Source organism: Melanotaenia boesemani, chromosome 10 (assembly GCF_017639745.1).
Source record: "Melanotaenia boesemani isolate fMelBoe1 chromosome 10, fMelBoe1.pri, whole genome shotgun sequence".
Classification (NCBI taxonomy): domain Eukaryota; kingdom Metazoa; phylum Chordata; class Actinopteri; order Atheriniformes; family Melanotaeniidae; genus Melanotaenia; species Melanotaenia boesemani.
The window spans coordinates 13,047,078-13,320,157 of record NC_055691.1 but is presented as its reverse complement, the minus strand read 5'-3'; the positions used below and the strand labels follow the sequence as shown (position 1 = coordinate 13,320,157).

The 273,080-nt window shown below is 42.3% G+C and overlaps 6 protein-coding genes across 11 annotated transcripts; 3 read left to right on the top strand and 3 right to left on the bottom strand.

Moving 5' to 3' along the window:
• Nucleotides 1-2,941: 2,941 nt before the first annotated feature.
• On the top strand, nt 2,942-36,078 carry has3 (hyaluronan synthase 3). The gene is made up of 5 exons (XM_041996079.1): nt 2,942-3,002; nt 19,279-19,372; nt 19,451-20,001; nt 33,830-33,931; nt 34,587-36,078. The coding sequence occupies exons 2-5, from the start codon at nt 19,279-19,281 to the stop codon at nt 35,514-35,516; spliced, it is 1,677 nt and encodes a 558-aa protein (XP_041852013.1). The 5' UTR covers nt 2,942-3,002; the 3' UTR covers nt 35,517-36,078.
• Nucleotides 36,079-56,917: 20,839 nt separating this feature from the next.
• Nucleotides 56,918-59,104, bottom strand: chtf8 (CTF8, chromosome transmission fidelity factor 8 homolog (S. cerevisiae)). Of its 2 annotated transcripts, none has more exons than XM_041996154.1 (3): nt 58,956-59,104; nt 58,108-58,231; nt 56,918-57,320 (listed from the first exon to the last, which is right to left on the bottom strand). In XM_041996154.1, the coding sequence occupies exons 1-3, from the start codon at nt 58,973-58,975 to the stop codon at nt 57,066-57,068; spliced, it is 399 nt and encodes a 132-aa protein (XP_041852088.1). In that variant the 5' UTR covers nt 58,976-59,104; the 3' UTR covers nt 56,918-57,065. The 2 variants fall into 2 exon arrangements, with proteins under 2 accessions (XP_041852088.1, XP_041852087.1); XM_041996153.1 differs by having other exon boundaries at nt 58,108-58,302; nt 58,956-59,034.
• A 29-nt stretch (nt 59,105-59,133) lies between these two features.
• Nucleotides 59,134-69,629, top strand: utp4 (UTP4 small subunit processome component). Its single transcript, XM_041996067.1, has 17 exons — nt 59,134-59,230; nt 60,483-60,647; nt 60,738-60,926; nt 61,031-61,115; nt 61,194-61,283; nt 61,372-61,583; nt 61,661-61,832; nt 63,091-63,182; nt 63,298-63,394; nt 63,961-64,025; nt 64,189-64,311; nt 64,404-64,566; nt 68,448-68,554; nt 68,623-68,718; nt 68,798-68,983; nt 69,063-69,173; nt 69,439-69,629. The coding sequence occupies exons 2-17, from the start codon at nt 60,489-60,491 to the stop codon at nt 69,553-69,555; spliced, it is 2,064 nt and encodes a 687-aa protein (XP_041852001.1). The 5' UTR covers nt 59,134-59,230; nt 60,483-60,488; the 3' UTR covers nt 69,556-69,629.
• Nucleotides 69,630-77,607: 7,978 nt separating this feature from the next.
• il17c (interleukin 17c) lies at nt 77,608-80,064 on the bottom strand. The gene is made up of 3 exons (XM_041996144.1): nt 79,950-80,064; nt 79,629-79,873; nt 77,608-78,482 (listed from the first exon to the last, which is right to left on the bottom strand). The coding sequence occupies exons 1-3, from the start codon at nt 79,962-79,964 to the stop codon at nt 78,242-78,244; spliced, it is 501 nt and encodes a 166-aa protein (XP_041852078.1). The 5' UTR covers nt 79,965-80,064; the 3' UTR covers nt 77,608-78,241.
• Nucleotides 80,065-88,807: 8,743 nt separating this feature from the next.
• On the bottom strand, nt 88,808-131,466 carry zc3h18 (zinc finger CCCH-type containing 18). Of its 5 annotated transcripts, none has more exons than XM_041996026.1 (20): nt 130,998-131,466; nt 129,709-130,601; nt 124,827-124,911; nt 118,939-119,087; nt 118,383-118,478; nt 118,170-118,312; nt 112,616-112,645; nt 112,046-112,160; nt 105,754-106,019; nt 102,109-102,303; nt 101,232-101,351; nt 101,049-101,141; nt 100,428-100,706; nt 97,370-97,480; nt 94,467-94,475; nt 94,180-94,385; nt 93,336-93,550; nt 93,160-93,253; nt 91,285-91,381; nt 88,808-89,704 (listed from the first exon to the last, which is right to left on the bottom strand). In XM_041996026.1, exons 2-20 carry the CDS (start codon nt 130,588-130,590, stop codon nt 89,500-89,502), a joined length of 3,390 nt encoding a protein of 1,129 aa, XP_041851960.1. In that variant the 5' UTR covers nt 130,591-130,601; nt 130,998-131,466; the 3' UTR covers nt 88,808-89,499. The 5 variants fall into 5 exon arrangements, with proteins under 5 accessions (XP_041851960.1, XP_041851958.1, XP_041851961.1 ...); XM_041996024.1 differs by having other exon boundaries at nt 93,160-93,256; nt 130,998-131,465; XM_041996027.1 differs by having other exon boundaries at nt 93,160-93,256; nt 102,109-102,291; nt 130,998-131,465.
• A 12,330-nt stretch (nt 131,467-143,796) lies between these two features.
• Nucleotides 143,797-217,129, top strand: trhr2 (thyrotropin releasing hormone receptor 2). The gene is made up of 6 exons (XM_041996106.1): nt 143,797-143,878; nt 160,452-161,120; nt 174,421-174,553; nt 186,564-186,715; nt 189,370-189,493; nt 216,547-217,129. Exons 2-6 carry the CDS (start codon nt 160,738-160,740, stop codon nt 217,078-217,080), a joined length of 1,326 nt encoding a protein of 441 aa, XP_041852040.1. The 5' UTR covers nt 143,797-143,878; nt 160,452-160,737; the 3' UTR covers nt 217,081-217,129.
• Nucleotides 217,130-273,080: the final 55,951 nt, after the last annotated feature.

The following is a 273,080-nucleotide window of genomic DNA, read 5'->3' as shown; positions in this document are numbered from 1 at the left end:
AGATGATGATCTTAGAAAGGATGTCCAGGGACCAGCTGAAGCTAGAAATGCTAAACAATAGCTGGCGGCTTTGTGTAAACACGGCCATACGTGGTTCAGACTCGAGGCCGATGGAGACAAATGAGACATTCTTTCTTTTGTGGAATCTTTTTAGTTAAAGGTTATGATGACTGACCTCCTCGTCTCCCTCTGTCAACATTCAGCAAACACCACGACAGCAACATTGTTAGCAGTCCAGTTCCCTCTTACTCTCCATGCTCCGCCCCCATACCATCACAGAACCCTGATCCACCCTCATACCATCACAGAACTCTGATCCACCCTCATACCATCACAGAACCCTGATCCACCCTCATACCATCACAGAACCCTGATCCAGCCCGATACCATCACAGAACCCTGATCCACCCTCATACCATCACAGAACCCTGATCCAGCCCCGTACCATCACAGAACCCATAAAATCAGCAGAAGTTGTTTGAGGAATTAATGTGAAGTTATCTACTGAATAAAGAGCTAAACATCAACATTATCAGGTTGGAACACTTGCTCAGTTTCTTTGAGTGTTTGTTCCACCAAAGGAGTGGGTGGTCCGGTTTAAGTGAAGGAAAACTCTTTGATTAAAGAGGCGGAGCCAAGTAGCTTGTACCTGGTCACAACACCAGCCCCGTACCATCACAGAACCCTGATCCACCCTCATACCATCACAGAACCCTGATCCACCCACATACCATCAGAATCCTGATCCAGCCCGATACCATCACAGTACCTGGTGAAGATGAAGGGGAATATTTGATAATCACCAGAAAATATGAAAATGGAGGTTATGTTTATTTGCACATTTGTAACTGATCAACTTAAAACTAACCAAGTGTGACCTATTTTAGGTGCTGTGGGCACAAACTTGTCCAAAGTTTTCAGATGTTTCCAGAATGAGGCAGCTTGTGGTTATCAGTCGTTTCTATAAAAGGAAGTAAATCATCATTTTTTCGCAGTCTGGCCATGCAGCTGTAATTCTGTGTAGGGTAAAAAAAAGAAAGCTTAAAACATCTTTTTCCCATTCAGATTTTTTCTTCAGGTCAACACTATGCAAAGCAAATTTATTTGTATAGCACATTTCATGTACAAGACCATTCAAAGTGCTTTACATAAAACATTTCAGCAGGGTGCAGATTAAAAAAATTAAAAAGAACGAAAACAAAGAAAAGGCTAAAATAAAATAGATAAAATGAAGATAAAATAAAGATAAAACACATGTTATCTGATTTCTTCTTTGAAACAAACTTTCTTCACTGGCTTCTTCTCCTGTAGAGACAAAAGAAAACCATGAAAAGCCCCACAAAGATGACTGAATTTTCTTTCAGTCGTCTCAAGAGAACTGAAAAGGTTTATTATTGTCTGGTTCTGGGACTCCTGCTGCCAAAAAGCAAGCTGTTGCTGTCCAACATCATCTCCAGGAATGTACTTAATGATTGTCAAGTGGCACCAAAACAAGTCAGAAACTGAGTTTTTAAGGCGGCAAACTTACCTAATGCAGTTTTAATAAGAAGAAATTAAGAGTGTTATAAGGGAAGGGAAGGAAAACTCTTTGATTAAAGAGGCGGAGCCATGTAGCTTGTACCTGTTCACAACACAACTCTTCTACTCAAACACTGAGCATATTCTCCAGTTTCAGTTGTATCAAATCTTACAGTAACGCTGTGAGTAACGTTTGATCCTCGGTAACGGCATTGTAACCATGGAAAGAGTAGTTAGATTACTTGTTACTGAAAAAGGAAAAATGTAATGTCCTTTATTTTAAAGCTGTTACTCCCATCACTGATCAACAACATGCAAGTTAATTTAGTTAGTTATTACTTAGTAATTGGTGAAAAAGAAATGTTGGATTGCTTATCTGAAAATATGCAAATTCAATCCAAACAGAAAGACTGGAGGCAGAGTACAGACCCCTGTGGTGGTCCGATCGTGGCCCAACTGTTTTCTCTGCATCACCAGCTAAAATAAAACTTAACTTACTGTTTTTGTTTTTTTGTGTTTTTTTTTTTTTTTTTCTTCTTCTTCTTTTTGGAGGGGGCTCATTACAGTAATTAGTATATGTGAGCCTGAGTCAGTGGCTTCCAAAGTCCTGCATTGATTCTCAGAGGCATGATGCAGTTCTTCCCTGCACAACCTGAAGGATGTCAGCAGCTCAGCCCCATAGAGAAGAGGAGGACGACAGGGTGGGGGTGGGGGTAAGCCCATAAAGGATGCTTTGAGTCAGGCAGAGAGGAGAGGGGGGTCCGGTCAAACAGTCCCCCAGCTTGTTGGAGGCTGCTGGCTGCATTGCAGAGAGATAGTGAGCAGGTTGGGGCAACTGAAGAAGGGAGGGGGGTAGAAGGAGCTGTGGAAGAGCCAGTGGAAGTCTGCAGTGTCGAGCTGCCGGCTGGTCGGACAGGACGAAGAGGACGATGAGGATTTAGGATCTGCTGCTGCACACAGGAGATGTACACATGAGCTGATTCTGGAGCAGAGCACCGACAGAGAAGTTGAGACAATTCAGGGGGGGCTGGAAATGAAATCACACCTGAGGGAGACCTCCAGCTTTACTTTGCCCCCCACCCTGTGCTCCAGGATGGAGAGCACCAAAGGCAGAAAGCAGAATAACTGCAGCTCACAACCTGCATCAGCTGCTGGCTGAGCTCCTCTGATCACATCCCAGCTGGGGGGCTTCATGCCCCGGGACGGTCCTGGGAGACCCAGGGAGGAGGAGGAGGAGGAGGAGGAGGAGGAGGAGGCTTACAGACGTGGAGGAGGGCGGTGGTTGAAACTGCCAGCTGTATTTTTGGATGTGGGATCTCCTGAATTAAGCGAGCAAGCTGGAATAAAGATGTAGTGTGAGCTGGAGGAGGGAAGGGGACAGAACAAGGAGAGCGCTGTGCTGAGGAGAGGAGAGGGCTGGACGTCCCGGCTCCACGAACGAGATCTGGGGGAGACGAAGACGGAGGGTCCTCTGGATCAGGAAGGTAAGTGGTTTGATTATACCACTGATACTAAAGGAGGAGAGACTCAGAGTTGACATTTGTCAGGCTGGTGGAAAATCTTGATGAATGAAAGCATTGAGTGATGGGAAGTTTGAGAAAAGCTGCCGAAAACTGAATTAAAGCTCAGACAGTGTTCAGGTCACAGTGTTTTTCTGTTCCTTCAGTAAGTTCTAACTGGACTGAAGACGGCTGAGTTCTGCTTTCCTCAGAAAGCTGCAGATTCAGTGACTTTCCTCTGTTTTCTGTTGCCTCTTGGCTGGCATGAACTACACTCGCTGCTTGTGTGGAGGCCACAGTTAAAGCGTCTGTTCCAAGTCTTCTGGTGTGTCCAAAGAAAACGTCGGCCTGTTTGACTTTCCATGGCATCACTAGTCAGCCTGGTGGCTTGTTTGCTTACAGCGAGACCTCAGGTGAATCACATTTGTTCCTTGAGATAAAAGCTAGACTGTAACTTTTCTGGTATTTATTTGACTTTATTCAGCTTCATTCGAATTGTCTGACAAACTTACTAAGAACCTGGTTAATTCATAGCTGTTTACTTGTTTTGTGCATTATCTTAACAATTTTCCTGGTTTTTGCTTTTTTTTAGCTGCAACTACTTGAAACTCAGCTAAGAAAAACAGATTTCAGAGCTCACTAGAAGCAACAAATTCAATTAGAAATTGACTGTTGTTTTGGCTTTAAAGGTCCAGGGTGTAAGAATTACCGCCATCTAGTAATAAAGAAGGGTATAGTATGGCTGTGAATGTACAGTGGCCATCAGAGGCCAAACTTCTTCCAGAAATGAAGCTCTTTTAATGTGTGAGTGGATCCAGGGGCCTCAGGTGCAGCGATGACTGCACTACAGGTAACTGCAGGTGGTTTGTCTTCTTCTATGGTGCTGTTACTGATCCCAAACAGAGCTCTAGCTCCTCCATTTTTAAAGCTTGTTTGTCCATTCAGAGACACCGTAGTAAAAATAGTGGCAGCTGCATGTATGTGGACCCACGGTGAGTAAGTGCTTCATTCTAAGAGAATTAAAACATTATGCATTTAGAAAAGTCATTACAGATTTAAGATCTTCTCTTAAAAAACAGTCCAAGGTCATTAACATTTGTTTTGTTACAGAATGCACCTTTAAGGTTGACTTATTTAGCTCCATAAACTTCTATCTGCTGGTTTCCAGTTTCTGGTTCAGAACTGGACACCAAGGTAAAGCTAAAGAGTTCATTCAGCCTGGACTCACATGAAAATGTGAATCATAAAAACTTCATCTGTGGATTCAAATCTGACATTATTTTTGCCTTTTCATGCTATGGGATTAAAAATCAGAGTTATCACCTGATGCATTAGGTGTGATCAGAGAAACACATCTGATGCATCAGTCCCACCTACAGACTGTTGCTTCACATTTATACGACACCCCCAGAACAGTCCAGTCCTGGGTCATTTCTAGAGCTTGCGTAGGAACAGAAATCGGCGTATACCAGTTCTAGTCAACTTCTGGGATTTCTGAATACCAATCCTGGCGGGAGAATGTCCCTACCTCCACGGCTGCCCTGATCCTGCCATAATCTGGATAAACGGCAATGCCAACGCTGCAGAATAAAACCAGAGATGACGTGAGACATTTGTTTATATATTACCTTTCACACCACGTGTTTGAAATTAAAGCTGTTTACTCCTGAGAGTGCACGCTCAGAAAAAGGCTGGATTTTAAAGAGAAAGGGAGATATTACTAATAAGAAGCTTGTGGAAATTGTAGAAAGAAAGCGGAGAGCCAATTTCTCACTTCAACTACACAACTCGTGTCGTTTTATTCAAAACAGAAGAATAGACTTTTTTTGGAAAACAATATGGAGGTGCCCTTGGAGAGAGAACACAGGAAACCCCAGATACTGTCTTGGGGTTACCGGGCAACAGTGAACAACCTGCTATAACGTGAAACACCAGTCTATATTATTGCACGGTGAATTATGTAATTAAGAGTCCACTACAAGCTCAACCAGTAAAACATGTTCTGTCATTGTGAAACAAAACTTCTATGTTATAAAATCCATCCAGGTTAAATATTCAGATTTATGAACGGAAACAGGCACGTGTGTTTTCCCTATGTAGCCACCTGCAGTCTGCTTTGCTATGGTCACGTTTAGAAACGTCCAGAACACCAAATTCACTTTGAAAAAAATCAACAAATATTTGATTGAATTCCAAAAATTCAGGCAGCTGGAGCCGATCCCAGCAATGAGCAGGCGAGAAACAGGCTCACCTGGACAGGTAACCAGTTCATCGCATGGCCATGGGACTCCTCACTCTCAGGGAGAATTTACAGACACCAGTTAAATTAAATGACTTTGGACAGTGAGCGGAAGCCGGAGAACCCAAGCATACACCGGGAGCCACAGTGCATGAGTGGCTATAAATATTATAACAAATAATAAGAAAAAATATATTCATTAATATTTATTAAATATACTTCAGCATGAAAATAATAAATTATAGAAAACATCAGATTATAGTTAAAAATGTGTGGTTGTAGTTTGCTTTTGGGCCAGATGCTTAGTCGGGTGGTTCGGGTTGAAAAGATATTTATTTCCAGCAGAATGCCGTCATTTTGTTCTTGTGGACTCAAGAACAAGCTAAAAGTTCTCGTGGAGGATGTTCAGCCTTCAGTGTGGTGGGGGAATCCTGGGACTTGATCCTCATTCTACTGTTTGGAGCCAGTCATCTCGACTACCATCACTTTGGTTCATTACGCAACCAGGCTCAACAAAGAGGAGTTTGCCGATATTTAACATTAACATATGAGGCAGAAATGCAGATATTTGCAGGAAAAAACTTCTACGTTTGCAGACCTGCTCTGGCTTTCACACAGGTGAAATAAATATACAACACCTGCATTTTCTTCCAAGACTGACCTTCATGGACAGAAAGTTAACTCTTCTAAGTGAAACCAGGTGCATGTGCAGACAGAATCTCCTGTTCGAGTGTACAAGGTTATTCTGGAGAGCTGCATCTAATTAGTCTGTTTTTACTCATCTTTCTTTAATACGAATTCATCCGCCTGTCAAGAACATTCATCACAAAGTCCTCAAACACCCAAAACCTTCAACCTTCAGTGTTCTGCCCATCTCACACAGGAAGCTCTTCTTTTTAAATAAATCAACATGTCATTCTTGAGGTTGATAACAGCCCAGTTCTCCACTTTCTTCCATCCCCCTTTTCCCAACCACCCCCTCGCTGTGTGAAAATCCCTAATCTGAGACTGGACCTATCATTCAAAAACACCTCCTCCACCTGAGCTCATCCTTACAGTTCTCAGGAGTCTCTTTTTCTCATCAAGTTGGCAGGATTTGGGGAAATTTTACCTGATCTGAATCCAGAATTTTTCTGACAAATGATGAGCTGGTGATGTTCTGAATGACCTGGACCTGGATGCAGACCCGGACCTCTTGGTGAATCCCTCTGGTCTTATGAATCCACAGCTCCAGGATCTGTGAAGATATTATTTTATTCCTCTTTTCTACCTGGAATCCGAGTCTTGCTGGAAATGGCTGGATTTTCCTTTCTGACCTCAAAGGTGACACGCTGCTTTCACTTGCTTTCATCTTTCACGTTTTTTAAAATAATCTGTTTTTCTGGTTAGATTTGAAGTGTCAGATAAAAACTCTTCATCAAAAGATAATTTAGCTGATACTTGCTGGCGAGTGAAGCTGGGCTGTGTACTCATGTCATGGCCAGCAGATGTACCTCAGGGATAATTGCACCTGCGGTTCCCTGCCGACAGCCCTCTAATCAAACCTTCCATGTTCTGTTTGCCTGTGATCAGTCCTGTGGCCCCGGGGCGTTCACACCACGCCACCCCGGCCTGGATCAGATCCTAAGTGGCAGACATGGGATTCAGACAGAAATCCCTGAAGGACATTAGTGATTTCCAAACAATGGAGGGTAACACTGGCGGTTTCCAAGGTGATGAATGTGGACAGACTTGTTTTAATCCTTTAATGTCTTGGTCTACCAAGAAATATATTTTTAAGACTGTATCTTAATAAAACTAGCAGGAGTAAATCAGCCTGACATTTAAAAGCCAAAACCCCACAATATTACAAAACAGGCAGATCTGATTTTAAAATAAATAAAAAATTTGCATTTGAAAAAAAAAAATCCAAAATAATAACTCATGAATATTAAATAGAGGAAGATCTAAATACTTCTGAAAAGTTGTGACCAAATTCTCATTTCCACAAAAAACGAGAAGTAGGTGTAAATATTTACTGAGAGATATATTTCATTTTACATTCGCAATATGAGGTAAAAACAGACGTTCCACTCCACTTAAGGAGCTCTCAAATGTAAGTCACTTTGGATAAATGCATCTGCTAAATGACTGTAGAATAGAATGGAATAGAATAGAATAGAATAGAATAGAATAGAATAGAATAGCTTGAAAGGAATATTTTTTATTGTTCATCCCAGTCTGAACCCGCTCAGAGAAACTTTCTGTCATTTCTTCAGGAATAGTTCTCCAGGATCCTTGAAGGACTTTCCAGGAAAAGTTCTCCAGGATCCTTGAAGGACTTCTCTTCTTTGGATGTTTCTGCCTTTTTTCTGTTCTTTTTCCAGATGATCCCATACTGCTTCAATTATGTTGAGGTCCAAGTTTGTGGGAGGATCCATATCTCCATCTGACCCATAGAGGTCCAGGTTCTTGGGAGTTTCCATTGAGGTCCAGGTTCTTGGAATGCTACATCCCTCCATCAGACCCATTGAGGTCCAGGTTCTTGGGAGGTTCCATTGAGGTCCAGGTTCTGGGAATGATCCATCCCTCAATCTGACCCATTGAGGTCCAGGTTCTTGAAAGGATCCATCCCTCCATCTGAGCCACTGAGTTCCAGGTTCTTGGAATGCTACATCCCTCCATCAGACCCATTGAGGTCCAGGTTCTTGGGAGGATCCATCCCTCCTTCTGACCCACTGAGTTCCAGGTTCTTGGAAGGCTTCATCCCTCCATCAGACCTATTGAGGTCCAGGTTCTGGGAAGGATCCATCCTTCCATCTGACCCAGTGAGGTCCAGGTTCTGGGAAGGATCCATCCCTCCATCAGACCCACTGAGGTCCAGGTTCTGGGATGGTGATGGCCCTTCTTTGGATGGTGTGGAATGGCACTCCACAGCGCTGTAGTTCATGGAAGTTTGGAAGATTTGCTTGAAAACCTCCCCCAGCTGCTCAACACAGAGTTTTAGATGTTATCAGGCCCAGCGGCAGTGCTGGACTTAGTCCTCCTGTGGGCTCTCACCTCCTCTTCCTTGCTACAGGTGATGGTTGAATCATCAGGGTGGAGTTTAGAAATGACTGTCTGAAGTTCTATATTATTATCCCTTTTGAATCTTGAGAAAAATGAGTTGAAGTCATTGGGTTGTGCTGATGTGCTGCATTCATCAACCTGAATGGGTTTATGACTGGATGTTGTACAGTTCACAGCCGCCATGTTTTTCAGGTCCTGCAAGGCAGAGTAGAGATTATCCTGGGTAAAGGAGGCCAAGTTGGCTTTTTAAATGGCTCACTTGACCTCTTGGTTTATCAGCTTCTTTTCCTCTTCTGAGACAGTGAAAAAAACTTTTCTTTTTTTTATTAAGTACTTTTTTGCTAGGGAATATTGTAATGGTATTAGTTGGAATCACACAAAAAGAGATGTATTTTTTCGCTGTATCTACCTGCTCATCAATGTTGCTAGACGACAGTAAACAATACCTCCAGTCTCAGAACAGCCCTGTAGTATGTCAGAACTGTCTGGAGTCCAGCATTTGATATTCTTAATATTTTTTTTTTCTGACCTCTGGACTAAGGCAGATAAGCTGGGGCAAGATAGTCAATGAAATCCAAAGGAGGAAGGGAGGACAGTTCTATATGCGTTTGGATAGAATCATTTGTCAAGTGTTCTTCCAGAGTGTGTGGTACTGTCAGTATACTATACTATATCACTATTATACATCAAACCCTTTGAGGGATTTGTCAAATGAACAGTAATTAAAATCACCCATAATGAATTTGAGAGCATCTGGAAAAACTTATTTCAGCCTGTTAAGAGAGTTTTTGACATGTTCAATGGCAGCAAAAGCTTTCGCTGTGGGGTGTGTAGACTAATCCAAGCAAATACCGGAAGTAGGTCGTCCACCACTTTTGTGGTGGGAGTTCTGTGCCTGTCAGAAGTAACTGTGAAGAGAATCGGATCGTTTCTTAATGCTGCTGCTTATTTCTTAACAATGTAAAGGAAATCTGGGAGAACTTGGCGGTTCTTGATTGTTTTAACAGCAATGGAAAATTTTTGTTATGGAAAAAAAAAACTAAATTCGAACAACACGGACCTTTGTTCAAGATAATTTCCCCTGTCTGAGACCTTTACATAGATTCAGTGCCGGTCTTTCCTACAGGCAACATAAGTGGTCGCCAAGGCGCCATGTACTGGGGGGGTACCGCAGTTACAAGCCAAATCTACCAGCGGTGTAAACACTTGGCTATCTTCACACTGAAGTTCATGCTTTACCCAATTGATGTAGTTAATAGGCGTCAAAATGAAGAGGCATAAACTGTGAATAGTTATATGTAGTAACCGTCTTAACAAAACAAGATATACTTTACTGTTATCGTGAGAGGCTCAGTTGCAATGTAACTTCCCATCACCTGGTGGCAGTAATGTATCAGCTAGTTGTTTAACAAACTCCAGTAAGCCTTGGATATAGCTTGATTTTAAATACTTATGAAGAAGCAGTTAAAACTAATATTACAAAGACAAAAATCGTGGTAAACATCTTTTTGATGATCTCATTGCATCATCATATTTTTTTATCTTGTGATATTTCACAAGGTTATAGCTGTTAAACTACAACTGGATTTGGTTTAGTCATTGAATACAAATTAAACCAAGTATGACATCAATTTAACTAAAACGGTGTTGATATGTGAATGGGCCCCAGACTAGTTTGTACTGGAAAAGTTGGGCCCCAGTGTAAAAAGGTTAATAACCACTGCAATAGACAAGGTGATTATTCCCATAAAGGGAACTGAATGTGGACCAAAAATAAATGAATCATAATGTAATATTTTTAACATGAAGATTTTAAGTGATTTCTTATGTTGTGTGCTGATGTTAATAGCATTAAAATCCAGTAAAATGTCATTATTGTGCTTTACTTAAAATAATTAGTAGTTCATATGATAAAATTGAACATTGGGAGCATTTAGAGACATTATGTTTAATATTTTAAATGCACTTTTAAAGTTTGTCAGTTCAATGTTAAAACCTGATGAAGGGCCAAAGACGACTCCTTAGTGTTGCTGCTGGAAATTCAGCCAAAAAATATGTGCATTTTTTACATATTTTGTTTTTGGGGGTGCCACAGTTAATGTTTGCCCAGGGCTCCACATTACCTTCGACCTGCACTGCATAGATTCCTTGGATGGGCAGAAGACAGGGACGCTGGACAGAAGTGGGTCAAAAATGTTAACAAAAAGGGTTCTGTTAACAACAACAGAAGGTTTGGGTGAAAAGTTGTCAATCCAACGCTAAATTCTGTCTTTTCATGTTGCTGTAAAGCTTTACATGACGCAACAACTCGTGTTTATTATGCCAGTTGTTGCTAATTAACTGAGAAACAAGTGGCTGCCCTGCTGCTGAGAACCTCATCCAGGGTCCTCTTGTCTAAACCTGAGCGTAGTAAAATAGACTACAGGCGTTGTATGCAGGGAAAACAGGAAATACAGCACACAAAAACTTCCAGATTTCTAAAAGCGTGCGCACACGTACCCCACGCCTGTTTCTGGGTGGGCTGGGCTGCAGCTGTGGATGGAGAGGGTGAGGCCAGAGACTCCAACCAGCACTGCAGCAGCCGTGTCTTCAGAGGAAGTCCTGTAGATGCAGAGGGACATCATCACCGCCATTAACCAGGTGGACAAGGAGCTGCAGGAGATAAAGGCAGTCTGGAGGGAAACTGGGACAACACTAAAAAAATGATTTGTGGAGAAACATAAACTCCTCCTCTACATGTTTTTTAAGCATTGCATTACTTCTAGACCTCCAGCCTCCAGTCTGGTCCCCACTCTGCTGGGTCTTAGAAAGAAGGACTGGAGCTACTTTCCACCTGTTCTTTTACTGATTGTTGCATGATGGGACGACTTGTTCAGAAAGACGTCTGGAGACACCAGAACGTAGAGTGGTTCTGGTACTTCCATTAGCCACCTGAAGCCTTGTTTCCAACAACGGAACGGAGCAGATCCTGCAGATGAGGCAGTCACCTCAGTTATTGTGGACCCAGGCCGATGAGCCACATGTTGGACCACACACGACGTGGACATTCAGAGAATGAAAATGCTTTGGTTAATGACAGCAGGTCATGATGATGTCGACTAACACGACTGGCACCACACTGCTGAAGGTTGGCTGTGGTGATCAGTTGAAAGCTCCGCCCCTCCTTCACCCTAGTGCCCAAAACATGTGGCCGATGATATGGCCACAAAGTCGATCGTCCAACTGCAGCCTAGAGTATCCTGGTGCCAAGTGCACATGTGGTACTGAATTATTGTTCAGTGCATAAGCACAAACAACAGTCAGGGTCCATCCCCCCACCTAAAGGCAGAGGGAGGCTACCCTCTTGTCCACCGGGTAAACTCCAGAATGGAAGAGGGTCCAGCCCTTCTTGAGGATAGTGGTTCCAGAGCCCAAGCCATGCATCGAGGTGAGTCCAACTATATCTAGCTGGAACCACCCCACCCGGTTCAACCTCACCCACCCACTCAGGCTCCTTCCCCACCATAGAGGTGACATTCCACGTCCCTAGAGCTAGCTTTTGCAGCCGAGGATCAGATCACCAGGGTCTCCTCAGCAGCTGCCCAGCTCACCCTGTACCCGACCCCTATGGCCCCTCCTGCAGGTGGTGAGCTCACAGGAGGTAGGGGCCTTGTCACCCTTTCGAGCTGAGCCCAACTGGGCCTCATGGGCAAAGGCCAGGCCACCAGGCGCTCGCCTCCGTGCCCCACCTCTAGGCCTGGCTCCAGAAGGGGGGCAACGTCTGGGCAAGGGAAACTTGGATCCATTGATTTGATTTATCATAGGGGTCTATTGAGCCATGCTTTGTCTGGTTCCTACCCTAGAGACCTGTTTGCCATGGGTGACCTTACCAGGGGCAAAAAGCCCCGGACAACATAGCTCCTAGGATCATCTGGACTCCTCCACCGCAGTAAGGTTGTGGTTTAGGGAGGAGTTGTTTGACAATGATAGAACATATTTTACAGGTTAATGTTCTTCTTAATAACATCTCCCTTTCTATTTAAAACCTGATTTATTTATTGTAAGTGTCCACTCCCAGGAGTATTAATATTGAATGTACCTTTTTAGTAAAGTTTGCAAATAGCTTTAATATTTAACATGTGGTGTGAAAGATAATATTTGATTTTGTACAAATGTCTCACACTTCACATCATCTCTGGTTTTATTCTGGACCGTTGGTGTCACAATTTCCCCTTTTCTCCAGGTTTTGTGCCTACAGCAGGGTCAAAGTAGCCGTGGAGGTAGGAACATTCTCCCACCAAGTCTGGTTTTTATAAATCCAAGAAGTTGACTAGAACTGGCGTACACCTATGCCAGCTTTAGAAATGAGGCCCTAGGTCTGGGTTCTGAGGAAGATCTGCCCCTCCATCGGACCCATTCAGGTCCTCGTTCTGAGGAGGATCTGCCCCTCCATATGACCTGTTCAGGTCTGGGTTCTGAGGATGATCCTTAAGACATAGTGTATATAGCTTGATTTTAATCTAGTTGTTAGTAATACTCGTAATAAATAAGTTATATGAACTTTGGGGGGAAAATGTTGAAACAATTAATGTAGTTACGTTGAATGAAGAATGGTGACAGTGGGGGAACAGGATTTCCCACAATTCTGTTCACCGCTATTAAAACTTATTACAGAAAATTCACATTATTATTGACTGATTTTAAAAAATATAGAAATAACATGTCCATTTTCCAATTATCCAAGATAAAAGTTTTAAAGTTTTCTCCTAATTAGTTTTCTTTTATCTACTTGTTTTGTATTCATTACGAAAAAAAAAAAAAAAACTTTCCATGTCTCCTTGATGATCTCCAGCTCCAGATGTCCTGCTGGGAGGAAACCAGTTCTCAGAAAAACATGTTCTTGGTCTATATTTACTTCATATCAGCAATAATCCACCTTCTAACGGAGTTTCAGTGTCTAGACAACGTGACATAACATACAGTTTACCTGTTAGAATGATGATTATGAAGGATTTATAATTAATGTTGGTAGTGTCATGTGACTGCTGTTCAGTTCCTGCTCATCCCTGTTTCAAACCAGTTATCTGGGCAGCTGCTGCAGCATCACAGAGGTCAGTGGTCTGACATTAGTTAAGCTAAAACCATGTCTGCACCTGCTTCCTGCTGTGTTCAGGGAAGGCAGCTCCTGCTGCAAGAACATTTTTGAGCCCATGAATTACTTTAAGTAAGATGAATTTGAAAAAATAAAACCAACATTTGGTGAAGCTTTGCTTCTAATTCATGTGAAATTATGTTTCTTCCACAACCTCAAGAACTTCCAGCAAAATCAAACTGATTACGTTTAGAGAATGGAACAGCCTTTCTGTTTGGAGTTTGCATGTTCTTCCCGTGTCTATGTGAATTCTCTCTGGCTTCCTCCCACTGTCCAAAGACATGACGTTAGGTTAACTGGTCTCTAAATTCTCTCTAAGGAGTGAGTGTGAGTGGTTGTTTGTCTCTGTGTTGGCCCTGTGATGGACTGGTGACCTGTCCAGGTGTACCTGTGCAAGTGTACCTGCCTCTTGCCTGTTATTTGCTGAAATAGGCTGGCTTCCCCATGACCTTGAACTGGACGAAGCAGTAAAGAAAATGAATAGAGCCTAAATGTGAGATTTTACAGTGCAGGCTGTATCAGTCATATGACCTCCATGTAAAAATTCAGACAGTAGAGTAGGTTCTGCGGGCTGAACATTTGGTAAATTCCTTTTTGTCTCCATTATCACATGGACCCATTTTCAGCCATCAGATCGCCGCCAACGTGGAAATCTGTTTGTCCTCTCAGGGAAGTCGATAAATCTGCCTGAATGTAATGAGAATGTCTCCATGGGACAGGCCTGCCCGGCCAGGTGGGAATTTTCTGAATGAAAGGGTAGAATTGTTCCTGTTCCTGCCAAGCCCCGCCCACTCTTTAATTATAGCCATTAACCCTGAGACAGAGCAAGAGGACTGCAGGAGTGGGGGCAGAGACCTGGTTCTGGTTTTCAGCTGAACCAGGTCTCTCTGGCCAACGCTATATAAGCCAACGCTTATATAGAGCTTCTCCAGTGACACTGACCACTCAAAGCACTTTAACACTGCATGTCACACTCACACAGCTCTTTTACTGTTATCTACTACGTGCTTTCTACTGTCACACACATTCATTCCCTGAAAGACACATCTGGAGGCAACAGGTTCAGTGTCTTGCCCAAGGGCACTTCAACATGGAGTCAGGGCAAGGCTGGAATCAATCCACCGACTTTCTTGTTGGCAGATGACTGCTCTTTCTCTTGAGCTAAGGTCTATAGGACGACATAAGACTGCCATAAATAAATAAACACAACCCAGATATGTATAATATGTTTATATAAATACATATAAACATATTTCATAAATTTAAATGTATTTAAATGTGCAAGTGGCAGTGGTTTGGATTACTCACCAATGTGGCTAATCCCATCTTCACCTGTGCATACAGGGGTTAAAGGTCTGAAAAGACCTTATTAAGCCCTCCTAACTTCTAGGAATTAAGTGCAGTGCAAAATATCTTGATGTTTGAAAAACTCATATTCTAAAACACTGTAATATTAATACCATATTTAAAAAAAAGAAGAGTTATTAAAAACTTAAATATTTTTAATACACAGAAAACAAATATTTACAAATAGAGCAGAAACAAAAAAAATAGAAATCACAATATTGGCAACCATAAATTCCCCAAAAATCAAGTATGAAATAGAATAAAATGTAATGTCTCATAATAGTGCTACCATGATAATAATCAACTCTGTTATTCTTAAAATCATTACCAGAGTTGACATTTTTCGCCATTTTGTTCCTTAACTCCATGTGTTAGCTTAAAACCAAATACTACATGACATGCATAAAAGCAGAATTTTATCAGTTTTCATCATATAATTGTTTTTTAAAAGATGAACAAGAGATTCACAAAAATATCATAACAGATTTGACACATAATTAATCTACTGTGGGTGTATTCCCCACATTTTGTACAAATTAATGAGTGAAGAAATAAAACATACCATTGTTGTCTCCAAAAGATCTCAGGACAGGACAGGACATGACATCACTGGGTGAAGATCACATGTTTTCATTTGAATGTTGTAGTTTTTTATGTGACTTTGTAACAGAGATAACAGAGTTGACCTGATCCCAAGGACGGATAGAAAATATATTTTCTTAATGTCATAATCTAATTAAATACAGAAAATAAGTACTCTGGGCAAATAATTTTATAGCTATTAAATGAATAAGCACAAAAACTATACATTATATGGAATTGTTTCATGTTAATTCAAGTTGAATATGCAACTCATGAACGGAAGACGGCAAATAACTGGTGGGTGCGAATATTGAAATCAATATTTTATATATAAATTGTGCCTTAAATACACACCAAGCATTATTATTGGTAAATATAAAACATAATTAATGATATTACTCAAAACCAACCCTAAAACATGATTTTTGGGGGGTGAATTAACTAAACACTTCTCTCAGAGAATGTACCCGTTATTCTGAAATGACCCAGGGGATGGCCTAAGTAGTCCTCAAGCTGAGGGACATTTTTGGCCTGCAATGGCTCACCAGGCCAAAAATCTGGATGCAGTGTTGGATTCAGACCTAAAAACCACTAACCAGGCCAGAAATCTGGGTGTAGTGATGGACTCAGACCTAAACTGGGAATTACAAAGTCAGCCTACTATCACCTTAAGAATATATCAAAGGTAAAAGATCTGATGTCTCAGCAGGACCTGGAATAACTAGTCCATGCTTTCATCTTTAGTCAGCTTGATTATTGTAACAGTGTTTTTACAGGTTCTGCCTAAAACATCAGTTAGACACCTGCAGCTTATTCAGAACTCTGCTACTCGAGTCCTCACTAAGACCAAGAAAGTGGACCACATCAGTCCAGCTCTGAGGTCTTTACACTGGCTGCCTGTTCATCAGAGGATAGACTTTAAAGTTCTGCTGCTGGTCTATAAAGCTCTGAATGGTTTAGGACCAAAATACATCAGAGATCTCTTGACCCAGTATGAACCTACCAGAACCCTCAGGTCATCTGGATCCAGTTTCTTATCAGTTCCCAGAGTCAGAACCAGACATGGAGAAGCTGCATTCAGTTTCTATGCTCCACATGTCTGGAACAAACTCCCAGAAAACCTCAGATCAGCTGAAACATTCGGTTGATTTAAATCCAGGTTAAAGACCCACCTGTTCTCTGCTGCATTTCACTAGTTTTTATTTAGAGTCCAGATCTGGATCTGGTTCTGTTAAGCTGGAATTTTAAACTTGTTCATGTTTTAATACTGTCTTTCCTCACACTGGAACTTTATATCTTGCATTTTATCTATTTTGTTTCAGCTTATTCTTTGTTTTTATTTAATTTCTTTTTTTTTAAAGTTTGTTTTTAATGCAGCTGTTATTGCTTCCTGCACCCCGCCATGATGCTTTTGTTTTATGTAAAGCACTTTGAATAGTCTTGTATATAATGTGCTATACTAATAAATTTGCCTGGCTTTGCCTTTACCTGTGGAGAATCCCACCAAACTCCTTCCACTCTGCTGACGTCCAATTCAGGATTTCCCTGAATTGGACAAAAACATCTGAAATAATATTTTATACATAAAGGTAAAAAGCAAGGACTGATATTATGTTAAAAATGCAGTTTTCATTTTGACTAACTTGTCATTTGGGCCTCTTCCAGCGAAGTGGTGTCATCAGGCTCAGGGTGGGCGGGGAGGGAGGGTCCTGGAGCTGAAGAGCTGATTTAGTGGGTCGACTGATGGCGGATAAGGGCTGTGTATGTGATTGCCTCAAAGCTACAAAAAAGAGAAAAAAAGAAAGAAAACATCACAGCTACTGAATGACTCTAGTAGTATATTATAATCCATGCAGTTACACGTTTCCTGACATGGTCTGACTTTATAGGGAGACACCAGCCTTTTTACCATCTTGGTCAGGGTTTGCTCGCTTGGCATTCTCTATGAGCAGAACTCTGAGAATGGCAGCTGTCTGCTGGGGCGCTTTGCCAGCATACTGCTCTTCCTTCACGGCAATGGCAATTCTGCCTGAAGGAAAGAGCTCCACATACTCCTTGAAACAGTGTTTATTGTGGACGAGTTCTCTTGAGCCTTTGCTGCCTCCTGCAGGATCCCTCTTCATCGAGACCACAAGGTAAGCAGCATACCCAAGAGCATTCTCCAGAACCCACTTAAAGTTTGAGTCGACCCCCTACTTTCTGCGTAACTCCACCCTCTGCCCAATTTGAAAAATGCCAGAAGCTGCAAGGGGTGGGGTGGGAGTTGTGGGGTGATCAGGGGGCGGAGAGTGGGCGAGTCAGGATGCACAAGCAGAAATGATTGACAGACAGCAGCTCAGCAGCTCCTAGATAGATAGAAAGCGAGATTCACAAAGCACTTACGCCACAGAGCGTCTTTGAGGTGGAAGACTTTCCCCTCCTGAATCTCCTCAGCTACACATGAACAAGGTGGTCCTGAAACGTATCAGTCTGAGCCGTTAGTGCTGTTACGCTGGCCTGTCAGCAGCTCTGGAAAGCTGTGGAGACTCACGGCAGGTTGTGGCAGCTGCAGGAAGTGCTGCTGTAAGTTGCTGTTGCTACAATTTGAGCTGCTGTCTGTCACCAGATGAGGATCAGCTGGTAAAGAATAAAGTCCGGTGTTACTTTAACACCCCTCAAAAGCACAAATCCGTCCCATTGCAGGAACATTTCATCAGTAACTCTGTGAAATAACAGAAGTCTGAAACTAGCAAATCTACACCAGATAAGTTATAAGTTCATATGCATTGGTGGGCGTTCATATGTGTTCATATGCTTTGGTGGGCGTGGTTTTCTTTGCCTGCAAGGCGAGGACCTGCCTACCTGCATCTCGATGGAGGGGCTGTGGTTTATAAAATTTTCTCGTGATGTAGATAAGTTAGTGCGAATGCCCTGAATTTAGCCACATCTCGCTGATTCTGGTTGTGTAAGTACTTTGTCACAGCTGTGAACCGAATCTACCAAAAACCATTTTATCCTGCTTATTTGTGAAGTTCCTGACAGTTTTCCAGACGTACATTTAGAGGATGACCCATTACTCATCTCAGTAGTTGGTATCGGTAAGTACTCTAATGTAAGTTCTTGTACTTGGCATTGTTGCATCAAAACCATAGACTGTATATAAAAGATGAACGGAGCCTCCGTGACATCACCTGTAAGTTTCTTTAGAGCTGATTTGAAGCTCATTGGGCAGTTCTCAATGTCGCCATCTTGGCAGCGTCACGCATGTTGTCATTCCCGGAAAATCCAAAAATGGGCAAAGAGAGCTGAGAGGGAGACTGTGAAGGTGAGGGTGGATGATTGACACCCATCAAACTCCAAGGTGCCTGAAGCTAAGACCTAACTGGGAGCTAACGGTACCTAACCAGCTAAAGGAGGTAAGTGGGCTAAAGCTAAGGTGCGCTGTTAGCCGGCGTTTGTGCTGCACTCTCCCATCTTGCTGCAGATATTGGATACCTGTCAATCAAAAGGACACGCCCCTAATAATGCCGAATTTCAGAGTTAGAAAAAAAATTCACCCCCCTCACAGTTGTCATGAAGGAAAACTTAAACCTATTAATCCTAAAATGGATTTTTGTACCAGGCTTTAAACAAGTTTATTTGTGCTGGGAAGTTGGTCTTTTTAACATGGGAGTCTGTGGGAATTGACTCTGTTTTGGAGCCAGCCCCTAGTGGATGAAGGGGGAACTGCAATTTTTGCACTTCTGCATAGGTTTCACATTTTACCCCCGGAGGCTGCTACTTGGTCAAAACCCAGATTTTAATAGATTAAATTTTCTGTTATTAATCTCTTATTTAGTTCCACGCTGCTCCTTTAATCTCATGGTAATTTCTTTCCCTGCCCCACTTTCCTACATGAACCTGCTCCCTCTCTCTGATGGGTTCCCTACCTCCAGATGTCCTCTCGCTGCAGGAATGCGCTGAACATCACGGTCACCACTCTTTTTGCTGCAGTGGTCCTCTTCACCATCCTGCTGGCCTACGTCACAGGTGAGCTTCTCACTCACAGCAAAGTGTTGAAGAGGATAAAAAATGAAACTCGTGTTTGGTTTCTGCTCTGATTCAAAGGTTACCAGTTCATCCACACTGAGCAGCACCACCTTTCCTTTGGCCTTTATGGTGCCTTCCTATCCCTTCACCTCTTCCTCCAGAGCCTCTTCGCCTTCCTGGAGCATCGGCGGATGAGGAGCCCCTCTCGGGCCCATCACCTCCGCCGCACCGTGGCCCTCTGCATTGCAGCATTCCAGGAGGACCCGGACTACCTGAGGAAGTGCCTGCGCAGCGTGCGCCGCATCTCCTTCCCAGGCCTTAAGGTGGTTCTGGTGGTGGACGGGAACAGGCCTGAGGACCGCTACATGATGGATATTTTCCAGGAAGTGATGGGTGGTGCCGATCATGCTGGCAGCATGGTCTGGAAGGGGAACTACCACAGTGATGGGAGTGGAGGAGGAGACGTCAGAGGTGGAGCCAGGAGCATGATCCACATGGAGGAGGTGTCTCGGGTGGCTCGGCTGGTCAGAGGCTGCCGCTACTCCTGCATCATGCAGGAGTGGGGAGGGAAAAGGGAAGTGATGTACACTGCCTTTAAAGCTCTGGGAGACAGCGTGGACTACGTACAGGTTCGTCTGCACACACATGCATGCGTTGATCTAATTACATCTGGATTTGTAGACATTTAAACACATTAGCTTGACTGAAACTGATGTTAAAGTCATGCAGACAGATCATCCTGTGTGTACATCTTCAATGGGACCCAAACTGTCCGATGAGCCCGGCATGTTCGGACTCAAAGTAACAGAAAAACCAGAAAGCATGAAAAATAAAGTGCACAGAGGGCATTAAACAGAATAATTAAAGGTGTTTAGGGGTGGGTTGTGGGACTGGGGAGGTGGTATATAGGAGGGCAGGGTGGGGGTGACTTGGAATGGGGTAGAAGGGCTGGGATGGAGGAAGATGGGGGGACTAGGTGTATTGGGGAACCTTGTGGTGCTAGGGTGTATCACATATGGTCTCTTGGTGTGTGGAGGAGATATTTGTATGTGTGTGATTGTTTATGTGTGCGGCGGGGGGGGGACACCTGTCCCCAGCTCGTCCTGCCCTGTGGGGAGTCCCAGGGAACAGGGGTGCCTATTGCCACCGGTTGGTTGGCTCGCTTGTGGGTTTCCTTTCCAAGCGATCAGCATGTTTATACCCCCACCCCCTACCCCCAACTCTTTCATTCACTCATACATGCAGGGTTTTGAGGAGCATCCATGTGTATGGGATGTTGCGGAAGAGGCCGTCTAACTGGCCATGTTCGCTGCTCGCTGTGCTCAGTTTTAGGTACGCTTAGTCACCGATACACAAACACTGACACCACACTAACATAACTCGTGGAGGTCATGCCACAAGGTATCTGGCAGGTGGGGCTGTTCAGGTAGGTGGGACTGCCGCGTGTGGCATCACACCCAGAGCTGAGAAAAATGTTAGAGGCTATAAAAAATCACTTCTAATTAAGGTCACGATGTTTGACAAAGCATAAAGAGGGAGGGGTTGAGGGGTTGTATTAGATATGATATGTTCAGACACAAGCTTTAACATGAGCTTTCACCTTAAGATGAGGGGTTTGTGGACCATATGCATCAAGCTATTATGGGGTGTGGACAAGTCATAACAAGTCAGGATAAGGAGTTGAGATGGTGATTTATCAAGATGTGTTAATGAGGGAAGTTTCTTATGCTGTGTTTACACCAGAAGACTTTTAAAAGATTTGCAAAAGACTCTGGAAAACTACCAGCTCACAACCGCCCACATCTAAAGACAAATGTTTAGAGTTTTAAGTCTCAGACTAGTCTGAAACTAAGATTTGACAAAGACTGTGAATCACTATGTACAAGACTACAACTAAATTCTTTTAGTAATTTTTGTGATATGTTGGACAGTTGATATTGAACAGGGCTGATCTGCCCACAGCAAAGCAAGCAAGGAGAGCGTTTCCCTCCGGGAGGGAATTACACATCATTATTAAGTGTGCCTTTGCATCACCACCAAGTGTTACACCAATCTGGAGGGATGAACGAGTTTTCTATTCTTCTCTCATTTGTTAGATCATGATACTGTAACACATAAATGATCCACAGCAGATGTTTACTTCTTAATAACGATCCGCTCCTCTTTCTGGACGGTCCACTGACAAAGTTTCATCATCGCTTCTTGTTTGTCTTTTTCTTTTTGTTCTTTCTTTTTTTCCATCCCTTTTTGCCGTTGCACTGACTGTTGGGATTCCTGTTTCTGCTTTTGTCAGAGCTCATCTATTGGCTGTTGATCGTGTCTCGTCACTGTGACTTGCGATAATATCAAACACATTTGATATTGTCACAGATCGAAGACTGGGGAAAGATTGACGTTAAACAATGCAGATTAACAGCTTAAACCTAACGATTGAAATGACAGGAACGCGCTGTGACTCCAGTAAAACTCCTAAGATTACCTAAAGATTTCCTAAAGTTTTTAGTCTGCGACCGTGAAAATTGTTTGTTGTGAGCCCAGCATTAGACTGTGAAAAAGATTACAGACTAAAGGTACAATGGTAAAAGATAGAGCGGTAATGAATGAAAAGAGGTTATTGTCCCATCCTGTTTTAAAAAATGATGCAATGTTCTTTAACTTTGTAAAATAATGAGCCAGTTGCCAGTCTGACAACTGCAAAAACAGAAAAAGAAGGAAAAGAAGTTTCGTTGGCGGCTGAACCAACAGGTCTGAACTTCAGCTGCATCTCATGTTGGCTTAAGACAAAAAGGATTTATCCGAACCAGTCAGTGGGGTGTGATGTAGAGGGGTCAAATGAAGATGGGGTGGCTGTAGCTCAAGAGGGAGAGGGTCAGAGGATCAATTCCAGCCTTTCTCTGACTACATGTTGAAGCATCCTTGGGCAAGACACTGAACCCACATTGCAACCCGATGTGCCAATCGGGACATGAGTGTGTGAAGGGGTGAAAGTGACAGATAGCGTGAAGAGCTTTGAGTGGTCAAGCTGACTGGAAAAGTGCTGTATAAGTACAGTCCAGTTACGTACACTTCTAGCCAATGGTATGAAACTCAATAAACCATTAAAGATGTTGAATAGATCTCATTCACTTTTTTTTGCTAATGCCTAACATTTTTGTATTCTAAGAGTTTTATTGTATTTAATTAAAAACAGGTACATAATGATAATAAACAGCAGCTTTTCATATATATACATGGTTGTCCAAATATTAAAATGTTAATTTAAAAATGAGGGTGGAAAAACTCCCAAAATAGAAAAAGAAAACACTTTTTTCAGGGTAAGTCTTTAAATAATTTTTAACACTCTCTGTGAGATTATTAGAGAGAAAGAACCCCAAAAATTAACACTACGTAAAAAACAATAGGTCAAAAGAAGTGTATAAAGAGCCTGCACCAACTTGGAAAAGATTTGCATCCAAAAACAAGTGTGTAGAGTTTTTAGTCACAGTGTAGTCTCACTGTTTACAAGACAGCATTTTTCCCACCATGCAAAATCAGGCCTTTAAATCACAGAGAAAATGTTCCAGACTCAAACGTATGGTGGGGCGTTGTCATTGCTGCGTGGAAAAGAAACGCAGTAAGAAAAAACAATGATAACACACATTTTCAGCCAAAAACCTGCAAACACGTGGCCATCTAGACCAGCGCAGAAAACCAGAAGCCACTGTCATATAGTGAGCAAAATTTATAATTAAAGATTCGCTGTTTTATAAAAAAAATAAAAGAATATAATGAATTTTTCTAAAAGTGAAGTGGGGTATATATTGTAGGAATTGTCATCAGAACTGAAATCAACACACCCTCTGACTATGACCCGTTATATACCCGTACATAAAGTGGATCATACTTATTTATTAGTTTATCTATAAAGCTGCTATTTTTGTTTTAGCTTATAAAAATTCTCCATCTTCCAGACCCTATCAATGATGAGATGAGGGAACTTGTTTTAAATCAAAGCATTTATTCGTCTATACTTTTTTCCTCGCTTTTTTACAAATTGTCATGGCCTGCTTTTAAATAAAGCAAAACATTTGAGTTGTGCTTCCATATCTGGTCAACAACGTGTTGTGTGGAAAAATCCAAACCCGGCTGAGGTCGTTTAATCATTGATGATCCGGAGGAAAACAGCCGCTCCAGTCTTTCTTCCCCCAAGACACTATTACCCAACCATGAACCAGGAGAAATCCCGATAGTTATTCCAGACAAAGCAGAGTCTGATGAAGAACTCTACAAACTGCCTTTTCAGAACCTTTCGCCAACCAGTCTGCAGAACTGTCCAATGATTGCCGTCGTATTCAACCCTCACCTCACCCGTCACAGAGCCAGACAAAAGCGATCAAAAAACTTTAAACAGGCAAAATCATGAAAGGCCTGTTGAGTCCAGAGGCTGCTATAGAACAGTGAAGCATCCACTGTGGTTGAACCAGTGCAGGAACATGAGTGTGTGTTTTCGTTTTTTATTTTATAAAAGTTCTAATCGAATTAAGAACAACTTCTAAAAATTTTCTCTTCTGCTAAAGCTAACAGATGGCAGGTCGGATATGACGTGTTTCCACCCTGACACAAATTATTATATATCTGAATAGTGCCCCCATTTTCTTAGGGATATGTAACCCTGATAAAATGCTCAGGCGCCATCATGAGGTCAGTTTCTGAAATATATATATATATCTAATATATTATCATGGTATAATATCATTTTAAGAAAAAAATAGGGGTGGGACTTTAACACATTAATTATGATTAATTCATTACAAAAGATTTATGTATTTAATTGCAGTTTGCATTCCAAACAATGCGGAACATTTGTCAGTGCTTGGTTTCCAGTACACAGATTAAACTGAGACACATGTCAGAGTTTAGCTAAATCAGTGATGCTAACTTAGCTACGTTAGCACTATATTTAGCAAGTTTTCAGACCCGTCTAGTGACTCTATTTCAAAGAAACAACTAGCGACACATCTACAAACTTTTTCTGGTGTTATTAGAGACTTGTGGAAACTGAGGTGAAAGCACATTTATGTTCTCAGTTAGTGTTTGAGACTTTTTTGAACCAAACTAACAAACACGTCCCCTTCTTGGTCTGCACAAAATCTCTGTTGGGGTTGGAATGGATGTCTTTTAGATTGGATTGCATTCAAGATTTCCTTTACCTTCACAGAAAAGCTTGGTTTAAAGGCTTCATTTTTATTGCCCACAATGCTCGGTCTTTTGACTCGGTCTTTCCTAGCCATGAAACTCTTAGGTATGGCCAAGGTTTTGCAGACCAATACAAGGTTTTGTCCTTCGTCTGTTTTCAGCAGAAAATAATCAGAATTAAATTTGTGAGTTTCCCTTACCCCCCATCTACTAGGGCTGGGCGAATCTATCCAAATGTCAATATTATTGATACCAAGACGAGTACCAGTATCAGTCAAGACCAGCAAGATGAGATCAATATTTACAGAGTGCTTTGGTGGCAAAAAACCAAAGAATGTGAATAAGAGCCAACAAATAGTAGTTTTTGCCTTTGTTAATTTGAGCTAATTTGTGCTCTGATACAAGGATCTCATGAGAGGGGATTGAAACGCCGCAAGAGAACATTAGAAGTGATAAGGAAGGCTTTATCTTGAAATATGAGGCGATCCTTAAAATATATAGGGTGGTGTATGACAAAAGATGCCTATTTTCAGACAGAAAAACTCTGCCTTTTGGTTACTGAATCATCTAGAAGATGCCTTTTTCTTGTATGGTTATTGGACTTGGCAGGTGTGGACACGTTTCTGTTTGTACAACTGACTTCAAAAAATGAAACATAAAGTTTGTCAAGGGTTTAAGAACTGTTTACCCTTGATCAGAACCATTTTCCATTTCTCTGACCATCCATTTCACTCAATACAGACACCACATACAAATGAGCATCATTATGCTGACGCATAATCAGTATAGTAGAACCATCAATTTAAAAGTAACTATCTGCTTTTCTTCACGACCACAGAGATAAATTGCAGATAACTATTCTGGGGACTGCAATGTTTCCCTCAAAAGAAAAAGTAATTTCCTGGACAGTTTTGAAGATACTACTGGAGAACCTCATGGGTATTTAATCCTGGATTTAACAGCAACCACTGGTGTAGTGGTCCCCTCCAGAAGCGGGTATGCTCAGCAACACAGAAAAACACCTTTTAAGAAAAAGTGACATGCTAGACTATTCTAATTACTCTTTACCCCAAAAGTATTTGCTTCTTGTCACATGACTTCTGTTGCTCAGAGAGGAGGGGTTATGAAATTGCAAAACCAATGCTGGCCCCGAGACTAGAGAGACAATAATGCATGCAGAGTAAACTATTCCTTATTTTCCATGGAATAATAAATTACTGGAATGACAACTATTCTCTCACCTGATCAGGAGCAGGTTGTACTACAGATATAACGACTGTATCCACAGCTGTGTGACCGTGGTCCATTTCTCCCACATACAGAACATCCACATGGACAAACCCACACAAACGTACAACATTTCTCCATGTCCACTGTTTCAGAAGTCACCCAAACCAGCAATCTATCTAAACTCTAAACCAGGTGTTCTTGGTTTTAAAATCTTTCTGTTAGACAGTCCACAGGTCTGGCCAACCAGTTGATGTCTACAGAAAAACAGCGTGGATGTCAGACAAATGCTTACATAGCTGTTGGCTAGCTCCACCAGTGTAGCATTGCTAACATTAGCTGAGCTGCTGGCTAGCTCCACCGGTGTAGCATCGCTAACATTAGCTAGCTAACATTAACCCTTGATAATGGATAAAGAGCATTTACTCTTAACAGAGTCGAAGCATGTCCTAAACGGCCTACCGCCGTTACAGAGAGGCCCGGCTCGCATGAGACAGAAAGCATCACTCACTCTTGTCAGCTTAATTCTAATATTTACAGAGTTTAACAGAAGTTTTTCAAATCAAATTTTATTTATAAAGTGCTTTTCATACCGTACGCAAAGTGCTTTACATGATAAAAAAGCAATTCATGCATATTTAAATAAAATAAGCCTTCACACAACAAAGTAGATAACATAGCAATTAAAAACAAAAACACTTATTATAGTCTGTTTTGCACATGCAGACATCTATATACAGACAAATAAAGCAGCTGGCCTCCTTCTGTCTCCAAACTGGATGTAGCTATAAAATTTTAAAAATAATTAACATCTGGCCTGATGCTGCTTTGAGGAAACAATATCATGGGGATCCATCCACACCAGAAGCCAGTTCACCCAAGTCCACAGAGGCTGCGGCAAAAGCAACCACCCCGATCAGGGCAGGCTGGGGTCTACACTACAGCCATAAGACTGCAGAGCAGGACTCCAGCCAGAAAGAAAGAAAGGTTTTATCCAAAAAACCAGAGAAGGCTTGAAATAGCTGCCTCTGTACTTTTGGAAGAAAGCCTGGAATTAACCAACACATCACCAACCTTACAGAAGACATCCAGAAGCTCTCCGAGGAACTGAGGTCCAAGAATGAGCAGTTGAATTCCCTGATGGATGTGACATACATAACATCACTGCAAGCGGCTCTCCAGGACATTGTGCCTTGAGATCCAGCTACCTTGCCCCGGCCTTCTTCCGGTTCCAAGGCCTAAACATCTGCCATCTTGGTCTGCCACCCCAGGAAAGCCTCCAGCAATAATGGCCAGGTTTTATCCAACCACTTCCAGCTGTTGCCTGAAGGGAGGATGCGCGCTCTGCTGCCCAACTGTGATTCTGTGGCTGCCTGGACTGCCATTGACCAGCACTTCACCAGTTTGGGCTAAGGCAATACCAGAGCTCCTCCTCAGTGAGCCATCAAATGCTCCTGAAAGCCCCGGTGAAAGGAAACGCCGAGACCTTTCATGGCCAGCCATGGCCAGTCATGGCCTCTGCTCGAGCTGGAGCCTCCCCCTCTCCTCCTGCATCCATTGCTGCAGGGGCCGACAGCTCTTCTCCCAACGCTGCTACCGTGGAGGCCGCCGCTATGCACTCTGGTGCTGCAGGCCCCTCTACCTGTAGACTCTCTGCGGCTGGAGCTGGCCCTCATGTGCTCATCGTGGGGGATTCCATTGTCCAACATGTCCATGTGAACAGGTGCCACACATCTTGCCACTCGGGTGCAGTAGTCACTGACATCAGCAACTCCTCCCACAAACTCTCTCATCAACACCCCTCTCTTTCCACTATTGTATTATATGCAGGCACAAAAGATCTTGAGTTACATCAGTCAGGGACACTAAAGATTTTATTAACCTCATCAACAACATCAAACAGTTAAATAAACACTGCAAAATTTTCCGGCCTAATTCCTTCACCCCGCTATGGAGACATCAAGTTCAGCCGCATCTGACAACTTCACATCTGGTTAAAGGGTTACTGTCACTTCATCAGTATTTCATCCATCCACAACTTCACCACTTTCTACAATAGACCACACTTTTTCAAACCAGACGGCTAACACCCAAATCACACAGGTTATCATCTCCGCGCCTTGAACTCACCCTCCAGTCCTGCAAAGCTCTCTCTGATTGATGGTCCGGCCAGAACACAGCTCCCCCAGTCGGACCCTCCCCTCTTACACATTATATACCAGTGCACATCACCAGCAGACATTATAACCATCCCTCTCCATATCAGTACATTTCTACTGTTAGATGTCTCCTTCCCATTCATACAACACCAGGTACAAAATCCACATCAACGATCTCACGACTGAACTTTCCTGCATCGTTCACCATGGCTCTTTTAAATTTCAGATCACTGTCAAGCGAATCTTTTATTATTAATGATTTTAGATAATAACACTGACTGTATATTTTTAATTGAAACTTGGCTCTGATGCAGCAGTTATTCTCGCCAAAGCTTCCCCACTAAGTTTTAATTTTTTACTTTTTAATCGGGAGGTAAAAAAGGCGGTGGAACAGCTTTAACTGCTCAGCAATCAATATCAGCACAAATAATCTCATTAACTAATAATTCAACACTTGAGCAGCATTTGTTTGTTTTTAACAACCCACCTGTTTTATGCATCACAATTTATAGACCACCACCCCTCCTTCCTGTTTTATTAAAGAGTTTTCAGACTTTGTTTCAGCCATACACATTAGATACAATAAGATTTTATTAACTAGTGATTTTAACCCTCACATCAATAACAGTAGTGATTCCTATGGCAGAGACTTCTTAAACCTTTTAGACAAAATGGATTTTAAACAGCATGCAACACAGCTGACTCACAACAGAGGACCCAACCTGGACCTGGTCCTAACCTATGGCCTGTCCACTGGTAAGAACTATGAGGAAACAGTATATTACTTCTAAAGTGGCTGCAGGTTTTACTGATATTTTAAACCAAACTCCTGCTCAGATTTTACCTGCATCATGTGGTTTTATTGTAGATACTTTTAATAATAGACTAAAGTCAGCTTTGACTCAGAAGCTCCACTTAAAACAAAAACTTAAAACAAAAATTAAAACAAAGAACATCCAGAACACCGTGGAGAAATGAGGAAATTAGAAAGCTGAAAAGAAGCTGCTGGAGAGCAGAGAGACAATGGAGAACATCTAAACTAACAATCCATTATGAATTTTTACATGAACAGCTCAAAATCTACAATAATATACTTAAACAGGCCAGAAACCTTCACTTCTCACACCTCATCACAGATAAAAAAAGCTACCCGAATTTTTTATAAATGCTGAGTTTAACAACTCCTCCATGACAGCATCAGATGCTGCATACGAAAACTTTGCAGACCACTTCAAAAATAAAATCAATGCTATCAGATCCAGTCTTTTATCCCAACATATTGTTGATTTTAACAGACCTGAACCTCTGCTTTTACCTGAGGAAACACTGGAGAGTTTGTCCTGGTTGATACAAAAATGCTGGCCAAGTTTTCTCCCAACTAAACCAACAACCTGCCTTTTAAACCCAATTTCCACATCAATTTTAAAACATTTTATGGTTTGAGTATGAACGTTTACATATTGTATATTACTCGCTTCAGATGGGCGTCTTCCCATCTGCCTGTGAAACAGCCGTGGTGAGGCCCATTCTGAAGATAAGTAATTTAGTTCCCACTGTTTTTAATAATTACTGACCTGTATCCAACCTACCATTTTTAAGTAAAATTATATAAAAAGTTGTTTTTATTCAGTTCAATGAGTTTTTGAAAAAAAAAAAAACAAACAAAAAAAAAAAAACAAAAAAAAAAATGATACAGTATATTAGGAAAATATCATTCTGGTTTTAGGACAAACTACACTACAGAGACAGCCCTTTTAAAGATTGTAAATGACCTCAGGTGTAACTTTGACGCACAGAAGCTTTCAGTTCTGTTTCTACAGGATCGACGCGCCAGCTTTAAAACAGTAGATCACCAGATTTTGGTACGCCTCCCAGGTACTGTTTTTAATTGGTTTCACTCCTATACAGATCAACAGTTTTATGTAAGTATGGATACATGCTTCTCAAAGACCCATAAAATCCAGTGTGGGTTTCCCAAGGTTCAGTTTTAGGCCCACTTCTTTTTAATCTGTACATGTTACCTCTTGGGGATGTCATCAGGAGACACAACATTAGTTTCCACAGCTATGCTGATGATACACAGCTTTACATCGCCGTGTCACCTGATGACCTCAAGACAGTTAACGTCCCTTAAAACTGGATTTTAGATATAAAGTCATGGATGGCCGAGAACTTGCTCAACCAGGACAAAACTGAAGTTTTAATTATCAGTCTTGAGGAAAAGAGAGAAATCATTTTATCAAAATAACAAAACTTTAAATATTCTCAGTGTGTGAGAAATCTGGGTGTTCTTTTCAACTCTGAGCTGGATTTTATTCCACACATCAGAAATGTCACAATAACAGGATTTTATCATCTTAAAAACATTACCAGAGTCCCTTTCTCTCTATTTTACATTCTACAGTCATTTAGCAGATGCTTTTCTCCAAAATGACTTACATCTGAGAGGAAGAACAACACCACCAGAAACCAGCCAGGAGGGGTATCGTCATTAAGTGGTAGTCAGACTGCTGGGATTCCAGGTGGATCCAGGTGCTTTCATGTAGGGCTAGAGGCAGGGGTTTTTATTTATTTATTTATTTGTCTGTACAATAGTCCTTTGCTTAATTACAATATCATGATTTCATCACACAACATCATCTTGGGCATAAGGGCACACAGCATATTCAGTGCTGAGTTGAGCCAAAGAGCTGGACAAATCTTTCTAACTCATTCCAATGAGTAGAAGAGTTAAGCTAAGTGTGGAAATGCTCCTTAAACAAGTGAGTCTTTGGCTTGCTCTTAAATAAGGACTCTGCGGATCATACAGAGGTTTGTAGATCGTTCCACCACCGGGAAACAACAGAGCTACTGATTTCTAGCTACTGATTTTGTGCCACCTTGTGGTGGAAGCATTAGGCATCTTTCACTGGTAGAGTGTAACTGTGGAGAGGCAGTGTAGCTCTGGATTAAGGAGTGAAGGTAGACAGAAGCTGTTTGAGTTATTGTTTTGTAAGCCAGAAGCAGAGCTTTGATGCACTGCAACTGGATATACTGATATTCGTGACTTACAGGACATTTATTGTCAATAAAATGCAGAAGCTACATGAAAGTGATCTGATTTCATCCAAGAGTGATACCGTACAGATTACTGGCCAACTAGTACCTTCCTAGTACCTCACTAGTACTGTCTAATCAGTTTCTGGCAGACCATCACTTTATGGCACAACACCGGCGCTCAGTGACCTAATCATTTTCCTGGTGTAGTTGTTGGCTAGCGGTGCCTCTGATTATTCGTTGTTTGGTGGTGTCTGACAGCCGCCACTCTGAGGGGATCTCTAACTCGCCAATCACCTGAAGACACAATGTGTTCACAGCTAGTGTCTGGAAGCGCCATCGCAGTGCAGGAATGGTTCTGCATGAAGGAAAAACAATAGTGATGGCTGTGGTGAGGTGCTCGGGGCGACCAATAGGGTGGCCAGGAATCAGCTGTGCATTGCCACGGCAAACCCCAGACACCCCGTCTCTCCGCCATTGGTCCAGATGAGCTGTGACGAGACCAGTGGGCGGAAACACAGTACACCAGTTTTAAAAAACGCTGTGTTTCAGGATCGATTCTAAGCTGTAGACATTCCCACCTGTGATAAGAACACTTTGGATCATGTGTACACAAGTATAAAGGGAGCATACAGGGCTGCACCCTGCCCCCACTTCGGACATTCGGACCACATCACTTTGTTCTAGTACCCGGCATACAGACAAAGACTCAAACAATCTTCACCAAACAGGTGAAGCTCTGGACACCTGAGACTGAGGGCACACTGCAGGACTGCTTTGCTACTTCAGAGTGGGAGGTCTTTAAAGCTGCAGCCACTCTGAAGGACTCCTCTGTCAGTGTACAGGACTATGCTGACTATGTGACTGGGTACATCAGCACTTGTGTGGATAACATCGCGTCCACCATATAAATCAGGAAGTTCCCCAACCAGAAGCCCTGGATAAACAGTCAGGCGCGTCATATGCTGCATGCTCGCTCCACTGTATTTACATCTGGCAACGAGACTGAGTACAAAGCTGCAAAGTACAGACTGAGAAATGCCATCAGAGCAGCCAAGAGGCAGGACAGAGAGAAGCTGGATGGCTTCTACTCCACTGCTGAGCCCAGGCGCATGTGGCAGGGTCTACAGCACATCGCAGACTACAGGAGCAGCTCCAGCACCATCAGCACCACAGACAGTCTGCCTGATGACCTCAACACGTTCTACACCCGCTTTGAGACCTCCACCCCCCACACAGAGAGGAGGCTCTCAGACAACTAGACATCAACACCCCATCATTATGAAGTGCTTTGAGAGAGTGGTGCTGTCCCACATTCAGAGCTGCCTACTAGACACAGTGGAACCCCTGCAGTATGCCTACCGGTCCAACAGGTCCATCTAAGACACTATTGCTGCAGCCATGCACATCCCCCTCTCTCACCTGGAGGATAAAGACTCCTACATCAGGATGCTTTTTATTGACTACAGCTCGGCATTCAGTATGGTCATCCCCCACAAGCTCACCCACAAACTTTTTTCCCTAGGACTACACCCCACCCTTCTGCATGTCACCAAAGATCCTCAGAAACTTCTACAGCTGGGTGGTTGAGTCCATCCTGACCAGCTGCATTACCGTGTGGTACGGCAGCTCTACTGTCACAGACCGCAAACGCCTGCAGAGATTGGTGAAGACTGTGTCCAAGATCACCAGGACTCCCCTGCCCTCTCTGCAGTCCATCATCAAAGACCCCACCCACCCCAGCATTGACTGTTCACTCTCCTCACCTCAGGCAGGAGATCCAGAAGTCCGAAATGCAGGACAACTAGACTCAGAAACTTTTTCTTTCCCTCTGCCATCAGACTCCTGAACAGCTGATAGGCGTCTGTAACAACGGCCTGTACCCTGCACGCTGACTTTAGATTGTCAACCACTGTAACTGCAATATTGTTTACTGTTAATGTGTCTTATTACTTATAATAGATGATGCACATGCATCTCACCATCTACCTCATGACAGTTTTTTACACAGCTAATCATTTATTGTTGAATGTGGCACAGCAGCTTATGTAGCACAATGCACATTTATGTACACAGATTATTTACTCAGTTTTTTTTTTATCTTTATCTTCTATTTAGTTTTTTAAGTTGTTTTTCTTCTATTTTATAATCTTTTATGGCATTCAGTGTGGATAGCAAGGTAGGAATTTCATTATTCAGGGAAACTTGTTTCCTTACTGGGAAAATGACAATAAACACTTTGAATGAATAGATTCACTAAAGACTTTCAGTTTTTAGTCTGCGTCTGTGAAAATCGTTATGTGTAAGCCCAGCATAAAAGAGACTGAAACTTTTAAGACCTTTCTTTTTTAGCATCATGGATGTTTACATAAATTGTAAATGTGCATTAAAAATTTCAGCACAACTTCATTTTGATTGTGACATTAAAAGTCCTAGAATATATCATCCCAGGCCTATTATGGACCATACAGCTTCTGGCACAAAAGACTGTGGCCAAAAGAGCAAAGAAAATAGGAGATAGTTTCCCTTTAGACCTCACTATATAAACACATAAAATGAACTTTGTGGCCAATGGAGAGACTCTGTGAGACAAAGATATGTTCATCCATAAATAACGTGCCACCCATATCAGGTGAAAATCTACATCAGTATCACAGTAAGGCCTGTGTTGGACAGCCAGCTGCCAGGTCTTGCTGGTGGTCAGAGGTCCCGACCACAGCTGACCTGAAGTCCCCAGCTGGGATCTCTGTCGGCAGCCTCTCATTTCTCTGCTTGATCTTAGCATTAACAGCATCCTGGAACACCTGTAGCCTTAACGAGAGCTCTGAATCCTGTGTGTGTGTGTGTGTTGTCGTTGCAGGTGTGTGACTCCGACACTGTTCTAGACCCAGCTTGTACCATTGAAATGCTGAAGATCCTTGAGGAGGATCCAATGGTGGGCGGAGTTGGTGGCGACGTGCAGGTAAAGTGAAAGGTCTAAAAGTCTCTTACAGTGTTTCTACAGAGAAACAGCTGAAACTCTGTGTTTTTACTCATTCTGAAACACACATTTTATCTATTTGTGTATTATTTGTACATGGACCACATCAGACCTGTAGTAGTTTATATGTGTGCTGTCTTTGTATTTAAAAGTGATGCAGCTGCTCCTGACCAGCTGTCATACATGACATGATGACCCTAACCTTAACAAACTAGCCTATGTATGTACATTTCTCAGTACCCACGACACCTAACCCTAACCATGGGAACAGGTTTCTTCATGGTTCTACATGTTTAGGCACCTTTAAACTTGACTATTCCGTGAAGTCTTTGGTGTGAATGACCCCCCCCCCCCAGGTCCCGCATATCTTGTCCACAACCCGCCCTGCTGCTATTAAATACACACTAACTATGCAGTTGAAGCCTGATTTTATTTGGCCTAAAAATGTGCTTGACAACAGAGTGAAACTGCAATTGGTAGCAACAAAACATTTGTTCACAGGTTGCACCGACATATTTCATGGGTCAGCCTACACATCACTATCAGTGATATATTCTATTTATTCTAAGAAAATCTAGTTTGTCACTACCAGGTTCTGTAAAATGTAAAAGTTCTTCTTCTTGTCTTGATCCTCCAGATCCTCAACAAGTACGACTCATGGATATCCTTCCTCAGCAGTGTGCGCTACTGGATGGCCTTCAACGTGGAGCGAGCCTGCCAGTCCTACTTCGGCTGCGTCCAGTGCATCAGCGGCCCGCTCGGCATGTACAGGAACTCCTTGCTGCAGCGCTTCTTGGAGCCCTGGTACCACCAGACCTTCCTCGGCTCAAAGTGCAGCTTTGGTGACGACCGCCACCTCACCAATCGGGTGCTCAGCTTCGGCTACAAGACAAAATTCACGGCGCGATCACAGTGTCAGACCGAGACTCCCACCCAGTATTTACGCTGGCTCAACCAGCAGACTCGGTGGAGCAAGTCTTACTTCCGTGAGTGGCTCTACAATGCCTTGTGGTTCCACAAGCACAGCCTCTGGATGACCTACGAATCTGTGGTCACCGGCTTCTTCCCTTTCTTTCTGGTTGCCACGGTGATCCACCTCTTCTATCGCGGGCGGTTGTGGAACATCCTGCTCTTCTTACTGACGGTCCAGCTGGTTGGCGTGGTGAAGGCCACCTACGCCTGCTTCCTGCGTGGTAGCCTGGTCATGGTCTTCATGTCGCTCTACTCTCTGCTTTACATGTCCAGCCTGCTTCCTGCCAAAATATTCGCCTTGCTGACCATCAACAAGGCCGGATGGGGCACTTCGGGCCGCAGGAAGATTGTGGTCAACCTCATCGGCGCTGTGCCGGTCACAGTGTGGGCCCTGGTGCTGCTTGGAGGCGTGGCATATACGGTCTACTGCGAAACCCAGGAGCCACTCAGTGAGACTGAAAAAGTCTTGTTGATTGCAGGGACGATACTTTACGCCTGCTACTGGCTCATTCTGCTGGTGCTTTACCTGGCCATCGTCGCCAAACGGTGTAACAAGAGGGAGGAGCAGTACCACCTGCCGTATGCCGAGGCATGAAACATTGAGGCTGCTGGGTGCCGAGTTTAGCTGCAGAAGGACTCTGATGAGGTCTCTATTGACCCACTAATGAGCTGGAGTATCTTCACCACTGGTGCTAAAAAAAAGTGTAAATCTGGATTCTGAGATGACTGGATCCATGCAGCTCTCCCATTTCTATCATCCTCACTGGTGCTTCACACTGGACCATGCAGAACACATCCAGGTTATCAGGCGTTGCACAGAAGAACATAAAGGTAGTCTCTGGCAGCGGGTTAGATGTACAACTTAGATTTTAATGAATACAAGGCAAAACAGGGAGAAGAGGGAGCGGGAGCTCATTTTAATGGTTGTGCAACTGAAGGTCTGAGTTTAGTTGTTGCCGCCAGTGTAAAAACATCTGACCTCAGGACTTCTAGAAAGTAAAGAGAAGAGAAAGAAGCAGTTAGAGAACAGAACTGAGGCCTTGGTGAGCGCGAAGTCTGAGCCAACAGCAGAGAAATGTTGGCCAGTTCCTGGTTGCTGAATTCATCTCTTCTCAGCATACCGAGCGTGGACCTGTGACAGAGAACCTGGGTGGGCGTTGATCGCTGGGGGCGGCCCCATTTATCAAATTAATTTAGACTTCATAAAAGGACAAATTTCAGTTTAATAATTCAATATTTGACCCACGTAAAAGCAGACTTAGTAGAGAATACAATAAAAAAAAAGGTTTTTCTTCTATAATTGGAAAAAAAAATTGTCGATACTAAAACGGGATCCAGCTGATATCAGATGTACCAGGACAGGTTTAACAGAAAATAGAACATTTAATTTATGAATAATAGGTTATTTCCACCAATAGCCAGACTTTAGAATGAAATGACAGACTGTCAGAGGTCCAGATCAGTTAAAATCCTAAACAGCAACATGAGAGATGTGCAGATCCACATGGATCAGATTTTACACGATAAACACTCAGATGTTTCAGGCTCAGGCTCAACAAGTTTCCACGTCCCAGCCAGAGGAACCGTGGAGGAACACTCAGTAAGCTGCTAACCTGCACTGGTTTACATCAGCTGGTCTCAGAGAAAGGCAGCTAGAGCTCAGCCAAACTGGTCCTGGTTCATTTAGAGCAGCTTCAACTCAGTAAAACATCAGGAAACTTCTGCAGCAGACAGAAACCGGACAGACTGAACATGGAACTGGGACTTACTACACTTAGTTTTTTTTTTTTTTTTTTTTTTTTAACCCTGTCCTGTCCAGCATCCTAACATACAGAACGGTGGTCTGTGTGCCATATTTTGCTTGACAGATTTGCTCTACCAAGGGAGACATGTTATATACATGGCTGCCCTTGATATTTTTATTATTTTTATTGTAATCTTATTTTCTTTAGTCTTATATGTCAGTGCCGAACCTGACAGGGAGATAGAGGAAGAGAGAGAGAAAAAAAAGGGAGAAAAGGACAGGATTAAAATGTGGAAATAACAGTTGTCTATGCTGCCCAGAACATATCACAAAAAAACAACAACATAAACTATCACAGTACTACATGATACCGAAAGAAAGATAGAATGATGATGATATAAAAAATTACAATAGTCATCAAACGTACCTGCAGATGAACGTACCAACACACAAACATCAGCTACATCTAGTGAGAAGCGGATGGAGAGACGAGCACGTTTGTGAGCATGCACGTGTTAACATGCATGTGTGGCCATGCAACAAGGAGGAAATGTGTACCCGCAAGGGGGCCGCGATCACGCCGCACCCCGAAGCATCAGCAGGGGACGGGGGGAGCCCGAGGCCCCAAAGGCCAAGCAGATCCACAGAGTACCAAGCCCGGGACAGCCAAAGCAGACAGAGCAGCGGCCCACCCGGACCAGAGCAGAGGGGCCCCCAGACCGGAATACCCGGCGCGACGGGGCAGGGGCAAAGGGCAGCCCAGGGTGATGGCGAGCAGGCCCAGCGGGCGCCGGGCGCTGCGGTGCGGGCCGTACGGAGGGCAGGCGCCCCACAGGCCCAAGGGCCACCCTGTTAATCTGTTCTGTTGCAGCAGGGAAACATGGAATACCTGCAGAGCAGCGGGCCTGGAGGACCGGAGTTGGGGATCCCTGCTGTAAATAACACACATACTGTATGTTACATCAATCAGCTCTGGGCTGTCCTGATTGGCCGACTCCACTGGCCTGAGAAGGCTCCACCATTCTGGATCAGCTCTACAGAATTTAGGAAAAAGAAGGCATCTTATTGGACACAGGATAAGCACACACCCCAGGTACAGGATGAGTCACTGTATTTCTGCAAACTGGACTTTAGAATGACTTTTTGTAGAGACAAAAAGTTGACATAAAAGTTCAGATCAATAACTGCCACATGTGGCATGTAGAGCAGGAAAGATTCAGCAACTTGGAACTCCTTCAGCCGACAGGCTGGTGTACCACAGCAGGACCCTACATATCCAGGCTCTCAGAGACTGGGACGCCTCCGGGTCAGCCATGAGCAGCACAATTGTCTGCTACCTGCAGACTACTCAACATTTATGTCTTTTTGGTGCTGTTGATCAGCTTCAGATATGTGACTTCCTCTGAGTCACCCGTGTGTTACAGCTTCACCAGGGTCCCAGCTTTGTTTTGTATATTTAATCAGGGTGGTGGTGTTTTCCTACTGAATACAGTTCCCCTAACTTTAAACATTTGTGTGTTTTTACATCAGAAGCTTTGTTCAGGCCGTCAGCGGTGTAAAGCCTGAGTACCAAAGAGGTCGAAGATTCCTGCTGCAGACATTTCCTCTTTAGAGCTGTGATCATTTTTTTAACTTTCAACTGGCTGTATATGTTTCAACTTGAACATTAAAAAGGATTCATGCATTAAAAGTAAAATGTGTTTCTGATGGTCAACTAGCTGTTCCAGATGCTCTTTTTTGTCTCCAGCTGGGAACATCGCAGGATGCCAGAACTTTCTGGAGACATTAGAAATGCTGTTTCACATACAATCCTCCCATTCATACCGAACAGAGTCTTCAGTGGCTGCATGAACATTCCCCTCCATGCAGCTGATTTCAATATTTTAATCCCATCCTCTGTTTGCTGTATTGTACGTTCAACCAAAGAGAGAGCAGCAGTGGTTGATGTACATCAAAGAAAAAAAAAAACACTGGAAACATCTTCTTGGTTAACAGAAAATCAGATGAGTGTTTGGTTTAATAAACATAATGGATTATCTATCCTAACTTCCTGACAGCAGCAGTGTGGACGTTATCACCTCCTGCAACATTTTCAGTGCTCCTGGAAGATCCTGAGCTACTCCAAGTCTAGATGATATTGTCTCTTCTGCATATTTGGTTGCCCATGTAGCACCTCTGTTTGGTGCATCTGCTCATAGGGTTATCAATCTCAGGTCAATCAGATCCAGAATTTATAGACCTCTTAATAAAATAACAGTGGTATCAGATCTGCACTCAGTATCAGCAGATACCCAAACCCTAGGTATCAGAATCGGTATCAGACAGAAAAAATGGCATCAAAACATTCCTAGTTGAAAACAACCCCCAAGTCATCCAAGTCTCAGAAAAGCCAAGTAAGCCAACAAATGAAAAACCCCTGTTTACAAAATTAGAGGAGATTAATACAGCAATAAGAGAGCTCACAGGCCAAGTAGCTTCACTGCTGCTAGGTGTCCATCAAAGAGATTTCTGGTTATAACTAAAGCACCTGCAGATGCCTTTCAGAGGCCAAAAAGATGCTGTGCAGCATGTTAGCAGGATAAAAGTGACTATCAGCATTGCTTCAAGTGCAGTAGTGACAACACACTGGCGGAGGCTGTGACTGAGAGATGCCCTAAACTTAACCGAACCCCTTAATTCAGACAAACTGAAGGAAATGCACAAGGGTTGCACATCTGACTGGTAAGAAATGTCTGGACAACTTTAGGACTCAAGCCCTGCGGGATACAGGATCACAAGTGACTATAATGAGTGAAGCGTGGATGTCTCAGAACTTACCTTCCCATCAGTGACCTGCTGAATGACCCCGAACTCCTGGACTTGAGAGCTGCTAATGGCTCAGAAACCCCTTTCCAGGGATGGGTTGAGATTAGTCTTAGTTTGTGTGGTCCAAAGACTAAATCTACAGGGTGAGTTGAGGTTTTAGTCCCAGTCTTAGTTAACAGGGACATTGTGCAGAGACCCATAAAAGGGTCTAATGCCATTGAAGAGATAATGAAAGAGAGAGAGGACCAGGCCCAGTCTAGTGATAGAATAGCTTTGCTTAAAAACTTTCAAAAACTAGGCACAAGAAAGGCAGAAATACTGTTCATCTTAATCCAGGAAGTTCCAGAAGAGAGTGTAACTTATCCAGTAAAGACGGGACGCACACCTGTTGCAGTTCCTGGAGGTCAAACACAGTGCATCAGCTGTCCTGTAAACACAGATCTTAAAGGGATTACTGAGATGTTGTCTTTGGATGAGGGGCTCAACTGACAGACATTTCACACTCTCATCGCAAAGTGAAAATCTATGTCAAGAATATTATTCAGCATGATGTAACTGTGCCTAGTAAGACTGTGACTGGGAGCATACAGAGAACAGAGAGAGGAGCAGCAAGTTAAGCCTCACCTGACTCCGCCTCTATAAAGTCCCAGATCCTCTAGACGAACTATGGGATCCAGCTGTTAAAGTCAACCACCTGAAAAGTCAACAAGTGCTGGTAAAAAAATGCTCAGAGAGGAATCAGATGTTGTTGCTAGACAGAAAGAGGAAGTAGGCCATATTAAAAACCTTGAAATGGACATTAAACTGATGACCTGCCAGTGGCCAAAACAAATAACACCATACCCTGGCCATTGTATGAGGAGGTAAAAACCCACATCCAGGACTTGTTGAACAGAGGCTTCATCTGCAAATCCATTTCATCACATGCATCTCCAGTAGTTTGTGAGAGGGAAAAAAATGGTAGTTTAAGACTGTGTATTGACTGCAGGGGGCTAAATAAAAAGACTATTCCAGATAGGTACCCCATACCACACAATCAGGAGATACTTGATGGGCTGGGTGAAAACACATGGTTCAGTGTGCTGGACCCAGGAAAGGCTTACCATCAAGGCAGCATGAGTGAGGATTCCAAGAAACACAGCCATGCTCCATGGGGACTGTATGAATGGAACAGAATTCCATTTGGCCTCACACATGCACCCTCAGTTTTTCAGCAAAGCATGGAGGGACCAAATATGCATCCCATATTGAGATGATGTTTTAGTCTATAGGAAAACATTCACACATGTTGAGGACGTGAGATCTGTCCTAAAACGTCAGAAAACCTGGGGTATTAAGCTGAGACCAGACAATTGCACTACGTAGGTAAAGTAATTCCAGCTGGAGCTACAAGATAGATGAAAAAGAAGTTATCAGCAGTAAAGGCGCTAAAACAAACCTGCTAATATGAAAGAGCTGCGTAAACTTCTGGGTTTTCTGGGGTACTATAGAAGTTATGTACAAGATTTCTCACAACATGCAAAATGTCTGTATGATCTGCTCAGGTGCGGGCCCAGATCCTGACTCAAAGCCCACTATAACATGGACTGAAACCCACCAGAAAGCCCTGAATCATCTAGTTGATGTTTTGACCAACCCACCAGTAATGGCTTATCCCAGATTTGAAGATCCATTTATTTTGCAGGTTGACGCTTCAGAGGGAGGACTCAGAGCAGTCATGTATCAGACAAGAGGGCAAACTCAGAGCCACTGGATATGAGTCATGGACACCAGCAGAAAGAAACTACAGACTGCATTCATAAAAGCTGGAGTTTTTAGCACTGAAGTGGGCTGTTCTGGAACGGTTTAGAGACTATTTGTTTTGTGCTCCCTCTGTAACAGTGTACGGTGGAAATAACCAACACTTATGTCCTGAGCACAGCTAAATTGAATGCAACTGGCCATCGCTGGGTGTCTGAGTTAGCTGATGTCAACATAATGCTGAAGTACCGTCCAGGAAAGAGCAACGCACCACACACCAGTGAGTATGAACCATTACATGAAGGAGTGCACTAAGCACTGCCATTGAAACACAAAGTCAGCATGATGTAGATCTCAGCTATTACCTGTAACCCACTTGTTCCAGAGATGACTGCAGATAGTCATCCAGACATTAAAGTTAGGCAGCAGGACTTACTGCAGGCCCCACCATATCTCATATTCTCCAACAGAAAAAGTCGGGAGGATTCACTTCCGGTTTGGCTAATGGTGGAGTAGGTAGCAGACTAGGAGAGCTCTGCCGAGATCCTTAAGACAATCTGTTAGAATTGTATCAACACACGGTGTAACCTTAGCCAGGACATTCATTAAGATGGGTAAGCCGACAAAGAAACCCAACCAGGTGCCGGAGGAGCCGGACGAAGAGAAAAACCCGCACGGATCCCACCTCAGCCAAAAGACGACAACCGTGAACCCCTGTTGACCCGGGCCGACATGGAGGCGATGCTTCTCAGCTTGGAAGAGTGAATTATCTCAAAGTTGTCGGTACAACTTTCAGTAGACCGAGCAGCAATTGATCGGCACGACCAAACCATTCAACAAATTGAAACTTCAATGAATGACATGCAAAGCAGATTAATGGAACTCGAGTCCACCTGTAGCAGGCTAGTGAAAGAAAACGAATTGTTGAAGCTCAAGACTGATGACCTCGAAAACCGGTCTCGGCGTAATAATATTCGCATAACTGGCTTACCGGAGAAGTGTGAAGGCCCACATCCGACGGCTTTTGTTTCGGTATGTCTGAAGGAGATCTTCGGAGCTGCAGCATTCTCCGCTCCGCTGGCGGTGGACAGGGCGCACCGTGTCAGTGTCCGCAGACAAAACCAGAACACTCCGCGCCCGTTCATTGCAAGGATTCATCACTATCAGAACAAAGAACTCATCCTGAAGCTCGCTCGGGAAACGGGCCGTCTCGTTTATCAGGGGGCAGAAATCCACATCCTCCCAGACTACAGCCCCGCGGTTTCCCAGAAGAGAGCCGCGTTCTTGGAGGTCAAGTCCCAACTCAGATCCGCAGGTTATCCATACAGGATGTTTTTCCCAGCCAAACTTCAGATTACGGACAAAAACGGACAAAAAATAACTTTCCTCACTCCAGGGGAGGTGCGGACCTTCCTAGTCGACGCGGGCAAGGGAAAATGAATCCCCAACGTTTTGCTGTCTTCACGGCTGCGGTTTGGTGAGTACGTAACGGCGCTCTGCGCTCTCGTCTCTGGCTCTATATGGGCTATTTGAACTCCACAGTTATTTCGAAGACCCCACAAAGTGCGTTGTACGGTACTAAGCACTAAAGACAATATAGACTTTTCCAACATATGTATATATGTGTATGTGGATCTGTGTATGTATGTATGTGTATGTATGTGTGTATATGTGTATATATGTATATGTGTGTGTATGTATGCATGTATGTGTGTATGTATGTATATATATATATATATATATATGTGTGTGTGCAGGTTTATGTGTATGTGGGCGTATGTATATGTATATATATATATATATATATATATATGTGTAGATTTATTTATTTTTTTTTTTTTTTTTTTAATTTGTGGACTGTGGGGTACTATTTTCTTTATCTTCGGATCGAATCGACTGCTGAAAAGTGGATTTTCTTTACCTGTGTTTCGGGCACCAGTATTTAAGCTGTTTTAGGCTAAGGCAAGCTGTGTTCCATCCTGTTAAGAAGTGTAAGTTGTCTTTTGTTTATTTACGTTCACAACAGAGCCTATAAAGAAGTTTAAAGCTTAACAGGGTTACTTAGGCATGGAAATGACTGAGTTCGCGGCATCATTTCCTCATGTTAATTTTGTTATGTCTTTTTTCGGTGTTACAAACATTTTCCTTTTTTGTTTATTTCTTTTTTTCTTTTTCCTTATTAGTTTTTATTTGCTGACAGTTGTCTGTCCCTTTTTTAGTCCTCCAAACTTTGCACCTCTGACTAACAATGCTATTGTTATTTACCCAGGTAACTTTAAAATAATAGTTACACTCCTTTTTTATGGCCGATATGGTATGGCAGAGTAAAAACCACAGCATTACCTTTGTCTCTTTGAATTTAAACGGTGTCAATAATTCAGTGAAAAGACAAAAAATTGATTGTTATCTTAGACAGTTAAAAGTGGATGTTGCTTTCCTCCAGGAAACCCACCTAAAACAGGGACAGCTTAGACTACTTAAAAGAAGCTGGGTTGGCCAAGTATTTCACTCTGAATTTAATGCCAGAGCTAGAGGTGCTGCAATTCTAGTGCATAAAGGTATTCCTTTTCAGTCAGAGGAGGTTATTTCCGACACGGCGGGGCGATATGTCATAGTCCGTGGTCACATTTTCCATACGCCGGTCATTATGCTATCAGTGTATGCCCCGAACTGGGATGATGGTGATTTCTTTACCACACTTTTTTCTGTCTTGCCCAGTCACAATAATTATAATATTATAATAGGGGGTGACTTCAACTGCGTCCTTAATCCTAGTTTGGATAGATCCTCCAATAAACCTCAGCCCCTCTTTAAGACTGCTAGGGTCGTAAATAATTTTATGAATGGATCTGGTCTATCGGATATTTGGAGATTTAAAAATCCTACAAAGAGAGTGTTTTCCTTTTTCTCCAATGTTCATCATACTTACTCTCGCATCGATTACTTTTTAATGGATAATAAACTACTGGAAAATGTCCACTCCTGTACTTACCATGGCATAACTGTATCAGACCATGCCGCTGTCTCTTTTGCTTTAGAGTTGCCGGATTGCCCTAGACCTAACCGCAATTGGAGGTTTAACACGCTCCTTTTATTTATTTATTTTTTTTTTTTTTAAACCTGTCTTGTCCAGCATCGTTGCAAACAGAATGATTGTCTGGCTGCCGTCTGGTGCTGGGCAATTTTACTCTATCAAGCAGGGATTTATACTACATGTATAAAGTCCCTCTTGATGACATGAAAAACTTTATTAAATCAGACTCTTAATGCTGGACTCGACCGGAGGGGACAGAGAGAGAGAGAGAGAAAAGAAAGTAGAGAGAAGAGGGAGGGGAGAGAGAGGGACAGAAAGGGTGTGGGGAGTGCGGGTGGGGACTTGAAACATCATACAGAAGACCATGTAATCCATACTACTTACAACATATATAGCTAAGATCATCCTAGCCAGTAGGTCATTACACAACTAGTTGATAATAGTAACAATAATAATAATAAGAGTAAGAGTAATAATAATAATAAGAACAGAAATAATAAAAAAAAGAAAAAAATATGATAATAGATATAAGTGAAACTGCTGTATTCAAGAACACGCGCAGAGAAACCTGTGTGGATGTGTTGGAGAACTCGGCCACACGGCGACGCAAAGACTGTGTGGAGACGTTCAGGAAGGAGTGACCATGCAGAGTGATCATGCAGATGCCACCTCACTTGAACAGAGGCCAGAGTCAGGCCAGCGGTCCCGAGACCCAGGCCACCAGCCCCCCCGCAGGCAACAGATCCCGACCGGTCCACAGAGACGACCACTCGCCCGCCCAGGAAGGCAGCAGCAGGAGACCCCAGCGGACGAGTACTTCACAAAATTTTTAGCTTCTGAAATAGATTTTTTTTTTAATACCAATAGATCCCCAGAAATCAGTAACCCGATTCTATGGGAAACCCTTAAAGTCTATATGCGGGGGCAGATAATCGCCCACTCCTCTCGCTCAAATAGAATCAGAAATTCTAAATTAACCGATTTGTCACGTTCGATTGCAGATGTGGATCAGCGATATTCTGCCTCCCCATCACCTTCTCTTTACAAAGAAAAACTGCAACTACAGACTGAATACGATCTGCTCTGCACGGACAGGGCCACACAGCTAATTCTGAAAGCTCGCTATAATATTTATGAACATAGAGATAAAGCTAGCAAACTGCTGGCTCATCAAATTAGACAGAACACAGCCTCTCGTCTCATTACTAAAATACAGGATTTTGCAGGCAATATAATTACAACGCATAAAGAAATTAATGACATCTTTAAACAGTTTTATGCAGAATTGTATGAATCTGAAGGACAATGCGCTCTATCCCAAATAAATGCCTTTCTTGATACACTAGTTTTTCCCACTGTCCCACTGGAAAGTCAACCTGCACTCGATGCTGGTATATCTTTATTCGAAATTAAAGAAGCTATTAAGTCACTGAGAACAAATAAATCACCTGGTCCTGACGGGTTTTGCGCTGAATTTTATAAAAAGTTTGAAGATAAACTCTCTCCCGTTTTACAAATGCTTTTTAACGAATCTCTGTCCTTAGGCATTCTCCCTTCAACACTACGTCAAGCTGCAATTACTGTTTTGCTGAAAAAAGACAAAGACCCACTCCAGTGCAGTTCATATCGTCCGATTTCATTACTCAATGTGGACTATAAAATTTTAGCGAAAATTTTGGCATCTAGACTGGAGAAAATTTTGCCGCAAATAATTTCTTTGGATCAGACCGGCTTCATTAAAGGGAGGAACTCCAGTTCAAATGTAAGACGATTGCTCAACATAGTACATACTCCTCAAAGTGATAGCACTGAAGTGGTGCTGTCTCTGGACGCAGAGAAAGCTTTCGACCGGGTGGAGTGGGGTTTCTTGTTTGCTACACTTAAGAAATTTGGCTTTGGAGATGGTTTCATCTCGTGGATAGGACTACTCTACTCTAGCCCGGTCGCATCAGTCATAACCAATGGACAGCAATCTCAATTTTTTTCTTTGGGCAGAGGGACCCGACAGGGCTGTCCCCTATCTCCGCTGCTTTTTGCTGTAGCCATAGAGCCCCTAGCTATTGCCTTGAGGCAGTCCAAAAGTTTTCATGGTATAGAAAGAGGAGGTTCGTATCATAAATTATCACTGTATGCTGACGACCTGCTACTTTACGTGTCTGATCCACAATCCTCCATTCCTCATATCATTGACCGCTTGGACCAGTTTGGGAGGCTCTCGGGATATAAAGTTAACATTAATAAAAGTTTGATGTTCCCTCTAAGACAAGATAACATTACACCATCTCTCTATTCGTTCCCATTTAAAATGGCCAAAACCACCTTCAAGTACCTCGGAGTGGAGGTTACACGTACTTTATCATCACTGTTTACTAAAAACTTTACTGTTTTACTGGAAAAATGCAAACAAGATTTGGACAGATGGAAAGATCTCCCTCTATCAGTTGCCGGTAGGGTCAATATAATTAAAATGGTTGTGCTGCCAAAATTTACGTATCTCTTTCAAAACATACCAATTTTTATAAGAAAATCTTTCTTTAAATCACTTGACATACTTCTAGCCACATTTATCTGGAGAGGTGGTTCACACAAGATTAAGAGGGCTGCTCTTCAGAGACGCAAAAAAAGAGCTGGGCTGGCACTTCCGAATTTCCTTTATTACTACTGGGCCTGCAATATACAACAAATCCTTCAGTGGGTTTATTTTGATACCACAAACCATCCCGAAGTTTGGGTGTCAGTTGAATACGCTACAAGCCGCTTACACCTTGGCTCATTGGTAAGTGCGGGTCCAGCTCTATTGACCACGCAGTCATTAAACCTAATTGTCTGTCAGATAATTAAAGTCTGGGCACAATTTAGGTCACACTTTAATTTGAGGACACCCTCCGTATATGCCCCTATCTGAAGAAATCATAACTTTCCTCCAGCCTCTCTGGATGCCACTTTTTTAATGTGGCACATGAAAGGTATTAAACTCATATATAATCTGTTTGCTGAAAGCCAATTTGTTTCATTTTCCAAACTGAGGGAAACTTTCGAATTACCAAATTCTGACTTTTTTAGATATCTACAAATCAAGAACTTTGTTCAGAAAAGTTTCCCCTCTTTTCCAAATTTGCCCAAGGATAATATACTGGACAACATTCTTTCACTGTCCCCTTCGAGCAAGAGACTAATCTCCACTCTGTACAATTTAATTAGTGACATCAGCCCCTCTTCACTTGCGGAAATTAAGATCCGATGGGAAACTGACTTAGGTCAGGCAATAACTGAGGAAAACTGGGAGGCTTCTCTTAGACGTATACATTCTTCCTCGATCTGTGCACGTCATGGTCTGATACAGCTGAAAGTAGTCTTAAGATCTCACCTTACCAATGCAAGACTAGCAAACATGTATCCTAACGTTGACCCCTCTTGCCCCCGCTGTACAGGCCAACCGGCAGACCATATGCACATGTTTTGGTCCTGTCCTGCGCTCTCCACTTTCTGGTCAGAAATCTTTAATGCATACACTGAGATATTTGGGAAAACAATTCGTCCTGATCCTTTGAGTGCTATATTTGGTATTACCCCATCCACCTGCCCCGTGACGAGCAAAGCTCGAGATGTTATTGCTTTTACGTCTCTTATTGCGAGGAGAGCTATTTTACTCAAATGGAAGCAACAATCTTCACCTAGCTTCACCAGATGGATAAGAGACATTATGTATTTTTTGAAATTGGAAAAAATAAGGTATTTTCTAAAAGGAACCACCCAACAGTTCTCAGAAACCTGGGGCCCCTTCCTGAACTATTTCGGGGGATTACGAACACCTCTTGATGAGAGGAACATCGAGGAGGATTAATTTTATTTATTTATTTATTTTATTTTTATTTTTTTTTTATTTTTTTTTTTTTTTTTTTTTTTTTTTTTTACTTTATTATTATTGTTATTATTCTTTCTCTCCTTTAAGTTTTACCTTGCTTGTTTCCTGTTTTTCTTTGGTACTATTGTTGATTTTATTTCATACTGTAAAGGATACCGACGTTATAAATGCATATACTTGGAAATGATGTGAGGGCGGGTGGGTTGGGGGGGGCTATATGTGACCTGCTTATATGTGGTTATGTTTGCTCTGATGGTTAAATGTGCATGTACATTTACATTGCTGTCATTTATAAAAGCAAACAAATAAAGGGGGAAAAAAACAAAAAAAAAAAAAAAGTCGGGAGGAAAACCAAACAGGAGAGACAGTAACTTGGAAACGGCAAAAGTTAAAAAACTGTTGCATGAATGGAAAAAAAAACTATATTTCTCAAGGGGTTTTCTTAAAGCGTAGAACAGCAACACTTTCTCAAATCGTTCCTCCAGAGCAGTACAAAGAACTGGTGTACAGGTACCTTCATTCTGACATGGCTCACCTGGGAATAGACAGGGGTTTTACACCTTGCTAGATATCGGTTTTATTGGCCTAGAATGCAAACAGACATGAGGCATTTGGACCGAGAAGTTCTAGGAACGCAGTTCTAAGAACTGTCTGCCTCGATTTTAGTTCTATGAAATGCCTTCTCCAGGGGAACAGTTTCATGTTGCATTCACATGAGCCAGGAACCGATGTGATGCAACCGTCTGCGACGGTGACGTATTACTTTAGCACCAAACAAAAGAAAACCTGTGAAAAATAAACAGTAATCGGTCACTGGAGGGTTGTTGGTGACTTATGGTTCAGAAGAATTATGTCACACAGAATTAGCATGTGAGGATTAAAATGTAGTGAGATGTTTACAGGTGTGTACTCCTGTGATGTGCTGCATTTTAAAAAAGCTGATTAATGTAATGCACACCCCAGGACAAAGACTTAAAATGTAGCGAGCAAAGATGGATTATTTAATATTTCATAGCCATTACTGGTTAACTTAATATTTTTATTAGCTAATATTTCATAGATGTGGCCAAACCACATCTAATGGACAGAAACCAAACTTTTCTGACTCTTTAGTCATTTATTTTTAGGGTGAATACAGCAAAAATAACTGTTTACATGTGCATATATGATTATGCATGTCACTTTGGCTTTTCCTGCCATCCTGTCCAGTACACCCAGAGACCCTCCATCACTGCTAGTTTCAGCTCTGCCCGTAGAGCTCTCGCTTTGTGCCTGTTGCTGACAGAACTGCAGCATGTTGAAGCTGCATCGCTTTGCCTCTGCTGGTCAGCATCTAACCGCTTGTCCTGCACAGTAGCCAGAAGTGTGTCAGTCCTTTTTCTCTGTCCTGGGGGAAAAAAAAAAAAAAAAAAAAAAAACAAACACAGGTCTAGGGTGGCAGAGGGTGCTGGCAGCTGGCTAGTGCTGGCTGATCGTGGTTGATGCTGGCTCTGGTAGTTGCTGAAGGGATAAACATTTTAGAATTAAAAAAAAAGAAGAAAAAAAAAAAAAAACACACAAAAACCACGCTATAAACATGATGGCTAATAAAGCTAACCTTTCATTATATTATAGTGTAAAATTCTCAATTATCCAGGAGTGGACAAGTTGTAATAGTCATTTCAACTGGAACATTTAAAAAAAAAAAAAAAAAAAAAAGTGTTTTAGCCCAGTTGACTGATCCTGCTATTACAAATCAGTTCGGTTAGTTACAATTTTGTTCTTGTGTTTCTTTCAGGTGCAACCTCTCCAAAGCCGAAGAGGTAGTGTGCCAGAAGAGGAGCAGACTGAAGCCTAACAGAAAATATGTTTTTAAATAAAAATCTATGACACATCACAAAGTTGCCAAAGTTTTTTTTCTCATAATACATTTCAAGATTCAAAGTGTCTTTGTCATTTGCACAGTACACAGAACAATGAAAATCTTACTTTGCCGTCCATAAATTATAAAATAAAAAATAAACAATAAAAAAAACTAGATAGAAGATTAGGATGACAAAAAAAAAACTGAGTAAATAATCTATGTACATAAATGTGCAGTGTGCTATAAACTGTTGTGCCACATTTAACAACGATCAGCTATGCAAAAGAAAACTCATGAGGTAGACGAAAACACGCATTTGCAATATCTATTATAAATAATAAGACACATAAAACAGTAAACAATTTTATTACAACTGTCTAAAATAACTAACACAGTCACTATACCCGTTTCACAAACACTCCTTCCCTCATGCCTTCCCACTGTGAGTAACTACTATCATTACAGATTGGTTTACTTAAGTTACACCACAATTCGGTTACCTAAACAAATGTTACCTAATACCCCTCCTTGTTATTTATATGAACGACAGAAAACGAATATTCACTCGGATGGTAGATTACGTATCATTTATTGAACACGTATTCAAAGTTGAGAAAGGGACGACAGATGTGAGGTGTCAACGCCGTCCTTCTGATACATCAGACTCCCACAGCCAGCAGATGGAGCTCTTTGGTTTGGTCAAATGATTCAGAACACTAAGCCATTTTCAAGCATTTGGGTCAAAGTTGGCTCGATGATTCATGAGGCCTCGGTTTCACCATCCCTAGTTGCAGGTGGCCTGGATATCTTTTGATGATTTGGGAGAGACCATGTGGCAGGAAGATTATAGAGTTTATTTGTATATTGGGGTTTTGGTTTAACTTTATGATGGCAATATTAGGTATATAGTGTGTAAATACTTTTAGCTTTTGTAGAAGTAATTTTAATAGAGAAATGTATGTTATAATTGAGGATGCACCTGCTGGGGGAATGGTACCGCCCAGTCAGCAGCAGAGAATAAATGAGGTTGCTCATTTGTGGGGTGAATGGGAGACAGAGAGAGTGCGCAACAGAAGAAATGAGTTTCTGTTTAATCCTGTGATTGATGAATAAAACCTTTTGGATTGGATTCTGCGGTCCTCTCCTCACTGTTTTCCAGCCGCTACTAGGCCAAGCTGCTCACAACAAGATCACAATTTCATCACACAACATCATCGTGGGCATAAGTGCACACAGCTTATTCAGTGCTAAGTTGATCCAAAGAGCTGGACAAATCTTTCTAACTCATTCTGAAGAGTTAGAAGAGTTAAGCTAAGTGTGGAAATGCTCCTCAAACAGGTGAGTCTTTAGCTTGCTCTTGGATAAGGACTCTGTAGATTGGACAGTTTGGTAGATCGTTCCACCACCGGGGAACAACAAAGGAAAAGAGTCTAGCTACTGATTTTGTGCCACGTTGTGGTGGGAGCACTAGCTGTTTTTCGCTGGGGAGAGTAATTGTCGAGAGGGAGTATAGCTCTGGATTAAGGAGTGAAGGTAGACAGGAGCCGTTTGGGTTATTGTTTTGTAAGCCAGAAACAGAGCTTTGAATCTGATGCGCGCTGCAACTGGAAGCCAGTGAAGAGCGATTAGTAGCGGAGTGACATGAGCTTTTTGGGGCTGGTTGAAAAACAGACGTGCTGCTACGTTCTGGATCATCTGCAGAGGTTTAACTGAGCATACAGACAGGCCAGCCAGTAAGGAGTTGCAGTAGTCAATGCGTGAAATGACCAGAGCCTGGACCAGGAGCTGTGCCGTGTGGTCAGTCAAGTAGGGTCTGATCCTCCTGATGTTATAGAGAGCAAATCGGCAAGATTACTCAACTGAGGCAACATGGTCCTTAAAGGTCAGCTGGTGTTCTTTGATGACATGATTCCTGGTAGAAGACGTAGGCACAAGCGTGATAGAGTCAAGCTGCACACTTATTTCTGGCAGTAAGGAAGGATTGGCTGGAAAAACAATAAGCTCAGTCTTCAACAGATTTAGCTGACGGTGGCGATCCTTCATCCATGCGGAGATATCAGCAAAGCATGCTGATATTCGCATTGATACGGTTGTGTTGTCAGGTGTGAAGGAAATGAATAGCTGTCCCTCAGTGGGGAAATTTTTTTGGTGCAAAAAAAGTTTGCAGTGCAGATTGTAGAGTCTGACAGCAGCAAGAAGAAGGACCTACGGTATCGCTCCTTCACACCCCGGGTGAAGCAGCTTGTCTCTGAAGAAGCTGCTCAGTGTTGTTAAAAAGTCCTGCATGGGGTGGGACAATTCCTCCATCAGAGACGAAAGCTTAGCCATCATTCGCCTCTCTGTCACCACCTCCCCTGGAAGGAGGGGGCATTCCAGGACAGAGCTGGCCTTCTTAAGCAGTTTGTTCAGTCTCTTCCTGTCAGCAGTTGAGATGCTGCTGCCCCAGAAGACCACACCATAATAGATGGCTGATCCCACCACAGAGTCAAGAGGATCTCAGCAGTGTTCCCTGCACTCCAAAACACCCGAGTCTCCTTAGCAGATACAGCCTACTCTGTCCTTTCTTGTACAGTTTATCTTACAGTATATTTAAGTCTGGAGAAGATACTGAGAACAGAAATGCTTTCTGTTGGCATCATTGTGCATTATTTGTTCTGTTATTAGAGCTAATCAAAGTAAAACTACACTGACGTTTTCAAGTAATACCGCCGGTCAAGGATAGTTTCTGATCAAGAAAGTGGATAGAGTGTAAGATTCTGTGAAGTTCTGAAAGCCATTTACTTAATTTTTAGGCCATTGCTGTTGAGTGGTAGCAGCTAGAGTAATGTCTGACAGAAGTGTTGATGGTGTTTAACTCTCCATAATGTGTTCTGTCAGTGCTAATGTTGAGGACATTTTATTAACAGGGGAGGAATGTAGCACCTATGAGGAAATGTTTCTGTTTAGTGCATCTGCTCATTAATCTATTTAGTTTACTATTCTGCAGGGGGTGTATTCTTCTGACAAAATTTGTGGTCAGTTTGTGAAAATAATGAATCACTGGAGATAATGAGGCAAATCATCCGGTTATGTTCTAGTACGACCGTCGCTGCATCCACATGTGAGAGCACAGATCATTTATACGTGAGGATATGATCATACGTGGACGTGTCTAATGTCTGTAGATTGTTTTCATTTCAAACTGTGCTCCTTAAACACCTGAATAAAGCATCTATGACTAATTATGACTCTGGGTTTAATCCCAGTAGCCCACTGGAATCCTCCGTAAGAGATCATAATGATCTGGGGTATGTCCCTCCAGGGCTACCGTAGAGTAGGTATCTCACCATTTTTGTGGGATTCTTGGAAACAATGAAGTATGTTGCTAAGAGACCATTAGTTTGTAGGAACTTTTTATTGGTATCCACATGATACATTTTGTCCTTTAAAGCAAATCGCACGCTGTCCAACGCAAATTGTCCAACACATGCTGTGCTGCCCAACGCACACTGTCCAACGAATGCTGTGCTGCCCAACGCACACTGTCCAACGAATGCTGTGCTGCCCAACGCACACTGTCCAACGAATGCTGTGCTGTCCAACGCACACTGTCCAACGAATGCTGTGCTGTCCAACGCACACTGTCCAACAAACGCTGGACTGTCCAACACACACTGTCCAACACACGCTGTACTGTCCAACGCACACTGTCCAACAAACGCCGTGCTGTCCAATGCACACTGTCCAATGAATGCCCTGCTGTCTAACGTCCACCTGTCTTTACCAGGGAAATTAGAGTGATTAATTATTGTGTGTTTGACTTTTCAAAGCAAAAAGGCATGTGCAGGGAATGCATTTTTACTGGTTCAGAAACACCAGTGAACAGCTTGGATTTGTGTGATTGGCCAGAACCAGCTATGTAGTGCTGTCTACTATGTATACTTGCATAGCATAGCGATGGACTCACGCTGCCTCCTACTCGGGCTGCTTTTTCTTGAGTTTTCCATCCATATATTTAGTGACATCACACAGACAAACGGAGACTAAGTCAGCACTGCAAAGACAATTTTGCGCGGCTGATCATGCAGACCAGAAGTTAAAAACTCAGTTGGGGCACAGAAGGACGCCTGGATGGACAGATGACTACTAAGAGTTGGATAACAGACTGGTCAAGTCAGGAGAGATGAAATGGGATTGGGCCTTACACATTTATACTAGTGAGGTCATGGTGGGAAATGTGGGGACTAATCTTAATCAGGACTGATTTAAATCATCAAACTGAATGATAGTTCATATATATTGATACATCCTAAATCACATTTTAGCTTTGGGGATGAAAAGTAATGTCCATTTTTATTTTACAGCAAAAGAAAAACAAAATTCTTGACCTTGATAGCTGATTTCTTCATGGACTGTTGCTCTGAAGCCCCTTTAACGCGAAACCTTCCACAGCTGAAGTCACTGGAGGAACCTGACTTTAGCTACTTGGCTTTAAAACAAGCTTCCAGCATGTCCCAGCATGTCGCAGCATGTGGGTGGGTGGGTGGGTGTTGCAGTACCTTGATGAATCGAGTCCATTCAGTCTGGGTGCTTTCACAGGATGGCTTTACACTGGTTGGGACACGCCTCGGTCAAACATGCACCTCCATGCTGTAAACATCCTGGCAACTTTAGGTTTTCACTACAAAACGCATTCAGACATCCTCAGTGATGTTTCAGCCTTCATCTTGTTTCCAACTGGATTCTCACTAAATCTGAAGGTGGCAGGTACTTGGAGTCCTCCTCTGTTTCTAGGACACAGAGGACCACCCTTCATCACTACTATCACAGCTAGAAGCACCAGTTTGAGCAGGACATTTCGAAGAAGACACAAACGCAGCAAATGAAAGACGCTTTATTGGAATTCAGCTGGATTAATATATAGAAATAGAAAAGTTTGGAACACATGCAGATCACCTAGGTCCATCAGCAGTCACATGCAGGACTGATTCCACCTCGAACCTCTTCCATTACATCGGATTTTAGTCAGAAGGATATGTTTACTGTCATTTTAATGAGCCTGGTAACAGATTTCCTGTTTTTATAACATACAAACATCTTGTAAAATTAAAGCTGCAAGGTGAGATGAAGGCCCTCGCACCCCTTGCACCGCTTCGGCCTATTTCACCGCCACATCAGCCAGCAACCACTCGCTCTCACCTGCAGCCGTGTGCGCCCTTTTTTGTACGTCCTGGCATGTTATTTCAATGTACCGAATTTCATCCATGTCGATCAATGTAGTGGGCAGGGCTGATCAATTAAATGATTGTAGGGGGCGTTATAGATCCATGTTGCAATTTTTCCAGCATATGTCAATTTGACTCAGTCCCAGGCCTGACAGCGCTCCTCCCTGCCGAGTTTGGTGGTGTCATGATCGTGGTCTATGTTTTTGGTTTTGTCATGTTCTGTAGCTTTCCCTCATGTGTTCTGTGTTGCTTCTGTTCGTGGCTCATTAGTTCACCTGGTTTGATTACCCATTCACTTCACCTGCTCCTGTTCACTCCCTCTGTGTATTAATACCCCTTGGTTTTCAATCTCTTTGTCAAATCCTTGTGGTTTAGTCCCTGCAGTGTGTTTTTTTCTGTTGTCCCAGAAGTCTGGAAATAAACCTTTTACCTGCCTGCATTTGGGTCCTCACCTCTGCTGCTCATGACAGGTGGAGATCAATGTTACAGTGGGTCAGTAACAAGGGCTTCCTGTTTCATGGCATCGGACCAATGTTGTGTGGCAAAAGAACTTGAATTTTTTACTGTGGTATCATGAAAGGGTTTGACCTGTTGTGAAGCACTTTCAAGTGTGTGGCGTTAATTCCTGAGGAGAAGGACCTCACATTGTGAAAAAAAAAACATTTCCTGTTGTAAGTGGGCGGGGCTTAGTCCTAGACAGGATGTGGTCATATGGATCTGTTCAGAACTGAACCCTAACACAGGATTTTCATGAAAAAGGGAGATCCTCAACACTAAAATATGTTCTGTCATTGTGAAACAAAACGTACATTATAAAATACATTCAGCAATAAGGTGACAGTCTGCTGCCAGCATGTCAGTGTGAAAGTCATTCAGCAGAGCGGGATGCAGATTGGAGGCTGGGGGTCTAGAAGTGATGCAACGCTAATGAAACACACAAGAGGGGATTTAATTTTATTTATTCTTACTCAATGTTTTTTTTTTTTTTTTAATTGTCTCAATTTCGTTCAAGACGGTTTTTATTTCCTGCAACTCCTTGGCCACCTGGTTAATGGCGGTGAGTGTGTCCCTCCCAGCTGGAACACCCAGCAACTAGAAAGAAATATTATTTAACACTAAACAAATTGCTACCAATCTTAGATGTATCTGTCCATATTTATTTTATAAATTAAAACAAATGACTAAATTACCGACATCATTACTGTCATTTAGCAGATGCTTTTCTCCAAAGCTATTCACCACTCGGGGAATCAAACTTTGGTCTCCCACATGGCAGACGGATGCTCTACAGAAAGAGATATCTAGATGTGTGTTCCAACTCCTCTGGCATGTCTTCTCTTCTGACACTGCGTTGACAGGACCAACCACCTGCTGCCACAATTCTGCCTTTCTGACACAAGGAATGTCCACGGCGTTCCCACCAATTAAACATTTTTATGTTTTTCAACGCGGTCCATCAGGATCTCTGTCTCACACCCCGAAAAATTACACTTCCCAACTCTTTTTCCCTCCCGAGCAATCATGCAAACAATGTGATGAATAATATATTTTATAGCCACCATGTGGGCGGGGCAAGGCGATCCCTCATGTGCGCCCGCTTTAGAGTTGATTCTGATTTATGAACGGAAACAGGTGTAGGACGTGCGTGCGCACGCTTTTATAAATCTGAAAGTAGAAGTCCACAGCATTTTCTTTTTGCACAGCAGACGCCGCCTGTAGTTTGCTTTGCTACGCACAGTTCGATAAATGAGGCCCCAGGTGAACAGTTCAATTCTGCCTTTTTATTCACATAAAAACTGTTTTTAGTGGAAAAACTCCAACAAATGTGTGGAAATGGAGAATCTCTTCTGTCTGTGATTCTAACGGGTTCAGACTGGTCTGATCAGGCCTGTGAGGAGACTGAAACCTGCTACACCTTCTTGGGCACATTAGTGATGATGGGTTTGGGACGCGTCTTGAAGATCAGTTTTCGTTTGATGAGGGCAGAAACAGAGTAAGAGGTGGAGGCAGGTTCGTGCTGGCTTGTTTCCATGGCAATTTGTGTGACGTCCTCATGGCCTTCCTGTGAACGGCCCGAGTGCTTGGTGAGAACAGCGAAGGGCTTCTCCAGCTTGACCTGTTTCCCGTAGAGGATGTGATGTCCAACAATCAACACCGGCACCCCCTGGTGGAGGAAGACAAACTGCAGTTTAGGAGTTGAAGTGGTAACTAAAGAAACATGAGCACTAACATTTCTGTCTGGCAGCAGAGCCAGAGTTCACTTTTACACATGAAAACCAGGAGTACAAACACAACTGTATTGGTTAAACCATTCTACGATGGTACGAATTTCCCCCAGACCACCAGCAGCAGCCTGAAGCGTTGATGCAAGGCAAGACGGATCCATGTTTTCATGGTGTTTCCACTAGATTCTGAGCCTAGCATCTGAATGTGGAGCTGAAATGGAGACTCATCAGACCAGCAACGTTTCTCCATCTTCTATTGTCCAGTGTTGGTGAGTCTGTGTGAATTGTAGCCTCAGTTTCCTGTTCTTAGCTGACAGGAGGGTGTGGTCTTCTGCTGTATCCTGTTCCAGAGAGCTGCTGCTCACTGGATATTTTCTCTTCTTCAGACCATTCTCTGGAAGCCCTGGAGATGGTTGTGGGTGGAAATACCAGTAAATACTCAGACCCAGAACCATGCCGCGTTCAAAGTCTCTTAAAATCCCCTTTCTTCCTCATTCTGATGCTCAGATTGAAGCAAGTCGTCTACATGACTACATGCTGCAGTGTGATTGGCTGGTTAGATGTGAACAGGAAGTAGAATGGGTGGAGCTGATGAAGAGGAGGGTGGATTTACATTAACTGGTTGATGATCCTACATAAAAATTGATCAACAACAGTTCAACAAACATCTCTTGATAAAGTTTTCTGGGCACATGACTGGAGGTCAAAAGAAAATATGCTATGTACCTCGTTGGTGTAGAGCAGGTCTCCCATCACATCTCCTGCCAGACCAGAGTTGTGTCTGGACACCATCTCCCCCTGCAGCTCGACCAGCAACCACTCTGGAGGACTGCATCCATCCACGCTGCCTCTGCAGGACCACATACACACCAGCATCAGGTTTCACACCAAAAGCTCCAGTACCAGTATGTTCGCATCTAACTAGTAATAAAGAAAGGAAGGGTGGAAAAAAAGAAAGAAATGATGGAAATAAAGAAAGAAATGATGGAAATAAAGTAGGAAGTGTTGTAAATAAAGAAAGAAATTATGGAAATAAAGAAACAATAGAAATAAAGAATTTATGAAAATAAAGGAAGAAATTATGGGGGAAAAAAGAAAGAAATGGGAACAAATTTTGCGTCTTTGTGACAAAGAGCCTAAACATCCAGTTAAAACCGGTTCGTTGCTACGTTGTCTTTTATGTGTCAACTTTGGTTCATCCCTTGCGTTGTGAGTCTTTTATCAAATGAGGGAAAGCAGAAAATGGCCAAGGATCTTCAGAAAGCTGGGGCACTAATAATCAAGATTTTAAAAAAGTCAAATATGTAAATAAATGAAGGCTGGATCAGCACACAGAGTACTGTGAACTTCCCTGATGTTTAATAAGTATAGAAAAAGATCATTACCATTTAACAACCGACGCGCAATAACATAAATACGACTTTAAACAAAATAAAACTTAGGTATTTATATTCCTTCATTCCTCTTCCACACAGTTCTAGCTTTCCTTTAGACATGTATACATTGATAACGATGCGGCAGAAATGAACATTTTCTTCCAGTTTAAAGAGAAAAAGTAATCCTGCACTTCTGACCTTATAGCAATCTGAACCATCGTCGCGAAGGATGAACTGTCTTGAAGCTCACATTTACTTTTAAATGTTCGTGAAATCGGTGTCAGCGCCGGAGTTTTACAACGAAAACAAATCCGCTCATTTCCGGGACCATTTCCCGCCAGCTGTGCGTGCTTCAGCGTAATGACGCATTTCCGTCTTCCTATCTACCACCGGTTCAAAGGCCATCAACGTGGGTCCTGATGTTTTGAAACGTGCAGCGTTAAAATTAGACCAAGTTTGGCTGAAACCAGCAGGTAAACGTAGTTTTCTTTAATGTTTAAGAATATGAAAGTGTGTGAATTATTATTGTTGAGCTGAAAGCGGTTTTCTGCTTTACACGGACATTTAGCTCCGGTTTGCGCGTGTTAGCGGACGTCCAGAGAGCTAACTTCAGCTTCTTCTGAAAGAGTCTCAGCTGGTTGAGTTTGTTGAAACAGGACGGTTAAAAACACCGACTGGTCCTCTGAAGCAGCGAATCATTAACGATAGAAACAAGAGGAAACTAAAAGGCTCCGTGGTGAAGAATTGTATGAAAGTTTAGGTCTGATAGGACTACTAGTGGTGGTGTTGAAATTAACTTGGTAATTTAACTCAACAGCTGCTCTAAATGGCCAGATTTATTTATATCAGCCTTAATGATCGTTTCCCTGTAACTGCATTTAACAGACGACTTTATTCTGTTGTTACTTACATTTCCCATTAGATTGATTACATTAGATTACATTGCTCATGTAAAATACTAAAACTTAAAAAGGGGTTGAATATAAATAGCCTTACTTTGCTTGTAGTAATTTTTTTATAGTTAGGGTCAGACTGCGGAAACTTTTTGAGAAATTAATTTTAGGTCTGAGGCAATCATATTTCCAAGGTTTAAGGAATCTTTATTATCACCGTGAGAGTGATTTGCTGTGCAGCAAGCAGGAAAAACAGTCAGGACACTATCACACAAAGAACAATATATATCTAAAACAACAATAAATATGTTAAATGATAGTACCGGCATCTGCACAGATTCAATGAGAAGATCCAGAAATGTGGAAACACTTAGTCACAAACCGACCAATCACAAGGCTCCGTGTAACCATGCTGCATAGCAGGGGTGGCGATGGTGCGATTAAGCTAACCATTACTGGAGACCCCATTTAATATAAAATAAATAAAACGTGTGTGACTGTTTCTATATATTTGAATATATTCATGCACTATTTTTTTTGCTAAATTTTAAGAGATATGTCTGTCATGGTGGCAGGAAGCGCTTGTGCGACTGGGACATTGGGTGTGAGGGAGGCCAGTGCTTTGTTGATTCTCATTCAGAGTGTTTTGACAGTGTTGGGCGTCAGGCCTCCATGGACCTTCACAGAGCTTCACGGAGTGCGAGTATAAATCCAGCTTAAGCCATCATCACTCGTCTTTTAAAAGCAGCTCAGTTTCCAAACCTACGCAGGCATCATCTCAGAAGTCCTTGTTGATTCCACAGGCGGCATTTTGTTTTTATGTCCATTGTAGGGCTAAATGGGGGCGTTTGAGGTGCACCGTGTTCGCTTCTTTGACTATATGCCCAGCGCTATCCGGGCCATGGCGTTCAACAGCAGCACGGAGCGGCTGGCGGTGGCCCGACTGGACGGAGCCGTGGAGATCTTTAACTTCGCTGATAACTACTTCCAAGAGAAGGTAACACCTTTTGTGTGCAGTGGAGCAGAAACTGGATCATTTCTTTAATTAATGGAAATTTAGAGGCTCTGAACTGGTTTTGGTGTTCAGGTGATCCCCGGACAGGATGGCAGAGCGATCGAGGCTCTGTGTTGGGTGGGTCGGCGCCTGTTCAGCGCGGGCCTGAACGGAGAGATCACAGAGTACGACCTGGAGAACCTGAGGCCCAGATACAGCGTGGAGGCCTATGGAGGACCTATCTGGACCATCAGCATCAACAGCCAGGGGACACTACTGGCAGTCAGTCCATACCTTATTGTTGTCGGGGTTACTCTGGATGATTGGTAGGTTTGATTTGGGGAAGAGCCCTCATCTGTGAGATAATTGTAGGTTTTCTGTGTCAGGCTGGATGTGAGGACGGGACAGTGAAGATGTTTGAAGTACTGAAGGAGGGGATTCAGTTCCAAAGAAACCTGGACAGACAGAAAGGTGAGAGGACAGCCTGTCTCATGACCCTGATGTAAGCCATTTCATCACTGACTCATTTCCTTGGTTGTGATCCTGTAGGTCGCATCGTTTCTCTGTCCTGGCATCCGTCTGGAGCTCAGATTGCCGCTGGAATGATGGACATGATCCAAATCTTTGACGCAGAAAAAGGTAACGAGAGCAGAACAGACCAACCTGTCAGATGATGACGGCGTTATTTAGGTGAATCTTGGTGTCTGTTTTCTGCTCCCGCCACTAGGCCACGCCACGCACAGGCTGCTGGTGGAGCGAGGCATGGGAACATCCAGGAGCCAGGAGGTGGTGGTTTGGAGCGTTGCCTTCCTGTCTGATCACACCATTATCAGCGGCGATTCTGCAGGAAAAGTCCAAATCTGGGACGGGTTGACGGGGACGCTGGTCAGAACTCACCTGGTCACCAAGTGGGATGTCCTGGCTCTGTCTGCTTCTCAGGTGAGAAACGAGGCAAACGTTGAAGCTGCGAGTTCTCGCCCCGGCAGCATCGGTCATGTCTGTGCATGTTAATGCAGGATGAGAGCAGCGTGATAGCCGGGACATCAGAGGGAACCGTGGTCCAGTTCCAGTTCATCTCCTCCTCCGTGAGCCAGCAGGACAAGCAGTGGGTCCGAACCAGGACATTTAAAAATCACTCGCATGATGTGAGGGCTCTGGTTCACACCAACACGGCCGTGGTTTCTGGAGGTGGGTGTTCGCTTCCACCTATGTTCCACCTTTGCATCATTGATCTGACTTCATTTCATCTTAACGCGTTATTATTGACAGGCTTACTTTTTTTTTTCAATTTCAAAATGCCGTTCTGGGGGGATCTGTGACGCTGCGCCACACATTGGTGTATGTGTGTATGAAACCCTGGATCTTAATTCCTCACCATGATGACACGAGTAGGCGTGGTTCCATAAATTCCTGGTTCTGCCATGCATGAGTTTTATTGTTAAGCTCATTATCTCAGATCAACCCTGGTGGAGCTAAACGGTTTCCAGGACAGAAACATTCTTCAACGCTCTGAAACCGGCTACTCATTTTATATCCATGCAGTTCGGTTTATCTGCTGTGATGTAGCGGAGACTTCTTATCAACGTCTTTATATTTCTTTAACTAACCTTATTATTAACTAAGTGGATCTAATGTTTACAAAATGAAAATTTAGCAGAAGGATTTTCATCAGTGCTGTTTTGTAGAAATCACTTGGTGTATAGCAGTAGAACAGCTGTCTGAGTGTGACATGGGGCTCTTTGACTGGTCAACGTGACTCGGACCTTGGAGTCCTTCAGGATAAAAGACTCCAAACTCGCAAAAGGAACCAGAGTTGTGATGACACGTGACAGACGACTTAGCAAAGAACTGGTTTAAACTAGATCTTTAGGCTCTTCATTGCTTCATTTGTTCCCATTTCTTTAGTTTCATCTGTAAAACCAGCAAAGACCAGAAAGTCTGACACAGTTCTCCCCAGAAACCGGACCTCAACGGGTCTGATGGAGGAAAGAGGATCCTCCCCAGAACCCGGACCTCAGCGGGTCTGATGGAGGAGAGAGGATCCTCCCCAGAACCCGGACCTCAGCGGGTCTGATGTAGGAGAGAGGATCCTCCCCAGAACCCGGACCTCAATGGGTCTGATGGAGGAGAGAGGATCCTCCCCAGAACCCGGACCTCAATGGGTCTGATGGAGGAGAGAGGATCCTCCCCAGAACCCGGACCTCAGCGGGTCTGATGGAGGAGAGAGGATCCTCCCCAGAACCCGGACCTCAATGGGTCTGATGGAGGAGAGAGGATCCTCCCCAGAACCGAATGAACGTAATCGGATCAGAGCAGGTTTATTGATTTGTGTATATAACGCCTTTTTATTCCTATCTGGCTTTTAATCCCAATCTGGCTTTTAATCCCAATACTTGTATGTATGTAAACATGGATGATGATGATGATGATGATGATTATTGTGTAGGCATGGACACCCAGCTGATGGTGCGACCCCTGCTGGACAAGGTGGAGAAGAACACCCACGAGTCGTCGCAGCGCCGGATAGCCTTTCCCCATGTGAGAACACATTCTGAATAACATTTCATACACTTTATTATTTACTCGGCTACCTTTTCATGTCGGTGTTAATCACAACTGTAACCATGGCAACACCATCACCTCTTTCCTGTAGAGAAGTCTGGTTGGATGTGCAAAGAAAGCAGGACTGCTGCTCTTCCAGTTCTCTGATCATCTGGAGGTGTGGAGGCTAGGAGAAAGTGATGGACATGGTGAGTAGGTGCCGTCTGATTCCAGTAAACATCATGGATTATTATTAATAGTAGTAGTAGTAGTAGTATTACATCTCAGACCTGCAGCATGTTCCAGAAAATCTTTCCCACTTTCTTCCCATTTTGATCCGGCTCCGTACCGTCAGAACCGGGTTTTTGGACTTGATTATGATAATGGTCTGGATGCACCTTTTGCTCCATTTCCTCCTATAAAGATCTGGAACACGTACTGGTCTCACCACAGTCCAGGTTTCCACTGTGTGATGGTCCATCCCAGATGCCTCCAAGCTGGTGCTGAGGATGCTTATGAATGCAGGGCTGTCTGAGGGACCAGAGATAGCTGTGACAGATTTCCTGGATGATTTCATGATCTCATGACCATGGAATCATCAGCACCATCAGCTATTTGTGTCAAGACCAAATTCTCCTCGTTTCAGCCTCTTTTCTAGGGTTGCAGCCTGAAATAAAAACAGAAACCAGCAAACGAGACAAGTCTGCAATGAAAGCTCAAAGTAAATGGAAAGAAAAGATGAACGTGTGGTTCTGTTGAATCTGTGTGCTAACAGGGAAACCGGGTGACAGCCTTCCTGTGAAGAGGAAACCAGAGAAACTGATCCAGCTAAAGAGGAAGGTGTGTAGTTTCTACATCAGTTAGTTTGGACATCAGCTGCTGGTTTCATACCAGCAGGGGCCCAAAAATCCAAACTAGTGTGTCCTTTCCTTTAGGCATAGTAAAGATTTGTTTCATGGTATCAGAAAGTGGATGTTTGAGCTGATTGTGCTGCCATCTACAGGGAGAAGATCACATCTGCTGCAGCGCTCTGTCCCCATGTGGAGGCTGGTTGGTTTATTCCACCGTGTCTAGCGTTCGTCTCTACAAACTGCAGCTTAGCAGCAATAATGTCAGCATCAACAGGGTGAGGTTCAAACCTACATCGGAACCAGAGCCTCACGCTAAACTAGATCCAGGTCCACATCTTTACTGTCTGCATCACTTTTTTTTCTCCAGGTGTCCAAACTACCTAAAGAGCTTGGTTCTGTGTACCAGCTCTGCTTCTCCTCTGACTCCTCCAGACTCTTCGCCTCCTCCAGCCAGTCGTTGGTCGTCGTCGTCAGCCTGGACCAGCTGCACCTGGAGTGTAAATACCTTCATACGCTCAGACACAAGTCAGGTGAGTTTGTGAGACGTCTCCAGACCCACAAAATGATTTTAGGTCAAAAGGAGAATTTAAATCATTGCGAACCAACTTTGTTGCAAATGTGGAAATGTTATATTTCTTATTTATTTTATTTACATTTGGATTTTATTTGGATTTGAACTGTTTTTATTTTAAGGGATTTTAAAAAATAAGTTTAATATAATAACTAAGGCTCTCAGAAATAACATTGCTGTTCTGGTAGTCTTTGCCCAGCGCAGTCTCCTCCTCCTCGTCTCTTCCTCCATCTCCTGGTGTGAGTCATGATGGCTGTCAGTGATCAGCTGATCAGCTTTTCTCTCTTGCTGCGTGTGTTTATGGATCAGCTGAAAAGGAGGAAACTAGCGATTCATGGTTACCACCATCACATATTTAGCACAAAGTGGTGTTGTTGGCAGGACCTTCTCTAACACAGTATGGCTGGTGGTAGACATGGTTTATACTTCAGCAATGCAGGGGCAGGTCTAGAAAAGTTCTGATGGGGGGCCTGGCAAGAGCCTCAACCAGGAAAAGGGGGGCACAGACGAGACAATTTTTAGGTCTAGATTTTATGAAATATTGAACTGATTATTACATCTAAAGTGATCATCTAATGTAAAAAAGTGAAGACCCCACGTGAGCATCGGCTCGTTCAGTTGATACGATGCAGTAAAAACAGGCAGATTTCAGGCAGTCACGAATGGTGATTAATCATGATTAATTTGTAAGCTGTGATTAATCTGATTAAAATGTAATCATTTGACTGCTCTAACATTTAGTGCTACACGTTGTGAGGCATTAATATAAAACCAAAGTTTAAAGGTCAGTCGTGCAGACTTTTTCATCGTAGTTAGCCAGTGAGTTAAAGCTGTGATGGCAAAATGATCCCCATCTCCCCACAGCACAAAAACCTTCTTGGGTCCAGACGGTGATCCTGATCACCCCCAAAATTTAATCACTCCTTCCTTTTTTCCATTTCTTTTTCAATCAAAAAGTTTTTTATTGATTTTCACATAATAATAGAAACATCTCAACAGCAAGTTGTAGTCTCCCACAGAGTCTATGATTTGGGTGTAAAACAAGTATGTAAACAGTACAGTGACAGGGATATGGACTAGGGCCACCAAAAGCCCACAGTTCAAGTTATCGACATAGTACAGATATATCACTGCACTACATAACAGAGTTTCCAGAGAGCCAATGAATTGACAGCAATGATAAGGCAAAACTTAAAATGCAACAAAATATGTGAAAATGAAATACACAGCAAAAACAAAATTATAAAGCCCTGAAAAATAAAAAACCCACCCACTCCTTGCCACTGCCAGAGTGCTGTGTTCGCTCCACCACACCTAGGACCCGGGTTGTATTATGTAACATGCAACCAAGTTGCTACAATTGTACATCATTTTAGAGCCGGAAATGTACGCAGAAAAGGACCCCATACTTTTTCGAAAGTGCAAAGGGATTGTTTAAGTGAAAATCTTATCTTTTCAAGTTTTAGACAGGACATAACATCTTGCAGCCATTGTGAGTGAGATGGAAGGGAGGCGTCTTTCCATCTAAGTAAGATGGCACGGCGTGCCAGAAGTAAGGCAAAGGCTATAGAACGTTTTTTTGACAATACTCAGATGGGTTTGACCCTCCAGAACCCCAAAAAGGGCAGCAACAGGGTTTGGTTTCAGTCTAGTGGCAAAGACTTTAGATAGTGTACTGAAGACATCTCCCCAATAGTTACTCAACTGTGGACAAGACCAGAACATGTGGCTGAGAGTGGCCTCCACAACATTACATCTGGAGCATAGTGGACTAATTTCAGGGTACATAGAGGACAGCTTGACCTTGGAGATGTGAGCCCGGTGGACAACCTTGAACTGGATTAACCGGTGGCGAGCGCAAAGGGAAGAGGAGTCAACCAATCTAAGAGCAGAGTCCCAGACATCAGTTATGGTGAGGCCCAGGTCGTCCTCCCAGGCCCTCCTGAATCTGTCCACTGAAGGACTGGTAAGATCTAGCATAATGTTGTATAGTTTAGAAATAAGGCCTTTACTGGATGGGTTTAGGGACAGGATTTTGTCCACTGTGGTGGTCTCTGTAGTAACTGAAATTTTTGGCAATTGAGAATTGAGAAAATGTCGAATCTGAAGATACCGAAAGAAGTCTGAATCAGAAAGGTTGAACTTCTCTTTTAGCTGAGCAAACGAGCCTATGGTACCATCGATCACCAGATGTTGGAAGCGTGTGGCACCCTCCCGGCGCCACCTCTGAAAGCCTGGATCTATGATAGAAGGTTTGAAAAGGTGATTTTTGACAATAGGGCTCCAAAGGGAAAAACTACGAAGGCCGAAGTGTTTCCTAAATTGGCCCCAGACCTTTAAGGAATGTTTGACCACAGGGTTACTAAATAAGGAGACAGGAGAAAGAGGTAACCCAGAACCAACGGAGGCCAGAGGGGAAAAGTTATCGTGTGGACAAAGCTTCAACGCAACCCAGTCAGGACAATCAGGCTGTTCATAATAAAAGGACCAGTGCGCAAGACACCTCAGATGGGCTGCCCAGTAATAGTAACAGAAATTTGGTAATGCAAGCCCCCCCATTAAGTTTAGATTTCTGGAGACAGCTCTTATTTAAACGTGGTCGCTTGCCTTGCCATAGATAGGAGGATATAGCTGAGTCCAGCTGTTGAAAGAAGGAGCGGGGGACAAAAAGCGGCAATGTTTGAAAGAGATATAAAAACTTAGGTAGAATAACCATTTTGACAGAATTCACCTGTCCCTCAAGGGACATTGATAAGGGTGACCATTGTGACATCAATTGTTTAACCTGGTTCAATAGTACAGCAAAGTTTTCCTTGAACACATCTCCATATTTTCTGGTAACCGTGACCCCAAAGTAAGAAAACTTATCTAATGTGACTCTGAAATTCAAGTTAGTTAAGTCTAAAGCCTGCGCTTTGTTGTTGATAGGAAGAAGCTCACTCTTACTGATGTTCAGTTTATAGCCTGAAAAAGTGCCGAAATGACTGAGCAGTGACAGAGCAGAGGGAAGCGATTCAGTCGGGTTAGAGACGTAGAGCAAAAGGTCGTCTGCGTAGAGGGATACCCTGTGCTCAGCACCTCCTCTCCAAATACCAGATAGGTTGCTACAAGAGCGGAGCGCAATAGCTAAAGGTTCTATAGCCAAATCGAAAAGCATAGGGCTCAAAGGGCACCCTTGACGGGTACCGCGATGCAGATTGAAGGGCTTTGACAATTGTGAGTTTGTATGAATCATCACAGTAGGCTGGGAGTAAAGCAGTCTTATCCATAAAGTAAAGGCGGGTCCAAAACCAAATTTATCCAGCACAGCGAATAAGTAGGGCCATTCGACCCGGTCGAATGCCTTCTCTGCGTCAATGGAAACCACACATTCTGGCCTGTCTCCTTTTTTCCATTTCTGACATTTTCTGAACATCACAATCCATCCAGAACTTTTAGCCCCCCACCCTCATCTCTAAACCTGAACTCCTGTTCTGGTCCTGCTGATCTCAGGAGATCTGCAGCCTGGTTGATGTGGACCAGTGGGAATTAGTAATAAGAAGAAGGGTTTTATATTCTAGCAGGGAGCGGATGAAGCGAGGCAGAAGGTGGACCTGGACCGGCAAGGGTTCTGGACAGAAGGTTCTGGTTCCACAGTCGTTTAAATGGGGTTAGGACTTCTGTCAAACTTTTCTCTCATACAGCCCTTCACCACACACCCAGCACTTCAGCATGGGTCAGGGCCTAAGGGCACTTCACCACAAAGTCTGGGGAAGCCGGGCTCGAACCACCGATCTGTCAGACCATGACGCTGCCGGTTTGTGCTGCGTATGTGTAAATAAAGTTGTGTATGATGTCCAGGCTCCACGCAGCCAGTCCACCTCCTGTCTCCCAGTGAAGATGGAAAGTGGCTGGCCACGGCCAACACGGACCACGAGGTCCACGTCTTCAACCTCCAGAAGCTGAAGGTGAGTTCAGAGTCATCAGACCACCTCCAGAACATGAACCCACTCAAATGCTGACTGTTGGTTTGCAGCTGCACTGCTCGGTCCCGGTCTACAGCTCCTGCCCCACCGCCATCGCCATCCACCCAACCAGCAGCCACCTGGTGTGCGTGCATGCTGACCAGCAGGTGAGCTCCCGCCCGCCGGCCTTTCTGGAGCGTGCCCACCGCAGCAGGTGTGGTGACTCTTTGCTTTGTTGCCATGCAGATCTTGGAGTTCTCCTTGAAGCAGAAGGAGTACACGGAGTGGAGTCGGAAGCTGCAGAAACAAGGCCTGCACCCGCTGTGGCTGCAGAGGGACTCCGTTATCACACACGTGTCGTTCCACCCCACAAACCCGGCACAGCTGCTTCTGCATGACGCGTACATGTTCTGCATCATCGACCAGAGTCTGGTACGCAGAATTTACACAGAAACTGGCCCCTGTGCTGATGTGAAGCCGCTAAAGTTTGTGAATGTTTTTCCACCTGCAGCCACTGCCCGAAGCAAAGACAAGGCTCCTCAACCAGATGATGCTGAGGAGTCTTCCTCCTCCTGAGAGGAGCAGAGAAAGCCATGCCTTCAAGATCTGCAAGTACTTCCAGGTAGGAAGTCTCCTCCACTGAGCTCCGAGAGCTGAAACTCTCCTGCTTCTTCTTCATGTGCTGACTCAGCAGCTTAAAATGTCAGTTACAGAGGCTAAGGTCTATTACCTGCTAAGGCTAAGGTCTATTACCTGCAGCTTCTGCATCCAGATAAGCTCCTCCTCTTCCTGTCTTCCTCTCCTGTTTGTAGCTAGACAGCATGTCTGACCAGGCCAGATGTGGATGGCTTTTATCTTCCTGATGTTTTTGCTGTTTTTTCCTGCAGCACATCATGTGTTTGCGTCTGCTGGAGGACCATTCCCTGGTGGTTGTGGAGCGCCCTCTGCTGGACATCCTGTCCCAGCTGCCTCCTCCTGTCCGCCAGAAGAAGTTTGCCACATAGACGTTTTCTCACCGTGTGTCTGCTGTGTGTTGAAGAAGTTTTGATAAAATAATAAATTGAGCTATTTGCTGTCATCCTATTGGTTACATTTGACAAGCAGAGGATTTTCTGTGGGAACCGGATCACTGCTTCACTGAATAAGATCTGGTTTTTACTCTGGATCACATCTAAAGCAGCTGAGAGTTTAGTATAAATTCTTCTGTATGATAAAACACTGATTTCTATTTAGTACTTTCACAACTAAATATCAAACGTGTGTATGTATACATGTACGGCTACATACAAGCATACATACAAGCGGGCATATACAGACATAAATATCTGGGAAAGAATTTAAAACTCTTATCACATGTAACACACACCAGCAGTTATTTAATTTTATGATTTCATGGGATAGTACACACCTGAGACAACTGCTGCCTTGCTAAAGAAGCTCCGGGTAAAGGTGATGATCAGCCCAGCGTGTCTCCAGACCTGGACCCTGTGGAGCATCTGTGGGTCCTGAAAACGATCTCCAACCTCCTCCGTCTGCGTGGTGTCCTCATGGAGGATGATCATTTCCAGATAGCTCAACGTTGAAACGTCATCAGCCGCGGACATTGAATTAACATTGAAAGTGCTCTTTATGATCAGTGTTAATTTTTCAAACAACACTGAAATATTATCAACATTGATTAAACTATTATCTAAAAAGTCAGTTCTGGTTGATTTAACGTGGAAACAATTTTGTGTGACATGCTGGTTGAACTATCTAAAAAGGATCCCACATTTCTTGAAGCAAATAAAGCTATTTTAATATAGTTTTTGCCATGTACAAACTTTATTAACACAATCAAAATAAACATAGTTAAATAAAAGCCCACTAAGCAATGCAACCACCACCACCGGCTTGTGGTTGGCCAGGATCAGGATCCAAGTTGACTTTTCTCTACTCTTGAAGCCGCGCTCTCACTCACGTGCATTAAAAAACACTTCACAGTGCCACTGAGGCCAAGCGAGATAGCGTATTATCACATTTAGAGTTGCAGCTGCAGAAAAAAACAAAAGTGGAGATGAAAATACAAATTATGGACAATGATGACAGCTATAAACAGGGACAAAAGGATAACCAGCTGCAACACCAGTAGAGAAAAGGAAACACCCTACTGCCCCTACATGAACTGAAGACCTCTGGATAAGACACAGAAAATCATGAACAACGCAGACAACCACAAAAACTAGTATTTGTGTGCATCTATGTGCATGCATGTACATATGAGTACTGGTTATAGGGGATAAGTTGTTTTGAGTGATCATCCAAATGTAGCCCCATCTACGAAGAGGGTGAGAAGAAAACAGAGAGGCCCTTAAGCAACAAAGAAGCAGCTGGCTGGGTGGGACTGCTGCTCTCTTTGCTTTGGCTGTCCTGGGCTCAGTGCTCTGTGGACCTGATGGGCCTTTGGGGCCTCGGGCACCCCCCATTTCCCGTGAAGATTTAATTATGAAGACACAACCATATTTAAATTAATTTCATCATTACATATTAAATTTCTTGTAAACATATAAAAACACTGTGTGTCTTTTCGTAAATTTCTGAAAAACGTGTACATTTTCTACTTTGATGTTTCTGTAAATTTCCTGTAAGAGCCATTTTTGATATTGTTAATTTGCCCAGTAGGTGGCACTAGTTAATTGACAGCACCATATAGGTAGGAACTGTCACAGGAACAGATTAATTTATCAGCAGGTCCCAAACTCTGGTTACTCCTCTCATCATGGACAACAAGTCCTGTGGATATGAAGACACTTGCTCTTTATCTGCCAAAGTTACCAGGGGGAACCAAATATTTTAGCTGTCTGAAATATACTGTTCCCCCTCTATATCACAGGAACAGATTAATTTATCAGCATCTTATATATAGTTACTTGCCACAACTGATTAATTTTGGAGGCCTTTGCTCTTTCCTTCCCACAGTTACCTTATATTAAAGAAAAATAGCAGGCATTCTTTTCAAAATAATTTATTAACATGTATCAGAACTAAACAAACAAGCACACCAGAACAAGCACACCAAACCAAGCACACATCTGTTCCTGTGATATAGAGGGGGAACAGTATATTTCAGCTAAAATGTTTGGTTCCCCCTGGTAACTTTGGAAAATACAGAGCAAATGTTTTCATATATTGTGTACAATATTGTGTTTCCCTTCACTTTTTATACAAGTATTTTTCTCCTTTGAAAAGAGCCACGTGTTCTCATACATCACATTAACCAAGGAATATTACAAGGCATTTAATAAAAGAGGTGATTATTTTGGAAAAAACACAACAGATATTAACTACCAAAAATAAGCAGCTCTAAATACATTTTTATCCAATAATGTGTCATATTTTACATAAGAATTTACCTGAAAGCCACACTCATTGTTTTTAAGCAGTCTAATTCTTCCTATCATGCCAACAGCTAGGTTCCATCCATTTTGGCAAAAAATAAAAAATGAAAATAAATAAATAAAAAAAATCTAAATATACGCAATGTGTTAAAAAACAGTGTTCGCCAGCTACCTGAAATCTGTAAGGCTCAACTGAACATGACAAAAGCTGGAAAGGTCTTCTCTCGGCGATTAAAAAACAACACGAAACAAACAACAACAAAAAACACAAGACCAGGTTTATTTGTTACTGTTGTTTTGTCTATATGATATATATATAGCAGGATTTGTCGATTAAAATAAAGTTTGAACCTTGGCATGATTACGTGGAGTCATTTTTGATGTGAAATCGGTCGGAAATGCCCTGCAGACGGGCGGCGCAGCCTCTCTGGCAGAAGTGCGCGCTCCCGACGCAGGGGGAAACAGATTATTTCAGGGGAACTGAATTTCGCACTAGACCGGCCTTATTATCTTCCGCGTGAGTTCACATTGGTTTTCATGACAGTAGTGTATGTTCCACCTCACGCTGATACCAACGAAGCCATGGAAGAACTATTTGAAGTTATCTACAGGGCAGAGACTTCATGGCCGGAGGCTGCGTTTATTGTAGCTGGGGATTTTAACAGCGCCAAGCTGAGGAAAGTCCTGCCGAGATACCACCAACACACCAGCTGTTCTATTTGTGGCAAGAACACAGTCGATCATCTTTACACCCCTTTACGCAAACACGTATAAGGCCCTCCCTCGCTCTCCTTTTAGGAAATCTGAAAATGTCTCAGTTCTGCTGCTGGCTTCCTTTAGACAGAAACTGAAGTGTCACAGACCAGTGACGGGCCATTCAACAGTGGTCCGTCCAATCAAATTGCAGCATTCAAGCCCGTACCACCAGGCTCAGGGACAGCTTCATACCACAGGCCATGAGACTTCTAAGGCTGTCAGCAACACCACCTTTAAATAATAGCATCTTCTTATTGCTTATTATTTTACTGTATAACTTGTAGTATTCTTGTTTTTTGTGTTTGACTTTTTTTATTGTGGTTTATGTGCTTTTTAGCATTGTTAAGAGAGCCTGGGATCTAAGAAATTCACTGCCAATGATTGCTGATGTAATTGTTGTGCAGTGACAATAAATTCATTCATTTATTCACTTATGGGGGACCATGTAGCTGGATCTCTGATGGATTTAATCAACATTACTTTGTTGATTAAATGTTGGTATTTCAATGAGAAATATAACATTATACAATGTTGTTTCAATGTCATGTTTTCAACATTTGAAAATTAAGCGGTTGATCCACGACGAATTTTCAGTATAAACCAAAAATCAATCTTTTTCAATGTAACTCAAGGTTGAAAACATCTTTTGCTATCAGGGTTAAGGCAGAGCTGGAATGTGGCCACACAAAATATTGACACTTTTGGCCCAATTTGGACATTTTCACTCAGGAGTGTACTTACTTTTGTTGTTGTTTTAAAATAGAAACAAACCTTTTGTAAAAAGAGGATAGACAGACTTTCTTCTATAGATGGAAAAATTTGTGGAAAATTATGTATTAAAACAAGCCTGTAATTTCCAACCTAATGACCAGAAAAATTGAAAAAATATTCCTGGTACTTTTAGTGTCATTATGTTGTGGAAATTCAGTGCAATTCTTCCATGAAAAAAATCTTCCATGCATTTGTTATTATTTCTATATTTAAAAACACGAGTTAGTTCTTTAGCATGTTTAGCCGTGTGTTAAGAGCCATTGTGGAAGGTCCAGAGGGCCACTTGCTGCTCCAGAGCTGCAGGCTGAACATGTGACGGGTTGATATAACATAAGCATACCCCCCCCATAACCACATTTTGTACCTTCTTAAGACGAAGTAATTCATAAGGTGATTTCATTTTAAGAGGTAAAATGGTTAAAAACAGTAACCAGATTTGCACTGAATAGTAAAACATAATTCATGTAAGAGTTAAATGGTGGTTAAAAATCTGTTAATTTCATATTTCGTTTATAAGGATTTTGTCATTTTATTCAATATAATCCATTATGCATGGGTGAACAGCTAATAAGCCTTAAATCCTGTTGCTTTGGGATCAATCGGTCCCCCTACCACTAGGGGGAATTGTTTCCTCATTGCAATAAACCCACCGCATGAGGGAAGCAGTATTAATCACTCTTGTGAGTCTTTCTACCCTAATTCAGGTAATGATGAATAATATGAATGTCTTCACTGTAATTACAGTATTTAAACATATTATAGTTTGTTTCATGTTAGTTTGGTGAAGTCAAATCAATGTTTTATACTGTTTTGAGACATAATTGCTTTACCTTGACATGCCTTTGCCCCAAGAATTATAGCAGTAGCCTACTTATTTTGTTCACAACTTTATTTGTAGTTTTTATACAATATGTTATGTTTTTGCAATATTCTCTTCCGTTGATTGTCATGACAAAAGAACAGCAATGTATATCTGTTCGATATTGTTTACTGCTTTTAGAGAAAAAGGACATTTTGTTCATAAGAATGCAGTTAATCGCAACATTTCATGCAATTAATCGAGGCTAAAAATGCTAATCATTGTCCAGCACAAGTTAGAACAGACACCTGCGTATCTAACCAGTAATGAAGCTAGGCCATTAGAATGAGGCAGGTGGAGCGGGTACCAGAGTCCAGGACCTATTGACAGCAGATAAAGTTGGGGAAAAAGCAGAAATTATGGCCAGGGCTCCTTTTAAACAAATCAACTCATCAAGCTGCTGATACCGTCCAGTTTACAGTCCTGTGTCTCACTGCACATACCATCTCTGTAGCCGCATTATAATGTACACAATCACAGAAAATAACCCTACTGTGGAGGCGGAGCCAATGCTTGAAGCCACTGAGATGGTCTATTCCGGTATGAATGAGCTTGACCTGGCTGGTGAATGAAAGCCTGCTAACGCTGTTCTTTGTGATAAATGGTTGATTTATTATTCATTGTTTTCCTTCTTAAGTAATGCTTCATTTCCTCCTATACATGAAGCACTACCTAGCTCCTACACCTACAAACCAACAAACAATCAACTTTATTTCTTTCTGTCACAATTCCATCATTTAACAAATTATTGTACTATTACTGCACTTTAAATTAATTTCTAATCACATATTGTGAAGCTCATTGGCTGAAGCCTCTGACAGTGCAGGTGTTAAAGAGAAGACCTGGTTAAACATCCCTCTCGTGTTTTCAGTTATACAGCATTTTGTGATCATCTCTATTAAGACATTAGTGTGACGGAACCGTACACTCAAAGAAAACACAGTAATGATCAGACAGGCCCACGTCACACACAGTAACCTCGTAAATATCCAAACCCTTAGTAATCACTAAGTCTAGAGTGTGTCCTTTAATGTGTTTGGGCTCTGTTATATGCTGAGCCCAAAGTTGTCCAGAATATACAGAAATTTCAATTTATGTAAGGGATAATGCCCAACGAGGTGGCCATTATCATAAATTAATGGACGGCGCAGAGGCGTGAACCGGAGCCACATATTCAAAAGAAGTAAAACTTCCAAAAGATAACTGCTTACACTGAAATGATTCATTAAATAAAACTGCTACTCCACCTCCTCTCCTGTTCAGTCTGACCTCACTGATAAAACTAAAGTTGGGAGGGGTTGATTCCATAAGAGTGGCTGCACTGTTATTTTGGTTTAACCAGGTATCAGTTAAAAACATAAAATCAAGGTTGTGCTCAATTATAAAATCATTAATTAAAATGTTTTCCCTGCTAATGACCTAACATTTAATAAAGCTAACTTGATGGGTTTAGAATTGTTGACTCAGAATTGAGTCTTAGAATTGTATGTTAACTCTACTTGGAGACCTTTTGGAAAGCAGCTCTTTTCTGGCAGAGCTACGTTTTTCCTTCTGTTACCAAACAGTACAGATATTATGGAACCTTCTAATAAACAGGGATCCAGCTGATCCTGGGAAAAATCACGACTGCCGTTATCAATGCAGTTTGGACCCTCCACTCATCATACATCCAAAACATGAAGCTGGCATGGTGGACCAGGAGGGGCTGGGTGCCCTCCCTTTAGCCGCTTTGGTGGGGGGTCTATAGGGGACAAAAGCATACTGGGGCATGGGAGGTGAAGTCCAAGAGGGGTGGGGAGGATGGGGAGAGGGAGGGTGACCTGGATGGAGTATGATGAGATGAAGGCAGTGGGTCCTTGCTGAGAGCTTTGGGGCTTTCTTAAGGAGGGGCTGAGGTGTTTTTTTCTTAAGGTTTCTCACAGAGCTGGAGGAAGAGCAGTCATCTTTCAACCGGAAGGTAGGTGGATCGATTCCAGGCTTCCATTGACTACATGTCGAAGTGTCCTTGGACAAGACAAAATGACAAATGATGTGCCTATCAGGGTGTGAATGTGTGTGTGAATGGGTAAATGTGATATGTAGTGTAAAGTGCTTTGAGGGGTCAAACTGACTGGAAAAGTGCTATACAAGTACAAGTCCATTTACCACTGTGAGTCGGACATGGTGGTCAGCAACACCGGAGCACCACTAGGGACTGTCCTCTCCCCCTTTCAGTTCACCCTCTACACACCTGACGTCAGCTACTGCACAGAGACCTGCCACCTTCAGAAGTTCTCTGATGACTCTGCTGTAGCTGGATGTATCAGGGGAGGAGATGAGGTGGAATATCAAGCTGCTGTGGACTTGTTTGTTACATGGTGTGAGCAGAATCATCTGCAGCTTAATGTGACAAAGACTAAGGAGCTGATTGTGGATTTTAGGAGATCCAGAACACCAGCAACACCTGTTTCAATACAGGGTGTCAATGTGGAAGTGGTGAAGGATTACAGATACCTTGGAGTGCATATTGACAATAAACTAGACTGGGTTAAGAACAGTACTGCACTTTACAAGAAGGGCCAGAGCTGTTTCTATTTCTTTTGGCGGCTAAGGTTGTTTACCATCTGCCAAACACTGCTCAGGATGTTTTAGGAGTCTGTTGTGGCCAGTGCTATCCTCTATGCTGCTGTATGCTGGGACAGCAGGGTAAGGGTTGCAGACGCAAACAGCCTGAACAAACTGATCCACAAAGCCAGTAACGTGGTGGGATGGAGCTGGACTCTCTGACAGTGGTGTCAGAGAGAAGAATGTTGTCCATAATAAAGACAATACTGAACATTACCTCCCACCCGCTTCACAACCTACTGATCAGTCACAGGAGTACGTTCAGTGAGAGACTGATACCACCTAAATGCTCTACTGAATGACACAGGAAATCATTCCTACCTGTGGCCATTACACTGTACAACTGCTCCATATAACAACATCCACTCTTATACAATTACACTCTGCACTACATTTATATTTTACTGTTTATCATATTGATAATACTGTACAGTACTCACTGGCAGGATTTATCCTGAACCTGTTTATATAGATATTGTTACTAATCTGTAATTTTTCTTATTATGATTTCTGTCTTATCTTTTCTTTATTTGGTATGGAGCGACTGTGTGCACACAATTTCCTCTGGGATTATTAAAGTATTCTGATTCTGATAAACAGTCAAACAGACAAAAGATTCATAGTAAATGTGAAGACAACATGAGGGTTAAAACATTTTATTTTCATTTTATGTGTTTTCTCACATCACATCTCTAACCAACATTTCAAACCTCTGGACAGCTTTAGCTACCATCCGATGCTTGTCGTTTCACTGGACTCAATTATTAAAAATATTCCTGAATCAGAATTACACGTGTTAAAAAGTGAAGGCGTTTACACTTTGCTTCAAAGAAGCTGAACTTGAAGTCCCACTGGGACGAAAACATGTATGAAAATAACAGCACACTCTTTATCCTGCGAGCTGGACAAGAAAAGAAGCAAATAAATAAATAATTACAATTGGACTCTACTTCAATAAAACTATACAATAGCTATTTGTTTCTTCGATGATTATTCATCAATATAAATACAGTTTATATTTGCTGCAGAGGTGTAAACAAATCACGATAAAGATCTAACAGGCCAACCAAGACCTACCAACACAAACATTATATATAAATAAATAGACAATAAATAAGATTATAAAGGTTATCCAGTAGTTGAGCCATGAATCCGTCTCTCACAGTGGCAGCAACAGACCGATGTGATTCCTCACACTTGCCTGAGTCAGACGTGCAGCTGCAGCATCATCTGGAATGTGCACCATGAAGGCAGCATAATGTCATCATGATGTCATCATGGCGGCACCATGAAGGCATCATGAGGTCTGCAGGGGCCTCCCAGTTAGGTGTTGGTCCTGACACACGTACATCCAACAGGAACCTCCACAGAAACCGGCTCCAGCTTGTAGCCCTTCCCACTGGGGCATCGGACGCGCTTCAGGAAGATCCGCGTCTGCGTCACGGTGGCCGAGTTGTAGTCGTGGCTCTCCACCACCTTGTTGTCCTGGAACAAGATGCAGCCAGTACAAAGGCACTGCGCCTCCACGTAGGTGGAAGGGAAGTGATCCGTCAGGTTTACGTTTCTGGAGAGAAAGAAGACACAGGTTTGTGGTTTTGTTCGTGTTCAGCTTTTTTCAGGTTGTTTCGTTGATCAAACTTTTAATTGTATGAGCAGTGTTAAAGTTTACTTAGCTGGAGGGCCAATAAAACAGAATCTGAATTGTTTTTTTTGTTTTTTTTACATTTCGAAACCGACATCCTGTAACTCCACCTGACCGCCATCACCTGCAGCTTATGAGTCAGACAAAACCCCAGAAAAGTTGTTTTTCTCTTTATTTTGACTTTTTACCACATGGATGGCTCATGAAGGACAAAAAGGATCCCTGCAGCCTGCAGCGTTCTTCCTCCTCCTCCTCCTTCCCATCAAACTATGAGTCTTAAACTAAGAAATTCAGACTTCTGTCAGCGAGTTTCTGTGCGAGTTAAAGTCTAACTGCTCTCTGCATCTCTGCCAGATTCCAAGAAAACAGCTTCTGTTTCTGAGCAGTTTCTCCCCATCTTTGGGTTTATTTGAGAGCCCAAATGTCTTTTTGTTAATTAACAGAAAAAATAAAAAGCAAGACTTGTTTGGTTTTTACAGATAATCAGAAAGGAATCTTCCTAACTTTTAACTCAAAGTTATTGAAGAACACGAAGGGAAAAGTTTGTATTGTGAGGTGCTGAAAAAACATGAGTGCAAGTCTGAGTCATTTAAACAAAAAATATTTATAAAGCACTTTAACAGCAGCCACAGGTGAACAACAAAGGTAAGTAAAATAAAACGTTAGAGGTAATGAGTGGGACACAGTCTGCGGTCTGTTGGTCATAGAAACTATAAAACTTCAGCTCTTAGCTCACACCTCTTTGCTTCAAATCCAAAACAGAGACGGAAATAAAGAACATTTTATCTGTGAATCTGGAGACTGAAACAAACTATCTGGTGATAAGAATAAAAGCAGCCTGCATGGACAAGTCACTAAATGATACAGAATTATTTTCTGTCTGGATCACAGAAGATGTTTGCTGAAGATCTAGTCTGTTAGAGACATGAAGCTTTTCTGTCTGAACGCCTCGTGCTACAGTCGCTCTTTAACTGCCTTTGCTCTGCTTTGATCCGTTGTTTGTTTGTAATTTAAAAAAATCTGAATCTAAAAGTTGAGTTTCTTCTCAGGCGTGTGCCAGGTACTTACACGTATCTCCACGGGGACACGGATCGCGCGTTGAGCTCCGCGGGCGCCGGCAGCGTCTGGTAGAGCTCCAGCGGACACTTGGCCGGTCCGGGGGACGCATCCGCGGCTGGAGGGTCCAGCGGCTGCGGGAACCGGTTTTTCAGCTTCCTTTGGACCCTCTGGATCAGCTGCTCTTCATCGCAGCACTGATCCGAGTGATGCATGCACGACCACACGGACACGAGACACAGCAGCAGGATGGGAATCTGCAGGGGGGCAAAGCGAGGATGAGGAGGGGAGGTAGAGCAGCAGAGCCAGCATGTTACCCGCCGGGTTACTCACCTGTTTCAGGTCCATCCTCAGTATCAGTCTCTTAGACTTCTTACAGCTCTGACGCGACTTTTATCTGCGTGTCCCGGCGCGTGCATGCCTTCTATGTCTGTCAGCGGGGAAATACCGGCGGCTCGAGGAAATGCGACACCCCCGACCTACTTCCCCTTTCCAAATTAAAAGTGGGAGGCAACAGGAAAGAGGGAGGATGAATTTTCTGCCAACAGGACTTTTTCATTACCTGCGACAAACTTACCTGAATTCTCACGTGACATTTGAAACACACACAGCTGCAGATGCGCGTGTTTATATTATTTATGTTTACCGACAATATTATGTGTTTAAAGTCTGATGTATCATAAAAATAATTTGATCAGATGGACAGACATGTTTATTTATTAGCTGGTAGTTTGTTACCAGCTAATAAGAATTTATTTGACTTTTAGTAAATATGGACGGATCTGTGATAGGTTCCTTCAAATGTGTTAAGGAGCGCTTTCACAGGTCCTGCCTTCTTGCAGCAGATAGACCGGAAATGATGAACAGATATTTCATTTTATTTCTTAATTCTTCTCTTATGAATATATCTCAAATGTTCTATCATTTCTTTTGTGGCTTTTACTTATGACCCTTCCGTCTTGCTGCTGTTGCAGTTGAAATTTCACGATGGGGAAGAATAAGAGTCTTAACAAACTATCTACAGCAGATGAACAGGATCTGACAGGGATGGAGCATGACAACATCTGTTCGGACAATCCGAAGCTTTGCTTTATAAAATGAAGGTGCAGCAGAAACATTGCAGGTACACCCAACAAACTCTTAGAAGATAATGATGATGAAACATCAGTAATGTGTGAGGTCAAAGTGACATCATAGCTGTTAAACAGTTTATTTTGTGATCATGTTTATGATTTCAGAACCTTCAAGGTGTGACCTCATCAGCAAGCTTTTATTTGGACATCAAAAGAAATACAACACACAAGGCTTCAGTCCTGATTTCAGTCTGGGGGCTTGTTTAGAACAAATTTTAGACGTGTGATGATATAAGTGAGAATTTCCAGCAGCTTGTGTCAACTGGTCATGTACCCTACTTCCACCCCGTGCACACACACCGTGATGCATGAGAAAGCAGTAAAACTGGTTTCATTGTTGTATTAAATGGCACTGACGTCCTAAAAAAAGAGAATTGTTGTTATTTTTAGCTGCAGCAGAATTTCCAGAAGCTTCTAGCTCAGGAGAATCAAAACTGGTATCAGTCAATGAGACTCTGCAGCTCATGAAAATAAAAGCTGGCATCAACGAGCAATGCTTTGCAGCTCAAAAACCTCAAAATCTTGCATTGGTCAGGTCAGAAACATCAAAGCTGGCATTAGTCAACACGGTCCTGCAGCTCAGAACCCTCAAAGGTGCAATGGTAAGCAACTCTCTGCAGCTCAGAAACAGCAAAACTATTATCGATCTGCGAGCCACTGTAGCTTTCAAATGTCAAAACTGGCATCGGTGGCCAAGACTGCAACTCAGCTCATCATGTGGATGTGGAGGTCAGTAGTAACTGTACATATTTATTTTATAAATTAAAGCTAAAGACTAAATTACCGGCATTATTACTGTCATTTAGCAGACACTTATCTCCAAAGCGATTCACCACTTTGTGTTTCGAATTTCGATCTCCCACATGGCAGACAGATGCTCTACCAACTGAGATATCCGGCCGCATGTTCTGGTGCCTCTGGCATGTCTTGCCTTCTGACACTGTGATTGCAGACAGCATCTGCAATCTTCTGCCACTACTCTGCCTTTTTGACACAAGTAATGCCCACGCTGTGCCAACCAATTAAACATTTTTACGTTTTTCAACATGGTCCATTAGGATCTGTGTCTCACACCGCGAAAAATTCCACTTATTTTCTCCTATTTAAAAGACAGGGACTACTTTGTGTCTATAGGTAACTATAAATCTGAGCGAACCAAAATACCCTGTGGAGTTCCCCAAGGCTCCATCCTGGGGACACTGCTGTTCAACATCTACATGCTGCCACTCACTAAAGAACTGTCAAATAAATAAATGAAGAATAAATAAATAACTTACAAGTTGTATGGGCTCAGGTTGCCTATCTATGGACTCAAAACACCAAAGACTAGCAAGAATAACAGAAAAAGTGCAGGTATTTTGGCAAAAATGAGTTTCAGTCTGATTCTCTAATCCTGCACCGGGTTGGGTTTGTGCAGATACTGACTGGAGGTCAGCAGGAACGATGCTTCACGTGCAAACACATAAAGAAATAAAATATGCATCAGTGATGAGACTAGTATTTTTTTCTTTAAATATCTGCATTTAATAACATGTTTTGATTTGGATATTTAAATAAAAGTACGTATCAATTGCCATAGTTTCCTTCGTTGGAGCTGGGTTTGTGATTCAAGAGCACAAAACAGAGTTTAAACACTGTTTTGTTTTTACAAAGCAACCATTTGTCAAAATAATGTCGCTGTGAGCAGCAACATTTCAGAGATAATATGATTCAGTGAAATAAAGTATGTTGGGATAATAATTCACCTCCAAAGATCATGCGGTTTGGTAAACCCTGATTTCTGTTGCCTTCCCACAATGTTCTTCTTGATGTTTTTTGGTGGTTGGTGCATTGCTGACACCAAGTGGACTGAAGTGTGGCCCAGAATGTTTCCAAGAGCCCGAGTTATCCGAACATCAGTTCCTGTGCGACATTTTCCCAATCCCATGTGCCCCTGTTGACAAATTATACAATTTCATCATTTATTACTTTAATGGAAACTATCTCAACTTTAGAGGGAAATTTCTATGATGGAAATGTAATACTTGAATGAAATTAAGGAGACAACTTAAAAACTAATTGGTTTTAGTTTGTTCTGCAGTGAAACGACAGTCCAGCAGCAACACCAGCAATAACGTACCAGAGCACCTGGACTACTGAAAAGCAGAGATCCTCAAAAATAAAAAGTACCAACATGTTTATTGCTGGTTGGGGCTCATATGACTGCAGTGTGACATTTAGTCAATACGACGGTCAGTCTATGGAGAGGGGAATGCCCTCTTATCTGCAGGACTTTCTCAGGGACATTCACAGTTTGATTCGGCAGTGAGACAACAACAGACATGAAGACCTGTCTCTCTGGAGAATAATTCTCCACCTCATCAACTTTCATAGACTAAGTAAAAATATTATATAACAACCCAAATGCATGTCTGAAGACCAGTGATCAAACTTCTCCAAGCTTTTGTTTGCAGAGAGGCACCAGACAGGGCTGCCTGCGTTCTCCTTCACATTTTGCTATTTTTATTGTACCCCTAGCTGCTGCCATTAGACAAAATAAAGACATTAAAGGAATCCATGCCAAAAACATAGAACATAAGATAAGTATTTATGCTGATGATGTATTACTTTTCCTCCAGAACTCACCGACATCTCTCCCCCAGACAATCACACTTATTAACACATTCTCATCAATAACTGACTACTCTATTAACTGCTCTAAGATTAATGTTATGCCTATTAACTGTGACCTACAAAACTTGCTGAATACTACAGTACAGTCTGGAAACATTAGATATTTAGGCATAAACATTTCCCCCAGGTTATCAGAACTAACAAAGCTAAATTATGTCCAGCTTATTAAAACAATAGTGGATGATCTCTCATGGTGGAGGTGCCTACCCACATCACTCATGGGGAGGGTTGCCACAGTTAAAATGATGGTTCTACCCAAAGTCATCTACCTCTTTTAAATGATACCGATTAAACCATCCTCCAGTTGGTTTAAGTGACTGGACTCATATATCCAGATTTCTATGGAAAAAAAATCATCACATATCAGTCTAAAAACTTTACAACAGACTAAAAACAGGGGATTGGAGCTACCCAACTTTAATCACTATTTCTTAGCTAACAAGCTGCAATATAGCTGGCGGTCTGGATCAACCTTGGTTAGATGTAGAGCAAGCATTGTGTGAAAATCTCGTCATCTCGGCCATGCCATTCATCAGCTCAGCCATCAAACCACAAAAGTGTTTTAAAAGCATTAACATCAGTTCTTCTTTGTTGGCTTGGTGGGAATTTCTAAAAATAACCAAGTCTTCACTTTTCCCATGTAAACTTCCACCCATCTGGAACAACCCTGACATCCTGCACAACGAAAAGATGGTTAACTTCAGTCAATGGAAAAATAAAGGAATAAAACAGAACATGTAATAGAAAAAGGAAACTTCTCGTCATTTAATATTAATATCCAGTAATTTTAATCAGAAAAAATCATCACAAATATGTTTAAATGCCTTTAAAATAACTAAGACGTCAAAGTCAGCTTTATTGTCAATTTCTTTACATGTACAAGACATACAAAGGAATCAAGATTACGTTTCCCACTGTCCCTCTGGTGATGACAGGACATTTTAACATTGAAGTAACCATTAAAAATAAAATTTTAAATATTGCACAGGCGCAACAAATATGTGAAAAAAAGTAAAACTGAGATTATTACAAACTGACAAAACGGCCAGTAGAAACAAATGCAATTGAAAATATCTAAACAGCAAGAAGGCAACGTGCAACACAGTCATTCATTAAGTGGGTTAGAGGGTTTCGGAGTCCAGAGTGTTTTTTTGGGAGGGTGTGTGTGTGTGCCTCACACAGTGATGCAGATGGAAAGGATGCTCTCAAAGGTTCCTCTGTAGAATGTGGTCATTATGGGTGGTGGGGCTCTTGCCCACTTGAATTTGCATGAAGTAGAGGCGCCACTGGGAGGATGGGGATGATTTCTTCGGTACAGGTATGATGGTGGCGGCTTTGAAACATGATGGAACAACAGCTTGCCTCAAAGAAGTGTTGATGTCCGTGAAGACCTCCTTAAGCTCCTCTGTGTAGTCCTTCAGCACACGGCCAGGGATGTTGTCTAGACCTGCTGCCTTCCGGGTGTTGATGGCGGAGAGTGTCCTTTTCATGCTGGTGGCAGACAGGCATAGTCTGGTCATGTGGAGGGGGTGGAGTTTTCTGTGGGCGTGTGTTGTTTTGTGCTTCAAAGCCTGGAAAGCTGTTCAGGTTGTTGAGCAGAAAGGTGTTGCTCTCGCAGCTCTGTGGTGTGGGCTTGTAGTCCGTGATGACCTGGATGCCCTGCCATAGGTTCTGTACATCTCTGCAGTCTTTGAAGTGGGAGGTTATCTTGTGTGTGTACTCCTGTTTTGCTTTCCTGATGCCCAGGGAAAGGTTGGCTCTCGCTGTTCTCAGGCCAGACTCATCCTGTCTCTGGCCCTCAGCAGCCTGTGGACGTCCCCTGTCAGCCATGGTGGCTTAATGTGCTCCTTTGTGTGAAGTGTAGGCCAGGTCCAAGTATTGTCTCTCCTTGTGGGTAAATCAACATGCTGGTGAAATTTTGGCAGGACAGTCTTGAGATCAGCATGATTAAAATCTCCAGGGAAGATGCTGAAGCTGTCTGGGTGTGCTGTCTGTTGTTCTCTCATGGCCTGGTACAGTTCATTAAGTGCTGCACTCCTATCACTGCTGTTGTTGATGGAAAGGATGTAAACTGCAACTACCAAGTTTGCAATAAACTCCCTGGGCAGATAGAAAGGACGGCACCTAATGATCATAAACTTCACCAGTAGTGAACATTGTTTGCATACGAAGTTAGGGTCCCGGCACCAGGCATCACGGATGTAAACACAGACCCCGCCACTGATGGGCCTTTTATGAGGTCCCTGTCTGCTCGGTAGCATGCTAGCTGCTCCAGCTCGATTGCAGAGTCGGAAATGTTTAGCCACGTTTCAGTGAAAACAAGCAAACAGCAGTTACTCACTGTCCTTCCTCTGCCGCACTCTGGGTGGGTCTTGGGGTGGTCTTCATGGTGGGATAGCTTGGGTTCGTGCTCCAGGATTGCTGCTGATGGCCCGGGTCTCTGGGCCGCCCTAGTCTACCTTTAGCCTCCGAAGAGGTGTAGTCACATTTGCATGATCACACTCATCTCTGATCCCTCCTCATTCCTCACCCTCTGCATACTAACACAGTCACTGAGTTGTCCTGTGGGTTTATACACTAATAGATGCTTTGGTTTAGGTGTGTGTGTTTCTGGTTCTTTAGTTGTTGTTGTGATACATGTTGTTGTTGCTGTCTTGGTTATTTTTTAGGAACTCCTGATGATTGTCAGCTTAGTTCACCTGTAAAAGCTGCAGGAAATTCTTTATTGTGTTTCTGTACACCAAGGCTCTCCATTAAAAGGGTCGGCTATATCTGCTGAGGTCCTTCTTGGGGGAAAAAACCCTGCAAAGAACGTATTAAGACTCAGTGGTACAATCAGCTCTCTTCTATGGTGTGGCCTGCTGGTCGGCCAGCAGCATCTCAACTGTAGACAGAAAAGTCTAAACAAACTGGAGAGGGAAAACCAGTTCTGTGCTGGGGTGCTCTCCGGGTAGTGTGTGAGAGGACGATGTCCACCCCATGCATGCCACAGTAACACCATCGAACAGCTCCTTCATTATCTGACTCATCTACCCATCTGTCATTACAGCAGCTTCCAGACTACAGCTCTGTTCCCAGTAGTTCCCGCAGTTCTACCACTTTCCTCCTGTCTGAATTTAACCTGTGTGGACTAACAGGTCTGTGTGTCCACCAGGGCAACTTATAAAACTACAGTCACAATTTTTTTTTTTGATTTCCTTATTAACATTATTATTACCACTGTTCTACTGTCGTTTAAATCTAATACTATTGCATACTGATAGTTGTCTCAATAGCTTGCACACACCTAAACTTTATTCTCTTTTAAAATCTCATTAAACTTGGCCTTTGGCATTTTAGTTGCTGTAACAGCTGGAATTTCCCCAGTGTGAGACTAATACAGGACTACCTAAAGGAACAAAAACATGTTTAATTTAATTAACCAAACACCACATGGACTTCCAGAGGGAGAAGTTGGGACTCTCTGAGCATTTTCTAGTAGAAAGTTTGAACAAGAAGCTGAAGACACCTTCTAAATGCTCATATGTGACGTTACTGCTGTCCAGATCACCCCTTCAATGTGCTTTTATTTACTTCACTTAAAGGTAAATTTATACAAAAGATAAACACAAACACCTCAGATAAGATGTCAATACGGACCCACAGCATATATTTCACACATAGGTGGCATATATTCCAGACAGGTGGCGTATATTCCACAGATGTGTGGCATATATTTCACAGACAGTTCTGTTACTGTTCTTTGAGTCCACTTTTGTTTTCAATATTTATTAATGAGCTTCCCCTAATTTTAAATCATGCCACCACTGCAATGTATGCTGACGACTGAACAAGTTATACATCAGAAAATACACCTGCTGAAATAACTATGATTTTAAATCAAGAATAAGAGTTAATAGAGAAATGGATGAGAAGTAACAAATTGGTTCTGAATAAAAAGAAAACTAAGAGTATTGTTTTGGGTTCAAAACATTTGCTGAGAGAAGCTATGCTTAACTATGGGTGATGTAGTGATAAAACAAGTAACGGAAGTGAATCTATTAGGGGTAATTGTCCTTGAACAGTCATGTTGTAAGGATGATGCAGAGAATGGGTAGAGCTATAGCTGTGATCAAATACTACAGGAAATTTATGCCTAATTATTTGATTGAAAGAGTGACACAAGCATTAGTCTTGACAAGTATGGATTACTGTGCTGTAATTTGGTCCAACACAACTAAACGTAACCTGGCCACGCAGAAGGTAGCTCAGAAAAAAGCTGCTAGACTTGTTCTGCAGTGTCCTTACCAGACCAGTGTCAGCCTTATGAATCATCATCTATCTTGGTTGAATGTAGAATGTAGGTTACAATGTTCACTGATATGTTTAATAAAAAAAAGTAGTTATGACCAAAACACCTGAATTATTGTACAGAAGATTATCGTTCTTCTCAAACACACAATCATTTAACAAGGCAAACGTCAGCAGCTCGTTTTCTGTTGCCTATATGTAGAACTAACTTAAAACAGAAGACAAAGCATTACAGAACAATGGTGGCATGGAATGCATTACCAGACTTTTTCGTTTTAGAAAATTACATGGAAAATGAAATTACTTGTTTACTTGGCAGGAATAACACTGTCTGTTTAGAAGTTTTTACAACTACTATGAATGAGCTGCTGTGGCATCAAAACATGCAACTGAAAGGAGAGTCTGCAAAGGTGGACAGCAGATCCTCCAGTTATCAGACCCCTCTCTGTGGAACCAGCTCCAGGAAGCAGACACCCTCTTGACCTTCTAATCAGTCTCCCAATTTTCCTTTGTGATTAGTCTTTTAAAAGAACCCAGCAGTCGTTTTGTATGTTGCATCATCTTAAAGTTCCACCATTACTGAAGTGGCTAGTCTTGATGACCTTGTATTGTTACCTGCCAGCATGGAGTTTATGTCCATGTTCTTAGAGGCTGATTTTTTTTATATATTAAGACCAGATTTCGTTTTGTCTGGTTTTTATTTTACGACTAAGAATAAATTAAACGGTTTTATCTGTGAAGACTCAGAGTTACTTTTCAGGAAACAATCAGGTTCATGTCAACGTCAGGAAAGCACAAACACGATTTACACACCTTCCTTTATGTGTTTGTGGTGGTGCTGTGGAAATGTAAATTGGGTGAATCATCGACAAAGAGAAAATATTTGCTGTAACGGCTGTTTGCACCACCTTAGAAAACACAAAGGAATTGACAAGTGTTTGTTATGAGGCCTGAAGGCTATGAATGGTGTGAACGTGTAGTAATGGCTGAGGACAATAGATCAACACAAACACCTCAGGTAAGACGTCAAAAAGGACACACACCACATATTCCACAGACACCTACTTCACCACAATGTAAAATAAACAAAGGAACTTTTCTTTATCAAAATAGTTTATTTAGAAGGCTTTTTGTCACAAAAGCAAGACAACGCTCATCTCTAAATATTCCTGTCCTCATCTCACTGTCCTCTAACTAAATATGTGACACAAAGAAAACACGTTTATCACTGAAGAGCCAAGAAGAAAACTAAATGTTTGAAAAACAAAAACTTCACATCAATGTCGTCTAAAGTCCAACACCTGAAGAAATCTGATGATTTTTATGTGTGGAGGCTGTACGAGCCCCACAGCGGTCCCACGCGCATGCGTGGAGAGGAGGGTGGAGCCGATAGTGGCGTTGTTCTGCACAGGAAAAAAAGAACAAGACGGTAAAAGAGGGCAGAGAAAGACTGAACTAGTCGGTTGGGGGTGTAGAAATCTGTTCCAGGTTCCAGCCGGCGAGCAGGTGCAGCTTACCATCCTCACCCTCCATTCCTGAGGCATCCATCACTCATCACAAGCCCCGCCCACTTCCTGCTGCAGCACTGACACAGAAGTGGGAGCAAAGATGGTCTGAAAATGGAGCAATGAGCGAGTACAGGATGGTTTCCTGTCTATTAAATGGCCTCCAAACAAGAAATGGTCATTTTTACAGCTCCACCAGAGGGCGGGGCACGGCGAGTCAACGCTCCGGTCCTCCGCCCTCGTGGTCGTTGCAGGCAGGCCGACGAGCAGGTGAACCTCTGTTTACTTGGCGGGGATCTTGGCCCGTTTGCGGGCGATGGCGTCCTCCACGGCCTTCAGCTGCTTCAGGAGCTCCTCACGGCGGGACAGCGTATTGCTGGATTTGCCCGAGCTGGAGCCAGCGGCGGGTGCCGAGGCTGGCGGCTTGTTCGTCGGCGGTGCTGGGCCTTTTCCAGACGACTTGGGCGGAGGAGACAGAGGTCGTTTTCTGGGGAAAACAAACAAGAAGTCAAGTTTCACAAATGCTGATACCAAGACAAAGAAAAGAATATGCGTCCTTCCACAGCAGCATCACCTCCACCACCACGTTCACCTCAACCGAGCCAGCAGGTTCACCTCTCAGCTGTTTTAGGCACGAAATCCATCAGCTGGCTGAACATAGACAACTTCAACTAGTTCAGCCATTGACCACCTAGCCTTTGCTTTATTTCATTCATTTATTGTTGAGTCAAACCAGTTGCTAGCAATTTCAGAGCAGCTGTTGGTTATTGCCTAGAAACCAAATATCCCTGGGTTAGGGTTTTTGACACACCCCATCACTACAGTCTTTTACTTTCCATGAACACCACTCACTCTGCCATCATGGACATTAAACCAGGATCCATCTTCCCCACAGTCTGGTTCAGACATGTCAGGAGAAATCACAACTAAATCCTGTTGGTACTGATCAAAGTTGACTTAGCCACTATTAAAATGGTGCAACACTGTGGGTCCAAACTCTCCTGCACCTATAAATTGAAATGGACCCATATATGGCAGAGTGTAAGGGTCAAAATTAAGACTATTTTACTAATATGGCCCAGAAGTGGCTATGTTCTTGCCTCAGGAGGCTATATCCATTCTGAAGCAAGCTACCCATCTAACCAATAATCAGCCAATAACTGAACGGCCGGTAGTAGCAAATGAGAAGCAGACTGCTCATTCTACCTGGGCGGTAATTTCAGCGTTAAACACAGCGACTCGTCTATTGGCCAGAATGTATGTCTCTTTGGTGGTTACCCATTCCCTCCGCTATCTATTAGCTGAGAGATGCTAGTGTTAGCATTGGAGAGGCTACCAACTAGCATCTCCATAATACCATCATACCAGTCACTCCAACATCTACAGCTTCTCTACCGTCCTGACCTGGATACTGTTCTGGCCTCGCTACCATCCTAGCCTGGATACAGTCCTGGCCCAAATACTGTTCTGGCCTGGATACTGTTCTGGCCTCGCTACCGTCCTTGTCTAAACTTTCTTGGCCTTTTGAACTTTTTTAATATGATTATTTTTTGTACTGAACATGAACTGTTTTTGTCTCATTTAATAACAATCACATCTGGACCTTAACCACAGCTCCTACAGGTGGGTCGGTAGACAACTGGGACCTGTTACCATGACAAACCCACGTTACACACAATTTGCAGAAAACACTGATTGCTAAAAAAAAAACCTTTGGACTGATGCAGATTAGTGACTCATAGCTGGTGATTTGTAAGTGCTCCCATCTTCCATCCAGCCTCGGTTCTCAGGTGCCGAATAGAATTGTTGTTGTTATAAAGGACCCATTTCTTTTTGTGAAGAAGGTGAATATTATGAAATGTGCAGCAATGATTTAATAACTGTGTGCTTTCACTTCTGCTCTGTGTTCCTCATTGTGGCTGATCTTGTGGTAAAACTAAGTTCTTTCACGGACACTCTGCTTTGTCAGAATGACAGCAAATAAACAAGGAGAAAGGTAAATGAAACTCCAAATTTTCACTTTACTGAGGATTATTGTGTGCTTTTGGGTGGATAGATATCACCAACCTGTCTCCCTGGGGGGGCATGGTTCGCAGTCCTTGGCCTCTGGGCCGATCCATTCGTGGGGACAGCGGGGGTCGACTAGGGATCCTTTTATCACGGCCTGAAAAACATGTTTGATGCTTAATGAGGCTTCTGTGGTGCAGAGGCAGAGAAAATATCCCTAAAAAGTTTTGATGAATATCTCAACTTCCACGTTGGGTTATGTAAATGAGGCTGTGCGCTCGTGTTTATTTAAGATCAGAGAAGAAGTGACGAGAACAGAGAACTAGAAACGTGGAGACTTGACATTTAAATCTGAATCAGTCGAGTCTCTTCAGCAAATAGAAGACTGTTAAAAACAATAGAAATAAAGTAAAACATTCAATAATTGATAGAATTATAGCGGTTCTGTAGTTTTACATTTCTCTTTCTATGGATCCTAAAGTCTCATTTACATTTAGCTCATTCTCCAGAAGATCCGTGTGGGACTTGAACCAGCAAGCCTCCACTTTAACGGCAGGCCAGGTGCAAACCAAACAACCACAAATATTTCTTTTCAGGTGTAAGAAAAACATTTCACTTTTCCAACAGAAATAAAAATAGACCCGATTGAAATGAATTTCCTTTTAAAACTACAGAAACGTCCAGAGGTGCTTGGGTCCATTTATTTCACCTGGAAACAGGAGTGAATATCTGCTGACAGAAATGTGAAACCAGGCAGAAAACAGGTTCATTCCAAGGAGCTTAAACCTGCTTTGACAGGTTTGTGAGTTCTACGGGATCCTTGAAAGATTTTCCAGGAAGAGATCTCCAGAATCTTTAAAGGACTTTTCAGGAAGAGATCTCCAGGGTCCTCGAAGGAATAGTTCTCCAGGTTCTGAAGAGGATCCGTTCCTCCATCAGAGGTCCGAGTTCTGACGTGTCCAGTCTTTGCCTCCATGCTGAGATAAGTGGGGTGGCGTGGCTCAGTGGGTAGAGTGGTCATCTTGTAACTTGAGGGTTGCCGGTTCGATCCGCGGTCTGTTGAGCTCACGTCGAGGTGTCCCCAAATTGCTCCTGATGGGTAGTGGTTAGCACCTTGCATGGCAGCTTCCACCATCAGTGTGTGAATGGGTGAATGTGACGTATAATGTAAAACTAACAGGGAATCACCTTGTTGGTGCTAAAATCCAGTTTTCTGTGTGATCTTTGAATTATTTAACATTTTTTTTAGAATATAAGATTTAAAACTGCTTCTTTGCTAATACTTTTCACACTTAAAATATTGACAGGATGAGAATTTAACCTTAGTTAAAATGTGGTTCTGTGGTTTATATATATATATATATATATATATACACACTACCGTTCAAAAGTTTGGGGTCACTTCCCTATTGAATCCCATGGCAAAGTGACCCCAAACTTTTGAACGGTAGTATGTATATATGTATATGTATATACATATATATATATATATATATATATATATATATATATATATATATATATACTATACTGTATATTTGTTTCTTTTTATTGTATTGTGCTGCTCCTTAAACAAATTGCCCCTGGTGGGACTAATAAAGTTGTCTAAGTCAGTTGATGTTTCCTGACACATTAAATTAAGGAATACCAGGAATGAAATGGTTTAACATCCACAGATTTATTTATTCCATAGATCTTATTATATCTATTTTTTATTTAGTCTGTAAAAAGTAAAATTCTTATGATTATAAACAACATACACATTTTCCAACTAACAGATATTTTTGCATCAGATTATAACTCAGAATGTTCTCATTACTAATGTGTCTATTGTTAGCTCAATCTCATTAAAATGTCTGGTGAGAGTTCAGGTAGAAATGTGTGCACAGTGAGGAAGAGGAGGAAAAACCGTGTATTTACAGGCTCGTCTCTTACCTCTGTCCGGAGACATGGCCATCCTCTTGCTGACGGGGGAACTGGGTCTGTCTTTGTCTGAAGGAAGGTACCGCTTCCTGTTGCCTCTGTCTCCCTGCTGTTGCAAACAACACATTCAGCCAATAAAACACTGCTCAAATCGAGACATCAAGTCCAAATCAGCCATTTGCAGTGACCTTGTTGAGGAGGGTGAGTTTGATGTCTTTGTGGGAACTTGAGCCTCCGTAGCTTCCAGGCGGACCCATGGGGCCAGGTGGTGCATGTATTGGATGGCCTCCCCTGTTACCAGGTCCCGATCTGGGCATGGTATTACCTCCTCTAGGGGGAGCACCTGATTGGTCCATTTTCCTGCGATCGTCTCTGAGAGGTTCGTCTTTCTTTGATGGTCTGTCTGTGATGAGAAAAACCAAAACAGAAACAGTTTGAGTAAAAGTCATTTTAGCTCTTTATTTTACTCATTTATCTTTTGTTGAGATACGACCGCAGTTGATAATTCTGAGAAACTTAATGTGCTTTTCATGATTTTACTTTAAAGTGCTAAAGAATTAAATTCCCTACAGGAGGCAAACTGTGTGAAGGGATGCAATGCTAACATGGCACATTATTCTGAAGTTCCAGAGAGTTTTTTTCAGGGACCATTATCATTGCACGTTAACGCAGTTCTTTAAAAAATTTCCTCAAACTTCTTGCTGCTGGCTCTGAACCAGAGGAACCTCATGTCCTCCATGTCTGGTCCTGCTGCAGCGGTGATGATGGAATCAGGAGAGAGCCCGATCTGTGTGGTTAACTCGTTGTGTGGTCAACTAACCCATTCTGGCCGGCAAACTAACTTGTTCTGTGCGGTTAACTAACCTGTTCTATCCGGCTGACCTCTCTGTCCGGTTAACGAACTTGTTCTGTGTAGCTAACTAACCCATTCTGTCCTGCTGATCCATTGTGTGCGGCTAACTAACCCGTTCTGTCCGGCTAAATAACTCATTCTGTCCAGGCAAAGTAACTCGTTGTTTGCGGCTAACTAACCCCTGTTCTTGTCTTTGCCTGGTGGGGACCGGTCCCGCGGCGGCCCTCGCTCTTTGCGGGGATGGGTTGGAGTGGGCGACCGGGAGCTGGCGGATGACACCGGGCTGGCCAGGTCAGCGTACATGTCGTCAGAATCGGCGCTGCGCACAGAGCTGCTGCTGGACGATGCCGACGACACTGAGGAAACGCTGCTCACGCTAAGTGACCTGAGAAGAGACAAATCCAGTTGGATGTTTGTACCCAGCCCACCGTGCTTAGAGACTGTATACAAATAGAAGCTGTCATACCTGGACTTCCTGGAGGGTTTCCATCAGAGGAGGAACATGCAAGAGAAAGACAGAATGTATTAACAGTAGGAAGAATTATCAGATTGAGTCCAAACATCCACAGATGGAAGGCTAAACATGAATTGGACACCATCAAGTCCTAGGTAGTAAGGCCAGGAGTTTATTTCTTGGTATTTTTTTTTTTAGATTCACTGTGTTTTTTTCCCAAGGACTGACTGGTATCAACCCTACTTACACACATCTGGGAAATTTGTGTTACTACAGCTGAACTGTAGAAAAACAGAGTAAGAAAAGCAGATTAAGAAAATATAAAATGCAAATACAACAGAATGAAAACTAAACCATAGTAACTGTGTTCCATGTACAAGTACACAGTGTTCATTATGGATGAAGGGTTGTGGAAATATGCAAATAGGTAATATCTGTCTATATATATGGACATACATTTGTACACACATACATATACTGTATCTACTTATACACATACATACATAATTGTCCACACACATGAGGTGCATGTGTGTGAGAAGTGGTGACAGTGCAGGTAAAGGGTCCAAGTGACTCATGACATCATGATGCGTTACAGAGTCTAACTGCTGTCGGGATGAAGGATCTGGGAGACGCTCCTTCCTGCAGCCAGGATGTTGTAGTCCAGTAATGGCCGTATCATCCAAGAACTTTTGTAGGTGGCAATGGTCCGAGCTGTGCCTGAAGTCTGTAGTGTAGAGACTGAACAGGAAGGGGGAGAGAACTGTGCCCTGTGGCGCCCCGTGCTGCAGACCACCACATCAGACACAGTCATGGAGCCTCACATACTGTGGTCTGTTGGTAAGGTGGTCCATGGTCCATGCAGCCAGCTGCTCGTCCACTTCACTCCCACCAGCTTCCTCTCAGCAGTGCAAGCTGAAGCACTGGAGAAATAAAAACATGACTCTCAGAATGTTCCCTGCCTGCTCCAAGAGAGGGATCAGTGCAGCAGGTAGGCGGCAGTGTTGTCCACCGTGCCGGTAAGCAAACTGCAGGGGAGGACGCAGAGCTCACCAGTGGACAAAGATGATGCAGGCCTAGAGTTAAATCTATTAAAAACCAGATTTAACTTATTATCCCAACCTCGGGCAGCAGGAACTGTGGCTCCTCTCTTGTCCTCAAAGTGACCAGATTTTTTCATGTTCTTCCAGACTTCTCTGACTTTGTTCTGCTGAAGTTGTTCTTCCATGTTCCTCCTGCAGCTCTCTTTGCCTCCCCAGATCTTATTTAAACTCCTTTTGCTCTCTCCTCAGCTCCTCTTTGTCTCCACATCTGAAAGTCCTCTTCTTTTTGTTCAGCAAGGCCTTCATCTCTGGAGTCATCCCTGGTTTATTGTTGGAGGAACAGCTTACCTTCTTGGTTATCACAGATATTAATACAGACAGTGATGCAGTGGGTGCAGGGGTCAGTGTCCTCACCTTGACCTAGGTTATGGCCTGAGTGGCCAAGTGAATGGAGAGGTGATGAGCTGTAAGCCTGCTTTGTGTTGGCAAATCACCCTGCGTGGCCCTGGTTTATTCCATCTCTCATTAACGTACATTGCTAGTACCCATCTCTCCTCTCACCACTCTCCCTTGCACTCTGGTCTGCTCTCACCAGTTGGAAGCCATCCAGAGTTACAATGGAGTCCGGTGTGCGGCCTGTGAGCCAGGTCTTTGTGAACAGCAGGATGCTGCTCTGCTGGTACTCACATTGCAGTGTGGTTAGCACCGTCAGCTCTTCCATCTTGTTGGGTAAAGACCTTACGTTACCCATGAGAGCTGATGGAATGCTTGGTTTGAAACAGTCTCCTTTGCTCCTGGTACTTTGCTCTAGCTCTGCATCACCTCCTCTGACGCCGTATTTTCTTTGGGATCTCGGGTCTCTCCTCCGGGAGTACCATACTGTTGATCAGGGCTAACAGCTGATCCTGGCTGTAAGCAATGAGGTGGCTCACAGGTTCTCCAGATGAAGCAGTAAAAAAGTCCCAGAAAGAGTAGAGGGCATGCCACTACTCGCACAAAACTTTGTGGGTCCATGAATGGTTACAGTCCAAAATAAAAGCGACCAAAAAAAGTTGTGAAAAAAAAAATTAAAAACACAAAAAACACAAGCTTTTGTGTAAGTGTATCTCCAGACAACAGATATGCCATATTCCATGTTTATTGGTGCAGCAGTGAAAACAGTCCCCCCTCAAACAGTTCCTGATGCACAACGTTCCCAACATTGTTTGGGCTGTTTAAGCCCACAGATTCAGATCAGAACAGAAATAAAAGCTGTCTTTCTGAATGTAGCTGTATACTACTCAGCAAACAACCCAAATAAAAGGTATTCACTCTGACAATAAACTGATAGTAAAAACAGTTTGTAGTCACATGACATCATATTCACCTCATTAGTTAGCAGGAAGTGGTGGTTAGCTAGCTTACTGTTGACCAGTAAGTGTTGGTTCCTTATATTTGTTGTTTTTGGTTGTTCCAGTTCAAATCATGATGGAGGCGACTTCAACTCTAACCTAACACACAAGATGAGCTAATTTTTTATCCACCAAGAAGTCCTAGCCATCATCCTGAAGATCACAGGCTGGTTCGGAGATTTAATCTTTCCTGGCTACCGTAGGAGGATCTATGAAGCCACATAGACCAACCTTTTAAAAGGTGTCTAGAGCTGACCTCTTATCTAAACTGTGGAAATACTCAGGACATCATCACTCATTCTAGTTTGTTTCAATCCACTTTGTTCACACATGAACATGAACCTGCAGAAGTCGCATGATTGAACACAAACACCTGAAAACACCTGTGTTTACCTGTAGGTGATAAATAAAACCAAGCTTTGTTATAAAACATGAACCAACATGTCCTCTAAATGCTGCCATCTAGACTGTAGGTGTGTACCTGGATTTTCTGGATCCAGATCGTGAGCGTGAGAAGGAGTTGGATGAGGATCTGGATCTTGAACTAGACCCAGTAAAACTACTACCACTTCCACTCCCACTTACAGTTCGCCTAGAAGAGAAGAGACAACATAGTTTTAAAATTAAATCCAGTTTCTACCAGAAAGAAAAAGAAACTGAGTCTTTCAGCATCCAAAATCAGACTGTAGGAGACCCTCAGCGCTACGGATCAGGGGTGGCTCGCGGTCGGTCTGCTGTGGTCTACGTCCCAGCCTTCACCTACAGTCATGAGATGTGGGGATTATCTGAAGGAAGGATGAACAGCAGCTGATGGAAGTGACTGAAATACGCTTCCTCCAGAGGTTTTCTGGGCTCCTGAACAGTGGGGTTAATGTTTGTTTCAAACATGTCCTCCACTGAGGAGACTTAGGACAGACCAAAACCTGATGGACAGGGTGTATCTCTCATCTTGATTGGGAATACTTCAGGCTACGTTCACATTGCACATCTTAATGCTGAAATCAGATTTTTTTTTAATGAAATCCAATGTGTGGCTGTTCACATCATTTCAATGCGACCTTCATTCCACTGACGTGTGAACGGTACGTGACCCTGAAGTGACACGCATGTGCAGAGGACAACACGACGTCACGTAGTATTTACAGATGCAATGGATGCTTGACGTCCGTTTATCAGTGTGGACGTCCTTGTCCACTCAATAAAATTATGCCTAATTGAGGAGACGGAGATAAAGGAGAGCACAAATGTTAACCATGGGCTTTTGTGGAGCAGTGGCTCCTACGTCTGTACAGAGGCATGAACAGACGATGAAGCCAAGTTGGTCTGAGTCCTGCACAGATCCAGTTTTACCAACTCACACCCACCCGAACCGGCTTGGATGATCACCAAACCCGACCTGTGGAAATCTTCCAGAGAAATCTGGACCTGACCCGGCGGTGTAGGATATAAAATGTGACCTGACCCGCATGTTAACACACTGTAACAGTAAATACACTGCTTTACTTTGCTTCATTCGTTCAGATATTTAAAGCGATGCTGGTGTTTTTATTGTTTTCATTTACAATAAAAAGGAAAAGACAACAACACAGTAAATATTGTGAACAGCAGAACTGTGATGTCTGACTTCATTATTATAAGTAAAACTGCAGCTGGTTAAATTCTGACGTGATTTAAAGCATGAACATAAATCTAAGCTGGTCTGACTCATGAGGTGTAGCGATCCACATCTCCCTGATATTTGTGTTTTATGAGAAGACTCACAAACAACACATTCATTGATCTGTTAATTGGAAAAAGAAGTTTGTGCTTATTTGTTGACAGTTTTCCATCTGGAGCGAGGTCGATGTTTCCCATGATCAGAGCAGGCGCTCCACTGTCTAAACAAACTGATTTGAATGTTAAAGTCCCAGCCCACCTTCCCGCCCACGCAGGAGGGAACACCTGTTATCAGGACACAATCAGTGGTTTAGTTTACACCTGTGCAGGTGTATTTACATTTTTATGACCGCAGCTCTGCTCCACTTCAAGCTAAAGGGCTGCAACCATGAAAGGTGCTGTAAAAGGTGAGGAAACAGAGCTTCAGCTGTTACATCAGAGGAAGTTTCTCACAAAAAAATAAACATGTGTCCGACCGGTTTTCCAGGAGAGTTTCCAGGTGGAACTCAAGCTGCCCACACATTCTGTTCTTCCCTGTCCTTTTTCTTTACTTCCCCTCACAAACACAAGCGGTACAACCCCATGAAAGGTAGTTTTTCCTCCTACACCGTCACCCACCTGCCGTCTCAGCACTCTTTCCTACAAAATGCACCGCTTTGAACACATCAGCATTGTAACTGAATACCATTCAAACATGCAAATGTGGATGTGTTAGAGGACTCATGCCTGTCACAAAACTTCCCACCTGAGGTCCATCCGCGGCCCAGCAGTCCTCGGACAGACAACATCTCTGAAAGTGGTAAAATGTATTTTCTCTGTCAGTCGCTTCAAGAACCACAAAATCAAAGTTCTATCAAGGTTACTGAGCAGCCACAGCTCCATTAACAAAGTGTGACTGGTCCTGATGTTGCTTCACATCAGACATTCTCCCTTCATGCAGTTCCCCGTCTTACTGTATCTAACGTAGCACTGAAACACTATCCTGTCATTTGCCATCTTTAATTATGAGCGTTGCTGGATGGTGTATCAGCGTAATGTGACGTGTCCAGCAGTGCTCAGTTACCTTAGAGCCTTAGGATGAAAAAAACTAGTTTAGTAAAAGGGTGCTAATGTTGATCTAACATAACATTACTTCGATCGATCCATCAATCAATCAAAATATAATTTATAAAGCACATTACAACAATCCTACTTGATCAAAGTGCTGGACAGAGATAAAAACAAGAAGAACAACTTAGCACTCAAATTTTTAATATTGCAATTTTCAAGTGACACGACAATTACATGTCAAAGGATGATGAACAGGTTTTCAGCCGTAAACGGGGGCAGGTCCCGGACTCCAGGTCCCTAATGGAGCAGAACTAGGCCTGTGTCGATAACAAATTTTGCTGTGCGATAAATTTTCTCAGAAATTATTGTGATAAGCGATAATATTGTGCAAAGCTGTCTTATGTTGTCATTTTCAACCATTTCAGATCATTTTCAACTAATATGACAATGCTATAATAATGCAAATACACCCTTTCAAAAATCAATAAACTTTCATTTCTAAACAACCAAAAACAACAAGATAATAAAGTCTCTGTTCTGTAAACAAAATTGCCCTTCAAAAAATATATACTAAAAAATATTTTTGCATTAATATATTTGCATTTTCTCCCTGAGGTGTGTTCCTGATTGGGTTCTTTGGCTTGCTAGCTTTCTGTTCACTGTATAAAATGGGATGATATCTCTAGTTATAAACAACAGAAAGACCTCGAGTCTAGGTACTGGTTTAGAAGACCTTTTTGTTCTGGAAACCTGTGGAATTCCCTTGGTAATGTAATCCAGAAGTTTCAGATGATACCAGGCACACTACGGACATGTTTCATCTCTAATCTTACCTCCGGGGAGGATGCTGTGGCCTCTCTTTCTGCCTCCCCTCCCGGGGGTTGGGTGGTCTTCCAGGTTCCCGTGGTGGCGGAGGTCTTCCCACTACAGCAGCTCCTGATCCTCCAGCAGCACCGCCGCCCTCCCTGGGGTTGCTGGGAGGCTTACCTCCCTCCATTGGAGGTTTGGAGGGCCTAGCCTGGGGACCGCTGGGCAGAGGTGGACTGGGAGCTTTCTTCATAGGGGGCTTGTCCCTGCGAGGAGGGGGCATGGCACCTGGCTTCAGCAGCATGCTTAAGGGAGAAAAAGCAGCTTTTTTACGAATGCAGACACAATGCAAGGAGCTAGCATGTTATTAGAGTGCATTCACCATTGAGTGAGTGGCAACAAATCCCATAAATCAAATGTTTTAAAATCGAATCACCAGTCCTGGTCCTCCTGAGGGCCACCATCCTGCAGGATTTAGAGCTTTCCCTGTTCCAACACACCCGATTGAAATGAAAGGATCATTAGGGCTTGTGCAGTCCAGCAGTCTGTTTAATCCTGTCGTGTCTAAGCAGGAAACAGGCAAAACCTGCAGGATGGTGTCCCACCCTGAACTAGAAGCCTGGATCATCTGGGTGCATCAGATTTACCCCTTTGGGGCGGTCGGTGGGAGGTCCGGTTTATTCCGGATGTTTCTGGGTGCTGCTGGACTCGCTGAGGGAGACGTGGAGAACGACCGAGATCTAGAAAGAAGAGGATGATAAGCAGAATCAGGAAAAAAACAGTTCCTAGATGGGACCAGTTCTACCAGTACAAAGAAGGTGGAGGTTTACCTGGAACGGCTTCCACTGAACGAGCTGTGCTGGGAAGAGTGGCTGGAGTAGGAGCTGAAAGAGGAAGAGCGTGAACGGGACGACCCGGAGCCAGAGTAGGACGAAGAGCGGGACGAAGACCTGCAACACAAGCACACACTATGCGTTAAGATTCACCAACTTTAAACACATGAAGTCATTCAGAGCAGGACAGGAAGCCATGAGGTCAAACTGGGATCTGTGGAGATGAAACATTAAATGTCAGAAGAGTCTTAAAATATTACAATCTGAAGTTATATGTTTAGTGGATCTGAGCCCTGGATGTGTCACCGTGTTATCCAGACCAGGAGAATTCTGGTAAACCAGGTTTGGATTCTACGGGATAATTCAGCCCCAAAGTTCAGGCTAATACTCTGTAGAGGTAGATCAGTTCTTAGCAGATGACAAATGCTAACATGCTAACTGATCAGCAGCAGCCGTCAAACATTTTTCTGATCTAAATGTTTTTTCCTTGCTGGTAGGCTTTGCTTACACACTTCTGCACGCCATCACAGATCTTCCTTTCACGTCATTCTGCAGATCGTAGCTGCAGCGCTCCAGGTAAGTAATGATTTCTAAAGTGTCATTTAATTGTAAAAAATAGTTTATGTGACTACTGTTTAATGAGCATCTGGTAGAAGTGAAGTTCAGGTACAAAGTGTGTGAATATAAAGAAAATAAAGAATTATCAGCATCATCCCTAGTAAGAATAAACAGATCCATTTGGATTCTTCAGCCAATTTATCTATTATCATCATCATCAGCTGATCAGATCAGTTGGGATCCCACAGCTGGATAAAATGGAAACCTCCATCCTCATTGAGATGATGGGACAATGACATGGAGGAGGATTTCTTACCTGGAGGAGTTGGACAGTGAGACAGAAGAACCCGAGGGGCGGTGTCGCCGCCGGCCTCGTGGTGGAGAGCCTAGTCCAGGGCGTCTCCTAGGAGATTTGGATCGGCGCCATGGGTCCTTCCACTCATCTGGTCGCCTCATGACTGGAAGCATCTCTTTCTTTGAGGGAGGCTCTACTGGCCTGCTGAAAAGGCAGCAACACATCCATCCCCAGACAGGGTATGGGGTTAGATGGGTATAATGCAGGAGCCAGGCAGGGTACAGGGTTATATATATTGAATAGCCTTATTTTCCAACTGGGATGAATTAAGATGATTACTATTATTAATCATGCACTGAAACAACATTTACATGCAGCATAGATGGGATTTTCCCCCACTGTGATGTCATTTTTTATTTCTGGGGAAATGACTCTACGTTCACCTGTCTGTGTATCATAATTATCTATTGGAGGAAATGAATGGCTGTGGATATTCCCAATGAATGAAAGTGTCTCTGACAAACACCTGAAGGACTCTGCTTCCTGCTGAGCCCTGCGGTGAGGTACGCTAATGTGTGTCTTGGTGTATTATTACAAAACAAACCCAAGACTTCAAACATGCAATGCAATATACTCCAGATTACATCATATTCTCATCAAACATCCTACATGTGACAGAACACAAACATGGTCTAGTGAATGATTCCACATCAGTAATGCAAGAGCAAACAACTCATAGCTAAAAATAGACTCGAAACAATCTATTTTTAGTTCTTTCTTATCAACTAACAGGTTTTTTTATTTTAGGAAAGAATGAAGGAAGGAAGTAAAGAAAATAAAGTCAAAGGCTGTGGAGCACAACAATAAGATGTTTGCCGGCTTACTATCAATGAATGAACAGTCCGCCCCATCCCAACAGGACTTCTGGGAAGAACAAACCTGTTTGGTGACGTGCTCAGATTACACGCTGACCTGTGTTGCTTAACTCCAAGACTGAAATTGATTATTGTGATGGGTTACAAAAGAAAAGCTGAGGGGTACATAACTGTTGGATGGAGTTTTATAGCTCATTTTCCCACTTATTCATGAACATATTCAGGCTGCATGAGAATAAGATGGGAGGAAACTCCAACTGGCTCAGCTTCAAACACGGGCCGCCTGACAGCAGCTTGGTGATGAGGGAAAGCTTCCTTTCTCTACCTGGCTCCAGGCAAACATTCATCATGGCTGACAGCCAAAGACGTCAGTCGGCTGGTGCGTCATTATCATCAGCAGATGATGAAAAAATTGTTTTAAAGATTCTACAATTTCAAAACCAGAGGATAAAGCGTACTTAGTGGGGCGTTCATGTAGCATTCATCATTAAATTAGTCACATGTGAACCATGATGATGATACATTACTCAAGTTAATATGGACTTAAACGTTTCTACTCCGTGGTGTCCAGTCTTCACCTTCTGTTAACACCAGAGCATCGGCATAGGTGTCCCTGGTACGACTGTTGTCAGAAACATTCATATTATTCAGCATCATTTCCCATCACTATAAATGTGATGAACCACATCAACTCTCCGTACAGGCCTTTCATTTAATCCCATCTCTATATGCCAAGATAGCAAAATAAAAAAGGAATAAAGGAAATTCCATCAGCTGTTTGACACTACTCCTGGTCTTGATGGATTCCTTCCTGGTCCTGGTTCTGATGGAGGTTTTTATTCCCTGGTTCTGGTTCTGATGGTGGTTTGCCTTCCTGCCCTGGTGGAGGTTTCCCTCTGGTCCTGAGAAGTGTTGGAATCGTGCAGAATGATGTCTTTACATCATTTGTCCACTGAATGGAGCTCTGACTCCATTCAAGGCTCAGTCCTCATCACTACTGTCAGTAACTACAGCAGCAGCTACAGTTGGGCAGCACTACAGGGGTGGGCAGAGTGGAGCTTGATGACAGGTACGTTTATAACGTGAAATTAGGAATGACTCAGCATGTCTCCAGTTTTCAGTTTAAGGGCTGGGATATACTTGCTTTGAACACTTGCGTGCATGTCAAAGTTCTTCTACGTTTGTTTAAATACTTGCTGCAAATGATGGAAGCAGAGTCTGGCCAAAATGCTCAATACTGGAGGTCACCACTAGGGGCAGTACACAGCACTTGGATGGCAGATTGGTTGTGTTCATGCTCTTGTTCATTTGATAGCCTCTAGCTTTCAAGTCAATATTGCAACCTGCGACACGTTACCCTGCGTCAATGCAAGCAGCTTACCTCCCAAATGAACGCTAGGACCGCGTGGGAGCCATTAGACGCATGCAGTGTGTCGCTAACAGCAAGCATATCCCAGCCCTAACTTTGTTCGCCATGTGTCATGATAGCGACCCTGACTTTGTTGCATCAGTCATGCTTTACATTTATGTTGCATTGCTAAAGTTGTCCTAATCGAGCTTAAGTTACTCCCTGTCTGTTTATGTTAGCATCACTGTGGTTACGCTAACCTGGCATAGCGTTAGCTAACAGCTTTAAGTCAGTAAGTAACTGCAGAAATAAGGTAAGTGTACAAAATATCCAGAACGAGGTTCATCCCTCCCTCCATCAGCTGCATGTTTCAGGAGGATGGACACGAAGCAGAGAGGAGGAAAGTTAAAATGATGAACATTACTCTCTGTCTGCAGCTAGGTCATGATGTCCCTCCTAGTTTTACTGGTCAGGAAATCCTAGAACGGGACTCCTAGGCTGCAGCAGCAGCTCGCTGTGGTGTTGTGGAGGAACATGAGTTCCATTATATATTTAAAAAGCAGCTCTGTTAAAGACGACATTTAAGAAAAGTCTCTGGTTTTTATTTTGGTTCATATGAGTCATGACTTCATGGCCCAGAAAACAATGGAGTAGAGAAAATGTGATTAAACATGAAAGGGCACCTGTGGGCTGCATAAATAATGTTCTACAAGTAGCTTCACTCATTATATTGCTTATACACAGAATACACCTGTGTTCTACATCTAAAGATAAATTCATCTTCATTTTAATGCTCAGGGCCCGCAGAATTACGCTGATGTTACCATGGTTACATCCATCTAACCAACAGGCAGGAAGGGAAACATCTGGGACGCAGAATGACTGACACCTGTCTTCCTCCAATCAGATCCATGTAACTGGAAAGAAAGTAGGGATTTTGGAGTGAAAGTTTTCCAGTAAATGTGGATTTATCCTGGTGGATAGAAGTTCTGGTGCCTGGACAGCAAAGTTAAGACAGAATTCATGATGATGAAGCAGAAACCTGGCTGGAAACATGAATGACATCGTTGAAGCCATGATTTCTGTTTACCTGCTGTTTTACCTGTTTGTTGGGTTCACTGTGTGGTGGTGGTAAAAATGGTTTAAATGAGCTTTTAGCTGAGATTTACACACGTCTCTATTTACATACAAGACCTGGTGTTAGACCCAGTGATACCGGATGTTAATACTAAGTCTCTCGTTAAGGGTTTACTTAGAAATACAGAAGTTTCTGCAGTGTTTTAGCAACAGATGCGACTTATTGATTTCTCCTGTAATTGTCTTTATTTGGCTAGTGTTTGTCCGAGGGAAGACAGGGTGAAACAAGCCTGTTATAAGGTGTATGATGTAGAGGTGATGAGAACGCTGCTGATGCACATAATAAATACAGCAAGTTTCTCTTACTTTGGAGGCATGTTGAGGGGTGAGCGTGGTTTCAGCTTGTCCTCCTCTTTCTTCTCTCTGGCGTCTCGAGGAGGTCGCATCCTTGGCCTCTCCTTCTCATCGCGCTTCATTCGGTCCCTCTCCCACTCCTCTTTCCGTCGCATCCTTTCCTTCTCGCGCTCCCGCTCTCTCTCCCGTTCCCTCTCTCGCTGCCGCCGCTCCCTCTCACGGTGGTCTCTCTCTCGCTCTCGCTCTCGGTGGCGCTCTCGAGGGTCGCGTTCTCGCTCCTGCAGGGATCAGAGGAAAGGTGGTCAGAGTTGTTGATCTCCACACCTGCGCAGATCAATGCTGCCAATTCTGGCCCATCGTGCGCAGCTCCACCACAGCAGAAATCTGGCTAGTGTCTCATCAGTTACAGATGTCAACTTTCTAGATGTTCCCGGTCTCAGAGAAAGACCCACCCAGGCCTTTCTCTGAGAACAGAGAAATAAACAGATTATTCTGTATTATCTCATTTCCATCCCTATAAATGTGTAAAACCTCATCAACTCTCCTTTTCAGTCCTTAAATTTTATTTCTATCTGTAGATGTCAACAGAACAAAATAAAACAAGTGTAAAGAATAAATAATCCTACAAATTAACTGTGGATTTCTCTCAGAGAAAACATAAAAAGGCTACGCTGACTTCAGGTTGAGTAGATGCTGGTGCCGACTGCTGCCGCTACTCACCAGTAACTTAGTGTTTTATGAGTTTTTAAGGTTGGATTGACCTTGTAGTTGCACTCTAGTGAGAGTTTAATCTGCTGATATCCCAGTGTTTGACATCTTGCATGTTTGTGAACGACTGGGTTAACGCCAGTCTACCAGTGTGACACATCACCCGGTTTTGTGACTCCACCTGCTCGTCAGCGTTCAGCATGTTGGCCAGTAGGTTCTACATCGGGTTAACGCCAACCTAGACTGTTCTTTCACTCGCCCATCAGCCCGTGTCAGGACTGTTCCAGTATACTGCTGAGCTCCTGTGGCTTGCCATGATATAAAATATATCATGACATATATCATATATGAACCAAAATAAAAACCAGATATGCTTCTCTCAAATGTCAAAAAGATGTTATCTTTAAAAGGGTTTTATTTTATATATAATGGTCACAGATGGTCTGGCACTAATTGTAACACACAGTGAGTTGCTGTTACAGCCTGTCACGTTAGTATTTTCTGACAAAGTAAAACAAAGGGAGACATGACATCATGATGGTGGCTCAAGACAGACTGCAATATTAATAAAGTTTTCGGTGCTGCAGTGAATGAACCTCCTACCCTCTGCATTCACACCTCTCCTAAAATATGCCTCAACCTGCAGTTGACAGAGTAATGAACAGTCTCAGATATTTTGTACACTTAAGTTATTTCTGCACTTACTGGCTACTTATCTAATGCTATGATAGGGTCGGGATAAAAACAGCGATGTTATTGCTAACAGACGGGTGTTATGACTGGACTGTTTTTTAGGAATAACTTAACCACACGATATGTGTGAACTGCCGACATCAGCCGGTTCTTTATTGCATGCTCTTGATGTGCTACTACTGCTACAAGTCAACATTGCAATGCTCTAACATTTTACATGCACATCTTGTTCCGGTGCTTCACACTTCAAAGTAAGAGTTCTGCTTGCAGCAGTTAGCCAAAACATTACAATGGGTGGCGCCTTAAGCTATTTTACCACAACTTTAGCAATGCAGCGTTAATAAAAAGCTGACCGACACAACGAAGCACGCGTCACTCATCATAACACACGACAAACAGACTTAGACTGAAACTGGAGACATGCTCAGTCAATAATTTCACAACATTATTATAAATTTACTTGTCGGCAAGCTCCACTCGACCCACTGCTTTAATGTAACCTGGCTGTTAAAAAGACAGGGGGATGACTGTGGGATTGAATGGAGTCAGAGCTCCATCTAGTGCACAAATGCCGCAAGGACATCTGCAGTCTGCCGACTCTGACACTGTTTTATGAGAAAGCAAGAATAAATCGGCGTATAATCGACAAAACACTGGCCGATATTGGCCATTTTGAAAAGGGCTAATATCGGCCGAATTAATTTCACTAACACAACGGAATCCCCATTAAATGATAATAAAATACACTATCAGAAATGGTTCTTTTTTTTCTATTAACGCTTAAATACTTACTCTTACAAATTTCTCTTGTCTTATTTTATTTTATTTGGCGTTGTGTTAAAAAATGTCTGTTTTATATTGGTGTTGTGTCTTTGGTACCATTATCAGATGCATTACTTTAAACATGTTGGGCTCATCACATCAGAGGTAAATTTAGGTTCTGTATTTTGCTTCAAAATGACAAGAGGAACAGATGCAAGTGACTTTATTTGATATATTTCGTTTTGGGGGTATTTTGGTAAATTTTTAATTTAGGCAATCCTTTTTTTTAATGAGTGTTTTTCTATTGTGCTTTTTAATTCATTCCTTTATTTTTTATTTATTTACATTTTATATCATTCATATTAAAAACAAATATAATTTCATATGAGAATCACCATTATTATTTCTCTGAGTATTGTAGAAAAAAATGTGTATGCATGTGGGTGTTTGTATAAGTATGTATAAGTGTATGATATAAATTTAAAAAAAATAATCTATGTATTATAAATATGTGTAACATTTCTAATAAACCAAATCGATTAAAAATCTGTTGAAAAATCAGCGAGTTATGGTGTTTTAAATTGTTGATAGACCTCTGCCTCTGTTGACTAATGCAGTAAGTAGATGCGGCTTCCCCCGGTCCAAGATGGTGGCCGCTTTGACACATAGTTCCAAAGGACAGCAGCATCTACGTGTTTATATCTATGAGTGGTTGAGACGTTTGGCTGGCCTTTGTTGCTGACTGGTGCATTTTAGTGACGTAGACTGTCATTCTGACTACTTTTGTCCTGACTCCGAACCTGACATCTAACAACTTTTTCCTGATACCTTATGACTTTTGTCCCGACACCTGACTCTGACTACGAGGATGTCCTATAATGTACACCGAACACATGTAATTCTTGTCTGCTTGGATTTAAAGTTGCCTATTGACACAAAGTACTTTCTGTTCTCTAAATAAGATTTAAACTAGTGTAGTGCCAGAGAGGCCCACCCAGTTCTCCAGTTGTGGGTAATATATTGTGGTCCAGTTCAGTACTGTGAGGTCCAGTAAGACTAAGACTGACATTTTTTCATCATCTGTATTCAAACATGTGTCATTAATTACTTTGGTCGGACCATCTCAGTGCTGTTTAAAACCTAACTGGGAGACATCGGAAAAGGCGCTATTGAGGATGATACCCAGACTATTAACGTTAGGGCAAAGGGGGCATGGCGGGGCTGTTGGTCTGCTCCTTTGGTCTATTTGTTGTCAAAATCATGTCCATTTTATGCTAGCTAGCTACACGCTAGCTTGAGGAGCAGAGCAGGCTGATAACCGGCAAGTCTACACAGATTATGACGTCATCATGCTATACTTGCTTCTGAATTTTGCTTTATTATTTTATTTATTTATTTTTTTGTTTAAATCTTAGCTTCACTCTAATCTGAAGCCCTCCTAGAACATCCTGGTGACCCTCACTTTGAAATCCACTGGTTTAGACTATTTAAAATCTTGGTTCTCTTCCAGTTTCTTCAAACTCAGTGGCAATAATTCTGAGTTTATTCGGCACACCTTCAACTCTTTTGAACCAACAGCTTCTCACTCTTCAGTACTCTCTAGAACTCCTTAGTTCCCCCTGCTGCAAAAAAACCCCTAAGAACTCATGGCCAACTAAAATCCTAAAATATGACGCAGCATACATTAGGTATGGCTTTACAGCCATGCACAAAAACGGCTATGGTTATCCAAAATGTGTCCTCTGTCTGGAGACTCTAGTGTCCCACTACTGTAAAGATTAGTTTGCCGGAGATGTAGAGCTGGGTGTCATCCGCATGCAGGGGATATATCTTGAAAAATCACTTTTACTGCTCTTAAATTACACGTTTTTATGCACTGTTAGTGTTTAGCAATGCAGAAAATTTAAACATTCTCTCCTGATGCTGTGTATATATCTTTATATTCTTTTTGGGTCATATTTTTCAGTCTGTTTAGTTTTCTCTATTCCCTATTACGTTTTCTTGTCTATTACGTCACACTATTTGCTCTGAGTCTGCTAAATAAGGTCATGGACTTCCAGGAATCCAATTTTGTGAATCCGTCCTTTTTTTTTCTTGAAGTGATTTTGTAGTCCACGTTTAGTTATGCCAAAGTTACCAGTCGACAAGTCAAAATGTGCGGTTGTTGGGTACCGACATCAGTGGGGAAAGTCCTTTTTGTTTGCACAAAGCAACCTCCGCCAGTGTCCAGATGGTGTTGCAGAAAGACTTCGTCTGAATGAGGTGTCAGTTCCTTCTCTCTATGGAAACTATGGACACAGCGAAGCGGAAAGCTCCAAATAACACTAAAATTACGTCAAGCTTTATTTTAGACATGCATTTTGTCTGTTAATATGATGTACCCGCTGTTGTTTTGATAGTATGACCATTGTGTGTTCTTCTTCTGTTAGTGCTGTGTGCTACCTTTTAGCTTCCTACCTGAGGATATAACTGTACTGTGTGCTTTGAATAAAATAATTTGGCTTTGTTTTTGGCCATTTTGTGTAAGGGAACACATAATCCAAATGCATTCAAAGACGTTCTTGACGCTCGCTTTAGCCAACTACTTAACAATGTTGAGTCCTTGTTTATCTTATTCATATTGTGGTCATGTGAAAAAAGGTTCGTCATCTTCATTCTCCTGCTCTGGGTCAGACTCTGGCTCGAACACGTAAGGCTGGACGGACACGTTTTCGTATCGCTGCTATCAAACTACAAATATGGCCAAATGGGGTGGCGTGGAACTCTCTGCCACCTGGAGAAAGGCGGGGTATGAAATGCCTCATTCACATTTAAGGAGACTGCAACAAAACGAGTCGCTCTAAAGATGAGCCTCAGAACAGGGGTTAACAAGGGGTGTGAGGAGCTAGAATAACCAGGAATTCAGACCAAAGCGTTGCGTTCTACTTTATATAGACCATAAATGAATGATTTACATGTCAAAAAGACGGATTTAAAAGCATGATATGTTCACTTTAATGTTGTGATTCCGGAAGATATTGCCAAGGGGGAGAATATTCTGAAAAGAAGAGGACCCAGGACAGACCCCTGGAGGACACCTGCAGTGAGAGGGGAGGGTTGGGAAAAGAAGGATTTGAACTAAATGTTAATGATTTTTTAAGGTTGTAGATTCAGTGCCGTGAAGGGGTGGAAGCCAGACTGGAATTGTTAGTGCAGATTGTTTTGGTTTATTTGAGTTTGGAGTTGTGAGGCAACTATTTTCTCAAGGATTTTGGAGAGAAGGGGCAAGTTGGAGATAGGGCGGAGATTTTCAGTGTTATTCCGATCTGAACTGGGTTTTTTCTTATATTGGTGTTACCTGCAGTTTTGAAAGGTGTAGAAACAATTTCTATGGTAATTTAGGAGCGTATGATAACAGTGATAAAGGGAAGGAGGGAGGGGAGCTTTAACCTGAGCTGTAGGGAGCGGGCCGAGTTAGCAGGAAGAGGATTTCTCTCAAAAGCGCACTCAACCATGCCTGTTCGCCAAATGGTTCAACAACAGCTTTAAATTTACTTTGGGTATGCTTTTCTTTTGGCTTTTTAAGGCCCATTTCTGCTCCCGTACATACATAAACAGCAACGTCCTTTTCAAACGTTGTCATACGTCACCGTCCTCATGCTTCCATGCATGTTTTGCATTGCCATGGTTGTTAAGTCAGTTCCTCCGCTAGAGGGCAGTGCTGAGTTCACAGTTCAGTCCCGTGATCTGATGTCAGTTTCAGATGCAGTTAAGCAGCGGTAGTGTAGTTTCCAACTGCCCAGCCCACCCTAAACGCTCGTATACAGTCTTTATTCAAAAGCTTGCACAATTTCTACTGTTGTTGTCCTTATCTTCATTCTTCTTCTGATTTTTTCCCTTCCTGATTCTCTTCTTCTTCTCTGGCTTGTTTTTCCCTGGTCACATGTTAGCTATTCTGCACAGCACTGACCCCGCGGTTTCCGGTGGTATTGCTACATTTTCCGCTAAGCTCCCTGAAAACGGACCAAATTACGTGTGTAACCGATGCAGAGGATGGACGAAGCTCTCCGTCCATCTGAATATCCATCTTCCACGTCCAACATCAATGGGGCTTTTGGTGAAAATGGATGGATTTTAAGGAGTTGAGGCCAAGGATACTCACACTGTAGTGGTAGGGAAGAGGGGCTTCGGTGTACTGGACTCTGAAGTTCTCATATTGGCCACCTCGCCACAAGGCCTCCATCTCATAGTCGTAGTAGGGGTCAGCATATGGATCGCTGACAGAACACACACAAAAGAGTTAAACTTTAATCTTTTTTCTTTTTTTTAAGAAAACAAAAAAAAATCTGCAGTTATTCTGAGACTTTAACCAGTGACTCCTAAATGCCACGACTAGCCTAAACATCATGGGTACCACACATTTCCAATGTTTAAGTAAGGAAACGAGCACCCTTCTGATGCTTAATTCTGACAGTAACCTGGGTTTAACACCAAATAGTAATAGTTAACAATAACGCAGTAAACTGAGTGTAACGCTAACCAGTAAACTGGGGTTAACAGTAATGCAGTAAAGTGGGTGAAAAACTAACCAGTAAACTGGGTTTAATACTAAATAGTAAACTGGCTTTACCACTAAAAATTAAAATAGGTTTATCACTAACCAGTAAACTGGATCTATCACTAACCAGTATTTGGGTTTAACACTAACCAGTAAACTGGGTTTAACACTTACCAGTAAATGGGATCCCTGAAGTCCATCTCCCTGAAACAGAAAACAACTTTATCAATAAAAATCAGGATTTACAGTAAACAATGGTGTTGTACGTTTTTATGCTCATGGTGATTCCGGTTCTCCTAAATAATCAATGTGGACATTTACTTTTGTTCCAACTTTAGGAAATGCTCATCTAAGCTAGACCGGTTTTTCAGAGACGACTATCAAGGGTCTCAGCTGCATTACGCCAACACAGAACATCACTACACCACCACCTGCTGATGTGGAGCCTTGCTGGCACATGGTGGACATTCACCATCCAGAACTCCATCCACCAACAATCCAGTCATGCATCTACCTGGACCGTCCAGACCTCCATCCATCTGGACCGTACAGACCATTTATTGGCCACTACAAGACATTTAGGAACAGGGACTCCTGGTCACTTATAAATCACTGGAACAATATATTTTTTGATAAATTTAGTTAATTGTCAAGGGAAAAGTAGTGGAATAATGTCTCCTAACCCTGCAGTATCAGTGAGCTGCACTGAGTTTGAGCAACTTTCTTTGAGGATAACACAGCTGGAGAAGAGGATAAACACTGCAAGGCATTCGTGTCAATGAGGAATTTATTGACTCTATTGCAGCTTCTGTACAAGCTACTGAGTTGTCAAATGGATTGAGTCAAATCTTCATACACGAAGGCATGTCGAATGTGGAGCCTCCCGCTACAGACCTGGCTGATACACTTCTTTAAATGTGTTCAAATGACACTGGAATAGCTGGGGAAGATCCCAAACCGGACGGTCAGACTGATCTCTCTGACTGGAACAGTGTTGGTGCCAGACCAAAGTCATCAACCCCAGCCAGAACCTCTGCTCCAGCACTCACTCCACCACCTGAAGTCTCACTGCATAATAAATATATGTTGGCTCATATTAAAATGCATGATGATGAATGTAATGCAAAGATTAATAAAAACTTCAGAAATAGCTCTAAAACTCAGCCAAGGGTTAATCAGACCAGGAGGAGAGGCCTGAATTCCACAACCAGGAGCACTAGAGAAGCTTTCAGCGCCTTCACACTAAAAGAAATAGACTCAGTTCTGGTCGGGGACTCTATAACAGCATGGGAGGATGGCAAAGATGGAAAATCTAACTGTTCCTGATCCATTAGTCAGGGAACTGATAGAGATCTTTAGACCATTCTGCCTTCACATCCAGATAGTATGAAGATAATTGTCCACACGGGGTCTTTCGATATTCTGAGGAGGAAAATTGGCTCAGAGATCCTGAAGAACGACTTTTCTCTCCTGTTGGAGAAACTGTGTCAGTATAGAGCACCAGGTCTACATCTCAGGACCCGTTCGCACTGCGGGTAAAGGAGCTAAGCTTCTCAGGAGACTTCTTTGTCTGAACACATGGTTGTCAGATGCATGTACCGCCCATGGGAAAAAGTTCACTGATAACCTCAGTATCTTGTGGAACTGTAGGAGCTACTCAGACCTGATGGGCTACATCCAGGTCTAACTGGATCCAGATTACCTGCGACACCCCTGCATCATGCTGTTGGGACGGCAAAACCAAACATGATGTAGAGATAGGAGCGAAGGACCCAGCAGAGAGGTGACCAGCCTCCAGCTCTCCCCCTTCACCAGACCCTCTGCTCCCCCTTCACCCAAGGTGTTCAAAGGATGTCTCTATCCCGGACCAGACCCCAAAGACCACCATCTACCAAGAACCACAGGGCTCCACCTCCTCATCCTCCTCTTAGACCCTCGGTCCTGGCAGAGCAGGGCACGGGAGGAGGTGCAGGAGGTTCACGGAGCAGCAGCCGAGTTCACAACAAAGATAACATGCCATGATGCGTTCAGGGTCCTGCTGTAGTTTCACTACTACTGACAGCTGTTCTGAGATCTGGACCCAGCAGGATTCCTGTGTTAATAAAATCAGGAATGGAGCAGGGTCAGCTTGTGGGGTGAATTAATCTAATCTGGTAACTGTAACATGTACGAGTCAGAATACGGCAGAGACCAGAGGAAACTTCATGAAGCTTCTGGACTTCATATCAGATCTCTGTCCAACAAGTCGCTGTTCATTCATGACTTCAACATTTCTCCCAGTTTAGATTTTCTCTTTCTGACAGAAACATGGTTAACAGAAGACACAAGGGCTGCAATTGTTATGGAACCATTTTAGGTTTAGGAATAAATGTGGAAAAGGGAGAAAAGGGGGAGGAGAAGCTGCCTTATTTAAAGATTCATTACAGTGGAAAGAGATTTTATTTGCTGATTTTAGTTCTTTTGAATATTTTAAGGTCTGTTTCTAAAATCCTATTTTAACCATCACCAATGTCCAGGACACTGAGCAGATTTTATTGATGAATTTTCTGAATTATTGTCAGTTATCTTGACTGATTTTAACCATTTTATCTGAACATTCACATAGATAACATGATGGATGGGAATGTGAAGGAAGTTTCTTCTATACTGGACGTGTTTGGTTTGTGGCAACATGGAAAAAAAACCGACCCACATTCCAGGCCACATTCTGGACCTTGTTATCTCTAAAGGTGGTAATATTTCCTCTGTTGTGTTCACTGACTCTGCCTTGTCTGAGCATTTCTGTATTTAGTGTGATTTACTGATACTCAGAACATCCAACCAGTTAGGAAGAGGAACATTAATGAAAGAACAAGAATTCAGTATGTGGAAGGCAAATCCGTTACCAACAACCAGAGCAGAGTCAGCTGATGGACTCCTGGATCATTTTAATTCGAAAGTCTTGAATGTAATGGATGCTGCTGCACCGATAAGAACTAGGAGCACATTGAGCAAAAAGAAAACACTTTGGAGAAACACCACTGTGGTCACCAGCCTAAAGAGAGAAAGCAGGAAAACTGAGCGGAACTTCAAACTGACTGAGCTGTAGAAACAAAGCCTGTGTGGCTATAACAATGAGCTGTCCAAGGCCAGAGAGCTGCATTTATCTGGAATGATCCACAAGAACGTCAACAATTCTCTCTGTTTGCTACGATGGAAAACTAACAGTTCAGCCCAGAGCTCCTTTCCACTAATAAATAAATATATTAAACCAATAAAACCAGTTTACCAACTTTTTTAGCCAAAACATTAAAACCATTAGACAAAATATTAACTCCACACAGTCAAACAAGAAAACTAGTTTGTCTAAAACATGGAAACAATTCTGATGTTATGTCGCAATTTAATATTTAAACTACAAGAAATAGTTTGGAATCTGAAACCAGCAACATGCAATCTGGACATGATGCCATCCAACTTTTTAAACCAGTTTTACCTCAGTAGAAAGGGATCTCCTACTGATAGTTAACAGCTCGCTGATATCAGGCTCTAAAGATGGCTGCCATTAAGCCCCTCGTCTAGAGGTTGTTCTAGGGGAGGGTCTTAAACTGATAGTTAAGTTAAAAGAGGTCAGAGACCGGTCTCTGACCTCTTTTATATCCAGGATTACTGAGAAAGTTGTATTTCAACAGCTTCTTGACTTTTTAAATGAAAGTGGAAATCTAGATTAATTTGAGTCCAGCTTCTGACCTCATCACAGCCCTGAAACAGCTCTGGTCCAAGTGGTAATGGACTGATTCTGGTCTAGTATTAGTCCTGGTTCTGGTGTAGCATCAGTCCTGTTTCTGGTCCAGTGTCAGTCCTGGTTCTGGTCTAGTGTCAGTCCTGGTTCTGACCTATTATCAGTCCTGGTTCTGGTCCAGTACCAGCCTTGGTTCTGCTGGATCTCAGTTCTTCATTTGATACTGTAGATCACAGAATCCTGCTGCACAGGCTGAAAAACTGGGTTGGACTTTCTGGAGCTTAACTGGTTCAGGTCGTATTTAGAAGACTGGAGTTATTTAGTTCCGATTGGCAGCTATGAATCCGAGTGAGTGGCCATGACTTGTGGAGTCCCAGAGGGGTCAGTCCATGGACCTCTTCTGTTCAACTTGTATCTGCTCCCTTTGGGTCAAATATTACAGAACTTTGGCATTAATGATTAAAGTTATGTAGATGATACACATCTTTATGTGTCTCTGCCACCAGACGACTGCAGCCCAGCAGACTTACTGTGTCAGAGTCTGGAGCAAATAAACACCTGGATGAGGGAGATTTTTCTACAAGTAAATCAAGACAAAACTGAAATTATTCTGTTTGGTATACTAACAGAGGGTCAGCATTGGTAAACACCTGGACACTCAGGCTCATAAAACCACTAACCAAGTTGGTAACCTTGGAGTGTTAAAAGACTCAGATCTGACTTTCAGCAGCCACATCAAAGCTTTCAGTAAGAAGCTTTTTACCAGCTCAGAAACATCTACAGAATTAAAAGTTTAGACAAGGGAAATTTATTTGTATAGCATCTTTCTTGTGCAAGACAATTCGAAGTGCTTAATAACATTAATAACATTAAAAGCATTACAGAATGCAAGAAGCCAAGCGCATTAAAAACAAACTTTTAAAGAAATAGAAATTAAATAAACACAGGAAAAAAAACAGATTAAAAGACCTAAATTAAAATAGATAAAAGCCAGAAATAAAGTTTGAGTGGGGGAATTAACAGCTGTTCTGACAAAAGGCAGCAAATAGAAAAGTTTTAACCCTGATGTAAAACTGCTGACTCAGTAGACCTGCAGTTTTCTGGGAGTTTGTTGCCTTTTACTCTCTTATTTGTAATGCTTTTGTTTTATGTGAAATACATTCAACCGTCCTGTATATAAAATGTGCTGTACAAATAAACTGTCTTACAAAACGCCCATTAATGGTCTCTCAGGACCATTAAAACATCCTCAGCTGGTCTTTAAGGACCATTAAAACATCTTCAGCTGGTCTCTCAGGGCCACCAAAACATCCTCAGCTGATCTTTAAGGACTGTTAAAACATCCTCATTAAAACATCCTCAGCTGGTCTTTAGGGACCGTTAAAACATTCTTAGCTGGTCTCTCAGGATCGTTAAAACATCCTCAGCTGGTCTTTAAGGACCATTAAAACTTCCTCAGCTGGTCTCTCAGGACCACCAAAACATCCTCAGCTGATCTTTAAGGACTGTTAAAACATCCTCATTAAAACATCCTCAGCTGGTCTTTAGGGGCCGTTAAAACATCCTCATTAAAACATCCTCAGCTGGTCTTTAACGACCATTAAAACATTCTTAGCTGGTCTCTCAGGATCGTTAAAACATCCTCAGCTGGTCTTTAAGGACCATTAAAACTTCCTCAGCTGGTCTCTCAGGACCACCAAAACATCCTCAGCTGGTCTCTCAGGACCATTAAAACATCCTCTGCTGGTCTTTAACAACCATTAAAACATTCTTAACTGGTCTCTCAGGATCGTTAAAACATCCTCAGCTAGTCTTTAAGGACCATTAAAACTTCCTCAGCTGGTCTCTCAGTACCACCAAAACATCCTCAGCTGATCTTTAAGGACCGTTAAAACATTCTCATTAAAACATCCTTAGCTGGTCTTTAAGGACCTCTAACAAAATTCCTAAGCTGGTCTCTCAGGACCGCATTTCATATCCAGAGACGAGCTACTAGCTGTGTCTTACTCTCTGATGATGTGGTAGCTGCGTTCTCTGAAGAACTCGTTCTCTTTGTCCAGTTCTCTCTCGTCCTCTCCGATGGTCACATTGAACCGCTTCTCCTCAAAGTCGGGCTCCTGCTCCTTCCTGATGGTGGCCTTCTTCAGCATCTACACCACATGCAACTGTTAGGATGGTTTTGTTTATATAGCATTACATAGAAAGAGTGGGGGTGTTTACCTCTTTGGCATGCCTCAGACCCCTCTCCCAGGCACTCTCCACAGGAGGTTCCACCGGGGGTGGTGGGGGAGGAAGCTCCTCCACAGCAGGAGCAGCCTGAAAAATGGAAATATCAGTTAACCAGTTTCAGTCTCTAACAGAGAAAAGCCAGTTAACTAGTTCCAGTCTCAAACAGGGGTACACCAGTCAACCAGCTCCAGTCTCTGTTATAGAAATGTCAGTTGACCAGTTCCAGTCTCTAACAGAGAAATGCCAATTGTCCAGTTCCAGTCTCAAACAGGGGAACACCCGTTAACCAGTTCCAGTCTCTAACAGGGTAACACCAGTTAACCAGTTCCAGTCTCTAACAGGGTAACACTAGTTAACCAGTTCCAGTCTCTAACATAGAAACTCCAGTTAACAAGTTCCAGTCCTTAACAGGGGAACGCCAGTAAACCAGTTTCTGTTTTCCTGATTGGCTCAGACCAGCAGGCATCCAGAACAAACAGCGTTGTTACAGCAGCTCTTCGTCCTCTACCAGATCAATAAAGACCATGGCTCCCAGCTCAGGTCGTACCCAGGGGTTGTTGGGGATGAGTGGATGGGGTCCTCCTGGAGGAGCTCCGTTAGGAGAGAAGGGGTCCGGCTTGCTGATGAGGGAATAGTTGCCTTTGTCGTTGACTCCAGGGTGGATGAATCTGCAGTTCATTCCCCATGTACAATTTCCTGAGAGGAACAGAAGCAACAGAACTTGTTATTAGGAGTCCAAGCCTGCAGAGCAGTGCAGGGTTCACAACAGTCCAGCAGGCTGGAACCCTACAGTTTTATTTTTCTGTTTATTATTAAAATTATTCTTCCGCCCCTAATGGTCATTGGGTAGTCTAAACTGTAAGAGTATAGATGAAGCCATTCACAAGGTGTGGACCATACCTGGATGGTACCTCAGCCAGAAAAAGTTACACTCATCAGCCACAAGGCGGCATTATTACAGGCATTAGTATGTTTTAACTTCTAACTCCTAAACCATAAGACATAAATTCAAATATTTTGCATCATCACAGTCCTTGAATGATTCCAAATGTTTTAATTGTCACTTTCTGTTTCCAAAGAATTTTTCCTCAATGTTACATAGTAAATTATGTGAAACCTATTTTCGTTAACCTGTCCGACAGTGTTAACCCGATCATTGTGAACCTTTGGCTAATTAAATCTAGAGTCCAAGCTAAAAAACAAAGTTTGTTTGGCAATTTCTAAAATTTGGCTTGGTTACGTTTTGCGTTTCTAAATGTGGTCCATACCATAACTACAAAAGATAATGACATGAATTTTATGGACCAAGCATGGAACTCAATGCCAGACACCTCTGGCTATTTTGGAAAAAGTTCATATCTAGGGATTAAAACCTTGAGTAGTTTATATTGCCAAAACATTTGGGTGGATATGAATCAAACATATCACTCATATAGTTCTAGTCATCCTAAGACAAGTTCTGCAATATGCTAGTAAATGGAGAAAGTGGGTGCGGTTTATGAGCTGATGAAAATGGCTCTGTTTCTAAATTTGGAAATTTAGGTAATTGCTCCTAATGGATCGTGGTTAGCACCTTGCATGGCAGCTTCCGCCATCAGTTTGCAAATGTGTGTGTGAATGGGTGAATGTGACATGTAAAGCGCTTTGGATAAAAGCGCTATAGAAGTACAGACCATTTACAATTTGGAAAAAATCACCCTTTTGTCCTACAGAGCTAAGATTTGCAGGTGATATTCCCTGGATCGTGCCAAACATCTGAAATGGTCAAATTAGGTCAACACATGTCTCTGTCCCAGATGACTCTACAGGCATTCTCCAGATGGTTCTTGTCAATCCTGGGAAGTCTGGTAAAGATTCATCCAAGCATTAGAGTATAGGACTGTTTTTAATTTAGTTTTTTTTTTTTAAAAAAAGGCACAGAACACCTAAAGATTTTTAATTCAGTAAATATTAATCTGAGGTAGACAAAAAAAATCAATAAAAATCACAACCTTCTAAACACAGTCCCGAATGTGCGAATATTATTATGAACTTCAGACAAACTTTGTATTTCCCATGAATATGTAAGATTTTCCACTATGAAGAGCAAAATCACTAAAAGAATTTTAATTTATTGAATAAGTAATTTAAGGTGGTGTGGTGAGGCAGTCCAAAATAACTCCCAGTGTACCTGGTACCGTCCTGGCCATCCCAGATATTTTACTGAATTTTTGGAGCAACAGCTCAGGAGTTTTTTGAAAAAAGACTGAAATTTCCACACACTCTCAGCTCCTGGTGCGTCTGGACATTACTGGCTTTTTTTCCCTCTATAGCAAAAAACCAGAATCAGAATACTTTTAAGCCTGGAGGAAATTGTGTGCACACAGTCGCTCCATACCAAACAAAAAAGGACGAGATAGATAAAAATCACAATAAGAAAAATCACAAATTAGGTACGATACAAACGGACAAAGGATAAATCCTGCCAGTACTATGTACAGTATTATCAATATGATAGACAGTAAAATGTAAATGTAGTGCAGAGTGTAAATAAAAAAAAAAATCACAGGAAACCACCCGTTCGTCTGAGAGCTGGAACCTTTCAGGCTTGATTCCTTGGATACTTTGCTAAATTTGAAGCCTGAAACACTTTTCATGATATTTTGATGTCACCTTTTTTTGGCAATTTACATAAATTTGGTCACCTTCAGTGGGTGTCTCGCTCAGTGCACTTGCCCTGTTCCAATGTTTTCCAATCCTGGTCCTCTGGGACCAATGCCCTGCATGTTTTAGAGGTATTCATCTTTAACACACCTGACTCAAATTAGTGGCTCATAAGAAGGCTTGCAAAGGATTTTACAAGCAGTTCAATTAATCTGCATCAGGTGTGCAGGAGTTGGAAAGAACTAAAATATACAGGGCAGTGGTCCCTGAGGACCAGGACTGAGAAACACTGCCTATTCCCAACACTATAAGTGCATAGTGAATTAACATTGAAATTTAAGACATCATTGTTGAATCTACAGATTAAGCATTGTGGTTTCTATGATGTAAACAAAATGGTTCTTAATCTGAAAGCTGATTCAGAAACAACGTAAGTAAGAGAACCAGCCCGTTTGGATAGATCTGCTGACTGAGCCATAGCTGCAAAGGTTTACAAGATGATGCGCTTAGAAAACCTCATTCAGCAGAAAGGCCACGTGTCCCGGTCCTTGTGAGGCCGTACGGTCTTCCAAAAAGTTACACATATAGCCACATTTCAGAGAAACCCTTTACACAAATATGACAACATATCTGCTGGCATGTTTCCTTAGGCACCATGGAAGCAAAATATGAAAAACCATGAGATGAAATAATTGTATGTTGGCACCTATATTATCTAAACGCTGGACAAAATGGTGCTGGATTTTTTTCTCCTTTACTTAACCAGATAAAAACCTCATGGAGGTTAGAAATCTCTTTTTCAACAGTGCCCTGGCCAAGAAAGGCAGCACAACCACAAGAACACAATTTACCACATAATAGAGATCAGCTTTCAAATGTAAGTCGCTTTGGATAAAAGCGTCTGCTAAATGACTGTAGAATAGAATGTAGAATAGAAAGCACAACAAGTAAAACAGAAGACGTAAAATGAAGGTAGCAGCCAACATCAAGTAAATTAAATACAGGGATTTTTCTCCTTAGACAGCCCTCTGATCGCATAAACACCCTCCAAGGATTCTTGAGTCAGTCTTGTGGAGTGACTCAGTGGAGGTCCTGCACTTCCTAGCTTTCTGCTGAGTTACTGATCATCCCATATTGATAGAAAAACCCACTGGCTTCATTCTACAGACGTGGATCAACTCTGAGACATAATCTGGCATGCATGTGGCAACGGCTGGCTTCAACCAACAGCCCAGTAAGGACATGCATCCTTTATTTTTTGAACAAGTTCAGGCTTCAATATAAATTTATGTCAGCTTCCTGTAAGACTGGTCCTGTGAGGAAGAGTTTGTTTGGCTCTGCTTGTCCAGATGCTGCATTCATGCTGTGGTAGAACCACACTCTATGCCTCAGATGGATACAGAACCTATCAGACATCCTTTGCGGCCTTTATTTGCATGATTTAGTCTATTTTCAGGGACCTTACAATGCTTAGCCTGACAGAGAAAACAGAGCAATACCACGACAGCTGATGTACCAACAGAGAAAGGAATAAAGAAGAAGCTGTGATGATTTTAACATTCTCAGACTTGACAGAATTATTATTTATTTTTGCTGTTCTAAACATTTTTAGGTTGTCTTTAATTTTTGCCTTTCCTACGACATCCCTGTTTATGGCAGCATCCATTACTACTGTATGTACTAGGCTGATTATGATAATTAGCGACTTTAGGACAGCCAATAGCCAAATCTGATTTGACTTGACAAGTTCTATGTCTACTTGTTTTGTATTAGTCCGGCCAGTAAGATTTTTTTTAAATATTTTTTTATATTATGTCAACTGCTGCACAAAAAAATGTGAATTGTAAACATTGTAATTTCCTAATTTATTGTTCAAGTGTTTATCACTAATACAGTGAAAATGAGAGGAAATGTGAATGTTTGCTTTGCAAGGCGATTCCAGTGTGCGCCCCTAAATTTCCTGCTTGGGAGCCTAAAAATTTAAGTTAGGGGCCGCTGTGCTCCTTGTACAAAAAGTTAGTCTGGAGCCCTGAACACCCACCATAAAGTTTCAGCCGCACACCCCAGGAACCAGGGCACCATCTACCACATCTCCAGTTTCTAGTTGCTGGTTTAGTGTTCTTATTTCTCAGAGTGAATGATATTGGTGTGTGATCACTGATGGTAATGGGATGGATTCTGATTTCTGACATTCCACTCATCAGCGAGCTGCTAGTTAAGAAATAATCTAATCTAGAATAGGAATGGTGAACTGAAGAGAAGAAGGTGTATTCTCTTAGTGTGGGATGGTGAGAGCGCCCAGCGTCACAATGACCAAAATCCTTCATGTACTGTTTAACAGCTTCTAAGGATTTCCAGACTCCATGACTTCCTGTAGTTGTGTGTTTGTCCAATATAGTGTTGAAATCACCTCCTATAATAAGTGTGTTATCCAAGTGACCATAGAGTGAGGTGAAGAGGGAGTGAAAGAAGGAGGGGTCATCAACATGTGGACCAGATATATTTGCAATACATAACTTAACATTTTGAGAAGATAATGTATCTATAATAAATCTGCCGTCTGGATCTGTGATTGTGTTATCAATGTCAAAGTTTAAACTTCTATTAAATAAGAGTTGCTGCTCCACTTTGCCTAGAATTATAACAAACTGAGTACACATGTGGAAACTGGGCTGCTGAAAGAAGATCTATTGTTGAGTTTGATAAATTAGTTTCCTGTGAGAGGACGATGTCTGCCTTCATCTCCTGCAGCCGATTGAAAATCTTTAACCTCTTTTCCCTTGTACCAGCTCCACACACATTCCAAACCTCAGAGTATTCATGATCTGGCCACAGAAATGAGGCTATATGCATATTACTGAAGCGTGTGTGTGTGCGTCCCACTGCTTCTCCCCATGCATGTGTCTGCCAGCTAACTGCATGACATGGATTTGTGTATTAAATATCTGCATGTGTGCGTGTGCTGTTCTCTCGCACATTGTGTGTGTGTGTGGTGAGAACACCGTAAAATAAATAGATTTAATTCGCACATGTCAGAAATAAGAGGTCAGACGATGCATTTATGCAACGTAGGGCTGGGCGATATACGATTTTTTCATATCACGATATTTATTTTCATTTTAGGCGATATCAATATATATCACGATATAAAATTCAAATCACTATTTGTCAAATTTAAATAATCTGTTGCTCATAACTGAGATGTGAAATCATCAAAAGTGAGAGGATTGTTTTGATTTAAATATTTATTTCCTACAATAGGTACAGCATGACAGATGTACTGAAGGAACCTAATGCAACTGTTTAAAATAACTTAAAAAAAAAGGTACATATTACAAACTAAAAGTCAAGGCCGTGTCCTTTTCAGTGACCTCGTCATCCATGGTTGACGGTTCTCCAGACGAACCACTCATTTTTTTCGGCTGCCGCGTCGGCTAGTCGGCTACTGCAGCTCAAACTACACACGTGCTGCTCATTAGCTTCGCCTGTGCTGTACGTCAACCTAACCTGACCGACTATGTTCCCGGAGTGATTGGTTCCACATGGTGCTTAATTCAGATTCAGCTCTATCGCGATAGTCTCATATTACTATTGAGAAAAAGTTATTTCGCAATACATATCGTTATCGTTTTATTGCCCAGCCCTAATGCAACGTCAGATATTTAACCGGCTGGCTGGCATCTACCTAGCTTTCTTCACTCACCTGTATGGTGGGCGGGACTAAGAAGTTGAGGCAGGGCTGTGAAAGGCTGCAGAAACATGATGAAGGTAAGTTAAACCAGAAGCAGATACCTTTGATGAAGAACCTGCAGACGGGACGTGGTCGGATCTTCCTGTCCGAGGGGTCTTTCACCTCCCCCTCCTCCAGGTCGTCATCCTGTAAACATAAACAAAGCCAAGCGTGACACATCAGCGGTGGATCCAGATTCTTCATCGGACCCGGGTACCAGGATAATCCAGATTTTATTCCAGTTAAAACATTAAAGAGTTCAGTCACACCGTGTCTGCACCATCACCTGTCAGCAACAACGCAAGTTTGATTCCAACATTGCTACGTCAGCCCCTGAAGTCTGAGTGCATGTTTAAAAAGGCTTATTTATAGCAGGATGTAACTGAGGACAGGCAGACGTTTTACACTGTAAATATCCTCATGACAAAAATGAAGGAGAAATCCAGCCGAATTCATCAAGTTTGAAGGAAAATATGAGCGTTAGCAGATACAACAAACACAGGTCCTGTCACACCACGAACAATGTTAGAGGAAATGCTTTACATTTTATTTTTTATTATTTTTATTTAAAAACATGTTAAAAATCATTTTATAAAGGATCTCTATAAATTTGAACTAGGGCTGGGCAATATGAAATAAATCTTATATCTCAATATTTTTTTTATCTGAATCACGATATACAATATATATCGATATATTTATTTATTTTTGCCAAGTAACCAAAGAGACAGTTCTAATTTACAGCCTTCAGTGCTAAATATACTTTTATTAAGGATCAGCAGCACATGTGCATTAAAACAGCTGACTGAAATTAAAGTACCTTTATATTAAATGCTCCTAAACCAAACTAAATGAAAAAATGCTTTTCAATGACCATAACAAAAATACAGCTGTAGAAAATGCAAAAGAAAAGATGCTGTTAACTCAAAACAAGCGATCGTCATAAACGATATTCCCTCCTTCTATATTGCGTCTGATAAAATCTCGATATATTGCCCAGCCCTAGTCTGAACAATATTATGTGCAGGTCATCTCCATTACTAACAACTCCATAGCAGCTGGAACAGCAGAACGCTGAACATTAGGAGTTAAGTTGGAGTAGATCTGTGCTAAGAGACCTTTATTTAGACCTGGACATGATGATGAAGCCACTTCCTGTCAGACTTTCCACCAATCAGAGAGCTTAGATTGACAGTAATGTCCAATCAGGAGCAGCCAAAGATCAACCAGTGAGCAGAAAGTTCTATGTGTGTCTGAAAAGAAGAAAAATAATGCTCCTCTAAGGCTGGAATAAAGCCAAGAAGACGTTTCTGCACGGTGGTGCCACAAAGCAGCTGAGCTGGAGTTGGTTTAGTGAGGATAGCAGGTAAATAAATAGTAGCAGGAATAACTGGAAATGAGGAAAAAGTGGAAACATGGAAATAGTTTCTGTTGTGTGTTTGTTTCAATGCCAATATTTTTTCTCCTGAAAGCCAAGACTTGAGAGAATGATGCGCAGATGAGAAAAGGCTTGGTCACTGTTGATCTGTGTGTTATTTCTACAAAGTTCTGTTAGTAATAATTTCTGCTTTCTTCTTCTGGTCGGCCTTTATGCTGCTGTATCTATTGATACTTCAGAATAAGACAGCTGAGGCTGGAAACATCATGTCTGATGCTGAGTGGGATTAAAAGCTCCAGTATCTACCGACTGGTTTACACTGGGATTAAAAGTTTCAGCTTCTACAGACTGGTTTATACTGGGATTAAAAGTTTCAGCTTCTACAGACTGGTTTATACTGGGATTAAAAGTTTCAGCTTCTACAGACTGGTTTATACTGGGATCGCGACTTTGAGCCTCACATTCCAACCTTCCAACATCGGAGGCAGAGCGTGCTGCCCACGGCCGAACCTGGCAGAGTAACCTGGACAGAGGAACAGCCAACTCGGCCATGTTTAGAGAGGCATGTTCTCCCCATCTGGATAGACACGCCAACTGACACACACACACACACACCAACAAACCTACATGCACTTACACACGTGCTAGGGCTAAAACTTATGATCAAATGATTCGATTTAATTAATTACAAAATAGGGTCCATCAAAATTTTAGTAATTAGTTTTGTTAAACACGAAAAAATAAAAACAAAAAGTTGTTTAACGCTTTTGGTCTGTATAGCCTACGTCCTGCCGGTAATTCAGAAGCAGCTTGTTTGCTGATGGCAGCAGGAAGTGATGGAATCAGCAGAGCATGGAGAAAAGCAACAGTGCAAAGGAACATAAGTCAGCCACAGAAAATGTCAAAAAGTGCCAAGTGTGGGATCGTTTCAAACTACATTCACTGTCACACCAATCAGGCCTTCCACAGTAAAACACCAGCCATGTGGCAGCAACTCTGCAGGAAGCAGCAGCACAAGCAGCGGCCTGCTTAAGGTTCATCATTTATCGTTTATCAGCTTTGTGCCACATTACCGTAGCGGGGCCACTGCCACCACCGCTGCATCCGCTTCAAAAGGATTTTCTGTATCTGACAACGAATACAAATCTGACAGCAGCCTGAAATAGTTAAATCATTGATAAGCTATTGTGTTGCATAAAGGACAGCAGGATCCTGCTGAAAGCTCCAGTCTAAAACAGAATTCAGCTCTTTTTAGAACATGTCTATTAGGAGGTGAAGACTCCATTTAAAGATAAATTAAAATATAGAAATATTTTGGGTACATGGAACAAAAATGTTCTCTAGTCAACTTACTAAAATACCCCACAGTGTTTTAAATTTCCAACGGTATTTATTTGGCGTGTTGTAGTTTTATCTGTTAAAATGTGCATTTCTAATCCTCAGTGCTAGTTGCTGCAGATCCTGTCTGTCCTGCTGTCACTTTACAATGAGGACATGAAACTGTCTTTACATGTTTACATACATATTTATGTACATGTTTTTATCCTGTACACACCCACCCTGCAGACCAGATTCTGAACATGTTATTACTTATTGTGTGTGTTCTGGTTTTATATCACCTGTGTGCTTCTACTTACTGCACCTGTACTGTGCAACAAAAGAGTTTCCCACTGAGAGACATGTAAAGGTTTTTATTCTTATAATTATTCTATTCTTATAAAGACAAAAATAAAATAAAGGATTTTCTTCTATATTTGGTTTGCTTGATGTATTTAGATTAATTCAGCAATATTCCACTTGTTATATTTTACCCTGCAATCATATTAGCAGGTAAATAGAGCTGATGCAACAGAGTTTATTGTAAAATATAAAAATGTACCTGTTACTGCTTGGCTGCATTTCAGTCACAAGATCTTCAAAGGAAAAAACTTATTTAATCAATCGATTAATTACAGTGGAAAATTAATCATTGCTAAAATAATCAATAGCTGCACACGCACATACACTTCTGTTGTTTAAATTAACCATTTTTGTGTGTTTTAGGGTAACAGGTGTGATGTTTCTCAACAATCGTCACACAAAAATAAAAAATCTATCAAAATCAATGTTTGTCCCATTGACACCCAGGCTCCATAATCCCACCTGAAAACATCTCATTTTGTAGTAATGGGATGTAAAAATTATCCACTTTATTTTGCTTTTCTAATTCTGAAATCAAACTTTAATTACAAAAACTGGCATTTAAGGGATTAAGTTCCAGAAACCATGAATATTTGTTATGGTGATCGCTGAAGACAATGATCCAGAAAACACATTTAACTACTTAAGTGTTATTTATCTGGGCATGTTTTAGGTGTGAGGATGAAGGTGTGACGGGATCATAGACTGTGTATAAGATAGGTGGAGCCTCCGTGACGTCGCCTGTAGGTTTCTGAAGAGCTGAATTGAAGCTCATTGGGCGGTTCCCACCATTGCCATCTTGGCAGCGTCATTTCCAGAAAATCGAAATTGGGCAAAGAGGTGGAGCTGAGAGGGGGGCCTGTGAAGGTGGGGGTGGATGATTGATACCCACCAAACTCCAAGCTGCCTGTAGCTAAGAGCTAACGTAGAGCTAACCAGCTAACAGAGGTAGGCGGGCTAAAGCTAAGGCGCACTGTTAGCTGGCTAAAAACAGTGCGCAGAAAGTGTGCTGCACTTTCCGTTCAGCGGATATTGGATACCTGTCAATCAAAAGGACACGCCCCTAATTATGCCAAATTTAACAGCCAAATGGATGAGTTGGAAAAAAATTCACCCCCCTCACAGTTGTCAAGTTAAAGTTGACCGATTAATCCTAAAATGGATTTGTTTATTTCTGCTGTGAAGTTGGCCTTTTTAACATGGGAGTCTATGGGGATTGACTGTTTTTGAGCCAGCCCCTAGTGGATGAGGGATTATCTGCAATTTTTTGCACTTTCGCATAGGCTTCACATTTCACCGCCGGAGGCTGTCGCTTGGACGGAGCGTAGTAGGGGGAGTTTTACGGTTAAAGCCACATGGAACATGGATGTGAGGCCGTTTCCTGCAGTACATCTGCTCTCCATCAGATAAGAGCAGTTAAACCTCTTTAACTGCCCAGGACTTGCACCATCAACGGTTGGGACACAAGCATGGAAATATCCAGAAGCTGGATGTTTCCATGCGATGCCAGCACTGAAGACACAGCTGTTCATACATGTAGTCTGGAGACAGGTTGCCTTGCTTTAGTTTGTCTGCTGGACAGGAGGAGACTTACAGCTGGGAACGCGTCACTTCTAACGTTTAGAACCAGAGAACTGATTTTATGACACGGATGCGGTCCAGTACATCATGATGTCTGCGTATAATGTGCATTTAAAAATCCTTTGGTAAATTATAAACTGTATTTATTTACTCCTGAACGTTCAGTGTTTACCCTGCTACTGCCCCAGGAGCTCAGGTCCATTTATTCTGGTCTGGTTTTCTATCTAGAACCAGTACTTCCAGGTTCCCATTGCTAAATCCCTCACCAGCCAACTAACAACCTGACAGAAATTGCAGTCACTTACATCAATCTCTCCTTCATCGATCTCTCCATCATCTTCGTCCTTCTTCTTGTCTCTGAAGGTCTCTCTGCGTGTCCTCTCGAGTGGTTTAGACTCGTCTGTCCTTCTGGATGCGATATCTTTAGGAGATGGCGGAAGGATTGGTTTCTTCACCTTTTTCTTGCTGCTCTTGTCCTCACTTTCCTCCTCCTCCTCTTCTCCCTCTACTTTTGTGTCTTCATCATCCTCCTCTTCATCGGGCACAGGAATACTGGGCTCTTCTGGGACCTCCTCGTCATAATCTAGCTCATGCTCATCCAGCTCACGAGAAACTGATGCAGAGTCGTCTTTCATCTGCCTCACTGCAACAGCCCTCCTCCTCTCATCTTCCTCCTCCTCTTCCTCATCCCCTCGCTCTGTTGAGATGTGTGTCCTGTACTCATCATATCCTCCCTCACCATCTTCTCCATCCTCTTCAGGCTCTACGTGACTCTCGGCCTGTTCAGGATCTGAGTCGGGAGACTGCGGGGTGTCAACAATTCTATCCTCTCCCTCCTCCAACTGCCCCCCCTGCGGAGCATCTTCATCCCCATCCATTAGCACAATGGTCTCATCTTCCTGCTCCATCCCTCCTCCATCTCCTGTCAACTCCTCATCCTCTGGATCAGAGACGAAGTCAGGGACGACCTCATCCTCCAAGTCCGAACCTCTTCCTTGGCTTTCCACCACTTCTTCCTCATCCTCGTCGACCAGGCCTCCCACCTCTTCGTCCTGGAGCAGCTCGCTGTCAGAGATGACCCGGTCCACCTCTTCATCGCGGTACTGGAGCAGCTCAGAGTCAGAAAGACCCCTTTCTTCCTCCTCAGGAGACTGAGGAGACTGGGTAGGGCTTTCAGGGGTATCCATTGGAGAATATTCTGATAAGAAAAGAAAACGTGCTGTAAGAAAATGGCAGTATGTAAGATGTTAACTGTGCTTTAATTTCTCAAGTAAATATGGAACAAACTATGTCAGCAAAGCTCATCATGCAACTAACATCATCATAGTATACAATATATAGGGCTTTTCAGGCAACTTAAACCTTGCAGGATAGATGGAACAGATTCGCATTAAGACAGAAATCAGACATGTTTGTTTCTTGCTAATCACTGACAGCAGCTTTCTTTATGACAAACAGCTTTCGCTGCCAGATTTAAATTTCAGCCCCATCAAATGTCCACAAAGGTTTCCATGGTGTACCTGCTTGTGTTTTCCCACTTACTCAACATTACATTAAAGCTAAACATGTTTCGAGCGGAGGCTGCAACACTTACAATAGCAGGTCGCGCTAGCTGGCAACTAGGCCCCGAACTTGACGACGCGCGGAGAGCCGGCTAACCGAGCGCAAACTGTCCGAAACGTACTGCAAACCTCCACCGCGATATAAACATGGAAACCAGCCGGCTTAGCGGAGGAAATGACAGAACGCTGCCGCTTTAGGAGCGAGCCTACGCGGCTGCACATTCACCTCCTTTCCCTTAACAATGTAGCCTCCGCGAAGCTAAGCTAACGTCGCGGGTACAGTCGGCTAACCGCTAACAAGCACACACTCTCATTCACCTTGCCGACCCGGAGCTCTTTACTGACGGCGTTACCCGCGGACCCTACCGCTGACACAGCCCACTGCGGTCTACAGGTTTAATTCAGCTGCTGTGGCGGACAAACTGTACAACACCCGCACGGCGTAGCGACAGCGGCCATTACATTGACGTCATCAACATTCGACAACTCGGGGCGGGAAGAGGGAGGAGGAGGGTTCTTCTTCAAATGATGTGAATTATATTGTTCAACTCTTAATTATACTTGGCAAATTTCATATTCACAAATGTAAATGGGCTGGATATAAACCCCTCTTTAAGTTGTTTATTGTGGAACTAAAAAGCCTATGCCATCTCAAGTGAAAATGTAAAGAACCAAAAAGCAACTAGAACCCTTGATATCTTGAAAGAATTGCACATTGTTCAAGTTTAAATTGGAAAAAACTATTATATTATCCTCTAACTATTATCCTCTGTTTTGTTCATTGTATGTTTTTCATGTTCTTCACTGTATGTATCATTTTGTATGTAATGAAAATAAAGCCATAAAAAAGAGGGTTCTTCTTCTTCTTATTATTATTATTATTATTATTATTATTATTATTGTTATTATTATTAGTATAAATACTTGTTCATTAACCAGATGTTTCATACTTTACTCATAAACGTTTCATAAACTATAATTTGAACAAAAGACAAATGAAAAACAACAGGAAAACAAAAGGAAAATACAAAAGAAAGTAAAAGTGGAAAAAGTCTGTCCATAGGGAGTGGGTGGAAGCCAGTGCATATCATGAAGGGCCGTGTAGGCCATAATTCACTCTCAAAGTCTCGTGTACATTTTTACTCTCATACACATATATTCTTAGGTTTACATATTTTTACTCTCTCATGCCTACATTTTCTCTGTAATTCAGTGTTGCTATAATATCTATAATATCTGTATGTAGAAGTCAGTGCATGTATGTATATGAAAAAGTATAGTGGAAACGGAAGGAGTTTGGTGGAAACGGCAGGCAGGCATTTTCTGGACGTGTGATTGGCTGAAAAGCATGGGCAGGGTCTTTTTAAGGTCCCACTTGGCAAGAAAGGAAGAAATATGGACTTTTTCAACACAGCACAGTAGAAAATGAGATTTAAAAAAAAAAGAAAAAAAAAAAGAAAACTCCTTGGACCAGGCAAGTACACAAGACTGGGCTGGAGGGTTACGGTCTTCTTTAAGAGAATCACTTTGGCTACTGGACCTCCTGAGCAATGAAAAGAAAAGAATAAAAGTTTAAAGGTCCCATATTATACATTTTTTCAGCAATTTCATATGGGTGTCAGAGGTCCAACAACGTTGTTTTCAAAGTTTATCACCCAAATTCAGCCTTGTTCATTAATCTCAGCCATTCCAAAAGTGGCTGTAGTGAGCTCTGTTGCGGGCACCTGCTTGGTCATTTTGGAGGGCAGGCTCAGCTAGCTGGGTGGGGGGGTCAATGACAGTATCCACTACTGGGGCGTGGTTTTTCCCTTCATGAGGTCACAAAGGGAAATATCTCAGACTCACCCATTTGAGCACACATTTGCTAAAAAGTGGAGCAAACAAGTGAGAGAGGAGAACGACTTTTCTAATTTTTAGGCCTCATACACAGGCTATGAGGACACACGTGACTGCTAAAAACCCTTTAGAAAGTGGATTTGGCATCATGTGGGACCTTTAATGAAATCTTCATTGGTAGTTATCAGTGTGCACAGCGCTCGCTGTAGCCTACACTCGCTCATTTAGCTGAGGTCGCTCTGACAATAAATAAACAAATACTTATAAGTAGGAGTAAAACTGGGTCGGGGTTGAGCCCCTCCATGTAAGCTGGTGTTCAGGGGTGCATCATTTGATTTTAATCAATAAATGTTTCTCGTGATGTTCAGCTCTAAGTAAAACAATATTATTTAACAATCAAGACACAGCAACTCTATTGTAGTTGCTTTTGTGCTGTAGAACATCAGATAGCAGGAAGTCGAGTCCACCAGGGCTCTGTTTAGATGTCCAGTGAGCGAAGAGTCTGCAATGCTGCGCTGTGTACCGGAGTTTGTTTGTTACTCTACTGGATCAGAGACATCAGTCTGTCTGAGTCACACTTGAGACTAATCACGAGTTTATCAGACAATTAACTTTGCAGATGTCATATCTGGTGGTTTTACCACTTTTAGATTCTCTGCAGTTTAGAAAGACAAGTGTTATTATCAGCAGCATAGGCAGTAGGTACCAACCCTGGTGTCTGTCATTGCCTATAACCCTGCCTCTCAGACAACATTTTGATAGTTTGACATTGGAATGATAATAAATGTGTTTAACACAAAGGGTTGCTTCGTCTTGTTACTGTTATTGTCACTTCCAATTTTATTTTAAATCCTTTTTGATAAGAAATGTAAATGCAAGTATGGATTAATATGAGCACTGTTAATCTGAACTACAATAAAGTAAAGATGGTTATTCTCTTTTATTTTATTCCAAGAACTACTTGGAATGGGCTGAGAACTTTTTTAGGATGAACTGAAAACTACTTCAGGATGGACTGAGAATTATTTAGGATGGACTGACAACTATATAGGATGACTAACAACTATTCGGGGTGACTGGGAACTATTTAGGATGTCTAAGAACTATTTGAGGATGGACTGGAACTATTTAGGATGGACTGAGAACTACTTCAGGATGGACTAAGAACTACTTAGGATGGACTGAGAATTATTTGGGATGGACTGAAAATTAAGTCTGGGTTTCCCTGCTTAGGCAGCTGCCCCTGCAACCTGACTCCGGATAAGTGGCAGGCAATGGATGGATGGATGAGAACTAAATCAGGATGGGCTGAGAATTATATAGGATGACCACAAACTATTTAGGATGGACTGAAAACTACTTTAGGATGGACTGAAAGTTACTTCAGGATTGACTGAGAACTACTTCAGGATGGACTAAGAACTACTTAGGATGGACTGAGAATTATTTGGGATGGACTGAAAATGATTCAGGATGGACTAAGAACTATCTATGATGACCGAAAACTATTTAGGATGACTGAGAACTATTCAGGATGGACTTATAACTATTTAGGATGACTGAGAACTGTTTAGGGTGTCTGAGAACTACTTGAGGATGGACTGGAACTATATAGGATGACTGAGAATTATTTAGGATGTACCAAAACTACTTCAGGATGGACTAATTATTTAGGATGGACTGAGGACTATTTAGGATGACTGACAACTAATCAGGATGGACTGGGAACTACTTCAGGATGGACTGAGAACTATTCAGGATGACTGAGAACTACTTCGGGATGGACTGAGAATTATTTAGGATGGACTGACAACTATTTAGGATGACTAACAACTATTCAGGATGACTGAGAACTATTTGAGGATGGACTCGAACTGTATAAGATGACTGAGAATTATTTAGGATGTACCGGAACTATTTTAGGATGGACTGAGAATTATTTAGGATGAGACACGGATGTAATTTTATGGGGGGACACAGGGGACATGTTCCCTGCCCTTTTTCAAAAGGTTGTTTTGGTCCCCTGCACTTTTTACTGCCCAAATACGATGTTTCGCTGTAATAAACACAGACACGTCAAGCACTAGGACCAAGCGGAAAACAGCCACTAAAGCTGAAGCCTGTTTACCTTAGTTCAGACCCTACAAGCTCCTCCATTGGCTCTGCCATGTCTTGTGTGATTGGCTGTCCCCGCTGTCACTCCACCTTGCTTGCACACAGGTAAGCTAGTCTGTGGTCAGGAGTCCTTGTTGATATGCTGCTGTATGTTGGCCGTCTGTTCTAAATAAAAATGTAGACATAAAAGACTTCTTTTAAAGTCAAAGTGTAAGTTACTCAGAGAAATGCGTTACACTCATCCTGCGACGCCTTCACTGGCTCCATACAGCAGCATTTCCACTTTTAAGATCCCCCTCATAATTTACAAAGCTCACAGTAGTCTTGTAAAGTGTATTCTTTAATTGGAAGTGCTGATAAATAAAATATATTATTATTATTATTATTATTATTGTTGTTGTTGTTAAAAAGGGAAAATACAATATATACAAATGTGATTTTTTTACATCCAAACTAATGATAATTGTGAAACTAAGTTTTTCCTATAACTGTATCATCAAAATGGATGTTTGTTGCACCCCAAATTCTCCCACTGTTCATGTCATGCACCAATATATTTTTTGGACTGAGAATTATTTAGGATGGACCGAGAACTATTCAGGATAGATTGAGAACTACTCAGGATGATGTGAGAACTACTTCAGGATGGACTGAGAACTGTGCTTGCCTCAGCTGAGGAGCGGAGAACCCTGAAAAGAGTTAAGACCTGCAAGGCCCCGGCCCCGGACAACATTCCTGGAAGACTGCTCAGGGAATGTGCAGATCAGCTGGCTTGTGTCCTAATGGACATTTTCAACACCTCACTGAGCCAAGCAAAAGTCCCATTGTGCTTTAAGGCTGCAACCATCAATCCAGTGCCCAAAAAATCTCATATCACCTCACTAAATGATTACCGCCCTGTTGCACTCCCATCATGATGAAGTGCTTCGAGAGACTGGTGAAGGACCGCTTAACTCCTCCCCTACATTTGACCCATTCCAGTTTGCCTACCGGCCAAACCGCTCTACAGAGGATGGCATCTGTTCTGCTCTTCATCTGAGCCTGACACCTGGAGGAGAAGAACACGTATGTGCAGATGTTGTTCCTGGACTTTAGTTCAGCTTTTAATACAGTCATCCCACAGCATCTAGAAGGCAAACCGGGACTCCTGGGCTTCAGCACTCCCCCGTGCAACTAGCTGTTGGACTTCCTCACTGAAAGACCACAGTCTGTGCGGGTCAGCAAGAACACCTCCAGCGTCATCACCCTCAGCACGGTCTCTCCCCAGGGCTGAGTCCTGAGCCCCCTGCTGTTCACTCTGATGACACATGACTGTGTACCCAGGTTTGCCACTAATCATATTGTGAAGTTGTTGAATGTTGAGAAGACCAAAGAAATCATCATGGACTTTAGGAAGATCCAGCCCAACCATGCTCCTCTCCTCATCAACAAGTCAGTCATGGAGGTGGTCAGCAGCACCATGTTTTTGGGGGTGCACATCACAGATGATCTTACCTGGTTGGTGAATTCTGCGTCTCTGATTAAGAGGGCACAGCAGCGCCTGCACTTCCTAAGACAGATGAAGAGAGCCCACCTGCCCCCGCCTATCCTCACTATGTTCTACAGGAGTACTGTAGAGAGGATCCTCATCTCTGTGTGGTGTGAAGGATGCACTGCTGTTGGCTGGAGGAATGTGAGGAGAGTGGTGAGGACAGCTGAGAAAATCAACTGGAGCTCCCTTCCTTCTGTGCAGGACATTGCCCCTCAGCGCTGTGTGTCACGGGGCAGAAACATCATCAAGGACGTCTCACACCCCTACCATGGTCTTTTTTCACTTCTGCCTTCCAGAAGAAGATTCTGAACGTGTCTCACCTCACGCCACCTCAAAATGTTGCAGGTTAAACTTCTTTGGAACTGCACATGTAGCCTAATATGTCTAAAAATCACTATTTTGAAAAGTCAGTCGGTATTAAAAAATTATTCAAAAGACATGAAGGCACAAATTTTACTAAAGAGAGGACTTTTTTTTTAGCAAAGTGTTTTAAAAACGTTTTTTTCCCCTGATATCACGTCATTTTCATAAGAAGAGGGAGTTATGCTAGGTGCTGCATTGTGGAGAGTAGCTGGTTTTCAGGTGGAGTGGCCTGTCTGTTTTCGACTGTCAATGTTTTGATTAATTTTGGACATGTATCATCAACATGGTTAATGTTTACTTTTGCAGAGGCTGAACAAATTCTAGCTTGTCCGGACAATGAGTTCATCAGTTTTCCAATAGGAGGAAAGTAATGGTGTTTTTTATCACTCTGAACAGCCGGGGCTTTACTTTTGCTGCAGCTACAAAAAATGTGGTTGTATGTGGAACAGAGGATCATCATCCCAGCAATATGATGGGGTTTAAACATGGAATGCTGAAGCAAGAAGCAGGTGGTTCCTGTGTGCAGCTGCCAACATCAGCTTCTGGTCCTGCAGCCGGTGGAGAAACAGCCACGGATCAGTCAGAGACTCAGTTCTGCAAAAACATCAAATCTGTAACTCTAAGTCTTTTTTAATCTTTGCTAATTAGCAACTCGGTAAACATAATGATTCAGAGATGAGAAGTAATGTGACAGGAACAGGCTGTTAAAGAGCAGTCCAGACTGTAACACCCAGGCTAATAACGTAACGTTAGCTAACCTTAGCTGGGGTTAGCAATGCTTTTTGTAAAACCATTTTATAAAAAGGTACCCTGTTTTCTCATTTTATAACTCTTAAGTATATTTATAGCTTACTGACTGACTGTTATGTTTGCTAGGATTTGTGAGGCATTGCCTGTAAAGAAGCTGGATATAAATGACTTCATTGACCGAGGAGAAATCAGTTTTAAGTTAGGTATTGGGCAGTTCACTCTGGAGCATCTGTATTATGGACAATCAACAAATGACTGTCTTTTTTGTAAGACTGGAATCCTCAAAAGATGTAAAACAAAATGCTCAATAAAATGTTGATATGTCAGTGTCTCCAAAGAGAAATGGAACTCTGACATAAACAGATACTATTAACATGTATTTTTGTTTGTTATTCAGGTGCCAAATATTTTGGATTGCTTGATCCTTTAATTTAAATTTAATAATGACTGATTTGACCCAGTCACCTCAAACCACAGCTGAATGGAAACAATCCATCCGATCAAGACCTGGCTGTCTCCTTCCCTTCAGCTGTGGTTTCAAGTGACTGGACCACATGGTTTACTAGCCACTGAAAAAAAAATGCTTTTAATAGCAATTTTTTAAAATTTATTTGAATTAAATATTCATACAAAATAAGACAAGACGTAAAAAACAAACAAAAAAGGTGAAGCAAAAGTTTAGAAAATTAGTGTAATATAAAACATATATAAACACATTAGAGAGAAAATACACACAAATGAACACAATATATTGTTGAAATGTTTATCTGAAAAGAAACCAGACATTTAAGCAAAACCAAAGTCCAAATATGTGGTGGCAAAGTAGCCTACTTCTCCATAATGCTAGTCAGACGTTACCCAGACGGCGACATTATCCATGCGTTGGAGGCAGGCACAGAAAGACAAACAACTATTCATACTCGCACTCACTCCTAGAAAGAAATTTGAGTGACCAATCAACCTAACATGCATGTCTATGAACAGTGGGAGGAAGCTGGAGAACCCCGAGAGAACTCATGCATACACGGGAGAACATGCAAACTCCAAGATTACATAAATATCATAATTCTAAATAATAAACAAACAAACAAATAAATAAATAATCAGATTATCAAGAGGAGCCTTATACCCATAAAGCTCCAATTGGCAAAGCACGTGTGTTCAAGACAACACAGTAGCCAGACCATAATTCTGCTGCCACCATGCTGGACAGGACAACAACAACAACAAAAATCCATTCAGAATTCAGTTCAAAATCCTACTGCCTGTTTTCTGTTTGATCCACAGCCTCGCACCTCTTTATCTATGTGACATGCTGACCCCTCACCAGCCTAGCAGAACCCTGTGCTCCTCTGAACAACACCTGCTGGTGGGTGGGAGGGTTCTGATGGTATGGGGATGGATTGGGGTTTTGATGGTATGGTGATGGTCTAGAACCCTGGTTCTAGATCAAATCTTTTCCAGTTAAGTCCATCCAGTTTTCAAGAAGATGATGAAGAACCACACTGCAGTAGCATGGTGATGAAGAAAAAGGTACTAAGTGTTTCTGCCTGTAATGTATTTTTTAATTTAAAAAAATGAGTCAACACATGAAATATGTTGGATTTCCTTCAAATTTCCTATTTAAACTTGAATGATTTTGTTTAACCAAAAAGAAAATTATGTCTGAAAGTGTCTTCATTAAATCTTTTCACTTCATGTTAAAGTTGCCGTTTCCATCACACAGTTCCCTCATTATAACTGTTTACTAGCCATGTATAGCTCGAGGAACATTATCAAACTTAAGATATTAATTAAAATAACTTTATAGAAATAAACAAAACAGATTCATAATATCTGTATTTTATGTAAGTGGCTTGGAAATGATTATTTGAAGTTGCTTCTTTAAACCACCAGATGGCAGCAGTGACTTGACTATGCATGTGACAGAATAGAACATCAATATTCTTAATTATGTTGATAGCTGACTTTGTTCTTATGTTATCAGACTATATCAGCTATAAAAAATTAAAAATACTGTGAACTTTATTGGAGTAATAACAACAACAACAACAATATTAATAATAATGATAATAATAATGATAATAATATAATAATAATAATAATAATAATAATAATAATAATAATAATAATAATAATAATAATAAGGAAGATAAGCACAAGGAAGTAAAAATGTGTTGATTCTTTTACGTTTAAGTCCTTCTCTCTTCTTCCAGAAGTACAAAAGACCAAATAATCAGCCAGAACTGGACTCGGCTACAAGAGAACCTTGTAGCTGAGCCTTTGCAGGAAGACTGGTCAGATCTGCTGAGAAGCTGAACTCTGAAAAGTGTATTATGACTGTAGTTGGTCTAAAGCATTTTTAACAAAAAACCCACTAAATTCTTTTGTTAGTGATAGAAATCTGCTGTTGAGCCATTTAACTTGAAAACAAGATAATTATAGAACCAAGATTGTTTATTAAGTTCTATCAACTCGACATTCAGATTTATTCACCAGAAACCCAAGAAAAACCCAGTCTACCACCATCGACAGACCAGACCCAATCCCCCTACTACCACACCAGGATCCTGTCTACCACCATTACCAGACCACAACCGATCCCCCTACTACCACACCAGGATCCAGTCTACCACCATTACCAGACCACAACTGATCCCCCTACTACTGCACCAGGATCCTGTCTACCACCATTACCAGACCACAACCGATCCCCCTACTACCACACCAGGATCCAGTCTATCACCACCACCAGACACTAGACCAGAACTGATCCCCCTACTACCGCATCAGGATCCAGTCTACCACATTACCAGACCAGAACCAATCCCCCTACTACCGCACCAGGATCCAGTCTACCACTGCCACCAGATGACAACTGATCCCCCTACTACCACACCAGGATACGGTCTACCACCATTACCAGACCACAACCGATCCCCCTACTACCACACCAGGATCCTGTCTACCACCATTACCAGACCACAACCGATCCCCCTACTACCACACCAGGATCCAGTCTATCACCACCACCAGACACTAGACCAGAACTGATCCCCCTACTACCGCATCAGGATCCAGTCTACCACATTACCAGACCAGAACCAATCCCCCTACTACCGCACCAGGATCCAGTCTACCACTGCCACCAGATGACAACTGATCCCCCTACTACCACACCAGAATACGGTCTACCACCACCACCAGACAGTAGACCAGAACCGATCCCACCACTACCACACCGGGATCCAGTCTACCACCATCACCAGACCACAACTAATCCCCCTACTACCACACCAGGATCCAGTCTACCACCATCACCAGACTGTAGACCAGAACCGATCCCCCTACTACCACACCAGGATCGAGTTTATCACCACCACCAGACAGTAGACCAGAACCGATCCTCTTACTACTGCACCAGGATCCAGTCTATCACCGCCACCAGACAGTAGACCAGAACCGATTCCACTACTACTGCACCAGGATCCAATTAACCACCATCACCAGACCAGAACCGATCCCACTACTACCACACCAGGGAAGAGTCTACCTCCATCACCAGACCAGAACCGATCCCTCTACTACCACACCAGGATCCAGTCTACCACCATCACCAGACCAGAACCGATCCCTCTACTACCACACCAGGATCCAGTCTACCACCATCACTAGACAGTAGACCAGAACCGATACTCCTACTACCACACCAGGATCCAGTCTATCACCGCCACCAAACAGTAGACCAGAACCGATCCCCATATTACTGCACCAGGACCCAGTCTACCACCACCACCAGACAGTAGACCAGAACCGATCTCCCTACTATCACACCAGGATCCAAACCAACCAACTTATCTTTCTTTGGATCTTTATCATTTGCTGATCAAGATTATTCATGTAATGTTGTTTTAGTTATCATGTCTCTCTGATGCTTGTTGTCCATCCAATCAACTGGACCTATCTATCCGTGATTACCCCTACACACAAACATGGTCACACACTGAATCTCATAATTTCACATAGTTTTCCAATGTTTATCTCAAAAGTACTGCACACTTGCATTTCAGACCACCTTCCCGTTATAGATGTTAATTCACAGCTCCTTCACCTCCAACTACATTCCTGGTCCCAGGAACTGTTTATTTTCCTCTTTTTTTGGCAGGTCGGTAGGAACACATCCGGCAACACCACACTGAACACGGGGTCCCTCAAGTATGTATGCTGAGCCCCCTCCTCTTCACTCTGCTGACCCACAACTGCATACCGTCGCAGAGCTCCAACCTCCTCATCAAGTTTGCAGATGACATGGCTATGGTGGGTCTCATCAGCAACAAGGACTACAGACTACAGGAGCGAGGTGAACCGCCTGGCCTTGTGGTGCGAACACAACAATCTCTCTCTGAACGTGGAGAAGATAAAGGAGATGGTTGTGGACTTCAGGAGAACAGCCCCCAGCATGCACCTCTGACCATCAATGTTGCTACGGTGTAGAAAGTGAGCAGCACCAATTTCCTGGGTGTACAAGTCACAGAGGACCTCTCCTAGATCATCAACACCACATCACTGGACAAGAAAGCCAACCAGCACCTCTACTTCCTCCGCAACCTGAGGAAAGCTAGAGACCTGCCCCCATCATGTTCACTTCTACAGAGGCACCATGGAGAGCGTCCGGACCAGCGGCATCACCGTGTGGTGCAGGAAGACCCTCCAACGCATTGTGAGAACAGCTGAGAAGATAGTTGGTGCCTCTCTCCCCTCCCTGCACACATCTCCACCTCTCTTCACCCGTTAAGCCCTCTGCATGTAGAGAGATCCCACCCACCTGCCACACAGCTTCTTCAGCCTGCTGCCGTCAGGAAGGAGAATGCGGAGCCTGCGAACCAGGACCAGGACCAGGATCGGTGTTTTGCCGAAAAAAGCACCCCTGCTGTGAAAAGCAGAAGAAATGGAAGAAATAATAGGACCAGGACCAACAGGGACAGATTTACTGAGGGGGTGCATATAGGGGGTGCCGGGTCTGCCAGGATGTGCACCCCTTTCTATATCTGACTCCAAATCACTTGCAGCCCCCAAATTCACAACAGTTATTGCTGATCATGGTATGAGCATACTCTGAAAAGATCAAAGTGCTGAGACTAACAGGGACATGGGGAGTGCATATTCTGGCAGACTGCCCTGCCAGAATATGCACCCCCCCGAATAAATCTGTCCCTGTTAGTCTTATTATTCTGTGTGACCATATACAGATCACTTAAGCATCAGTGTAGACCGATGATATATATGATAGACAGATGATTTTTTTTTCTTTTTAGCAGCAGGTTAGTTAGCCTGGTTATTACCTGATATTTATGCCACACATTTTTAGACACATGCTCTCTCTCTCTCTCTCTCTCTCTCTCTGTCCGCTGGTTGGAGCGTGCGCACTTGCGTGAGCTCGCTTACCTGTCTTTGCACATCTGGGCTGAAGAGAATTATGAGCGCACGACCATGTACAGTCTGAAATGACACGCCGTCATTTAAAAAAGGAAAATAAAATCAGGCCGTTTAGTTTTTCAACTCTGTCTCTGAGCCTGGATGGAAGAAATGTTCAGAGACGCAGCCTGACCTTGATGAAGTTAGCTTCTGATCTGTCCTGTACAAAAAGGGAAAATCCATTGCTTTTTGGGGACCCAGACCACAAGAACCAGGTCCTGCTGAAAAACTACCACTTATGATGTTCAAATCTGTGGTAGGATTGGATGGATGGCTGGATGAATGGATGAATGGATGGATGGATGGATAAATAGAGGGATGGATGGATGGATAGAGGGATGGATGGATGGATGGATGGATGGATGGAAGGATTGATGAATGTAGGGATGGATGATGGATGGATGGATGGATGGATGGATGGATGGATGGATGGATGGATGGATAGAGGGATAGAAGGATGGATGGATGGATGGATGGATGGATAGATGATGGATGGATGGATAAATAGAGGGATGGACGGATGGATGGATGGATGGATGGATGGATGGTGTGTTATCAGAGCTACTGTGATAAAAATCTGCTTGACTGAAGCTGGTTTTTTCCTTCCCACCACTTTAAAAGCAGGTTGTGGTGTTTTATTGTGAAGGCTGCGGTGCTGTTTCCTGTGAGAGAGAGTGACGCTGCTCAGTCTGTAATGACTCTGTGAGAGCTTGTCTAGGAGGCAGCAGTCGCAGCGGTGCTGCCGAGCAGCCTCTGACTCCACACACGAGGAAAGAAGCCATCAGCGGAGGGGAGAGCGTGTTGAAGAGGATCTTGGATGCAGCTGATGGGAAGGCTGGAAAGGTAAATACCTGCCATTTAAAATTACAAGATTACCTGCAACCTGCTGGAGAGAGCAAGATATTTTTAATCTTTTCATTTTTCCCGGTGAGTTTAAATCTGGAAATGAGTGAAATGTGAGTTGAAGTCTTGGGTTATGATTTAGATAATTTACCTATCTGTCCCAAAACATTTCTTCTAACTTAGTAAGAAATATTTTTAAGGAAATCCTGCCGCTGTCTTTTCCCTTCAGTGTTTGGGGAATTCTGTGACCGATTTAAGGACAGAATTCCCAAAGCAGCTGCTGGTCAGCCAGACTGATCAGTGCAGCAGCTCCAGGTTGGAAACTTCAACTCCTCACCTGTCTGCTGATCCCCGCTGGCTTAGATTTAACTAGATTTCACTCCAATAAGGAAATCCATGAGGCAAAATTGAACTGAGGCAGGAAACATGGAGGCCAGTGGTGACCTGATCTATCTATCTATCTATCTATCTATCTATCTATCTATCTATCTATCTATCTATCTATCCATCCATCCATCCATCCATCCATCCATCCATCCATCCATCCATCCATCCATCCATCCATCCATCATCCCTCCATCCATTTTTAAAAGTTGACTTTTGTTATAAGGATTTAATGTTGGAACCAGAGTTGTGTCTTAGTGAACAGAAACAGGGTCTGTCTACAGCACTGTGTCGACTCAAAAGAAGAAAAAGAAAAAGAATTAAGAGAAGAAGAGGAAGGATATTTTATTTAAAAATGTCCCTTATTGACCAACTTCATCACATAACCGCCAGTTTAAAATGAAGGAGGAGGTTTTTCTGAGGAAACTGGGTGTGGAAGGACTTATAGAGTGTTGTGAGATTATTTTTGTGAACCCTGCACCATTGATTTGGGTCCTTTGGCAGGTTTTTTAAAGCCAACAGTCTGAAACCTGGGTTTCAAGATGGACAGCGATTTTAAACTGGATAGTCAAATCAGCTCTGTAGTGCAGTCCAGCTTTTTCCACATCAGGCAGCTTACTAAGGTCAAACCTTTTCTTAAAAAACAACACTTTGAAACAGTAATCCATGCCTTCATTACATCTCGGCTGGATTATTGTAATTCTCTTTATTTTGGAGTTAGCCAGTCCTCCCTCGCATGTCTCCAGTAGGTGCAAAATGCAGCTGCACGCCTCCTAGCTGGAGTACGTAAGAGGGAGCACATAACCCCCATCCTGGCCTCCCTTCACTGGCTGCCAGTTCACTACAGAGTTCATTTTAAGATTCTTTTATTTGTTTTTAAATCTTTAAATGGTCTGGCACCTCCTTACCTCTCGGAGCTACTCCACCCCTACGCTCCTGCTCGGTGCCTCAGGTCAGCTGACCTGCTGCTCCTGGACGTACCGAGGTCCAAACGGAAGCTCGGGGGGACCGTGCTTTTTCAGTCGCTGGTCCAAAACTGTGGAATGAGCTCCCTCTCCACATTAGACAAGCTTCTGCATTGTCTATTTTTAAAACTCATCTTAAAACCCATTTTTATTCTTTGGCTTTCAGCCCAGTATGAGACTGTTCCTGTTTTAGTGTGCAGTGGTTTGTTTTATTTATTGGTTTTATTTGTTTATAATTTGTTTATTCTTTTAAAATTGCTTATTTTTTTAAAACTGTTTTAAAAACAATGAACAATTATTTTATTATATTTTATGATATTATTGATTTCCTGGTTGATTTTTGTACTTTATGTGTTGCTTTGTCCATTTATGTACAGCACTTTGTTTCAGCTGTGGTTGTTTTAAAGGGCTATATAAATAAAGTTGAGTTGAGATTATCTGATAGAAATGCTCTCTCAAGGGAAGTCAAATATCAGGTTTTTCTCCAAATAACACTGCTGCTGAAATATCATCCTTTAGCACGTAGAATTGTGAGATTCTCAGCTGCTTCCATCTCCATACGACTTCTTGTTTCGGGAGGACTATTATCCTACACCTCACTGGATTTTCTGTCCAGTCTTGCGTGAAGAAGGGCCTCAGTACAACTGTCTCTGCCACTGACGTGTCTGGATGAAGTGTGATGAAAATTAACATGAAATAACTAAATGCCACCACTTTCATAGACAAATGAAGACATTAATGTTGGGTCTAAAAAGAGCTTCAGTGAGCCATGTCCAAAGGCCCACGAATGCTGGATACAGAAGATGGATACGCAGACGGACAGCTTTGTCTGTCTTCTGCGTCGGTTGTATGCAGGATTTGGTCCGTTTTCAGGGATCTTAGCTATCCGTTGCTTGATGCAGAGGATGGAGCGATACCACCGGAAATCACAGGAGCATAGCTGACATGTGACCAGTAGAAAACCTGTGACCTGTAGAAAATGTGCAAGTTTTGATGAAAGACTGTATATGAGTGTTTAGGGCGTGTTGGGCGGTTGGAAACATCTTCATAGCGACACATTACCGCTGCTAAACAGTGTCTGAAACTGGCGTTGGCTTGTGGGACTGAATTCTGAACTCAGCACTGCCCTCTAGTGGAAGAAATGACTTATCTACCATGGCAACATAAAGCACGTATGGCAGTATGAGGACGGTGACGTAAGACAATGTTTGAAATGGACGTCGCTGTTTATGTATGTATGAGAGCAGAAATGGTCCTTCAAAAGCCAAAAGAAAAGCATACCCAAAGTAAATTTAAAGCTGTTGTTGAACCATTTAGAGAACAGGCATGTTTGAGAGCACTTTTGAGAGAAATCCTCGCTGTTTACGTTTATACTGGAGCAGAAATGGGCCTTAAGAAGCTAATTTCTGTTGAGGTTCCCTGCAAGAGTTCATACATTCCATGACTCTCAGCTGGTGGTCTCACATAAAACCTTCTGGATTTTTTCCTTTTTCCTAGTGAAATGTCTCAGTCCACAGTCTGAGACACGGTAAGAAACCTCGGTGTTATTTATCTAAAAACACCCACCGCCTTCTAGTACCGGGTCGTCCTCTTCATCAGGACTGCCTTCTGGTACTGCGTCGTCCTCTTCACTCGGACCACCTTCTAGTACCGGGTGGATCGTTCTGGTCCAGACAACTGTTGCTTAGTGGATATTTTCTCTTTTTCAGACCTGGAAACCCTAGCAAGTCATCTTCACCACATCTACATTCCTACTGTATTTTCTGGACTATAAGTCACACATTTTTTTTATAGTTTGCCTGGTCTTGTGACTTATAGTCAGGTGCGACTTATATAAATAATTTACCATTTTTTACAAATGTTATATCATAAATTCATTGACGTGAAGACGGAGTAAACGTTACTGTCTATAGCCACGAGAGGGTGCTTTAGGTTTGTGATAACTACAGTATTTGCTGTTTCTGTAACACTGAAATAACTACAACATTAACTAAAGCATTAATTTAACCCTTTATCAGGCAAGTGACAGTTTTTGATCACTTCCGCAGCCCTCCTAAATGATGTCACCGTGGCTTTTCGCACGCTTATAGAATAACGTGGTCTGGCCGGGGCAGTCATTGGGGATCAAGCTTGTCACAGTTCGCGCCATTGTGTGATCTGACCAATCAGCATGAAACTTTAGTTTTCCGGAAGCTGAAAACGCCGGTTCTGCTGCTCGATCCCCTCCACTTTTACTGTTGATCTTTAAAACGAACCATGGTAAGTTCATGAAACTCTCACATTACATTGTTGAAAAGTAGGGCTGCATAACTGCGTTTATGTTGTTTGTGTCAGACTTAATTAATTTCTGTGAAATTATTGCGTGAAAAACAGTAATCATATTTGATCAGACGCCCTAAACAGGTAAAAGTAGACCATTGTTTTTAGTCATATGCCCTGTTCGTCTAGTAAACTATACTTCTCTGAATTTTTATATATAAAAAAAACATTATAACTTCAGATAATATATCACAATCTTGCCAAATGCTTATAAGACATTTCACAATGATTTACTAAGAAATATAACCCACTTGCATAAGTTATATAGCTACAAACAGTGACTAAGACGGGTTTTGGATAGATTTTGTATAAAGTTTTGTAACATTTGTTATTTTATATCCAGATTGTACTACTATTTTTAACATTATTTTAATATATGTCATTTATGATATCATTATTATTAAAGCATTTAAAGTATACAGTTTATTATCATTCATGATTATAGTTATAGTAATATAATATATATATTATATTACTTATATATATAATATATTAAACATTATAATATCAATATTAATAGAATTATTTACCTTTTCATTTGCAGATCTCTAAATTATTACATGGTTGCTGTTGTTTCAGCCCATCCGGACATCAATGACGATGATGAAGAGGAGGAAGATAATTCAGTAATTAATCCTGATTGTCTCCCAGTTGGCCATAACACTCCCATCACAAGACACATGGGTCTTCCAGCCAAGAGGAAGCGCATGCAACCTGCAGTGGAGGTGCTTGGGGATAATAATGATGATGATGATGAAGACAAAGATGAGCAGGCTGCACCACAGTGCCCCAACAAACCCCACAAGCTGACACCCAGACCCACCACCTGGAGAAAAACTGACCTGAGCAATGCTGCTCTGCCTGAGTACCGGGACTCTGGCCCCAGTTTTATTAAAAATGCTTTTGGGTACTTTACCCACAATTCAGCCCACAATTTATAAGGCATATATCACACTAACCTACATGCCACCCAGAAGGCCATAAATACAACCTTCACCACCAATGATGACAAGATTATGACATTTGTGGGCATTCTTAGCTACATGGGTGTTGTGGAGCTGCCATCTATTGATGACTACTGGACTATGAACACCAGGATCCCTCAAGTTGCCAACCTTGTCAAATAAAGGTTCAGGTTCCTCAGAAGGCTTGTCCACTTTAACGACAACACCATCGCCTCTGGCACCACTGACCGCATCTTCAAGATCCGGCCATTGTTCACATTCCTCAGTGCTGCCTTCAGGATTGAGCAGCAGACCTCAAAGCAATTAGTGGATGAGGTTGCCTACAAAGGAAAGACAGCTGGGAACCTGAGGCAGTACATAAAACACAAACCTGACAAGTGGGGTTTTAAGTTGTTTGCCAGGGCCTCTAGGATGGATTTGTCCATGACATGGTCCTGTACCAGAACAAAACCACGCTGGAGCACCACGGTGTCCCTCTGATGCCCTAACAGAGAGCCATGGGGGCCACCAGCCAGATTGTCTCCGTCCTGGCCAGTCCTATGTCGCCCTCCGCCGCCATAGCCATCTTTGCTGACATCTTTTTCACCAGCATGGAGCTTGTTCGGTACCTGAAAACCCACTGCAGGTACACCAAAACTGCAAGGGACAATAGAATTGGGCATCCTCCCCTCAAGTCCATCACAGAGATGGAGAGAAAGGCTGTCCCTCGTGGCAACTGTCACTATGTCACCAGTTACAATGGGATCATGGTACTGAGATGGAAGGAAAACAAAGTTCTCACTCTGCTGACATGAGGGTGGAACCCATGTCCTCTGTGTACAGGTGATTGTTTTCCATGTTTTTGTTGTTCCTGTAGATGCTATCTCTGTAGCTGTTATTACTTAGCTATTTATTTTTATACATTTCTATTCAGTTGATTTTTTAAATATATTTTATTCTTATGTTTTGAGATGCTGCAACACTCAAATAGGGAAACAATGTCTTGTCTTAGGTTCTCCAGCAAGTCCACAATGAGGGAACCTGTAACGCAGACTCAGCTGAGACATAGGCAGTTTACCCCTTTGTATTGAGAAGCACAATACCAGGAAAGACCAGGGTGTAAACAGACCTGGAAGAGTCGGTTGGGAGATGAGGCGCGTGGAGCAGAGAAGGGGTGAGTCCATAGAGTGCGTTGGTTAAGATCCCACAATCACTAAGAGCAGGAAGGCTCCTTATATCTATTGTGGGACAGGTGAATCCAATAGGTCCTGATGAAGATGAGCTGATCAGGACCAGCTGTGGCAGATCAGGGAACTGCAGAAGACTGCAGGAGGCTGAGCTCCCTGACAGAACCTGTGAGCTGTTATCAAGAGCTACAACACCAACATGGGTGGCATTAATAAGAGTGACATGTTGGTGCATCTCTACCACACCTACATGACGTCTAAGAGGTGGGATATCCAGCCTTGCTATTACGAATGCCTGGCTGATCTACAGGCAGGACTGAAAGGAGCTTAGAGTGGGCAGACAGTCACTGAAAAGCTTCTGGATTAAGGTGTTCCGTATGCCTCCAGCCAAAGGCCAGCCATGTCTTGCTCAGGAAGAAGCTCCGAGAGTCTGAGAACCACTGCTGACATTCCCAATCATTCCCAATCATCCCAATCATTTAACTTAGAAATAAATTTAATTATTTGTAATATAGTGGAAAATAGAAAATAACAATAGAAAATTAAATCATTTAGAATATTTCTATATTCTATGTACAACATTCTAGAACAGGGTGCTTGTGTTGGGGCAGGGATACAATACAAATGTGCAGGACTGCGGACCCCAATTACAGACCTGTTGTAAAACGTTAGCATCACATTAGCATGTTGCTTTTTTTTTCAGGGGATATCGCTGCCACACCCCCATTGAGTCCGTGCAGTATGACCACTCCTTGTTCAACGTCCCTGTGTGGACAACCCGGCAAGCCTGCAAGCAGTGCAGCCAGAGGGACAACATTATGAGGTCCAATGTGCTCTGTGGGATTTGCAAAGTCCACCTCTGCCTAAATTTAGGTACCATAAGCCAAAAGCAACAAGCTAATGTGATGCTAACGTTTTACGACAGGTGTGTTATTGGGGTCCGCAGTCCTGCACATTTGTATTGTATCCCTGCCCCAACACAAGCACCCTGTTCTAGAATGTTGTACATAGAATATAGAAATATTCTAAATGATTTAATTTTCTATTGTTATTTTCTATTTTCTACTATATTACAGATAATTAAATTTATTTCTAAATTAAATGATTTGTTATATAGTAGAATATATGACTTATACTAATGTATAGTTGTAATTTTTATTTAAATATTTTATACTATATCATATATTTTATAATATATATATATATATATATATATATATATGTGTGTGTGTGTGTGTGTGTGTGTGTGTGTATGTAATTTATGATTTATCATGCTGATGTATATTTGTAATGTTATATTTATTTATTTAACACTATCTCATACATTTTTCTATTAAATATATATATATGTTATATAATATAGATATATTTTCAGACATATTTAATTATCATTTACAATATTAATGTATATTTGTAATATATTTGTTATTTATATGTTCATACTGTCTTATCTATCTTTCTATTAACATTTCATTATATTTTAAGTATTTTCAAGGTATTTAAATGTATTTAATGTACTGTTTTGTTAATAAATGTTTTACAATGTTCTGTGATGTTTTAAAAGTATGTTTATTAAACTTTGAGGTTTTTTCAGCATTTTGTTCTATATACTCATTTTATTTTTTATTTTTTTATTTTTTACTAGAATAGGGCGAGTGATTTATTTTAAATCACTTTGTTTCATTTCATTTTCAACATTAGACAAAATTTTTTTAAAACGTAATGACAGATTGTAGGTCTTTTTACACACCAGAAAACACTTTAAGATTAAAACTTTTCATTTCAAAGCATTTCAATGAGTGTCCTATAAAGGGTTAAAAGCAGCTAAGAAAGACTGAACACAAACACAATGCTCCAAGAAGAAACTCCTGCTCTGCAGATTCCACACTGCAGGTAGTAAAACATGCAGCTGCAAAGGGTAGAAGAGCAGCAGGCGGCTCAGAAATGACTCAGAGGATGAAGAACTGAATGGATTCAGTGATGTGGAATGAGATGGGGAGGCTGGTTAACCTGCTTACCGGTAACTGGCTTGTTATGCTCACTGAGCCTATCCAGCCTCCAGGGGGGTATTCCACGAAGATGGATTAAGGGAAAGCTAGGCTTATCTTGATAAGTCTGGCTCATTTAAGAGAGAGTTCCGTTCCATCAATGTGGCTTATGTGAATGCCCGCTGAGTAACCATGGTAACTTGTGCACCAGAACTAGCCTGCTCGGGGGCAGACTAACATTCAAGCTTAGCTTAGCTGTGTCTCATAGGTCTGATACAGACTTCCAAAAGAAAGTTCCACCTGGTAGAATGCTGCACTCCCGTCCTCATTCTGGCATAAAAGTAAAAAATAAATAAATAAAACTTGTTATCATATCACTACTTTGATTGTCTTGAATAATCAATAAATCTTTCAGCACCAATGTAACTAAAGAAACGCAACTATACAAGTACTGAACACGAAATTAAATGAAAAGGAACATGGTATTCATTAAACTAATGAATACCTTAGACTCCAGAGGAGTCAGTGTCTCACCAGCCATGAACCTCACCACACGTCACTGATCTTCATCAGCATTCTTTGTTCAGCTGCAGAGAAAATGACAGCTCTCGGCTTGCTCTCTTTTTCTGCAGCTCCTCTTTTCCACCATCCACTCGTCAGGGCTTCTTACGTTGGCCAGGCTATGTAAGCCTCGCTTGAATTAGGCTCAAGTAGATGCAGCTGAAATGTATTAGTGGAACGGCTTGAGCCTTAATTCAGAGATGGTGTTAATTCAAGCGAGGCTTTCTTGATACAGCCTGGCTTACTTTAGCTACGTTCGTGGCATACCACCAGGCCACTAATCAAAAACCAAATCTTCACCAATCAGTTCTCTCAAATTTCAGACCAGTTTCCCATCTGTCTTTTCTCTCTAAGGTTCCAGAAAAGCTTGTCTTCACACAACTATAGTCATTTTTGGATCAAAACCATATTTTTGAGAAACTCCAATCTGGTTTCAGAGTGCACCAGTCACCAAGTCTGCACTGTTAAAAGTGCAGAAAGACCTCCTGCTGTCCTTGGATGCTAAAAATCAGGACCCATGCTGCAGTGGTTCAGGTCATACCTAGGAGACAGAACTTTCTCCATAATGATCAACGATCTCTCCACTTCTTCAGCTCCACTGTCCCCTGGTGTGCCACAGGGTTCCATTATGGGCCTGGTTCTATTTTCATTGTACATGCTGCCCTTAGGTTCTGGAGAATCCCGACCATCCTCTTCACCACACTGGTCAGACTGTGGAACTCCTTCTCTACCAGACTGAGATGCTCCGCTGGTGTACGGACCAATACAAGAAACCTGTCAATCCCGCTGATCAATAAGTCAGCTCGGCTTAGACACCAGGCTCTACCTGCTGCTTCTATACAACACATTTTATTCTACTTTTTAAATTATATTTTGATTTGTACATATTTTTTCTTACATTTGATTTTGCACATCCTTATTAAAATGTATATACTCCTATAGTCTATTCCTCTAACTCATTCTCTCTTGCTCTGTTGATTAGTACATGTACATAGATTTGTATAGTTTGTTTATTATCTGGTAAATAGATTTGTATGTGTGTTTTGCTGCTTTATTTTATTTGTTATCTTAGCCTTTCTATCCATCCATCCATCCATCCATCCATACAACTCTCCAGACCAGACACACAGTTCATCCAAATGTGTCTGCATGACATTACTTTCACAAAAACATCCTCTGTCTAAATCAGCCAGAGACTGAATTCATCCTCTTGTGCCTACAGCTTAACGAACTCAGCTCCAGATTTCAAACCTCTGACCATCCATGTCACCCATGCTGTCAGGAATCTTGCAGCAATTTTGGACAATAATTTTATACTCAATAACCAAATAGACTGTGGTCAGCACAAGTTTCTTTCAGCTTCGCCTGTTGGCCAAAGTCAAACCTATGGGGCTATTATTGTAGCAATATTATCTACAAATCCGTGTTGAAAGTCACAAATGCATACAGAGAGTCGTGTATCCGTATCTTAATTTGTGTGTGCACAGTTGGATTCACAAATGTGTAAATAAATCCACAAATGTGTGATGAGATTTCTGTGTCTGTACAAGAATCTGCAAATGTGTAAAACAACTTGTGTGTAACCCGGTTTGCAAATGTGTAAAAAAATTCCACAAATCTGTATTTAAAGTTGCAAATGTGTAGACCAATCTGTAAATGCGTGCTAAGATCTGCACATGTGCAGACCGATCTGTATCCACAGAGAGACATGAATGCCTGGAGTATTTCAGCTACAAGACCCAGAAATACAGACAAATCGCTGGTTACGAGTCAAGCAGCTTCTGGATTGGTTCTCTCTACACACGTGGATTTTGCTACACTTGTTCCGTGAGAAATCCACAAATGCGTGTCAGGATTCGTATCCGTAACGCTTGGGTTTGCGTGCCCTGACCGCTGGCTCACAGGCTGCCTCACTCCGGCTGCCGTTGGTTCGCTTGCTCTACTTCTACTGAGTGCGCGCGAGTTTCACCAGGGCAGGAAAGATGGCGGTGGCTGCTAATAGCGAGACGGATCAGATGTTTGGGGCCACAGATAATCCGTGGGTAAGTGACGTTCAGATTTTAAAAACAAATACAATGTAACATATATAATGAAATACAAATGTGAAGTTATGGAAAGGCTATTAATTTGGTAATTAGTAATGCAAGTGAACAGGGCTATTTGCCTCTAGCCGTTAGCTCTGCCATTCATGATCTTAGAAGTCACAAATATGTTCGATTGTATAGCATTCTTTGTGAATTTGGTGTAATTGTTAAGTCAAACCTCCGTTACATCTTAAAATATGGCAAATACAGCATTTTCCAACGCTGGTCCTGGTACTCTTATACTACATGTTGTAAATGTCTCCCCCCCTCAAACACTCATGATTCAAATGAGTGGGTTGTTATTAGGCTTTTGAAGTTCTTGATGATAAGTTGATCATTTGAATCAGGTGTGTTGGAAGAGTGACACATTTAAAACATGCAGGATAGTGGGCTTCGAGGACTAAATAAAGTTTTTCAGTTTTAGCTACTCTATTCCATTCGATTCTGTTTACTGTCATACTTGGACCGTGATTGTGGGTCTGCCAGGTCCTGGATCTGTACCAGAGGCAGTCTGCAATTAAAACAGTGGGCTAATAATTTACATCTTTCATTAGCTGCACAGTTACCGGTAGTTGGTGCAGAAAAACATTTCAATGAACATATTTTTTTTCTTTTTTTATTAGTAATTAACTTAAGTGGGCTCTAATATTAGAATTTTACCATGCCTTTAGTATGTTTAGAAAGTCAAAATTGATATAGTGTACTGTAAAAGAGTTGTATGTTAAACTAATGTCTTATCTTTTCTGTTTGATAGATTTTACTGCGACACAACATTCTTGAGAGGCTACATTCTCGACTGCTCCACATTTTAAATCACAGACCATTAGATTTGGACCGTATGGAATTTGTGTGCACTCAAGACCTTGTTTTCTGCAGTGCCGTTTCAAGCAATATTGGCATTCCAGTGTGTATAATGGACACACTGTCTGAACTGTGTAGGTTGATCAGGGATGAAAAGGAGCATGCCCAAAATCTCCAATCAAATCTTCTGGTACAAATGGGCACAGGTCATGCTGGACGTCCCAAGATTAACTTTAGTCAAGAGTACCTTCAGTATCTTCTTGGAATTCCCTTATCCGTCACAACTATTGCAAGATTGTTGGGAGTGTCAAGACATACAATCCACAGAAGACTGTCAGAAAACAACATGTCAGTGGCTTCACTGTATAGTCAAATGACAGATGATGAGTTGGATTCCATGGTCACAGACATAAAGATGACAATGCCACACTGTGGTTACAGAATGATAAAAGGGGCCCTTAAAGCCAGGGGTCACGTGGTTCAGTGGGAACGGGTAAGGGCTGCAATGCACCGGGTGGACACCATAGGTGTACTGACAAGACTGACTTCAATGGGATGTGTTGTAAGACGCTCATATTCTGTGCCCTGTCCAAGGTCTCTCATCCATATTGACACCAACCACAAACTGATCAGGTAAGAATGATCTTGTGTGTATACAGTTGTATAAAGTAATCTCAATTAAAAAATCTCAATTTTAACCTTGGCCAATTTATATATTTATTTTCATTTCTCTTTGTCTCTCTATCTCTACAGATATAACATTGTTATTTTTGGCGGCATAGATGGGTATTCCAGGAAGGTAGGTTTGTGTTAAAATTGAATGCAATTATTATGGCAAGTCTATTTTTTTGATCATGTATGATATTTGATTCAGTTATTTTGAATATCATGATTAAATGGATAATTATATTCTTTAAAATTTATCCTTTTATTCTATATTTTAGTCTATATATATATATATATATCAGTCTGTGTGATGTAGTTTACCGATCTTTGTATATTTACACAATGTATATGTATGCTTTTATAAAACATGATACACTTTATTATAGAATTGTGAACAGATTTCATTGTCATTCCCACTATGGTTTTGTCCCGAACAAGTCTATAGTTATATAGCATGAATATCAGAAACAAACTATATAGAATAAAAGGATAAATTTTAAAGAATATAATTATCCATTTAATCATGATATTCAAAATAACTGAATCAAATATCATACATGATCAAAAAAATAGACTTGCCATAATAATTGCATTCAATTTTAACACAAACCTACCTTCCTGGAATACCCATCTATGCCGCCAAAAATAACAATGTTATATCTGTAGAGATAGAGAGACAAAGAGAAATGAAAATAAATATATAAATTGGCCAAGGTTAAAATTGAGATTTTTTAATTGAGATTACTTTATACAACTGTATACACACAAGATCATTCTTACCTGATCAGTTTGTGGTTGGTGTCAATATGGATGAGAGACCTTGGACAGGGCACAGAATATGAGCGTCTTACAACACATCCCATTGAAGTCAGTCTTGTCAGTACACCTATGGTGTCCACCCGGTGCATTGCAGCCCTTACCCGTTCCCACTGAACCACGTGACCCCTGGCTTTAAGGGCCCCTTTATCATTCTGTAACCACAGTGTGGCATTGTCATCTTTATGTCTGTGACCATGGAATCCAACTCATCATCTGTCATTTGACTATACAGTGAAGCCACTGACATGTTGTTTTCTGACAGTCTTCTGTGGATTGTATGTCTTGACACTCCCAACAATCTTGCAATAGTTGTGACGGATAAGGGAATTCCAAGAAGATACTGAAGGTACTCTTGACTAAAGTTAATCTTGGGACGTCCAGCATGACCTGTGCCCATTTGTACCAGAAGATTTGATTGGAGATTTTGGGCATGCTCCTTTTCATCCCTGATCAACCTACACAGTTCAGACAGTGTGTCCATTATACACACTGGAATGCCAATATTGCTTGAAACGGCACTGCAGAAAACAAGGTCTTGAGTGCACACAAATTCCATACGGTCCAAATCTAATGGTCTGTGATTTAAAATGTGGAGCAGTCGAGAATGTAGCCTCTCAAGAATGTTGTGTCGCAGTAAAATCTATCAAACAGAAAAGATAAGACATTAGTTTAACATACAACTCTTTTACAGTACACTATATCAATTTTGACTTTCTAAACATACTAAAGGCATGGTAAAATTCTAATATTAGAGCCCACTTAAGTTAATTACTAATAAAAAAAGAAAAAAAATATGTTCATTGAAATGTTTTTCTGCACCAACTACCGGTAACTGTGCAGCTAATGAAAGATGTAAATTATTAGCCCACTGTTTTAATTGCAGACTGCCTCTGGTACAGATCCAGGACCTGGCAGACCCACAATCACGGTCCAAGTATGACAGTAAACAGAATCGAATGGAATAGAGTAGCTAAAACTGAAAAACTTTATTTAGTCCTCGAAGCCCACTATCCTGCATGTTTTAAATGTGTCACTCTTCCAACACACCTGATTCAAATGATCAACTTATCATCAAGAACTTCAAAAGCCTAATAACAACCCACTCATTTGAATCATGAGTGTTTGAGGGGGGGAGACATTTACAACATGTAGTATAAGAGTACCAGGACCAGCGTTGGAAAATGCTGTATTTGCCATATTTTAAGATGTAACGGAGGTTTGACTTAACAATTACACCAAATTCACAAAGAATGCTATACAATCGAACATATTTGTGACTTCTAAGATCATGAATGGCAGAGCTAACGGCTAGAGGCAAATAGCCCTGTTCACTTGCATTACTAATTACCAAATTAATAGCCTTTCCATAACTTCACATTTGTATTTCATTATATATGTTACATTGTATTTGTTTTTAAAATCTGAACGTCACTTACCCACGGATTATCTGTGGCCCCAAACATCTGATCCGTCTCGCTATTAGCAGCCACCGCCATCTTTCCTGCCCTGGTGAAACTCGCGCGCACTCAGTAGAAGTAGAGCAAGCGAACCAACGGCAGCCGGAGTGAGGCAGCCTGTGAGCCAGCGGTCAGGGCACGCAAACCCAAGCGTTACGGATACGAATCCTGACACGCATTTGTGGATTTCTCACGGAACAAGTGTAGCAAAATCCACGTGTGTAGAGAGAACCAATCCAGAAGCTGCTTGACTCGTAACCAGCGATTTGTCTGTATTTCTGGGTCTTGTAGCTGAAATACTCCAGGCATTCATGTCTCTCTGTGGATACAGATCGGTCTGCACATGTGCAGATCTTAGCACGCATTTACAGATTGGTCTACACATTTGCAACTTTAAATACAGATTTGTGGAATTTTTTTACACATTTGCAAACCGGGTTACACACAAGTTGTTTTACACATTTGCAGATTCTTGTACAGACACAGAAATCTCATCACACATTTGTGGATTTATTTACACATTTGCGAATCCAACTGTGCACACACAAATTAAGATACGGATACACGACTCTCTGTATGCATTTGTGACTTTCAACACGGATTTGTAGATAATATTGCTACAATAATAGCCCCATACAAACCATTCTTCAGTCGTAAGGTCCTTGAAAAAACAAAAGGTCTTCCTCAGAATGGCGATGGAGAGGAATTTTCTTACTTACTCCAATTAAACTCTGAATTACATGTTAAGTTACTACCTTCATTTTTGCTGATTGATTTTTTTTTCTAAAGGAAATAAAGCTGAAGATATTGTAAGAACGCACTGAGAACCAAAATAAAACCCTATGATGATCAGGAGGTTCAGAGGAGGCTGCTTAGAGGAGACAGAAAACCAAGTGTGTAGTTGATGACCATGTGCAACTCTTTACTAGTCCTGTAATGGCTGCTTCCTCACACAGAATAATACACAGAGTCACATAGCTAAAGTTTTTCACACGTAGTCCATATCTACAGTAGTGGGGAAAAAGGATGGGATGGTCGGGATAACTGATGGGATGGTCGGGATAACTGATGGGATGGTGGGGAGAAAGGATGGGATGGCCGGGATAATGGATGGGATGGTGGGAAGAAAGGATGGGATGGTCGGGATAACGGATGTGATGGTGGGAAGAAAGGATGGAATGGTCGGGATAACGGATGGGATGGTTGGGATAACTGATGGGATTGTGGGGATAAAGGATGTGATGGTGGGGAGAAAGGATGGGATGGTCGGGATAATGGATGGGATGGTGGGAAGAAAGGATGGGATGGTCGGGATAACAGATGTGATGGTGGGAAGAAAGGATGGGATGGTCGGGATAACGGATGGGATGGTGGGAAGAAAGGATGGGATGGTTGAGATAACGGATGTGATGGTGGGAAGAAAGGATGGGATGGTTGGGATAACGGATGGGATGGTGGGAAGAAAGGATGGAATGGTCGGGATAACGGATGGGATGGTGGGAAGAAAGGATGGGATGGTTGAGATAACGGATGTGATGGTCGGGATAACTGATGGGATTGTGGGGATAAAGGATGTGATGGTGGGGAGAAAGGATGGGATGGTCGGGATAATGGATGGGATGGTGGGAAGAAAAGATGGGATGGTCGGGATAACAGATGTGATGGTGGGAAGAAAGGATGGGATGGTCGGGATAACGGATGGGATGGTAGGAAGAAAGGATGGGATGGTTGAGATAACGGATGTGATGGTGGGAAGAAAGGATGGGATGGTTGGGATAACGGGTGGGATGGTGGGAAGAAAGGATGGGATGGTTGAGATAACGGATGTGATGGTGGGGAGAAAGGATGGGATGGTCGGGATAACGGGTGGGATGGTCGGAATAATGAATGGGATGGTGGGGAGAAAGGATGGGATGGTGGGAAGAAAGGATGGGTTAGTGGAGAAAACAGATGGGCTGTGGGGATAACTGGTGGATTAGTATTTTTATGTTTTGATTTTATTATAAAAGACTGTGATTTTGTCTGTGAAAATCTCTAAACAAAATAAATGTTACTAAAAATCCTCTAAGTCAACGTTCACTAAACCTAGAGAAAAGAAAGGAAAACTCAATATACTTTCTAAAAGAGAGTTCAAATAATCCCGGATGAGCCACCCATTTATGATACAACCCTAAAACTTGTTCTCAGCATCAGGTAAAGAGTTTTTTTTTCCTGAATAAAAGTTAAACAAAACAAACAATCAAGACAACAGGATGAATCTCAGGCCTAACCCAAAGAAAAGAACTACAAGTAAAGAAGCACAAGATAAAGATAGACCAGAGAACTATAATCTACATGTGATTTTCTATGTAAAATCCCACATTTATTCAATTAACTGAACTCATTTCCCTATTTCCAGGTGGCTGATGGGCAGGTGAAGTTGAGTCTGGAAATCCTGGGATAAATCCACTGGTCTGAAGTGAACTTTGAGAGTGAAAGACAGAAGAAAACCAGGACAGCTCTCTTGTTTCTTCTGTCAGTGATCGATCATCTGGGGACTACCATTAGTCAAATTCATAATCTGACTTTAAATAAGAGACATATTTCTAAATGAAAAAAAAACCATGCCCACTTTTCAGAGTTTCAGCCTTTGTCACTAATCTTCGCTCATATAATCATCTTTGATTGACAAGCAGTCAGCAGACATGGCCGATAACATCAGCTCCAGAGTCGACACCCCAACCAACATCTCGCTGAGCTCCAACGTAGCCGTCACCCACTCACTAGAATACAAGACGGTGTCGGTCTTCCTGGTCCTGCTGGTGTGCGGGGTGGGCATTGTGGGCAACATCATGGTGGTGGTTGTAGTCCTGACCACGCGCCACATGAGAACACCTACCAACAGTTACCTGGTGAGTCTGGCCATAGCCGACCTGATGGTGCTGGTGGCGGCGGGACTGCCGAATGTGGCGGACAGTCTGACCGGAACATGGATCTTTGGAGATGCTGGATGCCTGGGAATTACTTACTTTCAGTACCTGGGAATTAACGCATCCTCCTGCTCCATCACCGCTTTCACTGTGGAAAGGTGAGGTTGAAGAATGATTTTGGATTTAGGTTGATTTAGCTCAGTTAGATAAAAACAGTAGTGGACATGTGATGTGATGTAATCTGGTTAATTTTGGTATGGTTAAAGCCTCACTACTAAATTTTCAGATTTTAACAGACTATTTTTGTATTGGTATCTAATGACTTTACTAAAATAACTGTTGTCACACCGGGCAGAGTCCCAGCAGCTCGATCAGAAGCTGGGGCCCAGCCCGCCGTTCGTAATCCTCCTGGGCAATGGACAATGCCGAGACGTTTAAGGGCATAACACTTTTATTAAGGTTCCACTCATAAGGCCACCAGGAACTCAACCAGATCTTACGCGCCACCAGAAGGTGCTAAATGTTCCCCCCTAACTACCGCCTGCCCTGTAAATCAACTCCTCCCATTAAAAGCACGATACACACTGGAAATAAAGCATGCAAAGAAAAGTCCACGCCACTGATATCCATTTCTAAAAGGAAAACCTGTTTAAACCTGTTTAAATGTTCCACACTGCAGGAAGGCAGATGTCACTACCAGCAGGAGCCGTTGAGTGGCCTCCCCTCCAGGTTAACCCATAAGAGCCCGGCATGACATATTTGTTACATACAGTTTCTGAGACATTTTGCTTCAATTTATGGTATAAACTTTGCGCAAAATCGTGTGGAACACAATCTGATACTCGTCTTCTGTCCCCTAAGAGACACCCAGAAGAAGAAAACCACATTATAATATTTTTAAAATATCACATGGTAATAAATGGTAGATATCCCCTCAAGAAAATGTTAATTTTTTTGTTACATTTTGTTAAAGGGCCAAATAAGGACTTCATATTAAAAATAATTGGACTTTTCTTACCATTTTTTCATGGGTCAGACCTTAGAGGATTCAAACAGTTAAACAAAAAGAAAAAAAAAGAATATAATAATAAAAAGAAAAAAAACTCGTACTGGTCGGACCACCCCCAACCAGGACACATACAAAAAAAAAAAAAAGGAGTCCCAATACCCAACGCCGGGGTAAAGTAAGTAGGCTTACCCTGCAGCCCAATCAGGCTCACTTCCCTTATGTGAAGGTCCTTGTGAGTCTCTTACACACCTCAAGCACAATCCAAACTAAATCAAAATTAAATCAATACAACATAATCCCAGTATAATTTAGCCATTTCCTGGAAGCATTAATATCTATCTGCCGTGGGTCCACATACATGGAAGCGGCCACAATTTTTTTATGGTGTCTCTGAATGGACAAAAAACTTGTAGTGTGTGAAGCTTTAAAACTGCAGCAGCAACTTTGTTGTATCATTTAAGATCAGCAACACCTTAAAAGCACCATAGAAGAAGACAGTACTCATGTAGTTACCTGTAGTGCAGTCATCACTGCACCCAAGGCCCCTGGATCCACTCACACATGAAAAGATCTTTATGTCTGGAAGAAGTTTGGCCTCTGACGGCCACCATACATTCACTGCATTGTATAACTATATAACTAACCACGATCCATCCATCTCTCCATTCATTTTCTTGCCACTTATCTGGGTTTGGGTTGTGATTATTTCACACACTTTAGACTATTTTAATTTATTTATTGTTTTTGTCAACATAAAATTCCAACAAAAATTAATTTAAATTACAAGTTGTGATTCACAAATATAGAAAAATCATAAAAGCCCACTCCAGCCAGCCTTAATGACTACCACCCCAGTGCCCTCACCTCTGAGCTCATGAACTGCTTCGAGACTGGTCAGAGGGCACATCCTCACTCCCCGAGTCTCTGGGTCCACTACAGTGCACTTAGCGGCCAAACAGATCCAGGGACGATGCCATATCCCAGATACTGAACACCACCCTCACCCAACTGGACAAGCACACAGAGGACTCTGTAAGGATGCTGTTCATTGGCTTTAGTTCAGCGTTCAACACTACAGCCCCACCACGCTCCAGGTGGTCCTGCAGTGTATCAGTCTGAGCCATTAGCGCTGTCAGCAGCTCCAGCAGGTCTGGAAAGCTGTGGAGACTCGCAGCAGGTTGGGGCAGCTGCAGGAAGTGCTGCTAGAGATTGCTGCTGCTACGATTTGAGTTGCTGTCTGTCGCCAGATGAGGATCAGCAGGTAAAGAATAAAGTCTGGGTTACTTTTACACCCCTCAGAAGCACAGATCCATCCTATTGCAGGAATATTTAATCAGAAACTCCCACTACGCAAAAACCCCCAGAATCCAGAGACATCTTTGCCTGGATACCCCCAGACATGCTTCATGCATGGGGATATCTGTTGTGGATACTCTCTGGCCATGACAGTTTCAGATTTCATGTCCGGAGCTTATCAACTCTGGACGTGGGGCCACTTTGATACTGATAGAATCTGTAGTTCAGATTTGCCCCGAATATCGGATACTAGCCAAGGCCCATATCGGGAGAGTATCACCACACTGGAGATATACTGACAGGATATTTCAAGATTCTACTCAAGTCAAATCTGGTGATTTCTGATGCCAGTCCATCTGTCATATCTGGGGTCAGGATTCTGTATATGTGTCCTGCAGCCATATCTGTAGTCCGTACACAAGTAATGTCTGTTGTCTGAAAATTTCAAGATATTGTTCATATGAGTACACTGGTATTTATCAGTTCTAATGAAAAAAAATATCAGGCTACCACCTGTTTTAATTGTAAAAGCATTTAAAAACATTAAGCGAAAAATTACCAACTATTTCACTCCATAAACATTTTAATAAAAAACATGCATTCGCAGCCAACATTAATTAAAAAAAATAAACACCATACCCATTCACAGCAAATACTTTAAAAATAAATATACCATAATAATTCACAGCAAACAATAAAAATAAATAACACCAAAAGAATTCACCAGCAAATAGAACACAAAATGCAACAGAGCAACCGAGTCTCCTTTAAGAGTTTACTTCACAGTCTTCTTCTGCCATATAGCAACTTTTTCCAGGAGGTGGGTCGCGGTTTGTGAAGCCAGCACATTGTATTGCACATGTCGACCTCGGTTCGGTTCCCTTCTTCCTGTTCTCATCCAAGGCCTTTTGGCATGTGCTCATGACCCTGGTGAGCCGGGTAGAACACCACTTTAGTGAGGTGTAATTATAACTTGTTTTGTCATCACTGCTTTCCTTGTCACTGACAAAGTTCGCATTCGCTCCTTTTAAATATGCAAGGTCCTCATGGTTAAGGACATCCTCTCCAGTTCTCACCCATTTTTGTCTAGCTGTGGAACAAGAAAAGACAAGTTCATTTTAGCTATATCCAAAAAAATCTAATGTAAAAAAAACTTGTTCATATTTAATTTGAAAAACTAAACTTGAAGGTAAAGTGTAGGCTATATTTTATGTGAAAAGCCATGCCTAATTAGTTTAGATAAGAGGTCAGATGTTATGTAGAGATCAGGTATTCTTCAAGAACATGTGACTGATAGATGGAAAAAAGGAAATGGTTTCCTTGTTGGTTTAGAATTTCACTAAGTTATATAGATCGATCTATGACAAGACGGTATATTCAAAATATGGATGATATTCATTAACCATACACACAACACCACCACTTCCTGAATAAATGGATGGACTCTGTTTAAGTCGTCAAAATGTTCCTGTTACAATGCTCCTCATTATTCCTATAATCTAGCCATTAATTTTTTTGCTATATATCATGTACAAAACCATATAACAAAAGGTAATTAATGCAAGGAATACAAGGCATTAGTGAAGATTCTTATACATTACTAATTTTACAGATCATATGGTATTTCCAAGTTCAGTTACACAGACAGCTGTAGATTTATTTAAGACAGCTCATTACGCCTACTCGTCATGAGCTTTATGTGTTGCTTTGTCCATTTATGTACAGCACTTTGTTTCAGCTGTGGTTGTTTTAAAGGGATTTATAAATAAAGTTGAGTTGAGTTGAGCTGAGTTCCGTCTCTTCACCCCCTCCTTGGTTCCATCTCTCTCCATTCTTTCATAAGATTTTAAATTTTCGAAAACCCGGTTACATGCTCCTGGTGTATGTGATAAAAAAGAGGTTAGCATATTTTTTAAACATGCTTATTTCCATCGTAGAACTTGACATCAGATGGCCATTTTAATTATCCACTGGGGGTGAAATATAAACGCCAGCAATTTCTACGTCACCACATTACACCCAACTTCACACTCATGCATAATACATACATTTAATTTGGTGGAAGCTCCATTTTGGTTCCACATCTTCAATAGCCTGGGTAACTGCAGCTGTCACTTCCTAGTTGTGTGGTGTCCGGAAGCTGAAAAAACGACACATACATTTTACAAAAGTTGCTGATAGTTTTGTAGACATTCCGAAAACATTAGAATGAAAGAAACCTACTTGTGACTTGGCCTGACCTTCCACTGGAGCTGCTCTCTTAGATGTTTATGTGTTTGACTGACCAGAGTCTAAAATATATATATATATATATATATATATGTATATGAATTATAGTGTGAGTATTTACATTAAAACCTCTACATTAATAGCAAAGTAATAAACAAACGGGCCCATAGGCTGTCTGATGTTACTATACCTTACTATTCTAAATATTTTTTAAGCGTGGTATTTCGACACACATAGGGCATTTTTGCTCGCTCTCAAAAGCAAATACATACAGAAAGTTTGACAGGATCTTTGAGTCTGGTGTACTGTAACCTCTTATATTTGTTAAGCCAACACAGTGCACCAAAGAAAAAAATGTTTTCGTTTTTAAAAATGTTCGTTTTCGACATCTTCTGTGGCTGGTTAGTATCGCTGTTCTGTCAGTTTAGCATACATTGTCAGATCAGCATACGGATAGTGCAAACTGATGACTGCACCTAACCCTAACCCTAACTTTAACTTGCATGCACATTAACATAATGTATGCTACTCTGATGCCTATGCTAAACTGACAGAACACTGGCATTGTTTTTAAACAGTCTGGTCATGTGACTTGGCAGGCAATGGATGTGTGCAACAGTGCAATCACAGTTCTCTTTACTGGTGCGTCGGAAATACGTCACAAGCGTAGCTCTCACCATGTTGGAGAGAAAACCCCAATGCTAGGAAAATAACACCAAAAAAGAAATTCTTATGGGATGCTGGTTTTGGAAATATAAATTGGCATAAAATGTGGCTTGTTCCTTTTAAATTCTGTATCTCAAACACAATCAGAGAATTTCACTTTACAATTTACTACATAACATTTACCCATCTAACACATATACAGTGGGGACAGAAAGTATTCAGACCACTTTCAATTTTTTACTCTTTGTTTTATTGCAGCCATTTGCTAAAATCAAAAAAGTTCATTTTATTTCTCATTAATGTACACTCAGCAACCCATCTTGACAGAAAAAAACAGAAATGTAAAAATTTTTGCAAATTTATTAAAAAAGAAAAACTGAAATATCACTTGGTCATAAATATTCAGACCCTTTGCTGAGCAGAAGCACCCTTTGGAGCTAGTACAGCCACGAGTCTTCTTGGGAATGATGCAACAAGTTTTTCCACATCTGGATTTGGGGATCCTCTGCCATTCTTCCTTGCAGATCCTCTCCAGTTCCGTCAGGTTGGATGGTGAACATTGGCGTACATCCATTTTTAGGTCTCTCCAGAGATTCTCAATTGGGATTAGGTCAGGGGTCTGACTAGGCCAGTCAAGAATGGTCACAGAGTTGTTCCAAAGCCACTTCTTTGTTACTATAGCTGTGTGCATAGGGTCATTTACTTGTTGGAAGGTGAACCTTCGGCCCAGTCTGAAGTCCGGAGCACTCTGGAAGAGGTTTTCTTCCAGGATATCGCTGTACTTCATCTTAATTCATCTTTCCGTCAATTGCAACCAGTCGTCCTGTCCCTGCAGCTGAAAAACACCCCCATAGCATGATGCTGCCACCACCATGTTTCACTCCCATCTCCCTACTGCATCTCTGGAGCTCAGCCACAGTGATCTTTGGGTTCTTCTTTACCTCTCTCACCAAGACTCTTCTCCCACGATTGCTCAGTTTGGTGGGATGGCCAGGTCTAGGAAGAGTTCTGGTCATCAGAAACTTCTTCCACTTAAAGATTATGGAGGTCATTGTGCTCTTAGGAACCTTGAGTGCTGCAGAAATTCTTTTGTAACCTTGGCCATATCTGTGCCTTGCCACAATTCTGTCTCTGAGCTCTTTGGGCAGTTCCTTCGACCTCATGATTCTCATGTGATTCTCGTGCCTTTCCTAATCAAGTCCAATCAGTTTAATTAAACACAGCTGGACCCCAGTGAAGGAGTAGAACCATCTCAAGGAGGATCAGAAAAAATGGACAGTCTGTGAGTTAAATATGAGTGTGACAGCAAAGGGTCTGAATACTTATGACCATGTTATATTTCAGTTCTTTTTTTAATAAATTTGCAAAAATTTCTACATTTCTGTTTTTCCCGTCTTTTCAGTGTCTGTGAAATAATAGAAGTCTGAAAATAGCTTATCTACACCAGATGAACTCACATCCCTTCATATGCATTGGTAGGCATGGTTTTCTATGCCTGCAAGGTGAGAAAGCGCCTCTCTGCATCTGGAAGGAGGGCTTTGAGGTTTTAAAAAATTTCTCGTGACGTAGAGAAGCACCAATACGGCTCTACATCACAAAAATGTAACCTGGTTTTAGCCTGTAGAGGGCGCTATGAGCCATTGTTTATCCACAAAACACAGTTTTTAAAATAAATTTGAAAAATACAAATTCTATCAGCGGTATATGTGATTATCATCACAAATACGTAAAACTGTGTTGTTTACAGCTAAAAAAAACAACACATTTTTAGGTGCACCACCCCTTTAATACCTTCGTAAAGTTGTTTTTATAATATTTGTAGCTCACCATCTGATTTATGATCATATGAAAACTATGAAATGAGGAAGATCAGGTTTCATTGCACATCTTTATTATTATTTTTGTCATTCAGTTTATTATTTTTCCTAATCTATTTCTCTTCTGCCTGTAAGTCAGTAAGTCAAGTTTACTTGCAAATTAGGGCCGGCTGGTCCATCATTTCTACTTAGGAGACGTTGGTATTCACCAGGTTAAGAAGAAAGATACAAACATTTCCGTGGTCTACAAACATGTTTATGAATCTGACAGGACTTTTGTAAAAAAAACTTCTTAAGTACAACTTAAGAACAAATTTAAGAAGATTCGTAAGAAGATATTGGTGATTAAAGCCCAATAAAATTATCTCATCAATAAACAATAATAAGACATGTAAGACCCAAAAGTAACAGAATAAAAATAGATAAGAAAGTCTGTTAAAAATAATAAAAACTAACTGATACAAAATGACATTAATATCATCTCAGTGCTAATGTTGCTGCAGAAAACCATTGTTTTCTTAGAAAATAAGACATAGCAAGTAATTGTAAAGAAATAATAGAAATAGAAAAAGTAGTGGCATGTGTCTGTAATGATGTCTCTCAGAAGACCTGGAAATTCAGCTACACACACAATGATTGAGATTTGAACACAATACGGTTTATTGTAATCAGGGAATGGAGGAGAGAAACAGGATCCAGTCCGACAGAGAGTGGTGGGAAATTCCTGAGAACTGCAGGGCACAGGATCCTGAAAAGACTGTCACAATGATATTCTGCAGTCTCTTGTGAATAATCACAATGAAATAATTTGTAAGAAAAAAGAATCTACAAGTGATGACTCACCTAGAACCTTGGCTGGGGCAGTACCACAAAGAGCATCACGATGTCCTACTAACAATAAAAAACAAACAAACAAACAAAAAAAACAAAACAAAAAAAAAAAAACAAGAACCAAGAACAAAATAAAGCAAGGAGAAAAGTCTAGCTGTACTTTGCCATGTAATTGAAAAAAAAAAAAAATCCTTATTTACCTAAAGATCAAAGTTGCATTAATGGGTCAGTATGTGAGATCTGTGTGATCTGGCGGATTAAATGGCAAACAGCAAGCAACTGAATACTACCCAGTGGACCCTCCACTTTCAGTGTGTTTTTATTTTTTATTTGTGCATAATTGGCTATACATTCTTTCATAACTATTATTGTCATCTTTGTTCATTGATAAGCTTTATTGACCATGGGACACCTGGACGTTTATACCTGTTGTGTTAGCACTCTGTACCGCCTGATTTTAACCATGTGTATTTCATTTGAAAAACATGGCAGCTGGCAGTTTAAACACTTTTTGCCTGTGAAATGACTGCCTGACCAGAAAGCTCCTGGAGGTTGGAGGGAGCATGCCCCATGACCCTACCAGCTCCTAGGTTGTGAATCTGAGTCTTGGATTTGACTGCTAGATTCCCAAACCAATTGGTGATATCATACTGCAACATGGGTTCTTTTTTAGCTCTGTAAAAAATAAATGTTTTTACAAACACCAAATAAACAGAGTCTACGCAGATAATGAAAGTGCTGGGGAATTCTGGCAGCCTGGTTCTGCTGGAGAGCTCCTGGCTATAAAGCATTACAAATGATTAAACCAGAAAACACCTCACATGTTCAATCAGTGTCTGTGTTTGTTCTCTCTGCCAAGCCGGAACTCAAGAGATTAAAGAACAATCCTAGTGCCACAGCAGTAATGATGTGACCTCTGCTTATTTCCAGTTTTATGCCACCTGTGACTGAAATGCTGTATGAACTGTGTTCAAACACAGCAGCTCAGACCTGCATTAACGACTCAGTGCTGTGTATTAGTTGGATAAAAATAAAACCTGTAAAAACAACAGTGGTTCTTGTAGAATATCGAGTGGCGATTACATATTTAAAAAAAGCTTTATTTGTGGCTGAACAAGGCAGAAACATGAACAGGTGGGTAAACTCCACAACAGACTCTTTGTAGGATGTAACTCCCCCCTAATAGGAGTTGTCATAAAGTGGTGTAGTAAGTGTAAGTAGGTGCAACCTTATTATTATTCAAAATCCATCCATCCATTTTCTGCCACTTATCTGGAGTTGGGTCGTGGTGGCAGTTGCCTAAGCAGGGAAACCCAATTCAACCTTAAACATCAATAAGAACTTTTCTGGAAACGTACCATATGGAAAACCTTATTTAAACATGTGCAGGTCTACTGGAATGGTTTAGCTGTCGTCATGAACATTTCAAAAATCACATTTTAAATGGTCATGATTACATGACCCCCCACCGCCCCACCACCACCACCAAAGGCCATATCCATGCATTGCACCATAAAGACAATACAAATCCAATCCTTTCCAGGGATGGCCCGGCAGAGGTGTAGAGATGAGGGGCCTTAGGGATGACAATTCTGCATCCACATATGACAAGGATGTCAGTCTCTGACAGTTAGCTTTTACTTTAATGTATGCTTGGACATTCGATGGCACTTTGTCTTTGTATTCAGGCCAGCGATTTCTTATGAGTCTAATGAGAGTCTCAAGTTTGTTGTTGTCTGCAGTGGCTGCCTTTATTCTGTCCATTTGGCTCGGAGAGGCTGGGATGCCCTGCACCACAACGCTACCTCGCTTTTCAGCTGGTGTGGCAGCATCGAGAGATGTCAACACCATGGCACTGCTCAGTTTGGAGTTTATCCTGTAAGAGGTTGGCAGAATGTCTTCACTGACTTGTTTAATTTAGTCAAGCCCACGTAGATCCTGGCCTTGCTTCTTTTGGAGCATGGGAAAGGGAACACGGCATGCAGTGTGTACAACATGTGGTACTGTATCCTCTCTTAACTTGATTTTTACTGGTTCAGTCTGGAGCGCAATGCTCCCCACAGGGTTGTTGGCTATCCAACCTTGTGTATGTGCTCATCTTTCTGCTCCGATGTTGCAATGCTCAGACAGTTCATAGAGAGATAAAACTCTCCATTTTTTCCCCTGGCCGCTGGGCATGCTGGTGAAAACATGCTCTTTCGTGTATTTGTATATGTTTCTTAGCGGGAAAAAGACGTCATCGAACTTTACTAGCACAATCTTAACGTTTGGAAGATCTGATTGGCCATATTAAGCCGTCAGGCTCTCCCCATGATGTTGTCCTGGTTTCCTGAAAACCGTTTTTCCTACTACAGAGCAGGCAGTTCTGGACATTATCAACAGTAGTCGGTCATCTGGAGTTGTTTCGTTGAGTGTTAAACATGCTGTGGTCCAGCCCCTATTTGATGGCAGCATGCTGGTGAAATTCATACCCTTCTTGAGGCTGCCTTTTATTTCTAAAATCTTAGAAAAAGTTGTCCACACTCAACTCAAGTTGTTTTTAGATGAACATGATGTCCTGGAGGTGTTCCAGTCTGGCTTTAAAACTCTGCACAGCACCGAGTCAGCTTTGATAGGAGTGTTTAATTACATCCTCTTAGCTAATGACTCCGGTGAACACATTAACTTATTTTTTTGGACTTAACAGCAGCTTTCATTTATTTATTTTTTTATTTTTTTTACCCTGTCCTGTCCAGCATCCTAACATACAAAACGGTGGTCTGTGTGACATATTTTGCTTGACAGATTTGCTCTACCACGGGAGACATGCAGTGACGTGCGGTCAGGGAAGGCAGGTGAGGCAGTGCCTCATGATAAAGGAAAAAAAAAACATACAATAAATATTAATATTTTCCACTGATCTGTGTTAAAAATGCATTTTCAGTATGACTCTAACACGTTTTTTACAGTTAATTAAGTAAAAATTGTCAAATTTGAGTATTTCCTGATCAAATCCAGTGCAGAAACCCCGGTGGAGGCATGGATGAGCTGTGCCTCAGCTCTGACTGTGCCATCCAATACAAACTGGGTTGCATGACATGTGCCGTTTTCTTTATTCTTTATTTCTTTCTTTTATTGCCAATATGAACTTTACAGAAATATTTGTTATACACCATGACTCTCTACAGTCTGTGTAATCTATTTAATGTTTTTGTGAGAGAAATATTCCCGTTTATTATACAATAAAGTGCAGAGAAAAGTCAGCAGGTGAGGCAAACAGTACTCTGCCTCACCTCAAGGGGGCACACTCACACACCAACACAGTGTGTGAGTGTTGCCAACTTAGCAACCTTTTTTTTTTTGTTTGTTTATTTTTTAAAGCAACTAGCGACAAATCTAGCGACTTTTTAAGTATTGGAGACTTTTGTAGACTGACGTGTATGAAAGTAGTTTATTCTTCTCAATGAGGAGTGGGTGCTGCTGCGCAGGCCCCTCTCCTGTCCAAAAGCAATCAGAAGAGGCTTCTGGCAGCAGCAGTAGCTGCATTCAGAGCAGGAGATGAACATCTGTTTCATGACCAGGCTGAAAATGAAACGTTCAAAGCTGGTGCAGGATGATCTCATGCTGGCTTACCGTCAGATATTAATGTCTGTTAATGAAGAATGTAGAGGAAAACATACGTCCCCCCACAGTAATGGTGGCAGAGTTTATGTTTGGGGGTAAGTAACCATTTTCCTTTATTTGTGTCACCATTTTGAAGAATGTGGGGGCCAGTGTTGACCAGAATTCTTTTTAGAACTCTGCTGGGAAGCTTTTTTTTACAGGGCATATGTTTAAGGGCATCATGTAGCTCCTCCACTGTGAGGGGGGAATCTAAGGCCGTGACTTGTTCCTGCTGTAAACCTGGAAGATTCTATATTGTTAAGAAAATGATGGATATCGTTGTCTGATGGATCTAAGTGTGATGTATACAGAGTTTGATAGAAATCTCTAAAGATGTTGTTTATTGCATCTGGCTCATGCATAATATTACCTACTGAATCTTTAACTGCTGATATGGTAGATTTTTTTAAATTTATTTTTAACTGGTTAGCTAAAAATCGTCCAGATTTATTACTGTGTTCAAATGTCTCCAAGCGTAATCTTTGCACCAGAAATTCTGTTCTCTTGTTAATTATTTAATTTAATTCCAGTCTAGCCTTCCTTATTTGGTTCATCGTTGGTTCATCTGGTGAAGCACTGTAGGCATCCTCTAATGATGTAATTCTTAGTTCTAATTCTAATATTTTTGAGTTTTTTTTCTTTTTTATTATGTGATGCAAAAGAGAGAATTTTGCCTTGCATTACCGCCTTACCTGCTTCCCACAGAACACATGCTCACACTCCTGATTTGTCATTGTTTTCTAAGTATATAGCCCATTCTTTTGTAAAGTAGCTGATAAAGTCAAGATCTTTAACCAACGCTGTATTAAATCTCCAGCTTTTAGTCGGTGCTGTGATTCTCGTGTTCCTCAAAGTGAAGGAAACTGGTGCATGGTCGCTGATAGTGATGGGGTGAATCTGGGTCTCTGAAATCTCACTCACCAAAGAGCTGCTAACCAGAAAATAATCTAGCCTAGAGTATGAATGGTGAACTGAAGAAAAGAAGGTGTACTCTCTATATTAGGGTGAAAAAAAGAAAACGAACCCATAAAAAATGAAGTCAATTTTTGTGAACAAACAAGCTCTGTAGTGAAGTCAGGCGTTTCCACATTAGCTAGCTAAGATCAAACAGTAATCCATGACTTCACTACATCTGCAATCCTCTTTATTTTTGGATTAGCCAGTCCTCCCTCGCATGCCGCCAGTTGGTGCAAAATGCAGCTGCATGCCTCCAAGCTGGAGTACGAAAGAGGGAGCACATAACCCCCATCCTGGCCTCCTTCTATTGGCTGCCAGTGCACCACAGAGTTCATTTTAAGATTCTTTTATTTGCTTTTAAATCAGTCTGGCCGTTCCTTGCTCTCTGAGGTACTCCACCCCTACGCTCCGGTGCAGGTCAGATGACCTGCTGCTCCTGGACGTACCGAGGTCCAAACAGAAGCTCAGAGGGCACCAAGCTTTTTCAGTTGCTGGTCTAAAAATATGGCATGAGCTCCCCCTCCACATAAGACAAGCTTCCTCATTGTCCATTTTAAAAACTTTTCTTAAAACTGATTTTTTTCTCTGGCTTTCAGCCCATCATGAGACTCTGTTTCTGTTTTAGTGTGCCGTGGTGTGTTTAATTTTTTGGTTTTATTATTTATTTATTTATTATATTATTTATTTCCCTGTTAATTGTTATATTTTCTGTGTTGCTTTGTCTGTTATGTACAGCACTTTGTTTCAACTGTGGTTGTTTGAAAGGGTTTTATAAATAAAACTTGAGTTTCCAGTCTGGCCATTCTGTCGGCTTATCAAAGGGAAACTTCTTTTTCAGTGAAAGTCTGGTCCTGGTAACTTCTGACACCATGTAGAATGACGAGTCCCCAGTCCCCCAGTGGGAGTTGCTGTAAAGCTGTGTAAAAAAGAGTCGTAAGCAATTAACATCAGTGATGCTTTGGTGCATCACTACATGGCAGTTCTGACCTTCTGTTTCTTCCTCACATGCAGGTACATCGCTATCTGCCATCCCATGAAGGCTAAGACAGTGTGCACGGTGTCCCGCGCCATCAGGATCATTGCAGGGGTTTGGATCTCAACCTGCATCTACTGCATGCAGTGGTTCTTCCTGGTGGACATTCAGGTTAGATGTCTGATGGGTAAAAACAGCATCTGAATACATGGTTATAAACTTTGAGATGTCAAAGTTTGTGTGGACTGTTGACCCATACATTATAGGTTTAAGCCCTGAAGGTTAAACTCTTAAAAACAAACCATTTATGACAGACAGCAAAATAGAAAAAAGGAAAGGGGGTGGGGTTGGGAAGGTATCGATATCACTATCATTACCTCTACTGATACTTTTGCCTCTTAAAAATGCAACACGACTTTCCAACCTTAACACTCATTTTCTGACTTGTCTGATGCCACAAAGACATCTATTATCTACATTTATGGAGCCATCGCTGTCTAGCAGCGTTCTGAGACTGAGAAACCATTTCACTACTTTTTCTTTCTGTACGCTGCATGATGTTGCAGCTGAGAGTCATGTTACTGCAAAACAAGCTAATCCTTAGCTCGGCTATTAGTTTTTATGAATTGATTGGATGAATGAACCGGCTTGAATTGATTATGTCTGTAAAATAAAGGAAAATCACTTGATCGTACATTAATATCTTATTGCAAGTATAATTTGAAATATGACTAAAATTCATCATTAAAAATAACTGAAAATAATAAAATAACAAAAAAAATAAAATTATAATAAAATATGGTAATGAGTAAATCAATAAAATAATTCAAATAAATATCAAATATCAAATTTCCACAAGTCTCCAATAACATCATCATATGTGGTGTTTTGGTTTTCAAAAAAGTGAATGTTTTTCTCGTCTGTCTATGTCTACTTCGAAATACATGTACAATCAACAGGCTCTGTCGGACATCTGCAAAAGCAAGATTTGCAACATTTTGTACAAGACAACAACAGACGCCTAGGGAGCTTGGACTACTCTGTAAGCCTGCAATCACAATGGACTTGTCTGCTACTCCTCCCCCGAAAAGGAAGCGTTGGAAGCAGTGTGCGAGGAAGCAGAAGAGGGGTAAGCGTGGAGGTATCAAGGCTAGGCTAGCGGCTAATCTAACTCGCCCAGCAATACCATCTGCCCTTCTGGCAAACTTATGATCATTGGACAATAAAATGGACCACATACGATGGCTGAGGTCAGCGAATCGGACAGTGAGTAACTGTTGTGTGCTTGTTTTCATGGAAACATGGCTGAACGACAACATTCCCGCCTCTTTCTGTGTCTAAATCCGTGATGCACGGTGCCGGGATGGAGTTTTTGATCATAAGGTGCTGTCCTTTCTATCTGCCCAGGGAGCTTATTGCGATCTTGCTAGTTGGACTTTACATCCTTCCCACCAACAACAACGATAGGAGTGCAGCACTTAATGAACTGTACCAGGCCATCAGTGAACAACAGACACCACACCCAGACGGCTTCACCATCCTCGCTGGAGATTTTAATCATGCTGATCTCAAGACTGTCCTTCCAAAATTTCACCAGCATGTTGATTTCCCAACAAGAGGAAACAATATTTTGGACCTGGTCTACACTTCACACAAAGCCACCCCCTCCCCCACATCGGACTCTCTGATCACCTCACTGTTATGCTAATGCAAGCATACAGACAGAGAGTGAAAGTCACCAAACCAGTTCAGAAGCACGTAAGAGTGTGGCCAGAGGAGGCCTAACTGGAAGCCATGGCTGACAGGGGACATCATCACCAAGGGTCTTCTGACCACATAGTGCAGAGACAACAACCTCCTGCTGAACGTCAGCAACACCAAAGACATTGTTGTCAACTTCCAGAGAAACAACACCCAACACTGACCATCGATGGTGCTGCTGTAGAGAGAGTGAGCAGCACCAAATTCTTGGGGGTGCACATCAGTGAAGACCTCTCCTGGATTACCAACACTGCATCGCTGGCAAGGAAAGCAGCGGCGCCTCTACTTCCTGCACAAACTCAAGCAGGCAAGAGCCCCACCACCCATCATGACCACGTTCTACAGAGGAACCACTGAGAGCATCCTCTCCAGCTGCATCACTGTGTGAGGCAGGAGCTGTACCAACTACAACAGGAGAGACCTTCAGCGCATGGTGAACACAGCTGAAAGGATCATTGGTGGACCACTGAAGGACATATACACCACTGGCCTCACCCGCAAAGCCATCACAATTGTGAGCGATGCAATCCACCCTGAAGCCCTCTAACCCACTAATTGACTGCCACTTTCCACACCTCTGTTGCTATTACTGACTGCCTTTGCACTACTAACATGAACATACAACTCTTTGCTTGTACATAGTACCGCAACTTATATGTACAACTCCTTCCTTGTACATTGTACCACAACCCTGTTTTGTGCAGCATGTGGCCTGATTTCCAATGTGGTACATCTGGGTCTAATGGAAACTTTGTGTTGTGCAAACATAAATTTATATTTAAGACCATTTTAATTTAATTTTAATTTTATTCTACTTTATTAATCCCAGCTCAGAAATTCTTTCTCTGCATTTAACTCATCCTAGTGTCTAGGAACAGTGGGCTGCCAGATTCCAATGCCCGGGAAACAGTCGGGGGTTGAGGGCCTTGCTCAGGGGCCCACAGTGGTTTACCTTAGTTGCCACTCAGAAAACTGATGTAATTAAATATATAAGTTCAGTTTAATTAAAAATCCTATTAAGGTGAGACAAATTCAAGTTTTTTCTTTACATTGTGTCAAGGAAAGAAAAGGTTTTCACAAGATTTTCGACCATTATGACTGTTTAGTTCCAGAAACCTATTTTAATAATCATGAAGTAAATACGGAACAATGATTAAATACAGTTTGATATGTTAATATGAGACGCTGCAGAGCAAAACCACAAGTTTGGACTTCATTAGGTCTGCCTTCTGTCACCCCGTCATCCACTTCATCAGGTCCACTTTCTAGTTCAAGGTCATCCTCTTCATCAGGACCGCCTTCTAGTACCGGGTCATCCTCTTCATCTGGTTTGCCTTCTTGTACTGGGTCGTCCTCTTCATCAGGTCCGTCTTCTAGAACCAGGTCCTCCTCTTCATTGAGTCCACCTTCTAGTACCCCGTCGTCCTCTTCATCAGGTTTGCCTTCTTGTACTGGGTCGTCCTCTTCATCAGGTCCGTCTTCTAGAACCAGGTCCTCCTCTTCATTGGGTCCACCTTCTAGTACCAGGTCGTCCTCTTCATCAGGTTTGCCTTCTTGTACTGGGTCCTCTTCATCAAGACAGCCTTCTAATAAAAGGTCGTCCTCTTCATCAGGTCCTCCATCTATTAATAGGTTTCCCTCTTCATCAGGACCGCCTTCTAGTACTGGGCCGTCCTCTTCATCAGGTTCACCTTCTAATACCGTGTCAGATCTTTTTTCCCCCACATCCCAAAGCAGCTCTACTGGACTGAGATCTGGTGGCTGTGGAGGCCGTTGGAATCCAGTAATTATTAAAATAACATTTTGACCATGTTACATTTTCAACAGCATACAATATTAATTCCCAAACATTATCCTAATTTATTAATTTACAATATAGTCATAATTATCTTGTACTATCATACAAAAATACACTTGCATATTATTCAGTTTAAATCTGGCAATTTTTATAGTATATTTTCAGTTGCTTTTTTAAACAATAAGCAGTGTATTGTTGTATAATATTTTGTGGTAGTGAGTTTCACTCATGCATGGCTCTAAACATCTCTGTACGTTGGCTGAAACTGGTTTTACATTTTGACAGAGTGAAACACAGTCCTACTGCGTGCCTTGTTGAGTACTTATGTGTGGTTTTGCTAAAAGGAAGTTTCTGCTAAAACATAGATGGTGTTTTTGTCATAATATTATTTAAAAAAATTAATCAGTGAATATAACCATCTATCCTTCGCCCAAAACCAGGAGAGTCGACTGTGCATTTTAACAACATTTGTCATAAAACCACATAATCATTTATTATCATTACTAGTTTGTATTTTCTCATTATAATATTTTTTCTTCTTTATTTTGTTTTCTTTAGTTACAGAGTTTCCTAGTTTGTGATATGTAGGCCATTCTGACTGAAATTCAGATTTAACTGCAGTCAGCTCAGCTTGATATCTTTTTAGCATTTGTTTTTTAAAATCATCATCTAACCATGGAGTGTTTAAATTGCATACAGTAAACTTCTTTACAGGTGCATGTTTGTTCACTATATCTTTTAACAACTTATCAAATATCTGAAAAGCTTCTTCTGGGTCTTTCTCTACAAGAATGTTTGACCAGTTGGCTCTTTTTTGTCTCTTCTATATGTTTATCCAGATTAAAATTTTTGAACATTCTTTTTCTTATAATTTTTGGACTTGGAATTTTTGTTTTCCTTACTTAAATTATGGTCACTGAAACCTACGGGAGTGGATGAAGAGTCAGTGCAGAGATGTGACATGTTTGTGAAGATATGGCCAATACAAGTAGATGCTTTGGTTTTCAAAACTTCTATAACTTATTCTAGTTGATTCATTTATAATTTGTGTTAGATCAAAAGCAGCAGACACCATCACAAGTTTTGATTTCACTGGACAGTTATAAGAACCCCAGTCAATGTTAAAGTCTCCCAATCAACAAACTTCACTGTTTGTATTAGTGACAAGATTCAGCATCTGACAAATATTTTCTAAGTAAGCATTTTTAGTATTTGGGGGTCTATAGTAACAGCCGATTAGTAGTGGCTTGAGGTGTTTTAAATGAAGCTGTATCCAAATGACTTCAACTGTGTCCTGGATTAGATCTGTTAGATCTGTTGTACTTTCACTGGTATATGACTTTGAACAAAAATTGCAACTCTTCCCCCATTTGCATTTCTGTCTTTGCAAAATTAATTGTATCCATTCCTAGTGACCTATCATCAAATATTGAGTCTAAATGAGTTTCAGAAATTGCCAGCACATGGAATTTATTTAAAGCTATTATTTTTTGTAGTTGACATATTTTGTTTCCAATACTACAAATATTAATATGTGCAATTTCTAACTTAGTATTTGAAGAATTGTGTGACATTGTATTTGTTGTGTTTCATTATATTAGACATCTATGATTCCATTTTGTTCATTTTAGTTGATATTGTTTGAGCAAGCATTTTAACCCCACCTTATCTGTATTTGTCTAAATCTTTGAGTTCTCTAATAAACACCACTTTGGTTCCATCGTTGAGTTGTATTGTACCTTACAATGTCTTGTCCATGTTGCCTTAATCTTGTTTTGATTTTTCAGAATACGTGCATGTCTGGCAATCTCTGCATTTTTGGGAGTCAAGTGCTCATTTAAGTTTTTTTTTTCTTTTGATTGTTTAAGTAACTCAGTTTTATGTTTCCTATTCCAAAACCGGACAATTATAGCTGGTTTTGCCGTCCCATCCCTTTTAGGAAGGGGGTAACATGCTTCGACGTGTCTACTCTGGATGGCCATGTCCTTACTCTCAAAGAACTTTACAATTTGCTGTTCAAGTGTTTCTAATTCTTCCACTGGCGCATCCTCTCCCTCACCCCTATCAGTTGTAACAGCTCTGGCATATGTTCTATGTTTTTTTTTTTCAGGCCTTGAATGACTATGTCATTCACTTGTGAATATTGTTCCAGATCATCAAATCTTTTTTCTAATTTTGAAATTTCTTTGTCTTTTTCTTTAACAATGTTCTCTAGTTCATTTACCTTTTCCATTAGATTTAATAGTTTTTCTTGTTGTGTTGCTACTTTAGTGATCTAACCAGACATGAAGTTTAGTGTTTTTTTAATTTCATCCAGTTCCTCATCAATTCCAGTGTTGCAACAATAACACGGCTCCTCTTACCAGTTAAACTGTAGCAGCAGTAGTGGTCCAGCTCTTCTCTCACCAGCCCCACCACAGCAGCAGCAGCCCAGCTCCTAGTATATCCAAATCTGCAGCTTTGACGCTTTATGTTAGCTTGACTAGCACTCTAGCCAGCAGAGACAGACAGCGACGACCAGCCCGCCCAAAGGCAGCCCTCCAACTTCCAAGCAAGGACAGATAATGTTGATTGGCGTTCAGAACTACCACAAACCAGAGAACAGCGAAGGAGGAGAAAAGAAGAAGGAAACCAGCTGGAGAGAGGAACAGTGTTTGCTCCTGGATCAGTTGGTCAAGGAGCATACAGTGTTTTGTGAGGTATATTTCATGAAAAACCACAAATATGATTCCTGCACAATCCAATCTGTAACATTTATTTAATTCACTGTCATCCTGTGTTTGGAGAATCTATCTCCTGCCTCTTCTGTCCGCCTTTCTGTCCTTTGCTGAGGGAACTCCTGAGCATCTTAAAAAAGTCCTCTTCCCTCCTAACAAATCTCACCTTAGGAACTCTCTGAAGAGCTAGGATTCTTTAGGAATAACTTTTATCTTTACTAGGATCTACTCTTCACTTTTAGGGGAAATTCTAAGAAAACATTATGATTCTCAGAATTTCCTTGAATTTGACCACTAGGAACAACTCTTTGCACTGAGAATCTTTAGGAATACGGCTCAAAAAGGCTTCATTTCCATAAATAAATCAGTTTTCTCAAATTCTTCTTAAGTTTCCATAAAAAAAAAAAAAAAAAAAAATACAATCCATTAATTTTTTGCTGCTTATCCGGAGTCGGGTCGAGGGGGCAGCTGCCTAAGTAGGGAAACCCAGACTTCTCTCTCCCTGGCCACATTCACCAGCTCATCCCGGGGGATCCCAAGGTGTTCCTAGACCAGCTGAGAGATGTAGTCTGTCCAGCGTGTCCTGAGTCTTCCCCGGGGCCTCTTTCCGGTGGAACGTTCCCGGAACACCTCACCAGGGTGGCGTCCAGGAGGCATCCTAACCAGATGCCCAAGCCACCTCATCTGGCTCCTCTCGATGCGGAGGAGCTGCGACTCTACTCTGAGCCCCTCCCGGATCACTGAGCTTCTCACCCTATCTCCAAGGGAGAGCCTGGCCACCCTGCGGAGAAAACTAATTTCGGCCGCTTGTACTTGCGATCTTGTTCTTTCGATCACTACCCACAGCTCGTGGCCACAGGTGAGGGTAGGAACGTAGATCGACCGGTAAATTTAGGCTCAGCTCCCTCTTCACCACGACAGACCGATGAAGAGTCCCCATCACTGCAGATGCTGCACCGATCTGCCTGTTTGATCTCCCGCTTCATCTTTCCCTCACTCGTGAACAAGACCCCGAGATATGTGAACTCCTCCACTTGGGGCAGGACCCTATTGCAGCCGGATTTCCAGCTGAGGACCATGGTCTCGGACTTGGAGGTACTGATTCTCATCTCAGCCGCTTCACAATCGGCTGCGAATCGCTCCAGTGAGAGCTGAAGATCACGGCCCGATGAAGCCAACAGAACCACATCATCCTCAAAAAGCCGAGACCCAATCTTGAGGCCACCAAAACACAACACCCCTCAACACCTCGGCTGCACCTAGAAATTCTGTACATAAAAGTTATGAACAGAATTGGTGACAAAGGGCAGCCTTGGCGGAGTCCAACCCTCACTGGAAATGAATCTGATTTACTGCCGGAAATGTGGACCAAGCTCTGACACCAATCATACTATCCAAAGGACTCTCCTCACCAGCACCCTTGAATAGACCATACCAGGGGGGCTGAGGAGTGTGATCCCCCTGTAGTTGGAGCAAAACCCTGCGGTCCCCCTTTTTGAAGAGGGGGACCACCACCACAGTCTGCCCATCCAGGGGAACTGTCCTCAATGTCCATGCAATGCTGCAGAGGTGTGTCATCCAAGACAGCCCTACAGCATCCAGAACCTTAAGGAACTCTGGTTGGACCTCATCCACCCGCTCATGTATGGATGGAGAAACCGAGGACTTATGAAACATTGAGTCAATTTTGACACAAATGCATGAAATTGGCTCACTGAGTTAAAACATTTAACACGGTCAAAGAGCGCTATCTGCTTTCTGTGGGTGTCTGATGCATCAGAGGGAAAGCGTTGAGGTTTTGTCACTGCACTTCTGGCATCCCTGTCTCATCTCTGACTATGTGTTCAATAAAGGACACATTTTCTACCAGGTGTTACTATCTTCTGCCGTTCATATTTATGATAAAAGGGGCTGTTAGGTAACACTGGTTTGGGTAACAGAATTATGATGTACTTTAAAGTTTAACAATCTTTAACAACAGTAGTAGCAACTCGCAGCTACATCTGAGGGAAGGGTGCGGGTGCAGCAGGGATAATGATTGTATTACGGATTTCATACAGCTGTAGTAAAATGTATTATGGGAAAAATGCTTGTGCAACTTCGTGATGTGTCATAGATTTTTATTTGAAAAGAAAATTTTTCTCAATGATGTTGGGCTTTAGTCTGCTCCTCTTCTGGAACACTACCTCTCCAGCTTTGGAGAAGACCCACTCGCAAGGCACAGATGTAGCTGGCATGTGTAAATACTGCTTAGCCATCCTGAATAGGTTGGGATGCACAGTTCTGCGAGTCCTGCAGAATTTGAGTGGTTCTTCTCCTCAGGACAGATAAGGTTCAGCTAGATGCTGCTGCACCTCCACTTGGGTTATGCTTTCTATCCAAACGATGGGTTAAATGACCGAGTTGAACAGTTAAAGCTACCTAAAAGTGGATTGAAAAGAAAAGCCAAAATTTGTGTTATTAAACTACTAGAAGTTGGGTGAAAATGACCCAATAAATTTGATCCCAAATCAGCATGTATAAATGGCAAATAATCATAAAACACATCATGTTTCAATATTTCTTTGAAAAAAGGGAAAACCATCTTAGTTGGTAAAAAAGTGCAAAAATAAAATGTGTGAAACTAAAAGGAAAGATGATAAAAAAAAGGTGATTATTCAAGTTAATTACTTCATATCTGGTTTTGTGTAGCTGATATACAAGATGAAAATGTTCTGAAACACCATCAGGTGCACTCAGAGGAGATGGATGTTCCATGGCTGTCCCATCTATTACCGGATGTACATGGGTAGTCCAGCGCACCTCTGCCAGCATCAGGAACATGGATCCTTTTCTGATGCATCAGGTACTCCACCATGTTTGTTCCAACCTGAGGAGGAGCAGAAAAATCAAAAGAGGGCATAACAAACCTTGAAGCTAATGATCACTTTGGAGTAGGATGCCAGATTCTACTATCAGCTTACAAGCTGGACGTCAGCGGGAGCTGCAGATCTCCAGACCTCGGGGTAGCTAAATTCTTCCTCCAGCTTTGTTGGACCAGCTGGAGGAGCAGCTGCTGTAAAGCCATGTCACCTGATCTGTAAAATTAAAAGTATTTCTCAGACTTTCTACAAATGTACATGAAGTGTAAAGTATAAGACCAAAACACTGCAGTAGCTTAAACTATTTGAAACATAATGTTTTAAATTCCACCATGCTACCAGCATCAGCGTGTGCCTGGTGATCATTGATTCCAGTTATATTTGATTCGTATATTTCGTTGTCCGTCATAGTTATGGATAATGTGGCTGACTGGAGTTAAGCCATACCTTGCTTCCACTGGTGATGGGATCATTCTCATCTGTCCAGCTCCTGAATGTACCTTTGCTTCTTCTGGAGTTCCATTCAGCTTTATGAAAACTTTACAGTTAGAGGTCCAGGTCCAGTCCAGAGGTCCAGTTTGAACTTAAGTTGTCTTTACCACATCTACATGACTACATGCTACCATGTGATCGGCTGGTTGGATATCTGTGTTAACATGAAGTAAAACAGGTAGAGCTGATGAAGAGGATGAGTTTATGTCTTCATGGCTGAATTTGAGTTCTTTGGACCAAACTTTGCTATTCCAGGGTTAGATAGTGTCTCACCTGCAGGTGATTGAAACATTTCTGATTTCTAGGACATATTTAGAAATAATCCTTCTTACATTACAGGGATTTTAGTATCTCTGCTCCACATCTTAGAGCAGGCCGATGATGATGATGATGTACTTTTACACCATCATGTGAAGCAGGTAAATCTTTCCTTCGTTGTCTGCAGGCCACATGAGATGCAGCAGCAAAGAAACAACATCATCACATTACAGCCTTTGGAGTCTAATAGGACCCTCTTTTAAATCTTATTACTTGTTCTAAATGGAGTGAAGTAGCAACTGTGTCTCATTTATCTGAGTTTATACTGCTCCTTCCAGAGTGCCACAGTCTATGAATCAGTTTCTAGATCCAGGTTAAAAGGTGGAGAGGATTTCAGGTGTAGAGGTTTGCCCGGTCATCTTCCTCTGTTGACTGTGTTGTTCTTGTGTCTGCTGCTTGCTACACGGAGTGTGTTACCGCTACAGGTGTATGATCGCCATTCAAAGATGCTTCTGCCTTTCCAGGCAGCCATACTCCCACATCTACCAGCACTTTTCTTATTGGCTTCCGGGCAACAGTCGCCGCAGAAGACATGGAGAGTGAGTCCTTGTTAAACTGAACTCTTACCTGGCTTCTTCCAGTCACAATCCTTAGTGTTCTGACTGGACCTTTTGGATTCCTTTGGTGTTTCTCAGTCTGTTAGTGCACCAAAACATGAGCATTGACACACTCTTGATCTTGATCTCTTTTTCTCGGTTTCCCTCAAAGAAAGAGTTGATACTGCCATCTCAGATCACCTCCCCATTGATTTGGACTTTGCGGTTCCCCACCTGCCGACAAGTCTCTTCCCAGCTTGTATACGCCATATCTTCACCTCATCAACAGCTGGAGAGTTAGCCGTGGCCTCCAGGGACTCTCAGCTCCATGCTGACAGTGGAATGCTTCCTCCCCTTTGCCCAGATAGCCTGCTCTCCACTTTCCATTCTACATGTTCTGCCTTTTTTGGACTCTGTTTCCCCTTTTTGACAAAAACACCAAATCCAGACTGATCCCCAGTTGTATGACCACACTCATCTGCTGAAACAACAATGCAGAGGCTGAACGATGGTGGAAATAGAACAAATTGCATTATATCTCTGGGCTTGTTAAGGTCCATTTGATTGCTTACCAGAAAGCTCTGGAGGAGGCCAAGTCCAAATATCTGTCCTCTGTGATAGCCAACAGTTCTCATCACCACTGCCCTGTCTTAACACCTCCACTGCAGCCTGTGAGGAGTTTGTTGCTTTCTTTTCTGACAAATTGGCGTGTTAGGAAAAATATCAGTATCATATAAACCTCCTCTGATGACAATGTGTCGGCTCCTGCACAGGATGCTGTTTTCCAGCCATTTGAGGCTTTCTCTGTCATTTCTAACCAAGCAAGTAAGTAGCATGAAACCCACTAAATGTCCCTTAGACATCACTTGGGACAGATTTTTGAAAGAGGGTTTTAATTCAGTTGGATCAAAGCTGCTTGTTTTTAATAAGGTCTGGTCTTTGTTCAGGGTCTGTCTCAGGGTCTGTGTTTAATGCCGTTAACAACCCACTGCCCTCCTACTTGTCTGAGTTGGTAATTATCTGTAAGGGCCCTACGTTCTCCAGGCAGTTTTGCTAGAAGTCCCAGGTCCAGATGCAAACAGATGGTTGCTGCTTCTGGACTGAGAAACAAACTGTCCCCGACAACTCGCATCACTACTGACCTCGGCCTTTTTAAATCAAAGCTGAAGACAGTTTTTTTTAGATTAGCTTGTAATTCCGACTAGGCCAGTCTTGTTTCTAGCTGTATGCTTTTCTTATTTGTCTGTTTTATGACCTTCTGGAAGGTTCTTAATACCCTGCAGCACTGCAGCACTTTCGAGTCATGTTTCTACAATTATTTTATGTTTTTATGCATTGTTGTTACCTACTTTTTATGACTGTTATGAAGCACTTTGAGTACCTTTTGATTATTGTAAAGGGTTATATGAATAAAATTTGATTGATTGATTGATTGATTGATTGATTGATTGATTGATTGATTGATTGATTGATTGATTGATTGATTGATTGATCGATCTTAGGTGTAGAGATGATGTTTTACGTTTTTGTTTTTTTTTATCTTACCTAGTTTGTTATTCCTTCTTTATTCATACTATCTATATATTTTATACATTTCACTTTTGAACATTGTGATTGCTGTCTCAGAGATTATTTGGTGCTTTCTGCCTATCCAGGGTTGTGCAGCACTGAGGTTGTTTTTAAATGTGTGACATCCAGGTCGGACGGGACGGACACCAGTTCTGTGGATACAAAGTCAAACGGGAGCTCTACCTGCCCATCTATCTCATCGACTTCGCCATGTTTTACGTCATCCCACTGCTCCTCGCCATTGTGCTGTACGCTTTCATAGCACGCATCCTCTACCTCAGGTACTGAACAGGATTCAACACCTGTAGTTTCAGGATTTCATGAAATGCTGATGATCTTGCTTTGGAGGTGTCCTCATGGCAAACAAACCTCCTAAAACACATCACATTAACAAAATGTTAATATTTCTTGAGCCCATCAAGTCTCTGATACATAAACATAACATAAATTGCATTAATTTAAAAGATAAACTGTTTTTATTACTTAAATAGAGAATTATGTTTCATGATGTCTACCATGATGAGTGGGAGGTTTCAGCAGAACCAGAGGATGCTGCTACAGCACCACAGAAGCAGAACCTTCATTTCTATGTTTTCATAGAAGTAGGAATTAATAAGCGTGATAAAGATTTCACACTGTGCCAAGCTGTCCTTTACTTTTACCCACATACCATCCATTTAATTTACTTAACAAGATTAAATAACTTATGCTTTTGCAGAAACTGGGCCAGTGGTAATTTCTACTGTGGGTCTATGGTGAGGGGGTAGAGTTCAGCTAAAGCATATCATAGTAGATACATCTGGGCCTAATCTAGGCTAACTATGGCTCAATTATGGCACTGGCCAGAGTTGTGTGGGCCAGAAGTTTGCCAAATATTAGTAGCCAGCCTGGACATAGATTACAGCAGTAGTCCTGTACAAGTGGTGGTCATGTGTCTGAGTTTTGGCAGCTACGCTCACATGTAACAAAGATACAAGTCAAGGCCAAACACGACTGCAGATATTGGTTAGAAATGGGCCAAACACTGTTTTCTGTCGGTAGCCGGGGAGTCTCCTGGAGCTGGAATAGTCTCCTTGAGATGGATAAATCTTCAGGAAAAGGATGAGTCTCCTGGAGATGGATTACTCTCCTGGTAAAATTGGTCGTTTGAATACAGATGAGTCTCCTGAGATTGATGACTCTCCTGAAAAAGGATGAGTTTCCTAGAGAAGGTTTAGTCTCCTGAAGAGGGATGACTCTCCTGGAAAAGGACAAGTTTCCTGGAGAAGGATGAATCTCCTGGATACAGATGAGACTCCTTGAGATGGATGAGTCTCCTGGAGAAGGTTGAGTTTGCTGGAAAAGGCTGTCTCCTTGAGACGATTGAGTCTCCTGATGGCGCATGAGTCTTCTGGAGAAGGATGAGTCTCCTGGAAAAGGTTGTTTCCTATAGATGGATGAGTCTCCTGGAGAAGGATGAGTATCCTAGGGAAGGTTTTCTCGCTGAGAAGGATGAGTCCCAGAGACGGATAAGTCTCCTGGAGAAGGTTGTCTCCTTGAGATGGTTGAGTCTTCTGATGATGCATGAGTCTTCTAGAGAAGGATGAGTCTCCTGGAGATGGATGATTCTCCTGGATACAGATGGGACTCCTTGAGATGGATGAGTCTCCTGGAGAAGGGCAAGTTTCCTGGAGAAGGTTTTCTCCTTGAGACGGAGGGGTCTTCTGGAGAAGGTTGAGTTTTCAGGAAAAGGCTGTCTCCTTGAGATGGTTGAGTCTCCTGATGATGCATGAGTCTTCTGGAGAAGGATGAGTCTCCTGGAGATGGATGATTCTCCTGGAAAAGGACGGATTTCCTAGAGAAGGTTTATTCTCCTGAAGGTGGATGACTCTCCTGGAAAAGGACGAGTTTCCTGGAGAAGGATGAGTCTACTAGATACAGATGAGACTCCTTGAGATGGATGAGTCGCCTGGAGAAGGACGAGTATCCTGGGGAAGGTTTTCTCATTGAGAAGGATGAGTCCCAGAGATGGATAAGTCTCCTGGAGAAGGTTCTCCCTTGAGATAGTTGAGTCTCCTAATGATGCATGAGTCTTCCGGAGAAGGATGAGTCTCCTGGAGAAGGTTGAGTTTCCTGGAGGTTTTCTCCTTGAGACGGATGAGTCTCCTGGAGAAGGTTGAGTTTCCTGGAAAAGGTTGTGTCCTTGAAATTGTTGAGTCTCCTGATGACTTATGAGTCTTCCGGAGAAGGAGGAGTCTCCTGGAGATGGATGAGTTTCCTGGGAAATGATGAATTTCCTGGAAACAGATAAATCTCCTGGAGAAGGAGTGATGGATGAGTGTCCTGGGAAAGGATTCCTCCTGGAGACAGACGAGTCTCCGGCAGATGCATGGCTCTTCTGGAAAAGTTTGATTCTCCTGGAGAAGGATGAGTCTCCTGGAGAAGGTTGTCTTCTTGAGATGGATGAGTCTTCTGGAGAAGGATGAGTCTCCTGGAGAAGGTTGACTTTCCTGGAGAAGGTTGTCTCCAGGAGATGGTTGAGTCTCCTGATGACGCATGAGTCTACCGGAGAAAGACGAGTCTCCTGGAGATGGATGAGTCTCCTGGGGAATGATGAATTTCCTGGAAACAGATGAATCCCCTGGAGAAGGAGTGAAAGATGAGTGTCCTGGGGCAGGTTTCCTCCTGGAGACAGACGAGTCTCCTGTAGATGGAAAAGTTTGATTCTCCTGGAGAAGGATGAGTCTTCTGGATAAAGATGAGTCTCTTGGGGACGGATGAGTCTCTTGGACTTGTGGATGATCACCACCGGTGTTATTCACAGTGATGGATTTTATCCTGTCTGATTAAGTTCCTGTTGTGGAGCAGATTTTCTTCACATCCTCCATCATCATGGAACATGTTTATAGAAAAATGAGCCCGTCTAACCATCTGACATGTTTGTTTTGTCCTCCAGCCCTCTGCCCAACCAGCCCGACACCAGCGCCACCACGCTACGCAGGAGCTGCCGGGAGTCCTCTCAGACAGTCAGGACGGGACGCCAGGGTCGCCCAAAGAAGGTCCTCTCCCCCAGGAAGCAGGTCTGAGACTCATCTTACCTTTAGCTCCCATCAACCCCTCATGTGTCGTCTTTCCTGTTGGCATGTCCTCCCTGGTCCCCCGATGATAGCTTTAGTTAAACTTGGCCCCGGCTGTGATTGCATGGTGATGATGTTCAGAAAAGCGTCACTCTGTCCTGCTGCTGGGAGGCCGGAGGGCAACGGTGGTGGTAATGTAGGAGCATTCAGAGAGACACTCTCGACTGCACCGCTGCTTTGTCTCCTGGATGCAAAACACATTTATTCTCTCTGGCTGTTTGGTCCTGAAAGCATCTCCATCATGTTAACACATGCACTCAGGAGGACGATGAGTGGTATTTATTCCTGAAGGGATTTTCTTTCTGACCATGCTTGATTTTAGAGCCACATGCTATTTATAAACCCACAGCTCACAGGTTTCTTGGTTACATTTTTATTAATTAGAAAGCTTATTTTTATTTTGTTTGATATTTAGAGTGTAATGTTTTAGTTACTATTAAAAATTTCAGTTAATTTACAGTTAAAACTGGAATTTTTTACATTTTTGGTGGAAAATGACTGAAAACACTGATGACAAATTGCCTGCAGTTTATAGATGTTTCAATTTTATTACTGACTTATTCTGCTGATAAAACACCATTCTTCTGATACTCTGAGTTTACTGTGAGATTGCTTCCTTTATGTCACCTGCTGGACGTGATAGTTTAACATCATTTGCTGTAGAGACAGGCAGGTTTTCATTTAATAAGAATTGATGAGAAATACTTTATTATTCCCCTTAGGGGAAATTATAGTGTACTATTTATGAATACTTGTGGGTCATATTGTTCCGGAGGATGATGCTGCTGACAGGAATGACTTTTTGCATCTTTCTGTCTAGCAGATAACCCCATGTTAATGTTGCTCTTGTATTCCTCACTGAGGGTGTCATTCATGCTGGATGCCACTTACAGCTTCATCCACGGATAAAAAAAAATGTGAAAAAAGGTGTATTAACCTTTTAAAACCTGAGGTAAGGCAAGGCAAATTTATCTGTATATCACATCTCATGTAGAATATAATATAAAACATAAATACAAACCATAACACAAAACATTAAAAGCCTCACAACGGAAGCAGGAAGCAATAACACATGGATTAAAAATAAACTTTAAATGAAATAAAAGAAATTAAATAAAAACAGCAAGAAAAAAGCTAAAATAAAATAGATAAAAAGCTAGAAATATAGTTCCAGTGTGGGGAATTAACAGTTCTGATAAAAGGCAGCAACCCTGATGTAAAACTGCTGAGTCAGCAGATATGCAGTTTTCTGGGAGTTTGTGCCACATGTGAGGAGCATAAAAGCTGAACGCTGCCTCTCCACATTTAGTTCTGACTCTGGGAACAGAAAGTAGACCTGACCCTGATGACCTGAGGGATCTGGTTGCTTCATATCGAACCAGAAAGTCCTGAATGGATTCTGGTCCTAAACCATTCAGGTCTTTGTAAACTAACAACAGGATTTTTATGTCTTTGCCAGACAGGAAGCCAGTGTAAAGATCTGAGGACTGAAGTTCTAGGATCTACTTTCCTGGTCTTAATGAGGACTGGAGTTCTAGGATCTACTTTCCTGGTCTTAGTGAGGACTGGAGTTCTAGGATCTACTTTCCTGGTCTTGATGAGGACTGGAGTTGTGTCAAATGCAGCACTGAGATCTTGCAGTACGAGGACTGAAATGTTTTCTCTATCTGTGCTCAGGCAGATTTTGTTAAAGATCTTAACTAGAGCAATCTCAGTGCTGTGGTGTAGTCGAAAACCTGACTGGTAGACATCAGAACAGTTATTTAGTGTCAGGAAGTTGTGTAGCTGCTGAAAGACAGCTTTTTCTATAATCTGACTAAGAAAGGGGAAGTTTGATATCAGCCTGTAGCTGCTCATGAGGGACGAGGCTAGGTTTTTCTTTTTCAGTAGTGGCTTGATGATGGCTGTTTTTAGGGTCTGAGGAAAGACACCTGAAAGCAGAGATGTGTTTACAATCTGGAAGATATCTAAGACCATGCATCCTGAAACATTCCTAAAAAACAGGGCAGGGCGTCAAACATTAAGTGTTGGTTTTCAGATGGCCAATGATCTCATCCAGGTTTTTCGGACTGACTGGAGAAAAGTGTGTCACGGTGTTCATGTCTCTGAGTGGGCACAGTGACACATGTCCTGCCCCTGGCATGGAAGCACTGATTGACTGCCTGGTTTTCTGGATTTAGTCAGTAAAGAAAGAAGCAAACTCATTCCAGGCCCGGTTGGATAGAAGTTAGCCTGTCAACAGTAACGAACAAGGCATGTTCTTAGCAATGATTTCAGAAAGAAAGAAGGTCTTACATTTCTCCCCTCCAGATTTTAAATCCTCAGTCTCTCTTTATAGATCTCATAGTGAACCTGCAACTTTATTTTCCACCACCTACATTCAGCTTTTACACATTCTGGGTTTTCAGCTCTTACCAGAGTGGCATTTTTCCATGGAGCTCTCTTTTTGGCAGTGATCACTTCCACCTTGGTGGGAGCAATGACATCAGTAATGCTGTAATTTTACCATTGAAATGAATCTCGATCTCAAAGAAAACACAGGAATGATCAGACAGAGCAACATCCATCACCACAACCTTTGAAATATTCAGACCTTTAGAGATGCCTAGATCCAGACAGGGTTCTCTGTTTCACATGCTGAGTTAGACCAAAGTTATCAAGAGCACAACACAGTTCTTAGGTCCCTCTGTCCTCCAGGTTATCAGCATGAATGTTGGAATCACCAACAATAACTACAGAGTCAGAGTCAACACAGATTACTGACAGCAGTTCAGCAACATCATCAGAAACGTTGCACAGTGTTTAGGTGGCCTGTATATGTCAAGGAACAACACAAGAGAGGGGGAGGTCATCTGGAGAGACACATATGAGGCAGTTTTTCTAAGATATCTGCTGCATTGAAGGGGGCCATTAAAGCAAATAGCCCCTCCTCCACCTTTCTGATGTGATCTAGCTCCACCCACAGAGCTGAAGTTTGGAGGGGTTGCTAGTGCCAAGCTTGTTAAGTGGGCAGTCGGCTAATTTAGGGGCCACCCACATGACACCAGATTGCACCTAAACTGCAACAGTATTTTAGCAAACCACCCTTTCATCCCCACGAAGCCAGGGATTAGCCTCCATGAAACCAAACATGTCTGAAGCCAGGTACCAAAGTGGATAGGTTTGAGTCCTCTAATGTGTGGATAGCGAAGCAGCAAAAATCGAGGATATGATGTCAATGTGACGAACACGCTCAGATTCCCAATCCACCCTTCCTCAAGTTTTTTATGCTTTGTAGTCATGCATTTTTTGAAGAAGAAGCTCAACTTCTTCATTAGTCCAAAGAAATGTTTCTCTTTTGCCTCACAGTGAATCCTAAGCTATCTTCTCTTCTCTGCTTCAATTGTGTACTTCCTGTGACATGCAGTGAGCCTTTATCTACGCATGGGTTGTTTTGCTCTAGCTTTGGAGTGTTACTCTTTAGCAACCCCCACAGCCTTGTAGTATGTACTACAGTGGTGTCGTGGGGATTTTCGCTACTGTTTTCACACCTGAACCGGCTTTTGGCTAAGGACATAGCCTTAGACTCAGGTGTTTAGGCTGTAATGAGACAGACAGGCTACTTTACAACAGGGACAAATAGTTTGGTATTGGGCTGAGTTTATGAGCAAAAGGTGCCCTCGAAATAGTTCAGTGTTATCGAAGTAGTGGCAGGTGGAGCGGTGGGAGGTAACTTTGCTGACATATTTACAATGTGCCTCGTTGGTGCCCGCTTTGCCTGATCACATTGCCAAAGAAACAATGGGAACAAAACAGGTGTATGTGTGTGTGCATGTGTGTGTAAGGGGTGTGCAATTGCGTCAACATAGTGGGGCACATACAGTATATAAAAAATTAATTCTGATAAAAAGGGCACTATTTCAGCAAGTGCTTCAGCACCACCAAGGCTCTATCTGTGCACGACAGTGGTTTCACCTCACATGCAAGAAGAGGTTTTCCATTGTCTGGGGCGCAGCCACATCTGATCCCATCTTCTTAGGAAAGCTCAGTACTTTAGTATGTTTTCTAAACGTTTCTCACGTCTTTCACACCAAAGTCACCTACAACCAGAGTCTGAGACCCAGCTGTCTGCTTTTACTACCTTAGTTGTTCTTTGGTCTGACCCTGGTGTGTAGGGAGATATCATCTCGGCCATCAGATGCAGATCCAGAATCCTGCAGCAGTGGAGCAAACCTGTTCTGTAGTTGCATGTCTGCTTGTTGAGGAGGACACTTGTTGTTAGTTTTCCTTCTGACAACTGGCCATGACTGTGTCTTGTTAGGGAAGAGGGGTTGAGGAGGTGCTTGGTCTGGATGGCAGAGCAGGCCAGCCGGTCGCTCCTCTAATTTCAGCTAACTGGGCTTTGCCTGTTACTCATCCTCCCATTTCCCTGTGAGATTCTATTCTATTCTATTCTATTCTATTCTATTCTATTCTATTCTATTCTATTCTATTCTATTCTACAGTCATTTAGCAGACACTTTTATCCAAAGCGACTTACATTTGAGAGTAAGAACAACACGAGCAAGAATTCAAACAAGATGGGACATCATAACTAAGTGGTAGTCAGACTGCTGTAAGTCCAGTTGGACCAAAGTGCTGTCATGTAGGGCTAGAGGCAGTGCTACATTTTTTTAAGTCATTTTGTTTGAATACAAGATCATGAATTCATCAAACAATATCAACTTGGGCATAAGTGCATGATTCCATCACACAATATCATCGTGGGCATAAGTGCACACAGCTTATTCAGTACTTGGTTGAACCAAAGAGCTGGACAAATCTTTCTAACTCATTCTGAGTAGAAGAGTTAAGCTAAGTGCGGAAATGCTCCTTAAACAACTGAGTCTTTAGCTTGCTTTTAAAAGTGGATAAAGACTCTGCAGTTCGGATGGAGTTTGGTAGATCGTTCCACCACTGGGGGACAACAGAGGAAAAGAGTCTAGCTACTGATTTTGCGCCACGTTGTGGTGGGAGCACTAGGCGTTTTTTGCTGGCAGAGCATAACTGTCGAGAGGGAGTGTAGCACTGGATTAAGGAGTGGAGGTAAACCGGAGCTGTTTGGGTTAGTGTTTTGTAAGCCAGAAGCAGAGCTTTGAATTTGATGCGTGCTGCAACTGGAAGACAGTGGACAGCGATTAGCAGCGGAGTGACATGAGCTCTTTTGGGCTGGTTGAAGACCAGATGTGCTGCTGCATTCTGGATCATTTGCAGAGGTTTAACTGAGCATGCAGGCAGGCCAGCCAGTAAGGAGTTGCAGTAGTCAATGCGTGAAATGACCAGAGCCTGGACCAGGAGTAGTGCTGTGTGTTCAGTCAGGTAGGGTCTGATCCTCCTGAAGTTGTCAAGAGCAAATCAGCAAGATCAAGCAACCGAGGCAACATGGTCCTTAAAGGTCAGCTGGTTGTCTATCATGAGACCAAAATTCCTGGTAGAAGACATAGGTACAAGTGTGATGCAGTCAAGCTGCATGCTTATCTGTGGCGGTAAGGAAGGATTGGCTGGAGAGACAATAAGCTCGGTTTTGGACAGATTTAGCTGAAGGTGGCGAACCTTCATCCATGCGGAGATATCAGCAAGGCATGCTGATATTCGCATTGAGATGGTTGTGTCGTCAGGTGGGAAGGAAAGGAAAAGCTGAGTGTCATCTGCATAGCAGTGGTAGGAGAAACCATGAGAGTTAATGACTGCACCAAGTGAGGAGGTGTATAATGAAAAGAGAAGAGGGCCAAGCACCGAGCCCTGAGGCACCCCTGTTTTCAGCCTTTGTGATCTGGACATTCCCCCTTGCCAAGATACTTTGATCTTCCTGTGAGGTAGGACATAAACCATGAGAGGACAGATCCTGAGATGCCAAGCTCCGAGAGTGTAGAGAACAGTATATGATGGTTGACTGTGTCAAAGGCAGCGGACAGGTCCAGCAGAATAAGGATTGAGGATTGACCAGCGGATCTGGCAAGTCGCAGGAAATCAGTAACTGACAGGAGAGCAGTTTCAGTAGAGTGGCCTTGCCTATAGCCAGACTGATATGGATCAAACAGGTTGTTGTCTTGTAGAAACTGTGAGACCTAACTGAAGACGGCACACTCTAGTAGTTTAGACATGAATGGAAGCAGTGAGACCGGCCAGTAGTTTTCAACCTGGGCTGGGTTGAGTGTGGGTTTCTTCAGCAGTGGGGTAACCCAAGCTTGCTTGAAGGCAGAGGGAAAGACACCAGATTTAAGAGAGGAGTTGATAATATGGGTTACTGCCATTTTGATTGTAGGTAAAATGCTCTGCGGGATGTCAGAGGGAACAGGATCAAGAGGACAGGTTGTGGGTTTTGAGTTGACTAGAAGTTTAGAGACTTTGTCCTCATTTAGAGAGCGGAAGGAGCAGAGTGAGGCACCAGTAGCTGGTTTGGCAAGGCTGAGTTGGTCAGGCTCAGTGAATTGGTTACTGATGGTGGCAACCTTTTTAGTGAAGTAAGAAGCAAACATTTCTGCAGTCAGCACAGTGGGAGGCTGAGCGGGTGGTGGAGATAGAAGGGAGTTAAACGCCATGAACAGTTGTCGTGTGTTGGGAGCATTGCGGATCTTGTTCTGATAAAAAGCTATCTTGGCAGCCTTTAGGCTGGATGTGAAAATTTCAAGTTTTCCAAGTTATTCAGACAAGTCAGCGTGCTCGTTTGATTTGCGCCACTTTCTTTCTGCAGCCCGGAGTCCAGCTCTGTTATTCCTTAGAACCTCTGTGAGCCATGGACTGGGAGATGATTTACTCTTTGGTTTTGCACCAAGAGCATTCCAGGGAGGACTATTAGTGAAAGAATTATTACCTTCTATACTGTCCTCCTTTTTCTTTTCAGCCAAGTTTGTGCTAGTTAGCTGTGTGTTCGCAAGATCTTGTCTTCTGTTTTTTATTAAAGGTAAAGTTGTATTGTTTACACACAATCTATTCACTTCCACATTCACCTGGAGCTGTTGGATCTTTGTTTCCAGCATGTTGATCTTCTGTAGAAGGTCGTAATAGTCATCCGTAGAGAGGGGAGGCATCTAGCAGCTAGTTAGCTTTAGCTCCTGAGTAGCTGTAGATAGGGCTTCAGCTATTTGTAGGCCATGCTGACGTGATACTGACAAGATTGTAAGAGTCTTAAAGAGTAGTATCCAACCAAATCTACCACAAAATACAGTTTCAGTAATTAATGAGGATCCAGGAGCCGTTGGCCATAAATTTCTTGTAAAGAAGAAAAAAAGAATATTGGCAGAAAAATCAGCAGGGAACACATACAAGAAGTTGAGTTAGTTAGTTGAGGTACTCCACCAGGAGAACATTTAGAAGAGATAGTACCAAACTGAACCAAAATGTCCACGTTTCAGACATCTCCTGAACTAAAACCTCTGATTTAGATCAGCTTCACATCATCAGAGGTGATGCTCACATGTTGTTTGTGTTTTTATTAAATATTATAATAATATAATAATATTAATTCAGACCTTTAGCTTGCAACAATAAACTAATTTTATTATGGGTTGCATATTTTAGGGCTCAAAGAGTTAAATCCAGGTTCAACATACCTGTATAAATTTCTTCTGTTTTTTATGGTGGTTGCTGGTTGCTGTTCTTCGAGGATGGTGTAGTTGTTAGTCAGATTAGTCAAACAAAGATTAAATAACCTTAAGAAACAATAAGATCAACTAAGAGCAGCAATAATAAAAAAATAAACATGAAGAACTTCATAATGTGCTCAAAAAAAGTAATAGAATAAAATAAAAATAAAATAACATAAATTACAAAATAAATTATGATCAAATAAAATTCAGTTAAAAGCTAAGCTAAAAAGGTCTTGATCCTCTTTTTAAAAACATCAACACTCTCTGCAGCCCTGACGTTCTCTTGCAGGCTGTGACACAGACGAGGGCTGTAATAATGGAAAGAGGACTCCTTATGGTTTGGTCCTTACTCTTGGAACAACTGAATGGCTGAAAGTAAAAAATGTTTTCATTTGAAATTACTCTGAAAAGGAAAAATTCATAGAGTCACAAGAAATAAATGCAACAGATTTGAACAGACATCTTTTTTCAATTTATTTAATTATTAATGTTGTTTTATAGGCAATCACTAATAGGCTCTGTTATTTCCTGGTTTTAATTTGTGCTATCATTTTGAAAAAGTTTTTAATAAATATTGAACCCGGCCAGCAATCTACTTGTTACATTTTTTTTCATTTTGGCCTGCTGTGTATTAGACCCCTGGTCTAAAAAGAACAAAATTTGGTTAAGTTGCTAATTAACAATAATACTCTAGGATTATATGTGGCATGCATTACTTAATGTGTTGAAGTCCTGAGTCTATCTAAAATCAAATTAAAGATAGGATGATAGAAAAAGACATAAACACAGAAAAACTCAAAACTTGTAGCTAGGGTAAAGTGAAAAGGACCAGGTGCGTTCTTTTCCAGCTCCATCCATCCATTTTCTACCACTTTTCTGGGGTTAGGGCACAGGGGCAGCTGCCTAAACAGGGAAGCCTAGATTTCTTCTTTTTGGCCACATTCACCTGCTTGTCTGGAGGGATTCATAGGCGTTCCCAGGCCAGCCACAAGATGTAGTCCCTCCAGCGTGTCCTGGGTCTTCCCTGGGGTCTCCTCCTGGTGGGACGTGCCCGGAACACCTCACCAGGGAGGTGTCCAGGAGGTATCCTGACCAGCACCAGGCACTCCATACTCCCGGAGTACCCCCCACAGGAGTCCCCGGGGAATACGGTCGAATGCCTTCTCCAAATCCACAAAACACATGTAGATTGGTTGGGCAAACTCCCATGACCCCTCAAAGACCCCAAAGAGGGTGTAGAGCTGGTCCACTGTTCCACGACCGGGACGAAAACCACACTGCTCCTCTTCAATCCGAGGTTCGACTATCTGACGGACCCTCCTCTCCAGCACGCCTGAATAAACCTTACCGGGGAGGCTGGGGAGTGTGATCCCCCTGTAGTTGGAGCACACCCTCCTGTCCCCCTTTTTGAAGAGGGGGACCACCACCCCAGTCTGCCAGTCCAGGGGGACTGTCAACCAAGACAGCCCTAAGCTTTTTAACCACCTCAGTGACCTCAGCCCCAGAGATAGGCGAGCCAGCACCAGCTACCCCAGACTCTGCTTCCTCATCAGAAGACGTGTTGGTGGGATTGAGAAGGTCTTCGAAGTATTCCCTCCACCGCCTCACAACATCTCGAGTCAAGGTCCGCAGCCCCCCATCCCCACTGTACACAGTGTTGACGGAGCACTGCTTTCCCCTCCTGAGCCCCCGGATGGTGGACCAGAATCTCCTCGAAGCCGTCCGGAAGTCATTCTCCATTGCCTTTCTAAACTCCTCCCATGCCTGAGCTTTTGCCTTAGCGACCGCCGAAGCTGCGCTCTGCTTAGCCCGCCGATACCCATCAGCTGCCTCTGGAGTCCCACAGGCCAAAAAGACACGCTAGGACTCCTTCTTCAGCTTGACGGCATCCCTTACTGCCGGTATCCACCAACGGGTTACCGCCACGACAGGCACCGACGACCTTACGGTGCTGTGGCTGGCCGCCTCGACAATAGAGGCACGGAACACAGCCCATTCGGACTCAATGTTCCCCGCCTCACCCGAGACATGGTTGAAGCTCTGCCGGAGATGTGAGTTGAAACTCTTTCTGACAGGGGACTCTGCCAGACGTTCCCAGCAGACCCTCACAACACGCTTGGGTCTGCCAGGCCTGACCGGCATCCTCCCCCACCATCTGAGCCAACTCACCACCAGGTGGTGATCAGTTGACAGCTCCGCCCCTCTCTTCACTTGAGTGTCCAAGACATGCGGCCCAAGTCCGATGATACAAATACAAAGTCGATCATCGAACTGCGGCCTAGAATGTGGTGCCAAGTGCACATGTGGACACTCTTATGCCTGAACAAGGTGTTCATTATGGACAATCCATGACGAGCACAGAAGTCCAACAACAAAACACCACTCGGATTCAGATCAGAGGGGCCGTTCCTCCCAATCACGCCCCTCCAGGTCTCGCTGTCATTGCCCACGTGAGCATTGAAGTCCCCCAGCAGAATGAGGGAGTCCCTGGAAGGAGTGCTTTCCAACACCCCCCCAAGGACTCCAAAAAGGGTGGGTACTCTGAACTGCTATTTGGTGCATAAGCACAAACAACAGTCAGGACCCGTCCCCCCACCCGAAGGCGGAGGGAGGCTACCCTTTCCGCCACCGGGGTAAACCCCAACATACAGGCGCCAAGTTGGGGGGCAATGAGCATGCCCACACCTGCTCGGCGCCTCTCACTGGGAGCAACTCCAGAATGGAAGAGGGTCCAGCCCCTCTCGAGGGCAGTGGTTCCAGAGCCCAAGCCATGCGTCGAGGTGAGTCCAACTATATCTAGCCGGAACTGCTCAACCTCGTGCACCAGCTCAGGCTCCTTCCCCGCCAGAGAGGTGACATTGCACGTACCTAGAGCTAGCTTTTGCAGCCGAGGATCAGACTGCCAGGGTCCCCGCCTCTGGCAGCCGCCCAGCTCACAATGCACCCGACCCCTATGGCCCCTCCTGCAGGTGGTGAGCCCACTGGAGGAGGGGCCCATGTCTCCCTTTCGGGCTGAGCCCGACCAGGCCCCATGGGCAAAGGCCCGGCCACCAGGCGCTCGCCTCCGTGCCCCACCTCCAGGCCTGGCTCCAGAGGGGGGCCCCGGTGACCCACGTCCGGGCAAGGGAAACCTTGGTCCTTGTTTTTTCATCATCATAAGGGTCATCTGAGCCGCGCTTCGTCTGGTCCCTCCCCTAGACACCTGTTTGCCATGGGTGAACCTACCAGGGCCATGTGCCCCCGACAACATAGCCGCTAGGATCGTCAGGACGCACAAACTCCTCCACCACGATAAGGTGGCAGCTCATGGAACACAATATAAGAACACAATATAAATAGCAGCTATAAAAAGCAGTCAAGACTCAAGATGAATGAATTGCATGCGTATGAGTAGGTCTTTTTACACCTAGTTGGTATTATTACAAAGGTTTGAGGTAGTATGTATGTCTGTGCAAGTAATCAGTGCTGTAGTCCGAATATATGTGGTAATATAGAAAGTGATCAGCGCAGGAGCATCAGTGCATGACATTAGTGCAGGTTTGAGTTCAGTAGGGTAACAGCTTTGGGAAAGAAGCTGTCTTTGAGTCTGTTTGTTCTGGACCGTATGGACCTGTACTGCCTGCCAGAGGGCAACAGGTCAAAGAGGTTAAATACCGGAGTGAGTGGAGTCCTTCATGATGTTTCTGGCCCTGATGAGGCAAGAGAGAGCCAAGCCAGCCTGCAGAGTGGCTGCAGGAACTGGCTCCAGGTCATCAGGAGACACGGCAATGTAAAGCTGCATATCATCAGCATAGCTGTGAAAATCAGTGCCGTGTTTCCTGATGATATCCCCAAGAGGCAACATGTACAGATTAAAAAGAAGTGGGCCTAGAACTGATCCTTGAACCCCACATTTTATTTAATGAATTCCTGAGGAGCAGGTATCAAATAACAAATAAAAATCTGCTCTGAGGTCACAGGACAACCTTTACCCTCAATCTCTGAAACACCTGAGCAGACAAATATGCTGAGACAAAGAATACAACATCTTATTCAAACTGTGTACTGAACACAGACTATGAGCTCTGACCATCTAGAAGATTCCTGGTTCCAAAGATCAATAAAGTAAGACTGGGAAACTCTTTTATACATCAGCCAATATTAGAACTAAGCCCAGAGCTTACAGGAGTCCAGTGTGTGTGAAGTCCATGATGTAATGTGTAGAAGTGAGCTAGCTTCACATATGTCCTGTTTAAGTATTGATCTGTGTAATCTCTGTATTTTTTTTTTTTTTTTTATCAAGAATCATGGCGACACATGCACGAGTCGCAGGGCTTTTATATGTTTTTGTGTCATCTGCCCATCTTCAAGCACACATACAGTCGTAAGTTTTTGCTCAATGTTGACAAGACCACTTCTTGCAAGTTAAATTAGAAGAGCTACGAGACCACGGTCTGGTCCTGAGGCCTGCTCCATCACGACCCCCAGCCCTGCACCTCGCCCACAGTGGAGACGACATAAGCGGTGTGAGAGGAAGCAGAAGCGGGGCAAGCGCAGAGGTAACCGAGTTAGGCTAGTGACTAGCCCACACAACCCAGCTATTCCCACCATTGTGCATCATGCTGGCCAACCTACACTCTTTGGACAATAAACTGGACTATTTACATTTTCTAGAGAGAACTCAGAAGGCTGTAAGAGTGCTGTATTTATGTGTTAATGGAAACTTGGCTCAATAACAACGTCACTTACCATCCCATTCAGCTCGAGTAGCTAACTTGCTATCAGGCAGACAAAGCTCTTGGGAAGGAAGGGAAGACACGCGAGGCAGAGGACTCTGTGTTTACATTAACGATGCCTGGTGTCGAGACACTGCTGTGGTCTACCAACACTGCTTACTTTCAGTGGAGTTTATGGTCATTAAATGCGACCATTCCACCATCCGAGGGAGTTTACGGCCATACTGCAGCTGCTGTTTACTTTCCTCCGAGCACCTGGGGAAACAACAGGAGTGAGGCATTGAATGAACTTTATCAACACATCAGTGAGCAGCAGACAGCCCACCCTGATGCCTTTATCACCTTGGCTGGGGACCCAAACAGTGCGTTTCCAAAATGACACAAACACATAGGCTTTCCAACACGTGTAAACAACACACTGGAACAGGTTTACACCACCCAAAGAGGAGCTTACAAGGACCTTGCCAGCATACAGAATATTGGTTAAAGTCACTAAACACTTTTCAAAGAGGTATGTGTGTGGCTGGAAGGATCCATGGAGGAACTTAAGGACTGTTTTAACACCGCTGTTGTCCCCATGTGCCTCAAAACCACCACCATCATTCCTGTCCCGAAGAAGTTATCGTCCTCCAGTTTCAACGACTACCTTCCGGTAGCCCTCACTCCACATAAAGTCTGTCCTCCCACCCTCCCTGGAACCTTTCCAGTTTGCATATCGGTCCAACCACTCGACCAACAATTCCATCCCCATTGCCCTCCGCACACCCCTCAAGCATCTGGACACAAAGGCTCCTACTTCAGAATGCTGTTCATAGACTTCAGTTTGGCATTCAACACAATCATCCCCCAACAGCTCATTCTGAAACTGGACCAGCTGGGCTCTAACACTTCACTGTGCAACTGGCTGCTGGACTTCCTGACTAGGAGACCACAGCCAGGTTGGGTCAGCAGGAACACATCCAGCATCACCACACTGACCACGGGGTCCCTCAAAGGATGTGTGCTGAGCCCCTCCTCTTCACTCTGCTAACCCTTACTGTTGCACATGACGCGACTGTGGTGGGTCTCATTAGCAGACCCTCCAACGCATCGTGAGGGCAGCTGAGAAGATGGCTGATGCTTCTCTCCCCTCCCTGCGAACATCTCCACCTCTCCTCACTCGGAAAGCCCTCTGCATGGAGAGAGACCCCACCCATCTATCACACAGCTTCTTCAGCCTGCTGCCATCAGGAAGGAGACTGTGGAGCCTGTGGGCCGGGACCAAGACCAGGACCAGGACCAGGACCAGGACCAAGACCGGCAGACTTAGGGACACCCTCTTCCACCAGGCTGTCAGGATGCTAAACTCTCTCCGTGCTCTGCCCCCCTTCCACCCGCCCAGGACTCTGACATCCCCCATCAATACCTGAACTTTTACCCCCTCAGAAACAAGAACAGCCACTTTAACCAGTTAACCAACTTAACCAGACCAGAAGCTAACTCAGTCTGCTGTTGCTCTATAACCATAAAAAGATATCACACTGACTGCAATCTGCCTCGTCTGTTTATTATCCTGTTTACTTACTCAGTGATGGAACTTACTCTGTTTGTTTTGTTTATTAGCTCTCACCAAGGTTTGACAGAGCCATAATTTCAGTTCTGTTTGTCCTGTACACCACAGAACTGACAATAAAACTGACTTTGACTTGACTTTGTCTTAGGTATTAATCTGTGTAAAGTGTGTGTACTGTTAAATATTGATCTCTGTAAACATCTTGCTGACGTGATGCAAAACAAATTTCAGATGTGTCTGACAAGAAAAGTTTGTCTGCCGTATCATAAAATCCCTTCTTTTAATCCAGCTGTTCATCGTTTCTTTTTAAGAAGAAGATTTTCCTCCCCTTTGGCACTGACATAACTACCAAATAACTGACAAAGCATGTTGATGACATTTGTTCCCACTATAAATTAAATCCTTGTTTTTCATCTCATTCATTGACTGCATTTTTCAGGTTTTCCTCCAAATCTCTCTAACTTGTCATCGCTTCCTGACAGAGACCAGAGGTGAAGCGTTGCCATGGACACCACATTTACATCTCAGACATTGTATGAACATGCTGCAGCAGTTTTTTTATGCAGCTGGATGAGTTTTTGTTAAAGTAAGACACTGATACAGTACCACTGGAAACTGAATGGGCCAGTGTTGAACTGGAAGTATGAGCCGTGTCTGCAGTCACCCGCTGAACATTTATAGCAATGGTCTGAATTTAATTTACCTCCTGCAGCCTGCAAACTCTCCCATGGCTTGTTTCAGTGTTGCTGTGTGTTTGACTCCATGAACACAGAGAGACCAAACTCGAGAGCACAGAAGATCCTTATCAGCTGTGTTCAAGTGGCGAGTGGGAGATTTGCATAATGTGATTTAGGATTTATTCTGAAGTGTGTTTAATACCGCAGAAGATTCCCCCTCTCAGTTTTTCAATAGGCACTTCACACTCCCTCATTCATCGTTTGATAAATCAACTCAATCTAATTGAGTCTGATAAACTTGTGTGTACATAAGAATGGCACTTTTATGATGGGAGATTACAGCTGGCTGTGAGATTACCAGAAGGGTTTATTCATAGAGTTTCTCTGATCTCCTAAGGTGCATGTTGGGGGATAAAGATGGATGGTATCAACTGTCACACCCGCTTCAGAGGGTAAACGTTAATTCTTTGGCTATGCGAGGACGAATGGTGCGTTCATGACTTCACTTGGTAGTGAGAGGATGCTGCTGACTTTCACAGGAAATAAAGCAAACAAAAGGCACAAAAAGTATTTGTAAAGCTGGAGTAAAGCACCCTGTCTAGATTCAACATGTTTTCTGGATTCAAACATCCTGTCTAGATTCAAGCACCCTGTCTAGATTCAAGCACCATGGATGGATGGATGGATGGATGGATGGAGAAGGTATGCAGTACCACTTGCAGATGATAAGACTAATGACCTGAGACTTACCGGCTGACTGCCTCTATCCTGCCCCTCCCCCTCTCCACTGCCTTACAGGGGTTCAGAAATGTCTGAGCTGTTACCATGGTCACCAGGCAGTGATGCGGGGCAAGACGGAGAGTCATGGCATCCAGAGGGATGTCAAACATAGAAACAAACATGCACAGATTCATCTGGGTGAGACTCTGCAGCGCCTTGACGTGGAGCGGAACATACTTACTGTTCATTTCCTGCTCCTGTCCACCAACTGAACCAACCGTATTGAAGTCAGTCAGGTGTTTAGCACAATTTTTGTATTTCCTGTTTATCCAGATATAAAAAGTAAAATGAAATTCTGGCTTCAGTCTGTAACAAGATTTCCACAAACAGGACATAAATCTGAAGATCGATCCAGTACATCAGTTAGTGTCGTTAATTTATTTGAGAATAAAATCACATTTTCATTCAAGTTTTTTTTTAGACTACTGCTTTAAAATGAGTGGAGCATACTTTAATGAAGATTAAAACATGTCTGGTCATTTTTTTTTTAACCTTGTCCTGTCCAGCATGGTGGCAGCAGAATGATGGTCTGGCTGCTGTTTTGTGCTGAACAAATTTGCTTTGCCAAGAGGAGCTTTATGGGTATAAGGCCCCTCTTGATAATGTAAGTTTTGTTCTTGATTTTTCAATTTGTCTATTGCTAATTTTACATTTTGATTCTGGACCTGACAAGAGGGTTGGGGGTGGGGTTCTATACAAGCTATAGACAAAAAAACAAACAAACAAACAAACAAACAAACAAACAAAAAAAAAAACAGTCACAACAAAAAAACATCAGCAACACAAAGAAAAACAAGAACATGGCTGTAGTTATTGGTGATTAAATGGGACTGTCTCAGTATGCAAGTTAGTAAATAACAGGAATGAATAGTGAACAGTGATTGTGCAAATGTGGTCACCCCCATGAGCACATATTCAAGTCAATCCGCCACCAGGATGACAACACATCCGTCCAGAGCGCCAAGCAACCACAGCAGAGGCCCCAGGAAGCCAGGGACGGCCATGGCCAACCCTGCCACACAGAAATGGACTCGTGACATTTATCGACTGAGCACAGGGCCCAGGGCTCCAGGAGCTCAAGAGCAACCCACCCCCCAAGGCAGAGCCCCCCGCCCCCCCACCCCCCCCACCCCCCCCAATGCCCAAGTCAGGTACCCTGGGGAACAGGGCATTTTTGGGTCTTGGTTCAAGATCAGGTCTAGGCTCAGATCTAGGTTCAGGTTTAAGTTCAGATCTTGGCACAGGTCTAGGATTAGATCTCGTTTCAGGTCTAGGTTCAGGTCTTGACTAAGGTCTCAGCTCAAGTCTAGGCTCAGGTCAAGGTACAGATCTAGGCTCAGACCTAGGTTTGGTCTAGTTTCAATTCAGATCTATGTTTAGATCTAGGTTCAGGTCTAGACTCAGGTCTGCTACTCGATACTACTGGAGCAACCATCTGAGGAGTGTGATCCCCCTGTAGTTGGAACACACCTCCAGTTGCCCTTTTTGCAGAGAGGGACCAACACCCCAGTCTGCCAGTCTAGAGGAACTGTCCCTGATGTGCATGTGATGCTGCAGAGGTGTGTCAGTCACACAAACTGCAGCATCCGGAGCCTTAAGGAACTCAGGGCGGATCTCATCCATCCCTGGGGCCCTGCCACTAAGGAGCTTTTTAACCAACTCAGCTACCTCAGCCCCAGAGATAGGACAGCCCATGCCAGGGTCCCCTGACTCTGCTTACTCACCAGAAGATGTGTCTGTGGGATTCAGGAGGTCTTGAAGTATTCCCTCCACTGACCCACAATGTCCTGAGTCGAGGTCAGCAGTCCCCCATCCACACTGTACACAATATTGATGGAGCACCGCTTCCCCCTCTTGTGCAGCCAGATGGTGGACCAGAATCTTCTCAAAGCCATCTGGAAGTCATTCTTCATGCCCTCTCCAAACTTCTCCCACACCCAAGTTTTTGTTTCAGTGGGTGCTGAAGCCACATTTGCTTAACCTACCTGCCAACTACTGCAGCCTAGAGTGTCCTGATGCCAAGTGCACATGAGGACACTTTTATGGCTGAACAAGGTGTTCGTTATGGACAATCCATGATGAGCACAGAAGTCCAATAACAAAACACTACTCTCCTCTTAATCGCGCCCCTCAAGGTCTCATTGTCATTGCCCATGTGAGCACTGAAGTCCCCCAGCAGAACGAGGGAGTCCCCGGAAAGGGGGCTCTCCAACACCCCTTCCAAGGACTTTAAAATGGGTGGGTACTCTGAATTGTTTGGTGCATATGCACAAACAACAGTCAGGACCCATCCCCCAACCTGAAGACAGGCAGCGGCTACCCTCTCGTCCACAGGGATAAACCCCAATGTACAAGCACTAAGTCGGGGGGGGCAGTGAGTATGCCCACACCTGCTTGGTGCATCTCACCAGGAGCAACTCCAGAATGAAAGAGGGGCCACACCTTTTGAGGACAGTGGTTCCAGAGCCCAAGCCATGCATCGAGGTGAGTCCATATATATCTAGAATGAACTGAGGTGACGTTCCACCTCTCTTCCTCAGCTGAGGATCAGAATGCCATGGACCTCGCCTTCGGCTGCCACCCAGTTCACACTGCACCCGAACCCTACGGCCCCTCCCACAGGTGGTGAGGCCACAGGAGAGGGGGTCTATGTCACCCTTTTGGGCTGAGCCCTACAGGGCCCCATGGGCAAAGACCTGGCACCCAGGCACTCGCCTCTGTTTCCCACCTCCAGACCTGGCTCCAGAGCGGGGCCCCAGTGACCCACATCCGGGCAAGGGAAACATGGATCAATTGACATGAGTTATTCTGAGACACAAAGCACATTATTAATGGTGTCAAACTACTACAAACTACTACTGCTACTGATGTTAAACCTTTGCAGATGATTTAAAATGCAGCAGCACGTCTGGTCTTCAACCAGCCCAAAAAAGCTCATGTCACTCCGCTGCTAATTGCTCTTCCCTGGCTTCCAGCTGCAGCACATCAGATTCAAAGCTCTGCTTCTGGCTTACAAAACAATACCCAAACAGCCCCACTCTACATTCACTCCTGAATCCAGAGCTACACTCCCTCTCCACAGTTACGCTCTACCAGTGAAAGACACCTAGTGCTCCCACCACAAGATGGCACCACATCAGTAATTAGACTTTTTTCTTCATTTGTCCAGCTCTTTGGCTAACTCAGCACTGAATAAGCTGCGTGCACTTATGCCGAAGATGAAATTGTGTGATGAAATTGTGATCTTGTATTTAAACAAAAAAAGCATTGTCTCTAGCACTACATGACAGCACCTGGGTCCAACTGGACTCACAGCAGTCTTACTACCACTTAATTATGACGTCCCATCTTGTTTGAATTCTTGCTTGTGTTGTTCTTACTCTCAGATGTAAGTCGCTTTGGATAAAAGCGTCTGCTAAATGACTGTAGAATAGGTTTGTACAGAAAACACTAGGCATGATGATGTCAAGAAATTACACACACAAAATAAATTTACACATGAACAAATAACAAAAATGCACAAACATTAAAATTCTACGCACTATTTTTTTTTTTTTTTTACCTTAAACCTCACAGATCTAATACTTTCATGTCCAAAAGGACTGCTATGCAGAAAATTCGTTAAATATATGTGCACAAATTGCCTGGTATTTGCACAGATCAGTTTACAAAAGCATGAGGGGATTTCTACTCATTTAATGCTTATGGGAGCCTCACAGCTTTGTGTGTACCTGTTGCTGATTAGGGTTGGGCCAACTGGACTCGTCGGATTTTCTTCTTTCTATGACAGGATGGACAGATAGACAGACACATCTGATTCAAAGGAACCATTACCGAGCCAGCATGTCCTTGTGGGGCCCACAAGGTTTAAATATGTTTTATGCAGATACTGAGTGGGCATGGGCTTGAACTGGGCAAATTTTGCAGGTCCCATGTGGTTTCAGTTACATGGGCCTTACATGTTAAGCCCATGCGTGCTGGGTGTATGAGTCACATAAGGGATGTAAGTAGGATATGTGGGCATGGGCTTAAACGAACAAATTAGAACAGTTTAAGCAGTTTGGTTCTGCCTTGGTGTCAGCTTGGGCACCGAGTTGGGAAACCCACTCAGAACCAACTTAAGGAGGGTGCTGCAGAGCAGAAAAGATGTAGGGCGTATTTTGTCGTGGGTCCTTGGAAATGTGACCTTTATATTATACTCCTTTGCAACTAACTGGAAGATTTGCCTATTTTTGGCCTTGGTAACAGCTTACGCTTGTTTATAATTGTTTGTATTGCTTGGGTGCAAACATAAGGATGTCTGGTCGAGGCAAATCTGACACAGGGAAAACAGGCCGCAGCAAACCACATGCCTCAATCGATCTGCCGACACCACCGGATGCTAATGAGGCCCTGCCAGCAAACATCAGAGGCATGATGGAGGAGATGCGCTCTGATATCATCAGTAAATTCGAATTGGTCATCTTGGAGACTGTCAAGAGGTGTTGAAAAAAGTGGCCAGACAGGAGCCCATAAAAAAGAAGCTGTCTGCACAGGTAGATACTGTGCCAGACCTGGAACATGCAGCAAATGACCACACTATCCAGTTAACTGAGCTCCAGGCTAAGGCCACATTGCTAACTACTCAAGTGGATTCCCTCACGAAAAAATGTGAAGATCTGGAGGGGCACTCCAGATTGAAAAAACGTGAGTGCTGAACTTACCCGAGGGTTTTGAGGTTCCCCGCCCCACAGAGTTCATGGCATTTCCTATGCGACCTACTCAAGGTGGACAGCGAGCCAGTTTTGGATCAGGTTCATCATTCCCTGCATGCCAGACCAAGAGACGGGGAACCTCCGTGGCCCTTCATGATCAGAGTGACCCTTTTCCAGGTTCCAAATCTTACACCAGGCGGGTGATCTGTCTGATCTCCATCATAACGGCAACAGGATCTCTGTCTTCCCAGACTTTACATCAATGATGGCAAAGAAGAGGGCTGCCTTTGCCTCTGTGAAGAGGGAGCTTCATTCCTGCCCCAAAGTGAAATATGGTTTAATCTTCTCAGCGATGCTTCGAATAACTCAGTGGTCATATGCACCGCTTAGATGACCTGATGCTGGCTTTGTTAAAATCAATATAAAAAAAGTAGTCACCCCAGATGACATCTAGTGGGCCAACTAGCCTAGCCCATTGTGCCGAGCTGTGAGATCTGTAGTGACTGTACAGGGGCATGCCATTCAGGTAAAATCATGACTATATCCTTCCCCGCAGGCTCAACTTTGTTATCTATGAATTTGGCTGCACTTTAATCTTAATTACATGAGCCTGTGGGTTATTGTTAAATTAGTGAAGCCTAATGGTATCTATTATAATATGTCTGATAGGTGGTTTGGCCTGTTCTCCAAGGCCTCACTGTTATTTTTGTTGGAATATTTCCACATTTTATACTTTTTTGTACATGATACTGATACTTCTTGTAGTGTGTTGTTATGAATGCAGATTTGAATTTTGGTTAAATATGTTTCCCCCAAGTTAAAGATGTCAATATTTAATTTTCTTTTGTTTATCTTCACTGAATTTCTGAGCTGCCAATGTCTTTTTTTGGCATTGTTTTATTTATTCTCTTTGCCTCTCTAATATTTACACTCACACTTTACTTGGACCCATTTACACTTTATTTGGATATCCAGTTTCATACCTTGAAGAGTTACTTATTAAGATATAGTATATTGTTTCTGACTTGCCTGAGATCTGCACTAGTCTATGGCTATGCCTAGTTTTAATATTTTTAGGGCTTTGTTTCACTGCAACAAAGTCTTCCAGTAATATTTTGCCATTAGTCACATTTTTTTGGACACGTCAGTAGTGGCTATTGTTAGGTTTATGGCACTGCTGTCGCAGCTGAGTCCAGCCGTCTGACTAAAGTGTCCGGGATTCGGATCTCTGGGAGGAGAGGAGAATGATCAGTGGCAGTTCCGGTCAGAAAATAATCCAATTATCCGATCTTAGTGGGTGGCTTACTGAATCCTGGTGAAAATCCTGAGAGGAGGGGAAGGTAGCTGCTGCAATTCCTGTGCTGGAGGAGGTGGGGCGAGCAAGTAGGTAGATGAAGGAAGCAAGAGAATGGCCAGTGGAGGAAGAATGGAGGCTGAGGTGAACTGATGTCCCGGAGTGGCAAGGCAATGCTAGGAAGGGGAAAGTGGCAGGAAAACAGAGGGTAGATGGAAAACAGCTGTGGAGCAGACCGGACTCCTCCCAAGGCTTCCTGAAACTTGCAGTGTCACCTAGAGCTCAGAAAAAGAAAACACAAGCAGCAGAATCGTGACAACCATAAGCTTAAGCTTAATGTTCCCCTTTTTGGTTTGACTGGTTGGTTGTAGCAAAATATTATCACCCAATTCTATGTTTCACCTTGTTAGTCAACTTCACATCAACCCAGTACCACCAGTTTTACTTAGTTATGGAATATCATCATTTATATAGCACCACCCGATGGTGGGCAGGTCAATCTGGTATCACAGGTGGGAAGAAATTGAATAAAATGTTCATTATTCAGTCTAAGTAATGAAGTAAGTATTACATTTTATTTTAAATAAGTGTAACACAGAACCACTGAAATTAGTTTTGTAAATGAAAAGTGTACAGCAAGACCACAGAAGGGTCAACATAATGAACTCAACCAAAGTTTCCAAACACATGTTGTCAGCAATCATTGGCAGAGATAAATTCCTGGCGCAGGAGTTTCTTCCTGTCTAAAGCATCAATTCTTTCTTGATATATGTGACAAATTGCCACATTGTTAAGGCGTTTCTGCCTCATGCAGTTGCAAAGGCAGGTCTTTACCTCCTCATTGCCCTGAAACTCCTCTAAGCTTCAGCAGACAATGTTGGAACAATCAACAACAGCCTCACAAGGACCTCCACCTGATCAAAAAGACCTCTGACTTCAGGCAGCATGCCTCCCAGGATGTCTGGTGTTTGAACTTTGAAAGTACAGATATAGATTATCATCACTCTAACATTTGTCACAATGCTTCATGTTTATTCTTTCAGCCTCACCTCTGAGCCTCCAGCTTCTTTTCCTCCATGTTCTCCAGCTTCGCTTACTGTCCCTCCACCATCTCCAGCCTCTTTTCCTCCAGCTTTTCCTACTCTCCCTCCTCCATCTCCAGCCTCTTCTCCTGTATCTCCTCCAGCTTCTTCTCCTTTATCTCCTTCTGCTCTCCCTCCTCCAGCCTCTTCTCCTCCATCTCCTCCAGCTTCTCCTACTCTCCCTCCTCCAGCATTTTTTCCTGCATCTACTTTCCGTCACCTGACAAACATATATTGGTGCATGACATGAACAGTGGGACAATTTGGGGTGCAACAATCATCAATTGTGATGATACAGTTATAGAGGAAAACTTATATTAACAATTATCATTAATTTGGATGTCTAAAAATCATATTTGTATATATTGTTTTTTTCCTTTTTCAATAATAATAATAATTATAATAAATAATAATAATTATAATACATTTTATTTATCAGCACTTCCAGTAAAAGAATACACTTTACAAGATTATTGTAAGATTTGTAAATGATGAGAAGGATCTTAAAGTGGATATGCTGCTTTATGGAGGCAGTGAAGGTGTTGCAAGATGGGTGTAACATATTTCTTTAAGTAACTTACACTTTGACTTTTAAAGAAGTCTTTTATGTCCACTTTTCTTTTTTAAACATCCTGGCTGCGCCTAATTAACAAACACTCATACGCACATGGACACAGATTCAAACAATGTAAATGAAATTTCTCATATTACAATCCTTTCAGCTGACGTGACTCAGGCAGAACAAATGGCCACCTTACAGTAGCATATTTAGGACCCCTGACCACAGACTAGCTTACCAGTGTGCAAGCAAGGTGGTGTGACAGCAGGCATAGCCAACCACAAAAGAAACAGCAGAGCCAATGGAGGAGCTTGTGGGCAGTCTTGACGTGTCTCTGTTAACTATAGCGTTATATAACATTGTTTTTGAACAGTAAAAAGTGCAGTGGACATGTCCCCTGCCCCCCCCCCCCCCGAACTGGACCGGGTATCCATCTGAATTTTATAAGAAATTTCAACATAAATTAGCTCCCCTTTTGTTAGATATGTATAATGACTCTTTTGTCTACTTCCCCAGACACTCACACACGCCTCTATTTTTGTCCTCTTGAAAAAATGTAAAGATCCCCTTGCCTGTACTTCCTGTCATCAGATAAACTTGCTCAACGTGGACCTAAAATTACTGTCTAAAATATTAGCCCTATGTTTAGAAGCTGTCTTACCCTCTATCATCTCACCGGACCAGACTGGTTTCATTCGAAATAGACATTCCTTCTCTAACCTTAGATGTGTATTTGACACAATCTACAACTCCTCTACTTCTGTCACCCATGAAGCTTTGATATTTCTGGATGCAGAGAAAGCTTTCGATAGAGTGGAATGGGCTTTTGTCTTCTATACTCTGGGAAGGTTTGGCATTAAACATAATTTCATTTCTTGGGTTAAGTTACTCTACTCATCGCCCCAGGCCTCAGTTAACACCAACAATATCCATTAAATTTACTTTTGTCTTCATTGTTCCACTAGACAAGGATGTCCCCTAAGCCCTTTATTATTTGCAATTGCAACTGAACCCCTATCAATTGCACAACGATATAACCCTTGCATTACTGTTATACATAGGTTTCATGTCTCACTTTATGCAGATGATTTACTCTTGTATATCTCCAATTTGCCAGTCTTGATTCCAACTGCTCTTGATACCATCAAGTCCTTCAGCCTAAAAGCAGGTTATAAACCGAATCTGAACAACAGTGTAATTTTTCCTGTTAATACTGCTGCAATGAATTACCCTCTACATATTTTCACTTTTAAAGGTCCCATATTATACACTTTATTCCCAATCTGAGACCATTCATTAATATCTAAATGAAATATTTCCGCCATGGTATGGACAAATCGACCCTCAGTTTGAGTGCAGCGGCTTCTCTTCACCTCCCTCTTTTTAGCAGCTTCATAAATGTGCCGTTTATGGTGGGCGGAACCCTGGTGGAGCAGCTCAGCTGTTGGCTCCGCCCATCGCATCGCCCGTCATGAGGTGATTGACAGGTTAGGCCTTAGCGGTTACTAGACGCTGATTACAGCGTAGTGAAGGATAAACAAACGCCGGAACACCGGAACCCATTCCTGAAGAAGTTCGAGCAAGAAGACTAACAGGACGTTAGTGAAAGTTTAGTGTGACTTTTACTCGTCCAGCCAGTAAAATTTCAGCCATTCCATTAGTCCCTGTCTTGAATTTTTTCCCCCTCTTTTGTAACTATGTTCATGGATGATGCCCGTTCATGCCGCTCTCGTGAACAGCAGCGTTATGGCAACTGGTAGAGACGCTGTCGTTCTCCCTTACCAGTTTGAGCCAGAGTCGGACCCAGAAGGAGAGATATCTGAGGAGGGTCCATCGCTCTGTGGGGAGTGGTTATTGTCCCTTATGACGTCATAACGTACACGCTTTCAAACAAGCTCATTTCAGCGCTTACTTCCCTAGAGGTGGAGCAGGGGGGAGAGAGAGCGCCTGAAAGAGTTTCACACTTACGGGTCTCCTACACATGCGGGGGGACTAGTATGACTGTTCCAAAACCATTAAAAAGTGAATTTTGCATAATATGGGACCTTTAAAGTTCCTAGGCATAACTTTACATATTTAGGTGTTCAGGTTACCCACAGTCACACAGATTTATTTGAGGCCAATCTTCTTTTACTCCTCACCCATACCCAAGAGGACTGTGAATGATGGTGTGTTCTCAATTTATCTTTTTCAATGTTTGTCAATCTTTCTCCCTCAGAATCTTTTTCAGAAACTGGACAGCGTGATTTTATTTGGGACAAAAAGGTTCCCAGGCTTCGGGAGCTATATCTAGAAAGACCTAAATCCTTAGGGGGCATGGCACTGCCGAACTTTAGGTTGTATTACTGGGCTGCTAATATTAGGATCTTAAAATATTGGCTTGACTATGACACTTTAGATTCCCCTCCTTTATGGCTGAGAAGCTAACTCTGTGAGCCTAATTTCTCTTAAAGCTTTGGCACATGCTTCTATTTTCTCTTCCACATCTCCCTTTACGAAAAATGTGTTGGTTAGGGCCCTATGCAGGATTCGGCTCCAATTTAAGAAGCACTTAGGGTTTTAGAATTTTTCAATTAATGCTCCACTGGTGTCTAATCATATATTTCAACTGTCTTTGGTGGATAAAGCTTTTGTAGCCTGGTCTAATCTCGGTATCAAAACCTTTAAAGATCTTTATGTTAACAGTGTCTTTGCATCCTTTCAGCAGCTTTCAGTGTTATTTTCACTTCCTAAAAACCACTGCTTCTGGTATTTACAAGATCGTAGTTTTGTCCATGTGAATTTTCCTAACCTGCTCATTGAAACATCCTTGGATATTTTCCTCAAACCTTTGCCAACCCTGAAAGGTTCCATATCGATGTTATATAAACAAATTCACTCCCTGGGCTGAGAACCAGTAAGCCCTTTAAGGATCTTTGGGCAGAAGACCTAGGTCAGGGGTGTCCAGTTCTGGTTCTCAAGGGCCACAATCCTGCAGGTTTTTGATGTGTCTCTGCTCCAAAATCACCTGACTCAAATTGATGAGTCATTGTGTAAAACTTAATAGGCTGTTGGATCTATTTCATTTGAGTCAGGTGTGTTGAAGCAGGAAACATTGGAAAATCTGCAGGACAGCGGCCCTTGAGGACCGACGTTGTACACCCATGATCTAGGTGTTGAGATCACAGATGAAGGGGGGGGGACAAAAAAAAAACTAGTAGATTCATGAATGAAGCCCAGAGGAACTCCCATAGATAGTAGACATAGACATAGTAGACTGTACACATAGATATAGACATAGACATATTCAACTGTAGACATAGATGTAGAAATAGACAAAGTAGACTGTAAACATAGATGTAGACGGCAGAGACCTAGGGCAGCTGTTGTTCTGGAGGATGAGCAATCATCTACCAACCGGAAAGTTGGTCCAGGCTTCCCCTGACTACATTCTGAAATGTCCTTAGGCAAGACCCTGAACTCTACATTGTCTCCCAATCAGGGTATAAATGTGTGTGATAGGAAACAGCACTTAGTATGTAACAAAAGAATTGCTGTATGAGTTTGTGTACCAACCTGTTGGTATTTGTTGTTGTCATGGTTATTGTTTTGTTAATATCCAACAAATTCAGCAGCCCTGCATGGTCTGAATTATTTAATTTGCCCTCTAGTGGAATTCTCCAGTAACATATTGTTTGTTGTACAAAGCAAGTATGGGAACGATTATTCTAACGATGACGCTAGTTGCCTATGGGAACACAAGGTTAATAAGCAAATTAAAAAAAAAATTTAACTCCCAGCAGCATTATTTGAGTATCTTAAATAAAAAAAAAAACAACTTTGCACTGCAAAGACTGGACTGACAGTGCCTGTATCTGTGTGTTTCTGGACCTTCAAACTGGTGGTCTAATAGGAGTGGTTCAATACATTTTATGCTCATGTTTCTTTGTATATGTATGTAGCTGATTATAATCAGGCTCTTACAGCCTCTTTTGATTCACAACATTCAATCCCAGCTGAGTTTGAATAACCTGAATCTTTGTTGCTTCCCCTACAGGTGACTAAGATGCTTGCTGTCGTGGTCATCCTCTTCGCTCTGCTTTGGATGCCCTACCGGACTTTAGTTTTGATCAACTCCTTTGTGTCTACGCCCTATTTGGATGCCTGGTTTGTTCTGTTTTGTCGGACATGCATCTATGCCAACAGTGCTATAAATCCTGTCATATACAATGCAATGTCTCAGAAGTTTCGCTCAGCATTTCGTGGACTCTACAGTTGCCAGCGACTGGATGGAAATCTGCGGTCCCTGTCAACCATACAGTCTGGTATTGGTACCATCCGAGACCTGCGCCCAATCCAAGCCCACAGTAATGGAAGCGATGGAAAGAGAGCCATCATGGGAATTTCAATGGATGTCACGACACAGCAGTATGAGGATGAACATCAGGAGACAGTTAATGGTATGGGAGCCGACTGTTACACTGATGTCAACACAACTGCCATCGGGGGTGGAAAGGATCTAGATGAGACGTCTCCAGCTGGTGATAACGAGTCTGATGAGTCCACAATCCACAACACCACAGAGACATAAAAACACACAATCAGCAGGAAAACATGGAAATACCTCCAGATATAACAATGTAAATATTATTTTCTCTGAAATGTAGAAAAGAGAAGAAAACATTTTCAGTGTTGAGGTGAAATGTGAATTAATGTATTGCTTGTATTCACATGATACTGTATCTGCCACTTAGTTCTGCGTAGCATGAAGTGGTGGTCAGTCAGCTTTCATGGACCAGTGCGTGTGGAGTAGGGGTTTCTTCAGTGCCAGACCCTCATGTTTTTTATCAAGACTGTTTCATAGAAGTACAAATTACAAAGAATAAGACTACTAATGAGCTCATGCTACTTCTACCATAGCCATTTTTACTCATTAACAACATGGAATAACAGCAGAAGTTGAAAATGTGTGTGACATGCAAATATTCTGAAAGTGAAGCTGAAACTGATGGTGCTGAAACTGTGGCTCCATTCCAAGTGGTCAGATCCAGAAACTGATAAAGGTTCCTCCAGTGTTCCTCATCAAGTCATAGAAAGGGAGAGGATCCAAGGATTTAATGAAAAGATGTGGAGAAAAGTGTCTTGTGAAGCTTTGGTTGAGATCAGAAGTAGCTGAGTCAAAACATGTCTCAGAGTTTCAGAGATCACCTGGTTAAATGTTTGGATTTCAGCTAGTTGTATTCCTTCTCTGTTAGAAGAAGCTGGTCTGAAGCTACTGATGGTTCCAGATATCAGGAACCGGTCCAGAGATGAAATCTTTCCTGGAGAACGTATAAGGATCTATGACAGATAACCTTTTCAAGGAATCTAGAGCTGAACTTGGAGTCAGTTGAATTTTGACCACCATTATGTTTACGGGAAGCGAAAGTCTGTAAAGGTCATGCAAATGAATACAAGATTTAGGTTCTGAGATTTCTGTTTGTCAGCACTGTAAACATTTGTTTGTTTTAATTTATCTTAAAGAGAATAACTGGAGAGACAAGAAAGACTTGCTAGACATTAAATAAGATTGTTTTGCTATGAATTTGGAATTTTAAAATATATTCTATTAGAAATAATTTTGTATATATAATTATAGGTTCCTGTTTTTTCCTTTTTAAAACAAACAAGGTTGCGTGAACTACCCAGCTTCTGTAGACTGTGACTTTTATTAATATCAAACCTGTTTGTTGACAGCTACACAACAGTCATAACGCTAATCCTCATTAGTGTTTTCATTACTTTTTCAAGTAAAGAAATTACAAGTATTTTTATTGGGGTTTTTGTTTTAGGAATTGACCAGATTTTGGGGTACTTGTATGGCAGGAAATAACCACAAAACATTCAAATCCTATAAAAAAATTGAATATCTTATTGCGTGAATATTTAACACTTAAAAGCACTGAATCTGAAGTTTCTTATTGCAATTTTAAACAATATTAATATCTTACTTTCCATATTTGATTGTTGGCATGTTGTGGTGAGCCCATCTGATGACGTCTTAGAAAATGTTCTTTAATGCATGGCCAAATATGACTTAGGGGTGGTGATGTTTTAAGAGAGAGATAAGACTTTATTAATCCCATAATGGGGAAATTTGTCTGTTACTAGAGCTCAACTACAGAAAACAGAGTAACAAAAGCAGATTAAGAAAATATCAAATACAAATATTAAATACAAATACAATAAAATAAATAAAATGTATATAACTGGTGTTCTATGTACAAGCATCCACATGGCTGTAGGTTAAAAACAAATGAGGTGATTTAAAGTTGTTACATACCAGGGGTGTCAACTCAAGTCCGATGACATAAAGTCATAAATTTAATTACTTCAGACTCAATGTTGACTTTCGCCGAAATGATGTAATTTTTCTTTGGTCTGTTGACCTGGAAGTAGTTGATACTGTTCCTTAACCTCCCCCATGCTCCCTTAACTTCCTGAAACAGGTATGTTTTAATTCTGTTTAGCCCAAAACTGTATTTGTACTCAGCATCTGCGTATGGTAGGACCAACATCTGCACGAGGTAAGGCTGACATCTGCACATGGTAGTGCTGATGTTAGCTTGCAGTAGGGTTGACATTTGCATGTGGTAGGGCCAACATCTGCGTAAGGTAGAGCTGGCATCTGCATATGATAGGCCGACATCTGTGCGCGGTATTGCAGACATCTGTATACAGTAGGGCCAGCGTCTCTGCATTGTAGGGATGATGTCTGCATGCAGTAGGGCCGGCACCTGTGTGCTGTAGGGCCAACGTCTGTGTAAGGTGCTGCCGGCATCTGTGTATGGTAGGGCTGGCGTCTGTGTATGGTAGAGCTGATGTCTGCACGTGGTAGGGTCAATGTCCACGTACAGCAGGGCCGCTGTCTGCTTGCGGTAGACCCTAAATCTGCGTACGGTAGGGCCGATGCCTGCGTGAGGTAGAGTTGATGTCTGTGTGCGGTGTGGCTGGTATTTGCGTGCAGTAAGGCCAGAGTCTGCACATGGTAAGGTTGATGTCTGCATGCGGAACAGGAGTGCATTAAGCCTTTGTGGACCTACGCAGAGCCTACAGCAGTGATGCCATAACTGACCTTATGCAAATGCTGCGAGAGTTACCCACAATACAGAGAATCATTTCATCCAATTTTTTAGCAGGAGACAGAGACAACCAAGAAGAAAAAAAACGCCATGAAGAAGTTGAGCCCCAGTGGTGAATAAATGAGTGTGTAAAACATGCGGGTCAACAGTTACAGACAGGAACTCACCATTCATCTTCATTCAGATTTCGAAGTTCTGTAAAGAACGACAAGTCAGTCACATTATCAACATCTCCAGGCTAATGTTAGCATGTTCTTTTCTCTGTAGCACAGACTCTGTTTCAGTCAGGGCACAGAAACACGCCACATACGTTTTAAGTGTGCAGTCTGCAAAGGCTACAGAAGGGACTTTAGATAACCTCACGTTTAAATCATTCCTCTGTACATTCCCCTCAGACAATCTATGAGTTCTATATGCTGTTATACTGATCACCAGTTCCAGTCAGTGAATCCAAGATTAACACGGAGCAGGCTTAGTAGTAGTTGGCAGTAATTATTTACCTCTATTAACTGATCAGAAATGTCCAGCTGTTAGCTTGTAACTTTTCACTGGATGATCAACAGTCACTGCTGACTGACTTCAAATTACAAATACACTGCAGTCCAGAGATATGCAGGTTGTTAGGTTGATATGTGATAAAAAAAAAAAAAATCTGCAAGTGATGTCTGATTGTTTGGCTCTGAGTGCATGTTAAAAGTAAAGCCCACTTCAAGGCTGAACTCACTAAGATTACTAGTTATCTTGATCAAAAATTAATATAAAATTAATATGTCACTGCTTATTTATAAAAATGTGAGCTCTTTTCAGCATGATTGGTATAAATTGTTAAACAACTGAATTAGTAAGAAAATATCAGTTTTTTATGTTAATTTTTAAAATACTATGCTTCTTTAACAATGCTCAACAGACCCTTATGATGAATAAAAACGATGGATCCAGGTTTCCCTTGCATGGACATGGGTCACCAGAGTCCCCCTCTGGAGCCAGGCCTGGAGGTGGGACACAGAGGTGAGTGCCCCCTCCTGTGGGCCTGCAGGAGGGGCCATAGGGGGTGGGTGCAGTGTGAGCTGGGTGGCAGCCAAAGGCGGGGACCCTGGCGGTCTGATCCTGCCAGAAGCTAGATCTATGTGGAACGTCACCTCTCTGGCAGGCAAGGAGCCTGAGCTGGTGTGCGATGTTGAGTGGTTCTGGCTAGATATAGCAGGAACCTGATGGACTTACCTCAATGCACTGCTTGGGCTCTCAAACCATTGTCCTTGAAAAGGGCTGGACCCTCTTCAATTTGCTCCTGGTGAGAGCTGCAGAGCAGGTGTGGGCATACTCGTTGCCCCTCTAACTTGGTGCCTGTATGCTGGGGTTCACCCCTGTGGATGAGGGGGTAGCCTCCCTCCACCTTCAGGTGGGGGGACAGTTCCTGACTGTTGTTTGTGCTTATGCACTGAACATAAGCTCTGAGTACCCGCCCTTTTTGGATCCCTTGGATGTGGTGTTGGACAGCACTCCTTCTAGGGACTCCCTCGTTCTGCTGAAGGACTTCAATGCTCATATTGGTAATGACAGTGGGAGGGCGTAATTGGGAGGGCGTGATTGGGAGGGATGACCCCCCCCCCGATCTGAATCTAAGTTTTGTTATGGACTTCTGTGCTCAGCGTGGATTGTCCAAAAGAACACCATGTTCAGGCATAAGAGTGCCCCCATGTGCACTTAGCACTAGGACACTCTAGGCCACAGTTTGAAGATCAAACCGTGTCCAAGCCACATCATTTTGTTGCTTGGACACTGATCACCACCTGGTGGTGAGTTGACTCAGATAGTGGGGGAGGATGCCAGTCAGGCCTGGCAGACCAAAACATGTTGTGAGGGTCTGCTGGAAAAGTCTGGTGGAGTCCCCTGTCAGAAAGAGTTTCAACTCCCATTTCCAGCAGAGCTTCTTCAATGTCTTGGTTGAGGCAGGGGACACTGAGTCTGAGTGGGCTGTGTTTTGTGCCTCTATTGTTGAGGCAGCCAGCTGGAGTTGTGGCGATAAGGTTGTTGTTGCCTGTTGCAGCAGAAATCCTTGAACTTGTTGGTGGACACCAGTAGTGAGGGATGCTGTCAAGCTGAAGAAGGTGTCCTATTGGGCCTTTTTGGCCAGTGGGACTCAGGAGGCAGCTGATGGTTAGAGAAACGCAACTTTAGCTGTTGCTGAGTCAAACCCTCGGGCATGGGAGGAGTTTGGAGAGGCCATGGAGAATGACTTTCTGATGGCTTTGAGGAGATTCCGGTACACCATCCGGTGGCTCAGGAGGGGGAAGCAGTGCTCCATCAACACTGTGTACAGTGGGGATGAGGGGCTGCTGACCTCGACTAAGGACATTGTGGGTCAGTGAAGGGAATACTTTGAAGACCTCGATCCCACCGACATGTCTTCTCACAAGGCAGCAGAGATGGGAGACCGTGGCATGGGCTCTCCTAGATCTGAAACTAAGGTGGTCAAAAAGCTCCTTGGTGGCAGGGCACTGAAGGTGGATGAGGTCCGCCCAGAGTTCCTAAGGTTTTGGATGCTGTAGGGCTGCCTTGGCTGACACGCCTCTGCAGCATTTAAAGACCCTAACCCTAAAAGATAAATTTAAATTTGGAGAACAACAAGGCATCCCTGCTGAGGTGGAACTCAACACTAAGACCAGTGAAAGCTCTCCTAAAATGTGACCATCTAGAGTAAATGCTGGCCACAAGGAGTTGCAATTCATAACACAGGAGTGAAATCTGTGTAAGGAGCTGGTGGACATCCTGAAAACATTTGGAGAGGCAACAGATTTGACGCAGGGGGAGAAGATGATCTCAGTCAGTTCTGTTATTCCCTTTGTGTCCATGAATCACCATCTTTAGAGGCTGAAGTGAGCTTCCTGAATAGGTCAGGAGTCTCCAGTCATCTCTGACCAGAAGATTTCTTGGAATCTTCATCAAAGTGAAAATAGCCAGGTCACAAGAAGGAGCCATTACCCTTTTGTCAGATCCAGTCTACCTGAAAGCAGCTGTCCTGGGTCCAGTTTTCTCCTTAAAGTGGGTGGAGTATCATGTTCTGGTCAGTCATAGAGATCAAAGTGGACATGACAAAACTGTCATGATTACTGCGCTGCAGTGATCACTGCCTGCAGGAACCTCCACTCCCTCATTAAGTTCATCTGTTCCACCTGCCCTGATTACTCACTCTCTCCACCTGGTCCCCGCCCTACTTAAACACACTCCAGTCTCTGCTTCCTTGCCAGATGGTCAACATTGCTAACCCTGTTGATATCCAGCATTCACCCCTGGATTCTAAACCCCTGTTGCTGACCTTGCCACGTCTCCAGGATTTCCCCGTGCCTGATTCCCTGTTGGATTTTCCTGCCGTCTGCCTTCTCTGGATTTTGACCCATGCTTTGGACTGACCACTGAGCCATGCCTGTCACTGATAAGTAACCTGTTTTCTGCCTTCTCGTGTATGACCCTGCCGGCCTCATTACTACTCTTCTGGATTATTGGATTTTCCCTGTTCATGTCTGGAGTTCCTTTTTCAGGATCCTGTACCCCACAGGACTGTCTCTGGATATTACCTTGGAGCCCCTGTTTCAATAAACACATTCCTTGTTTCATACTCCATCACTGTGTGTGGCTGAATTTCCGGGTCCCCCCCCTTGACAACTCATTACAAAAACAAGGTGAATCTATAGTTTTATGTAACTCTTCATTAGTTCTAGCTGCTACAGTACCTTTTTTCATTTTAACCAACTGCATCAACAGTGATAACTGTAATTGGCTCTTTTTCTTTTTTGTTTGTGTGAATTTTTCCAGAATTGATTCTTCAAGATGCAGATTTTGAGCAACCTGTACCTCCAACAAGGGTACGGATGTTTGCTGCATACCATAGGAGGCAAACGAAAACAGCTAAGTCACTAGCTTGACATATCAGAAGGAATGTCCTCTTGCTTCACTTTTCCGAGGGGCTATCAGAGCGGTAACAGTGCCTGCCTGCAGTGTTTTCAGCCTTGGTGGTATCGTACTGTGGCCCCTTCGTACACAGAGGACTGACTGACTCTTGTAACGGTATTTTGCTAATGCAATCTAAGGCTTTAAAGAAATATGGAACCTCTCCACCCAGACAGATGATCCAGATGTAATTGTTACACCCGCACCAGCCTCTGCTACAGACACACCCACTCCTGCCATGCATCACAGCAGTCAATCTCCGGAGTACTGATCATTTATACCTGCAATCGATCTAACACCCGCTTCATATACCCCGGCTCCCCATTCCTGGCTCCGTCGCACCTGGCTGTTTTTCAGGACTCTAGAGTTTGCCTCCTCTTTGCTTCCTTCGTAAGCTGCTTGTTTGTCAACAAACTTTTTTAAAATGCTGGTTGACTCAGTTCTGACTCCGAGAGGTCCTTCGTAACAGTACTAAAGAATACTGTAAACTGAGGAACAACATTTTACATTATTTAGGTTGTAGTGAACGTTTTAGGAAGTTGTCTTGAAACGGAGCTCAAGTATTGAATTTTCTGTGATTTATTGTTTAATAGTTAAAGTATTAATAGGGTTAAAGGACAAATTAAATATACAGAAAATTAAAAGTGGAATGTCCTGTGTGAACATGGGATTAGTAATAAATACAGGATTGAACAGAAACAGAAAAACTGTAATATGTGTTTTACAAGACTGCATACTGTAAGCAGCATTATTCTCCCCCCAAGATTATCTTTATTCACTCTGGAATTTTCAAAAAGGTTTAAATAAGAAAAAAACTCACCAAAAAATTATTTAGATAAACTTAATATTTCAATACTATCCTTTTTTTTTTTTTTTTTTTTTTTTGCATTTGATAAAGAGAGCTCACGGTGACTTGGCAATGACTTGAAACTCAATGCTGAGGACTTGCCAGTGTTGTCTTAGGATTTGACTCGGGACTTGCTAAATGTTGACTTCGGACTTGAATCTGGACTTGTTAGTCTTGACTTTGGACTTGACTCCATGTGCACAACCCCACCTCCTCCACACACCATGTTTTACATTCACTACTTTCTCCACTTTTTCCGATGGATGTGCCATTTAAATGTAGATGTCCATCTCTGTCATCAGGTATCTGGTCACTTCCTTCTTTCACATAATGGTATTATCTTTAGTCTTTACTCGCATGTGATTGGCCACGTGATGTACCAATGGAAATAAAGTCCCGCCTCTTCTGAAGATTAATTTCTCTCAATGGGAGATGGCTCGTCTTGTCCACAATAAACAGCCAGCAGCTTGAGCTGACTTGGTCTTAAACAACACGTCACCAGTTATCTAATATTTCTGTTTTTCATCCGGAAAAATGTTCCTCCATGGTTACCGTAAAGTAGATGGACTACTGAGAGTTTTTTTTTCTGGGATTTGTAGTTTTTAGGTAAAGCTGAACGGCGAACGTGTTGTCCTGTCTCTGTTGCAGTAAACTGTTCAGTTATCTAATTTTAGCTCAAGATAAAATCCTGTTAAATCATAATTATCTATATTAATGCACGCTACAGCCATAACTACCTGAGGCTACAACTGTTTTCTCATTTCCATTCATTAGAAATCCATGGCCATGTCATCAAATATATTTTCTCTGACGTCACCAGACGGTAATTCGGTTAATTATATTAATGAATGTGTTCCATAAGGCAGCTTTCCCTTTAACTGATGACACCTGACGTCCCAGCAGGTCCTCTGCTCTGCCCTGCTAATGTCTTATTAGCAGCTTAGGATGCATGCACATTGTGAATAACGTGCAGTGTTAACTTTTTTAGCATCAAACTAGCAACTTTTTCCATTACTGTAACTGTAACTATGACAGCTTTGTTTTTAATGTGTCTGGACTGTGGAAAAAGAACATATGTTTGTATACTGTAAATACTTTCCCATGAGTGGAATTAAGGAGTTTCTTTGCTACCTTTCTCTTGTTTGGTTATCAGTGTAAATAATAATGATGCTGTCAGGGATGGATATCCTCTCATCTGGGATCTCTGATGATACACTGCTTGTCTACATTGATCCTTCTGGTAAAATTAGTACAAAAATAACTTGATTTCATGCACTTTGAACTTGCTTAATTAGAATTGATGGACACTAACATCTGCGCTGCAAGAAGAAATAAGCGGAGACATTTCCAGTCCTATGAAAAGCTGCCTGCGGTGAACTGGCAACCTGTCCAGGTGTACATGCATCTCACGGCTAATTGCTGGGATTTGCTCCAACTTCCCCGCGGCCCTGAACTGGACTAGGACGTATAGGAAATGGATGGGTGAACGGACGAAAAGCTGTATTTTCTGATTATCAAAAAATGATATATCACAGAATTTTTTCATGTATGACTGAATGTTAATTGCACTGATTGAGAAAAGAATGAATGCATTTGCTAAAACAGATAAAACAAATTAAACTGTCATGAGAGCTACACAAAAACATCAGATATGTACCTGATTCAGACCACATGTGAAAGCGGTTTGGACTCGATTTGAAAAGGGACTGATATCAGTAAAGAGGGAAGAAGTTGGACTTGGCCCCAGATGTTCTTGGAGCTCGGAGGGAAAAATGTTTGACCTGTTTTTACAGTTGTTCAGTAACTTCTACCTCCCTATCTGTAAGGGTGACAAGTACAAGTAGAGATTAATCCCACCAATATTAAAATACAAAAGATTCGTCACACATTTCACCAGTGATGGGAGTAACGGAGTCATAAGAAATGTCGTTACTTTTTTCAGTTATGGGTAATCTAACTGGTCTGTTCATGGTTACAACATTATTCACAGCGCGGTACTATTCTAAGATGAGATTAATTTTTGTTTGGGTGAACAGAAGTGTCACAGCTGTTGGGACTATATTATGACAGCAGAGAGCAGGTGGAGAGTTACGGATAAAACTGGAGGATACTGTCAATGTTTGCGTAGAAGAAGAGTAGCTGTGTTGTGCTGTGACTTAGTGCAAGCTGAGAACAAAGCAGGGTCAAATGTCTTAGCCAGAAGTGTTCCCTGAATTATTTTCATGACCTGATTTCAGTTAATAGTTAAGGCTTAAGATGCAGATAGTGTTACACTATCATCCTGCACACTGATGCCGTCTTCATCTGACCAGGGGCTTAGAAACAACCACAAGGCCTCAGTGATGATGAATATTGACTGATGAAGAGTTAAGACCCATTTCTGCTCTCTTACCTATGTACCTATTTCATACATCGCCGTCCTCATGCTTCCATGTATATTTTACGTTGCCATGGTTGTTGAGTCTGTGTGAGCCAAGAGGAAGAATAAGTCTATTTGCAGGCTTAGGGTGGTCGATAACCACAGTTTATTCTAACATTAGATTAGACTAGATTAGATTAGATTAGATCACATTAGATTAGATCATATAAACTTTATTAATCCCAAAGGAAATTTTAAACACCAGCTGCTCATGCGTCCATAAAAACCTGCATAATTTATAAATTAGTAAAGCCGAAGAAAGAAAAAAAACATATATATATAGAAGTTTGATTAGTAAAATCCATAAATGCATAGATTCAAACTGTAAATCAAATGAGATCTAATCATAATAACATTCTGCAAAGTGGACATTCTACATCCCTCTGTGCAGTCCAACCCGTCTGCTTGGCAGCACTTCCTATATATATCCTGGGGCGCCACCCTCTCAATTCCAGTAGGCCAATCACAGCAGACCTCTGAAAAAATAAGTTAACAAGATTATTAACAAAACATCATTATACTGAAACATGTTCTACTCAGTTCCACAGTTTGTGAATTATCAATTCAAACAGGATCATAGAAAACTAGACAATATATTTGTACAACCCTCAATGTCCACCTTTTAACTTCTAATTACATCCATTCAATTATTCAATCAAGACTGGGAACACGCCTGCACTCTCTACAGAGAACTGCATGGATGGGAATGACTGACCTTACACAAATTAGAAAAAGAAAACAGTGGATGTTGGGAGCCCATAATTCACCTTTTCACACAAGAGGTGACATGAAGCTCAGGAGGGAGCTAGTGCCTTCTAACAAAGTCAGTTTCTCCACTACGGGGCAGTGCTGAGTTCAGAGTTCACTCCCGCGAGCCATCATCAGTTTCAGACACCGTTTAGCATGCGTTGCTATGACGATATTTCCATCTGGCCAACACAGCCTAAACACTCGCATAGAGTCTTTATTCTGAAACTTGCACAATTTCAACAGTTGTCCTTGTCTTCATTCTTCTTCTGCTTTTTTGTTAACTTCCTGATCATCTTCTTCTTCTTCTCTGGTTTCTTTCTTTCCCTGGTCACATGTCAGCTGTTCTGCTCAGCACTGTTCCCATGATATCTGGTGGTATTGCTCTGTCTTCTGTGTCAAGTGACGGATAGCTAAATTCCCTGAAAATGGGGGTGTGATACCAAAGTGGTTACAGAGGTGGGCTTGGGTCTGGATAACACTGGGTTCAAGTCCCCGGGCTGGCAACAAAGGTAAGCAAGGCCCTCAACCCCCGACTGCTCCCCACAACTAGCAAACTAGCAACTAGTAAATGCAGAGAAAGAGTTTCCCAGCTGGGATTAATAAAGTATAATAAAACTGAAAAAAAAAATATAATAATAAAAATTATGCACATAAACGACACATCAAATGGATGAAACTATCCATCCATCTGCATATTCGTCTTCTGTGTCCAGCATACATGGACCTTAATGTGTCATGGCAGACCTAAGACCGAGTCCAGAGAAAACAGAGGAAGAGTTTTAATCTGGAACCATTGACGTCAGTTTTCCTTCAGAGATAAAATATGAGAAAGCTTGAGAAATGTTCATTATGAACAGAAACAGCAGGTTTCTTCAAGGAAGCAGGTAGAGTCAGGTAGAATCAGGTGACACTCCTCCTGAGGAGGCAACACGATATCCAGCAGCCTGAGATCAATGTCCAGGATTTTTCTGTTAGTCCTTTATTCCGTTAGGTCTCCCTTTCATTCATCAGTCAGTTCTGATATTCAGTTTTACTATGAAGAAACCAACATGCAGATGAATCTGAAGTTTCGTTAAAGGTGAACATACTTAAACATTGTTTTTAAAAGTAACGGAAGAATTACTTTTCTGAGTAATTACTCTTATAAAGCTGTAACTCTGTTGCTGACTCAGTTACTGTTTGCAAAAACAACCTACTAACTATAATTAATTACTTTCTTAAAGTAACATGCTCAGCACTGGTCATTTTACAGAGCCAATCAGATTCCTCTAATTCCCAACAAAGTTACAAAACGTATGTCATCGTACTGTCTCCATTTCTTTGGATTAGGGTTAGTGCGACATGGTGGTGCAGCAAATCTTAAGTAGCAGTCTGCTCAGTAGCTAGTAGTCTGGGCCAGCAGTACCCAACCTGTTTTCCTTGGGGATCCCTTCATGTAAATACTAAAAAGCCACAAACCCCCTGCCCCACCCTGAGCTAAAACCATGAAACCATTAAAGATGAGATTCTCTCCTAAGGAAAAAGTTCTTTCATAAATTTAAATGATCAACATATAGCCTTACTTATTTTTCCTAAAATAGGGACTGTATATGGACGTTAATCACAATGGCTCTAAATATTCAAAACTTTGGGGACCCCCTGTGTTCTTTGGAGACCCCTTTGGGGGATCCTGGACCCCAGGTTGGGAACACTTGGTCTAGTCAGTAACTAGCAGTCTGGTCAGTAAGTAGTAGTTTGGCTCATGTATGACCTTTTAAACCAAAGTACCTCGAGACAGCAGATACGCTATGTTTGATGTTTACTGGTGCAGCTTCACTTTCTAAACTTTATCCATCCATTTCAGTGCTGCAGTGAAATAGGTCCCCCCTCAAACTGTTTCCTGAAGCACCATGTTCCCAGCATTGTTTGGCTGTTAGCAGTTTTGATAACCTGTTCTCAGAGTGACCCAGTGGACCAACAAGCAGAACACTGCAGCTGCCTGCATATGAAACAAGTTTCATTAACCTTGAATTTGTAGTTTCCTACAGAAACAGCTACAATATTCTGAAACTGTGAACGGGTGTATACAGGTTGGAATGATTTTATCCACTGCTCACAAAATGATTAATGCAGCTTTATGAGTGACAGGAAGTTTTGGTCACATTGACGCTAACAGAATGTGGAATTGCTTCATGTTCATTCAGTCATTCCAGCACTACAGTACTTCCCTCCATTCCCAGACACGGATGCATAATTCATGGAATGGGACCACAGGAAGTAGAGCTGAAGAACATGACGATGCAGAAGGATTGTAAACCCCTGAACGTTGTCACTCTAACATCCTTGTAAAACTGTGGTGCAGCAAGTAATTCAGTGATAATTAAATATGATATTCTGAGTTTAAAACTACCTTTTCTTTGTAGGTTGTGATGTTTTCTCTGAGTCGATGTGTTGTGTTATGCATGTGGATGTGTGTGGAGGACGGAGTTTATGGGACTCCACCCCTTGGATTCATGCTTTATGGGATGGAGCGGCTTCAGCAGAAGGAATAAGAATATTTAATGATTTCTCGAGTGTAAATGTGGTGACTCATGCCTGAAAATACACTCTGAAGTGACTTACACTGGATATTATATGTTCTGGTGGATAATTACAGCGCTGTGCAGCTCCCTCCACATGCTTGTGTGTGTGAGGACAAATGTGTATTTCAGTAATTATTTGGCCCTGGAGAGCTGCTGGTTTGTGTCCTTGAATGTGCTGTAATCACAGATTTTAAATGCATTGGTTTTAAAAGCAGCTTTTATCTATATTGTTGCAGTAAGATGATGTTGGACTGAAGAAATATGCAGCTTGTTCTGCTCTGTGGGTTCACGCTTTATGTGCTGTACTGTGGCTTTCTGTCAGCATCTTTATTAAACTTAATAAATGAACTTTTGTTGAAGCATTCCTCGGCTCTTGTGCTGCTTTCAATACTTCATCTAACACTGCTGGATATTTCTAAGTATTTTAATATCACATCCACCCCCAGTCCTCTTCATCAGGTCCACCTTTTAGAACTAGGTCCTCCTCATCAGGACTGCCTTCTAGTACCGGGTTGTCCTCTTCATCAGGTTCACGTTCTAGTACTGGGTCGGACCTTTTTAATCCTGGTGTGATAGTTAGAAGCAGGTGGTGGAAACCTTCCTCCGAGCTTTTGCTCCATATTGACATGACAGCATCACACAGTTGCTGCAGGTCACTTAGTGCATTCTCCTGCTGAAAGTAGCATCAGAAGATGCTCCACTGTGGTCATGAAGGGATGGACATGGTCAGCAACAATACTCAGGTAGGCTGTGCTGGTTAAACCAGGACACGTTGGTACTAAGAGGCCCAAAGTGGGCCAAGAAAATATCCCCCCACCATTACACCAGCAGCAGCCTGAAGTGTTCATCCAAGGCAGGATGGATCCATGTTTTCATGATGTTTCCACCAAATCCTGAGCCTAGCATCTGAATGTGGAGCTGAAATGGAGACTCAACAGACCAGCAACGTGTCTCCATCTCTACTGTCCAGTTCTGGTTGAACAGGTCGACTTCATCAAGTGGATGGTGTCTGAATGTCTGCTTGTGCTATTGGTGGTATCTGGTCTGGGAGGATCCATCCCTCCATCTGGTCCGGGCTTCTTGACAACCACCCTTCCATGGAGACATTGGAAGGGAAGGGTAATTGTCTCATGAGGCTTCCACTAAGAGTAAATGGATCAACTAATCCTGACTGCAGGAACCAGATGGGCTGGAGGCGGAGGAGGTCTCAGTGCAGTCCAGAACTGATCCAGAATTAAACACAAAACACAGGTGGGCTAGTCACATGACTCAAAAAGGTCAAGTTAAATCTTTGCATGACCTTTTATTTGCAGGGGCGGGTCTAGAGAGTTGCTAATGGGGGGGTCCAGGCCCAGACTGGGAGTAGAGGGTTTCATGTAAATGAGGCGTGAAACCTTTAAAAAGAAAAATCTGGATTTTACAAAGAAATTTATTTCCCCTGAAGTGGTGGAGTCATGTAAACACTGATGCTGACATGAGTAAACAGTGAATATGTTTCCATCAACTGTTTTATTTACGGGGGGAGACTGGGAGACGGGAACGACAGCCCTGCCAGAGGTTTCATCAGAGTTCATTCAGCATGGCTGAAAAATTAACTTCCCATGTGCTGGGTTCATCATGTTTACAGCTTTTTGAAGATCAGTCCATCACATGTCATAGCGCCTCATCAGATCACTGTGTTCTCCATCATTAAACACCATGAACAAAAAGACAAAAGAACACAAAAATTTCAGTTGGTTTATAAGTGTTTAAATGTAATTAAAAAGCTTTCTGGTGGTGCATTCAGCTGCAGACTGCACTGCAGCCACAAACTAAACTGTTTGGGAAATCAACAGGGAATCCTGTAAGTGACCCCTCATGCAACCAGCACAAGAAATCATTGCATCAGTCCCATGAGGCTTTCTCCATCGGGGTTATTTCTTGCTGTGGCACCCACCTGTCATTCATCCTAAGCAGTCGCAGCCAGCAGCAAGAGAAAGATTTCACCCTCACAGCTCTCAGAGGAAACATAGGAGGACATGAGAGGAGGGAAATAGCTCTGAGTTTTTCATTTATCAGCTGCAGACACACGACAGTCAATAGTCTGGTCCATGAGCTTCCAGCCAGCAAACAGCAGGACATGTGGCTTCAATACAAACAGAAATAGCAGCAGCAGCAGGAAGTTTTTCCCAAACTCCATCCCTCTTAAATAAAACAGAGACTTCCCAACTTAGAAAGATCTAGAACTCTGATGTTTTCTGCATGAAAATGAGATTCATGGCCAGAAAAGAGCAAAGAACTGAAGATGTGTGATGAAAATACATTTCCAAAGCGAACACAGAGCACATTGGCTGAGCCTCCTCCAAGTCAGGAGGCCGCAGCATCATGCCAGGCAGCTCTCTGACAGAGATGAACAGCTGCTGGACCTCACACCCAGGGGGAGAGCCAGGTTCTGGAAGAGCTGAACAAAACAGAGGACCCCCCCCCCACCACCACCCACGGGGATGACAACACTCTCCGTCAGCTGGAACTGTATTGATCCTGCAGGGAAAAGTCTGCAGAACCAGACAGCAGGCCAAAAGAAGGAAACTGAATGTTTAACACTGTCATGTCATTTACCAGATTAATGCTTTAATGATGCCAACTTGATCTTCTGAAACTGGGAAGCTTGTCTACTTGTGGAGGTATGAATTGGAAACTTCAGAAATGCCTTTGCTTTAGGAAGCCAGCTAGAAAAAGGCAGGATGTGCAAAGTGACTGTAAGTATAAATGATGAGCTGTAAATGTAATTAAGCCTGCAGTGGTTCTGTTTATCATCACACTGACTGCACACAGCTGGCTGCAACACAACAATCGTGCTGCAACTTGCAGCTGTTTTGCCTTCAGATAGCTCTGATTGATGTTGAGTGTTTCCTTCACCGTTTCATTTGTCCCAGCGCCTAATCTTCACATTCTCCACTCACACGAAGAGCTGATCTTAAACAGACTCAGCAGAAGCCAGTAAACCCAGAAATCTGATTACAATGTTTTTCACTGGTCTTAAAAACACCTTTTCACTAGCATCAAACACAAACGGAGAAATCATTTCTTCCCTTGCCTTCTTCTTGTATCCTGTTGTTTCTGCCTCCATCAGAGAAGCTGATGGCGTTGCTAGTCACAGGTGGTTCTCTGAAAAAGTCTGAGCTCCTTCGCAGATTTCCAGGCAACCAGTCAGCCATCTATGGAGCAGATCATATCAGCCAAATCGTAACATGACAAGAGCAGCTATGTCAGCAACAGCAGTGGAACAGTAGCAGAGGGAAAAGAAAAAAAGGATTGAGTGTCTGCCTCCTGCTCAGCTATCGCCTGCTCGCAGGCTGCAGGGCTGAGGGAATAAAGCCAGCGAGAAGCAGAGATAAATCCATCCTATAAGTATGTCTCTGCAGTTAGATGGTCAGGTGGAAAATAAAGTGTATGCTTTACCTTGAACTGAATTAGCCCACATTCACCGCTGTTGCAGCAGGAATGTAACGGTAACGGTTTTATGAACCAGTAGAGTCTCATCTGTGTTCCCAGGCAACAAGCAACAAGGTTTAATTAAAAACAAGAAGAAAAGGCAACCTGTTTAATGAAATGAGGTAGCCACCACCCTTTTCCACCATCCATGGTGTTCAAATACTCTGCCTGGTCAAATATGTTGGACCAGAACCAGAGATGCATCAGCAGCAACGTTTTAACATCGGTTCCTTGTCCTACAGGAAGCCAGTGTAGAGATGTGGGAACCGGAGTTATATATTCCCTTTTTCTGGTCTTTGAGAGGACATGAACAGCAGTTTTCGGAATTAGTTGCAGTTGTCAGAGTGATGTTGTAGAGACCTGTAAAATCTCCATCACATTAGTCAAAAAATATTGAAAACAGACAATGATGTTTATCTGAATCATGCTGAGCTATCAGTCCCTTATTCTAAATCTGCTCTTCAGGTGTTAAAAGGCTGATCTGGTTCCTGCTGTTAAAACTTAACTCAGAGTCCAAAATCACAACAATATTTCTGGATTGATCAATTTTGGTTTTAATACTACTAACTGAAGATGGAAAATAATCTTTGGATTTCAGATTTATCTTTATTTTAGACATCTGGAACATTCAGCGAGACACAAAATGAAGCTTTGTCTGGGTCCCCTGCTGAGACAGTAATATAGAGCTGAGTGTCCTCAGTATAATTATGATCAGATATTTGGCTTGTTTCCATGATCTGAGCTGGTGGGATCAAGTTGATGCTGCACATCAGGAAGCCCAATATAGCAGAAATGTGTAAATACAAGTCTTCTTAAAATTACTGGGAGAAAAAATTGTGATCCGCAGTGGAGGTTGGATCAGTGGAACGTCCACCTGTCACCGTGGTGATCTGCGGTGGAGGCTGGATTAGTGGAATGTCCACCTGTCACCGCGGTGATCCGCGGTGGAGGTTGGATTAGTGGAACATCCAACCAGTTTCACTGTGGTCGCAGTTCCACTGGGAGAAACTGGAGAATGTTTGGATCATTATCTGAAAAGATAAAAGATTACGTATAAACTTCTTATCTGACCGTCCTCCCGGTTACACATGAACAATGTTTCTGTGTTTTTGGGTGAATGAACCAGAATATCCTTTCAAGAGTTAATCGAATGAAAGAGCATTTTTAACAACTTTAATGTAATCTTTTCTCTTCTCTTTTCTGCTTGCTGTCATCTTTCTAACTTTTCCAGGTCATCCTTTAGCTTCTTTTCTCAGGAGTGCAGACAAACAGGAAGATCAGGACATAGGCTGGGGACGATGGCTTGTCTTTTACCCAGGGGAAGACACAATTAGCCTCAATTACACCTCCATTAGCAACAGGCTAATGTGAATTGTCTGGTCCTAGGACACAATAATGTTAAACCACTGCAGTTTGCTGCATTTTAGTAACGATTTGCTTTCATTTTTCATAGATAAATATATTCAAAACAAGAGCAGCCCACCATAACTAGACCTGGAAAGGGCACGGAAGAAAATGTTCTATAAACTTCCCACCGACGGGACTTCCAGGGTCATGAACAAGATGACAGCTTGAATTTAGTGCTCCCTGACAAACTCAAAAAATGGCCCTATAAAGTTGAAAATACCTTTAACAACAAATCGAAACAATTATGCCTGACAATAGGGCTAACAATAAAATCACATAGGAAAACTCAGCAATACAACAACAACAAGAAATGCTAACTCAGGCTAACCGGAGTAGCTCTCCAATGCTGTTTGAAGAAATAGAAGCAAAAGGTGCCTCCCTGAACTCCATTATGAGTGAGATAAAAGATCTCAGACGAGACAATAACCAACAACTAGTGGAGATTAAAAAAGAACTACACAAGACAAATAGACTAGAAGAAGTTGAAGACAGGGTTGGGGAAACCAAGACAGCACTGTAGGCAGTGTTGGGGTAGTTACGCTAAAAAAAAGTAATTAGTTACTAGTTACACATTACTTCTGTAAATTGTAATGAAATTACTTTACTCATTACTGCATTTGAAAAGTAATGCCACTACTTATTACTTTACCATTTCTTAATTCACCGTTTAGACATGGAGAAACATCATAACCGAATCATCACTGCCTGTCTGCATTGTGTTTACTGTATATTGCAAAAAAAAATGGCTTTAAAATCATAAGAATAACATCCCTATCTGTGGGAAGAAATGGGTACATTTGTCTCATAATCATTTTATCTAGTATTTTTCTAAACCTGGGCAATTCAATAGTCGACAGGGGGCGTATGTCTCCTACAACGAACTACAATGAGCTTGTTAATTTCTATCTTACCGGCTGCTGCTCTCCAGGAAATGTTGAAAAAAGCTTAGCTTGTTTAGCTGGGTCGACGGCTGAAGGACTTCTTCCACTGACGAGCAGGATCTTTCGCCACAAGTTTGGACTGAAACTTGTAGTGAATAAGTTCAGACGGCAGGCAGGAACTAACAGCTGGAGGCAATGCTGGCAGATGAAGGAAGTCCTGATCCAGAGTTAGCTTGTAAGTATCCAAAAGATTCTTGAAGTAACAGGAAGTGCCATGGAGGTAGGAACATTTTCCCATCAAGTTTGGTTTTCCAAATTCCCAAAAGTTGACTATATTTGGCTTACACCAGTTTTTGTACCTACGCCAGCTTTGTAAATGAGGCCCCAGGGCTCCATGGAGTGGTCAGAAAATACAAACAGAAAATAACAACCAGGGGAAGACAAATGAGGAAGCAGACGATAAAAAGTAAACCATCAACACTACGAGTGTGGGGGTGAGACCTGCAAACTGGGACAAAACCCTGAAACCATCACAAAAATTTTTCTTTGTTTATGAGAAAATTCCACATTCATATCACAAAGATCCACCGAGAGTCTCAGCTGCTGAAAGGGAAACACATCAAGCCGAGTTAAATCCCAGTCAGGACATCAGTGTAGATGCCCCTACTTCTTGGAACATCTTCTAATCTGAGCTGAAGATGTCTGAGCTCTTCATTTCAGACTTTTCCTTTTGGTTTGCTTTCCAGATGGCTAGAAATCAGCTGGACTTTAAAAATCTACCAGACATCTCCTGGTTTACTTTAAACCTTAATGAGATGATAAATTTGATCTTGCTTATAAAGGATGCCTTGGACACCTTGGTTCTGGGGAGGATCTGTCCCTCCATCAGACCTGCTGAGGTCCTTGTTCTGGGGAGGATCAGTCCCTCCATCAGACCCGTTGAGGTCCTGGTTCTAGGGAGGATCCGTCCCTCCATCAGACCCATTGAGGTCCTGGTTCTGAGGAGGATCAGTCCCTCCATCAGACCCGTTGAGGTCCTGGCTCTGGGGAGGATCAGTTCCTCCATCAGACCCATTGAGGTCCTGGTTCTGAGGAGGATCAGTCCCTCCATCAGACCCATTGAGGTCCTGGTTCTGAGGAGGATCAGTCCCTCCATCAGAACCGCTGGTCTTTGGGAATCACATTGTTGCTTCTAAAATCCTGATTTCTGTCAGGTCTTTGCTGGTTTTACAGTTGAAACTGAAGAAACGGAAACAAATGATGCATCTTTGTACCTCAGAGGTTTAACAGAGGAACAAAGGCAGCCCTGGGACAGAAAAACTCTGAAAGACCAGCAGGAAGATGGAGAACTGTTGATGAAGACCATGAGTTTAAAACAAAGTCAGAGATGAGGACATGAGGACTGGATCAGGTTTGAGGGGTATGACCCTCAAACCTGATCTTGAGGGTGTCAGTCGAAAAAAGAGGAGCACCTTTGTTTCCTCCAGCTCTTTAACTATCATCCTTCTCCTCCAGCATCTGTCCATCCAGGTTCTTTCTGTTAAATTCAGGACCAACAGTTGTGGTGTCCCCGTGTAGCCATGGTGTCATGTCTTCATGTCAAGTAGAGACTGAGGTGCTTTGCTTCCATCCTCATCCTCTTCATGGAGCCTCTTTTTTTCTTCCAGTCCAGGTTGAATGAAATCAGTCACAATAAACCAGCGTAATTTAGAAACTTGCTTTTTCTTTCACTAATGAAGACTGTGAAAATTAATTTCTGCTAGAAATTAATTTTCTAAAGATGCTGCTGATTTCTGATACTGAATAAGACACATGATGCTTGAAACTGGGTTAGGCAGAAAAGATGGGCATGGCCAACGGGCAGCTTTAAAGCACCAAATCACATTCAGCTCCTATAAACTCACATTTAAAAAGTCCTAACGTCCTTCAGTGGATAATTTTGTTTCTGGGAGAAGAATTATAAAATCAATCAGAATTTTGTCCAATCAGATTTAATTACTCACTGCTGCTCCGACCTGTTGCTTCTAGCTCCAAAGAGACGGAGATAGAATGGCAGCCCAGGTTCAAACCTCCATTATCTAGTGAGATGTTTAGAGCTCTGGGTGTTGTGATGTAGAAGTGTTTCATTTCAACATCCTTTCAGGTGGTATCTCATCTGTTGGGAAGAAGGTGATGAAACTGATGTCAGACTGAATCTAAATGAGCAAATGTAAACAGAGAACATGATTAACAGAGGAAATGAGAAATACGGGAGTCATCCTGATCCTCTCAATCGTGGGAGCAAAGGCCAACAGGTCTGTACCGGTCGGTCCTGGGTTCCCATGCTGCATGGAAACAAGCCAAACACACACACACGGTGCAGCCGAGGAAAGAGATGGGCTGCAGCTGAACCTGAACCACATGAATTCATGAATTAATTTTAAACTCCACAGCCAATCGGAGTGCTGCATTGTGATAGCCAACACTTCTCCAGGAAATGGTTCTGGATGGTCGGCTTCATGAACACCCCAGCTCAGAGGCAGATGGTCTTCCTTCAGCTGTCTGATGCCATAAATAATGAAAAATCATTTATATGCTGATGTCGCTTCAGAGATGATGCTTTAACTCCACTAAAAATAAAAACGTGCTGTGTCTGTTGAGCAGAAAAAATCCTTCTGACTCGGCCAGTGTTGCTGCATAGAGGTTTAGAGCTCATGAGAAGCCATTCCTTTTCTTCTTCATCAGCAAATCACACTCCATTCACATCAAGCTATTTTGTGGGCCCTCTTAGTTTAGTCGTCCATCCAGGCTTGAACTTGGGTGAGATGCTGTACGTCAGCCAACACTGCGTCATGTGATCTGAAAGCTAAAAGCATTTCCCAGAATTTCCACTTCAGAATAATTAAAATAATAGTTTAACAATTAAGGCAATGAAACTCCTTCATGCTTCTTGTTCTGCTGTGAAATACCTCCAGTCCATCAGAAATCTGGTTAAACTCTGGCGATCAAACATTTTGGAGCTGATGACTCAGACCAGCCGGTGATGGGAAAATAGCAGCAAGAAGTAACTGGATCAGATCTGCAGATGCACTTTGAGCCTTGTTAGAGCCACACAGATATTATGTTATGAGTAATACTTATTTAGTTATGAGGCATTTGGTTATATTTGTGTTGTTTTATGTTTGATCGCTTTAGGCTCCTTTGCTGTCCTGCATTTCATCAAGGTGAGGTGGAGTTCACATACTCAGGGTCTGCAGCAGGTATCTAGGGGCCCATGATTGACAGGGGCCCAAAAGGGCCGTCAATGCAATTGTAATACTAGCAAAATTATCTAATACTCAATGATGAACTTACAATCACGCAAACATTTTAGTTACAATACATCAGTATCACTAAGTTTCTTTGTTTTGGAAACATTTCTAAACACTCATCCCCCTATTTCCCTTAAATGGTTCAGTTCACCTGCTCCATCAGCTGCAGAGCTCAGCGCAACAGAGAGCAAGTGGATGCAGATGACAGGGTGGCTCAAATATCGGTTTAAAAAGAAAAAGAAAAGAGAAAAAGCTGAGACAGAGAGGTAGACAGTATGTCACCCAGTTCTTTCAAAGGTGAGGTGGGTCAGGTAGTTCGTCTGATGAAAAGTTGCGGAACATCAGCTTGTTGTCTCTTCTAAACTTTGTCCATAAAAGCTAGTTCACTTTGCTCCCCATATTAGCTCATATTCCTGAAGAAAACTCTGGATTTTTTTCATTTCACTGTTGTTTTAGTCAAATAATCAACGCATGCCATCGATTGACTAGTTGCTCTGCTAAAAAAAAACATCACGCATGTTTCGAACAGACACGAGAGCAGCCAAAGCAGATGCCTGCCAGACGGCCCCTCCCCCGCCCCACCTGAACATGTCCAGGTGGCCCCTGAGGAAGGAGGTTGAATTAATTGATTATTGTAGAGAAAAGACATTATATAATAGAAAAAAATCTTTCTGAATTAATAATAGTAAATGAATAATTGTTTGTATTTATTTTAGAAACACTTTGAATGGTTCAGAAAATCCTCAGCTATCACTGTAATGTTGGTTAGGTCAGTAGTTTGGGACTCATCCTCCTGCTTTGCAGTAGGAACAGAGCACATCTCTAGTGCAGCAGACTGGGTGACAGCTTTCAATCCAATCTGAGAAATATTTACATTTTCTAGCTATCATAAGATATCCTAACTAACAACAACCATAAAGCATCATATATGATTTCCCCCCTAATCTGTAGAATCACCTGTAGACTCAGTTTCTTTTCATGGGGCCCAAAATCCCTGGCAGGGCTATAGCCGCCCTGGTCCAGCTGCTCCAGCCTGCAACCTAGAATAGAAAATGGAGAGTTGTTTTAATGGAGAGTTGTAACCCCAACTAACTAACTAACTAACTAACTAACTAACTAACTAACTAACTAACTAACTAACTAACTAACTAACTAACTAGCTCACGCCAACCCTGCAGGAAATGAGCTAGAATTGAAGTCTGGCTGAGTGTAAAAGCGTTGCATCAACATCCCAACCATATTAAAAAGAAGCACTTCCTGTTTATCAGTTTCATTAAAAACAAAGAGCCAACTGGATTTAGGCCACCGGCGGAAGAACGGCAGACCTGCTATCAGTCCAGGTAGGAGTTCATCCATCAGCCACAGGATATTACTGAGCAGAACCACAGCCTCTTCCCCCCAACCCCTGCACATCAGATGAGTATCTGCACTTCGCTGCAAACATGACATGATTCAGGCAGTTTGTTTCATTACAGGCTGAAGACATCTGTCCCACTGAGGAGGCTTTCAGAGAAAAGGAAAGAAATTAAAGCTACCAATAGCCTGTCGCTTTAATGGTGAGTATTTCTGTTGGCGATATGAATCTCTGCAAATTTATAGGTTTTAATGTGTTCTTCCGTCTGACCAAAACCTTTGTTTTCTGACTTTAACAAATGCCTTTTATCACTTATGAACCCAAACTTCCCTGTAATATTCACCAGGAACATCAGAAAATAATCATCATAATGAGTAAAATCTGTATCAGTAGTTCAGCTCCCTGTATCCCTGTTCCTCCGGCACTTCCTAATTAAACAGCTGATTGAGAGAAAAGGGTGTGCAGGTGAAATTCTCTTAGCCATAAACTCCTGACAGTGATTAGAAAGGATTACAGGTTGGTCATGGTTGGAAGAAACACATAAATACTAGTCCTGATTGGTTGGTTTGAACAAGCTGGCCAGCCTGTACTGCTCATGTCTGTAAGAGTTTGTTTCCATAGCAACAGACAACGGCCTATTATATGGCAGCGTGGACTTGAAGGTGAAGCAGCTACTTGCCCCGTTAAATTAATCTTTAAACGTTGATGTAATATTTTGATCCAGGGGGGTCTTCCTGTCCTGCAGCAGCTGATTTCATTGAGACGTGTTGGTGTTGTGATTCCGGCTCTGGTGTGTGGCAGCAGTGGGCGTGCCTGTTGCCTTGGCTACCGGAGCTTCACCTGCAGCGCATTCTGCAATCAAGCAGCTCGTATTTAAGGACTGCTCAGCCATCAACTCATTGCCAGATTGTTATCTAACCCGTGGTACAGGTCTCGGCCATTTGTATGTTCAGACCACCACTTCTAGCCTGTTTACTTAAGCTTATCTTCTTTGCTCTGTTTAGAGATCCTGTCACCCGCCTGCCTGCCCGCCTGTTTGCCAGCCTACCTGCCTGCCAGTTTGCCTGAACTCCTTCTCCATCCTTTGGTCTCCTTATAAATAACTCCTTGCTGAAGTTCAAGTTGAGCATCATAATGAGGAAGATAGAGAATTTAACACACTTTGAACATGCCATTCAAGATTCAAAGTGTTAACTGTCATTTTCCCAGTATGGAAACAAGTTTCCCTGAACAATTAAATTTTTACTTCGTCGTTCGCAATGAATGCCATAAAAGATTATAAAATATGATGGCTGTGGGGAAGAAAGAGTTTCTGAGTCTGGTTGTCCTGCATTTCAGACTTCTGGATCTCCTGCCTGGGGGGAGGAGAGTGAACAGTCAATGTTGGGGATATGTGGGGTCTTTGATGATGGACTCTGTGCTGGTAGATGCTTTGCAGAGAGGGCAGCGGAGTCCTGGTGATCTTGGGCACAGTCTTCACCAATCTCTGTCTTCTGTCTTGTGGAATCTGAGTATTTACTGGGATTTTCACCCACAACCATCTCTAGGGTTTCCAGAAAATGGTCTGAAGAAGAGAAAATATCCAGCGAGCAGCAGTTGTCTGGACCAGGATGCAGCAGAAGACCACACCGGGTGCCTCCTGTCATCAAAGGACAGGAAACTGACTGGAAAATAGAAGATGGAAAAACATTGCTGGTCTGATGAGTCTCCATTTCAGCACCACATTCAGATGCTAGGCTAAGAATCTGGTGGAAACATCATGAAAACATGGATCCATCCTGCCTTGGATCAACTCTTCAGGCTGCTGCTGGTGTAATGGTGGGGGATATTTTTTCTTGGCCCACTTTGGGTCCCTTAGTACCAACGTGGCCTGGTTTAACCAGCACAGCCTACCTGAGTATTGTTGCTGACCATGTCCTTCATGACCACAATGTAGCATCTTCTGATGCTACTTCCAACAGGATATTGCACCATGTCACAAAGCTCAGATCATCTCCACCTGCTTTCTAGAACCTGACAATGAGTTCACTGCACTCCAACGGCCTCCACAGCCACCAGATCTCAGTCCAGCAGAGCAGCTTTGGGATGTGGTGGAACAGGAGATTCTCATCATGGATGCAGCCAACAAACCTGCAGCAACTGTGTGATGCTGTCATGTCAATATGGAGCAAAACGTCTGAGGAAGGTTTCCACCACATGCTTCCATCTATCACACCAAGATTTAAAAGGTCCAACCTGGCACTAGAAGACGGTCCTAATGAAAATAACGACATGGTACTAGAAGGCGATCCTTATGAAGAGGACAACCCGGTACTAGAATGTGGACCTGATGAAGAGGACGACCCGGTACTAGAAGGCGTTCCTGATGAAGAGGACAACCCGATACTATAAGGTGGTCCTGACGAAGAGGACGACCCAGTACTGGAGAATGGTTCAACCCTGAAGGAAATTTTAACTGATTTCCAGCAGAAATTTGTAGATGAGGATGCAGGAGTAGCTGCAGTTTCACTGTGATACTCTTGACTGTCCCCAGTAAACAAGCTGCACATGAGAACAATGCAGGGACGAGTCTCCTGGCCAGAAAAGCAGAAACGTCTGGATGAGTTGGAGCTTCTTACTGTACTGATCAGCTGGTTGTTTTTAAATATTCCCGATTCCTGATTCCTGAGGTTGGCTGCATAATTTCTGGAACTATTCCAGCTGATTAGAAAATTCCTGTACGTTTTAGGTTTTTTGTTAAACCTGCAGTTTTAAGTGATTTAGAGAGAATTCACCTTCAGGGTTGTCTTCTGGCCTGGTTTTGCACCTCCTCATAATGAATGTTGCATGTTCAGTGTTCTGGTCTTGTTACAAGTGATGTGAGATGAGTACATGATGAGTGTATTGATTGTTTTAAAGGCCATTCTGCTGTGATTTGATGACAAATGTGTTGCTAATAGATGACAGGAGGTCAGTTCATACTGGTTACACTGCCGCAAGTAGTCTGCATCTCATCAACAGATCAACATGTTAAAGGCAGGATCATAACAACCAGAGCCCATTTGTGCCTGGCAGACACAGCCAAGGGTCTACATAACATATCTCAGGTAAAAAGAGGTAAATTAAAAGCGTTAATGTAGGAAATTAGGGTGTAAACCACAGGTCTGATCAAAAATGGCATCATACTGACTCCATGTTTATGCACAGATTGATCCATTGATCAATATGAGACAATATCACAGCCAATTTCACACTTTCATTTGATTGAATCGCAAAAATATTATTTTTTTTGCCTGAGATCAGATGTTTAAATAAAAACAAACTGTTCTGTGATGAAATATGACTGAAGCAAGTTCAGGATGTTGGGCTTTAACCTCTTAATACCTGGATTTATTTACCATTTCTTTTAAATAAATAAAGACCAAAAAAATCTGTGAAAAAAACTAAGCATACCCAGGCCGTGTGGGTCAGGTGCAGTGTGAACTGGGCTCTGGAACCACTGTCCTTGAGAAGGGCTGGAGGAACGATGGTTGGGGAGGATGCTAGTCAGGCCTGACAGACCCAATCGTGTGGTGAGGGTTTGCTGGAAACGTCTGGCGGAGTACCGTGTCAGAAAGAGTTTTAACTCCCATCTCTGGCAGAGCTTCAACCATGTCTCGGGTGAGGCGGGGGACATTGAGTCCAAGTGGGCTGTGTTCCGTGCCTCTATTGTTGAGGAGGCCAGCTTTGGCCGTAAGTTCGTCGGTGCCTGTCGCAGCATTAATCCCCAAACCCGTTGGTGGACACCAGCAGTAAGGGATGCCGTCAAGCTGAAGAAAGAGTCCTATCGGGCCTTTTTGGCCTGTGGGACTCCAGAGGCAGCTGATGGGTATTGGCAGGTTTGCTAGAATGCAGGTTTGGTGGTCGCTAAGGCAAAACCTTGGGCATGGGAGGAGTTTAGAGAGGCCATGGAGAATGACTTCCTTCCTGGCTTTGAGAAGATTCTGGTCCACCATCAACACTGTGTACAGTGGGGATGGGGGGCTGCTGATTTCGACTCGGGACATTGTGAGGTGGTGGAGGGAATACTTTGAAGGCCTCCTCAATCCCACCGACATGTATTTCGACAAGGAAGCAGAGTCAGGAGACCCTGGCATGTGTTCTCCCATCTCTGGGGATGAGGTTGCTGAAGTGGTTACAAAGCTTCTTGGTGGCCGGGCCCCTGAGGTGGATGAGGTCTGCCCAGAGTTCCATAAGGCTCTGGATGCTGTTGACTGTCTGTGGCATCAAGTGGACATCAGGGACAGTTCCCTGGACTGTCAGACTGGGGTGGTGGTGATCCCCCTCTTGAAAAAGGGGGACTGGATGGTGTGCACCAACTACAGGGGGATCACTCTCCTCAGCCTCACTGGCAAGGTCTATTCAGGGGTTCTGGAGAGGAGGGTCCATTGGATACTGGAACCTCGGATTGAGGAGGATCAGTGTGGTTTTTGTCCCAGTCGTGAACAGTGGACCAGCTCTACACCCTCTTCAGGGTCTTGGAGGGGGCACGGGAGTTTGCTCAAACAGTCTGCATGTGCTTTGTGGTCTTGGAGAAAGCATTTGACTGTGTTCCCCGGGGACTCCTGTCAGGGTACTCCGGGATTTAGGAGTGCCAGGCCCCCTTGTGCGAGCTGTCCTGTCCTTGTACGATCAGTGCCAGAGCTTGGTCTACATCACCAACAGTAAATCAGATTTGTTTCAAGTGAGAGTTGGACTCCACCAAGGCTGCCCTTTGTCACCGATTCTGTTCATAACATTCATGTACAGAATTTATAGGTGCAGCTGAGGTGTTGAGGGGATCCAATTTGGTGGCCTCAGGATTGGGTCTCTATTCTTTGCGGATGATGTGTTTCTGTTGGCTTCATAGGGCTGTGATCTTCAGATCTCGCTGGAGTGATTTGCAGCTGGGATGAGAATCAGCACCTCATTCTGTTTGCAACGATGCTGGACAAGACAGGTTAAAAAAAAAAAAAAAAAAAAAAAAAAGAGAATCAGCACCTCTAAACCAGAGACCATGGTCCTCAGCCGGAAAAAGGTGGAGTGATTTCTCTGGGTTGGGAATGAAGCCCTGCCCCAAGTGGAAGAGTTCAAGTATCTTGGGTCTTGCTCACGAGTGAGGAAAGGATGGAGTGGGAGATCGACAGGCGAATCGGTATGGCATCTGCAGTGATGTGGACTCTGCATCGTTCTGTCGTGGAGAAGAAGGAGCTGAGCCAAAAGGCAAACCTCTGGATTTACCATTTGGTTTACTTTCCTACCCTCACCTATGGTCACGAGCTGTGGGTAGTGACCAATTGGCTGAAATGAGTTTTCTCCGCAGGGTGGCCGGGCTCTCCCATAGAGATAGGGTGAGAAGCTTGGTGATCCGGAAGGAGCTCAGAGTAGAGTCGCTTCTCCTCCACATCGAGAGGAGCCAGATGAGGTGGCTCGGGCATCTGGTCAGGATGCCTCCTGGACACCTTCCTGGTGAGGTGTTCCGGGCACATCCCACTGGGAGAAGACCCTGGGAAAGACCCACGACACCCTGGAGAGATTACATCTCTAAGCTGGCTTGGGAACACCTTGGGATCCCCCCGAATGAGCTGGTGAATGTGGCTGAGGAGAGGGAAATCTAGGTTTCCCTGCTTTGGCAGCTGCCCTTGCGACCCGACCCTGGATAAGCGGTAGAAAATAGATGGATGGATAAATAATCGTAATAAATGCATTATATAAAACAAAATACAGAACTAATAGGAAATAAAACCAAAAAGTAAATTAAATTTATTCAATAAAAATAAGAGCAGAAGTGGTTTTTGTAGCATCAAAGAATGAAAATCTTCAGCTCTGGGATAAAAACTGAAAATAATTCATGTTTAACTTCATCATGAGTAGTAACAAATAAGGACGAGTCTTTCACTAACCAGCCAGTTCCCGAAGCTGGTTCCTGAAGACAGTCCTCAGATGCCGATTCTCAGAGCCGGTTCATTGAGCCAGTTCCTCAGAGATCAGTTCTCAGACTCAGTTCTTGGAGCCAGTTCCTGGAGTCGGTTTCCAGAGCTGGATCTCAGAAGCTGGTTCTCAGAGCCGGTTCTTAGAGGTCAGTTCCCAGAGGCAGTTCTTAGTGATCGCTTTTCAGAGCTGATTCTCAGAGGCATGCATACCAACCATTTATAAAAGCATAGTTAGCATGTTTACACCGACGAGACCTTTCAGCAGCTGTTTTATCACAGCTGGGCCCTGCATCCGTCAGACCTGTTCGTGGCAACAAAATCAGCTCATTTTGCACATTCTGTTGCCATGAACATGCTGGTGGAAACATCTTAATCAGCTGGATTTTATTGGTACAACTAGGTAATTTACTGGTTTATTGCAGGTTTTGCTCAGTCGTGTAATAACATGTTTATACAAGCTGATATGTTGGTCTTTACATCATTAGATAAAATAACCATGTTACAAACAGGTAAGGACATAAATGAGATGTAAAGTGTGTATTTGCTCCTCTACCAGTTTGCCCTGAATGCCAGAACAGGCTCCATTAGCAGCAGAGGTGTTTTCAGGATAATTGAGACATTTTTTATCTCAGTAATTATTCCCCCCGGAGGATAAGAAGCTGTACCTTCACATGTTTAAATGTCAGATGTAATCCAGCTGAATCCAATGAAGACACAACTGAAGAGACGAGCTGTATATTACTGTCAAGTGGAGGGAGGTGAAAGAAAATGAAATAAAATTAAAGAAGCTGTACAAACAGATACAGCTTTAACACAGACATCAGCAACTGCCTGAACCTGGAGTCGTGACAGTTGAAGTAGCTGCATCACTTCAACCCTGCAGAGATGGGAAATGCCAGAAATTTGGATCACTATCAGTCTGTCATTCTCCTGCTCAGACACCCCCCCTTCCATCCACCCCCATCCTTTTATTTCCCACTAAATATTCAGCCGCCTCACTGTCGTAAACAAGGCTTCTGGGGTTTCTCCACACTGAACTGCAGTCACGGTAAGCAGCTTCACACTGACTTTTACAGGCCTAATTGAGTCATGAACTAGTCCCTCCTGCCTGGTCCATGTTCAGGTCAGCATCTGGAAGATCTCTGCCCGCAGGCCTGATGACGGGGTTTCACCAGCTGTAGTTCCACATGCTGATAATTACACAGAGGAGGAGGATGCTGCATGAAGCACTGAAGATAAAAAAAGTCAACTGTGACAGCTGCAGAAGTTCTTTATTCTCCTGCAGCTTTGAAACAGAAAACAACCGTTCTACATGAAAAGTCTTGGAATAAGAGACTACACGGGTTCCACGAGGATGAAACGTCCCAATGATGAAGCAGCAGATTAGAGACAAGTGATCCAGGATCATCACAAGTAAACAATTGTTTGTTTTTACTAAATAGCGCGGTTCCAGCAGATAAAGACAGAAACTTATTGGCTGTAAGAGATTCAGAGCTTTGTGTAATGTTAACTTTAACCTAAAAGATGTTAACATTAAACCAATTAGCAACCTTGTCACTAGCTAGCTGAGAGCTAGATAAACCATCTTTAATTGGAGAAGATTAACTCAACAAAAGACTTAAAAAACCAATTGCAGATCCAATCTCGAAGCTCCCTTTTCCCGTTGTCACTAAAGCTGTCTCAGGAGAGGAACGAGGTCTTGCATGGGGAAAAATCTGCTAAATCATCTCCACCTCCGAAAATTTCCATTCTGTTGGTACAGAAGGTGAACCAAAATAAAAAAAAATATTAAAAAAAAGATCCTGAACCCTGCAGCTGATGGAGACACCAATAGGCACGAGGTGGTAGATGACATCCCTGCTTAGTTTCTTCAGGGTTGCTCTGCACATCTGGACAAGCTCAGAGATTCACATCTGTCTCAGGAAACACAGGAAAAACATCATTTTCATGTTGTTATCTGTAAATGCTGTTTATATTTGGTTTAAAGTCTAAATGAACTATAAGAAGTTCTGTGTTTAAACCCTGGATAACCCACCAGTTGTCATGAAACAGCTCCATGCAAGATCCGGAACGTTCAGAAAAGCCACTTCAAGGAAACCGTCACCTTACAACATCTCCACTTTCCCCAGCATGCTACTATCCAGAGTTCCGGACATAGAGGGTAAACAAAATTCAAGCTTAAGCACGATGATGGGTTTAATACCTGAAGCCAGAATTTTGCATGTTTATGGATAGTAAATAGTCAGTCTTGATCCTGTTGTGGACAGAGTGACTACAAACTGCTCATCTACAGCTTAACATCTTGTATTTTCTCTCCTGTCATTTCCAGATCTTTTTACTTCCTCGTTGTGCTGAAAATTATACTAATGAATGTTCCTCAGGGATGCGAGTCATGGCTGAAGTTATTTATGTCTAAAACAACTCATTTAGCGAATCCACCACTCAGTCTTTCTGTTTTTAATATTTTATAATCCTCCTTGTTTTTTGTTCATCAGAAATGGTACGAAGCAGATTGTGGTCAAACACTGGAGGAGTTTTCAGGATGCCTTTAAGGACATTTCTACTGCTGCATTTGTACAGTGATTGTACATGAAGAGAAATATTTTCTATGGGTGCTAATTAAAAGCTGTTTCTTAGGCCAATCACAGTGTTAATTATATGCATCATTAAATGCATCATCAAACAGGATGACCTTTAAGAATATTTCCTTGGGAGGATGATGTCAGGACCAGTTTAATGTTGAAGAGGCGGTTCTGTGTGCTGTCCAAACTCTAAATATACAACAGGTGGATTGACCAGAGGCCAGTAAAGACCTGCAGTAAGTAGAAAAGATAAACAGAATTCTCTGTTTGGTCTGCTCTTATTTGGACGTTTCTCTCGCTCTGCCAGAGTACCTGTGACAAGCTTGTTTCAGTATACAGCTGCTGGCTTTGCTGACGCCTGCCTGAACCTCCACCGCTAGTGCTCCACCATCACCCGGACAACGCCCTTCCTACCCACCGGAGATACATCCATCATGGGTCCCGCAGGATTTTCTCTCATGACAATTCTAAATCAATAAAATCCTTCTGGTCCACTAATCGTCGTCCACACAGAAACTCTGGCTGGAGTGTTGATCATCAAGCATTAGCCAGCCTAGCCAAGTCGGCTAAAGCTGCTGTCAAACATGCTGTCACGGTCAAGCTTCGGTCTGCTGAACATCCGCTCACTCACAAGCAAGGGTCTTCTCATCCAGGATCTCCTCACAGACTGTAAGTTGGATTTTCTATGTTTGACTGAAACTTGGCAACACCACAATGACTTTTCTCAGCAAAATGAGTCTACTGCTATGTTACACCCTCTCACCAAATATAATATTGCTGGGGGATGTCTACACATGGATAAAACTAACCTGCTTCTCACCAGAGACTTTTCATCCTGCTTGGAAAGTTTTGGCTTCTGTCAATACATAAACTTTCCCACTCACACTAAAGGACATACTGTTGATTTAATCTGCTGCTCTGGTCCCATCCTGTCCAGCTGTACAGCTGATGAAATTCATGTAACCGATCATTTCCTCTCATGCAATGTTACACCACATTGTCACGATCATGGGCTGTGTGGGGGTCATGTTTGTCATTTTCTGGTTGTAGTTTTGGGTTGTGGTTCTGGTTTTCGTCATTAGTTTCTGTTTTGAGATCATGGTTTGGGTTTTTGGTTTTTGTTAGTTTTTCCCTTGTGTGCTCTGTGGTTTCTGTTTCTGCCTCGTTAGAACACCTGGTCTAATTACTCATCCACTTCACCTGTTCCCCATGACTCCTTCCGTATGTCCTTGGTTTTCAGTCACTCCTGGTCAGATCCTTGTATGAGCTCTTATGTGCTCTTATGTGGTACGTGTTGTATGGATTATCCCTGTCTTGTGTGGTTCCCTGTCTTGAGTTTTGGGAAATAAACCTTTCACCTGCAACGATTCTGCCTCCTGCCCTGACTGCCTTAATTGGGTCCTCACCTCCACCGCAGACCTTTACACACGTCTCATCTCATACCAGCTTTAAAGGACATTGATGTAGATGCTCTCCGCCTCAATATTGACAATCTTTCGCTCCCAGATTACTTTCCCAACCCAGATAAACTTGTAGCTCATTACAACAATAGTTTAAACAGCATTCTCAATACCCTTGCCCTGGTGAAACCAGATGCTGTTTCTCCTCACCTGCCCCCTGGTATACCCCTGAACTTTGGACAATGAAAGCAAAAGGTCGTCAACTTGAGCGGCTCCATGAAAGAACCAGACTCACAAGGACATGTACAGAACTCATTTATTACAATACAAGGATATAATTGCTCAGATAAAATCAAACTACTATTCTAGCCTGCTAATTACAAATGAAGGAAACACAAATACTGTTTTCACTTCTAAAAAAAGTTCTCCAGCCAACCCCACCTGTTCGCAACTGCCAAATGTAATGCTGTTTTTCACAGAGAAAATTTACAATATTCACCAGCAACTATGTTTAAATTCACCACCTACCTCCTGAACCTCTTCTCCCCTGCCAGCCCTTCTCTAGCTTTCAACTTTGCACTGCTTCTGAAATCTCTGACCTCATCCATAAATCCAAGCCCACCACCTGTTATCATGATCCCCTCCCCACACCCTTGATCAAGTCTTGCCTCTTCTCACTTCTTCCCATCATAACCGCTATCACTCACCTCTGGTATTGTACCATCTTCATCCAAAACTGCATCCGTCATTCCTTTGCTGAAAAAACCTGGTTCTGATCCATACAATTTTATTAACCTCCTCCCCATCTCTTACTTACCATTCATTTCCAAAATTCTAGAAAGAGAAATAGCCATTCACCTCAAACTTCCTGAAACTAAACAATAATGAAACAGAACTCATTCTTTTTTTTAAATAAAAAATTCATATTTTTTACATATATAAAAAAACAGAGTTTATTCTAATTCAAACAAAATCTTTGTTGTCCAAAGTTAACAGTTTCTTTGTGACCATTGCCGACTCCATAGTCTCTCCTTCCCTGAGGTTAAGAGTCTGGGTGGCATCCTCAACAGTACGTTATCATTTCAATCTCACATCAGTAACGTTACCCAGTCTGCATATCTCCACCTACAAAACATCATTCGACTGTGCCCATCCCTCACCCCCCCATACTGCTGCTATCCTTTTTCACAGTCTTGTTACATCCCATATTGATTACTCTCTCCTGTTTGGCCTTCCTCAAAAGTCCCTCCATAGGTTTCAACTGGTTCAGAACTCAGCTCCCCGGATCACCACTAAAACCCCCTCATATCACCATATCACACCCATCCTACAGCAACTCCACTGACTCCCAGTATTGCAATGTATCCTGTTCAAACTGCTCCTCTCTACCTTCATGGCCATCCATAACCTCACCCCTCCATATCTATCCGATATCATCCACATCACCACCCCATCTCGCTTCCTGCCCCTGCCCCCTGCCCTCCTCAGCACCATGGGGAGCTGAGCCTTAAGTCGCTCTGCTCCCCAGATCTGGAACTCCGCCACCAGACATCAGGAACTCTGACAGTCCTGGTATCTTCAGATCCAGACTTAAAACTCACTGTTCAAAACTGGCTTAAACACCCCCATGACCACAGTTTCCAAGCACACCTCCACCTTGGCAGGTACTGACCTGGTTCTGGGGACACAGAACACAGGAAGGTTCAGGAGATCCTGGTGAGTTCATACTGGTCTGAGTGTAGAAATGGTCTGTGACCAGTTCCTGTAAAAAAGACGAAGTAACTAAGCTGAAAGAACAGCTGAAAACCCTTGATCCAGACTATATTATCTTTAAGCTTGATCAGAACTTCTCCAACCTTCTAAGAAAAGAGGGGAGGGGAGGCAGTGCTAAACATCACCCTGGAACTATTTTGTCCAGATGAATTCTCATGTTGTTGAATCTTGTAAACTGAATGGTTTTAGCTGAATATTGAAAGAATAACAGAGTACTTGAAGACCTGACTGGTATTAAATGAGTAAAGATGGTTTTTGGGTTTTTGAATTGTCTGAAATGAATCTGTTGATGACACAGCAGCAGGTTAAAATGAAGTCTAGTCTTCTTCCACTCTGACTGCCAGAACTTTGCTCCATAGAAACATTGAACTTCATTTAATCTGAAGTCAGGGATTCATCTCAAATCGTTGCAGATGTAAAAATCTGAATGTCAGAACAACTGATGTCTTGGAAATATGTTGAAGTTTAAACTGTGTCTCCAGATGAATTTCTGTGGGAGGAGAAATATTCTGGATGGCACGAACGAGTCTTGCGATTCCATCCACTGAAATCAACAGATGTGTGCAAACAATGTGGAAAAAGTTTGTTACTTTTTAAAAAAAGAATTTTTTCTGACTGCTGTTGTCATGAATGAGCTGCATATGCTGGTGTTCGAAGGGTTTGAATATACTGACGTATGTTGACTGAGGGAAGCCAGAGGAAGGATCTTAATGAGGGCGTTCACATGAACAAACAAAAAGAGCTGATGGGAAACTTTAAAGTTCAGTGATTTGAGAATAAACATCAGATTCATTCCCATAGTGCATCAAAGCTCATCTGAGGATCGGCTTCAGGAAACAACAGATGTAAATAAAAACAATCCGGACCACTCACACATGAGATCTGGGATAAGAGCAGATAAAATGGTGGATGTGCACTCTAAAAGATGGAATCTGGTTTGAAGGGTGATTAATTCAGCTGAAAGCTGACCATAAAAATCGAAACCATTTCATTTACCAACCAGTATTAACAGTGTTATGAATAATAAATAAAAACAGAGCTGATGCTTGTCTGTGTGGAACAGAACAACTAAACTGGGTCAGTCGGAGAATGACCTGCTAGTCACATGATCATCAATCTGCTCAGGTACCATGTTTCAGTTGGAGAGTTTGGACATGTAGGATGTATGTTGGAGGCTTGAGGTTATTCATGGATGTAAGGTAACACTCGTGCAAACATAAAGCATCAGTTTAACTGAGTCTGCTCATGGTGTCATGAATCAGGAATGATGAGAAGCACCTTCTGCTACTTGCAGCTTATTAATAGTAACCTCCAGTGGAGGGTTACAGCTCTGATCCTGCAGGAACTCTCATCCAACCAGAGGGGATGAAGCAAGGCAGCTGTTACGGCCACCGCTTATTGCGGGCAGCTGTGGCCAGTTTTATCACTGATTACCTTTACCATCTGTCCCCAGCGTCATCTTTTGTTACGCCCAATCATGAATCGGGTCGTAACAGCAGCAAAATAGTCTAATCTAACAGAAACAAGAAAAAAAATCTTTATTCTGATCTCACTGCTGCTAATGTCTGTGGCTTGTTTTGTTTTCACGAAGCGATTCTCTTCATACAAAGTGTTGACCTTGAGCTGGAGGCGGCAGCGATGCTTCATGGTCAGAGTCATGCCGCAACTATCCAAGCATGGAGGGAGTGGCTGGATGCACCAGAGGTGGTTAACCCTGTTACTAGGGAGGGATTTAAATATATGTCCCAAATGTTGTGTGGAGGCTGGTTCTGGTGTTCTCTGCAGTTTGAACAGGAATGAGGACTTCAGTCTGGATGCAGAAACCGCTACAAGAAGTACAAGAAAGGATTATCTGATGTTAACAGCAGTGCCCCCTGCTGTGTAACACCAGCTTCTGGACCAGTTCCTGGTATCTGGAATCACCTGCTGCGTCAGACCAGCTTCTGGACCAAATCCTGGTATCTGGAAGCATCTGCTATGTCAGACCAGTTTCTGGACTGGTTCCTGGTATCTGGAAGCACCTGCTGCATCAGAACAGCGTCTGGACCGGTTCCTGGTATCTGGAACTCTCTACTGCTGTAGTTCAGTTTCTGGACTGGTTCCTGGTATCTGGAAGCACCTGCTGCATCAGAACAGCTTCTGGACCGGTTCCTGGTATCTGGACCTCTCTGCTGCTTTAGTTCAGTTTCTGGACTGGTTCCTAGTATCTGGAGCCACCTGCAGCTTCAGACTATCTTCTGGACTGGTTTCTAGTATCTGGAACTAGGCTTCATAACAGGTGTAGGTGGTGCTGCTTCAGACCAGCTTCTGGACTAGTTCCTAATATCTGGAGCCACCTGTGGCTTCAGACCAGCTTCTACAAGAAGAGGAAGATGGAAACCCTGCAAAATCCTGGACTTTGTTGTTTGTGGATGGTGGGATTAAGCTCCTTCAGGATAAATCCTGCATTATTTCTGTTCCTGGATGTATTTCTGTGTTTTTATAGCATTGTTGCTACGACAAACAGCTTTTATATCTATATATACATATAAACTGTTGTCATATGATTCAAATTTTTAATCAGATTAATAACAGCTTACAAATTAATCATGAAAAATCATCAATTAGGATTATGTCTGAAATCTGCCTGTTTTTACTGTATTGTATTAACAGAACGAGCCGATGCTACAAATATTTGCTATTAACTGAGCTTCTCTTGGGTAAACGTCAGATGTCCAAGGGTCAGTAAATGCAGCATGCAATGTGCATCTACATGTTGTTCTGCATCATGGCTACCGTGTTCTAGACCATAATGCAGAATTCATATATCATCATCTCACCAACCATCTCCATGGTGATAATTTCTGTCCTAAAAGCAGCAGATGTGACGGCTGAAGTTAAACAGCCAACATTGATAAAAAATCCTACAGCAGCATAACTCAAAGTAAACACCTGCTGATAAAATACATCACTGATGGCGGTCGATCAAGATGGCGACCATGGAGGGTGTTCATGAGCTCCGAAGCTATAAGCTCTACCACGCAAAAAGAAAGCTACAAAACCATTCAAATGCAACATTCTGGCCTAATTTAGAGAAAAAGGACACAAGTAAGTTAAATATCGCTAGAAAGAGAGTAGCCTGGGATTCAGCCTCCAAGGGACCCAAGTATACCTGCTAGCCTAGCCAAAACACGTGTAACATGCCGAAAAGAGATGCTGCTAAGACGAGTGGCAACACGTCACTACTGGACCATCAAATAAATAACTTTGACGGTCTGTGTATTCCTTTACCTGTCACACCGAAGAAAGGTCCTGACCCAAAAAAGCAGTGCTCTAAAGAACCTGAACCAAAAGAAGATATTTCCAACGCAGACATCTTGAAAGCTGTAGTGGAACTGATGGCGCGCTTCACCTCACTGGAGCAAAACATATCAAGAAACACAGAATCCATTGCCATGGTGTGCGAACATGTTAAAAAATGGAATTTAAAATGAAAAACAATGAGGAGCGTGTCACAGAGCTCTCTGGAAAAGTGTCACAGCTGCAGCAAAACTGTGAAGACGCAGGAGACAGCAGGAGATGAAACTTGCGTCTATATAGAACAAAAGAAACAACCACAGAAGATGTCAAAGCTGAAGTTCAGTTTTTGCGGTGCTTGCACCTGATGACAAGTAAAATCTAGGATTCTTTGTTGACATGGTTCACAGAGTCGGTCCGTCCAGCAAAAAAGCAAGCAGGCCCATTATCATCCAATTCTCTCAACGATCTTTCAGGAGCAAAATCTGAAGGCTAAGCCGTGATAATAAGATACTCAAGGAGATGAAATTGCAAATGAAGGAAGACCTGACGCATGCTGACAAGATGAAAGGAAGCAAGGAAAAAGGGCTGGCTTTCAAAGACCTGATGCTTATATTGAAGGAAAGAAGGTGACTGAATCTCTAAGTTGAATCTATTTCCCAACTTGTCTCTTTCCTCCCCTGTGGAAGTTTTACATGTTATTACCAGAAGGCACTTTTAAATTTTTGTTTGGTTTTCTGTAATGGCAGTAATGTTATTGGTACTTATAGTTGAGGTCTACTGTTTTAGGTGAGTACCTAAGTTACTTCTGTGTTATACCAACTTTGTTCTTATACTTTTTTTAGACAGCAGCTATTCCTTAGTTTCTTTTACTCCAAGGACTAAGAAACAGTCTTAAAAGGAAGGCAGTTTTTCTTTTTTGTAAGAAACGTAATGCAGACATTATTTTTCTAAAAGAGATGCACTTAACTTCTGAAGATGAGAAATTCTGGAAGGAACAAAATCTACTTTTCTCATGCCTCAAATAATTCAGCTAGGGTTGCAATTCTGTTACACAAGTTCAATGGAGATGTACTAAACTCTTGTTTTTCAGAGGAAGGATGATGGATTATCCTAACCTTAAAAGTAAACAATATCTTGTTTACTATTTGTAATGTATATGGCCCAAACAGAACCCTCACAGCAAAAAACTTCTATTGTGGACCATCCTCAAAACTCTCCGACTTAAAAAAGAAATATAAAGACTCATTCCTGGTCATTGGTGGAGATCTGAATGATGCCCCTGACGAAGAGATGGATCGATGGCCACCTAAACATCATACAAATTTAAGCCAACAGCTCTTCTAAAAGAAAAACTTTTTCTGCCTGCGCTCAAGAATCGATTTAGGGTTAGTTTCACCTACAAGTATTCATTTCATTTATGATGTATCTCATTGTCACATGCCACTGTCTGATCATAAGACGATATCTCTGAAACTGAAAGGATCAAAAGAAAAATTAGGAATTAAAGGACATTGGTATTTAAATAATTCTCTGTTAGATGACAACAAATTTAAAAAAAACTATTGAGATACTTGCCAAGGACATTTTTGGTAAAGAAGATATGAGTTCAACCCAAAAATGGGAATATTTCAAATTCAAAACTAGAGAAGCAGCAATAAGACACAGCAAGACTATCAAAAAGCTAAACTCAATCAAAGAAGAAAATCTTCTCAGTAAGATACAATATTTGTCTTCTATACAAAAATTATTTGACGATGAAACAAATAAACTAAAATCTTTAAATGAGGAACTTGACAGAAGGTATATAAATCTAGCTAAAGGTGCCTTCATTAGGTCCAGAGCCAAATGGTTAGAGGAGGATGAAATTAACTCCAGTTATTTTTTGGGTTTGGAAAAAAGAAATGTAAAAGTAAATAACATACAATCTCTAAGCATAAATAACAACATTACTTCTGACACCACAATCATCTCCAAATTTGTCACCTCTTTCTATCACAAACTATACACGTCTGAATTTAACCCAACAAAATGTTCTGTGTTTATGGAACACATACAGAAGTTTGTTCAGCTGATCTCTGAAAACTTCAAAACTCAGTGTGATAAAGATATCTCATGCTCAGAAGTAAATGATGGTGTTCATTCAATGAAACCTAACAAATCACCTGAAAGCGACGGCCTCACAGCAGAGTTTTACCTCTGCTTCTGGGACCTTATAAAAGAAAATCTACTGCTTATGTATAATGGGTGTTTTAGAAATGAGGAAATGTCAACAACCATGAAGCAAGGCTTAATAATACTAATACCTAAACCACAAAAAGATAAAATGCTAATCGAAAAACTGGAGACCTATATCCCGTCTCAATATAGACTACAAAATTTTTCCACAAATTTAAGCCAGACATTTCAAAAAGAATCTGACAGAGATAATAAGTGAAAATCAAAATGGCTTAATGGCCAAGCAGCATATCAGTGCCAACATTAGATTAATCTTGGACCTAATTGATTATTCAAATTATATTGAATCTGATGCCTTACTTGTATTTCTTGATTTCTACAAGGCTTTTGACTCAATCGAACATCCCTTTACACTACAAACCTTACAACTATTTGGCTTTGGACCTAAATTTATAAGTGTTGTTAATATGTCATATAAAGACATTAATAGCTCGGTTATTTTATACCCCAATGTCTCACGAAGATTTCTTATCTTAAGAGGAGTTCACCAAGGCTGCCCAATATCCTGCTACCTATTCCTACTTACTGTTAAACTCTTATCACTAAATATCATGCACAATCCTGAAATTCAAGGCGTTTCCATTTTTGGTAAAGTTATAAAAATTACTCAGCTAGCAGACGACACAGTTTGACTAAAAAATAAAACTCAAATTCCAAAAGCTCTTAAAACAATAGATACATTTTCTAACGCATCAGGCCCTAAATTAAACATTTAAAAAAGTGAAATTTTATGCCTATACAAAACTCCAGAAACTATCATCTCCGATATGCCCGTTAAACATTGTGTTAAATATTTAGGCATTCATATCACAGATGATCAACTTCTCAGACAGCAGCTGAATTTTATACCCAAACTTAAGAAAACCAATTTAATATTTAATCTATGGCTTCAAAGAGACCTCTCCATCTGTGGCAGAGTGTTACTAACCGAAGCTGAAGGTGTGTCAAGATTTGTTTATCCTTCCTTATCACTCTTTGTTAATGATAACCTCTGCAAAGAAATGAAGAACCTATGCATAAAGTTTGTATGGAAAAACAAACACCACTATCTTAAGAAAAACATATTATGTCCAGGAAGAAATGAAGGAGGGCTGGAAACCCCAAACTTTTTCCACCTCAACCACACTTTTAAAATCAGAAGGCTCATAAATGTTTTGAAAATCCCAGAATCTTTATGGAACTTTATTCCCAATCACATATTTAATGAGTTGGGAGGATTAAAATTTCTGATGGAATGCAATTACTCTGTTCCAAAGCAAATCTAAATTCCACAAGCAAGCCTTAATAGCTTGGAAACGTTGCTACGTCCACAACTTTTCACCCCACAGATCCATAATATGGAACAATAGTTATATAACTATTAAAAACAAAACCTTATACAATCAAAATTGGGTTGATCGAGGTATAATTCACACCAAAGACTTATTGAATTACAATGATTATCTCTATACATATGAACAGTTCTTGACAGAAAAATAATTTCCCATCAAATACAAAGAATTTGTTTCTGTAATAAACGTCATAACCACAGGTGTAATTGAGCTGATGAAAGGCCACTCAAGCCCTCAACCTATAAATTCTCAACTAAATGAGCTAAAAATTACAGGTATTAATATTACTAATATCAAATGCACAAATAAGCTTATTAGAGAAGAACTGAAAAGCAAAAATAAAATTATGCCCAGAGGAAAATCCTTCAGGAATTTGCAACTCCAAAATATTGACTGGCAGAAATCTTGGCTTATCTCCTTTAAATTCTGTATTTCAAATAAGATAAGTGCACGTCAAAATTCTGCACAACATTTACCCCTTCAATGCCAACATCACCAAAATGTTAAACACTAATTCTGCTTGTACATTTTGCAATACTGAACCAGTAACTATCTTACACCTGTTTGATCATTGCCTCCACTCTGTTATGTTTTGGAAGGATGTGAAAAATCTTATCTAGAATAAAAGTGGTCAACCGATATCAATTTCCTCAAAAGATATTACTTGCAGATACAACAGGAAAAATAAACCCCTGAACCACATTGTTAACATCCTAATATTATTATTTGGGAAGTTCCATATACATAAGTGTAGATTTAAGAAATCCTTCCCCAACATACACATTTTTACAGCTGAACTTGATGCATATTTATGCACTTTAAATGCTATGTCCAACCAAAAAAGTGCACTTACACTCTCTATCTTCAAAGACCATTTTTCTTTAAAGGTTACTTGAGTTTCTTAAAGAATCACTTTATATTACGCATATAACTACCACTGTATTGTCTCACCTTTTTTATTTTGTTCTCTTTATTACTATTTTATTCCTATATACACATTTTTTTCTTGTCAAATCATTTACTGCATTGTTCTGAAATAAAGATATATTTAAAAAAAATAACAATAATACATCATTCGTTACTTGTTTTACTAGTTTTTCTTCACATTTTTTACATTAGATGATCACTTCAGTTGTAATAATCAGTTCAATATTTCATAAAATCTAGATCTGTAAAAGGTCTCATCTTTTTCCTCCTTTTCCTGGACAGTGCTCCTGCCTGCCCCCCCATCAGAACGTTTCCAGACCCACCCCTGCATAGATGAAGTACAAATCTTGTCGACCACCAGCCAGCTATTGTTTTAGAGAAGGTCCTGCCAACAACAACACTTTGGGGTAAATATGTGACAATGGTATCCATGAATCGCTAGTTTCCTCCTTCTCAGCTGACACACGTACACACACGGAACAAGAGAGAACAGCTGATCACGACAGCCATCATGATTCATGGAACAACATGAGAGGAGAGGGAGGAAGCAGCTGCTGCACAAACATAGACGACCAGATATCCTCTAGAACAGTGTTGTAAAAAAAATTACCAAGAGTCTGGAATGAGTAAAAGTATAAAAAAGTTCATTACAGGAGAATTACTGAATACAGAATTACTTGCAAGTAATGAGAGGGCCGTCTCGACTTGCATGAGGTTGAGAGAGACTTTGGGGAGGAAAGAGGAAAAACAATAGTTATACATTTCTGTAGAAAGAATCCTCCTTCCTGAAGATCTTGTGTGGACACACAACTCCAAGAGCTGGCGTCAAAATAACCTCACATAGTTGTGTCTCCACCAGAACCAGTCTGACTAAGGGTCTGGGGCAGGACCAGATAAAGGTCATCTTACCCTTTTAGTGAACTTTTAACAGAGCATGTATATGAAGAGAATAAACATTAAAAGTGAATAAAGGCATGATGAGTAAAAATGTCCAATGTAAAAAGTGTAATATAGTAACAATCAGTGTAAATACAATTTATAAATGAATATAGTAAAGGAAGTAATTATAGGTGTGATTATAATATTATATATAAAGCATAATAAGTCAAATTTCTTCCACAACAGACATGTTGGTGCACAATGCAGGACAAGTTTAAAAAAATGCAGGAAAAGTTTGATGTGCCGCATCTTCTTCATCTGGCCTCTCCACATCCCGCCATCATTACAGAGAAATGACAGGTGTATGGGGCTTGTCAGGCTGCACATGCATTAATTCCGTTAAAAATTTTAATGCAATTAATTACATAAATTAGTTACTACTGTTAACGCGTTATTGTTGACATCCCTAATATTTATACATGTTTATGTACATATTTATTTCCTGTACACACTCTCCCTGCAGACCAGATACTGGACATGTTATTATGTATTGTTTGTGTGTTCTTCTTGATATCACCTGTTTGCTTCTGCTTACTGCACCTGTACTGTTGCAACAAAGAAGTTTCCCACTGAGAGACTAATAAAGGTTTTTATTCTTATGTTGTGGATTCTTGGTAGGAGTCTAGTCTATGTGGTCTGGATCAGAAAGATTGCTAGGACATCCTGGAGGATGAAGCTAAAACATGAACTCAAGTTAAACGTAGCTCAAGTCACAAATTCCTACTTAGCAACCACAATTCTGATGAGAAAAACCAGGAGCAGCTCCAGATTCAGCCCCTCAGGAACTTTCATTTATCCCCAACATCTGGTCAGCTAACGCATCCATCCATCATCCATCCATCATCCATCATCCATCCATCCATCCATCCATCCATGCAAACTAAACTTATTTTGTTTTTCCAACATTAGAGAGAAAAAAAATCGTACGTTTTGATCTGTTTCAGTTTCTAGATAAATGTTTTTTTAAATGATTCCATTCCTGTGTTTTCATTAAGACCATTAAACATGGCTCAATAAGATCCGGTTCAGAACCCATCAGGATCTGGTTTTCAATGTGCTCTCAGTATCTTCAGGATGGTGTCAGCAAAAAGCCAGTCCTCCTGAAGCTATTGACAGTCTGGCCTCAGTAGGAACTAATAAAAGTGATGGAAACTGAAGGGCAGAAATATTGATTACTCAGCTGTCCATCAGCAGCAAATTCATTTAGCAGCAGTTCATTGAATTCATTTCAACCCTGTGGAGGATTTAGGCTGCCTTGGAGAGCAGATTGTCCACATGGAGCTTCGTTTTCCTCAGCTTCTGTTTGGTGTTGGAAACTCAAATGAGTCTAATTGACCTCAGGAGTCAGTTAGGCTTCAAACGAGGATTTTATTCCATAAACCAGTCCATTTTTAGGAAGACTAGAAACCTATTTCGGTCTCCCACAAGGCCTCACCACCACTGAGTCCTTTTGAGTTGGTACACTTGGTGAAAGATGCAAACCTCTCTACGAGCGCCGGTTGCTTTGAAGCCAGAGAGCATGATGAAGTTTTAAATTGCTACAAATAGGCTGGACAGATAAATGGTTTGCATGGGTCTAATGTAAAATTTTTATTTCAAGATTTCTGTGGACTTAAGTGGCCCTTAATCAAGCAGTAGATTTAGTAAGGCAAGCAGAGAGAGATGGATGGACATGCAGCAAGAGACTGTAATGTCCTGTTTGTCTGTTGTTTACCTGCTCAGGGACTGAATATGCAAATTAACTCTTTGCTAACTGTGGTGCAGTCATGTTATTGTGCAATGTCAGATAAACAATAAAATAAATAAGGACTGTCGGCCAGTGTTTTGTTGAAACATGCTACCCTATTGAAACATCCTCCTACAGGCTGATTTTACATGTGTATGTGTTGACCTGTGCTACACCATAAGAAAAGAATACCACGTGCAGTTTTGTGTGATCGGTGAAGAGTAGCTTTGAAGATCATTAATCCACATAAGTAGGGTCTCAGGTAATGACTTCACCAATGTTCAAGAACCAAACTGCAAATAAATGTGTGACGGTATTATGCATTAGCAGTGTGAATGACCTCCCCTGAAATTTCCTGTTTCATCTGCAAAGAGAAAACATTAAAACTATCTGGAAATATTAATGATGCTGTTAACATTGAAAATTTAAACCCTGAGGTACACCACAGGTTATATCCTATCATGCTGATTTCCCATTATCAGTCTGAACCACCCTTCTGATACCACATTTACTAAGTTTTTTTTTCTTTTGTTTTGTTTTTTTTTTTTAAGAAATATTTCATGATCTAAAGCAGAGGTCACTAACAAGCAGACCGTGGTCTGGATCCGGACCCAGAACCTGTGCCATATGGACCCGGAGTTAAAATATAAAATCTGACAGGGGGCTTTTTCTTTAACTGACACAACTTCTGCAGTCTCCACAGTATCGATCAGGAAACACGCAGGACCAACTGCACGTGAGGTAAGCCATCCCATGTGATGTCCTCAGCCAATCAGTATGTAAGGCTCCCGGTGTGGTAAACAGGCAGCTACATCAGACAAAGCAGGCGACTGCACCGGAAAATTCACTGTCTTTATTGTCATTGTACTGGTACAACAAAATTAATAGTGCCAATCCATTGAGTTGTTGATAGTGAATAAATAATAAAATCAAGAATAAAAAGATAAATAAAAACAAGAATGAAAACAAAAACAGATAAAAACATCACACACAACATTAACATTATGCAGATATGTACAATGTTTAGCGCCTGTTAAGTATAGTTATTGCTCTGGCATAAAAACTGTTCTTCAGCCTGCTAGTCCGTGCTTTTAATGACCTGAAAAGTCTGCTCGAAGCCAGAAGTTCTAAGATCGGATGTCCTGGGTGCGATGGGTCTGAGAGGATATTTCAAGCTTACCTGAGACAGAGGGAGTTATACAGATCTTCCAGGGACGGAAGATCTGTATAACTTCTTTCCTGGACTTCTTTCCTGTTTGCAGCTGTGCAGCTGGTAAACCTCGCAAAGATGCCGTAAGTCAAGATGCTCTCTATGGAGCAACGATAAAAAGGACATCAGCAGATTTTGAGTAAGGTGATTTTGATGATGGTGTTGATGCTCCAGGTCAGGTTATCCTCTATGCTTATGCCGAGAAAGCAATAGTCTGAAACCCTCTCCACACAGTCCCCATCAATGACCAACGGCTGGATGCCCTTTTTTTCCACTTGTAAAGACAGCAGAGCTGCTAAATCTGCCTGTTATCAGCGACTTTGGGCTAGGTTTTGTTAAAGGTCCCATATTGTGCTAAAGCTGGATCAGCACCGACTGTCTGGGACACAACTCCAATGGTAGGAGCTGGAAGTGATTTCATTATGTGTGGCTTTACTGTGCAGGCCTGCTTACCCCAATAGCCTGTAAGCATGTTAGCACTGCAGCTAACGTAGCTCAGTCACTGCTGCTAATGTTCACGTCCTTGGATCAGATGCAAGAGTGATTTGTATCCGTTCAACATCAGATCTGTGAGCGCATCATCAACAGCTTCAAGGAGCTGGATTCTCTCTACCTCCCTGCTGATTCTGTCACAGCACTGACACAGCCAACAGTCGTAAGTCCATCTCAATGCATGCTGAAGCAGTTTAACTGCTCTGAAAATGTCATAGAAATGACCCGTAGTTTTCATTGCAGGACTGTTGTGGTTTACAGCACAAGTTCCAGTTGTTGAACTAAAAAAGATGCAAACTGGAAGGAGTGTAATGGTTTGAAGTACCCTACTGAACAGAGCTCTTCCTCTTTAATTGCTCTCCATGCGTCTGGCATTTACATATTTATTCTTTTTGTTTTAGAGGAGAATCATCCAGGAGAGCTCCATTCTGGAGATGTTTGCTGTGTCCTGTCTGCAGGCGGGCATGTGATGTGAGGACTCAAAAGCGGTGGACGATCCTGTCTGTGGAGCAGTGGTGCCCCGAGTGGTCATCAGACACTGGAATAACCAGCCTCTCTTTGGAAACACACCACTTGTAACCTCCACCTTTCTGTAGTGGTTTACCTGAGCAGTGCATCTCTGCTCAAAACTGCAAGGGTCAAACACGTGCAGCTGGATTTCCTTCTACTGAGAATATGGCTCTGAATATGAAGCAGTTTCAGGTCGAATTACAAGTATTAGATCTTCCTTCCTTCCTTCCTTCCTTCCTTCCTTCCTTCGCTCCTTTGTTCGTTCTCTACCAGCAGGTCTTTGAGGTGATGCAGCTGCAGTCGTGTCAGTACGACATGTTTGGCCGACATGCATTCAGAGCATTCATTGCTCCTGCAGTTATTCACCACTGGAAAATAAGCCAGGATGTGATGCTGCAGCGGCTCAGTCAGGAGGGAAAGTAATTGCTGGAGGTGACATGCAGGCTAATTCTCTGGATATTTATAATTTACTGAAACACTACAGATTTTACAGGCATCGGTTTTGTGGAGTTTAAATAACTGACATAAAGAAAAGATGTAATTAAAAAGGTGAAATGTGATGACTAACATAAAGACTGAAACATTTCTAACAGGCACTCTGCAAAGTTTGGAAGTTACACAGTGAAGGACCTCAGTACAAACATGGCTTTGAACATCCAGTTAGTTAAGGTAAAAGGTTAAAATTCAAATTATATAAGTTATTCAGTAAATTTTGAAAATGAAAGTCCTGTTATGCAGTCTCTAATACTATGTATTGTTTTGGTTTTTGTGGTGGGGCAGCAGAGTAATGAGGGTGATGGTAGCTGCTGTATGGAGAAAGAGGCCTGATGAGGAGTCTGTTGTTGCTGGAAGCACCTAGTGTGACGCCTGACTGCATCGTCACCGTCATCCACAGATTCAGAAGTTCACAGTAGCTGCTACTAAAAGTGCATCATGAACAAAGCACTTGTCTGTATACCTGCACATTACATCAGAAGAACATGAAAGACGTTTGTCCTTACAGTAACGTTGTAAAGCTGTGTGTACATTAATATCAGACTGCAGTTTCCTCCACCACCGGCCTGAAACAGCGGACCTCGATCCTGAACCACGTGCAGGACACGAGGATCTTCTTTACCCCCAGTGTCTGCATGGCATCCGTCACATCAGGGACGAGAATAAATGGTTCCAAGCAGGTACTTCAATTATAGATTAACTAACATTTATTACATTTGTTCTAAATTTAAAATAGTGATACACCTATTAATTTAGTTGCTATTAGAAATTCAGGACTAATAATATCTGTAATATTTATTACTGTGTAACTTTAAAACATGCTTCCCTTGTTATCTGTAGCAGCTTCAATGTTTAACATGGTTAGAGATGAGTCAGACAAGTTAGCTGACAAACAGAAAAACTCTGAAGGACGCTGCAAACCAAGCCCTCACCACCAGACTCATCTTTGGAAGCTTTCCATAGCGTCATCCTTCGTTTTGCCCTGAATAATGTTTTTCCATGTACTAGAATGCTGTGCAGGTAAATTAAAATTGGGTTACTTCAAACTCATGACAGTTGTAGCCTAAACGCAGATGATGAGCATCAGTGATTTTGTTTTTCTTCTTCTTCCAGACTCTACCTGCTGCCATGTCTTAAAATTAAAACACGGACCAATGGCAAGGTGAAACACAAGAAGGTTTTCCTCTCTTCAAGATCCTCTTTCCAAAGGCTATGAAGGGAGAATGCAAAGCAAAACCACATAGGACAGAGCCGACATTCAGGGACTAAAACTGGGCTTTGCGAGACCACTTTCTAGTATTCTCTTTGGTTTCATAAGAGCACGTTTTACAAGGTTGAACCGGTATGGATGTTGTTCTATATGGCAAGCCAAAAGGGCCAAAATTCGCCACTCTATTGGTGCATTTATAATAAAGATGGCGAAAAAAACGCAGTTTTGTGGTGAAAAACGGTGTTAAAAGCACCATTTTATGTGGCAAAAACAACGTAAAATACATTATTTTCTAAAGCTTCGGTAAACAGTGAAAAAGCCAAAATTCTCTGTGGTCATTAAATGGCACTTTTTGCGGTGCTCAACATAAACTGTTGCAAAGATGCATCTAGAAAATGGATGTATGACAAAGTTCAATTAAAGAACTAAACAATATGCGTAAATCTCAATTAAGAGCATTAGTTCAAACAACTAGAGCGTATAAATAAAATTAGATGAGTGAACTAATGGGTTCACCCATGCTGAAATAACTTGACATGTAACCTCTACTCTTGGACAGGTTGTACGTAATTTCCTTCAGGATTAATAAAGTATTCTGAATCTGAAAGTTTAGTTTCAACATTTGTAAAAACTAGAATTATTTAAAGCAACAAGTTTCAAAGAAAATTTCAAGTAAGCTCAACTAATCCGTGATTAGAGTGAAGAGTCCAGGTTGGATGGCATCAGTCCAAAACGCAGTAACACGGCTCAATGACTCTTTCAGTCAGTATAAGGCAGGAGCAGCAGCCCTCAAATCGCACCAGATCCAGCCAGTCACCCATCCTGCACCCTACTGATGGGAGACGTAGCATCCAGGAGCCTTAATCATCAAACTGCTTAGCAAAGTAAACTACAAGTGGTGTCAATGGCGCAAAAAAAAGAAAAAGAAAAAACAAAAAACAAACGCTGCCCACTTCAGCTTTCAGATATATAAAAGCGTGTGCATGCATGTCCCACACCAATTTCTGTTTAGAAATCAGAATCAACACTAAAGTGGACGCATGTGAGGGAACACCTTCCCACGCCCACATGGTTGCTATAAATGGTCAGGTGGATGCCTATGACACATATTCATCACATCATTTGCATGATGTCTTGGGAGGAAAAAAGAGGGAAGAAATGGATTTTTTCAGGGAGTGAGACAGAGATCCTGATGGACCACGCTGACAAATGTAAAAATGTTTAATTGGTGGTCACTGCGTAGACATTACTGGTGTCAGAAAGGCAGATGTTGTCATCGCAGTGTCAAAAAGGAAGACACACCAGAGGCATTGGAACATAAAGCTGGATATCTCAGTCGGTAGAGCATGCAACTCCCATGTGGGAGACCGAAGTTCGATTCCCAGAGTGGTGAATGGCTTTGGAGCAAAGCGTCTGCTAAATGACAGTAATGATGCCAGTCATTTGTTTTAATTTATAAAATAATTATGTATAAATACATCTGAGATTGGTAGCAGTTTATTTAGTGTTAAATAATATTTCTTTATAGTTGCTGGGTGCTCCAGCTGGGTGGGCGGTGTTCCTGCTGGGTGGGCGGTGCAGAGGGGCACATTCATGCTATTAACCAGGTGGACAAGGAGTTGAGAGAAATAAAGACCTTGACTTGACTTGTCCTGACAGAAATTGGGACAACAAGAAAAAAGCATTATGTAAGAATAAATAAATAAATAAAAGGAAATCCACCTCTTGTGTGTTTCATTAGCGTTGCATCACTTCTACACCTCCAGCCTCTAGTCTGCGTCCCGTCTGTCGGGATGGATGTCATTGCTCCACCCTGATCCTGACCACAGGAGCCCCACAGGGTTGTGTGATGAGCCACTTCCTTTCCTGGCTGTACACATGACTGTACTCCATCACATTACACCGCTTTTATCCTCACATCTGTAAATGACGTGACAACGGTGGGACTGATCTATAAGAACAATGATTCTGACTACAGGGAGCCAAGGCGAGGACCGACAGGGTCAAGTAAAGAAAATAACCTGAAACACTATGTAAAAATAAATACAACAAAATAGAAATAAACAAGTCATTATTGCCTTAAATAAAAAGAAGGATGATAAAACAACAGTGCACACCAATAGTGAGTATCTGGAGAAGGTAATAGGCTTCAAATTCCTGAGCTGCCACATCACAGAGGACCTCTCATGTTCATGTAATAACAACATGGTGGGGGAAAAAAAGCATGAAGAATATTAAACTTCTTAAAAACACTAGGGAAGATAAATCTTACTAAATCTAGTTGCTAAATGCTTTAGATCCATTAAGAAGAGGCACCAGAAAAAAAACAGTTTTTACTCCAGAGCCATAAACAACAAGCATAAGCTAGCTCCCGCTGTTGATAGTACAGTTGATGGTGTTAAAGCTGTACACAAGCCAGGACTGTCTGGAGCAGCATCACAACACAGCTGTCAACGACGCCATTATTGTTCTTGTGTTTGCCACGCGTTGATCACACTGACATCATGTCCTCTAGTGGTGCAGCTACGCTGTCCTCACAGTATCACAGATGGTGGAGATCTCAAACCGATCCACCTTGGGACCTGGTTTCAGACATGATCGGTTTCATGGAGGCTGATCCCTAGTTTTGTGGGGAATTGAGCTAACACTATTCAACTCATTAGCTCCTCGCTGATTGTCTGGCCCCACCCCCTTAGCCCCGTGATCTTTTTCATCACAGTTCACACGTCTCCTACGTTGCTCTCCTGGAGCCTGGCCTCCAGCTTCCTCCTGTACACGTCCTCACATTCCCCCAGCTATTCCCTCAGCTTGTTCTTCAGCTTGTTCTTCAGCTTGTCCTTCAGTTTGTCCCTCAGCTTTTCCCTCAGCTTGTCTCTTAACTTGTTGCTCAGCTTGTCTCTAAGCTTGTTCCTCAGCTTGTTCCTCAGCTTGTCTCTCAGCTTGTTGCTTAGCTTGTCTCTCTAATTGTTGCTCAGCTTGTCCCTCAGCTTGTTCCTCAGCTTGTCTCTAAGCTTGTCCCTCAGCTTGTCCCTCAATTTGTTCTTCAACTTGTCCCTCAGCTTGTCTCTCAGCTTGTCCCTCAGCTTGTCCCTCAGCTTGTTCTTCAGCTTGACCCTCAGCTTGTTCCTCAGCATGTCTCTCAGCGTCTTCCTCACTTTGTCCCTCAGCTTGTCCCTAGGCTTGTCTCTCAGCTTGTTCCTCAGCTTGTCCCTCGGCTTGTCTCTCAGCTTGTTCCTCAGCTTGTCCCTCAGCTTGTCTCTCAGCTTGTCCCTTTCAGTGGCCTCAGGAGTCCACCTCCTAACAGGCCGTTCAGTGACAGGCTACAGTTGGATGGTAGGAGCGGACAAGATTGTGGTCTGATCTGCCGAGAGGGGGAGAGCCATGGCATAAAGCATCCTTGGTGTTTGCCTACAGCAGGTCCAGAGTTTTATTGTCTCTTGCGGTGCAGTCAACATAGTTTTGGAAGTTAGTCAGATAGTTGTGGAGCATGGTGTGATTAAAATCCCCAGAGATGATGAGGAGAGCACTTGACTGCTGCATCTGTAGCTTGAAGACCGTGTTGAGGATGACGTCACCGGCCTCGGTGGCTTCTGCTGATGGAAACTGTGGGAACAATTGCAGATGTAAACTCTCTTGGCATATAATACGAACGTAACCAACCACAGTAGTTCGATGTCTGGGGTGTAGAGACACTCCTTCACCGAAACATGTCCAGGGTTACACCATCTCTCACATGCAGGGCAACTTGCCCTCTCTCTTTTCCACAGCGTCTCTTTCGACCCAAACCGTCCTGAAGCTGGGCAGAACCATGCTGTGATCATGTTTCAGTAAAACACATCAGAACTCACCGTACTCCTTCTGTGTCCTCACAAGCGCGTCCAGCTTGTTCCAGTGACCGTACATTTTTACATAATGACTGGAACTGGAGGCTTGAGCTTTTTCTGCATTGTCCTCAGTTTCTTTCCTGATCTGCATCCCCAATGTCTCCTTCGTAACACCACAGGGAGGTCGGGCCTGGATCCGGGCAGCATTCCAGAGCGTCACAGCTATCAGCTGGTCGCATGGGTAAACAATGCGACTGCCCAGAAACACGCAGTCTATTGCAAAGCTGATAAAGCGAAAACAGATAAAGTTTTCAAGAACCTCAACAATCAGCTGCTCACTGGAATATAATTTTGGTAGGAGTTGTGACAGACCTACAAAACTGTGAAAAAAAGTGACTAGAAAGGTAAAGTAAGTAAAAGTTAAACAAAAATATAAGGGCTGCTGTAACAGTTTGCCACCGCACTATCTTAAAAAAGAAAGACCAAGACCCTAACCCATCCCAACTTTTGCTGGTTTCTAAGCAGTACTTTCTCAGCATCAATTTAAGTGTTTGATGCCACGGTGCTAGTCCACCTTGGGACGTCTGGATGATACGCACTGGAGACAACATGTTTAATATTCAAAGTCCAACCACTTGCTGAAACAGTTTAGATTGGAAATTCATACTTCGATATGTTTGAATGACCCTAGGTAGTCCAAATGTGGAGAAGAACTGTGTTAATGCCTTTATAATCTATTTAGCTGGGATTTTGCACAGCAGAGTGGCTTCCGGAATTGATCTCCACTTTTTGGACCAACGCAATAAACTACGACATGATCAAAGGGCTTTTCAATTACAAGACCTGGACACAATGGGGCAGGGGGTATTTTCTGATTTGGTTTTCCAACAATTTGACACACAGCTATGGCAAAATCTGGAAAAGTCACGTTTCATGCCAGGCCAGGTGAAGTGTTTTAGCAGAAGCTGATATGTTGTTGTAATACCTAAATGTCCAGACCACTGACTCTCATGCGCTACGGACAAAATGTTTTGCTGTACTTGGTTGGCACAACAATCTGTTTTTTTGGTGCGCCACTCTGAGCCGTCTGAACTGGGTGGAGACCATTTACGCATTTGAATACTGTGCTAGCTGTTCTTTCTAGACTTCTTGTCAACCCTTTTCACACTATTAAAAACATTTTTGGAATGTTGGATCAGCTCGCTGAGCTGCAGACAAATGTTCTCAGGTTAAAGGGAGTGTGATGTCAGAATCAGACGTGTTTGACTCATAGCGCACCAAATCTTCATCCAACTCTAGTGGAGTTGTGTCGTCATTCTAAGAATGGGGACATGAGTATTGAATCGGAAAGAGAAATGTCAGCGTTTGTATATGCTTGATCACACACTAGATACAGCTTGAGGTTCTGAGAAGAAGAGTCTGGTGTTTTACTGGCTATTGGGTCATCCAACACATCCAACTCAGAGCCACCAGCAACATCATTCCCCATTAACATGGCTACACCTTTTATGGGCAGATCTGGAAAACAGCAACAGGAAAGAAACCAGTGACAAGTTTGCAGGTCTACAGGTGTACAGGTCTGGGAACTTACCCAAACTTGATGTAATACCAAGTTGAAACCACAAGATGAGTGCTTTGAGAAGGACAATGCACTGGCGAGGATAACGGACTGGGATCCCCCATCGGCTGCTGGTCAGCAGGTTCACCAGTAGGAAACAAAGCCATGAAAAAAGAACATGGCAAAACATGAATCAGGCATTTTGTCTTTATTACAACCAAGGTCTTTGCCATGGGGCTTTGCTTGCTTCAAACCAACACCTTTAGGCTGTTGTGGATTTGACAGATTTTTCGGGTTTTAAGGCTAAACAGTCTGCAGTGAGGTGTCCAGGTGTGTGACAGTAAAACCATTTTCATTTCTCCTTCACATTTCTCTCCTTGCCAAAGCAAATTTGTTCGGCGCAACACAGCAGCCAGACCATCATTCTGCTGCTACCATGCTGGACAGGACAAGGTAGAAATGAATAAATAATTAAATAAATACAACACCCTCACTTGGAACTGCAAAACAACAACGCACAACAGAGCCCACCAACTGATCCACCACCAAAGCCTTTATGTCAGTTGCCTGCTTCGGAACCCGCAGTTCAAAGTGTTCCGCAATCTGCAGCAGATCATGTTTACAGCAACTGTCAAGCAGCTCGAGGACAGGAAACTAAAACTAAAGGCAGATGCCATACTGAGCCAAGACAACCACAGAACAACGAAGATCCACTCCAGGCTCAGGGATTACCAACAAAAAATCCAGGACAAGCTCCCACTTCTGTTACCACCCTGGCTCGGCTAGGGAAAGGGGACGCAACGTCAAATAAAGATACCCAGGTGGTAAACAAACAACCACTCCCACTCACTCCTAGGAAGGGTTCAGAGTGACCAGTTAACCTAACATCATGTTATTAGACGGTGGGAGGAAGCTGGAGAGAAATAATGCATACGCAGGGAGAAATGCAAACTCCACAGAGAAAGGCCGCCGTTCCACCTTCCTCCCAGCCGACGATCGAACCAATGACCACTCAAATAAGAATATAGCAAACAAAAGCTGAAAGTGGGCAGAACTAACTAACCCAAATCGCCAAACGATTAATTACAAGGATCATGCAAAACTCAAGCAAAAAGCCA

What these genes read in the sequence shown, in the direction of transcription:
- has3 (XM_041996079.1), top strand. Translation starts at nt 19,279, where the DNA reads ATGTCCTCTCGCTGCAGGAATGCGCTGAACATCACGGTCACCACTCTT. An exon ending in CCTGCTGGCCTACGTCACAG is followed by an intron (nt 19,373 to 19,450) that starts GTGAGCTTCTCA and finishes TCTGATTCAAAG; the next exon opens with GTTACCAGTTCATCCACACT. An exon ending in ACAGCGTGGACTACGTACAG is followed by an intron (nt 20,002 to 33,829) that starts GTTCGTCTGCAC and finishes TTGTCGTTGCAG; the next exon opens with GTGTGTGACTCCGACACTGT.
- chtf8 (XM_041996153.1), bottom strand. Translation starts at nt 58,257, where the DNA reads ATGCTGGTGTGTATGTGGTCCTGCAGAGGCAGCGTGGATGGATGCAGT. An exon ending in ACCTGCTCTACACCAACGAG is followed by an intron (nt 57,321 to 58,107) that starts GTACATAGCATA and finishes TTCCTCCACCAG; the next exon opens with GGGGTGCCGGTGTTGATTGT.
- utp4 (XM_041996067.1), top strand. Translation starts at nt 60,489, where the DNA reads ATGGGGGCGTTTGAGGTGCACCGTGTTCGCTTCTTTGACTATATGCCC. An exon ending in TACGCTCAGACACAAGTCAG is followed by an intron (nt 64,567 to 68,447) that starts GTGAGTTTGTGA and finishes TATGATGTCCAG; the next exon opens with GCTCCACGCAGCCAGTCCAC. An exon ending in TCAACCTCCAGAAGCTGAAG is followed by an intron (nt 68,555 to 68,622) that starts GTGAGTTCAGAG and finishes GTTGGTTTGCAG; the next exon opens with CTGCACTGCTCGGTCCCGGT.
- il17c (XM_041996144.1), bottom strand. An exon ending in GTGTCCCCGTGGAGATACGT is followed by an intron (nt 78,483 to 79,628) that starts GTAAGTACCTGG and finishes CTTTCTCTCCAG; the next exon opens with AAACGTAAACCTGACGGATC.
- zc3h18 (XM_041996024.1), bottom strand. Translation starts at nt 130,590, where the DNA reads ATGGATACCCCTGAAAGCCCTACCCAGTCTCCTCAGTCTCCTGAGGAG. An exon ending in TCATCCCCAACAACCCCTGG is followed by an intron (nt 118,479 to 118,938) that starts GTACGACCTGAG and finishes TCCATTTTTCAG; the next exon opens with GCTGCTCCTGCTGTGGAGGA. An exon ending in AACTCACCCTCCTCAACAAG is followed by an intron (nt 93,257 to 93,335) that starts GTCACTGCAAAT and finishes TGTTTGCAACAG; the next exon opens with CAGGGAGACAGAGGCAACAG.
- trhr2 (XM_041996106.1), top strand. Translation starts at nt 160,738, where the DNA reads ATGGCCGATAACATCAGCTCCAGAGTCGACACCCCAACCAACATCTCG. An exon ending in TCTTCCTGGTGGACATTCAG is followed by an intron (nt 174,554 to 186,563) that starts GTTAGATGTCTG and finishes TGTGACATCCAG; the next exon opens with GTCGGACGGGACGGACACCA. An exon ending in TCCTCTCCCCCAGGAAGCAG is followed by an intron (nt 189,494 to 216,546) that starts GTCTGAGACTCA and finishes CTTCCCCTACAG; the next exon opens with GTGACTAAGATGCTTGCTGT.